The 275,193-nt window shown below is 46.0% G+C and overlaps 2 protein-coding genes across 2 annotated transcripts in view; one reads left to right on the top strand and one right to left on the bottom strand.

Annotated features, from left to right (window-relative positions):
* Positions 1-79,626: 79,626 nt before the first annotated feature.
* Positions 79,627-259,649, bottom strand: VPS35 (VPS35 retromer complex component; the record flags this gene model as incomplete). The annotated part of the gene is made up of 17 exons (XM_082271055.1): positions 79,627-80,076; positions 87,784-87,927; positions 100,733-100,972; positions 105,246-105,425; positions 123,851-123,973; positions 154,132-154,287; positions 155,725-155,932; positions 167,802-167,950; positions 171,554-171,650; positions 171,787-171,896; positions 174,796-174,879; positions 175,659-175,872; positions 177,679-177,861; positions 195,879-196,002; positions 206,776-206,872; positions 249,786-249,881; positions 259,620-259,649. The coding sequence occupies 17 exons, from the start codon at positions 259,647-259,649 to the stop codon at positions 79,897-79,899; spliced, it is 2,415 nt and encodes an 804-aa protein (XP_082127181.1). The 3' UTR covers positions 79,627-79,896.
* A 5,130-nt stretch (positions 259,650-264,779) lies between these two features.
* The window catches only part of ORC6 (origin recognition complex subunit 6), an 18,487-nt gene continuing 8,073 nt past the window's right edge, over positions 264,780-275,193 (top strand). Inside the window, exons 1-4 of the mRNA XM_082270672.1 lie at positions 264,780-264,934; positions 266,458-266,587; positions 270,911-271,074; positions 273,780-273,869. Of these exons, the coding sequence (XP_082126798.1) occupies positions 264,870-264,934; positions 266,458-266,587; positions 270,911-271,074; positions 273,780-273,869 (449 nt within the window). The 5' untranslated portion in view covers positions 264,780-264,869. The remainder of the gene's footprint in view (positions 264,935-266,457; positions 266,588-270,910; positions 271,075-273,779; positions 273,870-275,193) is intronic.

Genomic DNA, 275,193 nt, shown 5'->3' with positions numbered 1-275,193 from the left:
TAAGTGGGAGGGCACGTAAAGCTTAACGCCAGCCAAAACTTTTTTTTGAAAGTTGGGCAATGAAGCTATAAAAAAAAAAGTGTTTCATGGAGTTAGGCTTTAAAGAGGATCTTCTCTGTGGTTGTAAAAAATTACCACCACTATTATAACTCCAAGTACTGTAGCTGCTGACTATTAAGAAACAGATAGCAGTCCATGGGGCCCAGCGCTGCCTTCCCCACTGCTCTCTGGTGCCGCCATCTTGGTTTTGGTATCCAACTGTGACTTCCTAATGTCTCACAGTCGGCTCCCCATTGCACATTTGCAAGGCTGGGCAGTGCAGTGAGACTTATCCTATAGCCTCTTGAGACACATCACATGTTCCAGGAGGCTGTGGGACCGGCTAGGGGGTAGGGGGTGGTGGGCCAAGCACACGTCATTCACACCTAGGAGAAAATTGAGCAAGTGGGACCAGACATCGGTCAAAAAACCTTTTCACTTATGTAAAAAAAAGTTGAAGCCTAGAACAGGGGTCTTCAAGCTATAACCCTCCAGTTGTTCAGGACTTACAATTCCCATCATGCCTAGTAATGTCTGTGTCTGTCAGAGTTTTACAATGTCTCATGGGATGTGTAGTTCTACAACAGCTGGGGGGCCATAGTTTGAGGACCCCTGGCCTAGGCGGAGGAGCATAAGGGGCAACTTTTCATTTTGGGTGAGGGTCTACTTTAAGCATGCTTACCAAACCACATGCAGTGTGTGCATCACCAGTCATTGATGAACAATAAAGGTCCAAAGAACAAACAAGAGGAGGGGTAGTGACACAGAATTTTCAGAACTGCCAGCTCTAAAAAGTGTTGTCAGCCTGCATCAGGGGTGTCCAAACTACGGCCCTCCAGCTGTTGCGAAACTACACGTCCCATGAGGCATTGTAAATCTCTGACATTCACAGACATGACTAGGCATGAAGGGAATTGTAGTTCCTGAACAGCTGGAGGGCCATAGTTTGGACAGCCCTGCGTTAGTCCATGAAGCACATACAACCCCAGGCATGAGAGGAAATTGTGGATTCCTCCACAATTCTTTTAGCAGGTACAGTATACCTCTTTTTTATTTAGCGGTGTATTCAGTTTTTGGCTGGAAGTTTCCTTTAAACTCCCTATAGAAGACCTAAAAGCCTTAGCACCTTCTTCTGTTGACTTTACCAAACATCAAGCACTTTCTTTTCATATTTCATTAGCAGCTGATTCGACGGACCTCATGCAGAGAAAAACGTCTCAATACTGTGTACTTATAAAGGGCTTTATGTGTTAAAAAAAAAAAAAAAAGAACAACAAATATATACTTTACTGACTCGGTCTGCGATTTAATTTTGCACGATTTATTAAGATTTACATTTCTGTGCAAGTAAAATATGTCTGTAAATTTTAAATCTATATATATGGGAAAAAAGCACGTGCCTTTTTTTTTGGGTTAAATTGTGTTGTGGTTGTGGATGAGAAAAATTCTGAGTTTTTGCTTTACCGAATATTTTGCTGAAAAAGACATGGCATTTTGGCTAAATGCGTTGGAGTCAATGGGAAGGGCAAAATGCTTCTGATTTCAGGTGGGTTTAAGGGTGCCATGGGTATGAAAGTCTTTGTAAATTCTAACAATAAATTTATCTTATTTTCTCCCTTTTGGTCTGTTAAATTTACCATTAAAAATGGTATCAAATACTTACCACAATTTTCCTTTCCAGGTGTCAACTCACGACAGAGTACATGTGGTAATATACTGCCATGTTGGCACCAGGAAAACAGAAAATTATAACAAATATTTACCCTTTTTTTCCTTTCCTGGAGCCAGTCCATTGCAGAGTACATGCAGTAGTATACCGCCATAGTGGTGTCAGGAAAACAGAAAATTGCATCAAATACTTTCCCTTATTTTACTTTCCTGGTGCTAGTCCATAGCAGAGTACATGTGGTGGTATGCCACCATGTTCTTACCAGGAAAATGGAAAATTGTATCAAATACTTCCCCTTATTTTCCTTTCCTGGAGCCAGTCCATGGCAGAGTAAATGCTGTACTATGCCGCCATGTTGGTGTCAGGAAAACAGAAAATTGCATCAAATGCTTACCCTTATTTTACTTTCCTGGTGCCAGTCCATGGCAGAGTACATGTGGTAGTATGCCGCAATGTTGGTACCAGGAAAATGGAAAATTGTATCAAATACTTACTATTATTTTCCTTTCTTGGTATCAATCCATAACAGAGTACATGTGGTAGTATGCCACCATGTTCTTACCAGGAAAACAGAAAATTGCATCAAATTCTTCCCCTTATTTTACTTTTCTGGTACCAGTCCATGGCAGAATAAATGCGGTAGTATGCCGCCATGTTGGTGTCAGGAAAACAGAAAATTGCATCAAATACTTCCCCTTATTTTACTTTCCTGGTGCTAGTCCATGGCAGAGTACATGTGGTGGTATGCCGCAATGTTCTTACAAGGAAAACAGAAAATTGCATCAAATACTTCCCCTTATTTTACTTGCCTGGAGCCAGTCCATGGCAGAATACATGTGGTAGTATGCCGCAATGTTCTTACCAGGAAAATGGAAAATTGTATTAAATACTTCTCCTTATTTTCCTTTCCTGGTGCTAGTCCATGGCAGAGTACATGTGGTAGTATGCTGCCATGTTGGTACCAGGAAAATGGAAAATTGTATCAAATACTTACCCTTATTTTTCTTTCTTTTTTTTTTTGAAAACAGTGAGTTTTATTAAATTTTCGGTACAATACAAATATAAAGCAAATTCTTCAAGAGTACAAAAAAAATATTTACAATGGAAGTCATTCAGGGACTGTACAAGCATAGAAAGACGTACAATAACCAGACAGCATGCAGCAATGTATACAAAGAGTAGCAGATGTTGCCAATAAAAAGGTGGAAATATATAACACTATTGGCACGTATCAGGACACTGGACCCATCTATCCCAAATCTTGTTGAACTTATGAGGACAGCCTCTGTGTTTATATAGAAGTTTATGGAAAGGAAGGATATTATTTATTTCCTTAAGCCAAAGCCCAAAAGTAGGGGCATCACTCCTCATCCATTGTCTAGCTATTAATTTTCGGGCAATAAACAACGTTTCTTGTAAGAATGCAGTAGTAGATTTACTGTCCGTGTCTGGATATATACCCAGGAGACATTCATTGGGGGAGAGTTGTAAGGGGGATCCCATTTTATCATGAATGAAAGTGACAATCTGTCGCCAGAGACCCTGTAGCTGGGGGCAACTCCAGAGCAAATGGAAAAAAGAGGCTTCAGGGTCCCCGCACATAGGGCATGAGGGGGCCAAGTCAGGTTTGTATCTTGCCAGTCTGAGGGGGGTGAGGTATGCCAGATGAAGAATAAAGGTCTGGGTCAGTCTGTCTGATAATTTTGGTGAAACTCGTTGACACGTCACAAGTGCATCCTCCCACTCCTAGTCCTCTATTACGCCCACGTCCCGTTCCCAGCGAGGTTTAAGAGCATATGCTATCGTGGTGGGAGAGGGCGCATGGAGCTCAGAGTAGAATATAGAAATGAGGTGTTTGGGCTCTGTGCATTTAACTATATCCAATTATTTTCCTTTCTTGGTATCAATCCATGATAGAGTACATGTGGTGGTATGCCGCCATGTTCTTACCAGAAAAATGGAAAATTGTATCAAATACTTACCCTTATTTTCCTTTTCTGGTGCTAGTTCATTGCAGAGTACATGTGGTAGTATGCTGCCATGTTGGTGTCAGGAAAACAGAAAATTGTATCAAATACTTATCTTTATTTTACTTTCATGGCGCCATTCAATGGTAGAGAACATGTGGTAATATGCAACCATGTTGGCACCAGGAAAACAAAAAATTGTATAAAATACTTCCTGTAACGTACCTGGTGGTGAAGCCTGACGTGCAGAGGTAGGCTTATCATACACCGCTGGCTCAGGTGCTCCCTGTTACCTTACTAGTAGCCCTGCTAAGGTAACAGGGAGCACCAGAGCACAGAGTGAGCACAAGTGCCTGACTGGTCTTCTGTTGATGGATGCTGAAGAGTAGGCTGTCCATCCTGGAACAGCAGGAAGACAGACTGGAAGCTGTACTGGAAGGTAGACTGGAGCAGGAGACTTGCACAGATCAGCAGGCTCTGATGCAGGGAAAGACTCTGTAAGCAAGGTAAGGCAAGCCGGGTCAGCAACTTGCGAGCAGATCAGGTAGATGCAGCAAGCTTAAGAGTAGTTAAAGGTCAGGCCAGGGTCAGTAACAGCAGGCAGATAGGCGGACAAGCAGAAGGAGCAGGCAGTGACAAAATCCAAAGACAAGCAGGGGCTCGATACAGGCAGCATTCAGGCAGAGTTTATAGCAGGAGGTTAACACAGGAACGGGTAACAGGTACTCAGGAAATATAGTAGATCAGACGGAAATGACTCAAGGACATAGTGCAGCTTAATAGCCCGCCTGGCGCCTGTGCATGCTCATGCACGTGCAACTGCAAGTGCCGCTGAGAGGGCTTTTTGGTATTTGCACCTATGCACAGAAATGCGCTTTTCCTGACATGTACTCTTATTTTCCTTTTCTAGCACTAGTCAATGGCAGAGTACATGTGGTAGTATGCCGCCATGTTGGTACCAGGAAAACAGAAACCTGTTCTGATTTTCCAGTCCTGGCACCAATCCATGGCAGAGTACATGTGGTAGTATGCCGCCATGTTGGTACCAGGAAAACTGAAACTTGTCCTGATTTTCCGGTACCAATCCATTACATGGCGGCATACTACATGCGTTAGTATGCCGCCATGATGGTACCAGGAAAATGGAAAATTATACCAAATGCTTACGCTTATTTTTCTTTCTTGGTGCCAGTCCATGGCAGAATACATGTGGTATTATGACGCCATGTTGGTACAAGGAAAACAGAAAATTGTATCAAATACTTACCCTTATCTTCCTTTCTTGGTGTCAATCAATGGCAGAGTACATGTGGTAGTATGCCGCCATGTTGGTACCAGGAAAATGGAAAATTGTATCACATATTTACCCTTATTTTCCTTGCCTGGCACCAATCCATGGCAGCATACTACTATATATATGCTTCCATTATGGTGCTAGGAAAGTGTTTTATTATATCTGTTTGACAAGTGTGAAAAAAAAAAACTGTTAATCCACCAACAAATCTTGTGAGCTGATAACTCCCTGTACTCTCTGCCCCTGGTGAGGTATCCGTAGCATTGTTCCCAGCTATCTCTGTGCACTACAAAATACCTGCCCCTGTTAGGGAGAAAAGAGGGAGGTGTTATGTAGTTCTAACACAGTGTTATGTAATCCTAACACGCTCCCTGTCCTAGGGTGACAACGCTACGCAGTATGGTTGCCACACCAGGACAGGAAGTGTTTTAATGGCAGGCCTACCAGATTAAAAAAAAGTGTGTAAAAAAAAATGCAGCCACCACATCTAAGGGCCTGTAAACTAATAATACCATCAATTTCTGTTCTTGGGTTCGATTAGATTTTAATTTTTTTCTGAGGATTAGGAAAGCTCCTTTAAAGTATTAGAATCAGGGATAGGATTTGCACTTCATCTAAGGACCCCTGTATGACAATCTAGAAAAGTACCAGATCCAGGTACAATGTGATGCACAAGCCTCATAAAGTAAACAAAAATCTTCATTTACCTTCCTTGAGTGAGCCAAATCCTTCTTTATTTGTATCTCACACGTTCCCCCTCCCGGGTACTGCAGCTCACATTGGAGGGTTTTAACAGCAGAGGCAGTCCTGTCAATCTAGAAAGCTGTGGGCAGAACTAGGTGTGGCCAGGTGATGATTGACAAGCACAGTAGCCACGCCCCCTGCAACATTATTAATTTTTTTTTTTTTTTATTCGACTGTACAGTGAGCAGGCACAGCCTACATGGGAGTGACAACTCTGCTCTGAATTCAGGAGCAGTGCAACATTGTTGTCACGCCATCACAGGAAGCTGCATGAGGCGGACTTCACTGGGAGCAACGGGTATTTTGTAGGACTTTGCAGAGGAACTAAGAGAAAACTGTAAGTGCAAATAGTCTTATAATTAATGACTGCACACATATTTTTATTAAGAGCATTTATATTAAATATTTTTTTTAGTCATTGCAAAGAAAACATACAAAAGCATTCCCTGTGGTTTCCCACCCACCATGTTTCTTGCAAAAACTAATAGTATAGTGTTGACAATCACATTTCTCTGGCTCAGAATATAGAACAATGAGGTTCAGGTTCTTACAAAGCACACAAACCTTGATTCATATAGGAGATGAAAATAGAAGATACAGGTTCTGGGAGATGAAGAGATATAAAGGAGTTACGGTATGTGTTGGCACAATATAGGAATGGTGGTATAATATATTGAAGTGCATTATAATACTGGAATAGCAGTTGAAGAATTGTTCAAATAAACAATTAACCTACTTCATGTGTTTCCAGACTTCTTTACTAATTATCTAAAACAGATGGGTGAAGGAGTTGCTTTATTGTAGTAAGCAATGCACCAGGGGTGCTGGTGGGACCAAGTCAGGTATGGTCATCCAACTGTCCTATAAGGTCAAAAGCTTCTGAGGACATCCTCTATGCTGGAAGGTTATGTAGAAATACATGTAGCACCCTCCTAGATAAGTGCTATAGAGTGAGTATAGTTTTTGCTCTGTCTGCCTATCAGAGAAGCAGCAGGAAAATTCAATATTCTCTCTGCTTAACAGGGAGCAGGATCTGTGAGTTAGGTCTGCTCAGTGTGTGATTCATATGGTCTGAGGGAGTGTACCCAATGGGGAGGCACAATGGGCAGCGGATGAAACCTGGCCAATGGGACACAGGCTTTGATACAGCCCCAGGGATTGGCACAGACTTCTGTCTCGGTGCATTGTGGGGTGCAGTATATAAAGCCAGGGGCACATGTGCATGAGGTCTTTGGCGGGAAGCAGAGTTCCAGAAGGAGGGAGGCAGCTGCCTCCTCTTCTGCAACGGTTGGTGTATGGTCACAGGCAGTCGGCCTGGTGAGCCAGAGGTGTTGAGCTGAGCCCAGAGGTCCAGGAGAGCTGACTGGTGGAGTTGAGGCACATGCGAGAAAAAAGCAGTATCATGAGTACAGAGGATCTTGCTTAAGGGTCTGCCCAGGAATGGGACCACTCCGGAGTAGTGTAGTCAGTGGACGGGTGTCAGCTGGAGGAGAGAAAGGGGGTACTAGGTGTCTGCCCCGAAGATAAATACCTAAAGGAACATTTACCTCCAATTCATCTAGTGGCAGGATGAAGTTGCGGCCTCGCCGCATTCTCAAGTTGAAGTCCTCAGAATTGTGCATAGTTCAAGTGTTGGAGTATCCCACTCATCCCTTCTCCCATCCCAATATTAAATAAAACCACAAAAACATCAACCCCTAGACTGATCATTGACTGAGCCAAGAATGTCTGCATGCAGTCGCTACGGGTAACCCAGGGGAATCCAAAAGTGTTAAAAATCAGCAACCCTCAAGGGGGCAGTGCTACATACAGAACTGCATATTTTATGGTGTTTCATTTCATGGAAGGTTTTCTATTCTTTAATTAGAGTCATATTGAGAAGATTTTTCCAAAGTAAGAAAGTTGGTGGGTTGTGGGATATCCCTTTCTGCTTTCCAAGCCTCGCTTTGGATCTCCACCCACCTTTCAGCCGGCCCTACAGTGACCAGCGGGGAGCAGGTTTCACAGTGCTGCCATGAGAGAGGATGACCATACATTGACCGGAGGATTATCATGACTGCCCTTCCACCTGTTATGCTCATCAACACCTACTCCATGTGAGTTGATATTGTTCTATTGTGCATTAAAGTACTTACAGTCTACACTTAGAGACGCCTCTCCCTTTGTCTGTCCTTTACAGCCTACATGAACTTTGGCTTGTTCCCTTTGATGGCAGCCCTAAGTCTTTGGACTTCTTATCTTCGCCAAACTATCATGAACTTAATGGGCTTTTTAATGGACTTATTTGGGGCCTGCCTGTTAATTGTTATTAGGTATTTGTATATCACTATCATTTTTCCTTTTAGGCGTCTCGTCTCCAGGGAAAATAATTTTAATGCTTGTCGTATTTCTTCATAACTGAGGTCCTCCAATCCCCTTATTAGCTCTGTTGCCCTTCTCTGGACTCTCTCCAGTTCCTGCACATCCTTCCTGAAGACCGGTGACCAGACCAGAAGATGTAGCCAGAACAGAGTTTTATAAAGTGGAAGAATTATAGTTTTATCTCTGGGGTAAATCCCCTTTTTAATGCATTCTAATATTCTGCTGGCTTTGCTTCCTGCAGCTTGGCATTGCATGTTACTGCTGAGTCTGTCATCTACTAGGACCCCGATATCTTGTTCCATCCTTGATTCCCCCAGAAGTTCTTCCCCTAGCAAGTAACTTGCATTGATATTTTTGGCCCCCAAGTGCATTACTTTACATGTTTTCAACATTAAACCTCATTTGCCATGTACTGTAGTTGCCCATCCCTCTATTTTATTGAGGTCTTCTTGTAACGTTTCTATATCCTGCTGTGAAGTTATTTCCCTACTTAGCTTTGTATCATCAGCGAACACTGGGGTTGAGCTATTTATGCCAACCTCTAAATCACAGGTGTCAAACACAAGGCCCGCAGGCTAAATTGTGCCCTACAGGCCATTTCATGTGGCCCTCGCACCTCTCCTACAGGCTGTGGTAACCCCCCTGATCTCTGCACCCACCTTGTCTCAGCAGTTGACAGTAGACAGGAAGACAGAACTCCCCCGCAAGATCCTGCGCTTCTCCATGCAGCTGCAAAGAGGCTTGTCTCTGCCCCCCCCCCCCCCATCTCAGCCGAGAAGACAGTACTCCTCCGTCAGATCCTGCACCTCTCTGTGCAGCCACAGGAACCCCTCATCTCTGCCTCGCCTTTTCTCAGAATCCAGCAGTCTCTGGCAGCTGACTCCAGTCCTCCTCTGGCCCTCCTCCAGTCCCTGCACTTCTCTGCTGAGCCCTCAGCTTCTTTGCAGCAGCAGTACAAGGTGGGGGGGGGGGGGGGTGCGCTGTGATATAAGGGAGGGTGGGGGACTCTTGACTTCTGATGCTGGCGAGGGGGGGGGATGGACAACTGATGTAAAAGGGGGGTGGTGGGGTGCTCTGGACATCTGCTTATAAATATTATCAGAATAATACAGTTCTGTGCCAGTTGAAAAGAAGGGTCGCACACCACTGGTATCATTCACAAGAAACTTTATTGGAGACTTCTCAGGCAGCACACCATGGCAGAACCATCTTCTGTCTGAGCAGTCTCCAATAGCAATCCTTGTGGATGATACCAGCGGTGTGCGACCCTCCTTTTCAGACTCGCATCATCTGCTACTGAGCTGTAAATGGGCTTAGTGCTGGTCTGCGCCTGCTCTCCACATCTTAAGTTATTACTAGAAACAGTAATAATCAAATGCAGAAGCAATTATTTAATATGATTAAGAGAAGATACATTTATATAGCCTTAGAGATACAACCGGCCCCTTGAGGGGAAACCATAATGCTGGTGCGGCGCACGATGAAATGGAGTTTGACACCCCTGCTTTAAATAATTTATAAATAAATTAAATAGCCTTGGGGCATCTTACTTACCAATTACCAGACCATTCCGAGTGCTTACTGTTTATCACCACCCTTTGGACACGCCCCTGTAACCAATCTTCTATCCAGGTACATGTTTTCCATCCAGGACTCATCCGCACCTTGGGTAGGACTATGTATCCAATACCAAAAAGTGGTCACCTCCTCCACCTAACTGGTCTTAACAGCAAGGAGCTGTTGGCTTTTGTTAAGGACAATGTATCCAGCCTTCCCCATTGGTGGTGTTGTTCCCGGCATGAAGATCCTTTCTCTTATCCAATAATCCCAGAAGACATATTTATGGTCCTAGGTCTACATTGACCTGGAAATCTCTCATCACCACATCCAAAACCTCCCTCCAAAACCGAAAGACCTTAGGACATCTCCTTAGCATGTGAAGTAGATGACCAGGACTTTGTTCACATCTAGGGGAGGATGATGGACCTTGCTTTCTCCATTTGGTGTAGTTGTTCAGGCATGCAGATAATTTTTGTGATCCAACAATCCCAGAATACATGATCATGGGTCTTCGGCAACATTCACACCATAACATGTGAAGTAGATCACCAGGACTTTGTCCTCCAATAACAAAATAACTTAGGACATTTCCTTAGCCATGTGAAGAAGATGACAAAGACGTTGTCCACACCTATGGCAGGATGGTGCATCCCACTTTGCCCATTGGTATAGTTGTCCAGGTGTACGGATCCTTTTACTAATCCCAGAAGACATTTTTTTTCGTCTAGGGTGGGGGTGTCAGGCTCAACTTCATCGTGGGTGGCATCAGCATTATGATTGCCCCCAAAGGGTCAGTTGTATTCGACTAGTTATCCAGAGGACCCCCCCCCCCCCCTCTTTACATCAGAAGTCAAGAGTTCCCCACCTTCTCCTACATCACAGTACAACCCCTCCCCCCCTTTAGTGTATGCTGGAAGGCAGAAAGTGCAGGGTCTGGAGGAGGACCTGTTAATCGTAGTCTGTAATTGAGCAATAGATCACTGTGGCAATGATCTACTGGTGCCACAAGAGACTGCCCTCTCTACTGATAAAAATACACTCCCAATGTAAATACATTGTAGAAGCATTGTGCATACATTCTCTTCTATGGTGCGGACCTATGGAGCAATCTGTAAAATGATTGGATGCTCAGGGGCTGATAATTTCAGCTCATAGACTTAGTGCTGCAGCATCAGGGTGCTGTTTTAAAACATCCCTGGGACAAGCAGCCCTTTTTATACCACTCAAGTGGTTAAAGCTGAACCCCAGGATAAGCAAATATTGTCTACATACATTTTCCACTTGCATTCTTCCTTAAAGTGGTTCTAAAGGCAGAAAGTTTCTTACCTTGATGCATTCTATACATTAAGGTAAAACATTTTATTTCATGCAGCCTCCCTTTATGCTTACCTGAGGCTGATCTTGATCCATCACTGTGCACGAGATCAGTGGCTCTCTCCCTCCTCATTTGCTCAGAGACAGCAGGGGAGCCATTGGCTCCTGCTGCTGTCATTCACAGAGGATGAGGAGGGAGAGGAGGGTGTGGTGGGGTTGAGCCGTGCTCTGTGTGTCTATATATACACACAGCGTCGGCTTGGGCCATTAGCTAGTAGCTATTAGTAGGCTGTCATGAGTGCCCCCCATAGCAAGCAGCCCTCCCTCACCTTTTACTTATCTGAGCCCTCATTCGATCCAGTGCCATGCACGCCTGCAGCTCTTCTCTCCTCTCACTTCTGGCTTTTGGCCATTGGCTCCCAGTGCTGTCACTTAGGAGCGAGCAAGCGGCTTCCCATGAGGCAGGGGCATAACTACAGGGGTTGCAATTGCAATGGGGGGCCCCATGCTCCCGGGGGCCTGTGCGGCTCTCCTGTACACCTGTATAGGAGGGGGGGTGGGGCAGCATGTAGAGAAATCACTGTCCTCCTTTTTCCTCCTGTAACTGCAGGAGGAAAATGGAGGAGATTGGTTCCTCTGTATGCTGCCCCCACCACTCCTCCTATCCAGTTCACTTGTGTTCTGCTGTCTCTGGGCCCCTGTGTGCTCCCCTGTAATTTACCAGCTCCTTCCTTTTCTGAATGGACAGAGTCATAGTCAGTGACATTGTAAAAAAATAAAATAAAATTATAAAAAATAATACAATTAAAATACCAAAAAATAAAAACTACCGACACCAGTGGGTGAACTTCCAGGATAGCAAAGGTCACACTTGCGACCGGGCCCTGGCATTCCATCACCGTGGGGAGGCCCCAAGACGGCAGGAAGGGGGCCCACTGCAGAACTTGTGAAAGCATCCCACTGCAACAAGAGTAAAGGGCCCCAGGATCAGTGGGAAGAGCCCCAGGCTTGTACCCCTACCCATTCACCCCATAAAAGGCAGTGTATGTAAATAACGACAGGAGACGTTTTGGAAATTTTATTAAAAATCTTCATCCGGTCTTCTCCCCTCCGCTCTTCTGGTCTTCTGCTCTTTTGCCCTCGGCTCTTCTTCTTTCTCTGGTCCTCCTCCTCCGATGTTTCCGGTGATTATGCCGGTCTCTGCAGCTTGTTATATAGCTATATATATATATATATATATATATAGTTATATGGCTATATAACAAGCTGCATGTTGAGGGCATGTGGCCTGGTATGGGGGGGTGGGGCCGCTCGCTCATCCTCTCCCCCTTCCTGCCCTACCGGGCTGCATGCTCGGATAAGGGTTTGGTGTGGATTTGGGGGGAACCCCACGCAGTTTTTTTCTGGCGTGGGGCTCCCCTCTAAATCCACACCAGACTCGAAGGGTCTGGTTTGGAACCTGGGGGGTGGACCCCACGCCGGTTTTTTTCCCATTTTGGCGTGGAGTTCCCCCTCAAGATTCTCAGAGCGCAAGTCTCACCACAAGTTGGATCATCCTGATCCGACTTGTGATGTGACTTCCATTCAAATCAATAGGCTCCTATGGGGAACCATTGATTTTGAATGGAGGCAGAAAAAAACGCTGCTAAAAGCGATGTGGCCAAACGTGCAATAACGCCAATGGAAAAAGCTACTGAAAGCACGCTCAGGTGTGAACAGGGCCTCAAGGACTGCAGCTTGGTGCACAGGAAATCACTTATTTCTGGCAGGATCAACAGATATTTTTCTGTACTTGCAGAAAACGTACTTAGTCTGGAAAAACGAATGCAGCCACCGCATCTAAGAACTGGTAATCTGCAATATATGACGTCTTTGTTCTTTAGATACAATAAAATGCCTCACTCATATTCTTCCTCGCAGAGGCATAACTAGAACCTTCAGGGCCCCGATGCAAGAAACCATGAAGGGCCCCCCCGGACCCCTGGCCGGGGCCCTTCCCTTCAAGCCTGCGGCTCTTCCCACTGATCCTGGGGCCCTTTACTCTCGTTGCAGGGCCCTTTATTACAGCTCCGCAGCGGGACCCTTTCACAAGTTCTGCAGTGGGCCCCCTTCCTGCCATCTTGGGACCTCCCCATGGTGGTGGAATGCCAGGGCCCGGTTGCAAGTGTGACCTTTGCTATCCTGGAAGTTCACCCACTGGTGTCGGTAGTTTTTATTTTTTGGTATTTTAATTGTATTATTTTTTATCATTTTATTTAATTATTTTACAATGTCACTGACTATGACTCTGTCCATTCAGAAAAGGAAGGAGCTGGTAAATTACATATTTTACCGCCCCTTCCTGGTTCTCTATTGTGACACATCCCCTGCAGCAGCGGGCAGGAGAGGGGAGGGAGCAGAGTGGGGGGGGGGGGTCAGCACAGTAGGGGGGGGGGGCAGGGGAGCACACAGAGGCCCACAGACAGCAAAACACAAGTGAACTGGATAGGAGGAGTGGTGGGGGCAGCATACAGAGGAACCAATCCCCTCTATTTTCCTCCTGCAGCTACAGAAGGAAAAAGGAGGACAGTGATTTCTCTACATGCTGCCCCCGCCGCCCCTCCTATCCAGGTGTACAGGGGAGCTGCATGGGCCCCCTGGAGCATGGGGCTCGGTTGCAATTGCAACCCCTGCAACCCCTGTAGTTACGCCCCTGCTTCCCCATATCTGTTACTAAAAATAGTGATTATTTGGTAAGCAATATCTCTTTCAACAAACAGAAATGGGTAGATATGACCGTGTTAGTTGCTTCTAACTGTCCAATAACCAACCGTTCTTTTGTTGGCATGGTAACAAGCATGGACAGAACGGACAGGACTGGCAGATAAGGATTATTAGAAGAAGTGCGATGGGTCCCGTCTGATCTGACTCATCACTTTGGTTTCAGCAGTTCTACAATTTCCTCCACCTGGAACTCAAATATGTACTTCATCGCAATATATCAATACAAAAAATACTGCAATTTCCTATCATCACATTTCCTATCCTGATGATCTGGCTCTGGTGGGCAGAAACGTACTATTTATCCACTTACGGGCCAATCCTGGCATTCCTCTCCTACATGTAAAAAAATCATCATTTTATTTTTTTGCTAAAAAATTACTCAGAACCCCGAAACCTTATATATGTTTTTTTTTTTTTTTTTTTTTAAGCAGAGACCTTAGGGAATAAAATGGCGGTCGTTGCATCTTTTTAACCGGTTGCCGACCGCCGCACGACTATATACTGCGGCTGTCAGCCCCGGCCAGGCAGAGTGACGTACCGGTACGTCACTCGCCTGTCACTGACTTGTGAGCCAATTTCGGGCTCGTTCACAGACAAGTCAGTGCGAGTGACCGACGGACCCGATCGTCCGCCGGTCACTCACGATCGCTCCGGTGAAGGGAGAAAGGCGGACGGCTTGTGTAAACAAGCCGCCTGTCATTCTCCCTGGTGTAAAAATGAAGATCAGACGGTTCTACTATGTAGAACCGTTGATCTCTGTTTTTACACCAATAGCCATGTCCCTGCACAGTTAGAAACACGCCCCTAGGACACACTTAACCCCTCCCTCTCCAATACAGTTAACCCCTTCCCTGCCAGTGTCATTTTTGCAGTAACAGTGCATATGTATAGCACTGATTACTGCAGTAATGTCACTGGTAACCCCAAAAGTGTCAAAAATGTCAGTCAAGGGTCCGATCTGTCCGCCGCAATGTCGCAGTACCGCAAAAAAATCGCAGATCGCCGCCATTACGCGTTAAAAAAAAACCCACCAAAAATGACAAAAATCTTTCCCTTTGTTAGTAAACGCGATAACTTTTGCGCAAACCAATCAAAATACGATTTTTGCAATTTTTTTTTACCAAACATATGTAGCATAAAACAAATTGGCCGAAAATGTTAAAAAATTTTGATTTTTACATTTTTTTGGGGGGGAATTTCATATAAAAAAATTTGAAAAATATTGTTATTTTTGCAAAATTGAAGCTTTTTTTTGTTTATAGCGCATGATCAAAAAATCGCACAGGTGATCAAATACCACCGAAAGAAAGCTCTGTTTGTGGGAAAAAAAGGACGTCAAATTCATTTAGGTACAGCGTCGCACGACCACGCAATTGTCCCTTAAAGTCACGCAGTAAAAAATCGCAAAAAACCCCCTGGTCTTTTAGCAGCCAAATCCTTCGGGGCTTAAGTGGTTAAGTCACATGGTATTTGTGCAGCAAATTTTCAAACGCGTTTTTAACCACATAACGACAGCCCGCCGCAGTTTTACTGCGGCAGGCAGCAGCTCCTGGGCAAAGCGACGTTATGTTACGTTGCTCGCTCAGGAGACTCTAGGTGGTGAGCGCGCACCGCTGCCGGCGCGCTCCCGCCCCCGCTCGTTAGCATGGGAGCCAGTGTGTGTGACCGGCGGACTCGCCATCTCCCGCAGCAGAGGGAGAAGGACAATGTAAACACAACCGTCTGTCATTCCCACTGAAGTGATCACAGAGGCTATGCGATCCTGCTATATAGGATCGCATGTCTCTGTGATTACTTCACAAGCCACGCCCCCTGACAGTTAGAATAACACCCCTAGGGACACATTTAACCCACTGATCACCAGTAATGTTAACCCCTTCCCTGCCAGTGTCATTTTTCACAGTACTGCAGTCCCGCAATATAAATCGCAGATTGCCACCATTACTAGTAAAAAAAAAACAATAAAAATGACATAACTCTTTCCCGTAGTTAGTAAATGCAATAACTTTTGCGTAAACCAATCAAAATACGCCTATTGCTATTTTTTTTACCAAAAATATGTAGCAGAAAACAAATTGGCCTATAATGTTAAAAAATTTTGATTTTTACATTTTTTTTTGAGAATTTCATATAAAAGAATGTGAAAAATATTGTAATTTTTTCAAAATTGTCGCACTTTTTTGTTTCTAGCACAAAAAATAAAAATCGCACAGGTGATCAAATACCACCAAAAGAAAGCTCTATTTGTGGGGAAAAAAAGGACATCAATTTCATTTGGGTACAGCGTCGCACGACCGCGCAATTGTCCGTTAAAGTAATGCAGTGCCATGTTGAAAAAAGTGGCCTGGTCATTAAGGGGGCAAATCCTTCCAGTCTTAAAGTGGTTAAAAAATCCCTGGTAATCCTACCAATGAAAGTCCTTGTGATCCTCATCCTCATCACACCTGGCACTCCACTGCCACCTTGCTAACACACTACCCCCAGTCATCCTCATCTTTATCACACCTGGCACCCCACTGCCACCTTGCTAACACCCCACCCACTGCCATCCTCATCTGCATCACACCTGGCACCCCACTGCCGCTGCTGAGCTTCCGAAGACGTAGTGACGAAACATGTTAAGCTGACACGCATGCTGCCTCGTCTGAATACCTCGCTGTGGACTACCTACTTCCTGAGTCAGTTTGAACTACAGGAGCAGGAACAGGAGACTGTTATGGTAATAGTGCGCATGGCTGGAAGGTTTTATTATATGCACTGTACATGCAGCATCAGCTGTATGATGCCCTATGGGCTGTTTTTAACCTGCTAATATTTTAAATAAAACCGGATTATTTTCTCCGACATACTGCACTATGAGGAGTCCCTTTTATTTGCTCCGAGATCTATAGGAGACCCTGATGCTAAGTAGACCTGATACGGCGGACCCTGAGCTTGGATATACCCTAAATGCTATATGATCCCTTGTTGCCATAAGGTAACAGGGATCCACAACTTCTGGTAAGCCTTCACTCCTTCCACACTTTGTAGGTGTTTGGAGGTTCCCACCATCACTAAGTTCCTGCATGATTTGGATACATCACGTGGATGCTGTTGTTTGTTGTAGCACAAAATATTGGACTATTATTTATGGACAGTTTTTTTGTTTGCACAGAGCACTGAAGCACTACTATTGAAATTGTTTACACATCTATATATATTTGCATGCACTTTGTTAGTAATTTTTATTAATCATTAACGTTATATTGATTGATCACTGTTTATCTGAGTATATTTAGTATATGTGAATATACAGCACATTTTCTTATTGATGAGCACGGATGCACTTTGATGTTTGAAAAAAGGAATATCGCGCTGCTGGTATTTGTGATTCCTAGCTAGACATTTTCCCTTTGTGGACGTGAAGCAGCTGCAATTCCCTTAAATTTAAGTCACACTAATATTTAATTATCACAAACTTTGGCACGAGTGTTTATAATTCTACTACTTCTGTCAGCCTTGCAACTGAAGGAAGACATCACCATCTCTACAGTACACCATTGCGCCCTGGGGAGACGGCCCTTCCGCCCACCCCTTGTCCCGGCCCTGCTGTCCAGATCACCAGGTAAAAACTGAGGGGAAAACCTAAAAAAAGAAAACTAATGCAGCGACCACATCTAATCATCGGTAATCTGCAATATACATTCACCGGCCACTTTATTAGGTACACCTGTTACATAGTTACATAGTTAGTGAAGTTGAAAGAAGACACCAGTCTATCCAGTTCATGATAAATGACAGCGTGAGGAGAAAAAAAAAGCCGATCGCCGGCTTCTGTCATAGGGACATCGGTCTCGAAGAGGAAGAGCCACTGCTGCCGCATGTGTGCCCACCAATGCCACCTACCAGTGCCCACCAATGCCACCTACCATTGCCCACCAGTGCCACCTACCATTGCAGGTCAGTGCCACCTACTAGTGTCCACCAGTGCCACCTATCAGTGCCCACCAATGCCACCTATCAACGCCCAACAGTGCCACCTATCAGTGCCAATTAGTGCCCATTATTGGTGCTGCCTATCAGTGCCCATCATTGCCACCTATCAGTGCCCATCATTGCCCATGAGTGCCACCTATCAGTGCCACCTATTAGTGCCCTTCAGTGCTACCCATCAGTGCCACCTTATCAGTACCAATCAGTGCCTATCAGTGCCGCCGAATCATGCCCATCAGTGCAGCCTAATCCTGCCCATCAGTGCAGTCTATCAGTGCCCATCAGTTCAGCCTATCAGTGCCCATCAGTGCAGCCTCATCAGCGCACATCAATAAAGGAGAAAAATTACCTGTTTGCAAAATTTTAGAACAAACTATAAAAATATTTTTTTTTTTCTAAATTTTCGTTTTTTATTTTTGTTTATTTAGCAAAAAATAAAAACCTCAGTGGTGAAAAAATACAACCAAAGGAAAGCTCTATTTGTTTGAAAAAAATGATAAAAAAAATTAATTTGTGTGCAGTGTTGCATGATCGCGCAATTGTCATTCAAAGTGTGAAAGCGCTAAAAGCAGAAAATTGGTCTGGGCAGGAAGGGGGGTTTAAGTGCCCAGTAGGCAAGTGGTTAATGACACCAGAACGGAGCACATGCTGTGTAATGACTACATGAACCTGTGTGGGGGCTTTATGGAGCCGGCTCTCCTGTAGGGGAGGTTGTCTGGTCCTGAATGCATTGTCTGGGCTGTTCTATACCATCAGGGAGCCCTGCATAGCTGGAGCCCCACAGGGCAGGAGCCCCGCATAGCTGGATGGCATGCCTTTATTTCAAAGCAAGCTCCCAGGTGGAATCAATTTCTACACAGGAGCCGTGACATGAGCGCTCGGGCCGAGTGACGCTCGTTCTTCCCTCTACTTCTATCTCATGATTAGTCTCCGATCTCTGATTCTGCTCCGGTGCGTCTATCGCTAGAGATGGACATATAAATGTTAGAAATGACGTCCCATCAGACACGACCTGCATAGCAAAAGCTGCTTATCCATAGAAAATGCATGGACGGCTTTTATCTCCTGTGCTTACAGATCAGTGCTTTCCAATGGACCCGCAGCATATATAAGCACAACAAATCGGTAACCTCTTCAGGCCAAAGTGTAAAACAAACAGCGTGGATTTGATTTAAATTACAATTTAAATGACCAGTAAAAAGGCTTGAAATCATAATTTTTAACCACCTCTTTCCCAGGCCTATTCTGACCTCCAGGCATCCCAACCTGCAAAAACTAATTTCAGGGAGGTGGCAGACTCATTTCAGGGAAATAGCACTCCACGGCGCCCACGCCGCTACCCCCCCCCCCCCCGTGCCGTCGCGCCCTTCCCGCGCCGCCGCATCCGTTGTCATTACAAGACAGCCGACCGTCGGCTATGGATCTTGGTACCGGGGTGATGCCTCTAGCTGCAGGTATCACTCACAACCACTTTCCTGAAATATCAGCAATATATGTATCCTCACGGGCCGATTACAATATATCGGGGAAAATGCATATCGGCCTTGCCGATAATCGGTCGACCTCTAATTTAGACAATATTTACCTATCTATCCTTAATTTTCACCTTCCCCATCCACTTTGTCAAAATTTGCAAGTTGTCCCAACTTTCAGCAAAATTTCATCAATACAAAACCAGTTCATTTTTTTTCTTTTTTTTTCTGCCCAACATTGAGAAGCATATACAGTAAAACCTTGGATTTGAGCATAATTTGTTCCGGGAGGAAGTTAGACGTGTGACGTCATCGCGCATCCATACGTGGCGGCCATCTTTTGGCTTGGAAACAATTGGTTTCCTGGATACAACAACTGCGATTTTACTCTGACTGAAATGTGAGTTTATTACTGGATTTTTAACCACTTAAGCCCTGGAAGATTTTACCCCCTTCCTGACCAGGGCCTATTTTGCGATTCGGCACTGTGTGACTTTAACGGACAATTGCGCGGTCGTGCGACGCTGTACCTAAACTAATTTGACGTCCTTTTTTTTCCCACAAACAGAGCTTTTTTTTGGTGGTATTTGATCACCTGTGTGATTTTTTGATCATGCGCTATAAACAAAAAAATAGCGTCAATTTTGCAAAAATAACAATATTTTTCACATTTTTTTATATGAAATTCCCCCCAAAAAAATTTAAAAATCAAAGTTTTTTAACATTTTAGGCCAATTTGTTTTCTGCTACATATGTTTGGTAAAAAAAATCGCAAAAAGTGTATTTTGATTGGTTTGCGCAAAAGTTATTGCGTTTACTAACTAAGGGAAAGATTTTTGTTGTTTTTTTAACGAGTAATGGCGGCAATCTGCGATTTTTTTTGCGGGACTGCGACATTGCGGCGGACAGATCGGACCCTTGACTGACATTTTTTACACTTTTGGGGTTACCAGTGACATTACTGCAGTAATCAGTGCTATACATATGCACTGTTACTCTAAAAATGACACTGGCAGTGAAGGGGTTAACTTTTTTTTGAGAAGGAGGGGTTAAGTGTGTCCCTAAGGGCTTGATTCTAACTGTGATTGGCTGTGGCTTGAGGTGTAAGAACAGAGATCAACGGTCCTACATAGCAGAACCATATGATCTCAATTCTTACACAGGGGAGAATGACAGGCGGCTGTCTTTACATTAGCCGCCTGCCTTTCTCCCGCTGTAACGGACAATCGCGAGTGCCCGGCGGACATCGGGTCCGCCGGGCACACGCGTGGGGGGGTCCGTGAGCGAGCGGGAGCGCCCTAGAGCCCTACGTCACTTTGCCTGTGAGGGGCTGACTGCCGACGTAAATAGTCGTTAGGCAGTCAGCGATTGCCGCCTTCCTTCCCCGATCGTCGGGGAAAGTGTGAGAAGACCCGCCTGCTTATGCAAACAAAGCAGGCGGATCTTCTCAGTGACAGATAGGGAGAGATCACAGGATTCAGCATAACCTGCGATCTCTGTCTCTATCTCTGTCTGTGTCACAGAACCCCCCCCCCCCAACACACGTCAGTAAGCATGAGGCATATATTTAACCCCTCGATCACCAACAGTGTTAACCCCTTCCCTGCCAGTGTCATTATTACAGTAACAGTGCATATTTTTAGCACTGATTATTGTAGTAATGTCACTTGTACCCCTAAAAGTGTCAAAAATGTCAGTTAGGGGTACGATCTGTCTGCCGCAATGTCGCAGTCCCGCAAAAAATCGCAGACTGCCGCCATTACTAGAAAAAAATAAAAAAAAACAATAAAAATGACAAATCTTTCCCGTAGTTCGTAAACGGGATAACTTATTCGCAAACCAAACAAAATACGCTTATTTCGATTTTCTTTTACCAAAAATATGTATCAGAAAACAAGTTGGCCTAAAATGGAAAAAAAATAAAATTTTTCTATTTTTTTTTTTTTGAGTGGGGGGGGGCGGGGGTGTTATATAGCAGAAAGAGAAAATGTTTTTTTTTTTTTTTTTTCAGAATTGTTGCTCCTTTTTTGTTTATAGCGTAAAAAATAAAAATCACACAGGTGATCAAATACCACCAAAAGAAAGCTCTATTTGTGGGAAAAAAAGGACTAAAATCACGTTTGGGTACAGCATCGCACGACCGCGCAATTGTCCGTCAAAGTAACGCAGTGCCGAATTGCAAAATAGGGCCTGGTCAGGAAGGGGGTAAAATCTTCCGGGGCTGAAGTGGTTAAAATGGGCACATCTAAGAAAGCAGGCATCCGGGGTAAAGCTGTCCACATAGACCGTCCTCCTCACCGCCAGCCAGCGGGAAGACTACTCTGCAGTAGATCGATCTGAAACGCTCTTAGAGCGCAGTGTGGAAGGAATGACGTCGATGGCAGTGTGGAGGACGGTCTATGTGGACAGCTTTACCCCGGATGCCTACATTCTTAGATGTGCCTCTTTTACCTATCAACCATGTGAGTTCCTCAATGTTCAACCTTCATTAAATGTAAACATATTGCTACACTTACAGGCGCCCCTCTTCTCTTTTATACTTAGTTGTGACATGACGCTACTTGTATATTAAGACATCGCTTGTATATTAAGTCAAGATTTATAAAAAAATGTTGCTTGTCTTGCAAAACGCTCTCAAACCAAGTTACTCCCAACCCAAGGATTTACTGTATAAGCTTTCATCTTCTGGATCTGCCAATATCTTCTCTTCTCATCTAGTCTTCCTTCCTTCCTCGGAGAACAGGCTTGTCTAGGAATTTTCACATGAATGGAATCATCTTGAAATGTCAGTCCAGATCCCTCATACAGATGAATGAATATGTTCTTCGCAGACCTGACTTACAAAGAAATGGTGTTAATTATGAAAGCCGCTCGAGCAGAAAATTTTCATAATTAGCAGCTGGGTAGAACAAAGAGATATGATGGACGTTCTTACACCTTCCCGTACGTCTGCTGCTTACTAAACCGATTGTAAAAGATTGGCCGGGCGGCGGTCTGCTTTTCATCCGTAATCATAAGAATGGGAATTGTAGTGAAGACCTTCAATTTATCTTCTAATCGGCATGTAAGGGACGGCTCCGAGGACTGCCTGCTCAGAATGTTCAAATCAGAAGTCTGGAACAAAACTAATGGAGTACTTAAAGTGGAGTTCTGGCTGCAAAATCGTTACTTTACATTTTGTGGCATCCGCTTCCTTATTGTAACTTGAAAAAGAATTAGATATTCCCAAATTTTATTTTTTTTTACTTACCTTGTTTCAGAAGAAAATATACTCACCTTTCCTTCAACTTCCTCTCTGTGTGGCCGCGGCCCGCGCCGTCACTTCCTGTCCCGCAATGCATCCTGGGAGCTCTTACTCATCACTCCCAGAAGGCAATGGGCAGTGACGTAGGCGGCCGGCCGCTCCTCTCATCGCGTTATTTGCAAAAAGGAAATGACGCAATGATATGGAAACCGATCGCATAGTACTGTGCATGCGCGAGATTTTGCGCCGCATTCTGCATACACAACCAGGAAGAAGGGAAGACATCTATACACTGCGGCTTCGTATAACCCCAGCAAAGATGGCCACGCTCAGCAAAGGATTTTAAAAGTAAGAATTTCTGATAAATAAAAACATATAAAACTATTAACTACCGGATTAGCGGATATATTAAGGGCTAAGGATCACTATTTGGGCAGTATTTTTATCAAAAAAAAGTTTCACTGTTCACTATAAGCAACATTTTTCAAAAGACTGCTTATGCAATTCCATTTCTTCAGATCGTACGCAGAGCCTCTCTGGATCCCACACACAATTTCTAAGGTTTTGGCTTTGGAGGATTGGATGGGACAACCATCTCCCTTGGCTGATGGCCTAAATCAGGGGTCTTCGAACTATGGCCCTCCAGCTGTTCAGGAACTACAATTCTCATCATGCCTAGTCATGTCTGTGAATGCCAGAGTTTTACAATGCCTCATGGGATGTGTAGTTCCGCAACAGCTGGAGGGCCATAGATGGAGGATCCCTGGGCTAAATGTTTGCTTTACTTTCTCTTTTCCTCACTGAGATCTATATATTAGCTGTTACCAGAAGTATACTGGCTATCCTTGAGTGGAAGGGAATTTCCTTCATGGGTCTCCTCTTTACTAACACTAATTGTTCAAGACTGCATCCATGAGTTATGGTGTCCATCTGGGGAGACTTTTATGCATGTATGTTAATAGTTACTCTAGGCAAGCAAAGATTATTCATTGTTGATTCCCCCATTGTGTGTCCTGAAGAAGCAGACCAGTAAAATGCGTTGCGCACAGGGGTTCACTTACCTTTAATCATGAAAAAATTACAAGTAAAGTATTGGGTCTGTTATGACTCAGTTCTGTAATACATATGAACATACCGTATTTTCCGGCGTATAAGACGACTGGGCGTATAAGACGACCCCCCTATTACATGATCTACCGGTAATACTTCTACTTAGGTTACCTTGGAGATATTATACTCGGCGTATAAGACGACCTCCCATTTTTGGGGGATTTTTTTGAGGTTCAAAAGTAGTCTTATACGCCAGAAAATACAGTATGTTTTTTAGCTATTTTTTTCTATGTATAAATCTCTATTTTTATTGTTGTGTATAAATAAAAGATGGATTTTATATGAAGAATTGTAGTCTAACTTGCCTTTCATGTCCGACCAAGTGGTTTTTCCTTTTTCTTTTGTTTCCATATCTTCATGTAGCACCCTCGTAGGTTGGTGCTAGTGAGAGAGTATAGTTTTTGGCTCTGTCTGCCTATCAGAAGAGCAGCAGGGAAATCTATATTGCTCTCTTCCTATTAGCAAGGCCGGACTGGCCTACCGGGATACCGGGAAATTTCCCAGTAGGCTGCTGGCCCTGGGGCCGCTTTGAGATGGGGCCGCCCGGCCGCTGCCGACCCGCTGCATTCAAGCGACGGATTCTTTTATAATTCCTACGCCAGCCGCTGTGAGCGGCATGACATCTAATCCGGCGGCCGGCGGCTGCGCGGCGGCGGATCTCCTGACTGCATGAATGGCCGCGGTATCCGATCGCTCCCTTCCCTCCCACACAGATGCGACGCCAGCATCGCAGCAGCCAGCAGGTCGTCTGAGACTGAGTGAGCAGAGCAAAGCCTGAGCTGCCCTGTTGTAGACAGCCAGGTAAGAGTAAAAGGGCTGGGGGGGGGGGGGGGGACACCTCGTCCTCATGTATTGCATGGGGGGGGGGGGATCAGCATTGTATTGAGGGCGCCGCCGTACACGGATATCCCTGCTGCAGTTTGTTTTGGAGTCCTAAAGATAAATATATATACAGATACTAAGTTTTGCCTAACACTTGGGGAATAGAGAGACTTTGCATATCTGCCCAAACTGTTTGATCCAAAGTTCGGATACTCTGTGTCTGCATTTCTGCAGGAATGCTTTCCTGAGAGCCGCTTGAGCCTTAATTAGTTGACCTATTAACCCTGTGTGCACCCTTTGATCCGTGCTATAACCAACTTAATGTTTGATACTGTATTGAAAATGAATCCTCTTTTTGGTTTCACCATTGAAGTAGCTCAGAAAGAATCCCCTGAAGAAACTTGTCAGGGTTGCTACAATATATGTGCTATATATGCCTTTTTTTTTTTTCTTTTTGTGTTATTTTAAATGCAATAATAAAATTTGTATTTTTATATAAAAAAAATTTATTTTTGATTTTTTGGCACCTGAAAAATCCCCAACCCAATTTTCTCCTCCTTCATAATTTATGGTTGGTTGAGATTTTTTCCTATTTCTACATTTGGGATGTGGTTCCTTTGGGCTCTATTTCCAGACAAAATTTCATATTTTGAGCACATGTGCATAGTTTGGGGGGCTTCTACTGAGCTCACCTAGAGAAGGAGAGAGCGCATACCCAGGGCCGGGACAAGGGGCGGGCAGAAGGGACGGCTGCCCTGGGCACTGTGGTATCATGTGAGGTGGTGGGGGGGGGGTGCGACAAGGAGATTGGATGGGAGGGAATTTGTGTTGGAAGGGGGAATTTGGGGCTGCAGGGGTAAGTACTGCTCTAGGAGGGCAAATTTGGGGGGGGGGGGTGATAAGAGTAGTGATTTACGTGGATCTGTGTTGGGAGGGGAAGATGATTTGTGCAAGGTGGGGGATTTGGGGGGGAATTTGTGCTGGGAGGGGGGATTTGAATTGGGGGGGGGGGGAGAAGATGCGTACTAGTAGGATACATTTTAAGGGCAGAGGATTTGTATTAGAAGGGGTGACATTTTAGCTAGCGGGATTTGGGGGGTGGGGGGGAGGGGGGGAAGATTTGTGCTAAGATGGGGGATTTCAAGAGTGGGGCAGATTTGTACTGGGGGGAGAGGGAATATATGCTTAGGGAGTAAGCATGCAGATTAGAGCTCAATGTTTTTGTGGGGGGATTTTTGATGACACATAATGCTCATATCTTGCTAGGAGGGGTGAATTTTTTTTTTGTTGGGGGGGGGGGCATTTGAGCTGGCAGGATTTGGGGGATGGGGGGGCAAAGATTTGTGCTAAAATGGGGGATTTCGGCAGGGGGGCAGATTTGTACTGGGAGGAGGGAGAATATATGCTTAGGGAGTAAGCATGCAGATTAGTGCTTACTGTTTTTGTGGGGGAGGGGGGATTTTTGCTGACATATAATGCTCATACATCTTGGGATGGGGGGCGCAGTTTGGCATGTTTGCACTGGGGTCTAGATGATCTTGTCCAGGCACTGCACACATTTTGAGCAACCACTACTGAGCTCTGCTGGAGAAGAAAAAAGTGCACTGTGCATGTGCAATTAGAATAGCCCAGAGCGACCACTACTGAACTCAGCTGGAGAAGGAGAGAGCGCATTGTGCACGTGCACAGTTTTAGCAACCGCTACTGGGGCTCGCTGGAGTAAGAGACAGCGCATGCGTACACTCCGGGCCATTCACACTAAGCATACGCACAGTTGGAGCAGCCTGGGGTGACCACTACTGAGCTCAGCTGGAGAAAGAGAGGGCTCCCTGTGCATATGCACAGCTTAAGCAGTCGCTACTGAGGTCAGAAAGAGATAGCGCATGCGCGCAGTTTGAGTGGCTGCTACTGAGCTTAGCTAGAGAAGGAGAGAGTGCACTGTGCATGTACACTGTTTGGGTGGCCCCTACTAAACTCAGCTGAAGAAGGAGAGAGCGCACGTGCACAGTTTGAGATGCCTGGAACAGCCACTACTGAGCTCAGCTGGAGAAAGAGACAGTACATGCGCATAGTTTGGGTGGCTGCTACTGAGCTCAGCTAGAGAAGGAGAGAGTGCATATGCACAACTTGAGCGACCCAGAGCGGCCACTACTGAGCTCAGAGAAGGAGAGAGCACACTCCACACGCACACAATTTGAGCAGCCACTACTGAGCTCAGCTGGAGAAGGAGAGAGTGTACTGTGCATGCGCACAGTTTGAGCAACCGCTACTGAGGTCAGCTGGAGAAAGAGATAGCGCATGCGCACAGTTTGAATGGCAGCTACTGAGTTCAGCTAGAGAAGGAGAGAATTCACATGCGCACAACTTGAGTGGCCACTACTGAGCTCAGCTGGAGAAGGAGGGAGCGCACATTGGTGTCCCCTACTGACCTCAGAGGAGAGAGTGCACGTGCACAGTTTGAGGTGCCTGGAATGGCCACTACTGATCTTAGCTGGAGAAAGAGAGAGCGCACTGAGCATGCATACAACTTACCAGCGTACAGACACAGTATGAGCGATCCAAAGCAGCCACTACCAAGCTCAGCTGGAGAAGAAGAATGCCAACTGCGCACGTGCACTGTTTGAGCGGACCAGAGTGACTACTACTGATCTCAGCTAGAGAAAAAGGACGGACACTGTACATGAACTTTGAATATTCATTTGCTTACTATGGAGCGTGCAACTGTAATATCCAGCCCATCCTGCAAACATGAGGATAGAGGGAGGTCAAAGGGGGCCAGCAGTTTCCAGTGTTGTCCTGCAGTGGTCCGCTGTTTGTTCCTGCTGCATTGTGAATAGGCTCCCACAGCCTCTGGGGGTATATAAGGGGGGTCTCCCATAGGGCTGCATGAGCAGGACACATCATTGTGAGAATGGTGGGGGGGGGGTACAAAAAAAATAAAGCAAAACACTTTTCTTTGGTCTGCTAAATATATTGAATGTATTCTGTTCATGAAGTGAAGGCAAATCTCCCTGATGAGTCATAGATGCCAAGATGCCCAAAAAAAAAAAAAAAGATGGGTTGGTTTTAACCTCCTTATCTGAAATGAAACATAAAAAGACTTTGGTTGTAGATATACAGTGGGGAAAATAATTAAAATAATTTGATCCTTTGCAGATTTTGATTACAAAGAAATGAAGGGTCTATAGTTTTTTATCATAGGTGTATTTCAAATGAAAGAGACAGAATATCAACCAAAAATCCAGAAAAAAAAACACAATACAAATGGTATAAATTGAGTTGCAGTTCAGTAGAAGTATTTGATCCCCAAGCAAAACTTGACTTAGTACTTGGTGGAGAAACCCTTGTTGGCAAGAAGAAAGGTGAGACGTTTCTTGTAGTTGGTGACCAGGTTTGTACACATCTCAGGAGAGATTTTGGTCCACTCTTCTTTACAGATATTCTCTAAATCTTTAACCACTTAAGCCCCGGAAGATTTTACCCCCATTCCGACCAGGGGGTATTTTGCGATTCAGCACTGCGTGACTTTAACGGACAATTGCGCGGTCGTGCGACGCTGTACCTAAACGAATTTGGCGTCCTTTTTTTCCCACAAACAGAGCTTTCTTTTGGTGGTATTTGATCACCTGTGCGATTTTTTGATCATGCGCTATAAACAAAAAAAGAGCGTCAATTTTGCAAAAATAGCAATATTTTTCACATTTTTTTATATGAAATTCCCCCCCAAAAAAATGTAAAAATCAAAATTTTTTAACATTTTCGGCCAATTTGTTTTATGCTACCTATGTTTGGTAAAAAAAATCGCAAAAAGCGTATTTTGATTGGTTTGCGCAAAAGTTATCGCGTTTACTAACAAAGGGAAAGATTTTTGTCATTTTTGTTGTTTTTTTTTTAACGCGTAATGGCGGCGATCTGCGATTTTTTTTGCGGTACTGCGACATTGCGGCGGACAGATCGGACCCTTGACTGACATTTTTGACACTTTTGGGGTTACCAGTGACATTTCTACAGTAATCAGTGCTATATATATGCACTGTTACTGTAAAAATACACTGGTAGTGAAGGGGTTAACTTTATTTGGGAGGGAGGGGCTGTGTGTGTCCCTAGGGGCGTGCTTTCTACTGTGATTGGCTGTGGCTTGAGCTGTAAGGACACTGATCAACGGATCTACATAGTAGATCCATGTGATCAGTGTCTTTACAGCGAGGAGAATGACAGGTGGCTTGTTTACACAAGCTGCCTGACATTCTCCCTCTCCCCCGCCGATCGCCGAGTGGCCGGCGGACATTGGGTCCGCTGGTCACACGCGCGGGGGGGTCCGTGACCACGCGGGAGCGGGAGCGCGCCTCCGTCGGCGCGCGCTCGCTCCCTAGACCCTCACAAGCAAGCAACGTAGCCCTACGTTAGTTTGCCTGTGAGGGGCTGACCGCCGACGTAGATAGTCGTGCGGCGGTCGGCAAGTGGTTAAGGTTTCTTAGCTAATTTTTTCTATGTATAAGGCTCTATTTTTATTGTTGTGTATAAATAAAAGATGGATTTTATATGAAGAATTGTAGTCTAACTTGCCTTTCATGTCCGACCAAGTGGTTTTTCCTTTTTCTTTCGTTTCTATATCTTCATGAAGCACCCTCGTAGGTTGGTGCTAGTGAGAGAGTAGCAGGGAAATCTCAGGAGAGATTTTGGTCCACTCTTCTTTACAGATATTCTTTAAGATTTCTTGGCTATCGCTTGGCAACTCGAAGTTTCAGCTCCCTCCATACATTTTTTATAGGATTAGGGTCTGGAGACTGGCTAGGCCACTCCAAGACCTTAATGTTCATCTTCTTGAGCCACTCCTTTAATGCCTTGGTGGTATGTTTTGGGTCATTGTCATGCTAGAAGACCCATACACGACCCATCGTCTGTGTTCTGGCTGAGGGAAGAAGGTTCTCATCCAAGATTTTACGATACATGGCCCCGTCCATTGGCCTCTCAATGCGGAAAAGTTGTCCTGTAACTTTAGCAGAGAAAAAAACCCAAAGCATAGTGTTTCCACCTCCATGCTTGACTGTAGGAATGGTGTTCTTAGGGTCATAGTCAGCATTTTTCTTTCTCTAAACACCGCAAGTAGAGTTAATGCCAAAAAGCTAAATTTTGGTCTTATCTGACACCACCACTTTCTCTCAATCCTTCTCTGAATCATTTAGATGCTCATTGGCAAACTTCCGACAGGCCTGTACATGTGCCTTTTTGAGGAGGGGGACCTTGCAGGCGGTGCAGGATTTTAATCTATGGCGTATATTGTGTTACCAATGGTTTGTTTGGTGACTGTGGTCCCAACTGCCTTGAGATCATTCACAAGCTCCTCCCGCGTAGTTCTGGGCTGATCCCTCACTTTTCTCATGATCATCCTTATCCCATGAGGCGAAATCTTGCATGGAGCTCCAGACAAAGGGCAATTGATCTTTAGTTTTATATTTCTTCCATTTGTTAATAATCGCTCCAACAGTTGTCCCGTACTCCCCAAGTTTCTTGCTGATGGTCTTGTAACCCATTCAAGCCTTGTGCAGGTCTACAATCGTCTCCCTGACATCCATTGATAGCTCTTTGGTCTTGCCCATGATGGTGAGGTTTGGATGGAAGAAAGAGATTCTGTGGACAGATGTCTTTTATACACCTAGCAAGCTGTCGTTAGGAGCACCTTCCTAAATTGATAGGACTAATCTGTGTACCACATGAGCACATACTGTAGCCAGTTTGTGGGAGCCAACGTTGTTGTTGGTTGGTAGGGGATCAAATACTTATTGTACTCACTGAACTGCAATTCAATTTATAACATTTGTATCATGTGTTTTTTTCTGGATTTTTGCTTGATATTCTGTCTATATCATCTAAAATACACCTATGATAAAAGATTATAGACTCTTCATTTCTTTGTAAGTGGGTGAACTTACAAATTCTGCAGGGGATCAAATCATTATTTTTCCCACTGTACAGTAGGCAGTGCTGTATTTTGGCCTAGGCCAACAAGGCCCAGGCCTAGGGCAGCACTTTGCAGGGGGGCAGCAAAAAAGCCACCCCCCTCCTCCTGAGACTATTGGCCACTGATTGCTAGAGCCGCCTCTCTCACTCTCTCTCTATCATTCCCCTTCCCCTCTCTCTCTCTCTCTCATCCCCCCTCTCTCTCTTTCTCATCCCCCTCTCTCTCTCTTTCTCTCTCGCTCATCCCCGCTCTTTCTCTCTCACCCCCTCTCTCTCTCTCTCTCATCCCCCCCCTCTCTCTCTCACCCCCCTCTCTCTCTCTCTCACCCCCTCTCTCTCTCACCCCCCCTCTCTCTCTCTCATCCCCCTCTCTCTCTCTCTCACTCCCCTCTCTCTCTCATCCCCCTCTCTCTCTCTCATCCCCCCTCTCTCTCTCACCCCCCTCTCTCTCTCTCTCACCCCCTCTCTCTCTCACCCCCCTCTCTCTCTCTCATCCCCCTCTCTCTCTCTCTCACTCCCCTCTCTCTCTCGCTCTCTCTCTCATCCCCCTCTCTCTCTCTCATCCCCCCTCTCTCTCTCTCTCTCTCTCATCCCCCCTCTCTCTCTCTCACTCCCCTCTCTCTCGCTCTCTCTCTCTCTCTCATCCCTCTCTCTCTCTCTCTCTCTCATCCCCCCTCTCTCTCTCTCACTCCCCTCTCTCTCGCTCTCTCTCTCATCCCCCCCCCTCTCTCTCTCTCTCTCTCTCTCCCTCATCCCCCCTCGCTCTCTCATCCCCCTCTCTCTCATCCCCTCTCTCTCTCATCCCCCCCTCTCTCTCTCTCACCCCCCCTCTCTCTCTCTCATCCCCCCTCTCTCTCTCTCATCCCCCCTCTCTCTCTCATCCCCCTCTCTCTCTCACTCCCCTCTCTCTCGCTCTCTCTCTCTCTCATCCGCCCTCTCTCTCTCTCATCCCCCCCTCTCTCTCTCTCATCCCCCCTCTCTCTCTCTCTCTCTCTCACTCCCCTCTCTCTCATCCCCCTCTCTCTCTCTCTCTCTCTCATCCCCCCCTCTCTCTCTCTCTCTCACCCCCCTCTCTCTCTCACCCCCCTCTCTCTCTCTCTCATCCCCCCTCTCTCTCTCTCACTCCCCTCTCTCTCTCTCTCTCACTCCCCTCTCTCTCATCCCCCCTCTCTCTCTCTCTCACCCCCTCTCTCTCTCTCTCTCTTACCCCCCCTCTCTCTCTCTCTCTCTTTCTCTCTCATCCCCCTCTCTCTCTCTCTCTCATCCCACTCTCTCTCTCACCCCCCCCTCTCTCTCTCTCATCCCGTTCTCTCTCTCTCTCTCATCCCCCTCTCTCTCTCCTTGAATTTTGGAGGGAGTCACAAGCCCTTTTAAAACGGAGTGAGGCAAATTTACATGGGGGGGGGGGGCAAATTTTAGTCTTGCCTAGGGCAGCACAAAACCAAAATACACCACTGACAGTAGGAGCTCTCTGTTTGGCAGACGGCAGTTGCATAAGGTTTACCCTAGATCTCTGGTCACTAGAAAGTGAAACTAAATCAGAGAGGTGCCCGAGGCTAGAAAACACGCAAGTAAAATGTTTCGATGAAAATGGGTAATAATGGCTGAAGGATTCACTTTGAGTAGTAAAGCCATTAACAGATTGGCTGACCTATTAGAGAAGACCGCGACTGAATCTCTCAGCCGTACGCTCTTAATGTCAGGGATAAGCGTGCAGACATATAGATATAGAGCTTGGATTCCTGAGCTCTTCATCATCACGCTAATCTGCTGACATTTTCGGGTTGAAAGTGCTCGGTCTTTGGGCTCTTTATAGAAGTAATTGGATTTCCCTCAAGACGCCAGAGGCCGGCTTCCCTTCCAGGAAGGTTGTGGGGTCACAAAGCTCAGCGCGGAGGGAGATGCAGCAAATGAAAGAGACGTGTGAGGCCAAAGAGAGGTTCTGAGAGGCTGAATGATTGAGATTTGACCACAAGCAGTGTACGCAGGGTACTTGTTTTCTAGAATTGGATGAAGTAAAGTAGAGAATAGTTGGTACCAGGGCCATGTCTATCCTTCTGATCTGGGGGGGGGGGGGGGGGCATTGAAAAAAAACCTCAAGGGGTCAGTGCAATCCTAGAAGTAATTGCCCAAAAGTCTATTAACCACTTGCTGACCGCGCTATAGCCAAATGACGGCTACAGCGCGGTCGTCCAGTTCTGGAAGGCCATCATATGAGGGACTCTCGTGATCATGCTGGCAGCTGGGCGCAAGGGCGAGCTCTGTGTTCTCAGTGTCCTCCGGACACTGCCAAACACAGATTGAGGTAAAGAGTCAATCAGCGGCTCTTTACCGCCTGATCAGCTGTGTTCAATCCCAGCTGATCACGATGTGAACAAAAGCCGGTTCCCGGCTCTATTCACCGCTCCTTCTCATGCTGTCAGTGTGTGGAGGAGAGAGGAAAAGAGCCGATAATCCGCTTTTGCAAAAGTGCTTCCACCACTGCTGCCAATCTGTGCCCACCACTGCTGCCAATAAGTGCCCAACACTCATGCCAATAAGTGCCCACCACTCCTGCCAATAAGTGCCCACCACTGCTGCCAATAAGTGCCCACCACTCCTGCCAATAAGTGCCCACCACTGCTGCCAATAAGTGCCCACTGCTGCCAATCTGTGCCCACCACTGCTACCAATCTGTGCCCACCACTCCTGCCAATAAGTGCCCACCACTGCTGCCAATAAGTGCCCACCACTGCTGCCAATTTGTGCCCACCACTGCTGCCAATAAGTGCCCACTGCTGCCAATCTGTGCCCACCACTCCTGCCAATAAGTGCCCACTACTGCTGCCAATAAGTGCCCACCACTGCTGTGTTTCCTCATCAATGTCATCTATCAGTGCTCCCTACCAGTACCCATCAGTGTCACCTACCAGTGCTGCCTATTAGTGCTGTTTTGGATTGGAACCAAAACAGTCCGAGATTATATCTGCCCCTGGCCTAATTTCAGAATAATGTGTGCACACAAGAAGCATACACTGACACACATTTGTCAGAATAGTTAGTTCTATCTTTATTTGTTCCTCTTTTGTCTTTATAAAGACTCAAGAAATTCATTCCAGGAAATAGTCATATATAATACGTATAAGGTGGTGATTGGGCGATTGAAGTATCTATGTGTCTAGGCTTTTCTTCCAGGACATGACAAGGTTTTATTTTGGGTGTAGTCTCTCTGTCTGGGTCGCCATCTTGGATTCCATGAAGGGAGGGGTGATCTAGCTGCATTTTGAGTAAGGTAGTAAATGCAGCAATAACATATATATATATATATATATTTCAAAAAAAGGAGTGAGAAAGAAACCAAGTTCCCGTCCAACCCACTCAGCGGTTAGGTATTATGCAATGCTCATAAAGAATAGACACTAAACACCAAACAACTCTGCAAGGTGTTAGATCACAGAAAGCCAATATCAGCAGGAAGCAGCTGCTATATCTTATCAATATCCAAAAAATCAGGTGCGTACAAGAGCAATAGCCCACATAAGCACTAGCAGCGCTAAATACAACCTATCTAGACAAGGTCAGCGGATATATGGCTATATACATTTAGCAAGTGGATCCTTTCGGACCAATATTGTTAGTAAAGTTGCTTATGTGGGCTATTGCTCTTGTACGCACCTGATTTTTTGGATATATATATATATATATATATGTATACATATAAGGTATGCATCATAAGGTGAAATAGGCATTTTACTATAACCATTATTAACCATTGATTACATCCATTACAGTGCCACTTATCAGTGCCCATCAGTGCTACCTATCAGTGCTGCCTATCACTGCAGCCTCATCAGTGCCTACTCATCAGTGCCCACCAGTGTTTCTTCATCAATGTCCTCTATCAGTGCCGCCTACCAGTGCCCATCATTGCTGCCTACCAGTACCCATCAGTGTCGCCTACCAGTGCTGCCTATCAGTGTGTCACCTACCAGTGCTGCCTATCATTGCCCATCAGTGCAGCCTCATCAGTGCCTCTTCATCAGTGTCCACCAGTGCCGTCTCATGAGTGCCCACCAGTGTATCCTCATCAATGTCACCTATCGGTGCCGCCTACCAGTGCCCATCAGTGTCTATCAGTGCCACTTATTAGTATCCATCAGTGCAGTCTATCAGTGCCGCCTCATCAGTGCCTTTTCATCAGTGCCCACCAGTGCCACCTCATCAATGTCACCTATCAGTGCCGCCTACCAGTGCCCATCAGTGTTGCCTATCAGTACCATATATCAGTGCAATCTATCAGTGCCACCTTATCAGGGTCCATCAGTGCAGCCTATCAGTGCCACCTCATCATTGCCACCTCATCAGTGCCCATCAGTGTTGCCTCATCAGCGCAGATCAGTGAAAGAGAAAAATTACCTGTTTGCTAAATTTTATAACAAACTATGAAAATATTATGGTTTTTTTCAAAGTTTTTTTTTTTATTTCCAAAAAAATGAAAAACCCAGTGGTGTTTAAATACCACCAAAAAAAAAAAAGTTATATTTGTGTAAAAAAAAAATTATAAAAATGTAGTTTGTGTACAGTGTTGCATGACCGTGCAATTGTCATTCAAAGTGTGACAGCGATGAAAGCTATAAATTGGCCTGGGCAGGAAGAGGGTGAAAGTGCGCATTGGCCAAGTGGTTAAATTGCTATTTTTAGAAAAAATGCACTAAAGTATTTATTAGCACACATAACTTACTAAATTCCTGATAATTTCCTACTAAGGCCTCGTTCACATGGGGCGTACTGCCCTGTACAGGCTATGTGTCTATTTGCATAGGGATGCAAAGATGTTCCGTGCATCCCTGTGCAGGCAGTCCAGTTCATGTCAATAAGGATGCAGTGACAGCACAGACACAGACGCTGCTCCCAGTCTGACATCCGCGTGGGTGCGCTGTCCTGACTGCAGACAGTGTAAGTTCAGGGACATGCATCCGCACCCACACAGATGTCAAATCGTGAGCAGCTGCTGTGAGTGCTTGTACAAGGCTATCCAGCGCCCAGGGCAAAGATACCAAACTGCGCCCCCTCCCCTTATCTTAGGCTTAGGGTCAAGGCACCCATATCCCTGCAATAAACCATTGCCCCCAGGGCAGCCGTCCCTCCTGTCCACCCCTTGTCCCAGCCCTGGCTGCTGTGTCTGTGCAGCCGCTGCTTCTCAATTGACATCAATGGGACTGCCTGCATGGGGATGCACAGAACACCTGTGCATCCCTGTGTGGGTAAAGACAGCCTCACACAGGTGTATGCTGTAGTATACCCTGCGTGAATGAGTGCTTACCATGTCTGCCTGATGAAGGGCTCCATTCACAAAGCGGCATTTACTGCTTTAAGAAATTAGATACAATACAGCACATCGTTTTTCGAGAATTTTTTTGCAATTCACTAAAAAAACGCTACTAAAATACCACATGCACTATTTTATGAAGTGATGCAGTATTTTAGTAGTGAAAGCTGGTTGTTAGGGAGCGGACGGCCACCGGAGTCCTTAGCAACCAGTAACTGGCATGGTTGTTAAGGAGCGGGCATCTGCCACGGCCCTAACAACCATGACTCATCAGAACGTAAACAGAATTGATGTCCTGTAAAAATTCAGAAGAAAAAACAGTGTGGGGTCACCCCCTTAATCCATACCAGGCCCTTTTCCAAGCATGCAGCCCCACAGGTCAGGAAAGGGGGGGGGGGACAAGTGAGCACCCCCTCCTGAACCATACCAGGCAACATGCCCTCAACTAGGAGCGGCATAAAAAAAAGACAGAAGCCGATTTTTGACAAGAATTTCATAAAAAAAAAATATATATATATATATATATATATATATATATATATATATATTTCTTTTTTTTTTTAATTGTCCCCCAGTGTAGATTTATCATCAACCACAATCAACGCCGTTCTGCCAACCCAGATAAAAAGCAAAAAGCTTCACACCCAATGCTCGCTCCCGCCATCTGACAGCTCTGCCTCCACCAGCCTCTAAATAAACTATGGAGCAGGGCCAACCCATGATGTTACCGGTTGACCTCTCCCCTCCCTTTTGACGTCTTCGATTGGACATGCTAGGTTGATGACGTCATAAGGGGCAGGGTTACCCAGTGATGTAATCCGGTGCCCCCGCCCCTTAGTTTATTTAGTGGTCGGAGGCAGCAGAGCAGTCATTCAGCTGAAAACAGCATCGGGTGGCAAGTTTTTTTTTTTTTTTATGCAGGTTGGTGGAGCGGTGTTCATCGTGATTGACGATGGACCTATACCGGGGGGGTCATTTTAAAAAAAAATGTTTTTTTGTAAAGGACTGGTCAAAAACTGTGTGTTTTTATTTACTTTTTGAGCACTTTTTTGGTGAATAGGTACGGGTACTATGCACCCCATACACATTTACATAGGGGAGGGCCAGAATCTGGGGGCCCCCTTGTTAAAGATTCTGATAAGTCCCCCACCCAAAGATTCCCACCACCACCCCTGGCCCTTGTCCTCACCAACATGGGGACAAAGTGCTTTGGGGGTAGCCCCCCTTGCACTAAAGCACCCCCATATGTTGAGGGCATGTGGTCTGGTATGGTGCAGGAGGGGGGGGCCTCGCTCATCCCCCTCCTTTCCTGTCCTGCAGGGCTGCATGCTCAGGTAAGGGTCTGGTATGGATTTTGGGGGGGGGACTCCACTTTTATTCTTAATTTTGGCGTGACATGTTTACCAGTCCCCCCCTCCTTTATCCTGACACTGATCTCCCACCCCAGCGTCAGCTGTATTCGGCGAGAAGGGAGAGGAGGGAAGTCAGCCAGCAGCGCTGCAGAGAAGGGGTGCTGGGGGATAAATGAGGGGGGCAATACAGGTGGAGTCAGGGCAGCTGGAGGGATCTGTTTACAGATTTAAGCCCCCCCGTCACTCCTCTACAGTATCTGAAACCAGCAAGAGGGGAGAGGAGGAGAAGCAGGCAGATGAAGAGAAGCAACAGGAGATCAGTGCAGGGATCTATGGTGCTGCACCATATAGCCAGCCTCCTCCTGACCATTTTGCTTCTCCAAGCTTTGTGTGCAGTGTGGGAATCCCACAGTACGATGGTCAGGAGAAGGAGTGCATGGTCCACAACAGTGTCTAGAGCAGCCGGGGTGGGGGGCGCCAGTAAAATCTGAAATTCACCCCTAGATCCAGCCTTGGATGGAACCCCATTAGGATTTTTGCAGTCCATTTTTACCCAAATTTCCTGTCCTGGAGAACAATGTTGGGACAAGGTTGTCCAGAGTCCAAGGTGGAGACGCCAAACTGTGCCAGTGTCTTTTTAAGACAAATAATAAATCATAGATGAATGGGAGGGTGGATGGAAGAGATCAATTGATGGATGGAAGGGAATCTATGGATGGATAGATGGAGAGTATGAGATGGATGTAAGGGAGCAATGAATGGATAGTATGGATGGAAGTATGGATGGATGGAAGGGATTCATGGATGGATGGATAGTATGGGATGGATGGATAGTATGGATGGAAGTGATTCATGGATGGATTGATAGTATGGGATGGAATCAATGGATAGTATGGATGGATGGAAGGGATTTATGGATGGATGGATAGTATGGATGGAAGTATGGATGGATGGAAGTGATTCATGGATGGATTGATAGTATGGGATGGATGGATAGTATGGATGGATGGAAGGGATTTATGGATGGATGGATACTATGGGATGGATGGATACTATGGATGGATGGAAGGGATTTATGGATGGATGGATAGTATGGATGGATGGAAGGGATTTATGGATGGATGTATACTATGGGATGGATGGATACTATGGATGAATGGAAGGGATTTATGGATGGATGGATAGTATGGGATGGATTGAAGGGATGAATGGATGGATGGTATGGATAGAAGAGTTTTATTGATGGATAGATGGATGGTATGGGATGGATGGATAGTATGGATGGAAGCATGGATGCATGTAAGTGATTTATGGATTGATTGATAGTATGGGATGGATGGATAGTATGGATGGATAGAAGGGATTTATGGATGGATAGATAGTATGGGATGGATGGATAGTATGGATGGAAGTATGGATGGATGGAAGTGATTCATGGATGGATTGATAGTATGGGATGGATGGATAGTATGGATGAATGGAAGGGATTTATGGATGGATGGATACTATGGGATGGATGGATACTATGGATAGATGGAAGGGATTTATGGATGGATGGATAGTATGGGATGGATGGATGGATGGATAGTATGGATGGAAGTATGGATGGATGGAAGTGATTCATGGATGGATTGATAGTATGGGATGGATGGATAATATGGATGGATGGAAGGGATTTATGGATGGATGGATACTATGGGATGGATGGAAGGGATTTATGGATGGATGGATAGTATGTTACTTGTCATCATTAGTTTCGGCCTTTTTGACTTTTGATGACTTACTTCCTTCCGGGGGGTTGGAGCACATTGAATTGTGACTCCCTTCCGGGTGTTTTGTATACAGTGCTCTATTTTCCTTCCGGGTTGAGGAACGCATGATGGCGATTTCTGCTTCCGGTTTACATTCAGCCAATCTGATTGCCTCTATGATCATAAAAAGGCGCCCTTCAGTAGCGGGGCCACGCCCCTGAAGACGTCAGTCATATGTGACGAAACGCCACGTCGGGCCGCCCTCGTTGGACGCCTACATGTAATAGAGGACATTGGCTGCTACCTTGTTATCTAATTTGGAACCACGCAGGTCGGCGTGCGATTTGCATACTAGACCCTTCTTAAATGTGAGTGCTATATATTTTGTTTCACTTATAATAAAATCTATGGAAATATACTGCACTATGAAGGGTTTTATTTCCTTCCTTTGAGTGGTTCCTGTAAGGCTTACTGTCAAGGTATCAGCTTTGGGATTCCTCTTTGCGAAGAAGTCTGGTCCAATTCGTCACCAAGTGTGTTGCGGACTGTATGATAGTTCAAGGCCCAATACATTTAATTGTCTGGTAAGCGTGTTTAAACACTCTCCTTGGTGGTGGATCCTCTTCACTTTACTGCAATTGGGTGCTGTGCAATATCACTGGCGAAAATTGACTTTTTATATGGACTTTTTATGATGTTTTAGCGCTACATATTTTATCTTTCTACTTTTTCTACATATGATCAGTGTATGATTTGAGTGTAGCTGCTTTTAGAAGTATTTTATTGTGAAGTTTAATTGCTTATCTTTTAAGTGTTCTTAGCGCAACTACACCTATATTTTTATGATATTATGGGATGGATTGAAGGGATGAATAGATGGATGGATACTATGGGATGGATGGATACTATGGATGGATGGAAGGGATTTATGGATGGATGGATGGATAGTATGGGATAGATTGAGGGGATGAATGGATGGATGGTATGGATAGAAGCGTTTTATTGATGGATAGATGGACGGTATGGGATGGATGGAAGGGATAAATGGATGTTAAGGGGTGAATAAGATGTGGATGGCTGTGCAATGATCAGACCATGCCTGTTCCATTTCTCAGGAGATGAAATGTTTATCTAGCTGGAGAAGAGTGCAGAAGCAGCATCAGACCTGATCTCAGAGGCATAAAGAGATATTATCTTGGAATGACATATTGATCGGCCTATCCTTGTACATCTGCCCTGTGTCCTTCCCATCCATTGACCTTCACTGTGTGCCCACACAGCCCAGATCCCCTTCACAATAACACATCAATTACAGCAAAATGTGGATTGTTTGGTCACGCAACATCTGGGTCCAACAGGCAAGAGGCCCCCAGTAACTTGTATTACATTTATATTGTATTACATTTATTTTGTATTACATTATTTAAAGGCTAGATTGCTCAAAACAGGCTTTGGTTGGACGGGCATAAAATAGATATAAACTATAACTGAATGACATTTGTTATTTGCTCTGTGCATCGTAATTTAATTCTGCTTCTTATATAAAATCCTTGTTCTCACGTTTTTTTCATCCTTTATTACATCTCCATGCTGACGATCTCCTGCAGCCATTTCCTGCCTGCATGAATTCCTGCGATAGCTGCGTGGCATTTCTCCTGGCGGGTTTCCTGATGGTGACAATGGTGGGCCATCCCTGTGTAATGTGCTAAATATGGCACTTGTATACGGGAAGCCCATGTACCAGGGTGCCAACTCGGGAGCACAGTTGGGGGACAGAGTGTTGTCACCTTATAACAGGAAGTGCCCGAACAACGACCACCATGGCAGGCTCACCAGATATTGTTTTAATGAAAGCTGCATTGAAAGGGGGCACGCTGGTCTCTGTGCATTGAAAGGGGGCACGCTGGTCTCTGTGCATTGAAAGGGGGCACGCTGGTCCCTGTGCATTGAAAGGGGGCACGCTGGTCTCTGTGCATTGAAAGGGGCACGCTGGTCCCTGTGCATTGAAAGGGGGCACGCTGGTCCCTGTGCATTGAAAGGGGGCACGCTGGTCCCTGTGCATTGAAAGGGGGCACGCTGGTCCCTGTGCATTGAAAGGGGGCACGCTGGTCCCTGTGCATTGAAAGGGGCACGCTGGTCCCTGTGCATTGAAAGGGGGCACGCTGGTCCCTGTGCATTGAAAGGGGGCACGCTGGTCCCTGTGCATTGAAAGGGGGCACGCTGGTCCCTGTGCATTGAAAGGGGCACGCTGGTCCCTGTGCATTGAAAGGGGCACGCTGGTCCCTGTGCATTGAAAGGGGGCACGCTGGTCCCTGTGCATTGAAAGGGGGCACACTGGTCTCTGTGCATTGAAGGGGGGCACGCTGGTCCCTGTGCATTGAAAGGGGGCACGCTGATCCCTGTGCATTCAAAGGGGGCACGCTGATCTCTGTGCATTGAAAGGGGGCACGCTATACCTTAATTACTGAAGGCCCCTTTCACACTATTGTGACCTCAAAATCACGCAATTTTTACAGCGTTTTTTGCCGCAAAGCAATGCCTATTACATTTTTCTGTTTGCGCCCCCCCCCCCAAAATTTTGAGCACCAGCCGCCACTGGTGGACAGCATAAACTTTTTTGTTTCCTGTCCCATTTAATTCCTCAGCATCCGTAAAATTGGCATTTGGCGGCTGCACACATTGCAGAATATCTGAAAAGTAACGCTGAGTTCTTCACAGTATATTACGGCAAACTCTTCATTTTTCGAGGATGGTTTTGCTGTCAGAGAATGGGAGCTCGTTAATTACCGACAGTAATTAGCATCCTTCCCGGAGGCTGCCTGTGACAGACCGTTATTAAAGGTGGTCACAAAATTAATCGGAGGTGAGGAGCCATCTGTATCCCTTCTCTGTCTGGTGCGAGAGATGAAATGACGTTACCACTTCTAATGAAGAGATCCACCACCGGAAATACACTAATAACTCCACACACAAGACACGCGCTCCGATTATCTTCCATTATGTATTGAACTAGATGACCCGGGCTTATGTAAGATGACGGGTACTGCTTCCTTGTTACCTGCAGACACTCATTATTGTCCTGCTCTCTAGCCCTTTGCCAACGAACTGCTTCCTGCTACAGCCAAATATTTCACATTTTGACTCGTCAGTCCAGAGCACCTGTTGCACGGCCGTAACTACAGCGGTTACAGTGGTTGCAAGTCCAACCAGGGGCCTGTGCGGCAGTATTAATTTCGTCGACTAAAACCGACTAAAACATTTTCGTCGACTAACACAATTCAGATGACTAAAATACGACTAAAACTAAAATGGCATTTTAGTCTTAAGACTAAAATACGACTAAAACTAAAATGGCATTTTAGTCAAAAGACTATAACTAAAACTAAATCGAAATTTGCTGCCAAAAATTAACACTGGTGCATGCTCAAAGCATAAATAATAACATATTCGATTTTTCACTCCAGGACCAGCAGTAGTATATAATGAGTTTGGAAATTGTAGAGAAATGCTTAAAAAATGCATTACAAATTGCAATTGAACTACACCCATTTGATTATAGATGACTAAAATGAGTTTTAGTCGACTAAAATGTAGGGCGTTTTAGTCGACTAAAATATACTGGAGTTTTAGTCGACTAAATACGACTAAAACTAAAACACTTGCAGAAGACTAAAATAGGACTAAAACTAAAATGCCATTTTAGTCCTAAGACTAAGACTAAAACTAAATTGAAATTTGCTGCCAAAATTAACACTGCTGTGCGGCTCCCCTGTACACCTGGATAGGTGGGGGGCAGCATGTAGAGAAATCACTGTCCGCCTTTTTCCTCCTGTAGCTGCAGGAGGAAAATGGAGGAGATTGGTTCCTCTGTATGCTGCCCCCGCCACTCCTCCTATCCAGTTCACTTGTGTTCTGCTGTCTCTGGGCCCCTGTGTGCTCTCCTGGTTCCCCCCCCCCCCCACTGTGCTCCCTCCCCTCTCCTGCCGGCTGCTGCAGGGGATGTGTCACAATAGAGAACCAGGAAGGGGTCGGTAAATATGTAATTTACCAGCTCCTTACTTTTCTGAATGGACAGAGTCATAGTCAGTGACATTGTAAAAAATTTAAATAAAATGGTAAAAAATAATACAATTAAAATACCAAAAAATAAAAACTACTGACACCAGTGGGTGAACTTCTAGGATCGCAAAGGTCACACTTGCAACCAGGCCCTGGCATTCCACCACCGTGGGGAGGCCCCCAGATGGCAGGAAGGGGGCCCACTGCAGAACTTGTGAAAGGGTCCAGCTGTGGGACCGTAATAGAGGGCCCCGCGATGAGAGTAAAAGGGCCCCAGGATCAGTGGGAAGAGCTTCAGACTTGAATGGAAGGGCCCCAGCCAGGGGTCCGGGGGGCCCTTCATGGTTTCTTGCATGGGGCCCTGAAGGTTCTAATTACTCCTCTGACCTGCTGCTATTCTTATGCACTCCGGTTCCTATGTTCTCATGCATAGGACCTGGAAACAAGGCTAAGCGACTTAACTATGCATGAAAACATAGGAACTGGGGTTCAAAAAAATGGCAGTAGGTGCTCCGGACTGATGAGTCACAATTTTAAATATTTGGTTGTAGCAGAAGGCAGTTTGTTTAGGAAGGACTGGAGAGTGGAATAAATCAGGGAATGAACTCTTATATAAGCCCTTGGACCTTGGTACAGGTCCACCCTGTGTGGAACATCGTACCAGGTTGTCCGCATCCCCAAAAGCTCAAAGAGGACACCCCTTGGTATAATTTCGAAAGGCGTCTGGCACCAGGTACCATACATAGTTACATAGTAGTTGAGGTTGAATAAAGACAAAAGTCCATCCAGTTCAACCTGTAAACCATCTAGAGCAGGGTTTCTCAGCCAGGGTTCCATAGAACCCAAGGGATCCTCCAGAGGTTGCTGGGGGTTCCTTAAGCAATGAGCAATTTCTGCCTCTCAGATAAGTTCCCACTGACACCATTCATCGTTTTTGCTATCTGTAGGGAATAATTCTTCCCAATAACCACAAATGTAAGGAGCATTCTTCCCACTGACCATCACACTAATGTATCATGAGTTGCAGATATAGCATTTTTAGTAGGGGTTCCCTGAAACCGGAAATGTATTTCAAGGGTTTCTCTGTGTTGAAAAGGTTGAGAAAGATTGATCTTCTTCTTTCCAACATCAGTACCTGACCTTACAAATGCGCTTCTGGAAGAATGGTCAAACATTCCCATAGACACTCCTTAACCTTGTGGACAGCCTTCCCAGAAGAGTTGAAGCTGTTATAGCTGCAGAGGGTGGGCCAACTCAATATTGAACCCTATGGACAAAGACTGGGAGGCCATTAAAGTTCATGTGCGTGTAAAGGCAGACGTCCCAATACTTTTGGTAATATAGTGTACTTTGCAGTTCACATACAGTCTTTTTGAAGAATTCCCATTTCTGTTCTGTGTTCATCGATGTTAAAATTCCCTCCCAGTCTAAGCCCAAGTTCACTTTGGTCCAATTTGACATATCAAATCGCATGTCAAATCTGAGCCAATTGCCGGCAATGGCATCATCCGAATCGGTGCGATGCCGACTTGACTGATTGCAAAAGAGAGTAAGACAAATCCAAAGAAAACCTTCAAATATATTAATAGTAAAAAGGTCAAGTCTGAGTATGTAGGCCCTTTACAAAAAATTCTAGAATGGGTGACTGGGTACAAAGAGAAAGCAAATTTATTAAATATCTTCTTTAGCTCTGTGTATTCAAAAGAGCATAGGGGAGCTCATGTCCATAATGGGGGTGGTGGTGACACAGCCCCAAATGACCCACTCAAAAGTGATACGGTCCAGAAATATTTACACAGAATAAAGGTGAATAAAGCGCCTGGACCAGGTGGCATCCACCCACAGATCCTAAAAGAGTTGAGTGCTGTCATTTCAAAGTCTTGTTTCTATTTTTTTGGGACTCTTTAATAACTGGAACAGTACCACTGGACTGTCATAAGATCAATATGGTGCCTATATTTAACCACCTCCAGCCCGGGCCTTTTTTGGCACTTTTTGTTCACATGTAACAATCAGTATTTTTTGCTAGAAAATTAATTAGAACCCCCAAACATTATATATTTTTTAAAGCAGAGGCCCTAAAGAATACATTGGTGGGTTTTACAATTTTTTTAAGTCACAAGGAATTTGCGCAGCGTTTTTTCAAACACAATGTTTTGGGGGAAAAATGTTTTTTTATTTTAAAGTAGAACTATAGGCAATTTTTTTTTCCATTTTGGAAGGGAAAGTTTTTTGCCATCTCTGTCCCATTGTTAAAATTTCCCCTCACTTCCTGTCCCATAGCCAAACAGGAGCTAAGAGGAAATACCTGGAGATTAAGGGAATTTTTTGAGGACCCCAAAGTCACCTGATCTAGTGTCGCCATTGAATGATTTTGCCTCTACCCTGTTTCCCTGAAAATAAGCCCTACCCCGAAAATAAGACCTAGCGTTATTATCGGGAATGGCTGCTATTTAAGCCCTACCCCAAAAATAAGCCCTAGTTAAAGTTGTTGTAAAAACATGTAATCTATTTTGTAAAAAGGTTATAAAATGTGCAGCATGTCTCCTTTTGTAACTTTGTGGCAAATACCTTATTTACCGCGCTGCTGGGCACTCACGTGACCCTCCGGAGATCTTCTCCTCTCCTTCCAGCTGAGGTCAGCTGCCCCTCCCTCCCTGCGGGGAAGAAGAGCTCTGGCGGGTCACGTGAGCGCCCAGCAGCGCTGTAAATAAGGTATTTGCCACAATAAAGTTCCAAAAAGGAGACACACTGCACATTATGCAGTGGGTACGGAAAGTATTCAGACCCCCTTAAATTTTCACTCTTTGTTATATTGCAGCCATTTGCTAAAATCATTTAGGCTCATTCTTCTTCCTCATGAATGTACACATAGCACCCCATACTGACAGAAAAACACAGAATTGTTGACATTGTTGCAGATTTATTAAAAAAGAAAAACTGAAATATCACATGGTCCTAAGTATTCAGACCCTTTGCTGTGACACTCATATATTTAACTCAGGTGCTTTCCATTTCTTCTGATCATCCTTGAGATGGTTCTACACCTTCATTTGAGTCCAGCTGTGTTTGATTATACTGATTGGACTTGAATAGGAAAGCCACACACCTGTCTATATAAGACCTTCCAGATCACAATGCATGTCAGAGCAAATGAGAATTATGAGGTCAAAGGAACTGCCTGAAGAGCTCAGAGACAGAATTGTGGCAAGGCACACATCTGGCCAAGGTTACAAAAAGATTTCTGCTGCACTTAAGGTTCCTAAGAGCACAGTGGCCTCCATAATCCTCAAATGGAAGACGTTTGGGATGACCAGAACCCTTCCTAGAGCTGGCTGTCCGGCCAAACTGAGCTATCGGGGGAGAAGAGCCTTGGTGAGAGAGGTAAAGAAGAACCCAAAGATCACTGTGGCTGAGCTCCAGAGATGCAGTCAGGAGATGGGAAAAAGTTGTAGAAAGTCAACCATCACTGCAGCCCTCCACCAGTCGGGGCCTTATGGCAGAGTGGCCCGATGAAAGCCTCTCCTCAGTGTAAGACACATGAAAGCCCGCATGGAGTTTGCTAAAAAACACCTGAAGGACTCCAAGATGGTGAGAAATAAGATTCTCTGGTCTGATGAGACCAAAATAGAACTTTTTGGCCTTAATTCTAAGCGGTATGTGTGGAGAAAACCAGGCACTGCTCATCACCTGTCCAATACAGTTCCAACAGTGAAGCATGGTGGTGGCAGCATCATGCTGTGGGGGTGTTTTTCAGCTGCAGGGACAGGACGAATGGTTGCAATCGAGGGAAAGATGAATGCGGCCAAGTACAGGGATATCCTGGACAAAAACCTTCTCCAGAGTGCTCTGGACCTCAGACTGGGCCGAAGGTTTACCTTCCAACAAGACAATGACCCTAAGCACACAGCTAAAATAACGAAGGAGTGGCTTCACAACAACTCCGTGACTGTTCTTGAATGGCCCAGCCAGAGCCCTGACTTAAACCCAATTGAGCATCTCTGGAGAGACCTAAAAATGGCTGTCCACCAACGTTTACCATCCAACCTGACAGAACTGGAGAGGATCTGCAAGGAGGAATGGCAGAGGATCCCCAAATCCAGGTGTGAAAGACTTGTTGCATCTTTCCCAAAAAGACTCCTGGCTGTATTAGATCAAAAGGGGGCTTCTACTAAATACTGAGCAAAGGGTCTGAATACTTAGGACCATGTGATATTTCAGTTTTTCTTTTTTAATAAATCTGCAACAATGTCAACAATTCTGTGTTTTTCTGTCAGTATGGGGTGCTATGTGTACATTCATGAGGAAGAAGAATGAACCTAAATGATTTTAGCAAATGGCTGCAATATAACAAAGAGTGAAAAATTTAAGGGGGTCTGAATACTTTCCGTACCCACTGTATACTCTTTTACAAAACCGATTACATAATTTTACGATATGTTAACCAAGGTTTATTTTTGGGATTACAGCATGTCATAATGCTGACTCCTGAGCTGATAGGGGGAGAGAGGGGAGAAGACGGGACACAGGAACTTTTTTTAAAAACATTTTATTGTTTTATTCCAGGTTTTTTAGAACATAGAGGAAAATAAATAAGACATACCCTGAAAATAAGCCCTAGTGTGTTTTTTGTAGCCAAAATTATTATAAGACCCGGTCTTATTTTCGGGGAAACACGGTATTACTTTTCTGGGGACAACCCAAAATTTGGGATTTTCAGTTTCAATGATAATGGCAAATAGAGAGGGCGAATATCCTTAACAGGGACACAGACAGCAATAAAACTGACAAACATTCTAATCCATCTGCACTCTATCAAAAACTAATAGAGGCAACAGAAAACAGAAAATTGTATCCTACTTAGCGTAATTTTATTTTCCCGGTGCCTATCCATGGCAGCATATATGTGATAGTAGCCCCGCCTACTTCCGCTCACAGGACCAGTATATAGCTATATAGTGTTAACACTCACACCAGAGCCCATTCCCTGTATATCTCTAGGAACAAACTGGGTGGGTTCTGTATGCTGCCATAGATAGGCACCAGGGAAAGAAAATTACAGCAAGTATAATACAAATTTCTGTTTTCCTGGTGCCTCCATGGCCGCATACATGTGATAGATCAATAACTAACTATGAGGGTGGAAAGTTTCCGCAAACCCTATCATAAGAAAGTAAGCTACTGGCTTCACACCAAAGACAGCTGTAGTGAGGACTACTAAGCCCATCAGTAGTGATGAAAGAAAGGGCTATAATGGAACCTTAATGGCTCTTCTGCCCGTTGATGGCTGACATCTCTGCACATGGTGCCCAAGATGTCCAGATGCTGCTGGAGGAATGTACAGCAATTACTTTCGGTGGTTGCAGCCCAACCATATTGAGGGACCTTAGAATTAACTTTAGGAACCAAAAGGCGATTCTGTGCTGGAGCCTTCTACCGTTGTTGGTTTCTAAGTAGATATAGCTGCTATAGCTCGCTAATGACTGTTTTGCAAGTGCCATCATTGATCTGGATGTATTGAAGGAGTACTTCACCTAAGTCGGTCAAAGCAATCCCACTATGGAACAGGAAAACAAACATCCACAGGCTCTTGATGCCATGACAACAGCCAAGCCGTGAACTGCCTGCAGCTCGAAGAGCCTCCCAAAGAATTCTTATACCAGAAGCAGTATTCAGATAAGGGCTAATATCCACCTGGTAAAAAAACAATTGAGCACCATCTGCGATACCCTCCCCATCTGCACCAATATTCAAATTCCCAGGACAGACCCCTGGAGCATACCCCCCTCAAGGGCAGGGGCAGACTGGCAGATTTCAGCCCAGGGGGCAAGTGCAAGCCAGAGGCCCATGGTGCAGTGACTCGGCCCCCCTCCTACTTTCCCTCACCCCCCTCCCACTCTCCCAATTCTCCTCCTGACCCCCATTCCAAGCTGAAGCCCTGCTCCAGAGACTCTCTACTTACCGGCTGAATCTGGGTTCCCGATCTGGCCAGCAGGGGGCGGTTGGGGGGAGCTGGGACTGCTCGGTATGGGGTTTTGGCAAGGGCAGAAGAGTCTCCAGTGGGGCATGGAATTGGCCTCTGCTCAGAAATAGTTTACACCATTCATGCTGGTGGGGCGAGGTCTGCTCTTTGTCCTTGTCTTCAAACCGCACTCAGTAGGTCAGCGGCAGGGACTTTTTACTTCTCTTCTGCAGGAATACTTTAGCAAGTCTGTGGCAGAAGCAGTGCAGCCTTTTTACGGGGCATCAGAGCAGCCCAGGGGGCAATTGCCCCCCTGCCCCATGGCCCAGTCCTCCCCTGCTCAAGGGGGCATGCCCCATAAGCCTGCCCCAAAAATGCCAATGCAGGTGGAAAAAGGACAATAGACAGTACTCAAATGCTCCCATTGCAGGTGCACTAATCTGGCAACAATCACCCCAAGCCCATGGGAGAACATAGGGAAAGTGGGAAAGTGGAAATAGAAGCCTAGGTGGCAGCCTTGCTGGTCTGAGAAACAGTAGTCTGCAGCCAAAAGCTCAGGACACACTCATAGATTTAGTAGAGTGCATCTTGTCAGGACAGGATGGAACCTGAACCCTAGTCTATGGAGTTGGTTGAAGGTCTGCTGAATCGACTTGAAATGATAGAGCTAGAAATTAGAGCATCAGTACAGGGTCCAACTTGAAAAACAAGAGGAAATAAAAGGCTGAGAGATACTTTCAATCCAGACCACATCAAACCAAGAGACAAAAACATCCTTTTGGGTGAACTGGATACAGACCAAAGAACTAAATAGGGATGTCCTGTTTGAGGAGACAAATAGAAAAAACCCCAAGCAAGATGGAGAACTGGGTTTTAACAACCTTGTCTTATGTTAAACCTGTAAAAGGTTCCATACCAGACAAGGCCACCGGTCCTGAACAGTCACCTCTCCAAGTAAGGGCTATGAGTAAACTACTTAAAATCCCAAAGTCACATGGGCAGCAATATTAAGAGCTAAATGCTGACCTAGGCCCACCTGCAGGATAGGACTTGTCCAGCAAAGAAACTCCTTGGGAGAAAGTCCTGAGGCTTACACTCAGATAAGCATGCATCACATGTCCAACGGTAGATTTAACATGAAGGGGTAGACCTCCTCGCTTAGCATCAAGGGATTCCTAGACTCCACAATTCCCTGTCTCTCAGAATTTGAGCTTCAATCATCAAGCTGTCAAAGGCAGCTTGGAGCTGGATGGCAAAACACATTCCTTGGGAATAGATGATCCTGATCCGGTAGATCCCTCTGAGCAACTGTCCCTTTTAGGTTGGTGTACCACATCCTGGATTAGCCTGGAACAATGAGGAACACTGGAATGCTTTCCTGTCAGGTCACCTGTGGCCAGGTGACAACTGCACCCTGTAGGAGGCAGGGGTGCAGCCCAAGCTAGTGAACCCGATAGCAGACTGCTGCGGATGGACCGCAACGTGAGCCCAAGATTCCCCAGGACCCAGCAGGTGTTCACCAGAGCCTCTAGTGGTGAGGATGGACTGATGGGCTGCAGCTGGGCCCAGGTCTCGGCCCCTGGGGTCCCCCGGGTCATGCTCCGTAGGGAGAGAGGGGAAGCAGCCACTCAGGACACACGGAATGGTGATGGATAAGCCGAGGTCGGGGCAACAGGCAGACGAGGGTAACCAAGGGACAGGCCGAAAATTCAGGGTAACAGGCAAACAGGAATAGTCAGAGACAAGCCAAAGTCGGTACACAGAAAGATAGATCACGCACACGGCAGACAGGAAGACAACTAACAAGCACTGTTGAACAGCAAAGCAAACCTGCAGTGCACTGGTTAATATAGACTTCCTGTGATGACCTGGGGTGGGGCTGAACAGGAAGGAGAGATGATAAAAAGGAACCAGAAGTGAAGTCTGGCCTCTAATACAGACATGAAGGAACAGGTAAGCTGCCAAACACTATTGCAAGTCCATGACATTTCCTTTCCGAACATGTGCGACAGACGAGGGAAGGAAGTCAAGAGTCAAAGGAGCATATTACCAAAGCACCACTGCATATTGTCTATTCTTTCGTTTGACCTCAGAGGCTTGGTAGTCGACCTCTGAAGTTACCTACCTGGGACACAGCTCCAGGGGAAGAAAACAGTACCAACCCAGCTTTTGCTACTACAAATTCTGGATCCACCTGAAAATGGAAGTACTTCATGGCATTGTTTGCTTGGATCCAGATTGTATAAAACAGCCCAGAACTTCTGGATGTTACCTTGGGAAACAATGCCAAAGACAACCAAGCCCCTTGATATCAAGGGTGTCTAGGTCTTTTACCAAAACAAATCCACTGTCTGGAGGTATCTTTCCATGGGGATTCTCTACAGGAAGAGAAGACATCCTTGCTCGAGAGCCAGCAATAGGGAAATTACCTGATAAACGACTGAGTCAACTTGTCCCTCAAAGAACAGAGGCCTCTAAAGGACTAGGGGCGCAACCAGGCGAAAGGTATTGCCTCACATGAGGCTATCCTCAGTTGTAGGCCTCTCATACAAAAGTGGAGATCCAGACAGCTTAAATCTGAGACCAGAGTGTGAAAAGTTATCAATGAGAAAAAGCACTCTGTCCTGAGCTGTGAGTAGGGCCATCCAGACACTGATATCTGGAGGATCATGTCAAGTTGCTCGACAGAGCCTGCACCAATTATTTCCTATCTAAGGATCTCTCTGAGAGAATATTTCAGGACGGCAATGAGGCTAGTACTGGGTCCAGCATCCTAATACACAAGGCGCTGACCAATGGACGAGGGGCAAGATTCCAGATTGGTAGTGCATGGGCTCGATAAGAAGGCACAGAAATTGCTTAAGGGATAGGAACATTAATTGTCTTTGATGCCCACAATAGTCAGAAAGTGTCCTAGGTGAAGGGAGGCAATGCAAATTTTGTATTTTTCTATGGAAAACTTGCATCTGAACCCAGAAAACCTGCAGATGCATCAAGTAGAGAAAATATGCTTCTTAACAATTAGAAGGACCTTGCAATCTGCAATAGCCTTCTTCCGCTAGTAATGACAAGTGTTCAACTTCTGCCGCATTTCTAATGCTGTTGACCTGGACTGTCTCAAAGAGAACCTGTCCCTGGAAGGCCATGCCGGCTACTTCTTACCACTGAGGAAATGCTGCAGCAGGATTCTTACCTAGAGCCTGCTCTGGTTTCTTACCTGGCCCCTCTGGTTCTTCTCCATTTCCAGTGAAGCTGACAGTGGAGTTGTTGGCAGAGTCTCTCAGGAAAAACAGTGTCCATGAGTACCAGGAGATTTGCCAAAGGGTCTGCCCAGGAAGGGGGACCACTCCAATGAAGTCAAGGGATCAGGGAGCTAGCTCACACAGAGAGTTATAGTAAAGGGGGTGCCGTATAGAACCCTGAAGAATAGGGACAAAGGGGGTGCCGTGTAGAACCCTGAAGAATAGGGACAAAGGGGGTGCCAAGTAGGACCCTGAAGAGCGATTCCCAAAGCAATATAGTTCATTAAAGTGGAGTTCCGGCCACGAAAATTTTTTTTCAAAAAAATACCCCCGGGACAGTCAGGGCTAGTACATTCCACAATGGATAGCCTCTGAACTGTCCCAGGTCGCACTTACCTTTTAGAAGAAATACTTACCTTGAAAAAATTTTCTCCAGCGCTGCCATCTCGGATGTGGGCAGCTGAAGCCAGCGCATCCTCTTCTGCGTCCTCTTCTCCCAGAATGCGCCTGCATCGGCCCCTCTTGTCACTTCCAGTGCGGCGCCGCATTCCTCCACAGCTTCTGGGCATGCCCAGAAGCTGTTTAGCAGGGAATGCGGCGCATTGATTCCTGGGAGTGATGACGTTCAGCTCCCAGGAATCAGTCCAAAGAGGAAGTGACGGCGCGGGCCGCGGCCGCAGAGGGAGGAAGTGGAAGAAAGGTGAATATCTTTTCTTAAATAACAAGGTAAGTAAACAAAAAAATAAAAATCGTAACTATCCATTTATTTTTCAGGTGACCAAAAGCAAACGGATGGCCCAAAATCGACAATGTCGATTTTGTGGCCGGAACTCCGCTTTAAGTTCTTCTTCACTGCAGTGAAGCAGCGGCCTTGCCGCACTCAGCTACTATTAGATGTCCCAGCTAATTGTGCATAGTTATTTAGGTTGGAGTATCCCACTTATCCCTTCTCCTATCCAAGTTCTCAAATAAAACAACAAAAAACCAAAACCCCAGGACTGTTTTCTGACTGAGCCAAGTACTTTCAAGATGCTATACTGTTAAGTTGTTACTATGGGTAACCCAGGGGAATCAGTAACCAGCCGCTCCTACGGGAGTAGTTCTACACTTTCAATTTATCGTTCGTTCAGCAAAAAATTTCCAAACCTGTCCTTCGTTTTTATGGCTCAAAAACGTCACAACCAATTACCAATTTGTGCCCATTAACCACTTAAGCCCCGGAAGATTTTACCCCCTTCCTGACCAGGGGCTATTTTGCGATTTGGCACTGCGTGACTTTAACGGACAATTGCGTGGTCGTGCAATGCTGTACCCAAATGAAATTGACGTCCTTTTTTCCCCACAAATAGAGCTTTCTTTTGGTGGTATTTGATCACCTGTGCGATTTTTACTTTTTGCGCTATAAACAAAAAAATAGCGACAGTTTAAAAAAATAACAATATTTTTCACATTTTTTTATATGCAATTCCCCAAAAAAAATGTAAAAATCTAAATTTTTTAACATTTTAGGCCAATTTGTTTTCTCCAGCTATGTTTGGTTAAAAAAAAAAATCGCAATAAGCGTATTTTGATTGGTTTGCGCAAAAGTTATTACGTTTACTAACTAAGGGAAAGATTTTTGTCATTTTTATTGTTTTTCTTTTAACGAGTAATGGCGGCGATCTGCGTTTTTTTTTTTTTTTGCGGGACTGCGACGTTGCGGACAGATCGGACCATTGACTGACATTTTTGACACTTTTGGGGGGACCAGTGACATTACTACAGTAATCAGTGCTATTCATATGCACTGTTACTGTAATAATGACACTAGTAGGGAAGGGTTTAACTTTATTGGAGAGGCAGGGGTTAAATGTGTCCCTAGGGGCGTGCTTCTAACTGTAAAAGGGCGTGGCTTTTCATGTAACCACAGAGACATACGATCCTACATAGCAGGATCGTATGATCTCTGCAGTTACACCGGGGAGAATGACAGACATCGGAGCCGCCAGTCACTCGCGCGGGGAACACAGTGAACGAGCGGGGGCGGGAGCGCGCCTCCGGCGGCGCGCGCTCGCCCCCTATTGGCTCGCGGGCGAGTGAGGTATATATACGTCATTTTGCCCAGGAGGGGCTGACCGCCGCCGTAAATAGTCGTGCGGCGGTCGGCAAGTGGTTAACTGGCTGAAAAATGAACGAACTGTCCAAATTTTGGTCGATTTTTTGTATAGTGTATGGCCAGCATTGGTTATATTATTAACCTTACTTTCATGTAATGCGCTAAAGAAATGTTCTAAAAACACAGTTTTGCCAAAATTTTGGAAATTGTTTTTGTGTTCATTGAGATATTGAATAAAATCTTACTCATTTATACTGAGCACTGTGTATATATATATATATATCATTTAGAGTTGATATTTTTTTTTCAGTGATTAGATTTCCATCTACTGAGTGATCTGCTCCCGTCTCTCTGTATCTGGAAAGCTGACAAACCACAGGCAGACTGGGACCTCCCGCTGCGCAGATCTGCTTCCTGCTGGAGGATAAACCGCAGCGCGTTCATCTCATCCCCATTCATGGCTCGGGTTGTAAAGCTGCGTGGATCGCGCTGTCAGGACGTAATCTGCCTCCTATTTTCAGGCTCAATGTCTCAACACAAGAGAAATCAAGAAGTGAACCCGCTGGCTGGTTGATGACACTAAATTGAGCGGCTTAAATTAGCACCGAAATTCTCAACTATGCTGAGGAATGACAAAATGAGAGAAGGCTGAGAGAGAGGCGGCTGCCAGAGGAGCGCTGACAACCGGGAGGGAAATGGAAATATCAGCCTTAACCACTTAAGCCTCGGAGGATTTGGCTGCTCAAAGACCAGGGCCTATTTTGCGATTCGGCACTGCGTGAATTTAACGGATAATTGCGCGGTTGTGCGACGCTGTACCCAAATGAAATGTATGTCCTTTTTTTCCCCACAAACAGATCTTTCTTTTGGTGGTATTTGATCACCTGTGCCATTTTTACTTTTTGCGCTCTAAACAAAAAAAGAGCGACAATTTTGAAAAAATAACAATATTTTTCACATTTTTTTATATGAAATTCCCCCCCCCCCCCCCAAAAAAATACTTTTTTAACATTTTAGGCCAATTTGTTTTCTGCTACATATTTTTGGTAAAAAAATCGCAATGGGCATATTTTGATTGGTTTGCGCAAAAGTTATTGTATTTACTAAGGGAAAGATTTATGTCATTTTTATTGTTTTATTTTTTTTTAACTAGTAATGGCGGCAATCTGCGATTTTTTTTGCAGGACTGCGACATTGCGGCAGACAGATCGGACCCCTAACTGACATTTTTGACACTTTTGGGGTTACCAGTGACATTACTACAGTAATCAGTGCTATACATATGCACTGTTACTGTAAAAATGACACTGGCAGGGGAGGGGTTAACTTTATTAGGTCAAGGGGTTAAGTGTGTCCCTAGGGGTGTGGTTCTAACTGTCAAGCGGCGTGGCTTGTGATGTAACCACAGAGACATACGATCCTACATAGCAGGATAGTATGATCTCTGCTGTTACACCAGGGAGAATGACAGGCGGCTGTGTTTACATCAGCCGCCTGCCTTTCTCCCTCTCCAGCGGGAGATCGCGAGTGACCGGTCACTCGCGGGGGGGACCTCAGTGAACGAGCGGGGGCGGGAGAGTGCCTCCCGCAGTGCGCGCTCGCCCCCTACAGGCTCCTGGGCGAGCGACGTAGTACTACATCGCTTTGCCCAGGAGGGGCTGACCAGGGGTTAACCACTTACCGACCAGCCACCGCGGTTATACGGCGGCAGGTTCCTGTGAATCGCCATACCTGTACGGCGGTTCGCAGGCGTGATCCTGTGGGCGCGCGCCCACTCGCCAGCTGGGAAGCCAAGGCAGGGGGCCGCGATCGCTTCCCGTGCAGAGAAAACGGCGGTATTCCAATTTGATGGTGTGATAATTAGTAGTAGCGCCTCACTGTTTGGCCCAAAATTATGAAAAATTTTGATTTTTAATTTTTTTTTTATTGGGAATGTTATATATCAGAAAGTGAAAAATATAGTTTTTTTTTTTTCTGAATTGTCGGCCTTTTTTTGTTTGTAGCGCAAAAAATAAAAATCGCACAGGTGATCAAACACCACCAAAAGAAAGCTCTATTTGTAAGAAAAAAAGGACATCAATTTTATTTGGATACAGCGTCGCACATTTGCGCAATTGTCCGTTAAAGTAACGCAGTGCCGAATCGCAAAAAATTGGCCTGGTCATTAAGGGGGGGAAAATCTTCCGGTCCACTACCGGTTCGCGGCAATTTTTTGAAGAGGCATTGGGCACTTACAGTGGGGATCGAAAGTTTGGGCACCCCAGGTAAAAATTTGTATTAATGTGCATAAAGAAGCCAAGGAAAATATGGAAAAATCTCCAAAAGGCATCAAATTACAGATTAGACATTCTCATAATATGTCAACAAAAGTTAGATTTTATTTCCATCATTTACACTTTCAAAGTTACAGAAAACAAAAAAATGGCGTCTGGGGTGCCCAAACTTTCGATCCCCACTGTACATCACTTTAAAGAAGTGGGACTGGGTGGTGTATGAAAATATTTTTTGCACTTTATATATTTTTTGAATACAGTTATTTGCACTTTATATCTATATTTTTTTTTAATACAGTCATCTGCACTTTATATATATTTTTTTGTGCATTTGCACAATAAGTTTATATCCAGAAGATTTTTGATGTAATGCATGATCCTATTTTTATTCCTATTATTATTCCAATTTGATGGTGTAATGATTAGTAGTAGCGCCTCACTGTTTATCCCAAAATACAAATTGGCCTAAAATGATGAAAAATTTTGATTTTTAAATTTTTTTATTGGGAATGTTATATAGCAGAAAGTAAAAAATATTGTTTTTTTTTTTTTTTAAATTGTCACTATTTTTTTGTTTGTAGCGCAAAAAATAAAAATCGCACAGGTGATCAAATACCACCAAAAGAAAGCTCTATTCGTAGGAAAAAAAGGACACCAATTTTATTTGGGTACAGCGTCGCACATTCACGCAATTGTCCATTAAAATAACGCAGTGCCGAATCGCAAAAAATGCCCTGGTCATTAAGGGTGAAAAATCTTCCGGTCCACTTCCGGTTCGCGGTAATTTTTTGAAGAGACATCGGGCACTTACATCACTTTAAGTGGGACTGGGACTGGGTGGTGTATAAAAATATTTTTTGCACTTTATATTTTTTTAATACAGTCATCTGCACTTTATATCTATATTTTTTGCGCATTTGCACAATAAGTTTATATCCAGAAGATTTTTGATGTAATTCCTGATCCTATTTGTATTATTTATTCGGTATTTTCAATTGCACCGACTATTCAGCACTGATTTCACCGCACAATTTATTATTTTTATATTTAACCATTATTATTGTATGTCCAACACAAAGCATAATTTAGCACGTTATTTAATATTTGGTGGTGTAATGATTAGTAGTAGCGCCTCACTGTATATCCCAGAATACAAATTGGCCCAAAATGATGAAAAATTTAGATTTTTAAATTTTTTTTATTGGAAATATTATATAGCAGAAAGTTAAAAATATTGTTTTTTTTATTTTTTTCAAAATTGTTAGTCTTTTTTTGTTTGTAGCGCAAAAAAAAAAAAATTGCACAGGTGGTCAAACACCACCAAAAGAAAGCTCTATTTGTAGGAAAAAAAAGGACATTGATTTTATTTGGGTACAGCGTCGCACATTTGCGCAATTGTCCGTTAAAGTAACACAGTGCCGAATCACAAAAAAATGGCCTGGTCATTAAGGGGGAAAATCTTCCGGGCAATTTTTTGAAGAGACATCGGGCACTTACATCACTTTAAATGGGACTGGGTGGTGTATGAAAATATTTTTTGCACTTTATATATTTTTTGAATACAGTCATTTGCACTTTATATTTATATTTTTTGCGCATTTGCACAATATGTTTATATCCAGAAGATTTTTGATGTAATGCCTGATCCTATTTCTATTATTCATTCAGTATTTTCAATTGCACTGACTATTCAGCACTGATTTCACCGCACAATTTAATATTTTTATATTTAACCATTATTATTGTATGTCCAACACAAAGCTTTATTTAGCACGTTATTTAATATTATTCCAATTTGGTGGTGTAATAATTAGTAGCAGCGCCTCACTGTTTATCCCAGAATACAAATTGGCCCAAAATGATGAAAAATTTTGATTTTTAAATTTTTTTTATTGGGAATGTTATATAGCAGAAAGTGAAAAATATTGTTTTTTTTTTTTTTTTTTCAAAATTGTCGGCCTTTTTTTGTTTATAGCGCAAAAAATAAAAATCACAGAGGTGCTCAAATACCACCAAAAGAAATCTCTATTTGTAGGGAAAAAAAAGACATCAATTTTATTTGGGTACAGCATTGCGCAGTTGTCCGTTAAAGTAACGCAGTGCCTAATCGCAAGAAATGACCTGGTCATTAACGGGGAAAAACCTTCCGGTCCAGAAGTGGTTAAAGGTGGTTACTCCTTTCCCCCCCTCATCAACATGCTAATGACATTTTTAAATAGAACCTTTCCATTTTTATTACATACCTTATTCTAGATCAGGGGTGGGGAACCTTTTTTCTACCAAGGGCCATTTGGATTTTTGTAACATCATTCGGGGGCCGTACAAAATGTATGCATAAATTAAATGTAATAGGCATTGCTTTGCGGCAAAAAACGCTGTAAAAAATTGCGTGACTTTGAGGTCACAAAAGTGTGAAAGGGGCCTTCAGTAATCAAGGTATAGTGTGCCCTCTTTCAATGCAGACTGACCACAGCGTGCCCCCCTTTCAATGCAGACTGACCACAGCGTGCCCCCTTTCAATGCAGAGTGACCACAGCGTGCCCCCTTTCAATGCAGACTGACCACAGCGTGCCCCCCTTTCAATGCGGAGTGACCACAGCATGCCCCCCTTCAATGCGGAGTGACCACAGCGTGCCCCCCTTTCAATGCAGACTGACCACAGCGTGCCCCCCTTTCAATGCAGAGTGACCACAGCGTGCCCCCTTTCAATGCAGACTGACCACAGCTTGCCCCCTTTCAATGCGGAGTGACCACAGCGTGCCCCCTTTCAATGCGGAGTGACCACAGCGTGCCCCCCTTTCAATGCGGAGTGACCACAGCGTGCCCCCCTTTCAATGCAGAGTAACCACAGCGTGCCCCCCTTTCAATGCAGAGTAACCACAGCGTGCCCCCCTTTCAATGCAGACTGACCACAGCGTGCCCCCTTTCAATGCGGAGTGACCAAAGCGTGCCCCCCTTTCAATGCAGACTGACCACAGCGTGCCCCCCTTTCAATGCGGAGTGACCACAGCGTGCCCCCTTTCAATGCGGAGTGCCCAGAGTGTGCCCCCTTTCAATGCGGAGTGCCCAGAGTGTGCCCCCTTTCAATGCGGAGTGACCACAGCGTGCCCCCCTTTCAATGCAGACTGACCACAGCGTGCCCCCCTTTCAATGTGGAGTGACCACAGCGTGCCCCCTTTCAATGGGGAGTGACCACAGCGTGCCCCCTTTCAATGCGGAGTGCCCAGAGTGTGACCCCTTTCAATGCGGAGTGCCCAGAGTGTGCCCCCTTTCAATGCGGAGTGACCACAGCGTGCCCCCCTTTCAATGCAGACTGACCACAGCGTGCCCCCCTTTCAATGCAGACTGACCACAGCGTGCCCCCCTTTCAATGCGGAGTGACCACAGCGTGCCCCCTTTCAATGCGGAGTGCCCAGAGTGTGCCCCCTTTCAATGCGGAGTGCCCAGAGTGTGCCCCCTTTCAATGCGGAGTGCCCATAGCGTGTCCCCTTTCAATGCGGAGTGCCCACAGCGTGTCCCCTTTCAATGCGGAGTGCCCAGAGCGTGCCCCCTTTCAATGCGGAGTGCCCAGAGCGTGCCCCCTTTCAATGCGGAGTGCCCAGAGCGTGTCCCCTTTCAATGCGGAGTGCCCAGAGCGTGTCCCCTTTCAATGCGGAGTGCCCACAGCATGTCCCCTTTCAATGCGGAGTGCCCAGAGCGTGCCCCCTTTCAATGCGGAGTGCCCAGAGTGTGCCCCCTTTCAATGCGGAGTGCCCAGAGTGTGCCCCCTTTCAATGCGGAGTGACCACAGCGTGCCCCCCTTTCAATGCAGACTGACCACAGCGTGCCCCCCTTTCAATGCAGACTGACCACAGCGTGCCCCCCTTTCAATGCGGAGTGACCACAGCGTGCCCCCTTTCAATGCGGAGTGCCCAGAGTGTGCCCCCTTTCAATGCGGAGTGCCCAGAGCGTGTCCCCTTTCAATGCGGAGTGCCCACAGCATGTCCCCTTTCAATGCGGAGTGCCCAGAGCGTGCCCCCTTTCAATGCGGAGTGCCCAGAGTGTGCCCCCTTTCAATGCGGAGTGCCCAGAGTGTGCCCCCTTTCAATGCGGAGTGACCACAGCGTGCCCCCCTTTCAATGCAGACTGACCACAGCGTGCCCCCCTTTCAATGCAGACTGACCACAGCGTGCCCCCCTTTCAATGCGGAGTGACCACAGCGTGCCCCCTTTCAATGCGGAGTGCCCAGAGTGTGCCCCCTTTCAATGCGGAGTGCCCAGAGTGTGCCCCCTTTCAATGCGGAGTGCCCATAGCGTGTCCCCTTTCAATGCGGAGTGCCCACAGCGTGTCCCCTTTCAATGCGGAGTGCCCAGAGCGTGCCCCCTTTCAATGCGGAGTGCCCAGAGCGTGTCCCCTTTCAATGCGGAGTGCCCAGAGCGTGCCCCCTTTCAATGCGGAGTGCCCAGAGCGTGCCCCCTTTCAATGCGGAGTGCCCAGAGCGTGTCCCCTTTCAATGCGGAGTGCCCAGAGCGTGTCCCCTTTCAATGCGGAGTGCCCAGAGCGTGCCCCCCTTTCAATGCGGAGTGACTGACCACAATGCAGAGTGAACAGCGTGCCAAGCCCCAGTGCACATTGGCCGAGGCGGAGGCGGATCCGTGAGACAGTAGCGAATTTTCATTCGCAATTGTCACACAAATGGGCGGGCTCGAGGCGCACTGCTCTGCGCTTCGGGTCCACCCTTTTCGGAGAATTCACAGTGTCAGAACGGAGCCATCGGCTCCTTCTGACACAGCGGCACGGGGGGCCGGACAGAAGGATCGTGTGGGCGAGGTTCCCCACCCCTGTTCTAGATAATGTTATCGCTTGGTCTCTGTTCTTCTCTTGGCACTGCAGGCAGATCATGGCTAGTGGGTGGGGCCAGCTAGGTGTTATCTTCTGAAGACATCACAGCACTCTGTCCCAGTACTCCTCAGTACTGATGTAAACAGCAGGCTGGCTCTTGGGAGGAGTTATGCAAAAATAAAATTGCTTTGGTGGGTGGGTGTCAGTCTGGAGCAGTGGGTGGTCCCAGGCAGGCTCTAGGTAACGCCCACATGTGATGCCGAGCCTCTATGATAGAAAGAACTGAAATCCAATGACTGAAAGAAGCGGGCCAGGGGCAGTCAGGCTGGGGAACCCAATTTTTATTGCGGGACAAATAAGCAGCATGGTTGCCCTGAAAGGGCCAGTTGTATCTGTAAGACTTCGTATTTACTCTTTCATTAAATAATTGCCTCCGAGATCGATTGTTCTTAGTTTTAGTAATAATTAGCTCAGAAAGAGGCCTAGGAAAAATAATGCTAAGCACATACACTATATTACCAAAAGTATTGGGACGCCTGCCTTTACACGCTCATGAACTTTAATGGCATTCCAGTCTTATGCCCCGTACACACGTACCGATTGTCGGCCGTAAATATTCGGCCGAGGACCAATCGGCCGATTGTAGGCTTGTTAGTATGATGCTTCCGACAGCCGACAGCGCACTTTCGGCCGAACAGAATCTGTCGTGCAAGCATTAAAATTTTTCTTGGCCAACACCAGAACGGCCGATTGTTCGCCAGTCAGTACAGAATTCGGCCGACAAACAGCAGATTTGCAAGACTGGGCATGCTCAGAAAAGAAAAAACACACGGAAAGTTAACCATCACATGACATCACTTCTGCAGTCGGCTGTTGTTGGCCGACAAAATTTGTGTGCAGTCTTTTGCAGTTTTCAACCGACACGACAGCCCTGGACAAAAGACGGCCGACTGTTCGGCCGACGATCGGTACGTGTGTACGGGGCTCTCGTCCGTAGGGTTCAATATTAAAGCGGAGTTCCGGGCACAAAAACGATATTTTTTTTTTGCCCCTTCGCTAGGTATGCCTCACCTGAAAAGGAATTGGATAGTTATTTTTTTTTTTTTTTTGTTTACTTACCTTGTAATTGAAGATCGAAGATAATCACCTCAGAGTACTTCCTCCCTCGGAGCCGCGGCTCACCCCGTCACTTCCTGTCTCGCTATGATTCCTGGGAGCTGAACGTCATCGCTCCCAGGAATCAATGCGACGGCCCCGGCTCCGCTCGTCATTTCCGGGCGACGCCGCATTCCCCTGCCAAACAGATTCTGGGCATGCACAGAAGCTGTGGAGGAATGCGGCGTCGCGCCGGAAGTGACGAGAGGGGCCGGTGCGGCGCATTCTGGGACAAGAAGACGCGGAAGAAGACACAGAAGAGGATCGCGCCGGCTTCAGCTGCCCACAAGAGAGATGGAAACGCTGTGGAAGAAATGTTATAAGTAAGTATTTCTTCTAAAAGGTAAGTGCGAACCGGGACAGATCAGAGGCTATCCATTGTGGAATGTACTAGCCCTGACTGTCCCGGGGGGATGTTTATTAAAAAATGACTTCTGTGCCCGGAACTCCGCTTTAAGTTGGCCCACTCTTTGCAGCTATAACAGCTTCAACTCTTCTGGGAAGGCTGTCCACAAGGTTTAGGAGTGTGTCTATGGGAATGTTTGACCATTCTTCTATTTTTGAGGTCAGGCACTGATGTTGGTGGAGAAGGCCTGGCTCACAGTCTCCAAACTAATTCATCCCAAAGGTGTTCTGTTGGGTCAGGACTCTGTGCAGGCCAGTCAAGTTCCTCCACCCCAAACTCCCTCATCCATGTCTTTATGGACCTTGCTTTGTACACTGGTGCGCAGTCATGTTGGAACAGGAAGGGGCCATCCCCAAACTGTTCCCACAAAGTTGGGAGTATGAAATTGTCCAAAATGTCTTGGTATGCTGATGCCTTAAGAGTTCCCTTAACTGGAACTAAGGGGCCAAGCCCAACCTTTGAAAATCAACCCCACCCCATAATCCCCCCTCCACCAAATGATTTGGACCAGTGCACAAAGCCAGGTCCATAAAGACACGGTTTGGGGTGGAGGAACTTGACTGACCTGCACAGAGTCCTGACCTCAACCTGGGAACACCTTTGGGATGAATTATATCGGAGAGTGCAGGGTTCAGGGGTGTGCTACATACAGAGTGCAGGGTTCTAAGATGCACTACCTACAGAGTGCAGGGCGCAGGGGTGCATTACGTACAGAGTGCAGGGCTCAGGTGTGCACTACATGCAGGGCTCAGGGGTGCGCTATGTACAGAGTGCAGGGTTTAGGAGTGCGCTACATACAGATTGCAGGGTTTAGGGATGTGCTACGTGCAGAGTGCAGGGTTTAGGGGTGCGCTTTGTACAAAGTGCAGGGTTAAGGGGTGCGCTACGTATAGAGTGCAGGGTTTAGGGGTGCGCTATGTATTTGTGCACTATGTACAAAGTGCCGGGTTTAGGGGTGCACTATGTACAGAGTGCAGGGTTTAGGGGTGCGCTTTACACAGAGTGCAGGGTTTAGGGGTGCACTATGCATAGAGTGTAGGGTTTAGGGGTTCCCTATGCACAGAGTCCAGGGTTTAGAGGTACGCTTTGTATAGAGTGTAGGGTTGGTGCGCTATGTACAGAGTGCAGGGTTTAGGGGTGAGTTATGTACAGAGTGCAGGGTTTAGGGTTGCGCTATGTACAGAGTACAGGGTTTAGGGGTGCGCTATGTACAGAGTGGAGGGTTTAGGAGTGCGCTATGCACAGAGTGCAGGGTTTAGGGTTGCGCTATGTACAGAGTGCAGGGTTTAGGGGTACACTATATGTACAGAGTGCAGGGTTTAGGGGTGCGCTATGTACAGAGTGCAGGGTTTAGGGGTGCGCTATGCATAGAGTGCAGGGTTTAGGGGTGCCCTATGTACAGAGTGCAGGGTTTAGGGGTGCCCTATGTACAGAGTGCAGGGTTTAGGGGTATGCTATATGTACAGAGTGCAGGGTTTAGGGGTGCGCTATGTACAGAGTGCAGGGTTTAGGGGTGCGCTATGCATAGAGTGCAGGGTTTAGGGGTGCGCTATGTACAGAGTGCAGGGTTTAGGCTTTGTTGCATCTCTAGTCACTCGTAACTCTCCTTATGTAGGCGGCTCTCTCTACTACCCGTGCATTTGGCTCTGTTATACACCCCTCTGCAGGTGGCGCTGCTTTGCAGGGAGATCCTTGTCGCTCCCACAGTCTGGAGAGCTGACCCCATCATGAGGAATCTTCGGAAACCGCTGAAAACAAACCTGTCCCTTGAAAACACGGAAGCGGGGAGCAGGAGCAGGGGGGTGAGAGCCGGAGGTGGCGGAATAGAGTTCTACCATGATCCGGCTGCAAAACTGGGTGATAGGGCACATGACAAGGCCTGGTGGGCCGGATTCGATATGTGGACCTTGTGTTTGACATATGTGGGTTAGATGATTCGATCAATAATTACCAATCGTTTTTTAATCGATCAGCAGCACTGAAATACTTTCTTCATGAATATGTTCATAAATCGATGGATCAGATTAGGAGATTACAGGATGCAGAGATAAATCCTTTCCCTGTGTGTGACACCTCAATCCAATGTATTGTAGTAAATAGATCAGTTATTCCAATCGGAAGAGATCGATGGTGAAAGAATTGGGGTCCTTTATCCAAGCGTGTATGGCCAATATAAAAAGGTATCTTATCATTATGATCATTCAATGCAACCAAAGCGATCAAACTGGATGAGAAACATAGCGACACTTTGGATCAGCTGCAGCTGACTTTTATCGATCGTTTCAGGTCGATCGGATGTATACCTGTGTTTGTGTCAGACATGCAGAAATATTTTATTTTAAAAATGGTTTCTAATAGATCGTATCTCCAGTCAATAACGTTATGTTGTACCTTCTTTTAAGCAACGATGAATCGCCCCCCTTAGGCGGTCCAGTTGCAATCAATCCCTGGTTATGGGTGGAGAGTTCTATAAATACGCAGAGCCCGTAAAGTGACACTCGATATAAATACCAAAAAAAAAATTGCATTCCACACAGACGTCGCATCCAGAGCCCGGCGGCACAAATTACTATTTACCTCTCAGCGGCGGAGACAAAACTTCTGATTAAGCCGTTCGAAATACGCACTCCAGGCTGACGTGTTTCCACGGAAACGCAGATCGCAGATTCGCTGTATTGTTTTTTCCAAACCGTAATTTTTAGAAATTTTGGTGCTGAAAATGCGGGATGCAGTTGGCCTTAACCCAAAAATGACAGCTTTTAAAAATATATATATATATATATATATCTAATTATATTATATTGGATTTTTAATTAATATCATGAATTTAAATGAATATGAATTTATTATCGACCATTATCGGCACCTTTAGCGCAAGAAAAATGCACCTCTTTAACCGCTTGCCGACCGCCCCCGGCAAATATACTGCGGCAGGCTGGCTTGGCTGCGAGAATCGCCGTACCCATACATCACTCCTCGGGATCGAGCGTGTGCAGCGATTCGCGAGAGGGGAAGCTGATCTGCGGAGCCAGCGGCCGCGATGGCCACCCGCGATCACTCCATGGGAAGACAGAACGGCGGTCTGCTGTTGTAAACACAGCAGACTGTTGTTCTGTCAGCAGCCAGCACAGAGCTCCTGTGTTCCTCCTATTTAGGATCGCAGGTCTCTGTGTTGATTCAATAAGCCCATCCCCCCACAGTTAAAAAACACTCCCTAGGCTCACACTTAACACTTTGATCGTCCCTGGTGTTAACCTCTTCCCTGCCAGTGTCATTATTACAGTAACAGTGCATATGTTTAGCACTGATTACTGTAGTAATGTCACTGGTCCCCCCAAAAGTGTCAAAAATGTCAGTTAGGGGCCCGATCTGTCCGCCGCAATGTCGCAGTCCCGCTAAAGATTGCAGATCGCCACCATTACTAGTAAAAAAAAAAAAAAATGACATAAATCTTTCCCCTAGTTTGTAGACGCAATAACTTTTGCGCAAACCAATCAAAATACGCTTATTGGGATTTTTTTTACCAAAGATATGTAGCAGAATACAAATTGGCCTAAAATGATGAAAAATTTTGATTTTTAATTTTTTTTTTGGGGGGAATGTTATATAGCAGAAAGTGAAAAAGTTGTTTTTTTTTTTTCAGAATTGTCGCTCTTTTTTTGTTTATAGCGCAAAAAATAAAAATCGCACAGGTGATCAAATACCACCAAAGAAAGCTCTATTTGTGGGAAAAAAGGACATCAATTTTTTTCTGGGTACAGTGTCGCACGACCGCGCAATTGTCCGCTAAAGTAATGCAGTGCCGAATCGCAAAAAATGGCCTGGTCATTAAAGCAATCCATAAGCACAGTAAAATTGTGTGCGTTTTCGGCGCCATTATCAGCATTTTTTTTTTCTTACCGATAACGCAATTTTTCAGCCGCCGAAATTTTGGTCCATCTCGAGTAATTTTGGTTGATGGTGTTACCCTCCTTATCCCAAAGAGGGATCACAAGGATGACCCGTCAGTGCGCACACCTTTTGTCCGCCAAAAGGTGCGGCGGAAATTTGGGTGCATCTCTAGCAATATTGGTGCTTGGGGATTTTGGAGAAGAGCAAAATAGCAGTGACGTGCCAACCAGCCAATCAGAAGTTAGGATTCACGGACTGATCTGCATTGTGCCACTGCCACGCTCGCTGGTGACTCGGCGAGGAGAAGCCGTGGCAGTGGCACAATGCAGATCAGTCCGTGAATTTTAACTCCTGATTGGCTGGTGAACACGTCACCGCTATTTTGCTCTTCTACAAAATCCCCAACCACCAATATTACTAGAGATGCACCCTAAATTTTAGGCCGCACCTTTTGGCGGACAAAAGGTGTGCGCACTGACGGGTTATCCTTGTGATCCCTCCGCTCTTTGGGATAAGGAGGGTAACACCATCAGTCAGTGTCCGCACTATTGCTCCGCCTCCACCTTACATTGGTGAAGTCTCCAACGCCTGGTAGATTTCACTTTATCATTATTTATTGAAAATGTATTATGGGCCCATGCTGGGTGTTACAGGCATTAAAAATCTGACCTTCCGCCTTCCCTTCAGTTGTACCGGTTCCTCTCCTGGACTGAAACGGCTTCCTCTGATTTCACCGCACACTGTGAGCTTCTCACACTGCAAGCTTTGCCTGCACTTCTTTAAATTTCCAAAACATGTCAAACGGAACTCATGGCAATAAGCACCGAGATGAAATAAGACGCAGGGCGGTCTTCTACTTTCCTTCGGTTGACCCTAAATCAGCCCTGGCATACGGCAGCGTAAAATCCAATATTTTATTGCGCCTCTTTTGAAGTAACAAAGATGAAAACAAATTGATTGAGCATGTCAGGATATGGCCGGCTTCTTTTCCCCTCTTCCCTGAAAAAAGAAAAAAAAAATGACCCGAAGGAGAGAGTGAAAATGTCAGATAATTCCTCGGTGCTGCCAGCGTCATCGCCCCCTTTCCCAGCATCTGATGAAAAGATTACATATAAAAGTGGCTTCTAATCGCTCTTCATATAAGCCAGCACACCACCCACACAAGTGTGCAATATGATGATGCAATTATTATGTCTAAAAAAAATAAAAAATTACAAGTTTTTGTAAAGCAAAAAAAAAAATGATGGTACTGCCTATTTAACGCAAGAAAAATACTCCTTCCTATATTAAATAATACCTGGTTGATCCTGCTTGTGCCTTCCTTCCTGACACTGCTCATCCCTCCTGCCTCCAGCTACTTCTCCCCCGCCCATTCCTCCGGCTTCTATCCACACCTGCTTAACCCTCCTGCCTCCAGCTGCTCCCCCCAACCATCCCTCATGCCTCCAGCCACTGCCCCCTGCCCATCTCAATTGCCTCCAGCCGCTCACCCCCACCCCACCCTCCTGCCTCTTTTCCCCGCCCCAACCTTCATGTTTGCAGCCACTCCTCCCCAGACTCCGCCCAACCCTCATATCTCCAGTCGCTTCTCCTTGCCAAACTCTCATGTCTCCAGCCGCTTTTCCCTAGATCCCGCCCATCCCTCTTGCCTCCAGCTGCTACTCCCTGCCCAACCCTCATGTCTCCACCTACTCCTCCCAGGAATCCCAACCCAACCCTCCTGCCGCTCCTCCTTGGACCCCATTCATTCCTCCTGTCTCCAGCCGCTCATCCCCGCCCATCTCTCCTGCCTCCAGCCACTCCTCCCCACCCATCCCTCCTGCTTCTCCTTCCCATCCATCCCTCCTGCCTCCAGCTGCTCCTCCCTGCCCAACCCTCATGCCTCCAGCTGCTCCTCCTCACCCAACCCTCGTGCCTCCAGCTGCTCCTCCTCACCCAACCCTTGTGCCTGCAGCTGCTCCTCCCTGCCCAACCCTCGTGCCTCCAGCTGCTCCTCCTCACCCAACCCTCGTGCCTGCAGCTGCTGCTCCCTGCCCAACCCTCGTGCCTACAGCTGCTCCTCATCGCCCAACTCTCGTGCCTACAGCTGCTCCTCCCTGCCTAACCCTTGTGCCTACAGCCGCTCCTCCCCCACCCATCCCTCTTGCCTCCAGCTGCTTCTCCCTACCCATCCCTCCTACCTCCAGCTGCTCCTCACCCATTTATCATGCCTCCAGACTCTCCTCCCTGGCCAACCCTCATGCCTCTCCTCCCTGGCCAACCCTCATGCCTCCAGCCACTTCTCCCCACCCATCCCTCCTGCTTCTCCTTCCAATCGATCCCTGCTGCCTCCAGCTGCTCCTCCTCACCCAACCCTCGTGCCTACAGCTGCTCCTCCCTGCCGAACCCTTGTACATCCAGCTGCTCCTCCACACACAACGCTCGTGCCTACAGATTTTCAATGGGCTTTAAGTCTGGGCTCTGACTAGGCCATGCAAGGACAATGACCTTTTTTTCTCCTTCAACCTCTGTCTGCTCATTGTTGCTGTGTGCTTTGGGTCATTCATTGTCATGTTGGAAGTTAAACCTTCTTCCCATTGGCAACTTTCTGGCAGAGAGCAGCAGATTCTCCCAAGGGTATTTTGCCCCATTCATTTTCTCTAATATCCTGACAAGTGCTCCAGTCCCTGCTGCAGAGAAACACCCCCATAACAGGATATCACCACCCCCCCCCCCCCCCCCCCCAATAACAGGATAGCCTGACTCCATGATTTACTGTAGGGATGGTGCTTTTTGGATGGTGAGCTGTATTGGATTTCCGCCAGACATATTGTTTGGTGTTGAAGCCAAGTAATTAAATTTTAGTCTCATCTGACCCAAACAGCTTTTTCCATGTGGCCTAAGAATCTTCAAGGTGCGTTTTGGCAAAGCTCAGTGGTGACTGCATGTGGCCTTTCTTGAGGAGTGACTTTTTTTTCTTACACCCCTCCCATACAAGCCACATATGTGGAAAATTTGTGACATTGTTGTCACATGCACACAATGACCACTCCTTATCATACATTCCTGCAACTGCTTGAGAGTTGCTGTAGGCCTCTTGCTAGCCTCTGACCAGTTTCCTCCTGGCTCTTTTATCCAGCTTGGAGCAATGTCCTGATCCAAGGAGGGTCTATGCTGTACCAAATACCTTCTACTAACTTAATAATAAACTTCACTGTACTTCTAGGCATTGATAAAGCCTTTGGAATTTTTTTTTTGTACCGATCTCCTGACTTGTGCCGGTCCACAACTTTATCCCAGAAATCTTTTGGTCGGGCCTTGCTACCCATAGTGAATTGTCTGCTTCAGTTGCACTACCGAGACTGAAATGCTCCAGGAATGCTGAGCTAAACAAAATTACCACAGCTGATCACAGTTGAAAGTCGAATGGCTTTGTTTGCCGCCATTGAGAGGTGATTAGCTACACCTGATTGAGTCATTTTTTGAAGGGGGGGGGGGAATCCTTTTTCCAACTCAGTAATTCTGTTTTTCTTTTTTCTCTGACATGTTAATGTTATATCTTTCACTTGGATGTTAAGTGAGCTGTAAATACATCTGGAGAAAACAAAAACTGTGTCTGCGTTCAGTTCGGGCTGCAACCCGACAAAATATGATTATTTTAAAAGGAGGGTGATGCTTTTCTATAACCACTCTATGTAATCCTTTCATGTATTGGGAATGGAGCCACCGACATTGTATGGCAGCAATACTGAACACCACACCTCATAGGTAACCGAGCGGTAACAGAATGTGTTTGTCTCTAGCAGCAGCACAAGGTAAAAAAGAAAGTCTAAAAAAAAAAAAAAAAAAAAAAAAGTCTAATGCCTCGTACACACGCATCGATTATTGGCCGGGAATTTTCGGCCAACGTCCGATCGGCTGATTTTCGGCTTGTTAGTATGATGCTTTCGACAACCGACTCCGACTTTTCGGCCGAAAAAAATCTGGTGTGCAGGCTATAAAATTTTTGTTGGCCGTCAACACAACGGCCGATTTTCCGTCAGTCAGTACAGATTTCGGCAGACAAAAATCTGATGAGCAAGACTGGGCATGCTCAGAGAAGAAAAAACACACGGAAAGTAAACCAACACATGACATCACTTCTGAAGTAGATTTTTGTTGGCTGAGAAAATTCGTGTGCAGTCTAGGCACATTCCAACCAACAAAACACAACTCTGGACAAAAGTCGGCCGAACGGTCGGCCGATAATCGTTGCGTGTGTACGAGGCATAAGTCTAGTTAAGGTCTCATTCACACAAGCACTGGCACCAATGCTGCATGAACGAGGCCTTTGTTTTTGTGCCTGCACCCACCCTGAGCGGTGAGCGGGTAGCCTATATAGGTTAAAGGGATTGTAAAGTCTCAAAGGTTTTTACCTTAATGCATTATAGAATGAAAAACCTTCCTTGCTGCAGCTTCCCCCCCCCCCCTTTTTTTCTTACCTGGGCCCATTTGTTACAGCACTGTGCACGAGCCCAGTGGCTCCAGCTGCTGGCTCTCATCTCATCGGACAGATTGATAGCAGCAGGAACCATTGGCTCCTGCCAATCAAATCCAGTGACACGGGAGCAGGGCTGAGTCCCGCTGTCTGTGTCTATGGGCACAGCAGCAGGACTCAGGAGCGCGCCCACACGGGTGCAACGAGGGAAAGCGGCTCTCCGTGGGGGCACCCGATGAAGAGGAGGAGCCAGGAGCACCGCCGGGCACCCCAGAAGAGGAGCAAAACCCTTGCACAGAGCAGGTAAGTGTAACAGGTTTGCTATTTTTATTTAAAAAAATCCGAACCTTTACAACCCCTTTACCGCTGCTCACTAGAGCTCTACTGCGGCAAAGTGGCTCTTGTAGGTCTGACGACATAGACCTACGTCGGCAGACACTCCCCCTTCCCGGCGGCGGCACGCGCCGCCGGAGGCTCGCTCCCGCTGTATTCAGTCACATCGGGAGTCGGGCCAGGGGAGGAGCGGCGGTGATCACCGCCGTTCTTCCCCGATCGTCGGGGAATCGAGTTTGGAGATCCGCCCGCTTGTGTGAACAAAGCGGGCGGATCTCCTGAGTGACAGGCAGGGTCAGATTGCAGGGTTCAGCATAGCTGAACCTGTGATCTGTCCCTGTGTCACACAGTCACCTCCCCCCACACACGTCAGTAAGCACCAGGCATACATTAACCCCTCCCTCTGCAATAAAATTAACCCCTTCCCTGCCAGTGTCATTTTTACAGTAACAGTGCATATTTATAACACTGATTACTGTAGTAATGTCACTGGTACCCCCAAAAGTGTCAAAAATGTCAGTCAAGGGTCCGATCTGTCCGCCGCAATGTCGCAGTCCCGCAAAAATCGCAGATCGCCGCCATTACTTGTTAAAAAACACCAAAAACGACAGAAATCTTTCCCGTAGTTAGTAGACGCAATAACTTTTGTGCAAACCAATCAAAATGCGCTTATTGCGATTTTTTTTACCAAAAATATGTAGCAGAAAACAAATTGGCCTAAAATGATAAAAAATTAAGATTTTTACATTTTTTGGGGGGGGGGGGGGAATTTCATATAAAAAAATGTGAAAAATATTGTTATTTATTCAAAATTGTCGCTCTTTGTTTATAGCGCAAAAAGTAAAAATCGCACAGGTGATCAAATACCACCAAAAGAAAGCTCTGTTTGTGGGGGAAAAAGGACGTAAATTTCGTTTGGGTACGGCGTTGCATGACCGCGCAATTGTCAGTTAAATTTGCACAGTGCCGAATCGCAAAAAGTGGCCTGGACGTAAGACAGCAAAATCCTCCGGTGTTAAAGTGGTTAATGCAGACACAGCAGCTGCCTGGACATAGCTGCAGGTCAAACTTTCACAGGCATGCAGCCCTGAATGCACTGTCTGCGTTTGAGGCTGGGGAGCCGCTCATGCACACCTGTCAAAATTTTACATGGGGCTACATCTGAGCAGCCACTGAGCCTGCAATCCCCCTCCATGCAATTTGGGGAGGTTGCAGGTGCAACAACAAATAAAAAAGCCCAATTCACGTAAAAATGGGTGCTAGCCCTGTGTGAATGAGGCCTAAAATGTGAATTTAACATGTAAAAAAGAAAATAAAAAAATTAAAAAACATCCTCCTATCAAAATAAAAAAAAAAAAAAACAAACACACGCAAAGTCATACCATGCCAAACTGTTAATAATCATTTTATTATACCACGGGTGCAAATCATCAGATTAATAGATGTGCATAACGCATTTAAACCTAAATTTACAATTATGGTTATACATACACTATAAAGATCACAGACTTCTTCTCTTTTAGACTATCTGCGACAGATGAATGAGCTCTGTGCACTGTAGTGGCCCTCACTGAATGCCACAGAACCTCGTTTAACTGAAATAAAAATTAAAATAAAAAAAGTGAAATTTTTTTAAAAGTCTCTCCGCATGCTCCTGAACAAGCTGGAAATGATGAGAGGCCGAACACACAGCCATTCACTAGATTAAAAAATAAATAAAAAAGTAAAAGGGGACAGCTGAAGCCCATAAACAGCAACCTACTAGCGTTCATCAACACAACTGTATGGGGGAAAAGAAAAAAAGAAGAAAAAAAAAAAAAGAGAACAGCCAATCAGATTCTTGAGTCTATTTCCAATCCAGCGTGGGGAACATTTTCAGTTGGAATCTGACAATTTTTGCTATGGTCTATGCCAAGTTATGAAGAATCTGCAGACACTGCTCGGATAAATGGACCTCTTTGTACTGACACTGGAGTTGTTAGGGGGTTATTATTTTGGTCCTTGTGGGCCGGGGCCCTTACCCAGCATGCACCTTACCTTACCATACCATACAAAGGAAAGTGTGTTTTTTAGGCCTCTTTCACGCGAACATCGTATGTTCGGTCATGTTCTTTTGAGGCCCCGTTCACACTGGGCCGATCCGACTTGCCGGGGGGACCTCATAGGTCGCGGCGCGCTGCTCGCACCGCGACCTCGGAGCGGCCGGCACGGACTTCATAACATTGAAGTCTATGCAGGTCGCCCCAAAGAAGCTCCGGACCCTTTTTCTAAGTCGGAGCGACTTGTGTCGCTCCTATTAGAACGGGTCCACAGCTTCTCTATGGCAGGCGACCTACGGCGACCAGGTCGCCTGACAGGTCGCCCCAGTGTGAACGGGGTCTTAAAGAAAAAATGGATTCAGTTTACACTTCCGGTTTCAGTTGTTTACACCTGTTTTTGCATCTGTACTTCTTATGCCTCGTACACAAGCATTGATTATTGGCCGTGAATTTTCGGCCAACGTCCCATCGGCTCGTTAGTATGATGCTTTCGACAACCGACTCCGACTTTTCGGCCGAATAAAATCTGGTGTGCAGGCTATAAAATTTTTGTTGGCCGTCAACACAACGCCCGATTTTCGGTCAGTCAGAACAGATTTCGGCAGACAAAAATCTGATGAGCAAGACTGGGCATGCTCAGAGAAGAAAAAACACACGGAAAGTAAACCAGCACATGACATCACTTCTGAAGTAGAATTTTGTTGGCCGAGAAAATTCGTGTGCAGTCTAGGCACATTCCAACCAACAAAACACAACTTGGACAAAAGACGGCCGATCAGTTGGCCGATAATCGTTGCGTGTGTACGAGGCATCACACCTGAGCGTATTTCAGCTTGTAAAACGCCAAACAAGCAAAATCCCATTCATTTCATTCCCCCCCATGCTGCATGGGTAATGACTTGTTGGGTCTTGAGCAGTGGTCTCCAAACTGTGTCCTAGGTCCCTTTGCTTGCTTTTATCTGGCCCTTGGGGCACTATTTCATCCACTGAAACAAATAAAGGGGCACAATGACTCCAATGATGGGGTGTAATTTCCAACCATGATACCAATGATGGCGCACAGTTCCTTCCAATGACACCAACAAAGGGGCATCAACTACGGGGGCACAATTCCTCTCACTGACACGAATAAAGGGGCACAATGACTCCAATGATGGGGCGTATTTTCTAACCATGACACCAATGATGGCGCACAGTTCCTTCCAATGACCCCAACAAAGGGGCATCAACTACGGGGGCACAATTCCTCTCACTGACACAAATAAAGGGGCACAATGACTCCAATGATGGGGCGTAATTTCTAACCATGACACCAATGATGGTGCACAGTTCCTTCCAATGACTCCAACAAAGGGGCATCAACTACGGGGGCACAATTCCTCTCACTGACACAAATGATAGGGCATGTTTACTTCTACTGATGCCAGGACATTTTCTACTCTTGACAGTCCTATTCCGGCCCCTCTAAAGTCTGAAGAACGGTATACTGGCCCTTTGTTTAGAAAGTTTGGAGACCCTTGGTCTAGAGCAGTGGTGGCAAATTTTGGCACCCCAGATATCTTGGAACTACGTTTCCCATGATGCTTCATTAGACTGCAGAATGCCTGAGCATCATGGGAAATGTAGTTCCAAAACATCTGGGTTGCCAAGGTTCGCCATCACTGCTCTAGAGCTAGAGGTAAGAGAAATACGTGGTCTTTGCCTTACTCCTTGCGTTGACAGGTTTCTTTTTATTGAGATGATCCATGTTGTGGGCAGTCCTTTTGCATCCTTCATGTACTGTACTGTACGAGATGTCAAGGTGCCACCATTGGCTACAATATCAAATTGTGGCTTCAGGGGACCGGTTGTACAGTAGATTGGAAGCTTGCAGGAGCGAGGAATAAGAAAGTATTGCACCTTATTCCTCTACCCCTAACGAAACCCCTGGAGTTCAGCTTATTCCACAAAGGCAATGCAACCATCAACTGGGTAAGGATTTACTGTCCAGGGGTGTGAAAGGAGGGACCTTTTTAGCGTTACCACAAGGAGGGGGTCTTAACACAGAATCTGGTTTCCTGTATAATATAGAAAACCTCTGAATCCCTACTTATTAGAGGCTCCATAGTATAGCATGACTTGTATCAGAAAAAACAGTGGTGTCAACCAAATGTCTCTAAAGCCTCGTACACACGCACCGATTGTTGGCCGACCGATCGGCCGTCTTTTGTCCAGTGTTGTTGTGTTGGTTGAAATGTGCTCTAGACTGCACACGAATTTTGTCGGCCAACAACAACCAACTTCAGAAGTGATGTCATGTGATGGTTGACTTTCCGTGTGTTTTTTCTTCTCTGAGCATGCCCAGTCTTGCTCAACTGATTTTTTGTCTGTCGAAATCTGTACTGACTGACGGAATATCGGCCGTTGTGTTGACGGCCAACAAAAATTTTATAGCATGCACACCAGATTTTGTTCGGCCGAAAAGTCGCAGTCGGCTGTCGGAAGCATCATACTAACAAGCCGATAATCGGCCGATCGGACGGCGGCCGAAAATTCACGGCCAACAATTGGTGCTTGTGTACGAGGCATTACCTACAATAAAGGCAAGCTGCTAAACATACAGCTGAAAGAGGTCTATGCAGATTGTCTTGAAACTTAATTCTAAGCAAACCGCTAAATAGATGGATGAAATACATTTATAGGATTGGTTTTATCTGCCAAAGGACTTGTATTTCTGTTCAGCCAGTCCAGAGATTTATACAGCACAGCCCTGCCTGGCAGAGCAGGAGACCTGATTTTTTTCCCCCTAATAAACTTACAGGTCTTGTTCCTCTCCCAGCCACAGGCTGCAGATGTGTAAGCTCAGGTCTCTCAGTCTGCTTTCTCTTTCTTTTACCATGTTCCTTGTTCACATAAGAGAGACTGATACCAAGTCAAATTCAGGTGCTTACACTTGCTTGCAATTTAAGAAATACATTCTTGTATGAAAGAATTAAAGAATGAAAACCGAGCTGCATTTATTTGTGTCTTTTTATAGTTCATCCAAATGAGTTTTCACATAACAAGCTAGCTAGTGCCAGGGAGGTGTGATACCAACGAATGCTGTAATGCTGATAAGATAATGATAATAGTGGACTCGGTTTCCCATTAATGCAGTGTGTAAATCACAAGCCCGGATAAACAGAATACAGTTTTTGGTGGATAAAACTGTTCACATAGATAATCTTTCAGCTGCGCATAAAGCGTTCCTGCCAGGTGCTTCCCTAATTCAGCTGCACATATAGCTTTTCCGTCAGGTGCTCCCCTAATTCAGCTGCGCATATAGCTTGCTGCCAGGTGTCCCCCCCCAATTGAGCTGCGCATACATCTTTCCTGCCAGGTGCTCCCCAAATTTAGTTGCGCATATAGCTTGCTGCCAGGTGTCCCCCGTAATTGAGCTGCGCATAGAGCTTTCCTGCCAGGTGCTCCCCTAATTCAGCTGTGTATATAGCTTTCCTGCCAGGTGCTCCCCCAAGTCAGCTGGGCATATATCTTTTTCTGTCAGGTGCTTCCCTAATTGAGCTGCGCATATAGCTTGCTGCCAGGTGTCCCCCCTAATTGAGCTGCGCATAGAGCTTTCTGGCAGGTGCTCCCCTAATTGAGCTGCGCATATAGCTTTCCTGCCAGGTGCTCCCCTAATTTAGTTGTGCATATATCTTGCTGCCAGGTGTCCCCCGTAATTGAGCTGCGCATATAGCTTTCTGCAAGGTGCTCCCCTAATTGAGCTGCACATATAGCTCCCCTAATTCAGTTGTGCATATAGCTTGCTGCCAGGTGCTCCCCTAATTGAGCTGCAGGTGCTCCCCTAATTGAGCTGCGCATATAGCTTTCCTACCAGGTGCTCCCCTAATTTAGTTGTGCATATAGCTTGCTGCCAGGTGTCCCCCGTAATTGAGCTGCGCATATAGCTTTCTGCAAGGTGCTCCCCTAATTGAGCTGCACATATAGCTCCCCTAATTCAGTTGCGCATATAGCTTGCTAGTGCTAGCTGGCAAGTGCTCCCTATTTCAGCTGTGCATATAGCTTTCCTGCCAGGTGCTCCCCTAACTCAGCTGTGTATATAGCTTGCTGCCAGGTGCTCCCCTAAAATAAGGCAAGCTACCCAAATGACCACTATACCAAACCTGCAAGCTGGTTGGGGCAAAGACACATCAGCAATAGGGATGGATCAATATTTATTTATATGTATTTGGAACATAGGCACAAAGGTGCTGTGCTCCCAAACACACAGCTTACTTATTATTTCAGTGGAGAAAAACTACCAGTCATCATTTTTGCAGCCTCCTTCTGTCCAATATGACATCTAGCATAGCCCAAATGTATGAAAAATATTGTTAGTTCAGTTATCGAAAAACTACCTATGCAGGTAAGGGGCACCTATAGATGATAAAAAAAAAAAAGTTCAGCTTTGACAACATGCTTTAGATGTAGGGCATTTATGTATCTCCCAAAGCCTGGCCAAAAGACCGCCATAGATGGCATCACCCCTTTCTCCCTTTTGCTAGGATGTTGCTAATACACTTCCAGCTGTTACTGCTCACCCCCACCATTACACGAGCAAGCTCTCAAACCCCCACACGTGTGGTCCCCTATCTCCTCTCATCGCTGAGTTCAGAGCTGATGCAACAGGGGCCAGAGCACACATGTGAATGGGGTTGAATCGGCTAGGAGTGTCTTACCAAGGTCCTTGCAACAAGGCAAGACAGCATGATGCCATTGATTGTTTTTACCTACAGGTGCCCCTTCCCTACATATGAAAATTATTGATAAAGGTGAACTATGCATCATACATAGCTTTGAATGTTGCCAGTTCTGTACAGAACATGGACAAAAGGAGTAGCTTGTATGGCTGCAATATGCCTGTCTCTGTAGGTGCCAGGATGAATAGAATGTATCAGTGCTTTCCAAATGTAGTAAACAAAAGAACCAACCCCACTTTGATGACATCATCACGTAGTAATGCTTTATTGTTCTGAACAAGATCACAGAAGGCTCACCCAGCCACTCTGATGCATTTTACCCAGAAAGGGCTTACTCAAACTGATTATACATAGTCTACAAGTAAGCTCCTTCTGGGTGAAACACGTCAATGTAAGGAGGGTCTGAGCAGACCTGCTGTGATCTTGTCTGGAACAATAACATGTTACTATATGCCAAAGCCATTGAAGTATTGCTACAGGTTCTGTTTATTACATGACCTAATGATCATTTTAGGTAAGCGGTCCTTGAAACATGGTACCCTTTTGGCCTCTGAAGGCTAATGTTCAATACTGCCCCTTGTACTGAGCTAGTGTACTAACCAAGAAGTATGAAAATTAGGGATGCACCGAAATTTCGGCCACCGAAATTATCGGCCGAAAATGGGCCTATCCCATTTCGGCCGATAATGGGTTAAAAATGCCGAAATTAATGGCCGCCGTGAGAAAGGAGGGGGGCGCCGCGCAGGTGAAAAGTCCGCCCTCCCGCCCGGTGCGTTAGTTCATTCATGGACAGATCGCAGTAGTAGTGACATCACCGGGAGGCGGGCCGCTGGCCAGAGGCGAGTCTTTTGAATGAAGGACACTGGAGGAGCACTCAGCAGAGTGAGAGTAAGGAGATTGAATCGTTGGGATGGGGAGGAGCGCTGAGGCGGGGGGGGGGGGGGAGGTGTACTGCCGAGGGGGACGCTGAGGCAGCTTACCAATGGTATTTGTATTATGCAGCATGAGGGGATTAATGTATTGCCACTGCTGGTCACTGATGCATTAGTGACCGACAAGTGGCAGTTAATTAACCCCTTTGTGCTGCATTAGTGCAACCAGTGTCAGTGCAACCAGTGTTAGTTAACACTGATACTGGTTGCACTAATGCAGCACAAAGGGGTTAATTAACTGCCACTGGTCGGTCACTAATAGATGAGTGACCAGCAGTGGCAAAACATTAACCCCCTCATGCTGCATAATACAAATACCATTGGTAATTAAATTAAACTCTTGACAACCCATCACAGTACATATACTGTGACAGGGTGGCAGCGGCAGGTGTACGTCGCTGCCTGTTTTTGGTGTGTGCCCCTCTTCTATCCATTTTAAAAATTTTGGGGGGAAAAAGTCATTTTCGGTTTTCGGCCAAGGGCATCCTGCATTTTCGATTCCGACCCAGAATTTTCATTTCGGTGCATCCCTAATGAAAAAGGTTAATAGCTTTGTACAGTAACAGAACACCACCAATGCAATACAAGCAGATAAATTAGGATCTACAGAACAATAAAAGCTGTTCCAGGCACCTCTTTTGACACAGATCCAGTAATATTTCAAAGTGCTCAGGACAATTCAGGAATCGATGGCTCACATACTTGTCATTTCTGAAGGCACAATCTATTGACAAGGAGAGTTAAAAAAAAAAAAAAGTCAATAAACAGAGCAGATGAACTGGAGAGAGTGGAGTGGAGGGCAGGAGGTTGCTTAAAGGACGAGACCCTCATAAACAGGCCCATCTGATTCCGGGGACTCTTTCCGTAGACGTAAGTGCTCCAGGGTGTTGTGAAAGTGTTTGTTTATCTGTTCTGTCTCTTCGCAGGCCTCCAGGTTTGGGAGGTCTTCTCGAATCTTCTGGATGAGCTGGTTCAGGACCTGGATGGTGACCTGTGAAGGAGACTTTTTGGAGTTAGGACAATGTAAAAAATTATGATGTTACTATCTACCCATTTTTACAAGGGCAGACCGTGAAGCCTCTGATTTCGGAATGATCTAGAATGCAATAAAATGTACCACAAACACAATCATGTGTATGACTCCATTGGGAAGTACTCAAATCTATGGGGCGGCATGTAAAGCTGTAAGGTGGCAAAACCATGGGTGAGGCCAAGAAAAATTGAATGAACAAACAAGACTGCCCCAATTGAGATTATCACTGTTCAGTCTTCCAAGCTAACCATGAATCCTGCTTTTGGTAAAGATCTGCGAATCGGACACGCCCACATATGAGAGAGGGGGAAAATTTCCCTTCAATAGAAACCAAGATCAAAGAGTTGAATAAGTGAAGGTAGAGAAACCTGGATAAGGAAAAGAGAGAGAGAAAGGCGTAGAGAAGAGAAGACACCAAGGATGAGGGGTGAAAAGGCTATCAGAGATGCTAAAGAGTGGCAATTCCAGCGAGGGAGAGAGAGAGAAAGAACGAGAGAGCGGCTATTCTAGCGAGAGAGAGAGAGAGAGAGAGAGAGAGAGAGAAAGCGGCTATTCCAGCGAGAGAGAGAGAGAGAAAGCGAGAGTGGCTATTCCAGCGAGAGAGAGAGAGAGAAAGCGAGAGTGGCTATTCCAGCGAGAGAGAGAGAGAGAGAGAGAGAGAAAGCGAGAGTGGCTATTCCAGCGAGAGAGAGAGAGAGAGAGAAAGCGAGAGTGGCTATTCCAGCGAGAGAGAGAGAGAGAAAGCGAGAGTGGCTATTCCAGCGAGAGAGAGAGAGAGAAAGCGAGAGTGGCTATTCCAGCGAGAGAGAGAGAAAGCGAGAGTGGCTATTCCAGCGAGAGAGAGAGAGAGAAAGCGAGAGTGGCTATTCCAGCGAGAGAGAGAAAGCGAGAGAGAGAGAGAGAGAAAGCGAGAGTGGCTATTCCAGCGAGAGAGAGAAAGCGAGAGTGGCTATTCCAGCGAGAGAGAGAGAGAGAGAAAGCGAGAGTGGCTATTCCAGCGAGAGAGAGAGAGAGAAAGCGAGAGTGGCTATTCCAGCGAGAGAGAGAGAGAAAGCGAGAGTGGCTATTCCAGCTAGAGAGAGAGAGAAAGCGAGAGTGGCTATTCCAGCGAGAGAGAGAGAGAAAGCGAGAGTGGCTATTCCAGCTAGAGAGAGAGAGAAAGCGAGAGTGGCTATTCCAGCTAGAGAGAGAGAGAAAGCGAGAGTGGCTATTCCAGCGAGAGAGAAAGCGAGAGTGGCTATTCCAGCGAGAGAGAGAGAGAGAGAGAGAGAGAGAAAGATAGCGAGAGTGGCTATTCCAGCGAGAGAGAGAGAGAGAGAGAGAAAGCGAGAGTGGCTATTCCAGCGAGAGAGAGAGAGAGAGAGAGAGAAAGCGAGAGTGGCTATTCCAGCGAGAGAGAGAGAGAGAGAGAAAGCAAGAGTGGCTATTCCAGCGAGAGAGAGAGAGAAAGCGAGAGTGGCTATTCCAGCGAGAGAGAGAGAAAGCGAGAGTGAGAAAGCGAGAGTGGCTATTCCAGCGAGAGAGAGAGAGAGAGAGAGAGAGAGAGAAAAAGCGAGAGTGGCTATTCCAGCGAGAGAGAGAGAGAAAGCGAGAGTGGCTATTCCAGCGAGAGAGAGAGAGAAAGCGAGAGTGGCTATTCCAGCGAGAGAGAGAGAGAAAGCGAGAGTGGCTATTCCAGCGAGAGAGAGAAAGTGAGAGTGGCTATTCCAGCGAGAGTGGCTATTCCAGCGAGAGAGAGAGAAAGCGAGAGTGGCTATTCCAGCGAGAGAGAGAGAAAGCGAGAGTGGCTATTCCAGCGAGAGAGAAAGCGAGAGTGGCTATTCCTGCGAGAGAGAGAGGACATACAAAATATATAAGGTTGCATACATAACTGGAAAAGTAAAAAAAAAAAAAAAATTAACTGTGCTTAAAGCAGAATACAGATCATTAAAATTAATTAGCAAGCTTATCTACAGCAGTAAAGACAATTAAAAAAGTTAATCTTAAATAAATCTTTCTAATGGGAAAATGAAGCTCATGTCCAGATCCTCTCTCCAAAAAAATGGATTTTTGTAAAATCTTACCGTAAAATCCTTTTCTCTTAGCTCATCGACAGACGTAGTCCTCGGTGATACACCACCTTCGGGTTATGTTACCTCCGCAGGAGCAGGACTAGACAGGAAATTAAAAAGCTCTGGCCACACCCTAGGGGCAGTCCCAGAGGGTATATCCTCTCTCTCTCTGCCTCAGCAAATCAGTTATGTAAAAAAGCAGTGCTTAGAGAATTTAACCCAACCCAACTCCAAAACAGAGGGGCGGGGACTACGTCTGTCGATGAGCTAAGAGAAAAGGATTTTACGGTAAGATTTTACAAAAATCCATTTTTCTCTAGCGCTCATCGACAGACGTAGTCCTCGGTGATACACCACCTTCGGGACGTCCCAGAGCAGTATCACAACTGAGGGGTGGGAAAATGGAAATCAAATCCCAATCTAGAAGGCCCAACCGGTGCCAACTAGAAGTTTACAATGCTCATCCTTAATGATGAGACTCAACAAAAAAATTTTCAAACAGAAAAAAACCCTCGAGGTAGACCACCGGTCTCCTCAAATTGCGGCCTGCAAAACCTTGCGGCCAAATGAGGCATCCGCCGATGCCGTCACATCAATCTTATAGAATTTTGTAAAGGTATGTACCGACGACCAGGTGGCCGCCTTACATACCTGGACCACTGACGCCTGATGGCGAAAGGCCCAGGAAGTACTGAGCGCTCGAGTGGAGTGCGCCCTAACAGGGAACGGAGGACTCTGACCCTTAATAGAATAAGCCTGTACCACCGTTTGTCTAATCCATTTGGCAATGGTTGCGGCAGATGCAGGCAAACCCTTTCTGGGGCCATCCGTGATCACAAAAAGTGAATCCGTCTTACGGAATGATTCCGTAGCTTTCAGGTATACCATGATTGCCCGAACCACATCTAAGGAATGCAACGCATGTTCCCGATGATGCTTGGGCTGAGGACACAAGGAAGGTAGTACAATATCTTCATTCAGATGAAAATCTGAAACCACCTTAGGAAGAAAAGATGGCTTAGGATGAAGTACTACCTTATCCCTATGAATCACTAGGTATGGGGACTGGCATGATAATGCAGCCAGTTCTGACACCCTGCGAGCAGAAGTAATAGCCACCAAGAAGGCCACCTTCTGGGATAAAGTAAGCAAGGGAATCTCCCTGATGTTTTCAAAAGGAGGTTTCTGTAGAACCGACAAAACCAAATTAAGATCCCAGGGCGGTAAGGGCGCGCGGACTGGAGGAGCCAGGTGCCGCACCCCCTGGATGAAATTCCGCACCAAGGATTTGGTAGCTAACGGCTTCTGAAAGAAGATTGCTAATGCTGAAACTTGACCCTTGATGGTGCTCAAGGCTAGCTTCTGCTCAACCCCTTGTTGCAAAAAGGCCAATATTCGAGACACCGAATAGGTACGTGGAGGAAATCCTAAAGATTCGCACCACGCAATATAAGTCTTCCATGTGTGATAATAGACTTTGCTGGAAGTCGCTTTCCTTGCTTTAATAAGGGTAGAAATGACTGAAGTAGACAAACCTCTGTCCTTCAGTACTTGGGTCTCAATGGCCAGGCCATTAAAACCAGCGACTGTAAAGCACGAAGGTAACTTGGTCCTTGAGACCACAGACACTCCCTGAGACGAAGTTCCCACGGAACGTCTGTGACTAGCATGTCCAAGTCGGCCAGGCCGGCTTGGGGAGGCCAGCCTAGAATTTCTAGGACCACTGGCGCTGATTGGATCTGAACCAGGCGTCCCTAGAGCTATCTGGCCCCGACCATCCGAGGAAGTCTGGTCGTTTCCTGTTTCCACACATTTATCAGATACCTGATAGTTATCAGGAAGGGTGATCTTTTCTGGTTGAACCTCAGGGACCGAAGTCACCCGACTAGAGGCTACTTGGCCTATCTGGTCAACCAGATCCGATTCCTGTGTGGTATCGGGACTAATCTTAGGAAAGGGTAAAGGAAAAGATCTATTCAGGGAACGGTAACTACCGCTTCCTGTGGTACTTAAATGTTGGAAGGGAAGAATCGCACCGGTAGTAGTGGTTGATGCTCGATCTGATGTCCTGAATACCGGTGAAAACGTCCCCCCACCCTGAAACCGGGTGGGGGCGCACCTTCAGGCTGTGTACTCCTTTGCTTCGGGTTTGGCTGGGTTGGTCCTCTGCTTGTCCGACCAGCCCTTCTTGAATCCTCCTGGAGGAGTCTTGCCTTTCCCGCTAGTACCAGCCGGGCGCCCTTTATGGGCGGTAAAGAAAGGTCCTCGCTTGTTGCGAGGTCCCTTAGCTTTTGCAGCCTGTGGCAAGAAAGTGCTCTTGCCCCCAGTGGCATCCTTAATGATTTCATCTAGGTTGGCCCCAAATAGACGATTCCCCTGAAAAGGGAGATTGGTCAAGGTCTTTTTGGAACCTAGGTCAGCTGACCAGCATTTTAACCACAGCACACGTCTGAGGATCACTGCTAACTTAGATGCATGCCCTAATAAGGGAGTTGTGTCCAAGGCTGCGTCACAGATAAACCGTAGCCCTTGTATGATCTGTTCCATCAAATCAGATGTCTCCTGGGGAATATCTTTTCCCCTAAGATCTTGGCGTACCATTTTCGCCCATTCCGTAAGTGTCTGGGAAACTAGACCAATTACTGGTCTAAATGCTGACCCTATCAGAGAAAAGATAGTGCGGGACTCTGCTTCTATCTTTCGATCCACCGGATCCTTAAAGGACGAAGTGTCCTCCACTGGAATAACCGTGGCTTTATTCAGCCTGGAAATAGGCGGATCCACGACTGGTGGTACCGTCCATTTCTTAATGATGGATTCCTCAAACGGATAGCGTCTAGCAATACGCTTGGAAATAGTAAAGGTACGTTTAGAATGCTCCCATTCTCCTTTAATCTGATTACCAAAACATTTAGGTACCGGAAAAGCCTTCGCCGTCTTGATGGGCTTATTAGTACCGAAAGGCCTCTCTGTTTCAGTTGCCTCTGCCGGTAAAGCCTCAAGTTTTAAGGTTTCTTGCACTGCCACAACTAGTGCGTCCACCAATGCTTCTTCCTGAATTATAGCAGGAGAAGAAGCGTCCTCCTCACTGTCTGAGGGGGCTTTACCTGGGATAACAGCCCTTGCAGAGGAACCTGCAACTGCCGTGACCATCTCTGAATCTGAGTCAGAGGTGTCAGATGGTATAGGGGTAGGCGGGGGTCGCTTCCTTGACCCCCGTCCCTGACAGGCCGCCTCCACCCGAACCACCATAGACTCCAAAATTGCTGTAAATGACTCTATACTCTGTGCACCGGCGGGTCCCGAGGCCCCCTCGAGGGAAACAGGTGGGGGAATATGTGTGGCAGGGTCCATGATAACTCCAGTTACTTCCTGGATAATATAATTCAAAAAGAAAAAAACTTTTTTTTTTTTTTTTTTCTTTTTCTGACCCCCAGCGCCACAAAAAGCCCCTTAGTGTTACCTGCTAGGGATCCCTATCGATCGAGAGAGAGAGAGATAGACCCCCAGGCTCACCACTTGATGCTCAGAGTTAAACTGCAACAGCTTACAGCGCTGTCTTGACAAACAGGAAGTCTTTTGGCTGGCTGCCCAGGAAGAAGGGAGGCGGCTCCGCCCCTCTGCACGCCTTCCGGCGCCTCCCCCAAGCTCCACGAGGTGTAGGATCACCTCAAACATGGCCACCCCCATGCTGGAGACACGAGGCTACGCCAAAATGGCGGCTCGTGCGATCCAGCAAAAAAAATGGCGGCGGCCTGTGCTGACTAGCGGTGTGCTGCAGGCACACAACACTCTCTCTGCATGGGGATATGGCGTGGTTGGCGGTACCGGCCCTGGCGGACCGCATGGCCGTTCGGGAGGCCTGCTAATAGCTGGAGATCTGATTTGGAAGGCAGTCTACATGTCCGTGGCTTCTGACTGGTAGGTAGCTTATACTTAACCCATAAGATTCCCAGAATGCCACAGATTACATCTTTAAAACATGTATACAATAGATTGTTAGCTCCCAAACCAAGCCTCCTGGCTTTTTGCACACATAAAATCACACTCAAAGTAGGAGGATTTGTGACATGTTATAGGATAGAAAGAACTCTTTCTTACCATACAGAGAGGGGCCCGCGTTCACCACAAAACCCGTCAGGGAAAAAAGGGGGAACATACTACTCACCATACCGGAACCAGGCGGGCACCAACTCCTGACAGTACCCCTCTCCACCGGGGCGGGAGGGCTGTCGACCGATACGGACGCCGTGACTCATGGTCTTTGGCGTTTCAGCGAGACGTTTAACTCGCGGGTTCAGTCCTTTTAATGGGACTTTGTCGCGGCCGACCCAGCGCGGAGCTATGGCCTGCACGCGCTCGTAGGCTGAACTGGGGTGACCACCGGATCTCAACATCCAGCCCGTCGCCCAGTTCAGCTTTCTTGCTTGAAGATCTCACAGGAACCCTGGAGAAAAAAAGCTGTCTAAAAATCCTTTTAGAAAAAAATTCTTGCCAGGACCTAAGATCCCAGCAAGGTATCTAGGTCCTTACTCCTAACTAGACAGAAAATAACTGATTTGCTGAGGCAGAGAGAGAGAGGATATACCCTCTGGGACTGCCCCTAGGGTGTGGCCAGAGCTTTTTAATTTCCTGTCTAGTCCTGCTCCTGCGGAGGTAACATAACCCGAAGGTGGTGTATCACCGAGGACTACGTCTGTCGATGAGCGCTAGAGAAATGTAGTTAATAAAAGTTGCCATCACACAGTGCGCCTCCCTGTACATCAACATGCCCTGGTCTCCCAAAGGAGACAGAGAGCAAGAGAGAAAGCTTGAAAGCCAGCTAGAGAGAGAAATATAGAGACAGCTAGAGGGGCAGCAAAAGAGAGAGCGCTAGAAAGACACCGAGAGAGAGAGAGAGAGAGAGAGAGAGAGAGAGAGAGAGAGAGAGAGAGAGAGAGAGCGCTAGAAAGACACAGAGAGAGAGAGAGAGAGAGAGAGAGAGAGAGAGAGAGAGAGAGAGAGAGAGAGAGAGAGAGAGAGAGCTAGAAAGACACAGAGAGAGAGAGAGAGAGAGAGAGAGCGAGAGCGAGAGAGAGAGAGAGAGCGCGAGAAAGACACGGAGAGAGAGAGAGAGAGAGAGAGCGCTAGAAAGACACCGAGAGAGAGAGAGAGAGAGAGAGAGAGAGAGAGAGAGAGCGCTAGAAAGACACAGAGAGAGAGAGAGAGAGAGAGAGAGAGAGCGCTAGAAAGACACCGAGAGAGAGAGAGAGAGAGAGAGAGAGAGAGCGCTAGAAAGACACCGAGAGAGAGCGAGAGAGAGCGAGAGCGAGAGCGAGAGAGAGAGAGAGAGAATGGCAGAGGGAGAGAGGGAGAGAGAGAGAGAAACAGTGGCTATTTGTGAGATAGAGAGAGAAAGCAAGCAATTCCAGAGAGAGACAGACCCACCGACTGCTATGGAGATGAGAGAACACTAGAGAGGGGGAGATAAAATATCAAATAAAATATATTTCGTTGAACAGAGCTAAAAGCTGACAGAACATTCATTATCCCAGAGCGAACGTTTGCAACTTCTTTGATCCCTCCTGAAAGATAAAGAGTGAGAAAAAGTGAAGTGATGAGAACACGGACGTACCACATCATTTTCCTTCTCATAGAAGTAGATGTATTTGTTGAGAATTTCTATGAAGAGCTGTACTTGAAGGGAAGGGTCCATGCACTGATTAGCAATCTTCAGAGCCTTCTTTAAACACTCCATAACGCGTTTGCCACTGTGAATCTACAATAGAGCAAATCAGACAGTCGGTGATTGAGAGGAAACTCTGGGGAAAAGTTCAGGGTTTACTCAAGGATTAAAACGTCCATCACTCAAGATTTATTCAATAAAACAAAGCCAAATAAATATCATTGCCATTGCTGTATCCAAACACACATCAATATGTTTCTTTAGCTATGGATGCCTTTGTAGGTTTAAATATTTAATGTATGTAACTTTTTATCTTCCTTTTTAGGACTACGCTGGCCCTACATGGTGTCAATGCAGGTCTAACCTGGCCACCCTCCTCGGCACGTTCCCATTGAGAAATACAGTGCTAGGTACCAATGCAGCCAGGGGCGGCACATAAGACCTCCACTGAGCCGATTCCATCACAGCACTTCCCACTGCAAATGGGAATCGGCTCAGTGGAGGTCTTATGTGCCGCCCCTGGCTGCATTGGTACCTAGCACTGTATTTCTCAATGGGAACGTGCCGAGGAGGGTGGCCAGGTTAGACCTGCATTGAGACCATGTAGGGTCAGCGCATTGCTGAATGAAAGAACTATTAATCATGGAATGTGTAGTGTGAAGGGAGCACAGACAAGGAATAAGGGGAAACCTCTACAGTATGATGTACACAGTAAGGAATAAAATTAAAGTATACGCAATTCCTCACTCTAAAGCAATGAGTTTAACCACTTGCCTACCAGGCACTTTTACCCCTTCCTGCCTAGGCCAATTTTAAGATTTCAGCGCTGTCGCACTTTGAATGGCAATTGCACGATCATGCAACACTGTACTCATATGAAATTTTTATCATTTTTTAGAGACAGATTGAGCTTTCTTTTGGTGATATTGCATCACCACTGGGTTTTATTTTTTGCTAAACAAAAAAAGACCAAAAATTTTGGAAAAGTTTTTCTTGGTTTTGGTTATAAAATTTTGTAAATAAGCAATTTTTCTCCTTCACTGATCTGCGCTAATGAAGCTGCACTGATGGGCACTGACAATCAGTGCCCTGATTATCACTGTAGATGTCCCCTGTGTGGATTTGCCGGTTATCGGCTCTCCTCTCCTCACATGCTGTCAATGTGAAGAAAGGAATTCCGGTAAGCTTCAAATCATGTTTACATTGTGATCAGTTGCGACTGGACACAGCTGATCACATGGTAAAGGGCTGCTGTGATTGGCCCTCTGTCCCTATCTGTGATCAGCTGTGTCAGAAGGACACCGCGATCACAGAGCACTCCCAATGTGCACGGGGAGGCAGGGTTCTGAGAGAACCTCAATAGACGCCCTCCCGGAAATGTGCAACCGCGCTGTAGCCTTCATTCGGCTTTAGTGCGGTTGGCAAGAGGATAAAACAGAAATGAAAGGCAAAACAATTGTCTGTAAATAGAGCAAAAAAGCAGCGTTTCTATTGTCGACGTTTCAACAAAGTGGCTAGACGGCGTCCTCTGCATACCACAGCGAGGATTCACCCGGATGTGTCCATATGGTCAGCGTGGAGCTACCTTTGGATTGCTGGGCTGCACCAAGCTGATGTGACTATACTCTTATTTGATTTTAAGTACATGTACTCGAGTGCATCTTTTATACAGTATATCTTAATAAATGTTGTGTTTGAGACGTTCTCAAGCTATGGGCACTCTTTTTTTCCTTCGCCTTTATGAGCATTTGAGCAGTGGAGAATATAGGAGTGAGCTGTGACTGATCATCATTTGTGAAAAGCTGGGTGAGCATGGTCCATGTAAGTGGACAGGCATGGAAAGTTGGTGAGTGGCCACTTTCTCTATTTCACACGGTGGAGGTTGAAGTGTGACGGTGTACCCCTCTAACGACCACTGATCATCTTTATCTCTAATTATTATTTCACAATTGATTTGGGACTCAACACACTATGGACTTTTATATAGGTTTATTATTATGTGCAATATTATTGTTGATTGAGTGGTACCCAACTTTTTGTACATTTGGATGCAGGTATACATTTTTTTACCATTATTTGCACTACTAATATCCAGTATTGCTGCTATTGGAGCAGGAACAGTGATATATTTTTTACATATTCTATTGTTTTATGTAGCAGCACCATTGATTTGAGTTCTGTATACTCCTAAGCGCATAGGATTTACTTGAATAACTAGGTGTGTGCCTTGGTTCTATTTAAGTATCTATTTTACATATTTTATGTATTTAATGCTTAACTCCAGGAAAATAAAATATAGTATAAAATAGAGTAATGTGTATTCTTAAAGGAGAAATCCAGGCAAAACCCAACGCTAAACCTGCTCTCTGCCACATTCTAACCCTAATCTATCTAACCCTGTAAAGCAAACATTGCTGTACTTACCTTTTCTGTAGCCGATCCAGCGATGGAAACTCTGTGCAGGAGAGGACGGACAATGGCTGTGAAATGCCTGGGAAGTGAGAGCTCCCTGAGCAGAGAGCTGGTGAGTCTCAGTCACTAGCTCTCTGCTCTGACCCCCCCCCTTGTGCTCACAGGAGCGCTGGGCTGTGGAGAGGGCGGGAGCGGCTGGCTCAGGATCTCAGCAGTTTGCTTAGAGGCTGAGTCGGGTGCCAGTCCAGGCATGTGGGCAGATCCCGACCAGATAGTCTTGATCTTTCCTGAGCCTGGACAGGCTCTGAGGCTTAAACTCGCTGTCAGCTGAAAACGGGTCACAGGAGTGCAGAAGGAACTGCGTTCCTGTGATTCACAGAGGAAGTACAGCCAAACAAGCTTTGGCTGTTGTTCTCCTTTGAACACATCCTTTATATAGGATAAAGAAGGCTCCTAAGTCCACAGAAAGAGTCGACCCCACGGTACGTTACCCATGAGTCGTGGGTAAGGCTGGGATGTCTGAAATGAGTTGACTGATGGCTGAATTTCACTGCTATACACAAAGGTGATATCTCATTGGTCAGGTACTGTGGTGCCATCTCCTTCCATGGATTTAGTGCTGCTGAGGCTTCAGCAACCCATGTCAGAGCACCAGTACAGCAGCTGTGAGAGATTCTGGAAGGCTATAGAACTGCATAATTTATTTGCTGTAAAGCTGGTTCCAATCTCCCACATTCCTCCCCTCCCCAACACGCAAACAGTGCATTGCCCTGCAGACTGAACAAGTAACACACATGCATAGGTAGGATGAGTAGAGAGCATGGCTCCCTTTACTGGGTACAAGGCCGTGCATCCTTGAGTAATTCATCACTCCAAGATACAGTGTGACCCCGAATACAATGATGACTAACAGAACATTATGATCCAAACACATGAATGGATTTCCAAGAATGCATGGAGCTTAGCTGGAAACTCGATGGCCAAACAATACACCAGCTAGCTTATGAAAAGAATAGGTTTTAAAAGGAATATATTAATGCAGCCCCTGATTGAAAGTCCTGACTTGTCTTTAAAACGAACACTTAACCACTTGACCTCCGGAAGATTTTACCCCCCAATTACTAGGTCATTTTTTGCTATTAATCACTGCTCTACTTCGACTGGTTATTGTGCAGTCATGTAACACTGTACCCAAACACCCCTTTTTTAGAAGCATTAGTTTGCCTATGAGTTGAGCCAGCCCCGTCCCTACAAAATTGCACAGGAAGAAAAATTTCCCCCCTGGCACTTTAATGCAGCCTAAAAAGTAACAACAATACACTCACCGGCCACTTTATTAGGTACACCTGTTCAATTGCTTGGTAATACAAATTGCTAATCAGCAAGTCACATGGCAGCAACCCAATGCATTTAGGCATCTAGGTGTGGTGAATGCGACTTGCTGAAGTTCAAACTGAGCATCAGAATGGGGAAGAAATGGGAATTTAAGGGACTTTGAACATGGCATGGTTGTTGGTGCAAGACGGGCTGGTCTGCATATTTCAAAAACTGCTGATCTACTGGGATTTCCACACACAACCATCTCTGGGGTTTACAGAGTATGGTCCAAAATAGGGATAGACCGATATGTTTTTTTCAGGGCCGATACCGATATTTTGGTCACAACATTAGTATCGGCCGATATTTTGTACATTTTTAGTTTTGAAAAATAAAGACAATTTTTGACACCAATCTGGTACTGAACATGTTAATTTTTTTGTTTAATGCTTAATGGCTGGCTTGCTGGCACCCTGTGGTGGATGGCTGGCTGGCACAAGGCCTGTGCGCGGCTGGCAGGCACAAGGCCTGTGCGCGGCTGGCTGTCGGGCAGCCTGTGGGCGGGTGGCTGGCTGTCGGGCAGCCTGTGGGCGGGTGGCTGGCTGTCGGGCAGCCTGTGGGCGGGTGGCTGGCTGTCGGGCAGCCTGTGGGCGGGTGGCTGGCTGGCACAGGGCCTGTGGGTGGCTGGCTGGTACAGGGCCTGTGGGTGTGGGTGGCTGGCTGGCACCGGGCTGCTGTGGGTGGGTGTATGGCTGTGATACACTCCCACGAGATTAGTCCTGACTCCAGACGAGGCTGTCCAAGGCGAGGGAGTGGCGTAAGAAAGCAAAATGACGTCACAAAAATATCGTCCAGTTCCGGGGGAAGATACCGATATATCGCGGAAAGTGCATATCGGCCACCGATATATCGGCCTTGCTGATAATCGGTCTATACCTAGTCCAAAACAGAGAAAATGTCCAGTGAGTGGCAGTTGTGTGAAGGAAAATGCCTTGTTGATGTCAGAGAATGGGCAGACAGGTTCAAGATGATAGAAAGGCAACAGTAACTCAAATAACCAATCGTTACTACCAAGGTATGCAGAATACCATCTCTGAACGCACAACATAATCTTCATCAGGGGTTAATAGTGAAGATGCTTTCATTACCAGAGTATAAAGTCCAAAGTCGTTTTTAAACAAATTTGCCCTGGAGGACCCTCCAAATCCTTGATAGTCTGGCCCTAATTCCCCAAGGAGCGGAGATGAAACGCCACATCAGGCCAACATCCATAGCATGGTCATAATTAACCACTTGAGCTCAGGAAGATTTACCCCCCCCCCCCCCCTCCTAATGACCAGGCCAATTTTGGAGCTTTTTTTTTTTTTGGTGTATTATTTGATCACCTCTGCGACTTAAAATTTTTTGTGCTATAAACAAGAGACCGACAATTTTTAAAATTTAAAACAAAAAACACATTTAACTTTCTGTTATAAAACATATCCAATAAAAAAAAAATCTAAATTTCTTCATCAATTTAGGCCAATATGTATTCTGCTACATATTTTTGGTAAAAAAAAAATCCCAATAAGCATATATTAATTGGGTTGCGCAAAACTTATAGCATCTACATACTATAGCATATATACACTTGAATTATTATTTATTTTTTATACTAGTAATGGCGGCCATCAGCAACTTATAGCGGGACTGCTATATTGTGGCGGACAATCTGACACTTGACTCTTTGTGGGAACGATTGACACTATCACTGTACTAATGACTAATTGGGATGGGGTTAAACATCTGGAATAATCAAAGGGTAAGACCCCGTTCACACTGGGGCGACCTGTCAGGCGACCTGGTCGCCTGACAGGTCGCCGTAGGTTGCCTGCCATAGAGAAGCTGTGGACCCGGTCTAATAGGAGCGACACAAGTCGCTCCGACTTAGAGAAAGGGTCCGGAGCTTCTTTGGGGCGACCTGGAGCGACCTGCATTGACTTCAATGTTATGAAGTCCGTGCCGGCCGCTCCGAGGTCGCGGTGCGAGCTGCGCGCCGCGACCTGTGAGGTCGCCCCGGCAAGTCTGATCACCCCAGTGTGAACGGGGTCTATATGTGTGCCTAACTAGTGTTTATGTGTCATGTATTTGGTGTTTTTACTAAGGGAAGGGGTGGATATTATTCCCTGCTTTGCAGGAAAAGAAAATCCATTGTTTCCATCAGAACAGAGCCCTGCCTTGCTTACGTAGGCGGAGCTCAGTCCTATGTCTCTTTCCAATGATCAGTGTGTTTCGGCGGACATCCATTGGCCGGCACCTGCTGATCGGCTTCTGCAGTGACAAATCACAGCAGAAGTGGTGCACACGCCTCCTACCCGGAAGTGCAGAATCCCGTATATACACGATTCTGCACAATGGGGCCGCCCTGTAGCAGTAAATCTGCTATGGGGCAGACGGCAAGTGGTTATATAAATCTTGCAGGAGACAACAAAAAGCAAGGGGTGGCCACCATAGATTTGTTGAAAATCGATGTCAACGTTTGCTATTAGGGAGTAGACATCATGGGTCCTTGTAAGTAGAACATGTTTTGTTATTTTATTAAAAAAAGCAAACCTTTAGGCCCCTTTCACACTTGTGTGACTTGTCCTGCGTTTTGGGACTGTAAAGTCACATGACAAGTCATTCTCCATGATTTTCAAAGAAGAGTACCGTTCATATCTGTAGGACTTCAATTCGCAACGACTTCAAAGTAGACCCTGCACTACTTTTGGCTGATTGTAATGCGTTTTGAAGTCCAAAGACATAGGCATTGCTTCAAGTCGCGTCAAAATCGCTGTAAAATCGCATGACTTAAGAAAGGGGCCTTACATTCACTTTAAAGTGGTTGTAAAAAAAAAAACCTGCAAGACAAAGGCATAATGTTCTAGTATGCATTGCATACTAGCTCATTATGAAATACTTACCTTAGAACGAAGCCCCGACACGGTCGGGCGGACAACGCTGAGGGAGCTGTCATGTTCCCTTTGCGTCTCTGGCGCTGTGAGTGGCCGGAGCCGCGAGGACGTCACTCCCACGCACGGGAGTTTTACTTCCGGCAAGGAGCCGGCAAAGAGCTCTGAAGGTCCGCCGGACCTTCAGAGCGCATGCCCTGCTGCTGTCAGCGGCTGCATGCAGGGCGAATATCTCCTAAACCATGCAGGTTTAGGAGATATTCATTTTACCTACAGGTAAGCCTTATTATAGGCTTCCCTGTAGGTAAAAGTTTAATGGCGGAGTATACTACCGCTTTAAGTCATTACTAAAACCAGTAATCTAATGCAAAGGCAATTCTTTAATAGGATAAAGAGTAGATATTCATATAGTCTTACAGATCCAACCGGCCCCTTGAGGGCAACCATAATGCTAATGCAGCCCGTAATTAAATTAACACCCCTGCTCTGCTGAATTAGTAAATTTTCAGTTTTTTTTCTCCGATGAGGTGGCCTAAACCTGCAATTTTGTTCCCTAACTTTTTTTTCTACTTTTTGCAGAAAAGTCTCTAAATGGAACATTTTTACACCTTTTGTGTAACATTAGATTTACTTAAGCCTTGTTCTACAGTGCAGTTTGCAGCGAGAGGTGAGGAAGGTCAAACAATGAAAGGATGTAAAAAGCCCCCAAACTGGCAGACATACTGTACCATGTTCAGTTCCAAAGCTGAAGAAAAGTGAAAAAATACGAGAAAAGGCGAGAAAGCATTAAAAGAATTCAGCATGAAATCCTGACTTTCTGCCTCTAATGCATCTGCCATGATTTGGCTCGGGATGTGTGCAGAGATTATCCACAAAGAAAATAAAGCTTTTTTTCAGCTTAGGAAACCTACTGGATAAATCCCCTTTTGAAATGAACAGTGATAAATGAAATACACAATCGTCCGGGTCTTGTGTGTTAATGCTGCGCTTCAGGCAGATATAACAAAAGCGTTAATTAAGTTACATATTCAAAATGAATGGCTAAATGCTATTTAAATGAAACCAGCTTAGTATTAAGCTTGAATTATGTTTTTTTGTATTTGCTCTACACCACGGGGCTCAGGCTGGAAGAGAAAGGGTAGGCACCAGGAGCCAGCAAATCAGGTTCATCCAAGTGCACTACACTGTCAGAAAAGCTGAGCCAGGTGCTGCAGCTTTTTCTCTTCCCCATCAGTAGGATGGGGTATTTGCTGAAATAAACCATGCGGTCCGTCTAATATTGGGAAGATGCTTACAGAAAGAGAAAATCCATCAGTGTATGGCTGCTTCTTTACTGCCAATTCAGCAGAATGGGGTGAGAATGTGCAGCTACTGCAGCAAAGAACCGAGACCTGGCAATGCTATATGGCACATGCATGATAAGCGTGCCCAAAAACAACTCTAATATTTGGTATGTGATTTAAATGGTTTACTCAGCTGCTACAGATCCACTTTATTATTACTCCATTTAAATTAAGAGGTCAATCATTCAAAAAAAAATAAAATGAAATAATAATGCCTGGCCTAAGAGCAGCCGGCTTTTACCTTAAGTCATTGTAAAGCTTTGTATTTTATTAAATTTTTTTTAAATATCAAACAAGTTATTCCTCTTCTCGGGTCCCCCAGCGCTCTTTGCTCCTACCCTCTGCCGGGTGTCCTCTTGGCAAGCTGTTTGCTATGGGGGAACTGGTGCGTATTCGCTCCCGGGTCCCACCCCCTGGTTGTGGTTGACAGAAGCGAGAACCAATGACTGCTGTGTCTGGGGCCAATGAGGGCTGAAGAGGGCCGGGAGAGCCTCTGCTCTCAGGCACACTGAATGATTGAGAGTGGGCACAGGTAAGTATAGAAGGTAAGTAGGGGGTCTTTCGTCCCCCCCACCCAAGTGCAGCCCATCAGATCCAATACTTACCTCTGTCCTGGTTACAGAAATTCGCACACCCATAGCCAAAGCAGAGCTGCCTTTCTTCCAGAAGTGTCCCTGCTGGGTCCTTTTCATTCTACACATGCATGTCATGGCCCTATTCATTCCTATTTGGAGCCAAACTCATGCCAGCCTCTAGCTCAGGGGTGGGGAACCTTTTTTCTGCCAAGGGCCATTTGGGTATTTATAAAATCATTTGGGGCCGTACAAAATTATCAACTTAAAAATATGCCTGTTATATTTGGACAAACATTTAATTGACTCACCCCTAATGTGATGGCTGCAACTGTTTCTCTTTGGTGAGGTGTGTGATGTTAGCTGGTATTGACGATGTTGCTACTCGCAACTGGTTTTCCATGTTTGCGTCGGTCAGTCTGGAGCGCAGTCGACTCTTTGTGGTGGTAAGTTTTGAAAAGAACTGCTGGCAGGTACTGCTGGTGGGTACAGCTGGCTGGTACTGCTGGTGGGTAATGCTGGCTCAGTCTGGTACTGTGCTGTGTGTACTGCTGGCTCAGGCTGGTACTGCTGTGGGTACCTCTGGCTCAGGCTGGTACTGCTGTGGGTACTGCTCAGGGCCGGCCTTAGGTGTTCAGGCGCCCTGTGCGAGCTGATCCTGTGGCCCCCCCCCCCCCCCCCGCATTTTCTTGCACCTTTTTTATGATCACTAATAACTTAGCCCCCCTTACATCAGAGACCCCCCACACAGAGCCCCCTTTACATCAGAGACCCCCACACAGAGGCCCCTTTACATCAGAGACCCCCACACAGAGGCCCCTTTACATCAGAGACCCCCCACACAAAGCCCCCCCTCACTTCAGAGACCCCTCCACACAAAGCCCCCCTCACATCAGAGACCCCACACACACACACAGAGACCCCCTCACATCAGAGACCCCCACACAAAGCCCCCCTCACATCAGAGACCCCACACACACACACATCAGAGACCCCCACATCAGAGAGCCCCCCTTACATCACAGACCCCCCACACAAAGCCCCCTTACATCAGACCCCCCCATTACATCACAGACCCCCCTTACATCAGACCCCCCCATGGAGCCCCCCCACATCAGAGAGCCTCCCCTTACATCACAGACCCCCCTTACATCAGACCCCCCCACATCAGAGAGCCCCCCCTTATGTCACAAACCCCCCACACAAAGCCCCCTTACATCAGACCCCCCCATGGAGCCCCCCACATCAGAGAGCCCCCCCTTACATCACAGACCCCCTTACATCAGACCCCCCCACATCAGAGAGCCCCCCCTTACATCACAGACCCCCGACCCCCTTACATCAGACCCCCCATGGAGCCCCCCACATCAGAGAGCCTCCCCTTACATCACAGACCCCCCTTACATCAGACCCCCCCACATCAGAGAGCCCCCCCTTACATCACAGACCCCACACACAAAGCCCCCTTACATCAGACCCCCCCATGGAGCCCCCCACATCAGAGAGCCCCCCCTTACATCACAGACCCCCCCCCCCACATCAGAGAGCCCCCCCCTTACATCAGACCCCCCCACATCAGAGAGGCCCCCCTTACATCACAGACCCCCCTTACATCAGACCCCCCCATGGAGCCCCCCACAGAGAGCCTCCACTTACATCACAGACCCCCCCCACATCACAGACCCCCCCTCACACAGAGCTCCCCACAAAAAGCCCCCCCTTACATTTTTTTTTAAAGGAGAGAGTCCTCACTTACCTTCTGCAGCTTTTTTTTTTTTCTTTAAACTTCCCGCCCACACATCTCCGGGAGTGTGGGCGGGGCAGGACGAGGAGAAGGGGCGGAGCTGAAGATCTCTCCTCTGGCGTCAGTGCAGGGAGGGAGGAGAGATCGTCAGCGTGGCAGGATCAGAGCGGAGGCTGAGCTGTGTGTGATACACAGCTCGCCTCACTGCTGCATCAGTACGGGTGACCGAGGCACAGCCGCACAGCGGGGGGTAAGCAGCGGCCGCGGCCTGTGATAACCCTGTCCAGGCCGCGGTCGCCGCTCACCGCCCGCTGTGCGGCCTGAATCGCCTGATCTGCGAGCTGTGACGGCCGCACGGCGCCCTTGTTGCCCATGGCGCCCTGTGCGGCCGCACGGCTCGCACACCCCAAAGGCCGGCCCTGGTACTGCTGACTAGTGATTAGTGCCCCCTTAATGCAGAGTGATTAGTGCCTGGGAATTAGAGCGCCTCCTGATTACAAAGAGCAGGGTTCTTCTCCTTACCCGGCACGGGCGCTCTCATACGAAGTCACGCCTCCTGGACCGACTCCTATTATAGACGTCACCACTGTGCTGTCCATCATAGGTAGGAGGCGTGACTTCGTACGACAGCGGCCGTGCCGGGTAAGGAGAAGAACCCTGCTCTTTGTAATCAAGAGGCGCTCGCCCTCCCCTTCCCCTCCGGAGGCATCCCAATGGTAGGGCCGGCCCTGGGCGCCCCCGCCCAGGATAGGCCATGCAAAGTGGGGACAGTGTCCTCAGTCTGGGGACGTCTGGTCACCCTAGCACAGGGGGCCTGATCAGATGACTTTGCGGGCCCTAGGTTCCCCACCCCTGCTCTAGCTATTCTGATCATCACAGCTTTCCCCGTAGAAATGAATAGGGCCATGGGTACAAATGCACAGGAGAAAGAAGACCTGGTGGCGATGCTTTTAAAAGAAAAAGCTCTGCAGTTGTGGACAGGACTGCACAGAGAAAAATCTATGAACAGAAGTACTGGACCAGGTGGGCTGCACGCCCTGCAGGACAACACTTGGAATAAGTTATGGTAGTTCTTTCAATAACCATGGAAGGCATCAAGGCAAATATTGTTTGTTCAAGAACATAACCGGAAATGTTGTGAATCATCGGGTTATATTTAAATAATGCAATCACTATGATACTTAAAAAATCTGGAGGGGTGTGAATTAATCGAGGTTCATTGCGTAAAGTGTGAATTTGTGTCAAATTGCTGGAGCAGAGATGTTAAAATGGCATTACATTTGGGTGGTGTATAGTGTGAAAAGCCCATCCCTGTTTAGAGATGGTTGTTTAAGTGGTCCTCTTTCCAGGAGAAATGATAACCTGCATGTCTATAAACACTGGGGTAAGTTCTTGACACACATTAGAACTGAGGAAACTACTAAGCTGAGAAGTGAAATGTCTTCAAAGAAGTTGAAAGCAACTTACTTAAGGCCCGTACACACGTACCGATCGTCGGCATACAAACGTCGGTGGACGAAGGATCTGCCGATTGTACGCGTGTTAGTATGGTGCCTCCGACAGATGTCTGCGCACAATCCGCGGACAAAAGTCTTTCTTGCAAACATGAAAATTTTTGTATGCCGACACCAGAACGGACGATTGTTCGCCTGTCAGTACAGAATTCGGCCGACAGACCGCAGATTTGCAAGACTGGGCATGCTCAGAAAATAGAAAACACAGGGAAAGTTAACCATTACATGACATCACTTCTGCAGTCGGCGGACAAAATTCTTGTGCTGTCCTTGTGCTGTCTTTGCACTTTTCAGCAGACACCGACATCCCGGGGAGAAAAGAGGAACATTTGTATGCCGACCATCGGTACGTGTGTACGGGGCTTAATTCTATCTACAGTCTACCATGACCTGGATAAAGGAAAACCTTTACAAACATGTCTTCTCACCTAGGTGGTTCCAGACGTGACGCAGCCACGCTCCCAACATTCGGTCCGAGCTTCCATTATACCTGTGGGACGCCGCAGCCTTGTCTCTGCCTATATGCTTATACACGCTGATATGTCTTTTTATCTAGTAAGTGCAACTTTTTAATAAAACAGTGTCATATTTTTAAACTTTATCACGCTATGTGCCCCTTGCTTTTCTCCTTGGCCCACATATGGGCTATATTCTCAGAATAACTCCCCATCTTACCATCATTGGAGCCTGGTGCCTTATACATGATGAATCTTTTGCCTATGATATCTGCCTGTCTGTGATTGCCTAAATGCCTGAAGACCTTAAGGGTCTGGTAAGCAGCTCACTGTATAAATTACTCACAGGTGATAAAAGGATCGTTTATTGGATTCTATTGGGACTATTTTGCTATCTTCTTTAATTCTTTTTGAGCACAATTTTTTTTCACTTTTTCTTTGGAATATTTTATTATAGAACTTTTTCATATGTTATTCATGGGAAATGTTTCACTCCTTTTTATTGAGTGGTATTTACAACATTTGAGTGTCATCATTTATATTTTTTTGGTTTCATACGCCAATTGTATATGCATTAGCGCTACACAATTTGTATATTTAGGTCTTCTCACCTCCTCGCCATTCTTGTCTGTGTTGCGCGCGGACCAGAAGAGGTGGGCCGATGTGCTTACAGCTCTGCACTGATCGGGCTTCTTCAAAAGCTTGGAGGCGGCGAGGGCGCATTGCGTTCTCAGTGGTTCGTGGTTCTCCTCGCTGAAACATTTCATCTTCTCAAAGGTTCCGATGATGAGGATAATGGCTGCCAGCTGGGCCTTGGAGTCGCTGATCTCGTCCTCATACAGTGAAAAGGCCTGCCCAAAACAAAGCCATCCAAATAATAAGCATACATGCTTCCTTGGTTCATATAAAAATACACAGTTTTGGCAAGTGACTTGTTTTATGAAGAACGAGAACTATGGAACTTAAAAAAAAAAAAAAAATCTTTAAAGCAAAAATGTTTAACGATAACTACAACCAAAACCTTTGCATTAATGCTTAATCTAGTTCCTCCCGTTTTGAATATTGTAATTGTATTGTCTTCCCTCGCATTGTAAAGCGCTGCACAAACTGTTGGCGCTATATAAATGCTGTATAATAATAATAATAATTTAAATAAATGTTATAATTAACTGCTCTGTGCAGTTATTTCTCACAGAGCAGCCCAGATCCTCCTCTTCTGGGGTCCCTCACAGGTGCTCCTGGCTTATCCCCCTGGACCAGTGCCCCCAAAGAAAGCCGCTTGCCCTGAGGGCATTGCTGCGTGCTTGCTCCCGAGCCACTGCCCTATGCATCCATAAGACACAGGGTCGAGCCCCCCCCCCCTCATTGGTCTTAGCCAACGAGGAGGAAGAGTCTATCTTGGCTCTACCAAGGCTATCGTGAACATCAATGGATCGAAGGGGGCTCAGGTAAGGATTGTGCTGCTGGCTGAAGAACCCAGGCATCTCAGATTTTAACAGAAAAAGAAGGTACTCTAGGCAATCTCCATAGTTCAACTTATGATTTTATGTCCCAATAAAGCAATTTTTGTAATATCAAAAGTACAATACTAATAAATTGCCACCACCCAACAGTACATAAAAATGACAATGTTGTCATACATTAAAAGACCTTTAATGTAGGAAATCATTGTCATTTTTATGTACTTTGTGCTGGGTGATGGCAATTTATTAGTATTGTACTTTTGATATGATTTTGTATGTCCCAATAAAGCAAATTCTGTAATAAGTCAAACTATGAAGATTGCCTAGAGTACCTTCTTTTTCTGTTGGGACCTTTCCCACAATTTTATTTTTGTATTACCATATTTGGTACAGCAATCCACACCGATAGGGTGTTTAGTAGACTGTTCTCTTGCTTGGCTCCACATCTGTTGACAATTTCCTCTCTACCGCTTATCTTTCCTGATCTCAGATTTTAAGTCTAACTCACAAACTAAAAGAGCCAAAATTTGAGCAACAGGCGAGGTATGTTCCGATCACCATGGACAGGCCAGGAAAATCAAACCACCACAAACCCACCCACATTCATGCCCTCTGAATGCACCAATTCCAATTCCAAGATGGAAATTGTATTTTGTTTTTTCATACCGAGGCACTGAACAGTAAAAGTTAGTGAAGTTGGCATTTCCTTCATCTGTTTTTACGGTGCCCAGACATATCGTTTTTTTCCATATCTACCAATAACATTTATGACATTAAACCATTAGGGCTTGCTCACACACATGTTTGACAAGTAGTGAGGAGATGATATGTTGTCTTCTCACTGCCTGCTTTAACCACTTAAGCCCCGGAGGATTTGGCTGCTAAAGGACCAGGGGTTTTTTTGCGATTTTTTACTGCGTGACTTTAACGGACAATTGCGCGGTCGTGCGACGCTGTACCTAAACGAATTTGACGTCCTTTTTTTCCCACAAACAGAGCTTTCTTTTGGTGGTATTTGATCACCTGTGCGATTTTTTGATCACGCGCTATAAACAAAAAAAGAGCGTAAATTTTGCAAAAATAACAATATTTTTCACATTTTTTTATATGAAATTCCCCAAAAAAAAAAGTAAAAATCAAAATTTTTTAACATTTTTCGGCCAATTTGTTTTATGCTACCTATGTTTGGTAAAAAAAATCGCAAAAAGCGTATTTTGATTGGTTTGCGCAAAAGTTATCGCGTTTACTAACAAAGAGAAAGATTTTTGTCATTTTTGGTGTTTTTTTTTTTAACGCGTAATGGCGGCGATCTGCGATTTTTTTTTCGGTACTGCGACATTGCGGCGGACAGATCGGACCCTTGACTGACATTTTTGACACTTTTGGGGTTACCAGTGACATTACTGCAGTAATCAGTGCTATACATATGCACTGTTACTGCAAAAATGACACTGGCAGGGAAGGGGTTAACTTTATTGGGAAGGGAGGGGTTAAGTGTGTCCTAGGGGCGTGCTTTCTACTGTGTAGGGACATTGCTATTGGTGTAAAAGCAAAGATCAACCGTTCTACATAGTAGAACGGTCAGATCTTTACTTTTACACAGGGAGAACTGACAGGCAGCTTGTTTACACAAGCTGCTCTGTCTTTCTCCCTTCACAGGAGCGATCGTAGTGTGGCCGGCGGACATCGAGTCCGCCGGTCACACGCACTGACTTGCCTGTGAACGAGCCGCGGCGGGCGCGCGCCTCGGCGGGCGCGCGCCCGCTCGCTATAGGCTCGCAAGTCAGTGACAGGCGAGTGACGTACCGATACGTCACTCTGCCTGGCCGGGGCTGACCGCCGCAGTATATAGTCGTGCGGCGGTCGGCAACCGGTTAAAGGCCAAGTAGAGCTTTTGGAACATCTGCTGTCACAATTTAAAAACAGAGTGGCCGCGTGGGGCTCCGCCCACCCTGCCGCATTATTCATTCAGTTTCTGGTGAACGAAGGAACTACAACGACCTTCAGCCACCACGGCTGACGACTTGAAGTTCTAAATGAACTGCAAGGTCACCGATGAGCGCTCTCGTAGTTCATTCACAAGTCCTTAAGCTTTGACAGCCCCTATGGAACTACAGACTGAAAGCTGCAGGGCTTGTCTGCAGAAGCCTGACATTTCACCCCTGATCCACCGATCGCGAGTGCACTACTTTCCAGGCTCCTGCAGGAAAAAAATAAATGCACATTTTTTTTTCCTGTAAAAATATGTGCATTTATTATTTTTTCTTAAAAAAGGTAAACTTATCCTTTAACCCTCAAAATACCAACTCACCATGCCGCAACCACATGTATCGCATGCGGATTGCAAGGCTGTTGAAGCGTGACCCTATTCACTTAAAATGGTTGCATTTCGCAGCATTACCACCTGCCAAAAGCAACAGGCCATTTCATGATTCCTGCAGCCATTAAGCAAAGATTTGCAGCCACAGCATGCGTACGGCTCTGAGCAGCTGTATGCCCAAGGTTTAGGTGGGTGGCAAAACTGTGGCTCATCGTCTGCTCTTAGCAGCCCCCGACAGCCCCTGTCAACAAGCCATTAATTGGAAGTAAAGCCAAATATTAGCTATACTTAAACCTGCTCCCACCCCATTCTAAGCCTATTCTAACTACCCTGTAAAGGAAAGTTGTGTAACTATTTATTCTTAGGGTACTCCAGTCTGGTAACATGATCGGCTCCCCGCACTGGCTTCAGTGTAGAGGAGGGGCAGCTGTCAGCGGATGCCCTATAGTAAGCCTATGGGTGATGTCACAGCATAGGCATTGCAGTGGTTGTCGGCAATCTCTCTTCTACACAGAAGCTGCCGCTGGGGGTGATCATGAGACCAGACCGGAGAGCACCCTCAGAAAAGGTAAGTATATACATATTTTCTTCATATGGTAGTCATAATAGATCTAGAATGGGGGTGGGAGCAGGTTTAGAGTGATTTTAAAGCCTCAAGGTTTTTCCCCTTAATGCATTCTAACCTTCTGTGCTGCAGCTCCCCCCCCCCCCTTTTTCATATTGGAGCCTGATCAGATTCAGTGATGTGCACGAGCGCAATGGCTCTAGCCGCTGTCTCTCTCCTCATTGGACAGATTGATAGGAGCAGGAGTAATTGGCTCTTGCTGCGGTCAATCAAATTCTGTGAAATGGGAGCGGGGGCAGGGCCGAGTCCCACTGTCTGTGTCAATGGACACAGAAGCAGGACTCAGGAGTGAGCCCACATGGGAAAGCGGCTTTCCATTAAGGCGCCGGATGAAGAGGATCTGTGCTGCTCTGTGCAAAAGGATTGCACAGAGCAGGTAAATATAGGCATATTTGTTATTTTTATTTAAAAAAAAAAAAAAAGAGATCAAAAGGTTTAGTAGTATACCTAGCATTTGACTTAACGTCTACTTTAAATCTAAAAAAAATAAAAAACATGGCTGTTTTTACTAGGCATGACAAGGGCCTCAAAAGCAAATGGTGAGATTTAAAACTATTTAGGAGTTTAGCTTTTAAAAAATGAACAATGAGAACAAATCTTCAGGGAACAGCAATTTCCAAAGTCACAAATCTATAACTGAGAAGTCAGACAACGAGGTCAGATCAGCCAAAGTGACAGCCAGAAAAAAAAAATTGAAAGACGACGAGGGTCATTACCTGAGACATGAATTCGTAGGCTACCGTCTCGTGGTTCTCGAATCCAATTTCCCCAGCTGCCAGGGCCCCTTGGAGGAAGAGTCGGAGGGGCAGCTCAGCCAATTCAGCTTTAATTAAGGCGCTGATGGTCTGATGCGCAAACGAGAAGATCTTCTGACACTTTTTATCCCACTTGTCATCCTGTTCAGGGACACAATGAAAGGAAACTGATAATGAGCCAAAGCATAAAGAGCACAACTGTTTGTGTTTAAAGTAAAGAGACGGCTGTCAGCCACTAAAGTAGATGTAAATGCAATCGCTAAAATCTTGTATCAGTTTTAACATATTAATAGCAATCTGAAAGGGGATTTTGATATTTTTAAATCTTCATCTTTTATATGGGCATTATTACCAGGCATTACTTGAATAAAAGCTGGAAATGTTAAAAATGGCAAAATCCCCTTTTGAAATGATATTTTACATGAAGTTTAGGGAGTTTTTTTTTTTTTGGAGGCTGGATGTGATCAGCTAAGGGCCAATCAGCACTTTCCAGACTGAGGGTAAGGGGTACTGCAACCTCATAGGACAGTCAGAGCAGAATTAAAACTCCTACAAGCTTTAACCAGGAACTGATAGAAGTCACAAGACTGCTATATACTGCTGGTGAGAAAAGGTATTTAGCAGTTTATATTTACTAAAATAATTGCATTTCCACGTTCTGTGTACTGTGGGAGAGCAGATATAGTGACCGCATAGCCCTGGGTTTAGTAACACTTTAACGTTGGACTACTTTTTTAACTATTTTTTTCATAACAGAGTTTCTACACCAATACTGCCAGTGTTGGTGTAGAACCAAGAAAAAGACAATTGGGGAAGAAACCACTCAGTATAAACCATGTCACAAGTACAGCACTTGCCAAATAACCAAAGCATATGAGGAAAAACACTAGAAATTTCCACCCGGAGAAGAGTTCCCCAGATGTACAGAAGGTGGTTAATATATTGATAAGTAAGACAGGTAATGTTAAAGGTAGGGATAGACTGATTATCGGCAAGGCCAATATGCACTTTCCCTGATATATATTGGTATCGGCCCCGGAACTGGCCGATATTGCAGATATTTTTGTGACGTCATTCTGCCTTCTTAGGCCGCCTCCCTCGCCTTGGACAGCCTCGTCTGGAGTTGGGACTAGTCTCACGGGAGTGTATCACAGCCATACACCCACCCACAGCAGCCCGATGCCAGACAGCCACCCACATCCACAGGTCCTGTACCAGCCAGCCAGCCACCCACCCACAGGCCCTGTACCACCCAGCCACTCACCCACAGGCCCTGTATCAGCCAGCCAGTCAGCCACATGCACTGTACCTGCCAACCACAGGCACTGTACCAGCCAGCCACCCACAGGCCCTGTACCTGCCAGTCACAGCCCCTGTGCCAGCCACCCACCACAGGGTGCCAGACCGCCAGCCACCCACCACAGGGTGACAGCCAGCCACCCACCACAGGATGCCAGACCGCCAGCCACCCACCACAGGGTGCCAGACCGCCAGCCACCCACCACAGGGTGCCAGACCGCCAGCCACCCACCACAGGGTGCCAGACCGCCAGCCACCCACCACAGGGTGCCAGACCGCCAGCCATTTTGACATGTCTGTATTCCTGCAGCATGTGAGTGCATTCACATATGTTTTTATTCATAATAAATTGACATACTACACCATTTGGGTTCCTGGCGCCTCTCTTCCCCTCCCCTCTTTTGGGCTGAGCAAAAAGCCTATAGATGCATCCTCCCCACTGAGTTGTATTCTGACAGCGAGGACTCTCAGCTGTAAGAATATACGGATCAGCGGCTTTCCAACATTCCCCAATCTACACCAGCAGAAACAGCCAAGTATAGATCAAAATTTGGCCGGTCCCTGCTGAACCAGCCGAATTTCCATCCATTCATTGTCAGCTTTATTGCTTTCCGAAAGCCTATTCCTGTCCCTGGGTGACAACAGTCTGTTAGCAGGACTGATGGGGGGGGGGGGGGGGGGGGGGAGAGGCGTGTGTGACCCTACAGGCTGAATACTACAATCCTGCATGTCTATGCACACCTTACTGGCAAGTATAGCCTTGATGTGGGCAGTGGGATGCAGTAAAAACCAGTCGCCTCTCACTCATGTCCCCCTATTAAAGTTGATTGACAGCGCCTCCTGTCTTATGCCTCGTACACACGCAACGATTGTTGGCCGACCGATCATCCGTCCGTCTTTTGTCCAGTGTTGTTGTGTTGGTTGAAATGTGCTCTAGACTGCACACAAATTTTCTCGGCCAACAACAACCAACTTCAGAAGTGATGTCATGTTCTGGTTTACTTTCCGTGTGTTTTTCTTCTCTGAGCATGCCCAGTCTTGCTCAGCTGATTTTTGTCTGCCGAAATCTGTACTGACTGACGGAAAATCGGCCGTTCTGTTGATGGCCAACAAAAAATTTTTAGCATGCACACCAGATTTTGTTCGGCCGAAAAGTCGCAGTCGGTTGTCGGAAGCATCATACTAACAAGCCGACAATCGGCCGATCGGACGTTGGCTGAAAATTCACGGCCAACTATCGTTGCGTGTGTACGAGGCATTAGTTGCTGCTTCCCGTGGTCATTGCAAGGACTTATGGCGCTATGCATGGAGTGAAATGTCGGTTCTACTGCCGCTGTCATGCGATATGCAATTCTCCACCTTCCAATGGAGTGCAGGTGCATATAAACAGAAATTTGAGGAGGTACACGGAGGTAAGTTTTCAAGGAGTAAAACTTTTTAGATTTACAAAAGAATTTTTGTTTAAATATCAATGCAAATATTGGAGGAACGGACCACAAAAATATTCATTTTTAGATTAGAGAGTTTGTTTCTACTTTGAAGATAAAATCATTACTTTGGAGTTTTTCACTTTCACTTTCTGCTCCACCAGTCTGTCCATTTTCACATTTTTTCCCCACTGTTACTATAACATCACAACTTTTTCCAATTTTTACAGACCGCAGAAGAATTTAGTAATGAAACAGGACAAAGTGCAGCAAATCAAAAGGCAATTACTTAGACAAGAGCTAAGAGAAAAAAAAAAAATTACATGAGGAACACTTGAAGTCCTGAGGTTATTCGTTATCTCTTTAGAACAAAAAAGTGGCGATTCTTGGTTGCCATGGTAAATAGAGATCACGACTTAAATATATAAAAATAATGGAATTTTTGACTTACTGTAAGATCCTTTTCTCTTATGTTCCATTGACGGACACAGCTCCTGATATTCTTAACCATTGGGTTATACTGCACCCTACAGGAGTAGGACACTAGGCAGAAAAAAATTCTGGCTACTCCTACGGGCAGTCCCAGGGGATATATTCCCTCTCTCTGCTAGTTTGGTTACAAGTATTGTCAGAAGAATACAACTCCACGGAGGGGTGAGTGCTGTGTCTGTCAACGAACAGCAGAGAAATGGATTTTACGGTAAGCCAAAAATCCCATTTTCCCTTTCGTTCATTGACAGACACAGCTCCTGATCATCTTAATCAATGGGACGTCCCAAAGCAGTGTTAAACATGAGGGTGGGAACAGCAAAAAATTAGCAAGGATTAACAGTAGCCATCCAGGCAACAAGAGCTCAACCAAAACAATTGGAGCCCACCTGAAAAAAAAAAAAACAATACACCCTCAAAGAGGATCAGGTCCTCTCAACAGCAGCCTGCAAAACCTTGCGACCAAAGGAAGCATCCGCAGATGACAACACATACACTTTATAGAACTTTGTGAAAGTGTGCACCAACGACCAGGTAGCCGCCTTGTAAACCTGCTTCACTGACGCCTGATGACGGAAGGCCCAAGAGGCACAAAGCGCCCTAGTAGAGTGCACCTTAACAGGGAAAGAAGGAACCCGACCCTTGATGGAATAGGCCTGAATCACTGTCTGATCCATCTGGAAATGGTGGCAGAGGAAGCGGACAACCTTTTCCGAGGCCCATCTGTGAGCACAAATTGAGAGTCTGACTTCCTGAAAGACTCCATAGCTGCCAGGTACACCCTAATAGCCCAGTTCACATCCAAGGCAATTTCCTTCGGATGCTTAAGGCCTGGGACACAGCTGCTCAAAGTGTGGCTCCTGAAGGGCCGAAAGCACCAAATTGAGGTCCCAAGGTGGCAACTGAGACCGCACTGACGGAACCAAATTTCAGACACCCTGAAGAAAGGTATGCACCAGGAAGTGTGTGGCCAAAGGTTGTTGGAAGAAGACCGCCATAGCCGACACCTGGCCCTTGATGGTACTCAAGACCAATTTCTGTTCAACCCCGTTGAAGGAAGGTCAAGACACTCACACCAGCCAATGTACGTTTTCCATGTACAATGGTAGATCTTCCTAGTTTTTAACTCGTTTTTTTAACCAAGGTAGGAATCACCGACTCAGATAAACCTCTATCCTTCAGCACTTCGCGCTCAACAGCCAAAGCCAGCGACTGTAAAACAGGATGAAGATCGGTCCTTGGGACAGCAAATCCTTCCAGAGAGGAAGCTTCCAAGAACGTCGGTGACTAGCCGCACCAGAGCGGCGTACCAAGCCCGGCGAGGCTAGTGCGGAGACATCAAGATGACTAGAATTCCTGTAGGTAAAAATATATCCTAAACCTGCACGGTTTAGGAGATATTCACCCTGCATGCACCCGCTGACACCAGTGGCGCATGCGTTCTGAAGGTCCGGCGTATCTTGCATGCGTGCGGGAGTGAGGTTATCGCAGCTCTGGCCACTCACAGCGCCGCAGCCGCCGAACCCAGAAAGGGACGCTGAAGGAACATGTCTGCTCCCTCAGCGGTGTCCGGGCGACCGTGTGGAGGCTTCGTTCCAAGGTAAGTTTTTCATAATGTGCTGGTATGCAATGCATACTAGCACATTATGCCATTGTCCTGCAGGGTTTTTTTTTTTTTTTTTTTTACACAGGGGATACAACCGCTTTAAAGTGGTTCCAAAGGCTCAAGGTTTTTACTTGCACACATACTATACATGAAGGTAAAAAAACCTTTTCTGTGCAGCAGCCCCCCTAATACTAACCAGAGTCCCATCTTGATTCAGGCATGTGCACGAGTCTCTCGGCTCTCCGGGGACTCTGCCTCATCATTGGCTAAGCAAATTGGCTCCCACTGCGGTCAATCCCACTGAGCTAATCAGGAGCGAGAGTGGGGCCGGGCCTAGCCGTGGCTCTGTGTGAGAATTGATCGCTCGGGAGTGACCATGCTCAGGTGCCCCCCCCCCATTGCAAGCCACTTGCTCTGGGGGGCACGCGGCAAGATGGAGGTACCAGGAGTGCTAGTGAGGGACCCAAGAGGAGGATCTGCGCTGCTCTGTGCAAAACAACAGCACAGAGCAGGTAAGTAGAACAGGTTTGTTTGTTTTTTTTACGAGACTTTAATCTTACTTTAAGGTTAAAAGAAACATGGACTCAGGCTTTAAGGCTTCATTCACACGGTCATCCTGTTCCTGTACACCTATGCAGGGGGGCTGTGTTTAACCGCACAGGGAGGCACAGGTGTTCTGTGCAAGCACATCCTGTGTGTACATCTCTGTAGGTTTGATGCCCGGATCAGAACAAAGTCTGCCTGCATTCTGATCCGGGCCATCACTCCTCCACCGATGTACATTTAGGGATGAGCCTGCATCCACCGGTCATTGATTTTAACAGTTTTGCAGGGAACACTTGTGTCTTCTGTGCGGGTAAACAAGACTTTTTGTGGGTGTTTGGAACAGTACGCCCACGTGAATAAAACCTATTACAGGATGAAGGATTAGCTAAACACAGTGCCACGGTAAAGAAAAAAAAAAAAAGTATATATACAAAAATATTTATACAAAGCCCGCCAAAAGAAAAAAAGAATTTACAATGCGAGCTACACACGGTTGGTGTCACTGGAAACTAGAGCTGCACGATTCTGGATAAAAAGAAAATCATGATTTTTTTGCTTACAATAAAGATCACGATTCTCGGCGTAACATCGTCTTTCACATTATACAAAAAAATTGTGCTAACTTTACTGTTTATTTTTTAAAGTCATTAACCACTTAAGCCCCGGAAGACTTTACCCCCTTCCTGACCAGGGCCTATTTTGCGATTCGGCACTGCGTGACTTTAACGGACAATTGCGCGGTCGTGCGACGCTGTACCTAAATGAATTTGACATCCTTTTTTTCCCACAAACAGAGCTTTCTTTTGGTGGTATTTGATCACCTATGCGATTTTTTGATCATGCGCTATAAACAAAAAAAGAGCGACAATTTTGCAAAAATAACAATATTTTTCACATTTTTTAATATGAAATTCCCCAAAAAAATTAAAAAAATCTAAATTTTTTAACATTTTCGGTCAATTTGTTTTATGCTACATATGTTTGGTAAAAAAAAAAAAAATTGCAAAAAGCGTATTTTGATTGGTTTGCGCAAAAGTTATCGCGTTTACTAACAAAGGGAAAGATTATTGTCATTTTTGTTGTTGTTTTTTTTTTTTTTTAACGTGTAATGGTGGCGATCTGCGATTGTTTTTGCAGTACTGCGACATTGCGGCGGACAGATCGGACCCTTGACTGACATTTTTGACACTTTTGGGGGGACCAGTGACATTACTGCAGTAATCAGTGCTATACATATGCACTGTTACTGCAAAATGACACTGGTAGTGAAGGGGTTAACTTTATTTGAGAGGGAGGGGCTGTGTGTGTCCCTAGGGGCGTGATTCTAACTGTGATTGGCTGTGGCTTGAGCTGTAGAAACAGTGATCAATGGTCCTACATAGTAGAACCATATGATCACCATTCTTACACCGGGGAGAATGACAGGCGGCTTGTTTACATCAGTCACCTGCCTTTCTCCCTCTGCACCGACGATCGCAGAGTGAATGCGGCAGTCTGCCCCTCACAGGCAGAGTGACGTAGATCTACGTCGCTAGCCTGTGAGGGTTTAGGGAGCGAGCGCGTGGGGGGGTCCGTGACCATGCGGGAGCGGGGGCGCGCGCTCGCTCCCTAAACCCTCACAGGCTAGCGACGTAGATCTACGTCACTCTGCCTGTGAGAGGCAGACTGCCGCAGTAAATATACTGTGAGCAGTCGGCAAGTGGTTAAAGTGTACCACTGCGCAAATGCAGTGTGACGTAAAATATTGCAAAGGACGCCATTTTAATCTCCAGGGTCTCTGCTAAAAAAAATATATAAAATGTTTGGGGGTTCCAAGTCATTTTCTAGCAAAAAATACTGATTTTACCTTGTAAGCCACAAGTGTCAAGAGGCCCCATTTACACTTGTGCGGCTCGTCCTGCAACTTGGACTGCAAAGTCACATGACAAGTCGTACTCCATGATTTCCAATGAGTACCGTTCATATCTGTGCTACTTCAAGTCACAACGACTTCAAAGTAGTCCCTGCACTACTTTGCTCCAACTTTGATGCGTTTTGAGGTCCATAGATATCAAGATTACACAGGCATTGCTTCAAGTACAGTCAAAATCGCACGACTTTTAGGTCACACAAGTGTGAAAGGGGCCGGTAAAAGGCTTAGTCTTTAAGCCTGGGTTTCTCAACCAGGGTTCCTCCTGCGGTTGCTAGGGATTCCTTGAGCAATGGGCAATTTCTGCCTCTCTGATAAGTTTCCAATGACATCATTGTTCCTTTTAGCTATCTGTAAGGGGGAGAATTCTTCCCAATGACGACAAGAGTAAGGAGCATTCATTCCACTGACTGTCACACTAATTTGTCATGAGTTGTAGATTTTTAATCTTTAGCAGGGGTTCCCCCGAGACCAGAAATTTATTTCAAGGGTTCCTCTGTGTTGAAAAGGCTGAGAAAGGCTACTTTAAGTGGTTAAACTGCCCTCATTTACAGACCAAAGTGCAACCCTTTGATGTAAAACAACTAAATGATACATTGTAAAACATGTTTATAGTTATCTCCCAGCGCTTAGCAATGTTGATAAACGCGGAGGCTCAGCTGTGAATGAGCAGGGAACAGCTCTGCTCTGTATGAATCGTGGAAATGCCGAATTAGGGTCCTTTCACACGGTCCGCATCCACCGACGGAGTCCGTTCTGCTCAGCGGGGATCGATCCATCGATCCTCGCTGAGCAGGCGGGCGACAGCTCCGTCTCCACTCTGTGTGCAGAGATGGAGTTGTCCGATCCACACTCTCCTCTAAGGGGAGATCGGATGAGAACTTACCACCTGTCCGTTGTAATCTGATCCGCTGGACGGATGGAAAATAGGGTTTCCATCCGTCCGGATTTCACGGACAGGATTGGATTGGATAGCAGAGGGTGTCAGCAGAGATGTCTTCGCTGACATCCGCTGCCCCATATAGATGTATGGAGGATCCGATCAGGTCCACCTGAAAAACTGACAGGAGGATCTGATCGAATCGTTCGTGTGAAAGGACCCTTAAAGAGGAGTTCCAGCCACCTGTCAAAAAAATAAAAGTCAGCAGCTACAAAAAAAGTGTAGCTGCTGACTTAAAAAAAAAAAAAAAAAAGAAGAAAAACAGCCACTTACCTGTCACATGGCCCAGCGGTGCACTCAGCCCAGCTGTTGTCATCCTCTGTCCTCCCTGTGAATGGTGGATGCAGTCTTCTGGAACATGTCAGTGTCCCAGTAGACTGCAGGGGGAGGGAGGAAGGAGAACTTTGCCGAGCGCAAAACGGGAAGCAGGTATCTGTGAAAATGTAGGTACCTTTAGGTACCTGCTCCCCCCCCCTCTCAAGAATGGCAATTGTGCAAGAGGAGCAGGGGAAAAGTCCTTAGAGCTGTTGTATCGTCACCGGAAAAAAAAAACAAAAAAAAACCTGCAGGTCAAAAAGGCATAATGAGCTAGTATGCATCGCATACCTGCTCATTATGAAATACTTACCTTAAAACTAACCCCCTACACGGTCTACACGGTCGCCAGGACACCGCTGAGGGAACTGTCATGTTCCCTCGGCATCTCTTCCGGGGTCGGCGCCTCCGGCGCTGTGAGTGGCCGGAGCTGCGATGACGTCACTCCCGCGCATGCGTGCAGGATTTCACTTTCCGGCAAGGAGCTCTGAAGGTCCGCCGGACCTTCAGAGCGCTTGCGCCGCTGGTTTTAGCGGCTGTATGCAGGGCAAATATCTCCTAAACCTTGCAGGTTTAGTAGATATTAATTGTACCTACAGGTAAGCCTTATTATAGGCTTACCTGTAAGTAAAAGGTGACGATACTTTCGCTTTAAAGCGGAACATCCCCTTTTGGTTGGAGTTCCACTTTAAAATTGTGAGGGGGGGGTTGAATCGAGATTTCGATTTTGTAATGATTAATCGTACAGCTCTACTGGAAACCATGTTTATTGTACAAAACCACAAGCGCTGTAATGACATTCCTCTCCCTAGGACCCCTCCCTGACGCATTTTATTTTACCCAATAGAGCTTAGTTGGAAAATGGGAGTGGTTCCAGGGCGGTGACTGTCATTTTAGAGCTTGTGGCCGTTTCATATAATAAACCAGATTTCCAGTAATGCCACCAGTGGGCGGCGGTCTTTTATTTCATTACCGAGTTTATGAGTGTTATTGGCTCAACTCTATTTCCATCGGCAGTAGGAAGAAGAGGTTAGGAGACGAGAGAGATCTGTAAATGTAATCCAATCATTTTTAACCCCTTCCTGCTCACCCCAGTGTCCCTCTAAATAGTTCAGAATGCCTGGGGTCAGGAGGGATCAGCAATCATGTGACCATGCAATCATGTCCCACCGGCTACCGATCTTTACCGCAGACTGAGAGCGGTCTTTGTGCCAAGTGCGTAAAGTGAGTGCGGTCGCCAAGTGACGCATATGTGTGAGGTGGTTGTCAAGTGGTTAATGTTAGAATACAGAAAAGTTTTTTTTTTTTTTGGCCCCTCTTTTCTATGTTAGTAAATTGGCCTCGCTGCTTTGACACTCTCCCAGAACTCCTTTGTATTTCTGGCAGGAGAGCAAATCCAAAAAATAAAACTATAAAAGGTTACTGTGTCTTCAAATTTCTGGAATTCAAACCAATTTCATCCATGACAAAGTGAACGCTACTTTTTAAAAAAAAATTCAGGGCATATTTTTTCATTTTTTTAAATCAGAACTAAAGCGTTTCAAGGCTCTCTGCAAAATCACAATACATTTACAGCAAAGTACAGAAATATTTAGCTATTAACTGAGAGCGCAGAAATAGTGTCTACAGACATGAGACTAACAATGGCGGAGGATTCTGAACAAAAATCTAAAATTTGAAAAGAATTTGTCTCTTGAATGATAAAGGATAATACTTGTAAGAAAATCGGGCAACAATGAACGAATGCCATTGGTGGGGTGAGTGCACTAGGGAAAATAAAGTGTTCAGAATCACTTTTAACCACTTTGCATACCCAGTAAATGTTTTAAATTTTCCACACACATTTTACTCTGCATTTTTGGTGACTTCTGAAAGCAGAGGTTCTAAGACAATAAAAGGGTGGCAGTTGCAATTTTTTATGTCACATTATATATTTGGGCAACTGTTTATTAAACGCATATTTTCAGGAAAACAAAATATTAGGGATGTACCGAAATTAAAATTCTGGGCCGAAACCGAAAATGCAGGATGCCTGTGACGGGAGTCACTTTGGGCATGGGGGTTGTGGATCCCAAATTCCTTTAGAGAGGTTGGGGGGCACCAGGCCCAGCCTTATAGGGCTCTCTTATGTTTAAGTCATCCTGCATCTGTTATGGATGCAGGGTGACCAGGAGGGTGGTGAACACTGAGAATATGGTTTGGACTACTACAAATGGGACATTCCCTGTACAGTATGAGGTCTTTGACCAGGAAGTACAACTCCTAATATGGCCATTCCAGGAAGTTCAATGAGGAGACTGACTGTCTAACAATGTTGTTTTTGTCCCAGGTGGCTTTCCATTCACCTATTGTCGGGTGTGCTAATGAACTCACCTGTTGTCTGCTAAGGGATGTATTGACACTCAAGAGTAATGTGCATTGGGGGCTTCTGTCTCATTACACATAACAGTCCTTCTGGTCAAGCTATCGGACCAATCCCTGCTGACTCATTTTCAAGTCCTCATTTGCATGGCTAAGGAGGACCTGAAGGAGAACGGCATGTACTTTGCAATTGACCAATGGGAAAGCGGTTGTTGGGGGCAGGATGTTCCAAATTCTGTATATAAAAGTGTGCTGTGTTCTTCCAATAAATCGTCTTCCTGTTTGAACTTACATACAGCCTGCCTGGTGTTTGTTCTAATGGATTCCGAACAGCACATAGCTGTAGTTCGGATCCCGGAGCCTTGGTTGACCGAACCATCAGACGTTGCGATCTGCAAGCTGATTCACTAGAAGCATAGGAGTGTTGGGAGAGCGGAAGCGAGCGAGCAAGGGTCTCGTCACAATGCCCTTGGCCATAAACCGAAAATTACTTTTTCCCCCCCAAATGATTTTTAAAATAGATAGAACAGGGGCATACACCAGAAACAGGCAGCGACCTACACCTGTAGCTGCCTCCCTGTCGCAGTATATGTACTGTGACGGGTTGGCAAGTGGTTAATTTAATTACCAATGGTATTTGTATCATGCAACATGAGGGGGGTTAATGTATTGCCACTGGTCACTGATGCATTAGTGACCGACCAGTGGCAATTAACACCTTTGTGCTGCATTAGTGCAACCAGTGTCAGTGTTAATTAACACTGGTTGCATTGATACTGGTTGCACTAATGCAGCACAAAGGGGTTAATTAACTGCCACTGGTCAGTCACTAATGCATCAGTGACCAGCAAGTGGCAATACATTAACCCCCTCATGCTGCATAATACAAATACCATTGGTAACCTCGCCTCAGCCCCCCCCCCACCCCAATGATGCAATCTCCTTACTTGTCGGCACCTCCATGTCACAGGCAGGCAAACTCTCCGCTCCTCCTGTGTCCTTCCTTTCAAAAGTCCCACCTCCTGGTGATGTCACTACTATGACTATGTGTATGAATGAACTAACACACCGAGCGGGCGAGCGGCCACTAATAGCTGTGACTAAGTGAGCCCTTCACTTCCCTATCAGGCGGGTATCTCCGCTGACAGGGAAGTGAAAGGCTCACTTAGTTATAGCTATTAGCGGCCGCTCGCCAGTCCGCCCGTTGTAGACCATTCATACGCATAGTCTTAATAGTGACATCACTGGGAGGCGGGCCACCGGCCAGAGGCGGGACTTTTGAAACATGCAGCGGCCATCATTAATAATCGGCATCTTTAACCCATTTTTGGCCCGAAATGGAATAGGCCCATTTTCGGCCGAATATTTTGGTTACCGACATTTTGGTGCACCACTACAAAATATACTACATAGTTAGTCAGGTTGAAAAAAAAAAAAAAAAAAAGACAAGTCCTTCTAGTTCAACCAATAAAAGAGAAAAAAAAAAAAAAAATCATACAATCCTATACGCACAGTTCATCCAGATTAAAGGTTGTAAACTTCAGAAAAAAAAAAAAATACAATTTAAAAAAAAAAAAAAAACTTGAAAAGGCACAAAAGGTATAAATGAGCTAGTATGCATCGCATACTAGCTCATTATGAAATACTGACCTTAGAACGAAGCCCCGCAATGCCGCCCGCTCACCGTAACACCGCAGACATTTTCGGCCGTCCTCCTTCCTGGTTCGTGTCCTCCGGCCATCTGATTGGTCAGATGCAGGATGACATCACTCCCGCACATGAGCGCGGGAGCTGCCCTTTACGCTACATGGCTCTGAAGGAACGGCAACCTGGGTCTCCATAACACTTCCGCAGTGCCACAGGCTGATCGCCTCTATGCCACGCCGCATTGATGCAGTAATTCATGCAAAAGGAGCCCCGACCAAGTACTGAGTGCATACTATACTGTACATGGACAGATTTTTTTAGTAAGCCAACATTTCCGTATTAAAATTTTTTTTTTATTGGCCTTCTGTAGTATATTTTTCCGAGATACAGAATTTTGGGTTTTCACTAGCTGTAAGCCATAATCACTCAAATAAAAGAAAGAAATGCTTGAAATATATCAACCTATATAAAACATGAGTTTCACTTTTTTAATCAAATTCCAGAAATAAATAAACTTTTGATGATATTCTAATTTTATGAGATGCACCTGTAGTATTCTAATGGCACTTTTCCACTTCAAGTACCGGCTCGGCTCTACTCGGCCCGGTTTGCTTTTCCACTGCTGGTACCGCATGGTACGGTGTTGGAACGGTTCGGTACGGTTTGCTTTTCCACTAAAGTAGTACTAAAGTTAAGTGGGTGGGATAACAACGGGGTGGGTGGGATTCTCTGACCAATCAGTGGCTAGTAGTGACTGCATGCAAAGGATTGTGGGATATGGTACCGGGTATGGTACCTCTTGGAACCACAATCGAGGTACTGTTTTTGAGAGCCGTACCGTTCGGTTCCATGCAGTGGAAAAGCGCCGCCGTACCGCACCGAACCATTCCTACACCGCACCATGCGGTACCAGCAGTGGAAAAGCACAAAAGCGAGCCGAACCGTTCGGTTCCATGCAGTGGAAAAGCGCCGCCGTACCGTACCGAACCATTCCTACACCATACCATGCGGTACCAACAGTGGAAAAGCACAAAAGCGAGCCGAACCGTTCGGTTCCATGTAGTGGAAAAGCGCCATTAAGCATAGGGCAATGGCAATGGCAATGCTTGCAAAACCTGTAGCAGAAGATTCCTTTAATTCCATTCCTATGCGATGGTCAGGTGACAAGTTGCAGTTAAACTGGCAGATTCTTTCTCAAATATGTTTATAGATCAGCCTGAATGATTATCCACCTACCATCAAATCAGTTTTGAATAAAAGCTTGTCCTCCTGTCTAGGATCTGAAATACATTGCAATCTTAAAAAACGTATTGCAATCAAAAACAGGAGACAACAATCCCCCAAGGCACATACTTCCCCTGCTTAGAACATCCATGAGCAGATCAAAGACAAGTGCTTGATGTATTGCAGGTACTGGTGCTTAATAGATGGTTCCAACTCACTCACCAGCAGTCAGGGACAAAATAATCACGATGAGGACAGAAATGTTGACTGAGCATACGTCAATGAAAAAAATGTAATTTGGTACATTTTATTTCTAGCTTTCTATTGTATCTAAATATATTTTTAACCACTTGAATACCAGGTTTTTCTTGACACTTTTTGCTTGCATGTAAAAAAATCTGTATTTTTTGCTATAAAATTACTTAAAACACCCCAAACATATATTTTTTTTAAGCAGAGGCCCTAGCCTAGAGAATAAAATGGTGGGTGTTGTCATTTTTTCCGTCACGCGGTATTTGCACATTTTTTGGGGGGGAAAAGCCACTTTTTTTTTGGAATTTTAATGCACAAAAACACAAAATAATACCCAAATGTTTGGTAAAATAGAAGAGATGATGTTATTATCCATAGGCGACACTGTAAAAGCCTTTACAGGTTACCACTTTTGATTTATACAGGATGTCTGGTGCTAGAACAACGGTCCATGATCTACCGTTTACATTGACACCTCACGTGTGTGAGGCAATCGCCATTTACACATACATGTGTGACTGGCGCTTGCGTTTACGCGTGAGCGCTTGGTTTTATTTTTTTTTTTCTATTTTTACACAGTCACTTTAATTTTTTTTACTTTGTTTTCATAGGGACTATAAATGTTCTCTGTGATAGCAACAGGCAGTGACAGGTATTCTTTAGTGAGAGATCTAGGGTCTATTAGATCCTAGATCTCTACTCTGCCCTTAAACGTTCAGATCATACCAAGATCGGTATGATCTGATGCTTTTTTTTCCAAACTTCTAAGAGTTTGTTTACAACCCCAAAACCAAAGTGATGAAATGCTCATCACTTCCAGTTTCTTAGACCATAGAGATGATCAGAGCCATTCCAGTCTCCGATCAGCTCTATGGTCAGCTGCCAGAACTGCCAAGTGAACACTTGGATCTCCTGATGGGAGTTGGGGGTAAGGGGGGGGGGGGGGACGTCTTGTAAAAGCAATCCAGCAGCCAATTAGCCTATAGGATTGCTTTTATATGAAAGCCAACCACTAACTGAAAAAAAAAAAGAAAAAAAAATACTGGCGTCATCCCGGTATAACCACCGAAAGCCCAGCGACATATTGGTACGTCGCTGGTTCGCAAGCGGTTAAAGAACACTGCTCTAGTGCAAATACTCTATACAGGGGGCAACAAAAGATGCTCCTAGGGTGAAACTATGGACAAAATGGGGAGAAAGAAAAAATAGATGAAATGCACCGACCAGCTAGAACAGTGTTACCCAACTCTTTTTCTGTCAATGCATCCTTTAAAATTTTGCACAATCTTGAGGCACCCCATTTTAGAATGTAGAAACTAATAGTTTTACAAATTATTATTATATAGGATTTATATAGCGCTGACAGTTTACGCAGTGCTTTACAACTTGAGGGTAGACAGTATAATTACAATACACTTTAATACAGTAGGGCCCTGCTCGTTAGAGCTTACAATCTAAGATTGCAGTAGCATGCACACACAGACACCCAACATTAGAGATTATTTATTCCTAAAAATGCAATGTACCTTTGCACACTGGTACTGACTAGCATTCCAGCTTTTCTCTTCTGCCCCAGTTTCTCTCCCTCAATCAGCTAACATGACCCCAGTGTTGAGAGAGGGGCAGGAAAGGGGGCAAACAAGGATGTTCTTAGGCGTCTGGCACCCTTCTGATCAACCTATGCCATCATCAGTTGTTGGGACACTAGCAGCTGGCCAACACATTTCCCAAACTTGTAATGCTACACATTAGAACACTGTGTGCCTTTGCGTAACAAAAAGGCAGCCTTGATCCACCCTCTGGTTTGTTGACAATTTTTGCACAATTTTTAGGCATTTTTACAAGGCACCCTGGTTGAAAAATGGGATTTTTGATTTACCGTACAAATCAATTTCTCTCATGTTCTTTGACGGACACAGCTCCTGATCTTCATGACCATTGGGTTATACTGCCCCCTACAGAAGTAGGACACTAGGCAGAAAGAATCTGGCTACGCCTATGGGCAAGTCCCAGGGGGTATACTCCCTCTCTCTGCTATAGTTACCCAGTTTTGTAACAAGCAGTGTCAGAAGAATTACAACTCCACAACTCCGGTTCTGTGTCCGTCAATGAACATCATAGAAATGGATTTTACTGCAAGTCAAAAATCCCATTTTATCTTCCATTCATTGATGGACACAGCTCCTGATTTTCATGACCATTGGGACATCCCAAAGCAGTGTTAAACATGAGGGGTGGGAACAGCAAAAAAATTCCCAAGGCTAAACCGTATCCAACTAGGCAACAGGAGATCAACCAAAAACAACTGGAGCCCACCTGAAAAAAAAAACAACACATTCTCAAAGAGAATCAGGTTTCCTAAGCAGCAGCCTGCAAAACCTTGCGACCAAAGTAAGCATCCACAGATGCCAACACATCCACTTTATAGAACTGTGTGAAAGTGTGCATAGATGACCAGGTGACCACCTTGCAAACCTGATGATGGAAGGCCCATGAGGCACTAAGCACCTTAGTAGAGAGCGCCTTGACAGGGAAAGGATGAACCTGACCCTTGATGGAATAGGCCTGAATCTGTCTGATCCATCTGGAAATGGTCCCAGATTAAGTAGATAACCCTTTCCGAGGCCCATCCGTGAGCACAAATAGTGAGTCTGACTTCCTAAAAGACTCCGTAGCTGCCGTGTACACCCCAATTGCCTGGACCACATCCAAATCAGTTCTTTCGGATGTTTTGGCCTGGGACACAGGGAAGGCAACACAATGTCTTCCTGCAAATGAAAATCAGAGACAACCTTTAGGAGGAACGAAGGACAGGGCCTGAGCCAGTCTTTATCCAGCGATGTTGCAGGAGTTCCTCAGCTCTCTGGGACTCCCCTCCTCATTGGCTGAGACGGCAGCATGACGCCACTGGCTCCCCCTGCTGTCAAAGTCAGTCAACCAATCAGGAGAGGGGGTGGGGCCGGGTTGCGGCTCCGTGTCAGAATAGAAACAGGGAGCTGTGACTTGGCTCGGGTGCCCCCACACAAGCTGCTTGCTGTGGGGGCACTAAACAGGAGGGAGGGGCCAGGAGCATAGAAGAGTGACCCGAAAAGAGGAGGATCCGGGCCACTCTGTGCAAAACCAACCACACAGAGCAGGTAAGTATAACTTAAGTGGCATTCCACCCAAAAGTGGAACTTGCGCTTTTGCTACTCCTGACCCCCTGACATGCTACATTTGGCATGTCATTTTTTATGGGCGTGGGAAGCGGGTACCTGTCTGGCCCGAGTGGAAGTTCTCCTCCCCCCCCCCCTTCCTCCCTGCAATCTTCCAGGACACGAAAGAGGTCCAAAAAGATTGCCCGGCCATTCAAGACACGCAGTGCACACCAAGCCGCTAGCTGTCACTGCCGGGTGCCCACACTAGTGATGCCGGCGCCCCTGGGAAGAAAGGGAGAGGAGAGAGGCTTCAGACGGCCGCATCCCTGGATCGTGGGACAGGCGAGTGTGTCTATTAAAAAGTTAGCAGCTACACTTCTTGAAGGTGCTGACTTTTAATAAACACAGAAACGGCTGGAACTCCACTTTGATTTAATATTATTGATAAAAAATATATAAATATATATATATATATATATATATATATATATATATATATATATATATCTCTATCTATCTATCTATCTATCTATCTATCCATCTATATATATATATATATATATATAAAAATAAAACAAGACTTTCCAATTACTTTCAGCATATGAATAAAAACAGACAGACATTTAGGACATCCGTGTTCGAGGGTACAATTCAACAAAACAAACCTAAAAGTGGTCAGCTTCTTCATTTCATATCAGCTGATGGCCCATTCTGCTCTGAATATCCTTAGTCATGTATTTCACTTTGTTTTGTAAAGAAAGGATTGTGTACATATACTAAAAGGCAGGCACAAAATATTCGTTTAACTGCTTCCCATTCAGCCTGGGAGTCCCTTTAATTGGGTCTGTAGGGGCGGCAGGAAAGATCAGCGATCATGTGACCAATCTGATGGGCTGTCACAGTGGTCACATGATTGGGAGCCAGACCCATTGACTACAGGTTGTTAGTGGAGACCAAGAGTGGTCTTTGACAAGGCACTCTCAGCACACAAACATCGGCTGTCCAGCAAAGCAAATGTAACATGTGGGCATTAAGCCCCCGTTCACATAGGGGGCGATCCGACTTTGGGTGGCGACCTCGGAGCGGCCGCCACGGACTTCATAACATTGAAGTCTATGGCGGTCGCCTCCTGGTCGCCCCAAAGAAGCTCCGGACCCTTTTTCTAAGTCGGAGCGACTTGTGTCGCACCTATTAGAACGGGTCCGCAGCTTCCCTATGGAAGGCGACCTGCGGCGACCTGTGAGGCGACCAGGTCGCCTCACAGGTCGCCTCTATGTGAACGGGGGCTAAAACTCACCCTTTTGCAACCTCGCATGTGTTACATGGTGGGAAACTGGTTAAAAGCGCAAAACAAACAAAACTGACTTGTAACTATTGATGTTTCACTTAAAGAGATCACAAACCATTTACTCACCACTTTGGAATTTTCTTTGTATCGGAAAGCGAGCTGATAGGCTGCAAACACTAAAGGGGGTAGCGTGTAGCGGATGCGCTGGTTCCCGCCAGCACCAAAGTGCTTTCGAGCAGTATTCAGGATCTTAAAAGAAAATAGACATACAAAGATTAAAAAAAGTTGGAAAAATGATACAGCCTGCAACTGCTGCAAGCTGTGACAATTCAGTATTATGTTGGCAGGAACACAATGCAAGATTAAAGGGGAACTTTACCCATAACAACTTGATAAAAAATGAAGTTCTTTAGCAAGGAATATACATTCTACATTAATAATTACCCTACCATATCTACTGTGTGCTGTAAACTGCCGGTTTTTTCTTGCTGGAGGCTGCCATTTTGCTGAAGATCAGAGCCCCAGCTGTAAATCAGAAAGCGGAACTAAACCCATCGATTTAACAGTTTGAATTGATTGTGTTCTCAACCAAACCATCAAATGGCTGGTGTCCTAACTGATCACATGTGCAGCACCATGGCAGGTGCAGTTCAAACAGTAGCAGCTTCCTTGGCTGTAAAGGATAGGAGGGTTTACGTTTGCTTGTAGGCCCCTTTCACACGGGCTTTCTGCACGGCTGACTCAGTTTTGCTCAGCGGGGAATCGATCCACCGATCCTTGCTGAGCAGGCGGATGACAGGTCTGTCTCCACTTACTTTGCAGAGACGGAGCTGTCAGATCCCTGGTTGCTGTGGGGGCACCCGAGCCGAGTCACAGCTCCCTGTATCCATTCAGACACAGAGCCGTGAACTGGCCCCACCCCCTCGCTTTCCAGATTGGTTGACTGACTGATTGATCACATCGTACTGCTGCCTCAGCCAATGGGGAGGGGACTCCCGGACAGCTGAGAAACTCCTACAACATTGCTGGATAGAAAGGGGGCTCAGTTAAGTATTAGGGAGGTGGGGGACACTGCTGCACACAGAAGGTTTTTTATCTTAATGCATAGAATGCATTAAGATAAAAATAAATATTCTGCCTTTACAATAATAAAAAAAAAAAAATGTTTGGACTCAAGAACAGTGGTGTGCTGGCAAATATATTCATTCTGATTGGAAGAAAGGGACACCCCCCCCCCCCTCCACACACAGCACAGGAACAAAGGAAGGATGCAGAGCTCTGTTCTGAACAGACAAACTGTGTGCAGGGCTCTCCTCCCCATCACCATTTTATCTCTGGTGTCAGGACATGATAACAGAGGAATGAAGCACCAGAGAGAATGACACTCAGAGCTTTAGAGAGAGATAAGTAAACACTACAGCTATATATGCTTAGTTCAGATTCCATGACTGATGTTTACAACCACTTTAATGATCGATTCCTAAATGCAGAGCAATCCCACCCCCACCCCCCCGGGTCCTTGCTGTACTTGCATCCATAGATGCTGAGCTGTCAGTGCAGCTGTCTGTGGATTTGAAATTCCATCTCTTCTCCCTTTTCTCTGAGCAACGCTTCCAGGACGCATCAGAGCAATTCTCTGTGATGGTGCTGACCAATCATTGCTCTGATCTGTCCAGAAAATTCTGCTCAGAGAAGAGCAAAGATTTCAAACCCCTGAACCACTGCACTGGCAGCTTGGTATGCCCATAGGCAAGCCCAGCAGGGAACGGGAGGGTGGAAATGGTGTTAGTTCACGTTTTACATTTTTTTTCTGAAAAGTTGAACACTTTAAAGTGGTTGTGAAGGATTATTTTTTATTAAAATAATAAGCATGGTATAAATCTCTTTTCTGCGTAATGATACCGCAAAGAGCAGCCCAGAACTTCCTCTTCTGGGGAACCCTGCGGGTTTTTCGACTCCTCTTCTTTGTGCCACCATAGAAAGCTCCTTTCTATTGTGGTACACCCGCGGGCCGTTTCGAAGCCAGACTGTGGACGTCCATTGATGCATGCAGTCTGGCACAGCCCCACCCCCTTCTCACAAGATTTGATTGACAGCAGCAGGAGCCAATGGCTCCCGCTGCGGTATCTGAAGCTGTGAGGAGAGCGAGAGACCTGTGAAGCTGCAGACGAGCACAGTGCTGGATCTAGACAGGACTCTGATAAATATAAAAGGAAGTGAGGGGGGCAATACATCTAGTACAGGGGTGTCAAACTCAAATTTCATTGCGGGCCACATCAGCATTGTGGTTGCCCTCAAAGGGCCTGTTAAATCTGTAATATTAGATGTCTAGAGCCCCCTACGCCCCCTTACATGAGATGTCAAGAGCCCCCTCATCATCAGAAGTCAAGAGTCACCCACCCTTCCTTACATCACATTGCACCCCCTTACCTACTGGAGTCAGCTTCCAGAGTCTGCTGAGACCAGGGGAGGTAGAGACAAGGTGGTGTTGCAGTTGCACAGAGAGGTGCAGGATCTGAAGGCGTTCTGCCCTCCTCTCAGCTACGGACTGCTGAGAAGGGGGGACAAAGATGAGCCTTTATGCAGCTGCACAGAGAAGCGCTGGATCTAGCAAAGGAGTTCTGTCCCCTCTGCTGCCGACTACTGAGACAATGTGGGGGCAGAGACAAAGAGGGGTGCTGCAGCTGCAGGAGAGGTGCGAGGGGCCGCATTCAGCCCGCGGGCCTTGTGTTTGACACCTGTGATCTAATGGGACATTTTTTACCTTAAAGAGGCAGTAAACTCTACTTTGCAACTTTTAGCTATGGGTAAGCATTTACTAAAGCTTACCTGCAGATAAAATTAATATCTCCTAAAGTTCACCAATGTTTTGCAGCCGCTGACATGAACGGCACATGCGCTGTACCACGATCCTGGCTGCTGTGCACAGGCACAGGAGTGATGTCATTGCAGCTCAGCCATTCAAACGGACGGAGCCTACAAACCCTTAACCGCTTGCCGACCGCCGCACGACTATTTACTGCGGCGGTCAGCCCCTCACAGGCAAAGTGACGTAGGACTACGTCGCTAGCCTGTGAGGCTCTAGGGAGCGAGCGCGCGCCCCCCCCCCCCCAGTGTGTGGCCGGCGGACTCGATGTCCGCTGGGCACTCGTGATCGTCCGTTACACCAGAAGAAAGGCAGGAGGCTAATGTAAACAAAGCCGCCTGTCATTCTTCCCTGTGTAAGAATAGAGATCACACGGTTCTATGTAGGACCGTTGATCTCTGTTCTTACACCAGTAGCCACAGCCAATCACAGTTAGAAACACGCCCCTAGGGACACACTTAACCCATCCCTCTCCAATAAAGAGAACTCCTGTCACTGGTAACCCCAAAAGTGTCAAAATTGTCAGTCAAGGGTCCGATCTGTCCACCGCAATGTCACAGTACCGCAAAAAAAAAAAAAAAAAAAAAAAAAAAAAAAAAAAAATCGCAGGTCGCCGCCATTACTCATTAAAAAAAAAAAAAAAAAAAGACAAAAATCTTTCCATTAGTAAACGCAATAACTTTTGCGCAAACCAATCAAAATACGCTTTTTGCGATTCTTTTTACCAAACATAGGTAGCATAAAACAAATTGGCCTAAATGTTAAAAAATTTAGATTTTCACATTTTTTTGGGGGGAATTTCATATAAAAAAATGTGAAAAATATTGTTATTTTTGCAAAATTTACGCATTTTTTTGTTTATAGCGCATGATCAAAAAAAAAAAAAAAAAAAAAAAATCGCACAGGTGATCAAATACCACCAAAAGAAAGCTCTGTTTGTGGGAAAAAAAGGACGTCAAATTCGTTTAGGTACAGCGTCGCACGACCACGCAATTGCCAGTTAAAGTCACGCAGTGCCGAATCGCAAAATAGGCCCTGGTCAGGAAGGGGGTAAAATCTTCCGGGGCTTAAGTGGTTAAGGATGACCGGGTGAAGATGGAAGCCCCAGCAGCGGTGAGGAAGGCTTCTTTTTAAAGGCAAGTCTTTTGTAATGTGCACGTACGCGATGCAAACTAGCACATTGTGCCATTACTTTGCAGGTGGCCCGGAAATTTCTTACGATTGCTGGATTGACCACCTCTATAATGCAAATGCAGGGAATGCATTAAGGTAACAATATCTAGCCTTTGAAACCACTTTAGGTCTTTTACATCTGCCTGGAACTCTGCAAATTTCAAATGAAAACGTGTGCTCACTGTTAATGCTCCCCAGTTCTCTTTCAAAACAGAACACTGATCTCCTAAATTAAAGGGTACAAACTACAAATTTTACAACATACCTGCTTATAAACAGGGCATGGCTTAATGAGGTTGCTAAGACACATTAAGCATTTAGCAAATTACTTATTTCGAGATGCTGCCAAGAGGTTTTACTGCAGAGAAACTTTATGTTTTTTTGGCAAAAGCAAGGCTTAATTGGACAAGTCTAAATAGACGCAGCTCTTGGGAATGCCAATTATAGCCGCAGATTGAGAAAACGCGTAGGCTGTCCTCACTGGGAGGTTGTGGAGAAACGTCTTGAAACCCGGTGACTGGCGTTGATATGGTAAATTAGATCAGAATGCAGTAAGGTCAATGAGGCGCCCCCCAGGTTTTTTTTTTGATCACTTCCAGAACATGAAAATAATTAAATCAGGGGGCAAAAATAATATCAAGTACGGCACGCCGTATAAGAGCACACCAAATTGCTACCTAAGTAACATGTCATTTACTGTATGAAAAGTGTGGAAGTGCTGAGAGATTAACACAGGAACAAAAAATACCAAAATGTATGCAGAACGCAGACCGGATCTGAAATTAAAACCCACGTTTAGAGCTACTCAACAGAAGAATAAACCAACTGCCTCAACGCTGAAGTTTTAGTAATTAGCAATCTGTTTACATTTTGCCTTCCCTGGTTCCTCCCTCCCTGTTAAAGCGGAGTTCCGGCCTCGGGGGTGAAATTTAGATAAAAATACCCCCGGGACAGTCAGGGCTAGTACATTCCACAATGGATAGCCTCTGATCTGTCCCGGGTTGCACTTACCTTTAAAAGAAATACTTACCTTTAAAATTTCTTCTCCAGCGCTGCCATCTCAGGTGTGGGCAGCTAAAGCCAACGCGTCCTCTTCTGCGTCCTCTTCCGTGTCCTGTTCTCCCAGAATGCCCTGCTCGTCACTTCCGGTGCAGGCGCGGCATCCCTGCACAGCTTCTGGGCATGCCCAGAAGCTGTTCAGCAGGGAATGACGCGCCTGCACCGGAAGTGACGAGCGGGGCCGGTGCAGGCGCATTGATTCCTGGGAGCGATGACGTTCAGCTCCCAGGAGTCATCGCAAACAGGAAGAGACGGCGCGGGGGGCGGCCGCAGAGGGAGGAAATAGAAGGAAGGGGAGTATATTTTCTTCAAAAACAAGTAAAGAAAAAAAAAACAAAACAAAATCGGGAGAATCCATTTGTTTTTCAGGTGACACTCAGCAAGCGGATGGCCCAAAATCAATTTTGTCGATTTTGAGGCCAGAACTCCGCTTTAATGACCATGCCAATTACATTTTGCCTTCCCTGGTTCCTCCCTCCCTGTTAATGACCATGCCAATTACATTTTGAAAAATAAAACCTTCCCAATTTTATTTATATACCTAATTTTAGTCCCAGTGATGTCACTGCTTGGTCTCTGTGCCTCTCTATGCAATGCAGACAAATCATGCCTGGTGGGAGGGGCCAGCAGGGGGCTGTACATTGCTTCCAAAAAAAAAAAACCCATCACAGCACCCTGCCTCAGTACTCCTCTCAAGAGCCCTCCGCCCTGATGCAAGGAGGTGGGCTGACTCTTCAAAAGAGTTCTGTAACTTTATAGATTGGATGTCCGTCTGAAAGAGAGGGTTGTCAATTGGAAGACTAAATTTGCATGCAGACCACTCTAGATAGTGCCCACATGTGACACTGAGCTACCACCGACAGAAAGAACTGACAAACAATTAACCACTTAAGGCTTCATTCCCACCTGAGCATATCGTTTTCAGGTGGGTTTTTATTTTTTTGGGCTTTTTTTGCAGGCGTTTGGAGGCAGGCATTGACATCTAACAAAAACGCTTGTAATCCGCCAACAAAAAAGCTCATGTACTTTGAGCTTCAGGCGACAAAACGCTCAGATGTGAACAGGGGCCAATGAATGGGATTTCGCTTGTTGGGTGTTTTGAAACTTACATATGAGCGTTTTACGAGCTGAAATACGCTCAGATGGCAGGGCCTAAAGACCAAGCTTATTTCTGACACATGTTTACAGGCTGAAATCAGTAGTTTTTGCTAGAAAAGGACTTTAGAACCCCCAAATATTTTAGATTTTAGTACATATATTTTTTTAGCAAAGACTCTGGAGAATAAAATGGCGGTCATTGCAATATTTTTTGACATGTGGTATTTGCGCAGCGGTCTTTCAAATGCAAATTTTTTGGAAAAAAATAAATTTCACTGCATTTAAAAAAAAAACGAAACAGTAAAGTTAGCCCAATTTTTTTCTATAATGTGAAAGATAGAACGATCGCTAGATTTCTCTTACTCAAATGATCGCGGGGATACCCAACGTCTGGTTTGAACACTGTCTACATATGTGGGCGCGACTTGCATATGCATTCACTTCTGAGCGCGAGCTCGGAGGGATGAGGCGTTCACATATTTTTTTTTTCCTTATTTATTTTACCTTTTATTTTTAGGGCTCTTTCACACAGGCGTTCCGATCAGATCCGCCTGTCAGTTTTTTAGGCGGATCTGATCGGATGCCCCATTCAGCCCTATGGAGCAGCGGATGTCAGCGGTGACATGTCCACTGACACCCGCTGCCATCCGCATCCGATCCTGTCCGTGAAATCTGCACAGATGGAAACCCTATTTTCCATCCGTCCTGGGGATCGGATCAGATGAGATCGGATGAGAGCGGACAGGCGGTCCGCTCTCATCCGATTCCCCATAGAGAGCAGCGGGGCTCTGACACCTCCCTCTCCGCACACAGTGCGGAGGCGGAGCTGTCATCCGCCGGCTCAGCGGGGATCGGCGGATCGATCCCCGCTGAGCAGAGCACGGTCCACAATGGAAAATTTTTAGCACTTTTAATACAAAGAAATGTAAACATCACCTGTAATAGAAATAGGCAGGACAGGTCCTCTTTAATGTGAGATCTGGGGTCAAAAAAAAAAAAAAAAAAAGTCATTTTTTTTCCCACCATGAACAAAAATGGGCCCTTTAAGAGCGTTGGGAGGAAGCTACGTATGACGTTGCTCCGGTCCTCCAAGGCCATAGAGCCAAGTGGGGGCCATCTTGCCCTCACTTGACTTCCTGCCTAGGAGGGGAAGGACCGGATCGTTTTCCCAGCTACTGACGGCTCCGATAATGGGGAACAACATCCTGGAAGCGGCGAGGGGGGGCACCTCTCCCACCGCCCATGAAAGTGATCCTGCGGCAAATCTGCCGGTGGCCCCACTTATGTAAATGAGGACCATCTGCCCAGTAAAAAAAATACTGTGGGAGCATTCTACCGCCATGTTTAGGTTTACACATGCATGGGTAATTTTGACTGTGATACATGTCTTCCTTGTTATGGTATATTACCTAACATTGGATCACTGTGAAACTTATTTTTGCATTTAATATTTGTATGTATGATTGATTTTGTATATCTACTATTTTTAATAGACAGACATATCCTGTGCCATCTGCCCTGAAAAAGGAAATTCATTTTCGGAAACATGTTGGGACTATCGGTTCCGAATCGCCACCCATTGGCTCCACTATATGCCCATTAGCGGATTTTGTTGTGGCCTAATATGTCTATATTTTAATAGGTCTGGACTCTTATCCAGTCCTTTTTTTCTGACTGTTTTAAGATGTGTACAATAAACTTTTGAATCTTGTATTTAAACCCCACTTTTCTGGGACCCATATCCTGTTTGCTATGCATAACTGGGGGGGCAGCTTGACACTCTGACATATCACCCCACACACAACAATCTCTCCTGTTTCTGTGTGAATAGGTATGTGCCCATGGCTTCCTATTAGGAACACATGCAGACAGTAATGCCTAGTACACACGCAACGATTATCGGCCGACCGATCGGCCGTCTTTTGTCCAGTGTTGTTGTGTTGGTTGAAATGTGCTCTAGACTGCGCACGAATTTTCTTGGCCAACAAAAACCAACTTCAGAAGTGATGTCATGTTCTGGTTTACTTTCCGTGTGTTTTTTCTTCTCTGAGCATGCCCAGTCTTGCTCATCAGATTTTTGTCTGCCGAAATCTGTACTGACTAATGCCCTGTACACACTATCAGATTATCTGAAGACTTTTGTCTTCAGATTTACCTTTTCTATGTAGTGCAAGGGCCTGCCGGATTGCATACAAATTGAAAGTGTTTAGGTTTGACCTCATATTATATGGTTTTGGTAAGTCTGCAGACAAAAGTCTTCAGATAATCTGATAGTGTGTACAGGGCATAAGGAACAATCGGCCGTTCTGTTGACGGCCAACAAAAATTTTATAGCCTGCACACCAGATTTTGTTTGGCCGAAAAGTCGGAATCGGTTGTCGAAAGCATCATACTAACAAGCCGAAAATCGGCCGATCTGACGTTGGCCGAAAATTCACAGCCAATAATCGATGCGTGTGTACGAGGCATAAGTAGCTGCAGGAGATCACCAGGATGATTAAAAAAAAAAAAGTTAAAAGCAGAACTCCAGGTTTCATTGAACTTTGAATAGTTTGTTTGGACTAAGCTGGTCCAAACGAACAATTTATTTTGCCAATGGATGCAGAGGCTGTGATCGCATATGATCTTCAGGGCAGTGTTTTGGCAGCAGGACAGGAACTTCTTGTCCCAAAACAAAAATTGTGTCAGGCTAAGCACTGCTCGGCCATTCACAGGGAGCTTTGCAACCTATAAATGAATACAAGGTGTCATCTAATTAGTGGAGGTGGAGAGGTGGGCTGATGTTGTCGTGATTTCAGCCTACCAGAAGAAGCTTTGTATTCTTTAACAAAATACAAAGCTCCCTGTGAATGGCTGAGATGTTGAGCCATTTTGTTCCGGGAGAGGACGGGAAGTTCCTATCCCACGGTTCAAACACAACACTGCGTACTGTATATAGCAGACCCTACAAAATGGTTCATACAGCCCTCACAGGTCCTGCCTCTAAGTGAAGTAAACAGTTCATTTGGACCACCTTGACTATTTAAAGAAACACATACTGTAGCTGCTGACTTTTAATTAGGAGGACACTTACCTGTACTAGAGTCCAGCGATGTCGGCACCGCAGCCGATGTTGCCATCGGCTGTAGGGTGCTGCCGCCACCATTGCCGGTAAGGGAACCCGGCCTTGCAGCTTCATGGCTGGGTCACTACTGCGCATGTGCGAAGCACGCTGCGCTGGGAAATTGGCCAGGAAGCAGAGGGAGGAGTAGGGGGACGAACCTCTGACATACCTCGCCGCAGTGAGGTTCAACGGAAGTGGGGACAGGGTACCTGTCAAAAACAGGTACCCGCTCCCCCCCCCTCCCCCCTGAAAGGTGCCAAATGTGGCACTGGAGGGGGAAGACCGATAAGCAGAAGTTCCACTTTAGAGTGGAACCTTGCTTTAAAACTATAAAATAAAAAAGGAAAGGATTTTGAAACGCAATGTTTTAGCAAACTGAACTCACGGGGTTAAGCTTTACATTTATAAGATTAATTTAGCAAAAATCTAAAAAGAATCACATTTCATTTAAAATTTGACCAGCAGATGTTCCATCACCTGGGTTTCTATCTGTAATGAAGATCCTTATTTGCATTATAAAAACTCTGTGGCTGCGACCATCTCTGCAGATCCTTGTGTTAATTCCAAACTCTGATTGATTTCCTACTATGTAAACGAGTCAGGATACCAAGGAGGGCTCTCCTGCAAATGCTAAGTGATTCATTATCTCATTCATTACCTATTTAATTGGTTTGGATTGATCAAACAGCTACCGGCAGGCACCGGGCAAAGGATTTCCTGCGAAAACAAAACAGCCCCCAATTCCCAACCTGCACCCGTTCTGCGCTGGAGACGGTCGCTGCTTTAATTAATTCCTGTGTGTTTGTCCCGGTTACCATTACTGCCTGCTCTGTTTTTTATTAATTCCTGATGTTCAGCATATGCTTCACGAAGGAGCTCCTTATCCTCCAACAGGGAAACTTTATGTACTTACCAGTAAGGGAATTCATAACAAACATGAATATCTACCCACCTACAACTTTCCAACATTGAACTTGTTAATCTGAATAAATTTAATTTAACACAGAGCAGATAATAAAATAGGATTTCTGTATGCACTGAAAAATTGGTTTCTTGGGAATCCATTGAGGGACACAGGAAGTCTTAGACCTTTTTGGTTAAAATGCCACCTACAGGAGAGACTGGGCACTTGCAAAGAAAAAAAATAAATACACACACATACATACATACATACATACATATATATATATATATATATATATATATACACATACATACATACATATATATATATATGTGGGAAAGCATGGGAAAAAAAAAAAACTCTACTACCAGCCACATGCCTCAATTTGGGAGCAAACCAGTACTGGAAGCATGATCATAGAACACATAGGGATGGAACCTCTGTCCCTCAATGGACTCCTAGAAAAGGAGTCCAAAAAATCCTATTTTATTTCTCATCTATTGAGTGACAGCGCAAGTCTTAATACTTCAGGACATCCAAAAAGTCCAACTGAGGGGTAGGAAACACTGCAAACTGCTAACAAGCCCAAGAAAACAAGGGTCTGCCCACGAAAAGCTGCATGAAGGACCTTGCCCCCAAAACTGGCTTCAGGCAAGGCCGCAAAGTCCACCTAGTAGAACTTGGGGGACAGAAGACCAGGTGGCAGCACTACAAATCTGGGACAAAGATGTTTGATCTCAAAAAGCCCAAAAAGGTGAGCAGAGATCTAGTACAGTGCAGCTTGATGTAAAAGTGGTAGTAAAGCCCCATTGTTTGCTTGTACCCACAGGTAAGCCTAAAATGAAGCTTACCTGTAGGTACAGTAAATATCTACTAAACATGCACCATTTAGGAGATATTTACTATACTAGCAGCTGGTGATATCACCGGGCACATGCACACTGAGCTCTCAATGCACGGCATGCTGTCCAAGCCGCAGCTCCCGCGAGCATTACGTTACAACCAGTCAAACTGCCGAAGCTTGCAAACCCAGAAGGAAAACTGTGTTAAGATGGCAGGGCACTGCTGGAGGGCTTCATTCTAAGGCAAGTCTTTCATAATGTGCTAGTATGCAATGCCTACTAGCAACATTACGCTATTATTTTGCAGGGGAAAATGTTATGTTTTTTATTTTGCAGTTTACTACCGTATCTGGATCTGAACCTGATCTTTGAGACCATGAATGATGGTATGGTCTGAGCCAACTTGAGATAGTGGAAGGAACATCTGGAGTACCTGTACATGGTCTATCTAGATCTACAAAATGGTAAACCACCAATAGGAATTCTGGGAAATCAGATATAGAAACTTCAGCAGAGGGTACAGGTGTGCGAATGTCACCTCTGCAATCAGGGTCAGCAAGTAACTGGGTGGGTTTGTATAATAAAATCTTGCATGACTGAGCTAAAAAAAAAAAATCAGACAAAAAGGAAAAAAGGCACAGTCACACCTGATGGAGCTAAAGAGGACTCAAAGGACGACTCAAAGGACGGAAAACTCCAAGATCAGAGAACTTCATGATTCCAAGAGGCAGAAGACCCGCTACAGTCAAAGAACCGTTCGTAGAATGTAAGCTACAGGACCCTATACAAAAGGGACTGTCCCTTTTGTCTAGATACAGACAATGTGACCACATAGCAGTAAGGCAACATATAGGCTTAAGGTAAGAGGCAAGACCTCCGGTATTCACAAAACCCAGTACTACAACTAAGCCCTACTGGGTGCACAAGTTATAGGTGATAATCCAAGGGTGGGGACTGCCATTGCCATGCTAGTGAATATTTTATACGATAAAAGGTGGATGTCCATGATTTATCCACATCAAGTCTGTGAGCATGGATGGCTCTGTTCACCTTCCGTACCCAGGGTTCAACTGGTGGTGGGGAGGAACTACTTTGGGTAGAGAACTTCTTGTTCAAAATATTTTTGGTACTTGTTAAAATGTACAGAAAAAGGTATGGAAAAAGGAAAAACACTCAAATGTAAAGTGAAACTAAGAAAATAGGAAAGATGTAGGCTCGCTACACACCAGCCTGTTCCACTGCAAGCACTATTTGCACATTAATGTGTGTTGTGCTAAGGCAGTCCATTAATTCAGAATAGATTGCCAATACGGAGCAACTTTTTTTTTTTTTTTTTTTACTCAGTGTACCACAACACGGAGTATGTACACTAAGGTATGCTGCAGTACAAGTTAATCTGTGCCAAATTATAGAATTAGGAAGTCGTAATGACGAAACGCATCAAGCAGAAGGGACGTCATACACAGGAGACACCCGGAAGTAGCGCGATTTAGGTTTGATGTGAGACAGATTGCGGTTTTCACTGCTTTTATTTGTGAGCATAATAATTTGAAATAAAGCAGTTTGGTGATTTTTTTTTTTTTATATATTACATACTACTATACTATTACTACACTATGAAAGCGTTTTTGGTCTACATGCCGGTATAGCTTTGATGCGTGGAGGAGGATTAAGAGGTGGTTTTTCAAGACCATAACCTGAGGAGGAGAGAACTAGAGCATTACTATTTCCTCCTACAATGGAGGGCACATTGCATGGTGGGAATCTCGGTGGAAGGAGAAGGAGCCTGGATGCCCTTTCAGCCTGGTGGGAATCTCGGTGGAAGGAGAAGAAGCCTGGATGCCCTATCAGCCTGGTGGGAATCTTGGTGGAAGGAGAAGGAGCCTGGATGCCCTTTCAGCCTGGTGGGAATCTCGGTGGAAGGAGAAGGAGCCTGGATGCTCTATCAGCCAAACTGAAGTGTACAGTATAAAGAAGTGCATGACATAAAGGGTTATGTGAAGTCTGGTGAGCCTTTTGGTTATCTATTGAGATGTTAGAACATAGGTGGAAGAACGTAAAGCTGGCCATAGACTAACCTAATTTCTAACCAAAATTCTTTGGAAAATTCACAGAACATTAATTTGTCATTTGAAAGACTTTGCTTCTAACATTTGATTTTGCAAGGAGTGGACTTTACCAAACTTAGTTACATAGTAGTTAAGGTTGAATAAAGACAATAGTCCATCCAGTTCAACCTGTGTAGGTGTGTGTGGCCGTAATCATTTCCCAACCCCGTGAATGTTTTGATCCTTGAGATGTACATCCAAGAGTCTTTTAAACCTAGCCATACTCCCAGCAGTAACTACCATTTGTGGTAGAGAATTCCACAGTCTTGTAGCCCTAACTGTAAAGAACCCCCTGCGTATCCTGAGGTTAAAACGCTTCTCCTCTAATTGCATTGTATGGCCTCGAGTCCTCATGCATTCCTTACGACTGAATAGTTTTTTATCTATGTCGAGATCACCATTGAGGTATTTGTAAAATCACTATCATGTCCCATCTCAGGCGTCTCTTCTCTAGGGAGAATAAATCAAGCGCTTGTAGGTGCTCTTCATAATTAAGGTCCTCCAATTCCCTAATTCGTTTTGCTGCCCTTCTCTGGACTCTTTCCAGCTCCAACAAATCCTTTGAGGACTGGCGACCAGAACTGAACAGAATATTCCAGATGCGGTTGGATCAGAGTTTTATAAAGTGGTAGGATTATAGTTTTAGCTCTGGAATACATCCCCTTCTTATGCATGCTAATATTCTGCCGGTTTTGGCAGCTGCAGCTTGACACAGCTGCAGCTTAACTTAAACCACATATACTGTTAGAAACTCGTTCAAGAAAATTTTCCCATCACTGCGGTCAAAAACAAATGTCGATTTGACCCCACTAATTATTAGAAAAAAAAAATTCTTAGAACATTCTTTTCTAAAAAATTTTAAATCAAAATTCTACCCATCTATGGCCAGCTTAACACGGATTTATGGGACCGGTTTCACTATTTGAATTGGAACAAGAACACGATTATGATTCAATCTGTGCCAACAGTATTGGGAATTTAACACAGATGTTTGAGATGTGAAAATTTTTATGTTTCACGGTTTACTGAGCAAATGTGGAATTAGAAATTTCACTGCAACTTATTTTTGAAGCTTTAGTGCCCGTTCACCAGTGTTAATTTTGGCATCAAATTTCGATTTAGTTTTAGGTCATAGTTTTTTTTACTAAAATCCCATTTTAGTTTTAGTCGTATTTTAGTCAATTTTAGTTGACAAAAATTTCCAATACATTTTAGTCAACTACAAATCGAATGGGTTCAGGTAAATTGTAATGAGTTATTTAAACATTTCGAAAATTCCAAACGAATTATATACTCCTGGAGTAAAAATCTAATATGTTATTATTTCTGGTATTAAGGCTTGGTTCACACTTGTGCGATGCGGGAACGCTGCGAATATGCAGCGTGTTCCCGCATCGCATCCGCACATCTGGCAGTTCACACTGCCCTATGCGATGCGCAGGGGGTGTCAATTAAAAGTTAACGACACCCCCAGTTTGATTGCATATCGCAGTGCGATCTGACAGTACGCACAGAATCGGATCGCACAAGTGTGAACCACTGTGCGATCCGATTTTGATGCGGCTCAAAAAATGCCTCCTATGCGTCTTTGGTGCGGATGCAGTGCGAATTCAGCCATACAAAGTGTACAAAATTCGCACCGCACATGAGATCGCATGTAATGAAGGAGCAGTGCGCTCCGAATTACATGCGATCTCCACAGCCGCACAAGTGTGAACCGGCACTAAGGGTTGAACATGCAATACAGACACAGATTTAGAGTCGGTTCACACTGAGGCGACACGACTCCTTACTACTTCGGGGGCAACTTGTGCATTACCATGCGCCACGACTTCGGAGCGACTTGCAGGGACTTCACATAATGGAAGTCTATGCAAGTCGCTCCGAAGTAGTACAGGACCCTTTTTCTAAGTCGGAGCGACTTGTGTCGCTCCTATTAGAACGGGTCATGTATCGGTCAATGGACCGCGAGGGATCGCGACTTGTCAGGCTGACAAGTCGCCTGACAAGTCGCGCTAGTGTGGACCGGCTCTTAGCCATTGTGATATAGAAGGTCTTTATAAATAAAACCAAGTTTAATAAACAAACAAAAATATTGCTTTTTGACAAACAGAAATGCAACTTTAAAAAACAAAAAGCGGGAAGGGGTTAAGATAACATTGACACCCGCAGCAGATCAAATGGATGCCGTGCAAATGCAATGCACTGCGGACAACGCACAGGATTCGCTGCGTTTCCTGCATCGCATAAATGTGAACCAGGACTATAAGGTTATGCTCATCTTTTAATAAAATAAATAAAAATTAAACAATTGCACATTTTTTTGCAGGTAAAAAAAATGCACATAGACTTTTTTTTTTTTTTTTTAGGAGCCTGGAGAGCATCGCTAGTGCCATGCAGGTCTCCTGCAGACTGTCAGTGTGAGCTGTCTGTCTGTTTTACACTGACAAGAAGAATCAATGAACTACCACAGCGTTAAAGAATGCCGTGATGGTTCATTGAGAACTACAAGACGGCAGCCGCAAGGTAGTTGTAATCCATTGGCGGAGCCCCACACAGAAGCGTTTTCTTTAGATTTTGGAGATGAGCAGGGGGGAGAGGATCCCCGACTCACTGCCAAAGCAGGGGATTGGGTAGAAGGGGGGGGTTAGTACATTTGTAGCATGTAAAACCCTGACCTTATCCTTTAAAGCGTAACTTCACTTTTGTTGAGAAAAAAAAAAAAAAAACATTGCCCTCTGGGAGATCTCTGTGCATTGCAGGGATTGTAACAAACTTTGTTGCAGATTCCTTCCTTTTGTTATTCTGAAGAAATCACTGTTTGTTCCTCTGTGCTGAGTGGGTCTAATGGGAGCGATTTCATAATTATCTGTAGAACCCTCCTAGACAGGTTCTAGGAACAAGCATAGTTTTGCTCTGCCTGCTTATCAGGGGAGCCTGATCTGTTAGTTCTGCCTGTTGCATGTGTCCAGAGTGAGATTCATCTGGTCTGAGGGAGTGTCCCCACTGTATCCAATGGGAGAGCCAGTTGGACAGTAGAGGAAACCCAGCCAGTGACACAGGCTTTTGTGGCTGTCCCAGTGGGTTGGCACAACCGTGGTGCATTCTGGGATTGGTCATAAAAGCCAGTGACACATGTGACAGGGCATCTTTGAGCGGGAAGCCAGGTCCCAGGAGGAGGGCGACGGCTGTCTTTCCTCCTGTCAGGGTGGAAAGTGGTCACAGGCAGCCAGCCTAGTGGACCAGGAATCCGGTGGTGAGCCAGGAAGTCCGGTGGATGCTGACAAGAGGAGCTGAAGGCAGAGAGACCCAGGCAAAAACAGTGTCTGAGTACCGGGAAGCTTGCCAGGGGTCTGCCCAGGAAGGGGGCCACTCCAAAGGACAGTCAGTGGACAAGGGCTAGCATGCACAGCAAGTAAGAAAGGGGGTGCCAAGTTGAGACCCTGAAGAGTAACTTTAATAGGAGCATATTCAGCTATCTTCACTTCTGTGGCAAAGGTGAAGCAGCGGCCTTGCCGCATACACTGCAGCTAGTTGTCCTCTATATTGTGCATAGTTCAAAGTTGGAGTATCCCACTCATCCCTTCTCCCATCCAAGTTCTAAAATAAAACACAAGAACTAAATCCCCTGGACTGTTCATTGTCTGAGCCAAATCTTAAAGTGATACGTTTTACAGACTGTTGCTATGGGTAACCCAGGGGAATCCCTGGGGGTGCTACATATCTGTAACAGCTGCAGGGCTCTAATGAGGAAAATCTGCTGGGCCTGCATCCCTTTAGACGTGTTCCTATTGGGAGTATCTCACCAAAAATGAGATTTTTGTTGCAGGGGATGCCAGAAATCTGACTTGTATCTTAGTGCAGACTTCTGGGAAAATTGGTGAGCCAATCACACAAGCAGGAAATGATGTTTCTGGGGGTGTGGTCAGTATACATTCTGTGTACAGAACACCTCCAGGCGGCCATATTGCATTGCAATTTCAGAAAATTACAACAGCTGCAGATTGAAAAGGAAAGGTCATTTTTAATAACATTTAATTACAATAAGATTTGTGTTGCAATTGTATACGCTATATTTTTTTTTCTTTGTTTGCGGATTTTTTTTTTCCCCATGAAAGTGGAGCTACTCTTTAACAATCAATCAACAAAGAGAAGATAAATCAAAGATTTCAGAAAGTGTGAGATCCAGGGGGGTCTCAGATTCCACGTAATTTGTCAGACTGGATAGCTTTTCCATAATACATGCAGGATTCTTTCTACAATTAAAACTATTTTTATAACAACTCAGAACATGGCTCAATTTTCCCCAGCTGGACCTCCTTTTCGTTTTCCAACCCCCCCCCCCCCCCCCCCAACTGCTGTATTTTTTTCACACTGTAAACAGAAAAAGAAAGTTCTGGATGAGGGACATGGTAAGCGCAAATATAGCGTTGTGTCATTATGCAGTGCACAGGGGACACTCATAGAAAATTGCTTCTATTCAATGAAAATGAAGTGCTGTCAGCAGCCGGCGTCCAAAAAGATAAACCACCGCTGGAAATGTTACAAGTCTCGGCAGGAGAGAACTTAATCAATGCCTTCCTGCCTGGAAGAGGAGCGGTGTGAACGGACTGCTGGTGACCTCGATTAAACCAGAGCTGCAGAAGAAAGCTGAGAACTCAATCTCACCAGGTTTTGTGCGGATTTACATTTAAAGTGTTGGTTACCCCAACACTTCATATTCCTGATTTGTCCTGGCTTTACCATGTGCTTGTACGTGAAAGTATCCTGTTCTCTTTGTATTGCTTCCTGTATGTAAAATCCCTGGTGTGTTCCTGCCAGTTCCTCTGCTTTCCTATTGAAAACTGACCACACTAAGCAGGAGAGCACAGCGTGGTGGCCTGTTCCTCTCACAAGATCAGCCTTGCCCTGATGTGCCCCCACTACACAGCCATTCACTGGAAGCTCAGTGTACTGCTGCTTCTCATTAACTTATTAAAAAAAAAATAAAAAAAAAATAAATAATAAGAAAAAAAAGGTAATTAGGTTTTTTTAACCTCTTTACGACTGCCCGCCGCAGACAGCCGCTCCCAAGCGAATCGCCATACACGTACGGCGCTTGCTCTCGGGAGGGTAGGGGCCGATGCAGCTCCCATAGCCGCCTGACACCCGCGACCGCTCCTCGCTGAGAGAGAGGAACGGTCAGCTGTTGTAAACACAGCTGACCGTTCTTCTCCCTGAAATAATCATAGAGCCCATGTGATCCTTCTATATAGGATCACAGGTCTCTATGGTAATTTCAGAATCCACACCCCCCCCAGCTAGAATCACTCCCCTAGGCTCACAATCAACCCCTTAATCACCCATAATGTTAACCCCTTCCCTGCCAGTGTCATTATTACAGTAACAGTGCATATTTTTAGCACTGATTACTGTAGTAATGTCACTGGTCCCCCAAAAGTGTCAGCTAGGGGTCCGATCTGTCAGCCGAAATGTCGCAGTTAAAAAAAAAAAAAAAAAAAAAAAAACGCAGATCGCCGCCATTACTAGTAAAAAAAAGAAGTAAAAAAAAGAAATAAAAAAAAAAAAATAATAAAAAGAAAAAAGAAAATCTTTCCCATAGTTAGTAGACGCGATAACTTTTGCGCAAACCAATCAAAATACGCTTATTGTGATTTTTTTTTTTTTTTTTAACCAAAAATATGTAGCAGAAAACAAATTGGCCTAAAATGTAAAAAAAAAAAAAAAAAAAAAAAAAAAAAAAAAACTTTAAATTTTTACATTTTTTTTTTTCTTTTGAGAATGTCATATTGCAGAATGTGAAATTTTTTTTTTTCAAAATTGTCCCTTTTTTGTTTATAGCACAAAAAAAAACAAAAAAAAAAAAAAACACACAGGTGATCAAATACCACCAAAAGAAAGCTCTATTTGTGGGGAAAAATGGACATCATTTTTTTTTTGGGAACAGCGTTGCATGACCGTGCAATTGTCCGTTAAAGTGACGCAGTGCCGAATTGCAAAATAGGGCCTGGTCAGGAAGAGGGCAAATCCTTCCGGTCTTAAGTGGTTAATATCTATACATAAATGTTTTGCATTTCATTTATATTTTAAACTGAATAGGTTGTTTTACAGGGTGGTCGTTTACAATCCGTTTAACTGCGCAACGTTACAGGAAATAAATAAATGAGGTCTATTAAAAACACAGGACAGCTAAGAGAATACTGCAGTCGACTGCTCATGGAAGTTGCCAAGAGGAGATCTGGAGACAGCAAACTGATGGCAAAAGTGGCTCTTTTGGCAGAACGATCTTCAGCAATAAGAGCTGAAAATAATAAGAGCTGAAAAGAACAATTGTTACAGCAAAACACATGCAACTATAGCTTAGTGACCTTGTCAAGACCCTAATAAAATGCAAACGGCACACCCCTGTAATAGAAGAGGTAAGTATACGCACCTCTCCAGCAGCACATCTACCTCCTTTATTCCAGTGCTAAAACCTCCATAAAGCTTACCAAGCAAGGAGCACATTTCAGACAGTTTCTGATAAAGTGGCCTCAAGTCTGGCAGAAAATGGAGGGCAGAACAGTGCCTGCATTCAATCAGATGCAGCCAGTGTTCAGGCATTCTGACAGCTGACTGTCAAAACACCCCAGCAGCTGGAGATCTGGCCATCTGCTCTGTAAGGTACAGATGGAGCAAGCGGTTTTATTTAGGCTGAATGCAAAAAATCTATTGGTGTATTGACCAGCCTAAAGTGTCATTAAGCCCAGACTATGAATTACATGCTATATAACAAGAGTGTGCATGCTCACAAAGCCACTAAAGCATTTATTTTGTGTATAGTGAAATATACTTGGTTGATCCTGCCTTCAGCTGTCCCTCCCCTCTTCTCTGTTCCCCACTGCAGCCTGAGTGTCCTCTACAGAGCATGCTCAACTTCATATCCCTTCTACACTCTTCATTTCCTCCTTTTTCTTATCTGTGCAGCCCACCTGACTATAGAGCCACACATATCAGCGTATACAGAGTGGAAAATTACACTCCTCTCCCTTCTCCTCTTCCTCCATATCCTCCTATAGCTGCTACTAGGGATGCACTGATACCAGTTTTTTAAGATCAAGTACTTCTGGGAGTTTTTCCAAAGGAAGGAGTACTCTGACTAAGACCGAATCCAGAGTCAGACCTAGATAGTCCAGCTTTGTGGACGGAACCAGAGCAGACTTCTAAAAATTCAGAATCCAGCCGAACTTCCACAGAGTTCGTATGGTGATCTCCAGGTTTTCCACCAGAGCAGTAGGAGACTCCACTTACAGAAGAAGGTCATTGAAGTTGCCCAGTACCACGATCCCCCATTAGTGTAACAAAGCTAGCACCAGTGCTAACACTTTTGTGAAGACCAAAGCAGAGGCGAGACCAAAGGGTAACGCCACAAACTGATAATGCTCCTCTCCCACGGCAAAGCGATGGTGACCAGCCTATAGTGGATTGTGAAGGTAAGCATCCTTGATGTCAATAGAGGCAAGAAAATCCCCCCTGATGCAGGGATGCCACCCCTGTGTGAATGGACTCCATTCTGAACTTCTTCAACTGCACAAAGCAGTTCAGCGTCTTCAGGTCCAGGATTGGGTGCACCTTGCCTTCCTTTCTGGGGACTGTAAACTGGTTTGGTTAAAAACCCTGAAAGTGTTCCGAGGCCAGAACCAAGACAATCCCCCCTTGAAGTAACAGGTCTTGTACTTCCCCCAAACAGACTCTGTAAGTGGTTGGGAGAAAGGCGCAAGATGCAAGGCAAGAACCTTTCCAGGGGGAAAGAATGAAATTCGATCTTATAGCTGGACCGTATGCCTTCGTGGACCCAATTGTCTTGTACCAGGGAACTCCACGGGTCCGGAAACCAGCAAAGACATCCCCCCCACCCCCGATACGGGTGAGGGCGTACCTTCTTGCTGAAGGAGCCTTGTCCGCGGATCTAGAGAAGCCCGCTCTCGGCTTGCCAGACCAGGTATGTTTGGATCCTCCAGAGGCGGCCCTAAAAGGCTTCGAGCCCTTGTCAGTCGACCCTGAGGGACGAAAAAACTTCCTATGACGTTTTATGAGAAGCAGGGCCCTCCTTCCTATGAGAAGGAGGGCCCCTGTCTACGATGAGGTTCCTTGCTCTTGGTAGCCTGCAGAAGAAAAAAGGTAAGTTTTCCTCCCTGCGAGACCTTTAATGATGTCAATCAGGGTAACTCCAAACAGGCGATCTCCTTGAAAGGGTAGATCAGTCAAGGCCTTTTTAGAAGTCTGGACTAGCATTTGAGCCAAAAGACACACCGAAGGACCACTGCTGAAACAGAGCCGAGCCACTAGGGGAGCCGGATCCAAAGAGGCATCACAGATAAACTGCAGCACCTGGACCAGGTGGTCCGCCAGCTTCGCAAAGGCGGGGGGGAAGCCGCTTTCCTTCCAGGTCACGGCGTAAAAGCTTAGCCCACTCGGTCAGAGTTTGCGACACCAGGGCAATGGTGAATACCGGCCTCAGTGCCGAACCAGCCAGAGCGTACATATTGCGGGCCAAAGCCTCCGCCTTTCTGTCAGCCGGATCCTTAAAGGCCAGGGACTCTTCAACCCGGAATCATGGTTGCCTTGTTGAATCTGGAAACCGGAGTGTCCACCACTGGTGGAACAGTACACCTCTTAAAAAAGGGACTCCTCATAGGGGTAACGCCTAGAAAATCGCTTAGGGACCCCCACTCTTTAGCGACAATTTTGTCAAAATAGGCGGGGAAAGGAAACACCTTTGCTGCTTTGGATGGCTTGTGAGTGCCAAAGGGAAACTGCGCCTCCAGCTGTGTTCTCCATCTTCAAGGTCTCATGCACAGATACAATCAGTGCGTCCACCAGCACCCTTTCGTGCGTGGATGCAGATGGAGGAATTATCCTCCTCATCAGAGGATTCCGGGCACGTGGTTGCAGACCAAGCAGGGTGACCCACGTCCTGATTCAGATTCAGGATCCGAGGAGACAGATGAGGCACGGGAAGGCAGGGGGGTGCTTATTGCTAGCCCGTCCCCCCGAAAGCCACCTCCACCCGGGACACAAAGGACTCCATAACCACCGTCAGTATATCGATACACAGAGGAGATCAGGTGGAGAGATGTGCGCCAAAGACTCAATAAGTCACCAGGGGGACCCCACAAAAAAAAGTGTAAAAAACACTGCAAGGGACAACCCCCACCGCGCTGGCAGCACCACCCGGTCGTCAGGCACAAAGCATCAAGCGATCCACAGCAGAGGGGGGGGGGGGGGGGGGGAGAACCCTACCAGGCTTACCACCCAGCAGACACAGGCACCCACCGCCACCAGGATATCGTGCACTCCACATGTGGCGATCAGGAATTGAAAGGACCCAGGAGTCAGCACCAGGGGATAAGGGGCTCCCACCTCTGAAATCGCCACTCACAGGGCTCCACTGTCATGGTTGCCGCTCTTTTCAATGGCAAATCACCGCCGGACTACACAAGCATGGCCGCCGTGCATAGAATCACACAGGCTACAACAAAACAGCGGCGCCATGAGGCTTCCAGGGACAGCCGATTGGTCGCCAGTGGCGCACCCCCCAGGCCCCTTTGCCAGTATAGCGCCCTGCCCCCACCCCAGGACCAGACCACCCACACAGCCCCAGCATAAGTGGTGGGGGGAGAATGGGGGACAGATGAAAGGGGGGTGCCTGATGGGAAGGAGGGAAACCTGGGAGTCCGGCCATCTCAAGGAGGGGCCCACATCCACCCCAAAACCCTCTAGGGGGAGAGGGGGTACAGCTACTCACCATACCATGAAGCGGGTGGGCACCGCTCCAGACAGAACCACTCCCCATCGAAATAAGGGTTGTCGGCAAGGAGGAACGCTACGACTCGGGATGAGACACCGCAAGGTGTTTATCTCGCAGCCCAGCCCCCATCCAGTGGGGCTATGTCGCGGCCGACCTAGCGCAGAGATCTGCGAGCGCTCGCTGACAAGACTGGGGTGACCACTGGATCTAGATTATCCAGCTTGTCACTCAGTCTGGCAGTTGATTGTAGCGCTCACAGGAAAAACACAGCAGAAAAAATTCTATCCAAAGAAAAAATTGCCAGGAGCAGAGATCCCAGCACAGAACTAGGTCCTTATTCCTGACTAAACAGAATAAACCCGAGTACTGTACCTATAGCAGAGAGAGGGAGTATAACCCCTGGGACTGCCCATAGGCGTAGTCAGACTTTTTTCTGTCTAGTGTCCTACTCCCGTAGGGGCAGTATAACCCAATGGTTATGAAGATCAGGAGCGGTGTCCACCAACGAAGGAAAGAGAAATGGCCACTAGGTCTAGACGCTGCATCATATGAGGTCACATGCTCCCACAAAGCCAGGTAGCATCAGTGGCTCTGACAAAGGAGAATGGCAGTTTAAAGGAGGTAACTAGAAGCGGGTCAAGGCTTAAAGAGACCCAGTCACCTTGATCATTCAGAGCAAAGTGATTGAGTCTCTTTAAAATAGTACAGACTACAAAATGGCAGTTTAATTACTCTCTGCAAACCTGAGAATGTTTCCCAGTGCAGCAAAAGATTATGGCATTCCACGCTAACGTAACCTGAGAAGAAGTCTGTCAAAAAAAAAATTAAAAAATACGCCACATAGCGACATTTAGAACGACCAGCTCACTCTTATCCAGACATCCTGTGTGATCTCAGAATATCAAAGAGGATATTAAAAATGAATAGACAGGGGGGAGAATGAGGATATTGGATGCTAAAAAAGTAATTTACTGCAAACACAAAAGGCTCTAAGCATTGCAGACAATGAAAGCAAATATCCCTGTCCAGGATAATAGAGACAGATCTGTGACAACGGAGATCCAGCTGTCATATTTGGGTGAATATTCCGGTTAATTACGCTGCATTCATTGTGCTGTCACTTTTGCTAACAAGTAAAAATTGAGAGAGATGATTTATTCCTAGCAAGCATTTTGTTCGAGGATAAAAAAGTACATTACATTTTAAAGTGAACCTGTCTTGTCCACCAGCTAACCATAAGAAACAAATTGCCTTTAAATCAGTTCCTTTAAACCTAAATACTAGGTCCAGGCTAGATGTCAAACAGGATGAGTAGACTGGTGCCCTTAAAGAGATATTTAGGCTCCGTTCACATCTAGGCGTTTTGGGGCGTTTTTCTGCTCTAGGATCAGCTCTCAAAACGCCCAACAACACAAATCCTATTCATTTCAATGGCCCCTGTTCACATCTGAGCGTTTTGACGCTGTATACAAAACGCCCAACGCTCAAAAAAGTACATGAGCTTCTTTTTGGGCAGATTACAGGCGTTTTCCATTGATCTCTATTCAATCTAAAAACGCCTGCACAAAAATCGCGGTAAAAATCGCGGTAAAAAACGCCGCAAAAATCGCGGTAAAAAACGCGCGAAAAACGCTACGGTCAGGTGTGAATGTAGCCTAAAGCTTAGTTTGTTTGTTTAAAAATATCAAACATGTTACACTAAGCCTCGGTTCACACTAGGGCGACCTGTGAGGCGACCTGGTCGCCTCACAGGTCGCCGCAGGTCGCCTCCCATAGGGAAGCTACGGACCCGTTCTAATAGGAGCGACACAAGTCGCTCTGACCTAGAAAAAGGGTCCTGAGCTTCTTTGGGGCGACCAGGAGGCGACTGCCATAGACTTCAATGTTATGAAGTCCGTGGCGGCCGCTCCGAGGTCGCGGCGCGCTGCTCGCACCGAGATCTCGGAGGTCGCCCCGGGAAGTAGCGTCGCGGTAGTGTGAACCGGCGCTTACCTGCTCTGTGCAGTTGCTTTTACACAGAGCAGCTCAAATCCTCCTCTTCTCAAGTCCCTCTTCTGCTCTTCTGGCCCCTTCCTCCTTCTGAGTGCCCCCACAGCAAGCAGCTTGCTATGGGGGCACCAGAGTCGAGCGGCCGCTCTGTGTGTCCATTCAGACAGGCATCCACAGCTTCGGCCCCGCTCCCTCTCTTTCCTCATTGGCTCACTGACTTTTATTGATAGCAGCAGGAGCCAATGGCGCCCGCTCCTGTCTCAGCCAATGAGGGAGAGCCCGGACAGCCAAAGCTCTAGTGCAACATCGCTGGATAGAGATGGGGCTAAGGTAAGTATTAGGGGTGCTGCTGTACACAAGGTTTTTTTATCTTGGCTGTAAACCCCCGGGTACTGTTTGTACCTATAGGTAAGCCTACAATAAGGCTTACCTATAGGCACTGTAAATATCTCCTAAACATGCACCATTTAGGAGATTATTTACATTGCATGCAGCCAATGATGTCCTCGGCGCATGCGCTCTGAAGGAACGGCCGGCCGCACGTGCAGTTTCTTTAGAGCCTTGCTCCCGCACCAGTAGTACAGCCGGAGTCCGCAGACCCTGAAGGAAGATGGGTGAAGATGGATGCGGCCTCCAGTGGGGATGACGTGGGCTTCGTTTGCAGGTAAGTGTCACATTATGCCTTTACTTAGCAGGTAAAAAAAATATATATTTTTCCAAGACTTTACTTCCTCTTTAATGCATAAAGCTAGAAAGAAAAAAAAAAAAACAAAAAAAAAAAAGTTTCCCTTTAGAACCACTTTAAGACGGTTATACCCCTTCATTTGCAGGCTGGGGGCAAGTAGATGACCAACCTGTATTGTTTAACCACTTGTCCTACAGAAGATTTACCCCCCTTCATGACCAGGCCAATTTTTGTGATACGGCACTGCGTTACTTTAACTGACAATTGTGCAGTCATGCAACGCTTTACATAAATAACATTTAGGTCCTTTTTTTTTTTTTTTTTTTTTTTAACCACAAAACAGAGCTTTCTTTTGGTGGCATTTAATAATCTCTGGGTTTTTTTGTTTTTTTGCGCTAAAAACAAAAAAAAGACCGACAACTTTGTATAAAAAAAAAAAAAAAAAAAAATCAAATTTCTTCATAAAACGTAGTCCAATATGTATTCTGCTACATATTTTTGATGAAAAAAATTCCCAATTAGCCTATATTGATTGAGTTATAGCGTCTACAAACTGATATACATGTTGACATTTTTTTATTTTACTAGTAATGGCGACGATCAGCGACTGCGATATTGCGGCGGGCATTCAGACACTGAAATTTTTCGGAACCAGTGAGACAAATACAGTGCTAAAAAATATGCACTGTCACTGTACTAATGACATTGGCTGGGAAGCAGGTTAAACATCTAGGGCAGTAATGGCGAACCTTGGCACCCCAGATGTTTTGGAACTACATTTCCCATGATGCTCAACTACACTACAGAGAGCATGAGCATCATGGGAAATGTAGTTCCAAAACATCTGGGGTGCCAAGGTCCACCATCACTGATCTAGGGTGATCAAAGGGTTTAATATGTGCCTAGCCAGTGTTTTGGTGTGCGGTGCTTTTAGTAACAGGACAGGACTCTGCCTTGTTTACACAGGCAGGGCTCCGTTCTGTGAGTCTTCCCAACGATCGGCATCTGCTGCGTATAATCACAGCAGAGCCGGGTCACTGGCAACACACTGGACCCCCTACAACCCCAGAAAACTAGGGACTGCCTGCAGCTCTAAGAGCTGCCTGAAGGACCTCACGCCCGAAGCTGGGATCACAGGCAGAAGCGCCCACCTGGTAGAAGTCAAAGCCTGTAACAGGAGATCAGGTGGCAGCCCTGCAAATCAGGGCAACAGTTGCTAGATACTGAAAAGCCCAAGAAGCACTTACAGATCTAGTGAAGTTCCTTGACAGGAAAAGGGTGGAACCCAAACCTTTCAGACCATAACCATAAATGATGGTCGGTCTGAGTCACCTAGAAATGGTGGAACAAGATGCTGAGGGCATCCTTCCAGCATTAAAATAAGAGCCAGAGGTGAGAATGAGATTCTGTTGGCAGTGTGACCTCCCAGCTCCTTGTGGAGCATTTTATGGCCAATATAACTAGGAAAGCTGTGGTGCTGTGGTGGCAAGACTTTGTTAACAGTGGATTTACACAGGGCTAGGTGCAGGAACTCCCCCTTTCCGAGTCAGCCCTTTTCTCCCCCTCTACCTACCCCGAAGCGTCATTCCTTGGTTCCAACCCCTACCCACCTTCCAGTACCAGTCCTTTTAGAGAATACCAAACCAAGAATCATTTTGTGCCAAGTCATTTGCATAGAATTTGGTATCCATAAAAAGAAAAGCAGTAACATAGATCCCCTGCAGCCAGTAACAATAGTGACCCAGACGGCAACAATAGATTCCTCCAGCAACAATGGACCACCTGCCACAAAGTTCCCTCCCAGCAACAATAGACTCTTGGCAGCAACAACAGATCTCCCTGCAGCCAGCATTAATAGACTCTCTGGCAGCCAGAAACAATCGATCAACAGTAGATCTCTCCCAGCAACAACTGACCCCCCCCCCCCAACCCCAGCAATATAGGACCCACCTAGAGCAACGACAGGTCCCCCACCAGCAACAATAGACCCCCCTGCAAAAATAGATCCTCTCCAGCTAGTATCGATCCTCCAGCAGCCAGCATCAATAGATGGTGCAGCATACCCCAGCACCCCTTGCCAATACATACAGTAAGTGCCGGAACTGCGTTCCCACTAAAAAAAAAAAAAAAAGCCCTGGATTTACATGATCATCATCTCGGAGCCGGCATCTCAGCCCAGAATACAGATCACCCTGAACTCTCAGGCATCATCCAGTGTCAAAATTGGTGACAAGGAGGATTCCTAAAACAAAAGATGGCGCCTTCATTGAAGAGAGAAAAGTAGATGAAGGTATTGATCTGAGAGAAGTCATAAACAGCTTGACGCGTTTCACTGACACATTACTTCGCACGCGGCACTTCACAATAATATATTTGATGATGGGTCCGCTCTAAAGTTTAAAAAAGGTGGACGTTCATTTGAACTTCTCTTGTAATTTTTATTAGTTTTAAAGGTTTTTAAGTAAGGCGCTTTTCCACTGCATGGAACCGAACGGTTCGGCTCGCTTTTGCGCTTTTCCACTGCATGGTACGGTGTTGGAATGGTTCGGTGGCGCTTTTCCACTACATGGAACCGAACGGTTCGGCACGCTTTTGCGCTTTTCCACTGCATGGTACGGTGTTGGAATGGTTCGGTACGGTACAGTGGCGCTTTTCCACTACATGGAACCGAACGGTTCGGCACGCTTTTGCGCTTTTCCGCTGCATGGTACGGTGTTGGAACGGTTCGGTACGGTGGCGCTTTTCCACTACATGGAACCGAACGGTAAGGCTCGCTTAAACAGTACCACCTCAGTTGTGGTTCCAAGAGGGCCGTACCGGTACCATATCCCACAATCCTTTGCATGAAGCCTTGACTGTTTGTCACTACTAGCCACTGATTGGTCAGAGAATCGTTGTTATCCCACCCACTTACTACTTTAGTGGAAAAGCAAACCTTACCAAACCGTACCGAACCGTTCCAACACCGTACCATGCAGTAGAAAAACAAACTGAGCCAAGCAGGGCCGAGTGGAGCCGAGCCGGTACTTGCAGTGGAAAAGTGCCATTAGGGACTTCATTTTGAGCCGTTTACAATACCAAATTTGTGCAGTAGAAGAGGACGCATTGCAGATTTCTAATGTTGGGCTTACAGATAATTATTTTTGTGAATAGATGGAAATAAGGGATAGGTCTTGCTGCATCAGCTCCAATTTAACTGTGGTTTGCCTTTGTATTGAATATGAATATAAGAAAACATTCAGAAACTTGCTGTTCTCTTCACTCCTATGGCACAGAATGACTCCAGCGGTTCTTATAATAAGATCACAGGTACTAAGTGTCTCGCTATACTGAGGCTGGATGTTTTATTTATTTATTTTTTTGCTCAGTCAGCACTAGTTATATTCATCACTGACCGATTTTCTAATTGCTGTCTGAGGCATTTTGCCTCTATAGCTTATTTGTACAAGTGATTGTAAAAAAAAAACACAAACCTGTTATACTTACTTGCTTTGTGCAGTGGTCTTGCACAGAGTGGCCCAGAGCCTCCTGTTCTCGGGTCACTCTTCTGTGCCCCTGGCCCCTCCCTCCCATTAGATGCCCCCACAGCAAGCAGCTTGCTGTGGGGGCACCAGAGCCGAGTCACAGCTCTGTGTCCATTCAGACAATGGAGCTGTGACCCATCCCTGCCCCTTTTCTCTCTCCTGATTGGCTGACTGACTTTAATTAACAGCAGCGGGAGTCATTCGCACCCCGCTGCTGTCTTAGCCAATGAGGAGGGGAGTCCCGGGCAGCGGAGACACTCCTGCATCATCACTGGATAAAGATGGGCTCAGGTATTAGGGGGGCTGCTGCACACAGAAGACTTTTTTATCTTGAAGTGGTTGTTAACCCACTTACTGCTGTAACTACAATCTCCTCTGTTCTAATAAATGCTGTGCCCCACTGTAGTCTTTTTTTTTCTTTTTTAACCCCTTCCCGCCCAGCTATCATTTTACAATAGACTGGGTGGGAAGGGGTTAAAAAGGAAAAAAAAATTAAAAAAAGGGGAGGAGGATGGGAGCAAAAAAAAAACAAACAAAAAAAAAAAAAAACACCTTAGCACAGCAGAGTTGTAGAAAAGATGTCCATCAATCTAAGACAGGCATGTCCAACATGCGGCGCAGAAACACAGGTAATGCGGCCCACTGCCCCCTGACAATTTTTTTTTTTGCGGGGGAGGAAGTCGGGTCGGGGACACGGCCACAGCAGCTTCCAACTAACGGTAGAGGCGAGGTTGAGGGGAGGAGGGGAGCATGTGCAGTGTTTCTGACTCCTACCACCATGACCAATTCAAATCAATGAAGTAGTCATGGTGGTTAAGAGTGTTCCTTTATTATCTCTCATAAGAAGTAAACCTCTGTATACGGATTCCATTTAATTTGATCATCCTCTAGTGGTGTTAAATTAGTGCGGGGGGCGCGGCGGCATTTTATTACATACCTTAACTATAGTATATATTTTATATGCGGCCCGAGAAAATTTCTCTACACTCAATGTGGCCCAGAGAGGCCAAAAGGTTGGACACCCATGATCTAAGACACAAGCAAAAAAATCAGCCAAGCTGGTAGTGGGAAGGGGTTTATCTTTGGATGGCCTACATTTTTCTTTTCTCGTCAGTTTCCAATCCTCCTGTAGGAGACAGACGTCCTGTGCCCCTCAATATACAAGAATGCAACTGAACATAAAATGCAGCACAGCCAATATGTACCAATAACATCCGTTATGAAGCAGATCTTGTACAGTAAAAACTAGCACACAGGTTTCCTCACCAGGTACTGTTGATCGGGATCATCCGAACGCAATAGGTGAATAAAGCGGCCCACAAGGCTTTGCTCTTCTGCAAAGTCCTCTGGGTCAGGGTCTTCAGCTGGCTGGTCTGGTTGGTCTTGGATCAGAGTCAATACCAAGTTCATGATAGCGTCCACCTATGAAGAAAGAAAGGCAATCATAAAATCTATACGCTGTGGAATTTTAGTAAAGTTTTCTAAAACTTGCCAAAGCTCAGCCACAATTATTGAAGTCCACTGACTTTGATTTGTTCTCAAAAGGGATTATAGAGGACTGTTAGACCCTGTTAGACCCTTCATGCTGAAGCACCCTCGTGATTAGTAGAATTTGTGGGATGGTTACCCAGCCAAACACAGGCCAGAACGCTGAATAATCTCACTCCAAGCCTGGCACCAGTTTTGCCCGTCTCCATAAAAATACACATCGCTTGAGAATATCACCTAGTGTGCATGGGCTAAATCAGGGGTCTTCCAACTATGGCCCTGCAGTTGTTCAGGAACTATAATAACCATCATGCCTAGTCAGGTCTGTGAATGTCAGTTTTACAATGCCCAATGGGACGTGTAGTTCCCCAACACCTGGAGGGCCATAGATTGGGGATCCCTGGGCTAAATGATCCCCAGTGTCGCACAACACACTTGCTGTAAAGCCCAAGATATCAGGGACCGACCCCTTTGGGGTTGGTCAACGCACCCTAGACTCACATTAAAATACTGTGCAGATAACAGCGCCACATCATTGCATGGTGCCACTTTCTGCAGCATTTAGGACCCGCCCACTACCTGAGGAGGACCTGTTGTCACATGACAGGACTGAATACTGCAGGAAAAAAGTAGACTCGCATTAAAAAAATATTTATATATATATATATATATATATATATATATATATATATATATATATATATATATATATATATATATATATATATATATATATATATATATACACACATACATACATATACACACACAATATACATATTATATTAGTGTGTGTGTGCGTATATATATATATATATATATATATATATATATATATATATATATATATATATATATATATATATATATATATATATACACACACACACACACACACACACACACACACCTATATATCCGGGGACTCTCCCTCTTCATTGGCTGAGACCACAGCGGGAGGCAATCACAGCCAGTGAGCCAATGAGAGGAAAGGGAGGCAGGGCTAAGCTGGGGTGGTGTGTGTAAATAGACACATAGGGCAGCAGCTGGGGAGCGAGCCTGCCTGGGTGCTCCCAGAGCAAGCTCCTTGCTCTGGGGGCACTTGGCCGGGGGAAGGGGCAAGAAACACCAGCAGGGGACTAGTTTTTTTTTTTTTTTTTTAAACTTGCCTTTAATATCACTTTAATTTTATAGCAGCATATTTACATGGGAAGCACAGCAATGTTGTTGAACCAAAACACAAAAAAAAGACAAGACAGCAAGCAGCTCTTTGTGGCAAGGGAAGTGCAGTTACTAAAACATGGGACATTTTTTAGGAACTTAAAGTGCAGGGAGAACATGGCATCTAGGAGGATGGGGTAGAGACATTACCTGTTCCTGAGAGCCGACCTCTGTGTTGTGCTCCAAGCCACTGCTCAGTACATAGCAGCTCATACTCTTTCTGGACTCATAGTCAAAGTACTCAAAGAGCGGATGGAAGTGTTTGAGCTTTAGCACGGTCAGAATGTTGTTGTACGTGTCCACCGGAATCTTCAGAAGTCGGGTTAGCTCCTTTGAGACAGCGCTGCTGGTGGCAATGCTAAAAGAGAAAGGAAAAAAGGCTATAGTGTATGCAGAGCTCCGAAGAAACTATTCAGGTCCAGAATAGACTAGTAACTATGGTTAACGCAGGCAATGCTCATTTAAAAATAGGAGCTGGTGTTTCCATAGTTCCCTATCTACCAAATATGTTTATGAAGAGCTAGAGAGATATAATGTGTAATATATATATATATATATATATATATCTCTATATCTATATATCTATATCTATATATTTTTTTTTTTTTTTTTTTAAGACTTTGCCTTGAGGAAGAGTACTGGCACGCAACGTAACCCCATTATGGTAATCATGGATCAGCAGCCATGATTACCATGGTCAGCACACACGGGGGGACACAGGAACAGGCAGGATCAACCAGGTATTTTTAGATTACAAAAAAGGTACAAATTACACTGCAACAGCACTATGCTACTGACCGTGCTTTAAAGGAACAGGAGCATTTTTTTTTTTTTTCGGGTTACAACTACTTTAATGTTACATCGGTTTTGTACAATAAAGCGAATAATATGTTTTAAATGTTTGTTTGACATTCTGTAATGCGATTTAAATACCAGCAGGCCACCCATGGAACACTCGGTTACTCTTTTTCCATCTATAAAAGTGTGTACTGACAAGTCTCTCCTACCTCGCACGGATAGGAGATATTTCTTCACTTTGACATTCAGAGCACTGGGCAGAAATCACATTGCGTCAACACCCTCCTCGGGCCTTCACGATGCTTTGTTTTAAACAGTCGGATTCCCCTGGTCCACACCAGTTCTAAGTCAGCTGCTAGACGCCGGCCGAGGCGCCGTCCCCAAGCAACCCCGCCCCGCGCGCCAGCTCCCCGCCCCTCTGGCGCGCGGGAAAGGGACGGGAGAGAGGCGCCCGCCGCAGTCAGGGCAATCCACAGGAAGGGCTCAGCGCGCGTCCAGAGTCGCCGCCACCCGCCAGCCCCCCCCCCCCCCTCGGAAAGGCGGGGGCTCTTTCTCCTCCCTCTCCTGTGTGCATCAGGGGAAGTGTGAATGATCAAATTCAGCTGCTGAGCTTCACCCTTCCTGCTGTGCACACAGGAGAGGGGCGGGAGGAGAAAGAGCAGATCGGCTGTCTTCTATCTGTGTGAGGTAGGAGGGACAGTAAGTGCAGACTGAGTCTGAGCTGTATGAGACGCTCGGCTCAGAGTACTGCTGATGGCCACTAAGTGGCACTAATAGGCGGCATTGATGAGCACTGATAAGTGGCTCTGGTGGGCAATACTGATAAGAACTGGAAGGCAGCACTGATGGGCAGCATTGATGAACACTGATAAGCGGCATTCATAAGCAATGATAGGGCTGCACTTATAATCAGGACACATTACCAGAGCCCCGATTATCGATTATCAGTGTAAACAATATACTGACAGTCTTGCTGGTTAACAGCTCTCCTTTCCTCACACAGACACAGGTGGGAAGAAAGAAGTGCCGATAACCGATAAAGGCCCGTACACACTTGACGGAAATCGGACGAAATATCCTCCGATTTTTCTCTCTCTTGCTCAGCGTTCATTACCGTTTTTAGTTGACAGTGCATAACTGTTCACTAAATTTCTCGCTGATTTTTTTTTTTGGGACATTTGTTCCTAGACTTCCGTGCCGTCAGCAACTTCAGATCATGCGCGGTCTTTTGTATCCGATTTTTCACGGACGTACTGCATACACATTAAACGAAAATTGGTCGTCTGGGGACGGACGCTAAAAAAATGTTTCCGTTTGTCCCTCCGTTTTTTTTAGTTGAAAATGTTGGCATTGGCTGCTGAAAGTTGTGTGCCGATTTTCTACTAGTGTGTACCCCACTTTAGTCTGTTTACATGGGATCAGCTGATCACATGGTAAAGGGCCACTGTGATTGTCCGAAGAACAGAGCAGTCACAGATCATGCTGGATGTGCGCCCCAGGGGGTACATGGGAGGTAGGATTCTGGGGGGGGGATGTCCATGGATGCCCTCCCAGAACTGGAAGCTCAGAGTTTTTGATGGAAGCTGAGAAGGGGGGGGGGGGGGGTCAGGGGGACCCTTCATGGTTTCTTGCACCGGGGCTCTGAAGGTTCTAGTTATGCCTCTGTGGAGAACTGTGATTTCCAAAGTGTGCTTGGACAGTTTCATAATATGTAGCCCTAGAAGGATATTTGGCAACTATCACTAAAGCACACACGAACTGTTGCTTGACCATGTTCCATCTCGGTACACCCCATGTAACATCAGATTTCTGAACTGCATCATTGGCTATGACACAGAATGGTACCTCTCATTTACATGCTGCTAGGATAACAAGCACTAAGCCAACCCTTTAATAAATCCCTTTAGTAAACATAGAATGATCAAATCTAACGTCCACAGGCCAAAATATGTACAACTCCCTTGTGTCCATTCTGCCAAACCCTTTCAAGTGCAAGTTAGAAAAATAATTAAGGGTACAAGAAAAGCATCATCGAGGGAACTCAAGGGAATAAAGTGTCCCTGCTGACTAACCGAATAAAAATCACTACATGTGCAAATGACTAAGAGCAGGAGAAAATTATCCATTGTGCATAAGGGCTCTCAAAAGCCATCATATAATTATGCTGGAAAGCGCATGGCACTTTTTAAGGAGAAATTTGCTGCTAGAAGTACAGTCTGTCAGTGTACAGCTATTCACATGCAGGGAGGAGTTCAGAGGCTTGACGGCCCAGAGGATGCTGCAACCATGAGCCATCCATTATGGGCCCTAGGCAAGATGGCTTTTCCATCAAGCAGGCATGGGCCAGCCTCCTGATAGTGAGGTGGGTCTGGCAAACAGCATACAGTCCTACTGGGCAGCTGGAAAAAGGATTAAAAAAAAAAAAAAAAAAAAAGTCAAGGCACAATAAAGTAGCCAGATGAAGGCACCCTGCGCCTAGGAGCAATGACGTTAGATATACATGAAGTAGTGCATGCCCAGGATCCCCTAGCTGGGGATCTCCCTCCCCCCCCCCCCCCCCCCCCCAGGACAATTCTCCCATAAAAATGGCAAATTCATCCGCCGCATGTGTGACTCTATAGTCACATGGGCTGCTCAGATGTGACAGGGAGAAAATTCTCAGCATGGAAACCGAGTGAAAACTGAGCATGTGCAGAGCTGCCAACACTGCTCTGCAAAATCCCTAGCTGAATTAGGGACTTGGACAGAAGGCGGAGAGAGAGAGCAGCAGGATCAATCAGGTGATTTGCAAAATACAGAAAAAGGAAACTCCAAGTGACTGAGTGAGTATGAACAGCATGTAATACACCATTTATTGATAGTTTTTATGATGTGGGTTTTGTGACATTTTAAGGCTTCTCTCAGTTGCACACTCACCATTTTTTCACTCCCCTAATACTCCATATGACCCCTGGAAACAAAGAAAATACCCAGTACTTCTCATTATTAAAGCATTACTCCACTTTTGTTGAGAAAAAAACATTCCCCTCTGGGAGATCTCTGTACATTACAAGGATTTTACCAAACTTTGTTGCAGATTCCTACTTTTTGTAATTCTGAATAAAATCACTATTTCTTCCTCTGTGCCCATGTGCTAAGTGAGTCTACTGGCAGTGGTTTAATCAACTGTGCACCTGCAGGGCTCTAATGAGGAAAGCTGCTGGGCCTGCATCATTTTATATGAGATTTCCTATTGGGAGTATCTCACAATAAAATAACATTTGTTGCAGGGGATGCCTAAAATCTGACTTGTATCTTAGGGGAGACTTGGAAAAATGGTGAGCCAATCACACAATTAGTAAAATTATGTTTCTGGGGAGCCTTCCATGTAGCCATATTGCATTTTTAAAAAATTAAAGAGATGATGATTGAAAAGGAAATGTAATTTTTAATAAAATCTAATTACAATATGACGTGTTGCAATTGTATACGCCACAGGTGTCAAACACAAGGACAGCGGGCTGAATCCGGCCCTCCAGGCCATTTCATGTGGCCCTTGCACCTCTCCTGCAGCATCTCCCTCATCTCTGCCTCCACCTTGTCTCAGCCGACGGCAGCAGAGAGGACACAAATCCTCTGCCAGATCCTGTGCTTCCCCCTGCAGCTGCAGAGAGGACCTATTCCCCCCCCCCCCCAAACTCAGCAGTTGGCAGCAGAGAGGACACAACTCCTCCTGCAGATCCTGCATCACTCTGTGCAGCCGTAGCACCCCCTCCTCTCCACCTCCACTGGTCTCGGCATTCAGCAGACTCCGGCAGCTGACTCCAGCCCTCCTCCAGACCCTGCAGTTGCTGCTTCCCAGCTCTGCCTCCAGCTTCTTCCCAGCAGCAGCACGTTAAGGGGATGCACTGTGATGTAAGGGAGAGCGGGGGGCTCTTGAATTCTGATAGGGGTGGGCTACAGATAGAACCAGCCCTCTGAGGGCGACCATAATGCTGATGCGGCCCGCAATGAAATTGAGTTGACTCCCCTGGTATACGCTATATTATTTTTTTCTTTATTTGCTTTCTTTTCCACAGGAAAGTGGAGTTACCCTTTAAAGCAGTAGACAACAGCGCTAGGGCTAAGTAATTTGTTCAGCATTGTGAAGAGACTCCTCAGCCCTCAATAGAATGGATCAGAGCTTACACAGGGTTAACAATGTTTTAGACCACACGTTTGGTTTTAAAAAGATCTGGATTCTATTTTAAACTATAGAAGAGCAAGCTTAGTCAAGGGCAGGCTTCTTTCAGTTCTAGAAGAAAAAAAATAAAAACATATGGTGACCTTGTGCGATAGATCGCCTGGATGATTTGCTCAGCTTAACTAAGACAGCACAGTAACAAGCGACATCAGCCGTTAGAAAACAGTTTCCAGAGCAACTTGTTCCATTATCATGTCAAATCATTAGACCAAAATTAGAGAGAAATTTGGAAATCGGCCCATTAATACATCTGTTCCAGGCCAACTAAGCACAAAAAGGTAAATGGTCTTCAATCTGGCTATCTTTTATCGAAAGGCAAAAAGATGCGGCTTAGATTTCTTTTTTTCCACTTGTTTGCAGCATTATGGAGAATAGACGGGTACTTGTCTGACTAATGCAAACAAACATGACAGAGATAAAAATCAGAGTCCCAAACAGAAAGAAAAAAGGTTCTGCTCTTCACGCTAATGCAGTGGGAGATAAGACATGGGTGTGTCTATGCAAATGCTTTTGTTCTTTTGACTAAGTCTTATGCCTAGCTACTCCTGTGGAGCGGAAGTCAATACCCAATAGCGATGACTTAGAGGTGGCGGCGACTGTCGGAGGACGTAAGAGAAATTGGATTTTTTACTTACCGTAAAATCCATTTCTCTGAGTCCACCGACGGACGTAGCTGCGGCTTTAAATCAGATGGATGGATAAGCCCCTCCCACTAGGAGTGACCAGGTATAGCCAAAGGCTTTGACACGCCCAGGGCCTCACCGTTGCATCTTCAGTTTAGTTGCAAGCAGTGAATAATATCCAAAACCCAACTCTTCAGAGAAAAGAGGGGTGGGAGCTACGTCCGTTGGTGGACTCAGAGAAATGGATTTTATGGTAAGTAAAAAATCCCATTTTCTCTTTCGTCCACCAAGCTGCTGCTTTAAAATCAGACTGATGGGACGTCCAAAAGCAGAAACCACTGAGGGGTGGGGAAAGGACAAAAGAATGCAATTCCTACCGCTTACATAGCATACTATATAACATGGGTCTCAATTGTAGCAAAACCATAAAAGGAGAAGGAAAAGAAGACTGCCCCTTAAATGGCGGCCTGCAAAACCTTGTGGCCAAAGGACGCATTGAGGATGCTAACACATCCACTCTGTAAAACTTGGTGAACATCTGTACAGACGACCAAGTGGCCGCCTTGCAAACCTGCATCACTGACGCCTGATGGCGGAAAGCCAAAGAGGCACTCAACGCCCACGTAGAGTGAGCCGTGACAGGGAAAGGAGGAACCTTGCCCTTAAGAGAATACGCCTTCACCACCGTCTGTCTGATCCATCGAGAGATGGTTGTCGCAGACGCAGCCTGACACTTACGGGGTCCATCTGTATTCACAGAGAGTCCGATTTACGAAACCCACATCCAAGCAATGCAAGGCAATTTCCTTAGATGTGAAGGTTTCGGACAGAGTGACAGAAGCACTACGTCTTTGTTCAGATGGAAGTCTGAAACCACCTTAGGAAGAAACGACGGATTAGGCCTCAACACTACCTTATCCCTGTGTATTACCAGATAAGGAGAGTGGCAAGATAGCGCCGCTAGTTCAGAAACCCTGCCCACAGAGGTGATGGCCACCAAAAAGGCAACTTTCTGCGACAAGGCGAGCAAGGAAATGGGTCTTATGTACTCAAAAGGAGATTTCTGAAGGACCGATTTAAGGTCCCAAGGAGGTAACAGAGACCTCGTGGGGGAAGCCAAATGGCGAACCCCCTGAAGAAACGTATGAATCAAGAGTGTGTAGCCAAAGGGCGTTGGAAGTACAAAGCCAAGGCTGAGATCTGACACTTAAGAGTGCCCAACGCCAAACGTTGGTCAAACCCTTTTTGTAGAAAGGTCAGGATCCTGCTGATAGCAAAGGATCTAGGATGCAGCTTCAGTGATTTGCTGAAATCTTCCGAGAAGTGGACGTCCTAGCCTTGAGTAAGGTAGAGATCAAAGAATCGGACAGACCCCTGTCCTTTAACACCTTGCTCTCAAACAGCCATGCCGTTAAAGCCAGCGACTGTAAAGCAGGATGAAAGATCGAACCCTGAGACGGCGCACCAGGATCTTCGGGGCCAATCTGGAGCCACCAGAATTACCGGAATCCCCTCCAACTCGACCCTGCATAGCAGGCGAGATAAAAGTTGTAGCGGAGGAAACGCATAAATTAGCCTGTACTGGCTCCAGGGAGCCACTAGGGCGTCTACTGAATCAGCCAGAGGATCTCTGGACCGAGCCACAAACTCTGAAACTTTCCTGTTTTGTCTGAAGGCGAACAGGTCCACATCCGGGGTCCGCCACCGGAGACACAGCTGGTGGAACACTTGTGGATGCAGGGACCACTCTCCCTGATCCAGGGTTTGGTGACTCAGGTAGTCCGCCTGCCAATTGTCTATGCTGGGAATGTACACGGCGGATAGGGCTAGGACATAGTCCTCTGCCCAGCGCAGGATCTCGACTACTTCCAGAGCCGCCAGGGCACTCCTGGTGCCCCCTTGATGATTGACATGCCACGGCCGTGACATTGTCAGGCTGGACTCGGACAGAACACCCCTTGAGATTTTCCGTCCAGTGGAACAGGCTCAACTTGATTGCTCTCAGTCCCCCCCCCCACCCACCCCCCGAACCGTTCAGACATGCATCTGTCGTCACCATCGTCCAGAATACTGGAAGGAAGGGTTACCCATGGAGAAGATTCGGAGAGCTAAGCCACCAATTCAGGGAGTCCTTGGATCTCTGACTCAAACGAAATCAGACTGTCCAGGGATAGATGATCCTTGTCCCATTTGTCTCCTGTTGCAAAAGTCTCGTGTGGGCCTCAGCATATGGTACGGCCTCGAAGGACGACACCATCAGGCCCAGCACCTGCGTCAGAATCGCTTCCTTTAACTTCTGTAACTTAACAGGAGGTAGAAATACCTTTGCCATACTCCAGTCTGGTTGTTGGAACCAGGGCAGATTTCTGAAGGTTGAGATTCCAACCGAACTGCTTCAGAAAGTGAATGGTCACCTCCAAATGCCGTTCCAATGTCACAGACGAGTCAGCTCGAAGAAGATCCTCCAGGTACCCCAGAATCGCTATTCCTCTCTGTCGTAGCAGAGCCAGGATAGGGGCTAACACCTTGGTGAAGACCCTGGGAGCAGAGGCGAGACCAAATTGAAAATAGTCCTTGCCCACCGAGAAGCGGAGGAATCGTTGATTACCCTGGCAAATGGGGACATGGAGATGGGCATCCTTAATATCGATCAAGGCCAGCAGGTCCCCCTGATGCAAGAACGCCACCACTGACCGCAGGGACTCCATGCGAAATTTCTGGACGCGCACAAAGCGGTTCAGAGTTTTGAGGTCCAAGATTGGACGCAATTTGCCCTCCTTCCATGGAACGGTAAACAGGTTCGAATAGAACCCTCAAAAGCATTCCTGATGAGGAACTGGTACAATCATGCCTTGTGACAGCATATCCCGAATCTCTTCCTGCAGCCCCGCAAGGCGGTCTGGGGACAGCTGAAGGTAGGAGGGAAAAAATCTGTCTGGCGGACGGGAACGAAACTCAATTAAACTCCTCTAGAGTAGTTACATGGAGAACACAGCAAGGTCCATCAGCAGCATGGAGAAGAAAAGGTAAAAAGAAACTCCCCCGCCCACAAGAGCCAGAAGCTCCTGTGCTATTTTGTCTCCCGCTCCAGCAAAATGGCCACCGGCATTACAGTGATAGGGATACCCAGGCAGGCTGCTGAGGCCTGTTAAGGCTGCAGGCCACGGCAGAATGGCGACTTCGCGCCGATGAGGACGTGACCTCGGGCCTAGTGACTACCCTAGTAACAGGCTTGGGGGCCCTGGCGTGGGTCATCCCAGCGGATGAAACCCCCACCCCAAGGTAGCGGTAGGACGCGCAACCATGTACCCATCCGTCTATGATTTAAAGCAGCAGCTACGTTCGGTGGACAAAAGAGAAAAAAAAAATTGAAACCCTTATAATCTACAATCTATGTCAATTAGAAGGACAATCTATGACCTTTCTTTCACTCCCTCTATAGCTCCATTTAGCAGTCAGGAGAAAAGAAAAATACCATGTACTTGAATGTATTGAGGAGCAGATGTGAACACCCATGCGATCCAATTCAAGTGTGGACCAAAAAAAAAAAAAGGGTCCAGCACCATTTTCGTGCGAATGCGATGCGATTTCTGCCAGTTTGTATGGCTGAATTCTCATTCCACAGACATTGCATGCGATCTGCACACCAATGCGGTGCGAATCACATGCGATGTCTTCTCACACAAGTTTGAACCCAGCCTTAATCACAAAGTGTTCAGAAAAACTGAGGTGACCTACTGCTGTTAGGTGAGAAGACCTGGCTTCACAATCCGTGTTCCAGTTCATAAAGCTTTATTGAAGATATCACACAATGCCGGTGAGCTTTCCATCTGTTCTTTAGCGTTGTGGAATGATTTCCCAGTCTGGAGAGAACTGCAAATCTATGAATATTAACATCTATTCCTAGGGGAACGCTCAAATGGACTCTAGATGGAGGTACTTTTATAGATGGATTGTAATTTTATTAAAGTGCCAACAGTTTGTATCCATTTATAAATTTTCATATATCCATAAATACATTTCCTCATCCAAAAAGTCAGAAAGAAAAAAAAAAAAAAAATATTATACATATATATATATATATATATATATATATATATATATATATATATATATATATATATATATATATATATTATATTATATATATATATATATATATATATATATATATATATATATATATATATATATATATATATATATATATATATATATATACTCTACATACACACATTGAAGATCTGTGTAATGACTTGAAGACTGCACAAAGGGTCACCATCAAATTTAACTGCACCTGAGCAGTTCTGCAAAGAAGAGTGGGCAAATATTGCACAGTCTAGATGTGCAAAGTTAGTAGAGACATATCCCAACACATTAATGTTGAATACAAAGCAAAATGTGGTCCAACAAAATACTGACATAAGGGGGGGGTGGTGATCCTTTTTTCAACGCAGGGATTCTGTTTTTGAATATTTTTTTTTTCTTTGTATGTTATTAAAACTTGGATGTTTTAAGTTGTACTAGTAAATACAGCCGGATAAAACAAAAACTGCCTTCATTTCAGGCTGCAAAGCAACAAAATGTGATTTAAATGGGGGTGATTCTTTTCTATACCCACTGTATACCCCAAGAAGTTGCAATGTACAATTAAAAAGATTTGTTTAACCACTTCAATACCGGGCACTTTCACCCCCTTCCTGCCCAGAGCAATTTACAGCTTTCAGCGCGGTCACACGTTAAAAAAAACACAATTGCGCAGTCATGCAACGCTTAACCCAAATTACATTTTTATCTTTTTTCCCCCACAAACAGAGCTTTCTTTTGGTGGTATTTATTCACCAATGTTTTTTTAATTTTTTTGCTAAGGAAATTAAAAGACCAAATTTTTTTTTGGGGGGGGGGGGGGGGGGGGGAGAAGAGACGTTTTTCTTCATTTCAGTTTTCACCTTCATTGACGGGCACTGATGAGGCTGCACTGACGTGCACTGATGAGGTGGCACTAATATGCGGCACTGATAGGCAGGAATGATGGGCACTGATTGGCATATGTGATGGGCACTGACTGGCATTTTTAATGGACACCTCCAATGGGTGCTACGCTGATTATCAATCCACTAATTATCTTCTTTTACCATGAGTGCTTCCGCTGACCTCGTCCTAATTTTTTTTTTCTTGGTGCAAAAATCTCCTGTTGTGCGCTAGGATTCCAATACTGTTCTGTACAATACTTGGATTGTCGGAAGTACCCTGATGAGCACTGAGCGCAACCACATACCCCCTTCAGCATAGAGCAAGACATTTTTCATAAGCTTCAAAATAGAATGCTTGATCCTTGGATGGGTTTCTTGCAACCTTCTAAATAGTAGCACTTGCATTAAACCTGAAGTTTAAACTCTTGGCGCCAGCCCCACGCAAATATGCAGGCTCTCTACAAGTAAGCCTTGACAACGGGCAGCCACATATTTGGATGCATTTGTGCAAATACAGCGGTGCCAAGAGCGCACACCCTGCGTGCTTCTGGCACAGATAGCAGCGGCTAATGGAAATTTCCTGATCACTGCTTGCAAACGGGAGCTTTCCGATCATGTGACTGCCAATCCTGGCGGTCACATGATCATAAATCCCGCCTCCCTGCATCCTAAACCCCTTAAAGGGCCAGGAGAAACCGGCTTCAAGGGGATAATCTTTGTAATATTTTGGCTTTCTTGGTTCCTCTTCTCCCCCATCCCCAGCAATGCTAAATACATTTTTTTTTTTTAAATAAATAATTTCTTTCTTTCATTACATACGTTATTTTAATCCCAGTACTGTAACTGGGTGACCCAGTAATGTCAGTGTGCTTCTCAATGCAAAGCAGGCCTGCAAAGAGGAAGATGTGGTAACACCCATATGCAACGCTGAGTCCCCAGAATTTTGAAACCAATAAATGAAAGTGGCGGGCCAAGGACAGTCTGGCTGGCGAGGAAAGGTCTAGATTAGCATTTTTCAACCTTTTTATCCCAGAGGAACCCCTATAATTTTCAGGTATTAGAAAACTCCTACCAGAACCAATATATCAGGGGGCAATAGGGAAAATTACTTACACTGGTGGTCAGTAGGTCAGAACACCACCCTTACAGACTAAAGAGATTTGGGGTCATGCAGCTTGTTTTTCTATACTGCATTGGCCCTGGATCTATCCATCAAATAGGATGTCAATAAGCCACATCCCAATAAACCCCTGGAGGAATCCTAGGGTTTCATGGAACCCTGGTTGAAAATAGCTAGTCTAGATGATCCTGGGTGTCCATAAACCAAGAAATGAGGTGGGCTTTGACTTGATGCAGCTTCTAAGGCCAAATGTGTAAAAAGTTCACAGTATGCAGTGAAATCAGAGTAAGCAATTTTGATACAAGAGAATAGCCTTTACAACTGTGAAATATAAAAAAGGTAAGGGTGGAGTTCTGCTTTAAATCCAGTTATTTCTAAAAATTGTATATCTTTTTAAATAAAACTGCTACACTTCTATACAGATCTATGCTATGGCTGCAGAAATCCTACATCTATTTCATCTACAAGGTCTGTTATTTTAGTTTACTTACTGTTCAAGGTTCAGCTTGTTAAATATTTCAACAGTAGTCTCCAACACTTTATCCACATAATCTACTCGGTCAGGATAACACTTCATAGCCAGATTAATAAGAGATACTTGCAAGGACACAACATCTTCAGACGGCATGTCCTGCCGAGACTGGAGGAGGAAAGAAGACAACAGCCATATGAAAATTTATGTTTTAGATATAAACCTCTTTCTGCATCCCTGGTGCTTCACACAGATTACCGCACAGAAGGCTTATCAGACAGCCAGTGACTCTTAATGTAAAAAGAATCAACAAGCACTTGTATAAATATAGGAGGCCGCCACTCAAACACCAGATATAAGACTCCTCAAAATCCTGACTTGCATGTTTCGTCAGAATTTATGTCATCGGGGGCGCTTGGGTAACCTTGCCCCGATAAATTCTGACAAAACATGTAGAGCAAGACCGAAAGTCGTGACATCACCACGTACTGCGCGCAAGTCCCTGTACATCTTGGATATTGTAGTCCGTTTACTGCTGGACTGATGTGCATTTTATGCTGGCGTTTTTAACTTGAAGAAAATACCCAAAAGAGTCTATACTATTGGAACGTGGGGCTCTCTTTTTTCTTTCCTATGAGCATCTGCTTGCCGATCTTAGCCTGGATTGTGAGGCGTCTGACGATTCTGGTGTTTAATGAGTGGCAGTCTCCTATATTTATACAAGCGCTTGTTGATTCTTTTTACATGAAGTCACGGGCTAATCTGCAATTTACGTCATCGGAGGCATGGAGTTCTTCAAGTGCCCCCGATGACGTAAATTCTGACGAAACATGCAAGTCAGGATTGTGAGGAGTTAACGATATCTGGCGTTTGAGGAGTGGCAGTCTACTATATTTATACAAGCGCTTGTTTACTCTTTTTACATGACAAGTCACTGGCTATCTGATAAGCCTTCTGTGTTGTCCTCTATCTGATGCACTCAGGTTGCTTTCCTATCAACTGATTCGGACACATGATCTTTCCCTAAAGTGGAGGACTACTTATGGTGCTTGGACTTCTGACACAGTGGATTTACTTTGGAGGAATCTCCTTGGGGCGGTTTGTTTATTTTGCACGTCATTTTTGTATATCTATTTCATGTGATTTAGTTATTGTGTTTTATTTTGAATTTTTCTTCCTCTATTTATGTTTATACATTTTGTGACATATGTTTATCTCATAGTTTTTATGATACACGGTGAATTTTGCACATTTATTGTATTGAAGATTAGCACAGCATAATTTTTATATTTATGTAAAATGAAAATCATAGAAGTCCTCTTCAAAATTATACGATATGGTCCCTTTTTCAAATGCGACCCATGTATGTGCTCTTCATAGCTCAATCTTGACATGCTGTTTTACATGAATCCCAAATGGAAAATACTGACACACCATCACTCTGTGCTCCTTTCCCAATTTATAAATAAGATGGACTCTCGCTTTACAACAGTGGGACTTGGTTACCATGGGTCCATAATGCACTTTCCTCGCATTTGTGAGGTCAGGCACTGATGTTGGACGAGAACCCCCCCCCCCCCCCCCACACACACACACCATAATTCCCCTTCCACCAAATGATTTGGCCCAGTGCACAAAGCAAGGTCCATAAAGACCTGGATGAGCGAGTTTGGGGTGGGGGACCTTGACTGGCCTGCACAGAGTCCTGACCCAAACCCGATAGAACACTTTTGGGATGAATTAGAGCAGAGACTGCGAGCCAGGCCTTCTCATTCAACATCAGTGCCTGACCTCACAAATGCACTTCTGGAAGAATGGTCAAACATTCCCATAGACACACTCCTAAACCTTGTGGACAGCCTTCCCAGAGGAGTTGAAGCTGTTATAGCTGCAAAGGGTGGGCCAACTCAATATTGAATCCTATGGACTAAGACCGGGATGCCATTAAAGTTCAAGTGCAGGTAAAGGCAGGCGTCCCAATACTTTTAGTAACAGTGTATGAGGTGGTACTATTACATATATCCCCGTACCACCCTGTTCTTGTTATACAATTCCATCCTTGTTGTCAGGACATATGCACAGGTGTTAATGCTGCAGGGCTAAAAGTGTGAATTGCTATCAAATTGCTGGAGTTCAGCTTTTACAATGGCAATATATATAAGGAGGACAGATGGGATCTGTTCAGAGTTGGTTGTTGCAGCTTGCGAAAAATGGCCTCTCACCCCTCTGACAGACCAGTCCACCCTGTCCAAAATGTGCACCTACCTACGATCCACTCCGCCTAAACACAAGACCATGGATCCCCTTCTGTTTTTTTTTTTTTTTTTTTTTTTTTTTTTAAGTGGACCCAAATCAGACTCGAAGGTAGGCAGGTGTAAACAGACAGTTTACACTCGCCTGTTTGTATAGATGAATGGACCTTCCGATCAGGTCCGCCTGAAAAACTGACTGGCAAATCTGATCCCAATGACCATGTGAAAGAGGCCTTATTGTCTTCAGAAGAATGTCCATTTTCAGTCAATGAAAGATTTAAGAATTACAACCAATTCAGACTTCTGACACCAAGGATGGAATTAAACAAGTAGAACAGGGTGGATCTACAACTTTCACACCTCCCATCCTTTTTTTTTTTGTGGGCAATCAACATCAACAGGCTGTGCGCCCGGCTCGTTGGGTTTGTCGGTGCGGTGGAATAGGAGGTCTTCTCAGTTTTACACTATGTTGTCCTTTGGTTTATCCCCCTATAACCATCTATGAGTGGGATTCCGTGGCATAACCTATTGGAGTTGTCTGTGGATATTTCACCTTGGCTCAGTCTGCGATCCAGAGACTCTGTAAAAATTCCCTGCATTCGGTGTTGTGGACATCTTCCCATTCAGCCTGTATGACCCACTTACTGTACAGTAACTTGGGTCCATACCATCTGGTGAGCACATTTGAGTATCTGTGGTGTGGGACCTCTCTCTTCGTCACTATTTTTTCTGTGTGGATTTATTTGGACTGTTTTTCACCAGCACCTTTGGACTTTTCTTTGTATAATTTTAAGGAGTTCTCACCTACCCCTTAATCTCCTCACGTTATATATAACAATTTATTTTGTATATATAGATTATTTTTGATATAATTGTTTTTGATAGCGCTGCACTGTTTATTTTTTATGCTGTCACAATCTAGGTCGGTTGGAGTGCTAGCTGCCATTTCCACTTTCACAGTATTTATATAAATTTTTTTTATTTGTTAGCGCAGTTTGACACATTTTTTACAATCAACATCTGCCTTGACACATTTCATGCTGACTAAATTAAGGCGTCAGTACCACCGTAAGTGTCAGTTCACACTGGGGCGACACGTCTTCGGGCGACTAATGCCGTCGCCCGTGCACCGCGATTCGGCGTGGCTTGCAACGACTTCACATAATGAAAGTCAATGCAAGTCGCTCCGACTTTGCAAAAAAAAGGTGCAGGAACCTTTTTCTAAGTCGGAGCGACTTGAGTCGCTCCTATTAGAACGGTTCCAATTGCACAGCACGGTCCGCTACTTGTCAGGCGACCAAGTCGTCTGACAAGTCAGAACAGTGTGGACCGGCACTAACAGTATGGATATAAATGCTGGGGTATCATCCTGACGCTCATTAGGAGTGGCTTAGGTAAACAAAACATCTTCAACCTTACAGAACAAGTGAATATCACCATCTACTGCTGGTGATGCTGAGATCTGGATAAATGAGAACCTTCTCAAACATCCCTACAAAAAATAAGCGCTGGTCCTCACCTGAATGACTGTGGCCACTTGCTGCGAGAAAATGTCAAACAGTTTTATATCTGCTGGGATGCCAGGTCCATCCTCCCTGTGCGCAAATAGCGCTAGTCTGCAGAGGAGAAAAAAAAAAAAAAAAAAAACACAGATCTTAACAGATGGCTCACAGGATCGCAAGCAAAAGCAAAGCCATGGCAACATACAGCCAAATTATAGAACAGAAATGCAAGCTCAGAATCCGTAATTACCTGTCAATTAAAGCGATGATGATGTTTTTTACATTCACGTTTTGGTGAAGTTCGGCACAAGCGCGGAGAAAAGGATTCAGTGTTTGGAGGTGAAATTCATCGGGAAAAACCTAAAACAATAAAATTAAAACACTCAAAATAAAATAAAGTGAGACAGGGCTAGGACCGCTAAAAGGTTTTTATTTATATGCCCATTGTGGAGATTTCCCTTTACTCCCTTTTCTGAAGTCTGCACAGAAAGGTGTAATCACCCTTCAGCTGCCTGATGAAGGAGGAGGACCTCCGAAACGACGTTGAGGCCCGCCCTCCCACGCTTTGTCTAGTCTTTTGATCCCTGTCGGATTCCGTGGAGGAACCGACAGGTTAACACGTCACTTCCGGTTCCGGGTCACCATCTCCTCCGGCCCGCTGCACAGCGGACATTAGTGAGGCTGCCCATCCAGGGAGCCTATGCTATTTGCAGCACCGCTCAGTACCTGGGACTGTTCACTACCATCCAGCACAGGACCGCCATCCAGGCTTTTGACTTGTCCATTCCCCATTGACTTCACTGCGGGAACTGCAGAATTACATCATAGTGGTTGTCTTCTGGAACAACTGTTTTTAAGATGCAAGTTGCTACAATAAATTATCATTTGCTCATTCATAATTGTGACCTGGCGCCCTTGTTCTTCTCTTTTTTTGCCGTATGCTTGGAGGGATTCCCTACCTCTTGAGGAGCTGCCTGTCTAACATACATGACACATGACACAACTCTGTCACCAGAAGGATCTGTCGCCATTGTGATCATTACATGATTGAGAAGGACTTTTCACAGATGAGGTTCATGTATTTATGAATTTAGTTTATTGCCCTGTTTATACTTTTGTTTTTAGGTTTTTTTCTAATTGCTTACATCATTCTTATTTCAATTTTGACTCCACCATCCATGTGTTTTTCCTCAGCGTGGAACAGTGAGCGCTGACTCACTGATTTTAGGTGAGTGTTTTTGTTTACCCTTTAGGGTCAGTTCACACTATAGAAACGCACGGCGAGCTTTCAGTCCAGGACACCGCGGCCATCTTGTCGGCTGATATAGTTACATTATGCTGGGTGTAGGATGCCGTTTACTCTGTACCTACCTGTAAGTGATTTTATTTGTTAATAAAGTGGATGCAATTGGTTACACTATGAGGAATCTCTCATTTATTCCCATATGACGGCATCTGCTTGAAATACTGAGAGGCTGATTCGGAGGATGTTGACACTCATTGAATTAGCCGTTCATCTGCCTACATAGACCTTTGTAATGGGGGTCTATGCTATCTGGAAAGAGGCTGCCATATCAGGTGTTGGTGGTGATTTTCTTAACACATGATTTGAGGGGATTCTCTTTTTGGATGAGGAATTTGGAGAGACTTTATAGCGCTGCACTTTCACCTTAATTTATTGCTTTTTATCTTCTGTACACATTTGAAGATTTTTTGCTGCTGCCACGTACTAGTATTTTTATTGTGGTCTGTGCCCATATTGGGGGGTTCTGCTCTCACTTCATGATGGTGAGGCAGGGAATCTTCGTCCGACGACCGATCTGCTGATTTTGGGCTTGTTAGTATGATGCTTCTGACAACCGACTCCGACTTTTCGCCGAAAAAAATCTGGTGTGCATGCTATAAAATTTTTGTCTGCCGTCAAAACACGGTTGATTTTCGTGCAGTCAGTACAGATTTCGACAGGGAAAAATCTAATGAGCAAGTCTGGGCATGCTCAGAGAAGAAAGAACACAAAGAAAGCAAAGCAACACATGACATCACTTCTGAAGTAGAATTTTGGCGGGCGAGAAAATTCGTGTGCAGTCTAGGCACATTCCAACCAACAAAACACAACTCTGGACAAAAGACGGACGATCGGTCGGCCGATAATCGTTGCGTGTGTACTAGGCTTAAGGCAGCCCAAAGCTGGGAGTTTTTTTTTTTTGTTCAACCAGCAAGTTGAATGAAAAAAAACTGACTTGATTTCCCCATCCACACACTCGATGTGGATGGGGGAAATCCTCTCCGCTGAGCGATTGTATTCTGACTGCAAGGAAAAGTTCTGGCTGGAGTTTGGTTTTTAAAGCAAAAAGCCAGGATCCTTCCTCACCCCAATAAAAAAAAAAAAAAAAAAAAAAAAAAAAAAAAAAAAAGTTAAAGCTGACCTTCACCCTCCTGCAGCACTCTCCTCCTCTCCATTCCGCCCCCCTCCTCCCTTTCCCCTGCAGCACCGATATTTAGTTACTTTTTTTACCTGCTGGGTTTTGTAGCTTAAAAGACTCGGCCCATCCCCCAACCCTCTAGAATTCACCTAGGGGAATGACACGGTGCTCCTGATGCCTTCTGGGATGCTGTCATAGGCAACATGGCAGTGCCGGACAGTGCAGCAGCTAGATCTGCTGGCTAGGCGAGTATCCTTACTGTACAGAAGACAGTAAATAGTAAGGGGAAAAAAAATGGGGGTAGGGGAAAGGCTAGTTCATCTTCAAAGTGATACTTAAGGATAATTTTAATGTTTTAAATTAAAAATTTTTTTATAATAATGATAATAATAATAATACTACTAATAATAATAATGAGGTAATACTTACCTTCTCTTTTCAATGATACTGCACAGACAGTTGCTTACCTTCTCTTCTGGCAGTCAACCGACAGCAACCAGGTTGTGCGTGTCCGTAGACGCACACATCACCTGTAAGTCATGCCCCCCTCCTTGACTAAAAGGGTCTCCTGTGAGACCAGGAAGTGAGGGGAGTGGTCCTGCAGCCGAGAAAGCACTGGAGCGGTGATAGGGGTCCGGTAAGAGTTCAGGGATGGGGGTGGGTAGGATAGGTAGTGTAGTGGGACACTTATTTTAATGCAGATAAAGCACTGGAGTAAAAAATAAATAAATAAATGGGATTTTGGCTTTAGAACCACTTTCAGCTGGAGTTTTACTTTAACTTCAAAAGCATTGTGCAGCACTGAAGGGTACGTGTCAGAAAATACACCCGCTTACCTGTATGATACACTCCATGAGGTATTCCTGGGCAAGTGCATCTCTGCAGTTCACCACTTGTTCCAGTATCCCAGGCAAAACTATCTGGAAGAGACAAAAATAAAAATAAAACCCAATCCAAGAATCTAAAAGCAGCTATATTTGCCCCATGCTGGGACTAGTGCACAGGCCACCAAAAAGCCAGCGAATTTGCTTTCACAATCACACAACTGTTTGAAGTCCTGTCCTAGTGTGACAAGGCTGCTCCTCCATAGATACCGTATAGTAAGTGAACATTGTCAACCTAGGGCAAGAAGTGTATTACTGGCAGGATCTCCAAATAAAAGGAAAAAATGCCTTAAACAAGAAAAACAAATGCATCCACCACATCTAAGGGCGGTAAAGCTCCAATTAGATTACATTTTTGTTCTTCGGTTTACAGACACTTTAAAAGCAGACCTTCCTCCATAAAAACTTAGGTCCGCTTTTTACATGTGCCCCCTACCCCCCTTGCATAATCTCTATAAAGAAAAGTAAAACAATTAGATAGAATACTCCTCTTTCATTTGCTTTTGCCTGCAGCGCCAAGGCAAGATTGGCGTCATCCTCCTTCCAGCAAGATTTGAGGAATGTGGAGTACTCCAAAACTCACAGAGGACACTTACAGCGCATCTTCTCACAAGATTTAAAGTACTCTACCTTTCCTGGGGCCTTGTGGAAGGATGAAGATATCACATCCTGCACCACTGAAGTCAAAGGAAAGGCGAGTCTAATTTGTTTTTTTCCCCCCCATACAGGTATTTTTATAAAACTATTTTCAGCAAGAGGCAAAACATAAGAAACTATTAAACAGGCTGCAAATGAGCAAGGCCAAATACACTTACTTGCTTGTATCTTTCAACATTTACTCCCTCCAGCTGACTGAGCCGCACTAAGTTGGTTCCCACCAAGATCCGTAGTTCTTGCCGCTCTCGCTCTCGCTTCTCCTTGTCCCGGCTGTGGCCCTGGTGCTGCATGCGGACCCAGAGCTTGTTCATTTCGGCAAAATTCAAAAGAACGAAATCCATGGAGTCGCTGATATCTCCTGTGACTTCCTCACTGTAAAAAACACAAAACTTGTTACTGTCCGGGCCTATTGCACAAGAGATCGTCACTATCAAAAACATTTTCTTCAGGAAACATGCAAAAATATCACTGTACCAATAGCTTCACTAACCTGCTGCATTGTGCTTTCAAGAAACTAACTGGACACATCACAACCCTGCCTCTCCATCTCGTCCAATCAGAGAACGCTTTGCACTCACTGAAAAAATGAAAAGCATTCCCTGAATGGCACCAGTGCAAAGCAGCCAACCTCCTGTATTCAGAATGCATCATAACAGCTGCTCAGCACAGGGCGTGGAAGCAAGTGGAGATCACTGGTGTAGAAGCATCTGGTTTCAGGGGCATCAACCAGGTATGGTATATAAGGCCCTCAGTTAAAGTTGTGATGACGAAACGCATCAGAGCATGAGCACGCGGTTCGAAGACGACTGGACGCTGTAAACGCTGCCTGGGAATCACCGCGATCTACATCGAGCAGGAGAATCGATGAGAGCAGTACTGCTGTACCAGTCAGCTAGTTGCTATTCGAGTTTGGATGTCAGGTATTTTACCTGGATGTTGATTTATACTGAGTAAGGGTATTTTATGTGGGAAGAAGGGGGACACAATTTTATATTCAATAAATAGTTTTAGCAATATTACACTATTAGTCCCCTTTCTTTCATGACCACTTCATGGGAGCTTCTGCTATGGAAGGAATATAGGTCGCAACCTCTGGGTGGCAATCTAAGGGTGACCAAATCAACAGGAAGCGGAGGATTGAAAGCTCTCTTTGGAGGTTTATGATGGAGTGGAGGCTGACAGCCAAATGATCTGTTCAATTAAAGGCGCAGTGTATTGGCTTTCTGGTGAGCGTCCCATTACCTTAAAGGGAATCACAAGAGGTGTGGTGAAGGCGCATGGTGTGAACATCTAAGTTATATGTACACCAGCTGGAAAAAAAGGACATTATTGGACTATTAATTTGCCAATTTTTACCAAAAAAGGACATTATTGGACTATTAATTTGCCAATTTTTACCAAAAAAGGACATTATCGGAATATTAATTTGCCAATTTTCACCAAAAGGTTTTTGTAAACAAGGATGTTGTAATAGTGCTGCTAACGTTGGTCTTTTCCAATTGTAATAATTGTTTACTATTGCAAATTTGGTAAGGAAACATTCATAGTTTTTATAAGAATATTTTTATAGCAGCAGCTCTGTCAAAATATTACAGATTGAGATTCCTTTCGTTTGAGTGCTGGATGAAGAGTTTGTTGTGCATTTACACATTAATCACTTCATTTTAAATATGGTACTATATATGCATAGTTACATTGGTCCAATGTAACTATGTAAAAATATGCATACCTGAAATTCACCTTTGGGGCGATCTCATAGATAGTGCCATGACAGGCGTTTTACTGCAGCATTGCAAGGACACAGAAAACAAGCAATTGTTTTCTGTGTGTTCCCCTCACGTGGCAATGAAGCCTGAAGCTGTGCTGCAACATGCAGCCAGGCGTCATTTTATTGCAGCACACTCATGGCACTGTATAGCAGCATAGGGCATTGTGCTGCGGTAAAGCGTCGTGAAAAAGGTGTACTATGTACACTTAAAAAAAAGGTTTGTACAAAAAAAAAAAAAAAAAAGGATCTGTTCGATGCGCTGAATCACACACCACCCAGCAGCTCCGCGAAACCCCCCCTCCCCAGTTTAGGCGTTTTGGCAGCCATCCGTTCTTGTGTGAATTAGCCCTTAAATCTTTGAACTGACAATGTCAGAAAAGTACACTGAAGACACACAATTGGATTCTTACTCAAGCTCTTCTCCCTCGTCCGGCAGGATGTTGCGTGTGCACTGCAGGAGATAATTGCGAAGGAAGAGCCCCCTCAGTGGATGCTGCACTCCGCGGCACATCTCCACCATGTCTTTCAGGATGTCTTTCCTCGACTGGGAAAAGGATTTCACATAGACAACACCGACGGTGATCAGTAGATATCTGACAGACAAAAGCACAGTCATGTCAAAATACATTTTTTGTCAAATTAATAAAAATGGTCACACCTGAATATTTTAAAACACTTTGACCTAATGGTGCTAAATAAAAACAATTTTCACAAATACTGAAATTTAAAAATCCCATTTTTTTTTGTTTTATCTTACCGTAAAATGCATTTCTCTGATGTTCATTTACAGACACAGCTCCTGATCTGCTTGACCATTGGGTTATACTGCCCCCTACAGGAGTAGGACACTAGGCAGAAAAAGGACTTGACTACGCCTATGGGCAATTCCAGGAGGTATACTCCTCCTCTCTGCTATAGGTATTCAGTTTTGTTACAAGCAGAGTCGGAAGTAATACAACTCAGAGGGGTGGGTGCTGTGTCAGTCAATGAACATCGGAGAAATGGATTTTACGGTAAGTCAAAAATCCCATTTTCTCTTTCGTTCATTGATGGACACAGCTCCTGATCTTCTTGACCATTGGGACGTACCAAAGCAGTGTCAAACATGAGGTGTGGGAACAGCAAGAAAAAATTCCCAAGGCTAAACCGTAGCCAACCAGGGAACAGGAGCTCAACCAAAAACAACTGAAGCCCACCTGAAAAACATTACACCCCCAAAGAGGGAACAAGCCCACCAAAAACAGCAGACTGCAAAACCTTGCAGCCCAAAGAGGCATCCGCAGATGCCAACACATCCACTTTATAACATTTTGTGAAAGTGTGCACCGACGACCAAGTAGCCGCCTTGCACACCTGCGTTACCGACGTCTGATGACATAAGACCCAAGAAGCACTGAGCGCCCGCGTAGAGTGCAACTTCACAAGAAAGGCGGAACCTGCCCCATAATTGAATAGGCCTGAGTCACCGTCTGTCTGATCCATCTAGAAATGGTGGAAGAAGAGGATAGTCCTTTTCGAGGCCCATTCGGAAGCACAAATAGCGAGTCTGACTTCCTAAAAGACTCCGTAGCTGCCAGGTACACCCAAATAGCCCAAACCACATCCAGGCAATGCAAAGCAATTTCCTTAGGATGTTTTGGCCTAGGGCAAAGAGAAGGCAACACAATGTCCTCATGCAGCTGGAAACCAGAGACCACCTTTGGAAAGAACGAAGGATAGGGGCAAAGAGCCACCTTATCTTTGTGGACCACCAAATAAGGGGAACGGCAAGACAACGCCAAGCTGAAATCAGATACCTGTGCTTATGGTGTTATCCAATATAAATTATATTAATGAATTAAATAAATTAAATAAATTATATTGAATTAAGACAATGAGCTGCCGCTAAACAAGAAGGATAAGTTCTAAAGTACTAGTGAATAAAAGTGTCAGCGCTGCTCAGATAATCAATACTAATTGGGTGTGTCAATATTCAATTAATCCCATGATGTTAATAAAGTGCTAAAATATTGTGCATAAAGTTAAATCAGTGCTAAATAAATTATTTATAAATAAATATATAAAGTGCGATATTAGTGTGCAGCAAATATAAACAAAAGTGCTCTTGTGCTCATATAAGTGCCGGTTCACACTGGGGTGACCTGTGAGGCGACCTGGTCGCCTCACAGGTCGCCGCAGGTCGCCTCCCATAGGGAAGCTGCGGACCCGTTCTAATAGGAGCGACACAAGTCGCTCCGACCTAGAAAAAGGGTCCGGAGCTTCTTTGGGGCGACCAGGAGGCGACCGCCATAGACTTCAATGTTATGAAGTCCGTGGCGGCCGCTCCGAGGTCGCGGCGCGCTGCTCGCACCGCGATCCCGGAGGTCGCCCCTGCAAGTAGCGTCGCGGTAATGTGAACCGGCGCTAAGTGACTCTTCTTCTCTGTGTGATACCACCTGGCACCGCTTGAGAAGAAGAGTCACTTATAAGAGCACTTTTATTGAACACTGTATATATATTTTTTAATGAAGACTTTCTTTGCTGAATATTGATGTTCTTGGATTTTTTGATTTAATGCACACTATTTATAGGAGTTTATTTATTACCATAGAAAAGTTTTTTGCATAATAGATTTGTTTATATTTGCTGCACACTAATATTGCACTTTATAAATTTATAGGAAGGTGGGCAGTGAGAAAATAAGCCAGGGGCAGGAAGTGTAACCAATGTGGAAAGCAAACTTTCCAAGGTAAAAGATGCCCTCCCCCCCACTCAGGAAAGTTAGAGCAGTGGTCACCAACCTTTGGACCTCACGGACCACTAAACTCACAATTTTAAATCCTGCGGACCACCAACATGAATTTTAAATACCTTATACAAATAATGCTACGGCTCTCTGCCTCTTCCCCCTAGATCACACTTCTACCTTATACACACAATGCTCAGGGTCCCTGCAACCCCCCCTCCCCCAACACTCTGCGTCACACTGCTGCCTTACACAGAATCAACATTGCTCACCTCCTTACCCCGCCATGTGATCAAGCTCCATGCTCCCTCCCACAGTCTTCTCTGCACTCCCATTAAAGCGGTTGTAAACCCTATAAAAAAAAAAAAAAAAAAAAAAAAAAAAAAAAAAACCTGCAAGACAAAGGCATAATGAGCTAGTATGCATCGCATACTAGCCCATTATGTTTAACTTACCTTAAAACGAAGCCCCGACACGGACCCCCGGACATCGATGCGGGCGCATGCGTGCGGGAGTGATTTTTCCGGCAAGCTCCCGGCAACTTAATTGAAGGTCCCCCCGGACCTTCAGAGCGCATGCCCCGCTCGCGCGAGCAGCTGCATGCACTGTAAATATCTCCTAAACCGTGCCGGTTTAGGAGATATTATTTGTACCTACAGGTAAGCCTTATTATAGGCTTATCTGTAGGTAAAAGTGTCAAAAAGCGGGATACAACCGCTTTAAAAGTCCCCACCTTCACCTCCCGCTCTCTTTACTACTTCCGGCACCTCCCTCTGAGTTCACAGGAGCCGGAACTAAAAAGCAGTTATCAATGTTACTGACAGTATTGACTGTCAGCATGCACTGAAAACGCTGGTAATGACATTGGCTGGTATACATCTGCCACAATGTTGATTTGCGGCAGAACCACCAACATTTTCTCGTGGTTGGCGACCGCCAATTTAGAGGATTTTACACAAGGGTTCCACAGTCCAAACACTTTAGCCCTATGCATATAAATGGATACGTGATACATGCAAGAAATCAAACAGGAGGCGTCTAGAAAATTTACTTTGTATAAAACTTTGCATCCGTCACCAGGAAAGCGGAAAGGAGGTCTACTGTGCGTGCAACGTTGTATAATGGCAATAGAACACACGCTGTTAAACCTGTAGCAATCAATGTAGCACAGCATGCATTTAAACAAAATAAATAAGATGTAATCATTGGGGTTGATTTACTAAAGGCAAAGAGACTGCGCATTTTACAAGTGCAGTTGCTTCAGAGCTTAGTAAAGGAGGTAAAGCTTCACTTTAAAAAGAACACCCAATCACATGCAAGGGGAAAAAATGTTTTTTGCTTGCAGGATTGGATGGTGGAAGTCAGCGGAGCATCTCATTTATTAACCTCTTCATGCCAGCCGCACACGTTTGCGGCCTTTCGGCGTGTAGGCCTTAACCACTTAAGCCCCGGAGGATTTGGCTGCTAAACGACCAGGGGGTATTTTGCGATTCGGGACTGCGTGACTTTAACGGACAATATCGCGGTCGTGCGACGCTGTACCTAAACGAATTTGACGTCCTTTTTTTTCCCGCAAACAGAGCTTTCTTTTGGTGGTATTTGATCACCCGTGCGCTTTTTACTTTTTGCGCTATAAACAAAAAAAGAGCGTAAATTTTGCAAAAATAACAATATTTTTTTTATATGAAATTCCCCCCAAAAAAAATGTAAAAATCTAAATTTTTTAACATTTTCGGCCAATTTGTTTTCTGCTACATATGTTTGGTAAAAAAAAAAAAAAAAACGGAAAAAAGCGTATTTTTATTGGTTTGCGCAAAAGTTATTGCGTTTACTAACAAAGGGAAAGATTTTTGTCATTTTTGTTGTTTTTTTTTTTAACGCGTAATGGCGGCGATCTGCGATTTTTTTTGCGGTACTGCGACATTGGGGCGGACAGATCGGACCCTTAAATGACATTTTTGACACTTTTGGGGTTACCAGTGACATTTCTACAGTAATCAGTGCTATAAATATGTACTGTTACTGTAAAAATACACTGGTAGTGAAGGGGTTAACTATTTGAGAGGGAGGGGCTGTGTGTGTCCCTAGGGGCGTGATTCTTACTGTGATTGGCTGTGACTTGAGGTGTAAGGACACTGATCAACGGTTCTACATAGTAGAACAGTGTGATCAGTGTCTTTACACCGAGGAGAATGACAGGCGGCTTGTTTACACAAGCTGCCTGACTTTCTCCCTCTCCCCCGACGATCGCCGAGTGACTGGCGGACATCGGGTCCGCCAGTCACACGCGCGGGGGGAGTCCGTGACCGCGCGGGAGCGCGCCTCCGGCGGCATGCGCTCGCTCCCCAGAGCCTCCCAGGCTAGTGACGTTCATTAACGTCACTTTGCCTGTGAGGGGCTGACTGCTGCAGTAAATTTACTTGAGGTAAAAAATGTTTAGGTGTCAGCAGTCACCCCCCCTTACCTCATTTTTAGGGCGCCATTATCATCCGCTGTGGCATAGGGAATTTTTTCTAATATTTTTCTATTATATCTTTAGATTTTACTATTGCATCTTACTCCTGACAAAGTGGGCACAGAACCACGAAATGCATTGAGTTATATGGATGCCACGATATCATGCTTTTAATGCCATATGAGATGCCAACAATGCCATATACCATCAAATATATATTTTGTGCGATGCAGGAACGAATTCCCTCACATGTCAGCTCTTCTTGACATACTTACCTGTTTTAATTGTAATTTGACCTATGTTAAATTATGTTTTATTCCTTGAATTTTATAATCATGTTTTTTATATTGTTTGTATATTCATTTATCATGAATTGAAGTAAACCTTTTCTACTGGTGTATAATCCACAGTTGCTACAATGGGAGGCACTTAATGGTCCATTTTTATTAAAATATTAAAATGTTTATTTCATATAATCAAGGATTAATCAAGGACCAATTTTGCCTCATTTAAAGTCCTGCGAACCTATGTAAAGTATTTTTATACAATTTTGGGATGGAGGCTTGTTTTTCCAATATGTGGGTGTGCTGCAGAACATAATATTCTCCAATTATCCTTTTATTACAGATTATAAAACATACAAAGATTGTCTACATACATCGTAGTTGAGGATGAATAAAGACAATAGTCCATCCAGTTCAACCTGTGTAGGCACGCGTGGCTGTAATCATCTCTCATACCCCTAAATGTTCTGATCCTTGAGATGTACGTCTAAGAGTCTTTTGAAAGCCACCATACTTCCCGCAGAAGCCACCTCTTGTGGTAGAGAATTCCACAATCTTGTAGCCCTAACAGTAAAGAACCCCCTACGTTGCCTGAGGTCAAAACGCTACTCTCTAATCACATTGTATGTCCTCGAGTGCTCATGCAAGCATTGCGACTGAATAGCTTTTTTTCTATGCTGAGATCCCCATTGAGGTATTTATAAATTGCTATCGTGTCCCCTATCAGGCGTCTCTTCTCCAGGGAGAATAAATTAAGTGATTGTAGACGCTCTTCATAATTAAGGTCCTCCAATCCCCCTAATTAGTTTAATGATCCCCTAATTAGTTCAGTAATAGGGTTGAGCGGACACCTAGATGTCCGTGTTCGACGGGTTCGGCCGAACGTTAAAAAAAAGTCCGGGTCCGTGTCCCGGACTTTTACCGAACTTTTCCCGGACACCGAACCCCATTGAAGTCAATGGGGACCCGAACTTTAAGGCACTAAAATGGCTCTAAAACACCAAAGGAAAGGGCTAGAGTGCTGCAAATGGCAGCAAAACGTAATTAAGAGCATGGCAAGTGCTCTGCAAACAAATGTGGATAGGGAAATAACTTAAAACAACAAAAAAAAAACAGAAAAATAAAACAATGTTCTTCTTCATCTCTGAAGGACGAGGCCCATATGGAGTAGGAGGGAGGTTGAGGTGGTGGTGGATGTGGCGGTGACATAGGCGTGCGCACAGGGTGTGCTGGGTGTGCCTGGGCACACCCTAATCACCTAGGGCACATAGCATTGCCAGTGAGGAGATGGGAAAGATCTCCCTGGGACCTGCTCTGCTCTATTTCTCCTTGCCTACAGGTACATGGCCCCGATACATTACTCTCCCTGCTGGCAAACACATGCATGTGTATTTCAACTTTGGGGTGCACACCTTAATGCAATAGGCTGCGCACACCTATGGGCGGTGTAGGTGGAAGCGGCGGTGGAGGAGGACCAGGGCCGGATTAACAGCATCATGGGCTTGGTGCTGAGGATTTTGAAGGGCCTTAAGGGCCGTGCCTTGCCATGCACCCAGAGGAGGAAGGGTGCAGCCATGCATGCCTAATTCAACATGGGATGCTGTCTCTGAAGCCCATAAACACATCCATGCATCGCCAACTGTCCCTCCTTGTCCGGCCTTCACGCTGTGTGGGGAGGTTCTGAGGGTGCTGCCTGGGGAAGCGAGCATAGAAGCCAGACTTCTGTGTTTACAAGTGACAGAAGAGCGGTAACAGTGAATATGGCCAACCCGGGGCCTATATAAAAAGGTAGGGGCCTGGAGCTGCAGCTCCAATAGCCCCTACATTAATCTGGCCCTGAGGAGGAGGACGAGGTAGCCAACACTGCTTCTTTTCAAAAATTTTAAATGAGGGTACACCCCAAAAGAGTGAGAAAGAGCAAAAATGGAACAATGGGTGGGTAAGGTCGGTATCCATTGCTATTCTGCATAAGGTACGGAAAAGTCCCGTGGGATCCATGCCTGGTTCATTTTAATGAACGTGAGCTTGTCCACATTGTCTCTGGACAGGCGGCTGCGCTTGTCTGTTATAACGCCCCCAGCCGTGCTAAATACCCGTTCAGATAATACACTGGCTGCAGGGCACGCCAGCACCTCCAAGGCGTAAAGGGCAAGCTCAGGCCATGTGCCCAATTTGGAGACCCAGAAGTTGAAGGGGGCAGACCCGTCATTCACTACATGTAGGCGTGTGCACACATACTGCTCCACCATGTTGGTAAAATGCTGCCTCCTGCTAAGACGTTCCATCTGAGCTGCTGGTGCTGCTGTTTGTTGTGGCGTGCTGACAAAGCTTTTCCACATTTCGGCCATGCTAAATCTGCCTTCTGAGGTGCTGGCGGTGCCCTGGCTGCGTTGGCGACCTCCTCCTCCTCCTCCTCTGCCTTGTGCTTCCACTGTGGCCCCGCTGTCAGATGGGAATGCCAGCAGCATTGCGTCTACCAGCGTGCGCTTGTACTCGCGCATCTTGCGATCGCGCTCCAGTGAGTGAATTAAGGACGGTACGTTGTCCTTGTAACGGGGATCCAGCAGCGTGGCCACCCAGTAATCAGCACAAGTTAGAATGTGGGCAACTCGGCGGTCGTTGTGGAGACACTGCAGCATGTAATCGCTCATGTGTGCCAGGCTGCCCAGAGGCAACGAAAGGCTGTCCTCTGTGGGAGGTGTATCGTCCGTGTCCTCTGTATCCCCCCAGCCACGCACCAGTGATGGCCATGAGCTGGCCTGGGTGCCACCCTGCTGTGAACATGGTTCCATCTCCTCCTCCAGCTCCTCCTCCTCCTCATCCTCCTCATCCTCCAGAACTGTGCCCCTGCTGGACAATTGCGTCCCTGGCGTTTGCGTGTGCAGGAACCCACCCTCGGAGCCCCTTGCGAATGACTGCCCTGAAAGCCTTGGAAATGTTACCTCTTCATCCTCCTCCTCCTCCTCATCCTGTGCCACATCCTCTTCCATCATCGCCCGAATTGTTTTTTCAAGGAGGCATAGAAGTGGGATAGTTAAGCTGAGAACGGCGTCATTGCCACTGGCCATGTTGGTGGAGTACTCAAAACAGCGCAACAAGGCACACAGGTCTCGCATGGAGGCCCAGTTAAATTAAATAGCGGAATAGAAAATATGATCCAAAAAAAGTGTATGTATATCACACGTACACAACCACACTGGGCCCCAATTACTATTGTTTGTACCCCTAAAAGGCTAGATGAGGAGTAGGGGGAGTATGGAACAGGCAGCACCCTCAAACCTTCAGAAGTATGAGATGAACCCCAACAACTTGGAAAGGTGGATCTCTCTCACACGTACCAACACAGACTATCCCCCAATTTAACTGATCCCCAAAGGTTTTTGATTAAATAGCGGAATAGAAAATATGATCCAAAAAAAGTGTATGTATATCACACGTACACAACCACACTGGGCCCCAATTACTATTGTTTGTACCCCTAAAAGGCTAGATGAGGAGTAGGGGGAGTATGGAACAGGCAGCACCCTCAAACCTTCAGAAGTATGAGATGAACCCCAACAACTTGGAAAGGTGGATCTCTCTCACACGTACCAACACAGACTATCCCCCAATTTAACTGATCCCCAAAGGTTTTTGATTAAATAGCGGAATAGAAAATATGATCCAAAAAAAGTGTATGTATATCACACGTACACAACCACACTGGGCCCCAATTACTATTGTTTGTACCCCTAAAAGGCTAGATGAGGAGTAGGGGGGAGTATGGAACAGGCAGCACCCTCAAACCTTCAGAAGTATGAGATGAACCCCAACAACTTGGAAAGGTGGATCTCTCTCACACGTACCAACACAGACTATCCCCCAATTTAACTGATCCCCAAAGGTTTTTGATTAAATAGCGGAATAGAAAATATGATCCAAAAAAAGTGTATGTATATCACACGTACACAACCACACTAGGCCCCAATTACTATTGTTTGTACCCCTAAAAGGCTAGATGAGGAGTAGGGGGGGTATGGAACAGGCAGCACCCTCAAACCTTCAGAAGTATGAGATGAACCCCAACAACTTGGAAAGGTGGATCTCTCTCACACGTACCAACACAGACTATCCCCCAATTTAACTGATCCCCAAAGGTTTTTGATTAAATAGCGGAATAGAAAATATGATCCAAAAAAAGTGTATGTATATCACACGTACACAACCACACTAGGCCCCAATTACTATTGTTTGTACCCCTAAAAGGCTAGATGAGGAGTAGGGGGGGTATGGAACAGGCAGCACCCTCAAACCTTCAGAAGTATGAGATGAACCCCAACAACTTGGAAAGGTGGATCTCTCTCACACGTACCAACACAGACTATCCCCCAATTTAACTGATCCCCAAAGGTTTTTGATTAAATAGCGGAATAGAAAATATGATCCAAAAAAAGTGTATGTATATCACACGTACACAACCACACTAGGCCCCAATTACTATTGTTTGTACCCCTAAAAGGCTAGGAGTAGGGGGAGTATGGAACAGGCAGCACCCTCAAACCTTCAGAAGTATGAGATGAACCCCAACAACTTGGAAAGGTGGATCTCTCTCACACGTACCAACACAGACTATCCCCCAATTTAACTGATCCCCAAAGGTTTTTGATTAAATAGCGGAATAGAAAATATGATCCAAAAAAAAAGTGTATGTATATCACACGTACACAACCACACTAGGCCCCAATTACTATTGTTTGTACCCCTAAAAGGCTAGATGAGGAGTAGGGGGGGTATGGAACAGGCAGCACCCTCAAACCTTCAGAAGTATGAGATGAACCCCAACAACTTGGAAAGGTGGATCTCTCTCACACGTACCAACACAGACTATCCCCCAATTTAACTGATCCCCAAAGGTTTTTGATTAAATAGCGGAATAGAAAATATGATCCAAAAAAAGTGTATGTATATCACACGTACACAACCACACTAGGCCCCAATTACTATTGTTTGTACCCCTAAAAGGCTAGATGAGGAGTAGGGGGAGTATGGAACAGGCAGCACCCTCAAATCTTCAGAAGTATGAGATTGTGTTCACTGTACCCCACAAAGATTGAGTTCACTGCACCCCACAATGATTGTGTTCACTGCACCCCACAAAGATTGTGTTCACTGCACCCCACAAAGATTGTGTTCACTGCACCCCACAAAGATTGTGTTCACTGCACCTCACAAAGATTGTGTTCACTGCACCCCACAAAGATTCTGTTCACTGTACCCCACAAAGATTCTGTTCACTGTACCCCACAAAGATTCTGTTCACTGCACCCTAAAAGGATGTTGTTCACTGCACCCCACAAAGATTGTGTTCACTGCACCCTAAAAGGATGTTGTTCACTGCACCCCAAAAAGATTGTGTTCACTGTACCCCCCCAAAGATTGTGTTCACTGCACCCCACAAAGATTGTGTTCACTGTACCCCCCAAAGATTGTGTTCACTGCACCCCAAAAAGATTGTGTTCACTGTACCCCCCAAAGATTGTGTTCACTGCACCCCACAAAGATTCTGTTCACTGTACCCCACAAAGATTGTGTTCACTGCACCCCAAAAAGATTGTGTTCACTGCACCCCAAAAAGATTGTGTTCACTGCACCCCAAAAAGGATGTTGTTCACTGCACCCCAAAAAGGATGTTGTTCACTCCACCCCAAAAAGGATGTTGTTCACTCCACCCCAAAAAGATTGTGTTCACTGCACCCCACAAAGATTGTGTTCACTGCACCCCAAAAAGATTGTGTTCACTGCACCCCAAAAAGATTGTGTTCACTGCACCCCAAAAAGGATGTTGTTCACTCCACCCCAAAAAGGATGTTGTTCACTCCACCCCAAAAAGGATGTTGTTCACTCCACCCCAAAAAGATTGTGTTCACTGCACCCCAAAAAGATTGTGTTCACTGCACCCCAAAAAGATTGTGTTCACTGCACCCCACAAAGGATTTTGTTCACTGCACCCCAAAAAGATTGTGTTCACTGCACCCCAAAAAGGATGTTGTTCACTGCACCCCAAAAAGGATTTTGTTCACTGCACCCCAAAAAGGATTTTGTTCACTGCACCCCAAAAAGATTGTGTTCACTGCACCCCACAAAGATTGTGTTCACTGCACCCCACAAAGATTGTGTTCACTGCACCCCACAAAGATTGTGTTCACTGCACACCAAAAAGGATTGTGTTCACTGCACCCCAAAAAGATTGTGTTCACTGCAGCCCAAAAAGATTGTGTTCACTGCAGCTCACACACAGAAAAATGGATGTGGATCACTGACACCTGCCTATCTCCAATCCCACACCACACAGCAATATCGATTGTAGTTTGTAGAACACAGTTTCCCTAAAATTCAGCAGACTCTGTCCCTAACAGGATTGAGAAGAGATCGTAGATCAGGATTGAGTGCAGATTCACCCCACCCCCCACACAGCAATATCGATTGTAGTTTGTAGAAGACACTGACCCTATAATTCAGCAGACTCTATCCCTAAAATGCCTACAACTCGCCCTGCCTAAACACTCCGACCTGTCCCTCAATTCTATCCGGACACAAATGGTTTTTTCCTGCCTATCTTTCCCTAATCAGCAGCCAGCACATTGATGTGTGCTCTGTCCCTTAGCTAAGCAGCAGAATGACGCTGCTGCGGCGGCTGCCTCGAACTTATAAAGACTTGGTCACATGCTTCAGACGGCCAATCACAGCTACTAAGACATTTGCAGGCATGGCTGGGATGGCTTAAGGCACACCAGTTAAACGATTGTTGATTGGCTGTTGAAAGCCCGCCATGAAAAGAGCGCCAAAGCATGCAAAACCCGGAAATAAAACGACCGAACACGGATTTTTACCCGAACATACAGTAAAGTGTCCGTGTCCGTGTTCGGGTAAAAAAAATCCAATTATTCGGTACGAACACGAATAATACAGTCCGTGTTCGCTCAACACTATTCAGTAAGCCATTCAGACCTATCCTTGTTATTTATAAAAGCACTAGGCTATTATAATGGACCCTTCATATACAGTAAAACCTTGGTTTGAGAGTAACTTGGTTTAAGAGCGCTTTGCAAGACAAGCAAAATTTTCAAATAAATTTTGACTTGATATACAAGCGATGTCTTGATATACAAGTAGCCTCAAGTCACAGCTGAGTATAAAAGAAGAGAAGAGAGGCGCCTCTGAGGCTACATTCACACCTGAGCGTAGCATTTTTCGCGCGTTTTTACCGCGATTTTTGCGGCGTTTTTTACCGCGATTTTTGTGCAGGCGTTTTTAGATTGAATAGAGATCAATGGAAAACGCCTGTAATCTGCCCAAAAAGAAGCTCATGTACTTTTTTGAGCGTTGGGCGTTTTGTATACAGCGTCAAAACGCTCAGATGTGAACAGGGGCCATTGAAATGAATAGGATTTGTCTTGTTGGGCGTTTTGAGAGCTGATCCTAGAGCAGAAAAACGCCCCAAAAACGCCTAGATGTGAACGGAGCCTAAGTGTAGCAATATGGTTAAATTTAATGAAGGTACAACATTTAACAACTCACATGGTTGATGATTGGAACAGGCACATCTAAGTATGCAGGCATCCGGGGTAAAGCTGTCCACATAGGACCAACCTCCGCAGCGTCACCTACGCCATCCTTTCCATGCTGCCCCTCGCTTTCAGATCGCTTTACTGCAGGGTGGTCTTCCCGATCAGGATTACAGACTGGCAGCCGGCAGTGCAGAAGATGGTCTATGTGGACAGCTTTACCCCGGATGCCTGCATACTTAGATGTGACTGTTTTATTCATCAACCATGTGAGTTGCTAAATGTTGTACCTTCATTAAATGGGAACCATATTGCTACCCTGTAGCTCCTGCTGGATTTTGCTTACAATCCCCTTGTGGAAGCGGCTATTTGTGGATGGACATTTTATGGTTATATAACCTATCGCAATGCTACAATCTTTTTATATGGACTATAAATTGAAGGATTTATGAATAAATGGTTGTGGAACGAATCATCTGAGTTTCCATTATTTCTTATGGGGAAATTCGCTTTGATATAAGAGTGCTTTGGATTACAAGCATGCTTCCGGAACGAATTATGCTCGCAATCCAAGGTTTTACTGTATAATAAAGAGAAAGCTACTTTAGCAATATTGCCTCCAAGTCCAGAGATGATTACTCCAGAGTAAAGTTAAATTCATACATTCAAGGGTTTATCCTAAAGCATCTGAATCCTATCGGAGGCTGCAGTGTTTACAAAGATTCACCACAATCCCAGAATTCAGCGAGTGTATACATTGAACTTTATGTTAGAGTAATAAATTGACGTCGTTGGACTTACAGGCAATATTGCCCAGGTAGCTTCCTGTTCTTACTATATGAATAGCGCATTTATAACCAATAAAGGAAAGGCCTGTATGGTTTTGGGGGAAATGTGAACGTGCTTTTAGTATGTTGTATTAAGTGTAATAAAAAGGATGTTTTTTTCTTTTGAAAAGTCTGGCTGGTAGTGAATAACATCTAAATCGCTCTTTTGTTGGATTGCATGCAGTGATGTAGAGAACGTCAAAAGATGTAACCGTATATTCTAACGCTTCCAGCAAACAGTCAAAGCTGAAATTTTCCATCTGCTCCTCACATTCGATGAGCCAGGGAACAACCCTTGACAGTAATTAGATCGCTTTTAAAAGGGATTTTGATCAGACATGATTTGACAAAATAAACTCATAAGCCAGAATGCCTGACAGCAGCTGTCTGGATGTACTCTGAAAATCGAGCCCTCTAGATCACTTTTCATACATAGGCTGGTGTAAACAAAGGAAAAAAGAAAAAAGGGAAAACGCAAATCATAGTGCAATTAAGGAGGTTGTAAACCTTAGAATTTAAAAAAAAAAACACGAACACCTTAAAAGACAAACACATGAAATACCTTAGAACGAAGCCCTGCAGTGCCGACCGCTCACCTGTCTCATGGGTGACATGTTCTGTCGCCCTTCTTCCGGGTTTGCGGCATCCGGCCATCTGATTGGCTGGAGCCGATGGTCACGGCACAGGGCTCTGAAGGAACGGCACGAGCGGCCGTTCCTTCAGCGCGCATGCGCAAGTGATGTCACTGGCCGCATGCAAAGTAAAAGTAAATATCTCCTAAATGGTACATGTTTAGGAGATATTTACAGTACCTATATCATAGGCTTACCTATAGGTACAAGTTGCAGAGGAGGGTTTACTTCCTCTTTAAAGTGGTTGTAAGCAGTTATAGATACCTAGTGAGATGACCATCCTCAGGTGGTACAGAGATTAAACCAATCCTCCTACATAGGTTGTACCCGTTTATCTGCAGCACCCTCTTCTCTACATCCCTTCAAAGTGCTGAATTACAAAGCTTTTCTGAGAGGTTCAGAAAAAAAGGGGGCGGAAGGCTGAAATTACACTCTGCAGAGCTCAGTGAGGAGAGCTCCGAGAGCTGATTGGAGGGAAGGGACACACCCCCCTTCACACAGTACACAGGAAAAGAGCGGAGGCTGTCAATCAGCTGGAGGTCCCTCCCCCACCACCATTTTTCTCTTGCGGTCAGGAAAATGTGTCAGAAGTGATTCCTGCTGATAGAGGAACAAAGCAGCAGACAGAAATGATGCAAAGTGCTCTTAATTGAGAAACACTCAATTAAGTGAGGGATATGCTTTGTTCAGATTTCAGGTCTCAGGTTTACAATCACTTGGACCTCTTCATTGAAATGGAATTTAAGAGAAAAAACTTCACTCACATGCTCAAATATTCAGCATACCTTTAAGATAGCCTGGCCGGAGCTCTATCTCGTCCAACAACTGGAAGGTCCTACTGCAATCTAAGTGAGCACTGCTTGCGCCGATATGATAGGGGGAGGAAGTTACAAGTGCCCGAAACGCCAGTGCTGCATACACAGGGAGATCATAAAGGACTCAAATGGCTACGCTGATACACAGAGCACTTCCTGAGAGATTGTGGCGGGTGGCCATGGATTCAACGCGCTTTTGGGGGGGGGGGGGGTGTCCTCCTTTCTCATGCTTCCTTCCCCCAGCATATAGGAAAAAGCAGCGAGGGGGGGGGGGGGGGGGTTCCAATTGCAGGATGAGAGAGAGCTCTGGCCAGGCCATATTGGACTCTGTTGTGGAATCCTAAAGGCACGCTGATTATTTGAGCATGTGACTGCATTTATTTCTTGCATTCCATTTATAAAGAGGTTAATTGCGCTGTGATTTGCGTTTCCCTTGTTGTTTTCAAGTTGTCTACACTTCGTTGTCATAACCTAAGGGATAGCCGCAGGCGCACTGTAGCGCCTAAAGGAGGACATTACTCTCATATCGCGGTTTACTCACTGAACACCTGAGAGCATTATTGAGAATAGTTGTCCTTCATTTTAGTGTGCACCTTACCCTAGGGCAGTGATGGCGAACCTTGGTACCCCAGATGTTTTGGGACTACATTTCCCATGATGCTCCTGTACTCTGCAGTGTAGTTGAGCATCATGGGAAATGTAGTTCCAAAACATCTGGGGTGCCAAGGTTCGCCATCACTGCCCTAGGGGATCCAAATCAGGAGCTATAGTTCTAATAAATGCAACAGGAGAAGTGGGACCACCAAAAATGTCTAGGAAAAAAGTCAAGAGCTGGAAGGCCAAGTGACTCTGCTCATTGGACTTCTATAACCAAAAATGCTTTTGTTGGACTGATCCTCCCCATTGACCATAGGAATGAGAAAAAGGTCACATGTGCCACCTTAACCACTTGACAATTGCACAACTTGCATATATAGCAGAGAAGTGGCACTGCTGCGTCAGATCACGTACCCAGCACCTGATCCGACATTTCCGGGTAGGAGGCGCGTCTGCAAGCCACCATAGGCAGCCCACTCCTGCTGTGATTATACACAGCGGGAGCTGATTGGCAGGTACTGCAACCTCAAATTGTCCGCCGGCACCCGCTTATCCTTCATCACAGCGGGAGACCACCATTCTTTCAGTAGGGAAGGCATGGATCCGGTGTCCAGCAAAGCAAGGGAACGAATCAATGCCTTTCCCTAGTAAAAGCAACTCCCACACTACACAAAATCACTAGTTAGGCACACAGTTATGCCTCGTACACACGCAACGATTATCGGCCGACCGATCGGCCGACTTTTGTCCAAGTTGTGTTGTGTTGGTTGGAATGTGCCTAGACTGCACACAAATTTTCTCGGCCAACAAAAATCTACTTCAGAAGTGATGTCATGTGCTGGTTTACTTTCCGTGTGTTTTTTCTTCTCTGAGCATGCCCAGTCTTGCTCATCAGATTTTGGTCTGCCGAAATCTGTACTGACCGACGGAAAATCGGCCGTTGTGTTGACGGCCAACAAAAATTTTATAGCCTGCACACCAGATTTTTTTCGGCCGAAAAGTCGGAGTCGGTTGTCGGAAGCATCATACTAACAAGCCGAAAATCGGCCGATCGGACGTTGGACGAAAATTCCCGGCCAATAATCGATGCGTGTGTACAAGGCTTTAGAATAAAAAATGAAATCTCCCTTGATGTTAACCCCTTCCCAGTAAGTGCCATTAGACAGTGACCGTGCAAATTTTTAGCACTGATCACTGTATTAGTGTCACTGGTTCCCACAGTGTCAGTTCATGTCACTAATAACAGTAATATTGCAGCCCCGCTATAAGTCGCTGATGGTCACCATTACTAGTAAAAATAAATAAACAAACATTAGTAAAAATATTCCATAGTTTGCAGACGCTAAAAAACGTTTGCTCAAAACCAAATAATATACGCTTATTGGGCTCAGATTGCCAACTGCCACCCGCGATCGCTCCCCGCTGAGAGAGAAGAACAAAAACACAGCTGACCGTTCTCTCTCTGGAATGATCACAGAGCTCCTGTGATCCTTCTATATAGGAACATAGGTCTCTGTGATTACTTCACAAGCCCCGCCCCCATACAGTTAGAAACACGCCCCTAGGAACACATTTAACCCCTTGATCATTTACTGTGTTAACCCTGCCAGTGTCATTATTACAGTAACAGTGTATATTTTTAGCACTGATTACTGTAGTAATGTCACTGGTCCCCCCAAAAGGGTCAAAAATGTCAGTTAGGGGTCCGATCTGTCCGCCGCAATCCCGCAAAAAAAAAAAAAAAAACGCAGATCGCCGCCATTACAAGTAAAAAAAAAATGACATCTTTCCCCTAGTTAGTAGACGCAATAACTTTTGCACAAACCAATCAAAATACGCTTATTGCAATTTTTTTTTTTACCAAAAATATGTAGCAGAAAACAAATTGGCCTACAAAGGTTTAAAAAAAAAATTTAGATTTTTACATTTTTTTTTTTTTTTGGGAATGTTACACAGCAGAATGTGAAAAATATATATTTTTTTCAGAATTGTCGTTTTTTTTTTTTTGTTTATAGCGCCAAAAAAAAAATAAAAAAATAATATTTGCAGAGGTGATCAAATACCACCAAAAGAAAGCTCTATTTGTGTGGGAAAAAAAGACATCAATTTTATTTGGGTACAGCGTCGCACAACCACGCAATTGTCCATTAAAGTAACGCAGTGCAGAATCGCAATATATGGCCTAGTCATTAAAAAGGAAGTAAACCCTCCTCTGCAACTTGTACCTATAGGTAACCCATATTAAGACTTACCTATAGGTACTGTAAATATCTCCTAAACATGCACCGTTTAGGAGATATTTATACCTTGCATGCAGCCAGTGACATCACTGGCGCATGCGCTCTGAAGGAACGGCCGCTCGTGCCGTTCCTTCAGAGCCCCGCGCCGTTACCGTCGGCTCCCGTGCATACGCGGGAGTGACGTCATCGCGGCTCCAGCCAATCAGATGGCCGGATGCCGCAAACCCAGAAGAAGGGTGACAGAACATGTCGCCCATGAGACAGGTAAGCGGTCGGCACTGCGGGGCTTCGTTCTAAGGCAAGTATTTCATAATGAGCTAGTATGCGATGCATACTAGCTCATTATGTGGTTTTCTTTCAGGCGTTTGTTTTATTTATTTATTTATTTTTTTAAATTCGGAGGTTTACAACCTCTTTAAAAAGGGGTAAAACCTTTAGGGTCCAAAAGTGGTTAAACAAGAAATCAGGAGACCGCTAACGGGCATACTTACAGCCTGGGGATGATGTTCCCGGCATACTGGACTAGCTCATAGAGATCGGATACTTTCCTTCCTTTTGCAAACTCGTCCGTCAAATAAACTTCCAGATAATGCAGCTCATCCGAGATCGCCATGTCTGTTGCAGGCCAGGTTAAGGATAATTAATCACAAAAATTACCAAACATTCAATTTTAGGTTTTAAACCTGACTTAGGTGACAGACCATTGGCTAAATGGCACAGGCATTCACCTTGGCATCACTTCTGGGAAAAAGCCCTCTGATAACCAGTATTTTCTGAATGACCCCTAAACTTCAATCCTACAAATTTCAGTCAGATGTGTTCCCCATGTTGGGGTTCGGGGTCTTTTGGATGTACAAGATTCTCTTTTCTAGATAAAGACTCAGTTAAAAAGTAACCAAAAGCAACCCTGCTGCATTCAATTCCAATGTTCTGGGAGCAATACAGATGGATTAAAACTTAGTCGGCAAGCTAATAACTACTACGGAACAAGCCGATTGATTTTTCTCTTGAGCTTGGAAGTCAAAGTAGGAATGATCGCCTTGTTCTTAGCGCAAAACTGCCCAGGCAGCAATCAGCGTACGAGTTTTGTGCTACAGTACCTCTCAAAACAATCAAAGACGTCAGCAGCATCCCGCAATTGACTGATCTTCAAACGATCCGCATCAAATGCTGACTGCAGAGGAGGAGACGGCTCACCCGAATCAAGATCAAGAGCAGTTGTGTGTTGTGGCTCGTATCAGGGATGCTTGCACCTCTTCGCATTTCAGATTTTTTCATCAATTGATCCAAACATTTTTGAATGACAGCGGACATGCATTATGGATAAATGTTAAAGCTGAATTCCAGGAATTCTGCTACTTTGTAAAAAATGAAGGCACTCTGAGTTCCATCCAATGAGGTGCAAGACATCTTTTCTATTATTTATATCTGACAGGTTTATGGCCCTGCTGAGCATACACTGACACTTGGGGGTGTGAGAGAAGAACACAGAGCAGCTATGCCCCACCCTTTCCTTCTGTTACCTATTCGGAGAAGCCTTTGTATTTTGTGAATGAGTTTACATCATACAAAGGATTCTGTGATTGGGCAGGAGAAAGGGAGGGGGTAGACATGGCAGCTGCACCGATTCTAATTTTGAGGATGTTTACACATCAAGCATTAACATGGGGCTCTGCAGCAATGCCCCGCCCTTTCCTTCTGCTACCTATTCGGAGAAGCCTTTGTATTTTTGTGAATGAGTTTACATCATACAAAGGTTTCTGTGATTGGGCAGGAGAAAAGGGAGGGGGTAGACATGGCAGCTGCACCGATTCTAATTTTGAGGATGTTTACACATCAAGCATTAACATCGGGCTCTGCAGCAATGCCCCGCCCTTTCCTTCTGCTACCTATTCGGAGAAGCCTTTGTATTTTGTGAATGAGTTCACATAATACAAAGGTTTCTGTGATTGGGCAGGAGGAAGGGAGGGGGTAGACATAGCAGCTGCACCGATTCTAATTTTGAGGATGTTTACACCTGAAGCATTAGCGTCGGGCTCCTGGAAATACAGCAGTTGTAAATAATAGAGATAAGTCCAGAAGATGTCATGCACCTCCTTGAAGCATTTCTAACCCAAAATACAAAATCAAACAAAAAAAAAAAAAAAAACACACACCACCACGTGCTTCTGTCCCTTTAAAGGCACAAGATATAGCACAGTGCTTTTGGGATGGCAATTGTCCCTTTCCATGTTGTACAATACCAGGCTGATCATGACGGTTACTTTCTTTCCCTCTGTAAACTGACCAGGTTTATCACGGCTGCTGATCTCTGATCACGTGGTCAGATTACAGTGGGGAAAATTATTCGATCCCCTGCAGATCTTCTAAGTTTGTCCACTTACAAAGAAACAAAGGGTCTATAATTTTTATCATAGGTGTATTTTAAATGAGACAGAATAGCCACCAAAAATCCAGAATAAAAACATACAATACAAATGTTATACATTGAGTTGCAGTTCAGTGTGTAAAATAAGTATTTGATCCCCAAGAAAAACATGACTTGGTACTTAGTGGAGAAACCCTTGTTGGCAAGCACAGAGGTAAGACAATTCTGTAGATAGTTACCAGGTTTGCACATATCTCAGGAGGGATTTTGGACCACTCTTTCTTACAGATCTCCTCTAAATCCTTAAGGTTTCTTGGCTGTCACTTGGCAACTTGAAGTTTCAGATCCCTCCATAAATTTTCTATAGGATTAAGGTCTGGAGACTGACTAGGCCACTCCATGACCTTAATGTGCTTCTTCTTGAGCCACTCTTGTTGCCTTGGTGGTATGTTTTGGGTCATTGTCATGCTGGAAGACCCATCCACGACCAACCTTCAGTGTTCTGGCTAAGGGCCTGTTCACACCACATGCAGTCCAGTGTGGTTTTTTTTTCTCCTGCATCAAAAACGCATGGATAGTAGGTTATGTTTTTCAATGGCATAGTTCACACCAGTGCGGTCAGTTCCAGGGCATTCCGGTTCCAGAAAAAAAGTAGAACACGCTGCATTTTTTCTGCACTAGAATGTGGTAAAATGCATCAAAAATGCACCGGAAAGCATTGAAACACACATCTAAAAAAAAAAAAAGGAGGCGAAAAAATGCACTGGACTGCATCAAAAACGCACAAAAAATCAATCAAAAATGCACTGGAATGCATCAAAAATGGGCATGGAGAAAAACATCTGGAAGGCATCCAGACTGTGATTTATGGTGTGAACTGACCCTTAGGGAAGAAGGTTCTTATCCAAGATTTTACAATACATGACCCCATCCATTGGCCCCCAAGTCAGCCTGTACCTTTAGCAGAGAAACAGCCCGAAAGCATAAAGTTTCCACTTCTTTGCTTGACTGTAGGGATCGTGTTCTTAGGGTCATAGTCAGCATCGTTCTTTCTCCAAACACGGGTTGAGTTAATGCCAAAGAGCTCAATTTTAGTCTCATCAGACCACAGCACTTTCTCCCAATCCCTCTCAATCATTTAAATGTTCATTGGCAAACATCAGGTGGGCCAGTACATGTGCCTTCTTGAGGAGGGGAACCTTGTGGGTGCTGCAGGATTTCAATCCATGGCACCCTAATGGGTCACCAATGGTTTGTTTAGGGACTGTGGTCCCAATTGCCTTGAGATCATTCACAAGCTCTTCTTGTTTAGTTCTGTGCTGATCTCTCAAGCCTCGTACACACGCAACGATTGTTGGCCGTGAATTTTCGGCCAATGTCCGATCGGCAGATTTTCGGCTTGTTAGTATGATGCTTCCGACAACCAACTGCGACTTTTCGGCTGCAAAAAATCTGGTGTGCATGATAAAATTTGTTGGCCGTCAACAGAACGGCCGATTGTTCGTCAGTCAGTACAGATTCGGCAGACAAAAATCAGATGAGCAAGACTGGGCATGCTCAGAGAAGAAAAAACACACGGAAAGTTAACCATCACATGACATCACTTCTGAAGTTGGTTGTTGTTGGCCGAAAAAATGTGTGTGCAGTCTAGAGCACATTTCAACCAACACAACAACACTGGACAAAAGACGGCCGATCGGTCGGCCAACAATCGTTGCGTGTGTTCGAGGCTTCAGGCTCTATTCACAGCTGAGCGTTTCGTTTTAAGGCGTTTGTTGCAGTGGTTTGGAGGGAGGCATTGACATCTGACCAAAAACGCTTGTAATCTGCCTAAAAAGTAGCTCATATACTTTTTGATCTTCAGGCGACATATGTGAACAGGGGCCGTTGAAATTAATGGGATTTTGCTTGTTGGGCGTTTTGGAACTTCAGAGCTGAGGGTTTTTACGAGCTGAAAAACGTTCAGGTGTGAGCAGGGTCTTATTTTTCTCAGGACGTGAAATCTTAAACGGAGCTCCAGTCTGAGGGCGATTTGTATTTCTTCCATTTGCGAATAATTGCTCCAACAGTTGTCTCCTTCTCACCAAGCCTATTGTTAATGGTCTTGTAGCCCATTCCAGCCTTCTGCAGGGCTACAATCTTGTCCCTGACGTCCTATAACAGCTCTTTGGTCTTGCCTATGATGAGGTTTGAATGTAGGAGATTCTGTGGACAGGTGTCTTTTATACACTGAACAAGTTGTCGTTCGGAGCACCTTCTTAAAGCGGAGTTCCGACCTATTTAGCAACTTTAGTGATTCCTGTAGTGCTCGCTATGCTAAACAACAATTGGGCATTTTCAATTTTTTTCCGGGGGTCCCTTACCATATTTTCAGGGCATTTTTGATTGTACTTCCTCCTTCTCTCCCCTCTTTGGCCACGGCCACCGACATCACTTCCGCCTTTGCATTGCATCCTGGGAGCCGTTTGTCATCACTCCCAGGAGGCTGGAATCAGGAAGAACTCCCAGAACACTCCCTGGAATCAGGAAGAAGGACACAGCAGATTACACTGCGGCTTCAGATGCCCACATCCAAGATGGCCGCGCCCAGACAGCGATTTTAAAAGTAAGATTTTGACTAAAATCCAATACTATACACCTTGTAAGTATGAGAATAGCAGTTCTGTAAAGGGTGATGGATTAGTATTATAGAGGTATTTTTAGTTAAAAAGGGTATTTGAGGCCGGAACTCTGCTTTAAATTGACAGGACTAATCTGTGAACCACATGAGCACATAGTGTAGCCAGTCTATGGGAGCCAGAATTATTGTTGGTTGGTAGGGGATCAAATACTTATTTTACTCACCGAACTGCAACTCCATTTATAACATTTGTATCATGCTTTTTCTGGATTTTAGGTTGATATTCTGTCTCTATCATTCAAAATACACCTATGATAAAAATTATAGACTCTTCATTTCTTTGTAAGTGGGCAAACTTATAAAAAATGCAGGAGAATAAATAATTATTTTCCCCATTGCATGCATCTGTGCCTTCCAGCTATCTTCTCAGCATCTTCGCGTCTCTTCCGTAGTCTGTGTGAGAACCGATCTCCTCCTTGCCGCCCCCACTCTCATGCCTGTGTAATTTCAATCCCTGCAGCTGCTCCAGTGCTTGTAATGTAAAAGAAACCTGTATTAAATGCTTTAATCCTCTGTTTTAGGTCCCTGTTCAGTACAGTGTGTGCTTTCCGAAAATTAGAAATGCTAAATACCTTCTTTCCAGAGCCCTGCTGTACAGATACATGACCTCCCTCTGCGCTTTTGCCATTATCAGAGGGAAATCTCAGCCCCTCCCACTGTACTCACTTCGATCGGGAAGAAAAGCAGAAGGAGGTCACATTGCAGCACAGCAGGGCTCTGCAAAAAAAAGTACTTAGCATTAGAATTTTAGGAAAACACACACACTGTACTGAATAGGGACCTAAAACAGAGAGAATCAAAGTAATACATGTAACTTTAACCACTTGCCAACCAGCTGCCGTACTTAACCTCCCTGGCTGTAGGATTCGTTCCGATTTTAGGTGCTGAAAGCGGTACCATTATTTTGCATGTAATTCTTAATAATGAGCAGCCCAAACCAACTGTATACATAGGATTTCTTTTTACTGTGCGTTCTTCTTTACAACATCTCGGGTATGATAATGTTTGAAACACAAAATCATAAATTATAATATAATAAATAACTATAAATAAGTTAAAGTATATATATTATATATTATATACAGTGGGTACGGAAAGTATTCAGACCCCCTTAAATTTTTCACTCTGTTATATTGCAGCCATTTGCTAAAATCATTTAAGTATTTAAGTTCGTTCTTCTTCCTCATGAATGTACACATAGCACCCCATACTGACAGAAAAACACAGAATTGTTGCAGATTTATTAAAAAAGAAAAACTGAAATATCACATGGTCATAAGTATTCAGACCCTTTGCTCAGTATTAAGTAGAAGCCCCCTTTTGATCTAATACAGCCAGGAGTCTTTTTGGGAAAGATGCAACAAGTCTTTCACACCTGGATTTGGGGATCCTCTGCCATTCCTCCTTGCAGATCCTCTCCAGTTCCGTCAGGTTGGATGGTAAACGTTGGTGGACAGCCATTTTTAGGTCTCTCCAGAGATGCTCAATTGGGTTTAAGTCAGGGCTCTGGCTGGGCCATTCAAGAACAGTCACGGAGTTGTTGTGAAGCCACTCCTTCGTTATTTTAGCTGTGTGCTTAGGGTCACTGTCTTGTTGGAAGGTAAACCTTCGGCCCAGTCTGAGGTCCAGAGCACTCTGGAGAAGGTTTTTGTCCAGGATATCCCTGTACTTGGCCGCATTCATCTTTCCCTCGATTGCAACCAGTCGTCCTGTCCCTGCAGCTAAAAAACACCCCCACAGCATGATGCTGCCACCACCATGCTTCACTGTTGGGACTGTATTGGACAGGTGATGAGCAGTGCCTGGTTTTCTCCACACATACCGCTTAGAATTAAGGCCAAAAAGTTCTATTTTGGTCTCATCAGACCAGAGAATCTTATTTCTCACCATCTTGGAGTCCTTCAGGTGTTTTTTAGCAAACTCCATGCAGGCTTTCATGTGTCTTACACTGAGGAGAGGCTTCCGTCGGGCCACTCTGCCATAAAGCCCAGACTGGTGGAGGGCTGCAGTGATGGTTGACTTTCTACAACTTTCTCCCATCTCCTGACTGCATCTCTTGAGCTCAACCACAGTGATCTTTGGGTTCTTCTTTACCTCTCTCACCAAGGCTCTTCTCCCCCGATAGCTCAGTTTGGCCGGACGGCCAGCTCTAGGAAGGGTTCTGGTCGTCCCAAACGTCTTCCATTTGAGGATTATGGAGGCCACTGTGCTCTTAGGAACCTTAAGTGCAGCAGAAATCTTTTTGTAACCTTGGCCAGATCTGTACCTTGCCACAATTCTGTCTCTGAGCTCTTCAGGCAGTTCCTTTGACCTCATGATTCTCATTTGCTCTGACATGCATTGTGATCTGGAAGGTCTTATATAGACAGGTGTGTGGCTTTCCTAATCAAGTCCAATCAGTATAATCAAACACAGCTGGACTCAAATGAAGGTGTAGAACCATCTCAAGGATGATCAGAAGAAATGGAAAGCACCTGAGTTAAATATATGAGTGTCACAGCAAAGGGTCTGAATACTTAGGACCATGTGATATTTCAGTTTTTCTTTTTTAATAAATCTGCAACAATGTCAACAATTCTGTGTTTTTTTGTCAGTATGGGGTGCTATGTGTACATTCATGAGGAAGAAGAATGAACTTAAATGATTTTAGCAAATGGCTGCAATATAACAAAGAGTGAAAAATTTAAGGGGGTCTGAATACTTTCCGTACCCACTGATATATATATATATATATATATATATATATATATATATATATATATATATATATATATAAAGTACAGTAAAACTGCAGGAAAGGGTATTGGGGGGCAATCTAATGTGAATTTATTTTTTTTTGCAATGTATCAGTGTGTTTTACTTTTGAATTTGCCGCCGGTTCCACCCCCCTGCGAGCGTCAAGTCGCAGGAGACGGAAGCCGGGGGCACAGAGAGCATCGGGAGGAAGATCTGCCGCCGCACACATCGCTGGATTCCGGTGACAAGGTAAGTAACCCCTCTACCAGGATCCAGCGATGCTTCTGGCGGTACCCCGAGTGCGGCTCGGGGTTACCGCTTTTGGCACTGAAATTTAACCCCGAGCCACACTCGGGAACACTGCCAGGAAGGTTAAACAGCAGCAGGTCGGCTCTGTCCTATGAAACTACATACCTGTACGTCACGGGACAGCCGCGATGTCTGCCGGGCACCCGCGAACGCACCCCATGGAGACAGAACGGCAGGTCTGCTGATGTAAACAAGGCAGACCACTGTTCTGTCAGTAATGAACACAGGGATCCTGTGTGTTCCTCCTATTTAGGAACACAGGTCTCTGTGTTCATTCAGCAAATCCATCTACCACAGTGTTGGAAAGCACCCCCTAGGGACACATTTAACCCTTTGATCGCCCCTGAGGTTATCCCTTTCCCTGGCAGGGTCATTATTACAGTAACCACACTATTACTGTAGTAATGTCACTGGTCCCCCCCCCAAAAGTGTAAAAAATGTCAGTTAGGGGTTCCATCGGTCCTCAGCAACGTCGAAGTCCCGCTAAAAATCGCTGCCATTACTAGTAAAAAAAAAAATAAATAAAAATGACGTAAATCTTTACCTTCGACGCAATAACTTTTGCACAAACCAATCAATATACACTTATTGGGATTTTTTACCAAAAATATGTAGCAGAATACAAATTGGCCTAAAATGATGAAGAAATTTGATTTTTTACATTTCGTTTATTGGAAATGTTATATACCAGAAAATAAAAAATTGTTTTTTTTTTCCTCAGAATATTCGCTCTGTTTATAGCGAAAAAAAAAAAATGGCAGAGGTGATCGAATACCACCAAAAGAAAGCTCTATTTGTGTGTGTGGGGGGGGGGGGGGGGGGACATCAATTTGAGTACATCGTTGCACGATTGCGCAATTGTCCGTTAAAGTAACGCAGTGCCGTATCGCAAAAAATGGCCTGGTTATTAAGGGAGTAAAACCTTCCAGTCCAGAAGTGGTCAACTCATAGTTTGCCTTCACTTATATATATATATATATATATTTTCTTTCCTGGAATTCAGCTTTGGACTGGGTTTACACTTGCTGAGGCCTCAGCTCGCTGCCGGGGTCAGGTGCCCCGGCAGCGAGCTGAGGCACCATTTCAGGTGCGAATCAGGTTCGAATTTTTGGCTGAATTCGGACCTCAAAACGAAGCCAAAGATGCACTGGACCCTTTTCCAGTGCTGACCCCGGCCGTCCCAGAGCTGTGTGAACCGACTCCATTGAGAGCCGCTCACAGTCTCTTGTCATGAGAATTGGATGCGGGCAAACCTGCATCCAATTTGCAGAAGTTTGAACGCAGCCATAAAAGCTAATCTTCAGGAGAACAAAATAATATCTAAATATAGTGGTTATGTGTATTCTTCCATTAATCTTTTTGTGCTTGGTGTATTCTTCCCAGATCTGTTCAGCAATCCAGAGTGAAACTTTGCCTCAGTGTATGAGTTTTCTATAATAAAAGACCGCTCACTGCTGCTCTCTCTCATTGTGGAGGGTGACTGGTCTGGCCTCCATCACTGAAGACCCATTTTAGATGGAAAAAGCTTTGGGCTGGGAGGAGCTATGCAAATATCAGAAAGTCTTATTGGGGGTCAGTCTGGAGGAGTGGGCATTCTGATTCAGGCCTTGGAAACATCCACATGTAATGCTGAGCCTCTGTGATTGGAAGAAGTGAAATTTTATGAAAAAAAGGGGCGGACCAGGGGCAGTCAGGCTGGGGAGGAGAGGGGCTAAATCAGTTTATGAGCTACAGGGGGTCTCAAAGACGCACCCTTTGCATCATCAAAGGGCCACACCTGATCAATATATGCAATGCTTGAGAGGACTGTCGGAAAATCTAGACCCAATAGAGGAAATGAAGGTCACATAGTGTGGACATGTTACATTGTTGGCTGGGGATATGCTGCAGAAGACAATACGAAACTGGGAAGATGTTCCCTAGAGACGTCCGAGGACCACAAATCAGATACCAAAGGGCCGCATGCAGCCCTTTGGCCACAGGTTGGGCACTAGAGAGCTAGATGATGCTGAAATGTCCTCCAGGCAGGAAATGAGGCGGGCTCCATCTGGCCTGCTGCAGCTTCTAGTGCACACTGTAAAAAGCTCACAGTGTGCAGTGAAAATCTTTGCAAGCCATTCTTCATTACAGGAGAGGAGCCTAAACAACTGTACAAGACTGAAGGCAATGCTGAAGTTCATCCTCGAAGCGGAACTTCTCCGAAAAGAGGACATTCTGCTCTTTTTCCTCTCCCCCCTGCTAAACACTTGGGACATCTTTTTTTTGTTTTTTTGGGGTAGTGGGGGGGGTAGGTACCCGGTTTTCACAGGTACACCCTCCCCAAATTCCAGGGACGTCACACGTCCCTAAAAGCTGCGGGATCAAATAGGACAGTAGGGCTCACGAATGTGCGCAGTGAGCAGCCGGCTGTGAGGCCGCAAGCAGTCTCAGCCAGCTGTCCACAGTTAGTATGCTGTCAACCGAAGCCCAGGGAGGAAACCAGCCAGGTGAGCACATTTTTTGTAGCTGTAGACTTCATTTTTTAACAACTGACTGGACAAATGCTTTTAAGCAGGCCTTCGGTCATTTTTTTCATCTGTTAAATCTTCTGCCTTTGTTGCTTTAACTTTTGATAGTAAAACTTTTTATTCTGCTAGTAAATACCTTCTACAGCCCACTTCCTTTTTCTTATCTGGTAATTAGCCTAGGCTAATGAAATCATTCACAGCTCGCTCTATCACTCTTGTGAGCAGGAGGGATGAGTCATAGGAGAGCCAAGGAGAGCTGCAGAGCTGGAGGGGGCTGAATGAGGGCAGAGATAACCGGAGACAGCAGAGAGCCATGAGTATTCATTCATCAAGAGAGGAGAAATGTGCAGGCAAGCAGTGATGACAGTGTGTTTATCTGTATATTTGTTTATGCGTGGGTCTGTATATATTAGGTGTATGCATATATGTATATTGGTATATATGTGTATGTGTGTATCAATCAGGAGGTGAACAGGCAGCCGCTTCAGCTGCCCACAGGTAAAATGGCTGCTGCCAGAATTAGTAGAGGGAGATTTCTGCAGCATATTTGGCATGTACAGAATCATAGTATATATAAAATATGTAAAGTGGTTGGAGGGAATCTGCAGAATGACAAATAAGTTTTTATTACAGATTCTGTGAGCAGACTGCAGTTCCTCTTTAACTACTCCTTTTCCTAGAGTTCAGAGAATATCTGCCTTTATCTGACCAATCAATGAGAGATTTTGGCATTGTGTTACCATCCGCCAATCCCGCGTGACACACCACGTGGCCACTGAGAAGGATACAAAGCTCGTAGTAACTCTTTGGGGACAACATGGAGGTCCGGAGTTCTCCCAGCATGTTTGAGGCATGTTTCAGAGCATCCATCAGTTTGTTCTTGTCCTATGGAATAAAAACAAATGATTGTATCAATACTAGTTGTGTGACAAAACGCGTAGGGTTAGTGTAAAAAAAATGCATGACCAATACACAGTCATAACACCCCAAACAAGTCTTTTATGCAGGCAGTTTTCAGGACCGTATACATTTATACACAGCATGCAGGTCCCATGGAAACTAGCTAACAGGTTTCATAGCTGTAGTTACTGTGCATCCACCGCACATGTTATATGCAAAAGTACCCTACAGAAAGGAAACGCACAGCCAAAAATCTAAAGCTGATATTCGGCCCGTGCGTACCAGGCTTTAAAACCTCAAGGATTAGTGCACTTGAAATATTACTAAACCCAGAACCTGCATTCACTATATGCGATCTCCCCAGGAGCCTGCATTCACTACATCTGGTCTCCCCAGGAGCCTGCAGTCACTACATCTGGTCTCCCCAGGAGCCTGCAGTCACTACATCTGGTCTCCCCAGGAGCCTGCATTCACTACATCTGGTCTCCCCAGGAGCCTGCATTCACTACATCTGGTCTCCCCAGGAGCCTGCATTCACTATATCTGGTCTCCCCAGGAGCTTGCAGTCACTATATCTGGTCTCCCCAGGAGCCTGCAGTCACTATATCTGGTCTCCCCAGGAGCCTGCAGTCACTATATCTGGTCTCCCCAGGAGCTTGCAGTCACTATATCTGGTCTCCCCAGGAGCCTGCAGTCACTACATCTGGTCTCCCCAGGAGCTTGCAGTCACTATATCTACTCTCCCCAGGAGCTTGCAGTCACTATATCTGGTCTCCCACAGCACACAGAACATGAATCTCCCAAGACAGTGCAAGAATCACACCCATACAAACAGAATATTATTGGAAGAGTTTGTGCTGCTAAATTGCAATTTATTTATATGCTCTGTTCTCCTTAGGGACCTTTAAAACAGCAGAAGCCCTCCTTTTCTTTATTTCATAGATTAGCACGAGGGTTTTTCCTCAGTTTTAGCATTTGTACCTGGACACATACTACCCTAAATGTTAGGACCACTTGGAGCACCACCTAGCCGCAGCTTTCAGGCACTCCGATTCACAGGATGCCGACAGTGGGGCCGGCCGGTGACCCTCTGCCTTTTGCTCGCGTGAAAAAACCAGAACCTCATGCATTGGGATAAACCTCCAGCCTGCATGAGGCCTAAAGCTAATTTGTAGCTTTGCACGGTATAAGTAAAGCACAAATCTGCTTTATTGCTAGAACGCCAAATATGAACGCATTCCTTACAGCCCAAAGACAAAAAGTGCTAAAACAAAAAAGATTTATCTTGCAGTGTTTTCCTATCCCCTGCTGAATATGAAGAAAATTAGGCAGTGTGAATTTTGTCAGCTGTAATGTGCACCGGTAAACATCTCCTTCTCCAGGGAGCTTTGATTGACAATCAAAGATTGCCATCCCTAAAACACAAAGATGTCTACCACACACACAGTTCAGCAAGGGAGACTATCCTTCCCGACATACCACCCCAAGAACAGCAGATAAACTGCAAGGAAAAAAAAAACACGGAGGTCTACGAGGGTCGCTGTACCGATCGCAGCAATTAGACTTCAAGAGTGCTGGGAGGAGAATCAGAAGCTTTTAAGATGTGAACCTGGACCGGGAGGCCATAAGGCATGATGAAGGAGTCCCTAGAATGCTTCTGACCTACATGTTGAATGTGGTCAATTAAGTGTTTGCCTAAGGATGCGCAAAAGGGAGAAGGGAGCAAACAAATTGAAATTCTGCTTGAGAAGAAAATCCTCAGCAGCATTCAGCTACAAAAACATGAAAGAGCAGCCTGAGCCTTCAATAGAACAATCCGGGACTTCATTCACTTTAACTTCTTATCAGGGAAGGAGCGAGGACGCATAGAGCCCACAACAAATGCCAGGAGCAGAAGATTACCCATTTAGTTCCGTTTTCTCCAAACACCACTGTAGAAATATAGATCCTGAATGAGGATTATTTATCACATTCAGATTTATTTATTTTTTCCCCCCAAACGTGAAGGCCCCATTCACACCTGCGCAACACTTTTTTTTCTTTTTTTAAAAATCGGTCTTTCAGCATGTGGCAGCCCTATGTGCGACAAAACGCACCAAAGTAGCTTGTGCACTTTTTTTTTGCAGTGAGCTTTGCTCATTTTGGTGCGTGACTGCTACCCATGTTTGGGGTACCATTAAGAATTAAAGTGGTTGTTAACCCACTACAGTATAACCATACACTCCCCTCTGTAAAATAACATTGTGTCCCAGTGTCTGGGTTATCTTACAAAAGATGCCGATTTCTACCTTACATCAGAGTGTCTCCCGGCACTCACGTGACTTCTCAGCTCTCTCCTCTCCCCGGCTGACAGCTATAGCGGGAGGGGCCGAGAACTCCCACTGACGCTGAAGCTGGGGAGCAGAGGAGAGAGCGCCGATTGGTCAAGTGAATGTCGGGAAACGCTCTGATGTAAGGTAGAAATCTGCATTTTTGTTTTTAACACAGACACAGGGACACAATGTTTTTTACAGAGGGGATTGTATGGTTATATTGTAGTTATGATAGCAGCAGGAGGGGAGGGCTGGGGAGTGGATGGAGCTGGCAGGGAGGGGACAGGGGAGAGCAGAGAGCAGAGTTGTGGGTGACAGAGGCATGTAAACTGACCACGGTGCCAGGGCTTAGCAGCTATGATAAACTGTGGTCAGTTTACAGGTTTCTTAGGTTATACAAGGGGGCAAATGACACAGCACAAGCACTGTGCTGTTATTCATGCTTTAAGGGAATAGCATCTATTTTTTTTTAGGGTTACAAACACTTGATCGGCGAATCGATCCCCGCTGAGCAAAAATGGACTCGGTTGGGTGCACCGCCCATGTGAAAGAAGCCTAACTATCCAAAAATTGAAAAAAATGTAAAAGAATTGCCACACTTAAAGACTGCGGATTGTTGCAGTGAGAAAAAAAAATAAGCCCCCGTTCACATACACGTGACGCTACTTCGCACCGCGACCTCCGAGGTCGCAGTGCGAGCAGCGCGCCGCGACCTCGGAGCGGCCGCCACGGACTTCATGACATTGAAGTCTATGGCGGTCGCCTCCGGGTCGCCCCAAAGAAGCTCTGGACCCTTTTTCTAAGTCGGAACGACGTTTTTTTTTTTTTTTTTTTTTTCCCGTAGCGTGTGAAACACACTCAAAAGACTTCACCCGGTGCATAAAAAAGTGCACACACACAAACGTGAGGAACACAAAAAGTGCACAGGGTGTGCAAACAAATGGTCTTCCCTCCGAAGAGGTAGGACCCGAACCTCGATCCCCCGGGGCTCAAGACTCCTGACAGGGATTTAAGGTACTCATGGTCTGTCTGGCCGAAACCAGACTGACCCCGTTCTTCAGGGGGACTGCCGAAACAGCCCCCACCGAGTACTAAGTGGGGCTCCCCCGAAGGGAGACCCCATGAGAGAGGGCGGACCAAGCCAAAAGGCCATATCCGCCCCCTCCCAAGACTCAAGGTAGGGCCCGAGGACCCACACCCTACAAGTCGTGAAAGTGAAAAAACGGAATTTTTGTAAAATCTTACCTGTAAAATTCCTTTCTTTCGCCGCCTCTTCATATTCGTCACATATGGGGTATTAGACTTAGCTCCGAAGGAGTAGCTAGGCAACAGAATATGTTAATAAAGCTTTTAACATATCCAACATATCCCACCCTCAAGGGGTGGTCCCCTCAGTCAATACCCTCCTACTTCCTGCAACCATATCTCAGTTTTAGTGGAATAGCAGTAGAGTATACAACCAAACCCCAAAAGAGGGGCGGGGGCGGCGACTGTCGGAGGACTCAGAGAAAGGAATTTTACAGGTAAGATTTTACAAAAATTCCGTTTTCTCTTACGTCCTCCGACAGTCGCCGCCTCTTCATATTCGTCACATATGGGGACGTCCCAAAGCAGTGCAAACATGAGGGGTGGGAAACACATCCGCGCCGAAAGGCAACGCAGTTTCCACATCAAGAAAGGAACCTTACCAAAGGAAGGAAACCAGCTGGGCAACAGCAAAAAAAAAAACAAGTGCTCAACAGGAGCAACAACCCAGGAAAAGGCAAAAACCAGGGGATACAAAACTTATCCCAACAGCCAGGAGTCCCCAACAAGGGACCCTAGGGAACAGCCGCACTAAGAACCTTGCGGCCAAAGGAAGCATCCGCCGATGCCCGAACATCTACTTTGTAGAATTTTGTGAAAGTGTGCACGGTCGACCAAGTCGCCGCCTTACACACCTGGGCTACAGAAGCCCCATGACGACAGGCCCAAGACGTACTCAGAGATCTAGTAGAGTGCCACTTCACAGGCACAGGGGGAACCTTCCCCTGCAAGGCATAGGCCTGTTCAATGGTCTGTCTGATCCATTTTGCGATGGTAGAGGCCGAAGCCGCCATGCCCTTCCGAGGACCCTCTGGAAGAACAAACAAGGAGCCCGTTTTACGAAAAGACTCAGTCGATCGAAGGTAAACCCTGATCGCCCGAACAACATCCAAAGAGTGCAATCTCACCTCCTGTGGATGTTTAGGCTTCGTGCACAACGAAGGCAAGACAATGTCCTCATTAAGATGGAATTCCGAAACACGTTTCGGAAGAAAGGAAGGATTAGGTCGCAAGACCACCTTATCCAAATGAATAACCAAGTACGGAGACTTGCAGGACAAAGCCGCCAGTTCCGACACTCTGCGAGCCGAAGTGATCGCCACCAAAAAGGCGACCTTTTTGGATAACATAGACAACGAGATCTCCCTGATCTGTTCAAAAGGAGCACGTTGTAACACAGATAGCACGAGATTCAAGTCCCAAGGGGGCAGAGGATCCCTCCTAGGAGGAACCAGATGCCGCACACCCTGAATAAAGGTGCCAACCAAAAGGTTGGATGCCACGGGACGTTGAAACAGAACGGCCAGAGCAGACACCTGACCCTTTATCGTAGCCAGCGCCAAGCGCTGATCAACACCCGCTTGAAGGAAAGACAGCACACGGGACACCGAGTACGTGCGGGGTGAAAACCCCCTGGACTCACACCAGGCAAAATAGGCCTTCCAAGTACGGTAGTAAACCTTCCCAGAGGAAGACTTCCTCGCGTTGATTAAAGTATGAACGACCTCCGGAGAGAGACCCCTCTCCTTCAGGACCTCGGTTTCAACAGCCAGGCCGTCAAAGCCAGCGACTGTAAAGCAGGATGGTATATCGGCCCTTGAGACAGGAGATCGTCTCGAAGAGGCAGACGCCACGGGGCGTCGACCGCCAGATTCACAAGGTCTGCGTACCAGGACCGGCGAGGCCAGTCCGGTGCCACAAGAATCACCGTGTTGCGTTCCGATTGAAACCTGCGAAGGAACCTGGACAGCAACTGGATCGGTGGAAACGCATACATCAGTCTGTACTGATGCCACGGGGCCACTAACGCGTCCGACGCGTCTGCCCGAGGGTCGCGCGTCCGTGCCACGAACCTCCTCACCTTGTTGTTGAGACGAGACGCGAACAGGTCCACATCTGGAAGACCCCACTTCGCGCACAACATCTGGAAGACAGCCGGGTGGAGAGACCATTCCCCCTGATCCAGGGTCTGGCGACTCAGATAGTCCGCCTGCCAGTTCTCCACCCCCGGAATGTGAACCGCCGTTATCGCCGGGACATGAGTCTCGGCCCAAGATAGAATGTCGGCCACTTCCCGAGCCGCTCGGGCACTCCTGGTGCCCCCTTGGTGGTTGATGTAGGCCACCGCCGTGGCATTGTCCGTCTGCACCCGAACCGGGCAGCCCTGCAGCCGGTCCGTCCAGCGACGAAGACAGAGACTTATCGCACGCAATTCCAGAATGTTGATCGGAAGGGAGGACTCCCCCTCCGACCAAGTTCCCTGGGCGGACAGAACGCCCAGAACACCACCCCAGCCCGACAGGCTGGCATCCGTGGTGATTACCGTCCACGAGATAGGACGAAACGACTTGCCCCCGGACACCATCGGGGACTGGAGCCACCACAGAAGGTCTTTTCTGGTGCGATGACTCAACGAGATCTGAAGATCCAGAGATTGAGGTCGCCCGTCCCACTTGGACAGGATCTCCGCTTGGAGACCCCGCGTGTGAAACTGGGCGAAGGGAATCGCCTCGAAGGCCGAGACCATCAATCCCAGACATCTCATGCACGTCCGTAGAGACGATTGCGGAACATCCCGGAGGGACCTGACTTCCTCCTGAAGAGTTCTGAGTTTGTCTTCCGGCAGGAAGACCTTCGCCTGCACCGAGTCCAAAATCATTCCCAGGTAGGGGAAACGAACAGACGGACTCAGTGCCGACTTTGGAAAATTTATCGTCCAACCAAACTCCTGCAGAGTTTGCATCGTGACAGACAGGTCCTGCTCCAGACCCTGGCTGGTCGCAGACCGAACCAGAATGTCGTCCAGATACCCCAGGACAGAAATGCCCTGGGCCCTCAATAATGCCAGAACCGGTGCAAGCACCTTGGTGAAGACCCGCGGAGCCGAGGCAAGGCCAAAAGGCAACGCCACGAACTGGTAGTGATCCTCCGCAATGGCAAATCGAAGGTACCTCTGGTGACCCTCGAAGATGGGGATGTGAAGATACGCATCCTTCAAATCGATGGAGGCCATGAATTCCCCCGGAACCAGGGCAGCCACCACCGACCGCAGGGATTCCATGCGGAACTTGCGAACCCGCACAGAGCAGTTCAGAGCCTTCAAGTCCAGAATCGGACGAACCTTGCCCTCCTTCCTGGGCACGGTGAACAGGTTTGAATAAAACCCCCGAAATCTGTCCCGATGAGGCACCGGAACCACCACTCCCTGAGCCCTCAGGTCCTGCACCGCCAGGTGTAGGTCCCGCAGGCGCTCCGGAGACAGTTGAAGATTTGAAGGAAAAAATCTGCTCTCCGGCCGAGAGAGAAACTCGATCTTGTAACCAGACCGAACGATTTCCTGAACCCATCTGTCCCGCACACGGGCCAACCAGGGCTGAAGAAAACCGAGCAAGCGTCCCCCCACCCCAAAACTGGGTGAGGGCGCCCCTTCAGGCCGAACTGTTATGGGCTGCAGGTCCGGATTGGCCGGACTTCTGCTTACCAGACCAGGGCTTCTTCTGAGAGCCTTGACCTTTGAACGGCTTGCCCTTGTAGTGCGGCCGAAAGGCACGAAAGGACCCCTGAGGGGGCCGAAAATTAGCATGCTTCTTCCCAGAAGCCCCCTTAGCCTTGGGGAAATGGGGCAAGAGAGTGCTCTTACCCCCGGTGATTCCCTTAATCAACACATCCAGGGACTCCCCAAAAAGGCGAGACCCATCATAAGGCAGATTGGCTAAGGTCTTACGCGAAGATTGGTCCACCGACCAACATTTTAACCAAACCAGGCGGCGAGACAACACCGCCCCACTGTGCACCCGTGCAGCCAACGGAATCAGGTCCAGGTCCGCATCACACAGATACATGACACCCTGGTGGATCTGATCCACCATATCCAGGGTCGCCGGCGAGGCCGAGTCGGCCACCAAGACGCGCCTAAGCATCTGCGTCCAACTTGCGATCGCCTGGGCCGCCATGAGAGAAGCAAACAGAGCTTTAAGCATAGAACCCGTAACAGAATACGTATGACGGGCCAGAGACTCCAGTCTCCTATCTGTGGCATCACGGAAAATGGGTGAACCCTCTGCAGGAATCGCAGTGGCCTTGTTCAAAACCGCAATCGCATGATCCACTGGTGGAGGCACGCACCACCTTTCATCAGTGGCAGGTGAAAAAGGATAACGCAGCTTGAATCTACTTGGTACCGCAAAAGGTTTGCGCAGATCGCGCCATTGATCCTTAACAGCGCGCTGAAAATCAGCATTGCAGGGGAAAACCTGTGGCGTCCTGCGTTTCCTCTGCGTCCCATAAGCCGCCAAGGCAGCGGGGGGACACACTTCGTCCTGCAAACGCAGCGTTTGCTTAATAGAAGCAATCAACTCATCCATGATTGCAAGCTCTTCAGGCGAGCCAGGGGGAGAATTATCAACCCCCTCAACTTCAGCCTCCACCTCAGACCCCACTAGATCAAGAGAGGAGTGGGACCCCGATAGGGAAGCCCCTGCTAGGACAGCCCCATCACCTTCACCCTCAGAATCAGAGGAGAGCACAACTCTGGGCCTTTTGGTAGATTGAGCAGCCACCAGCATTTGCACCTGAGCAGCAAGGCCAGCCACAATAGTGGCTAAATCCCCCCCTGGGGGGGAAGCAGCGGTCCCCTGGCTTTCCACCAATACTGTAGGAAATTTGCCCTCCTGAGAATCCATTGCCCCTGTAATGCCAGACAACCAAGGGTTAACTGCCCCTTTCAGCAAGCGCGGCAAGCGCAGCCCACCGCGTCACACTAAGCACAATGAGACCCCCACAGGGATATGTAAACTGAACACAGGCAATGGATAGCAAGAAACAGAAGGATAAAACCTGAGGAGACCCTCGCCGCTGCTGCTGCCTCGATCGGTGTTCCTGGGAAGAGGAAGTGATGCTGCTAGGGCGCTCTATGTAAACCTATGGAGGCTACAAGAAAATGGCCGCCATGCATGTAAAACACGCGGCCGGAGCGAGGGCAGGCAAAATGGCGTCTTTAGGCGCCGAAACCGTCGCTCCACAGTGCAGTAATGCACACATGTCTGTATGTAAAAAAACAGAACCGATCGCTGCAGCGATCGCTGTAAGTGCCCAAACATGCCATAAAACATGCCCCACAGCACACAGCTTTCCACACTGATCATGCTGACACCCATAGTGCCACACAACTCCCCCCCCCCCCCCCCCTTGCAGCCCACAGCATGCAGCCGAGAGATAGGGAGACAAACAGTGTGAATAGAGGCAGGTTACACAGTCCCAGACTGACACCCCTCCAGACAGACAGGTCCCCACATAAATACACTTACCTCACCACGGTGTGGGGGACCCGCACAGGCGAACAAGCCGCTACACATGAGGCAGGGAGAGTCGCATACAAGACGCTCCGAACGTGGGTTAAGAAACCGCACAGCGTCCAGTGAGGTAGCCACCTCACCAAGCATCCCTGCACCGAACAGGGATGGGTCGTTCACTATGCCAGGAGCGTTACCTGGCTGAACGCTCGATGGCAGACTGGGAAGCCACTGACCCACGACCTGCGACCAGGGGGATCAGCCCGAGACCCAGTCCGCATGATCCTCTTCGTCCGAAGAACTAACTAACGCTGATAAAACAACAGCTAAGTAAAGGTAGAGAGAAAAACTCAAACAAAATATTAAAAAGAAGAAAGAGTCTGGGACATAAAGTCCCAGCACAGAGAGCCAGCCACTCCTGACAAGCTAGACATTAAAACTGAGATATGGTTGCAGGAAGTAGGAGGGTATTGACTGAGGGGACCACCCCTTGAGGGTGGGATATGTTGGATATGTTAAAAGCTTTATTAACATATTCTGTTGCCTAGCTACTCCTTCGGAGCAAAGTCTAATACCCCATATGTGACGAATATGAAGAGGCGGCGACTGTCGGAGGACGTAAGAGAAAAAGGTGATAGAAAGTGACAAACTACAAAGAAAAAGCACACACAAACAAAAAGGTGGGGGAGGGGAAGTGGAGAGGTGAATTAGTGCCCTTGTGAAAATACAAGGGCAGGCCTTCCGGCCGGAATAAAAATTCCTCTGGTCGAAGCCAAAAGGCCTTGCCCAAGAGGCAGGTGCTTAAAAAAGTGTGCGTAGGTGCAGTGACCATGGTGCCGAAAAACTCAAGGCGAGCTGCCCCTCACCAGTGAGAATTAAGGCACCCCTGGGCTGCCACCCCAGGGGCACATACACTACGGGCTTTCTCTACCCCGGCCCAATGGCCAGACCGAGTGTAGCCCTTACCTACCAGGAGGTTTGGAACGTGGACAGCTTAGAGAGAGCCTGCCTTCAACTGGGGACAAGCCTTTTGCAAGGCCAGATTCAACCCAGGAGGAAAGGCCCTCCCACCACCATCCCAATTCCTCACCAATTACATCCAGGAGCAATACTAACCGTCTTTCCCCAGCTTTCTTGCTCCCTTCAAACTGGTAGGGGCGGACCCATTCAAATCAGGAAGGCATTGGAACCCTCCGGCTTTCTCTGGTTTGGCCTACTCCGGTCCTCCAGTTACGCCCAGAGCGCCCCGGTTAACTTCGGCCACCACCGATACTAACCTTCAGGTTCCATTCCAACACTGATAAGAACAGATACTACACTTGATCTTAGCCAAAAGGCCGAGAAGCGACTTGTGTCGCTCCTATTAGAACGGGTCCGCAGCTTCCCTATGGAAGGCAACCTACAGCGACCTGTGAGGCGACCAGGTCGCCTCACGGGTCGCCTTAGTGTGAACGGGGACTTAAAGGACTGTTTTTTTTTTTTTTTCTGTAACCAACAGTTCTGCTTTAATTATCAAAAAGCTGGAGACAAAGCTGAATAAATTTACAGGTAACATGGAAATCCTCTTTAATTTAAGACAGTTTACAAAACCCCCAGTGAACACTTCATTTGTCTGCTTTCAGCAGATTTATGGTAATTCAATGCAATCCAACAGTGACAAAATAATGAAGCACCATTAGGATGTGGGACTGTGACAGTTGTTGGCGAGAACGTGGCAGCTAATTCCAGCCCGCCAGCCGCCAACGCTGAGCCGCTCAAACAGTGATTTACATTGATTAGGGGAGCAATTTTCGGCGCTGTCCCATGGGAAATTAGGCAGATGAGGATTGATACGACCGGCGCGACTCTCAATACGTTTTGTGGTTTCATTCATTAGGCTCCATTAAAACAAATAGCTGCGGTATTGTTTTACTCAGTCTTAAAGCGGCGTTCCCGACCTCAAAAAAACACTTCGGCCCATCCGCTTGCTGAAAATCACCCAAAAAAGAATTGGATAATTCAGATTTTTTTTCCCCATTTACTTACTTTGTTATTGAAGAAAGTATACTCCCCTTTCTTCCACTTCCTCCCTCTGTGGCCGCGGCCCGTCACTTTCTGCTTGCATTGATTCCTGGGAGAGGAGCGTCATCGTTCCCAGGAGTCAATGCGCCTGCACCAGCCCCGCCCGTCACTTCCGGTGCAGGCGCGTCCTCCCTGCTAAACAGCTTCTGGGCATGCCCAGAAGCTGTGCAGGGATGATGCGCCTGCACCGGAAGTGACGGGCGGGGCCGGGTGCAGGGCATTGTGGGACTGAAGAGGACGCAGAACAGGACGCTCCGGCTTCAGCTGCCCACACCTGAGATGGCAGCGCTGGACAAGAAATTTTCAAGGCAAGTATTTCTTCTAAAACGGTAAGTGAACCCTAGGACAGTTCAGAGGCTATCATTGCTGAAATGCACTAGCCCTGACTGTCCCGGGGGTGTTTTTATCGAATGGCACTTTTCCACTGCATGGAACCGAACGGTTCGGCTCGCTTTTGTGCTTTTCCACTGCTGGTACCGCATGGTACGGTGTTGGAAAGGTTCGGTACGGTACAGCGGCGCTTTTCCACCGCATGGAACCAAACGGTACGGCTCTCAAAAACAGTACCACCTCGATTGTGGTTCCAAGAGGTACCATACCCGGTACCATATCCCACAATCCTTTGCATGCAGTCACTACTAGCCACTGATTGGTCAGAGAATCCCACCCACCCCGTTGTTATCCCACCCACTTAACTTTAGTACTACTTTAGTGGAAAAGCAAACCATACCGTACCGAACCATTCCAACACCGTACCATGCGGTACCAGCAGTGGAAAAGCAAACCGGGCCAAGCAGGGCCGAGTAGAGCCGAGCCGGTACTTGCAGTGGAAAAGTGCCATAAAAAACGTTTGAGGCCGGAACTCCGCTTTAAGAAAAGGCCCAGAGAATTTTAAATTTAAAAAAAGTACAGAAGTACAGGAGCAGAAGAGTTTATTTTATTTTTTTTAAGGGAAACCATACTGTATTTTTAGCAGCATCCTATTTTGAGCTATTTTTTTATCTTCATATCTTTATGCAATTTGATATTTTACATACTTTTCAGTATACCCATTTTTTTCTGAAAAGATTTGTAGAATATTCTTCTAGCTGCTATCGCCATTTCACTAAAATCTCAGCCACACAGAGGACGAACTGCTTTCCACTAGTCAGGCCTAAATGGAAGAATTACACTGCGAAAGGAAGCAAAGTAAAAAGCTTGCTATTCAATGAGAAATATGGCTGCCCCCACATGCACATACAGTGGGGAAAATTATTATTTAATCCCTTGCAGATTTTGTAAGTTTGCCCACTTACAAAGAAACGAAGGGTCTATAATTTTTATCATAGGTGTATTTTAAACTGATAGAGACAGAAAATCAACCAAAAATCCAGAAAAAAACACAATACAAATGTTATAAATTGAGTTGCAGTTCAGTGAGTAAAAAAAAAATTTTTTCGGCGTATAACACGCACCTAAATTTTAGGAAAAAGCTGAAAATTTAAAATAAACAGCTTTGAACTCAGAACATTTTTTATTTTTTTTTTAATCAAATGTAGTCTCACCAGTGCCCACGAATGCAGCCTCGCCAGCGCAGTGCCCATACATGCAGCCTCGCCAGCGCAGTGCCCATACATGCAGCCTCGCCAGCGCAGTGCCCATACATGCAGCCTCGCCAGTGCAGTGCCCACGAATGCAGCCTCGACCAGCTCAGTGCCCATAACTGCAGCCTCGACCAGCTCAGTGCCCATAACTGCAGCCTCGACCAGCGCCAGTGACACTATCCGAATCACTTTTAAAAAAGTCCAGGAAGCAGCGCCGAGAGGTAGAAGGGGCGGGCGGCGCCGAGGAGAAGGAAGGACACGCTGTCATCGGAAGTCCGGCACCTATGATAGACGTCGGCATAGGAGGCGGGACTTCCGATGACAGCGTGTCCTTCCTTCTCCTCGGCGCCGCCCGCCCCCTTCTACCTCTTGGCACTGCTTCCTGGACTTTTTTTTATTTTATATCGGCCTATAACACGCACTGTTACTTTTTTCTCAATTTTTAGGAGGAAAAAAAGAGCGTGTCATACGCCGATAAATACGGTATTTGATCCCCAAGCAAAACATGACTTCATAGTTGGTGGAGAAACCCTTGTTGGCAAGCACAGAGGTGAGACGTTTCGTGTAGTTGGTGACCAGGTTTGCACATTGCACAAGGAGGGATTTTTGGTCCACTCTGCTTTACAGATCTTCTCTTAATCCTTAAAGCGGACTTCCACCCAAAAGTGGAACTTCCACTCATTTGCTCCCCCCCGGTGCCACATTTGGCACCTTTCAGGGGGGAGGTGGGAAACGGGTACCTTTCCCTAATTCCAGGAGATGGCGCCGCTGCGAAAGGAAGGAGGAAATAAATCCACTCCACCTATGACCGGCTTAACATACAGTCCATATTGATGGGGGAATCCTTCTCGCAGCGCTATCATGTTCTTCCAGCAGGGAGCCTTCCCCACCAGCAGAATACAATGATTGCTGCTTGCAGGTATAGCTGCAGGCGGTGATCAAAAGAAAAAAAAAAAAAAAAACACGACAGTGTGCCAAGTCGATCGACGGATCGAAATTTGTCCGGTTTCCTGCCGAACCAGTATTTCAATCCATCTAGGACTGGCTTACCTTAAAAAGGTTGTAAAGCCTAAACATTTTTTAACTTAATGCATTCCTCGCATTAAAGTAAAAAAATGTTTAAGTGTCAGCATTCCCCCTTTTACATAAATAGCCCTCATTCGATCCAGCACATCTGCAGCTCTCCCCCCCCACTCCACCCCTCACTTCTGGGTCTCACTGACTTTGCTGGAGCACAGAAAGCCATTGGCTTCCAGTGCTGTCAATCAAAGCCAGCGATGAAGGAGCTGGAGGCGGGGCTGAGTCCAACTGTACGTCAACAGACGCAGCAGCGGGGCTCGGGAGAGAGCACGCATGAGTGCCCCCCATAGGAAGCCGCTTTCTATGGGGAACTAAACAGAGTAGAGGGGCCAGGAGCACCGACCGGGGACCCGAAGAAAAAAAAAAAAAAAAAAAAAAAAAAAGGAGGTTCGTGGCCGCTCTGCAATTCTTTAGCACAGAGCAGGTAAGTACAGTCAGGTTGGTTATTTAAAAAAAAAATTACCGTTACAATCACTAACTCTCACTCCAAAACTAGTGAGACTAGCAGTCCAAGGCAGCAGTGCTTTATTTTACTCTGCAGCTATACAGCGAAGAGGCTCAAGGTACAGGAGTGCCTAGGCACAGGACGCAACCTGCCATTTTTCCATAAGGAATTCAAAATAAAAACATGTCTTTCTGGATAATTTTTAGGCAAAAATAAAAAAGGAAGAATTCCAGGACTTGGAACAATGCAACTACCATACCTGTGGGATTCCTCTAGTACAGTTGCCAAACAAGGCCTGCGGGCTGAATCCGGCCCTCCAAGCCATTTCATGTGGCCCTCGCACCGCTCTTGCACCTGCGGCAATCCCTTGTTTCTGCCCCCACCTTATCCCAGCAGTCAGCAGCAGAAAAGAGGACAGAACTCCTCCAGGTCCTGGGCTTCTCCGGGCGGGTAGGCTCGTTTCTGCCCCCTCCCCATCTCAGCACTCGGCAGCAGAAAGGAGGACAGAACTCCTCCTACAGATCCTTCACCTCTATTCAGCTGCAGCACCCCCTCGTCTCCATCTTCCCTGGTCTCAGCATTCAGCAGACTCCAGTCAGTCTGGTCCTCCTCCAGACCATGCGCTTTCAGCTTCCCATTTTTACCCCTAGCTTCTTCCCAACAGCAGCACAAGATGGGGGGGGGGGTGCACTGTGATGTAAGGGGGGGGGGGGGGAACGACTTTTGACAACTGATGGTGAGGGGACTCTTGATATCTGATGTAATGGGGGGGGGTGCTCTCTGGAAATCTAGTTTTACAGATACAACCGGCCCTTTGGGGGCCCTTTGGGGGCAATCATAATGCTGATGCGGCCCACAATGAAATTACCTTTGACACCCCTGCTCTAGAGCTTAGTACATGAGCAGAAGCTCTGCTGGCTTCCATCATCCAATCATGTGCAAGCACAAATCCTGCTTCCCCCCCACCACCCCTTGCATGTGATTGGGGAAGCTTTTCCTCATTTACTAAGCTCTGTCTGTAGCATCTGCTTTGCAAAGTGCAACAGTCTATTTGCTTTTAGTAAATCAACCCCTAAATGTCACCCAGTTATGGTTTAAGGATTGTAAAACGCTGGCTTATTTTAATTATCAACTGAAGAGAAAACTGTTACTGTTGTCAAAGACCATTACTTAATCTCTCGTTCGTTTTTACGCGTGCAGTATAAAGGAATCTCTCATCGTTAAACGGGCAACAGCCCTTCATGATCAACATGTGACCTCAGACTGGTTTCCTTGTCAAAAAACAGCAAACATAACCAGGAGTCATCATGAGACGCTGACCTCAGGGCTCCCAGATGATTAGAAGCCATCATGCCTTTAGATGTAGCCTCGATTACGGAAGGGTGAATATAGACACAAATCTTGTGTGTAAAATCATTTGCTCAACCTAGCAAAATTATGTTTTAGTTTAAATTCAAATAGGCTCAACATCCACCTGCACATTATTCAGCCAACTGCAGAGACGGTGAGAGCACAGCAGTTTAATTGGTTTGGAGGAGTACCAACCTGGGTTCCAAGGCTCCCTAGGGTTTAATTAGGGGTTGCTAGTGGTCCCACTGACACCAATGTGTTTGGGCATTTGCAAAGGGGGGCAGCCTTACCACAGACCACCAGCAGAAGGGGCATTCTTACCACTGACCACCAGCAGAAGGGGCATTCTTCCCACTGACCACCAACAGAAGGGGCATTCTTACCACTGACCCACCAACAGACGGGGCATTCTTACCACTGACCCACCAACAGACGGGGCATTCTTACCACTGACCCACCAACAGACGGGGCATTCTTACCACTGACCCACCAACAGACGGGGCATTCTTACCACTGACCCACCAACAGACGGGGCATTCTTACCACTGACCCACCAACCGAAGGGGCATTCTTCCCACCAACCGAAGGGGCATTCTTCCAACCAACCGAAGGGGCATTCTTCCAACCAACCGAAGGGGCATTCTTCCCACAGACCACCAACCGAAGGGGCATTCTTCCCACAGACCACCAACCGAAGGGGCATTCTTCCCACAGACCACCAACCGAAGGGGCATTCTTCCCACAGACCACCAACCGAAGGGGCATTCTTCCCACAGACCACCAACCGAAGGGGCATTCTTCCCACAGACCACCAACAGAAGGGGCAATCTTCCCACTGATCATCAGCAGAAGGGGCATTCTTACCAGTGACCACCAACGGAAGGAGCCCTGAGACCTTCTCCCGCTGACTCTCTAAACGACCACTAGAAGGGGATCCTACCACTGATAACCAATTTAAGAGGGTAATTTTCCATTGACAACCAAATGTAAATTTGCAAATTCACTGACCACTAAAGAAAGGTTGCACAAAACTAACTGCTGGGGCCATTTCACTTAGAACCAGTAGGTGGGAGATTTTTAACTGACTCCCAGAACATGGGAGACATTATGATCTCAGGGATACCTTCGGCAAACATTCCAAAGCTTCCCAATAGTCAACTAAATCAACCCTGATCCTTTTTTTTTTAATCAAAAAGTACCAATGTAGCTGTACCCGTGAAGTCAAAAGTGTCGGCATCACTTTTACAAATCTCTGGGCTAAGTTGGTGGGCACAGATGGAGGTTACAGGTCATTCCCTCCTATCTTTTTTTGCCCCACTATAAAAACTACACATCTCAGCTTGCACCTGGATATTAGTTCCTGTTGGACAGCCATGTGAGCAGCGTCTTGATGACACTGGGCACGTAAAGACAAGCAGGAGAATGCAATGTAAAATAGAGCCCACCGCCCACAGTTCCTTAAGACTTTGACCTAATGTCCTCAGTATACTCCCCAAGAAAACTACAAGGGCAGCAAGGGAACCAAGGAGTCACCCTGTTAAGGGGAAAAAAAGAAAAAAAAAAAAAAAAAAAACCCCCAACAACAGCCAATACAGTCAGGCACCAAGAGAAGTCAAACACATTAGACAAAAATACTCATAACAAGTTTATATTTAATCGGTTGTATCAAACCTAAAGGCATCATCATAAAAGAATATTAAAAAAATATATATATTTGCCAGTGCTGGTATAGTATGGGGGGGTTGTTGGGGTGTACAGACAGACCCGCATCATGTCCCTGCTTTGTCTATGTGGCAATTTGGTGAATGGCCATGCATACGAGGACAGAGTCCACACTGGGGCTAAAATTACTGTCTGGCTAAACTACAAAGCACTCTTTTTCAAATATTAGTAAGCAAATAGATCACTAAACAGCACAGGGAGACACATACTAAGCCCCCAAGAACTAATAAATTGGTGAGGTCTGGAGTTGAGCTTTAGAGCCCATTCACACTGCCGCGACAAGTCGCGGTCGGTCGCGGTCCATTGAGTAGCACAGGACCCGTTCTAATAGGAGCGACACAAGTCGCTCAGACTTAGAAAAAGGGTCCTGTACTACTTTGGGGCGACCTCGGAGCGACTTGCATAGACTTCCATTATGTGAAGTCCCTGCAAGTCGCGCCAAAGTCGCAGTGCACAACGGTGCACGCAACTTCACAGGTCGCCCCCTGAAGTCATGTCGCCTCAGTGTGAACCGGCTCTTCACATACAGTAAAAGTTCTTCTGTCCCTTTTGTCCTTTGTTGCATCTCAGTGCTGCTGATCTCATGCAACCTCACCATTTTTTTGAGTGGGTTTCCCGATTGACCATGACGGTGTGATGTCTATCTGTATGTGTGCTTGCTGTCTACAGCCATGGCCAAAAAGTTTTGAGAATTACAAAAATATTAATCTTCACAAAGTCTGCTGTTTCAGTGATTTTAGAACTTTTTTTCAGATGTCACTATGATATATTGAAGTATAATTACAAGAATTTCATAAGTGTCAAAGGCTTTTATTGACAGTTCCATGAATCTTATGCTAAGAGTCAATATTTGCAGTGTTGACCCTTCTTTTTCAAAACCTCTGCAATTGGCCCTGGCATGCTAGTAATCAACTTCTGGGCCACATCCTGACTGATGGTAGACGGTTCTCACATAATCAATGCTTGGAGTTTGTCAGAATTTGTGGGGTTTTTTTTTGTTCACTTGCCTCTTGAGGATTGACCACAAGTTCTCAGTGGGATTTAGGTCTGGGGATCTTCCTGGATATGGACCCAAAATGTTGGCGTTTTGTTCCCCAAGTGATCACTTTTGCCTTATGGCACGGTGCTCCATCATGCTGGAAAAGGCATTGTTCCTCACCAAACTGTTCTTGGATGGTTGGGAGAAGTTGCTCTCGGAGGATGTTTTTGTACCATTCTTTATTCATGGCTGTGTTCTTAGGCACAATTGTGAGTGAGCCACTCCCATGGCCGAGAAGCAACCCCACACATGAATGGTCTCAGGATGCTTTACTGTTGGCATGACAAGGTTTTTTCCGGATGCCCCAAACCATCAGAAAGGAGATTCATCAGAGAAAATGACTTTACCCCATTCCTCAGCAGTCCAATCCCTGTACCTTTTGCTGAATATCAGTCTGCCCCTTATGTTTTTCCTGGAGAGAAGTGGCTTCCTTGCTGCCCTTCTTGACACCAGGCCATCCTCCAATAGTCTTGCCCTCACTGTTTGTACAGACGCACTCACACCTGTCTGCTGCCATTCCTGAGCAAGCTCTGCACTGGTAGTGCCCAGATTCTGCAGATGAATCATCTGTATGAGATGGTCTTGGCACTTGCTGGATTTACTTGGGCGCCCTGAAGCCTTCTTCACAAAAAATTTAACCTCTCTCCTTGAAGTTCTTGATGATCCGATAAATGGTTGATTTAGGTGCAATCTTAGTACTAGCAATATCCTTGCCTGTAAATCCCCTTTTTGTGCAAAGCAATGATGACTGCATATGTTTTCCTTGCAGCATGGTTAACAGAGGAATAATAATGGATTTCAAGCACCGCCCTCCTTTTAAAGCTTCTAGTCTGTTAGGCCCCTTTCACACAGGCGGACCCATTCAGATCCACCTGTCTGTTTTTTGAACGGTCCCCCCATGCATCCCTATGGGGTATCAGATATCAGTGGAGACATGTCCGCTGACATCCGATCCGTCAAATCTAACCGGATGGAAACCCTATTTTCCATCTGCCCAGCGGATCGGATGAGAACAGACCGACGGTCCGTTTCCATCCGATTCCCCCATAGAGATGTATGGGGAACTGACAGCTGTGTCTCCGGAGAACAGCTGTCATCCTCCTGCTCAGCGGGGGATCGATCCCCCGCTGAGATAAACGGAGTCCGTCCGACGGACGGATAGTGTGAAAGGGGTCTTATACTAACTCAATGAGCAATAAAGAGTGATTTCCAGCCTTGTCCTCCTCAGCACTTACACCCGTGTTAACGAAAGAATCACTAACATGTCAGCTGGTCCTTTTCTGGCACGGCTGAAATGCTTTTTTGGTGGGGATTACGTTTATTTTCATGGCAAAGAGGGACTTTGCAATTCAACTGATCACTCTTCATAACATTCTGGAGTATATGCAAATTGCCATCATAAAAGCTAAAGCAGCAGACTTTTTGAAAATTAATATGGGTCTCATTCTCAAAACTTTTGGCCAGGGCTGTACATTGGGAGAGAATATTAATGGGTTGCAATTGGGAGACGAAGATCGAACGCTGTCACGCAATACCTATAACAGGAAGAGCCTGAACAGGGACCAACATGGCAAGATCACCAGGAATTATTTTAAACCGCTTGCCGACCGTATGCATGCATACACACACACATCCGAAAGGCGGCTCTTCTGCGCTGAATTGCGTACCTAGTATGTGATCAAGCGCTTTCGAGTCTGGGGTGTGCACAGGCGTCGCTGGCAACCCGCTTCCGCTGTGATTGGACACAGAAGCCAATAAGTGGGTCCGACAGACTCAATGTCCATCGTAACCCGCCGATCATTCGGGACACAAGCAGAACGTCGGTCTGCTTATGTAAACAAGGCAGATTGCCGTTATGTCAGTAGAGAAGGTAGTAAATCTGTGTTTCTGCAATGTACAAGCACCTCCCCCACAGTAATTAAGCACATTTTAGGCACACAGTTAACCTTTGATCTGCCCCGTTAACCCTTTCCCAACCAGTGTCATTAGTACAGTGGCAGTGCATACCTTTAGCATTGATCACTGTATTAGTGTAACTAGTTCCCCAAAAAAAAAAAAGTGCCAATTTGTGCACCGCAATGTCACAGTCCCGCTACCAGTCGCTGATCGCTAGTAAAATAAATAAAAATTCCATAAATATATCCCATACTTTGTAGACTATATCTATAATCTTTGCACAAACCAATCAATATACGCTTATTGGCATTTACTTTATTTTTTTTTTTACTAAAAATATGTAGCAGAATACATATTGGTCTAACATTTATGATAAAAATTAGTTTTTTTTTTTACATTATTTTATTGGATATAGATAATATATATATATATATATATATATATATATATATAAATAATATATATATATATATATATATATATAAATAATATATATATATATATATATATATATATATATATATATATATATATATATATATATATATATATATATATATATATATATATATATATATATATATATATAATATATATATATATATAAATAATATATATATATATATATATATATATATATATATATATATATATATATATATATATATATATATATATATATATATATATATATATATATATATAGTAAAAAATAAAAAGGTGATCAAAATCCCACCAAAAGAAAGCTCTATTTGTGGGGGGAGGCATAAATTTAATTTGGGTTCAGCGTGGCTTGACCACGCAATTGTCAGTTAAAAGTAATACAGTGCCATATTGCAAAAAATGGCCTGGTCATTAAGGGCTGTAAATATTCCGAAGCTGAAGTGATTAATGAAAGCTCCAGATTTACAAAAGATTAAAAGGAACTTTAAAATTACATTAACACGTTAGAGGTGATTGTAGCCGTATTAACATGTCAGGAATTATAAAAGGTTTTAGTGATTGGGCTTATATCTTCTAAGCATTAAAATAACGAAAAAAAAAAAAAAAGGTTTTAAAGAAAAAAACGACAGGTTTGCTTTAACTAAATATATACAGTAGATAACATTTTGCAACTCACTAATGTCTCATAAATCTGCAGGTCTGAAAAATGCCCAGAAAGGAGTGAGAAGAAGACGTCATCTCTGGTATTGTGCAAGGGAACATAAAATCAGGAAGACCACAGGAAGGAGAAGACTGGCATGTGATCTCTGGGCACAATTTTCCTTTCCAAACCGCAGCAAGAGTCAGACCCGGATGGGAAGTCCTTGTTCACAGACACATACTATAGTGTAGTATCTGCCCAGCTGGGGATGTGTAGGTGTATTGTAAATCTGTGAGCAGGCAGACTCATTTATGTCAACCGGGATGCAGCAGCAGCAGCAGCACGCACACAGACGCTGCTCCCAATCGGACATCCGTGCAAGTGCATGGCCCCGAGCATGGTCTGCGGCATGGCCTGCATTTGGAGCTGGGCACCCACACTCCATGTAACCATGCAGCAGCTGCTGACTCCCGATTAAAATGAATAGGGCTGCCTGCATGCAACACCAGTGTGGGAAAAAACAGTCCTCACACTGGCGTACAGAGCCAAACTAAACAAAGCTGATATTTAAAGCGGTTCAAAAAAAGTTTATAATTCTGTACATTAGGATAAAAAACCTTCAGTGTGCACCAGACCCCCTCATACTTACCTGAACCCCATCTCCATACAGCGATGTTGCACGAGAGACTCAGCTGTTCAAGACTCTCCCTCCTCATTGGCTGACACAGCAGCGGGCGCCATTGGCTCTTAAACCCCTGATAGATCTGCTGAGGGCTTCTAATATCTCCTATCTTTGGGGTTTTCCAGCCTGCCTCAAAGTAAAAAAAGAATAAAAAAAGAAGGAAGGATGGATGGCCACACAGCGGTCTTGAGATTCCCAGAAGATCTGGGAGAATTTTGCAACAAACTGCATCTACCACTCTCAACCCTGCCAGGGTGGGAGGAGATCCCAGACATGCCAATAATGTCGAGGGAGGAGTGGTGGTCTCGGGTGCAGAGAGGAGCGGGAGGGGAGAGTAGGTGAATGGGGGGGGGGGGGACATGAGGTTATTGCTTGTCCTCCCTCCCCTCCTCTTCCCTCATCTCTTGTACTATCCCTTTTTCCTTCTTGGGGTGGCAGGGGGGTAGAGGACTGGAGGGCTTGTTGCTCCATCGGGTAGGGTTGGGTCAGAGCGCCAGAGTGATTGCCCTCTGGGAAGGTATGGGCGGGAGGCGGCACATGGCTGTGTGTCACCAGATCCGTACAAGGAATAGGACCTGGACATTAGACCAGCCCTCCAAGGGGTTAACCACTTAGGAAGGGTTTTGGGATGGGGGGGTTGATTTCTTCTTCCTTTCTCTCTCTCCCTCTACATACAGGACCTCTCTCCGGAAAGGATGTGCTAGTTGCTCTTGTGGCTGCCCATGGCTTTGGTTAATCTAGTACCATATAAATATTAGAGGCTTGAATACACCTAGTAAAAAGCTGCATCATTATAGGGCGGGAGTGGCCTGCTTACAAGAAAAACACATATTACACATGCCTCGGGGATTAAATGGTCATCCCGTCTTTTTCCTATGTGGTTTTATTGTGACTCCGTTTCGAATCAATCACGAGGAGTGGCGATTGATTCGACAGAAGGACCATATTCACGCTAAAGGAGCAGCTGGCAAATCCCGAGGGGGGGGGGGGGGGTTCTGTTTATTAAGGAAAAACTATTTGATATGGGAGTGTACTTTTGCAAACATTTATTCCCCCAATAGAGAGCCGAATAAGTTTCTGAGAAAATTTTTGAAAAGTTTGATATTTACAGAAGGTAGTCTCATTGTAGTGGGAGACTTCAACATGGGGTTGAACCCACATCAATGGGGCTCTCTCGTCTCCCACTACAACAGCAGAATGAAATTAGAAGCTTACTGGGGGAATGTAAGCTGGTTGATGCTTGGAGGGTCAGACACCCAAAATTAAGAGTTTATACTGGTTATTCCTCAGTATATGGCTCCTACTCAAGGATTGATTCCATTTTTAAGAGAATCAACAATTAAAGCGGAGTTCCACCCAAAAGTGGAACTTCCGCTTTAGGTAGTCCTAACCCACTGACATGCCACATTTGGCATATTTTTTTTTGGGGGGGGGGGGGGGGCGGGTACCTAGTTTTGACAGGTACCCTCTCCCACTTCCACTCGGAGCGCCGCGGCACTCTGAGCGGAAGTTCTCCTCTCCCCCTCCCTCCCTCCCTGCAATCTTCTGGGACATGTCAGAGGTCCCAGAAGATTGCCGGCCAATCAAGACGCGCTGCGCAACTCGGCATGCGCAGTGCGTACCCAGCTGTGAAGCCGCAAGCGGTCACAGCCGGGTGCCCACATCAGTGATGCCGGCACCGCCGAGACCAGAGGGAGAGGATCGAGGCTTCGGACGGCCGCATCGCTGGACCGTGGAACAGGTTAGTCTGTGTTTATTAAAATATAAAACACAGAAAAGGCTGGAACTCCGTTTTAACTTCCCTCAAGGATGCGACCATTAAAACTATTACACTCTCTGATCATGCCCAAGTTAGATTTACTGACCGCAGCACCCAGAGAAAGGGCCTGGAAATTGAATGAGACGCTCATTCAGGACCCTAAAATAATCGAGAAGGTGGAAAAGGAACTGGAGAGCTTTTTTGCTATTAATGATACACCAGATATTTCACAGACCACTCTGTGGGAAACTCATGAGGCTTATATAAGGGGGGATAATAATAGGCATCGGGACACAAAGAAAGAGGGAAGAGAAGGAGAGGAAGAACCAATTACTAAGGGAGATCCACATTCTGGAACAACGGACTAGACACAATGGCATCCCAGAGCAGCGAGAAGAGGGGAACTTACGGCACATATGGAGCAGGAGACAAAAAACATATTTCATATAGTTTTGAAAGAAAAATACCAATGGGGAAAATAAACCTGGGAAATGGTCAGCGAAAGCAGTAAGGGAGAAAAAAAACGTTTTCCTATATCTCCAAAATAAAAAATGACAAAGGGGAAATCGTACATTCATCCCCGGATATCGCTCAGGAACTGCATTCATATTATAGTCAGCTGTATAATGTTAGACAGAAAGAAGAAGGTAGGGAAAGTGAAGAGGAAGATCTGGCTGTGAGGGAATATCTTGCGGGAGCTTGATCTCCCAAAGGTTACCTAGGGAGGAGTTTGAGGACTTTGAGGCCCTGATTACACATGAAGAGGTGGGATGGGCAACAAAGAATATAACCCTGGGGAAGAGCCCGGCCCTGATGGGTATTCTATCATGTATTATAAAAGGTTTAAAAATTTTAGTCCCTAAATTAATGTACATATTTCAATAAAGTGGGGAAAGGAGAGAACTTAAAGCGGAGTTCCGGCCACAAAATTGACAATCGATTTTGTGGCCATCCGCTTGCTTTTCTTCACCTGAAAAGGAAATGGATAGTTACGATTTTTTTTTTTTTTTGTTTACTTACCTTGTTATTGTAGAAAGATATACTCCCCTTTCTTCCACTTCCTCCCTCAGCAGCCGCGGCCCACGCCGTCACTTCCGGTTTGCAATGATTCCTGGGAGCTGAACGTCATCGCTCCCAGGAATCAATGCGACGGCACCGGCCCCGCTCGTCACACCGGAAGTGACGAGGGGCCGGTGCAGGCGCATTCTGGGAAAAGAGGACACGGAAGAGGACGCAGAAGAGGATCGCGCCGGCTTCAGCTGCCCACACCAGAGATGGCAACGCTGGAGAAGAAATGTTAAAAGTGAGTATTTCTTCTTGCAGGTAAGTGCGAACCGGGACAGATCAGAGGCTAGCCATTGTGGAATGTACTAGCCTTGACTGTCCCGGGGGTATTTTTCATTGAAAATATTTTTTTGTGGCAGGAACTCCGCTTTAAAGCGGTTGTAAACCCTAAAACATAAAAAAAAAAAAAAAAAAAAACCTGCAAGACAAAGGCATAATGAGCTAGTATGCATCGCATACTAGCCCATTATGTGTAACTTACCTTAGAACGAAGCCCCGACACGGACCCCCGGACATCGCTGCGGCGGGCGCTGCCATGATCCCTCGCCGTCTCTTCCGGGTTCGGCGGCTCCGGCGCGGTGATTGGCCAGAAGAGACGGCTCCGGTGCGATGATTGGCCGGAGCCGCGATGACGTCACTCCCGCGCATGCGCGCGGGAGTGATTTTTCCGGCAAGCTCCCGGCAAGTTAATTGAAGGTCCCCCAGGACCTTCAGAGCGCATGCGCCGCTCGCGCGAGCGGCTGCATGCACTGTAAATATCTCCTAAACCGTGCCGGTTTAGGAGATATTATTTGTACCTGCAGGTAAGCCTTATTATAGGCTTACCTGTAGGTTAAAGTGCCAAAAAGCGGGATACTACCGCTTTAAGAGAAAAGTCTTTGCTTGCTTACATAACTCATTTTGAAGGAAGGGAAAGACCCCACGGCACCGACGCTATAAACCAATTTCCCTTTTAAACACGGACATAAAAATATCTGGTAAAATTATAGCAGAAAGACTACAACCCTTACTGTCAAGATGGATAGATAATGATAAGGTAGGCTTTGTGTCCGGGCCAGAGGGGAGGGACAACTGCCTTAAATCACTTCTTTTGATCCATGAAGTGAAAAAGAAGGGCACGTCTGTGCTACTGTCGGTAGATGCTAAAAAAGCCTTTTGACGGGGTCGATTGGAGCTTCATGTTGAAACTCTGAGGTACCTAGGAGATAGGATGATGCGATGGATCTCTGCCTTCTATGGTCAGCCAATGGCAAGAATAAGAGTGAACGCAAGTTTGTCCTTCCCCTTCAAGCTACATAAACGGAACTAGGCAAGGGTGCCGCCTGTCCCCAATGCGGTTTGTCTTGACCTTAGAACCTCCATTGGCAGCAATCCATGAAAATTCCGACATTAAAGGGGTGCGAGTGGGAAATGGGGAGTACAAAGTGGCCGCATATGCGGACGATGTACTATTATTTATCTCTATCCCTAGGTTAACATTCCCGTTAGTGCTGGGGGAATACGGGAAGCTATCAAATTTCAAACATAGCTAAAATCAGAGATTTTGAACCTCACTATACCAAAGAGAGAACGGGCATTCCAGCCCAAATTCACCTTTGTATGGTGTAGAGAAGAACTGGAATACCTTGGAATTAAATTAACTAAATCCCTAGCGACTCTGTAGAAGGCCAATTATCTATCCATATTGTAGGAGGTAAAGAAACAACTGAACTCCCTGAGATACAGACCCCTCTCATGGTTGGGTAGAATAAATGCAGTCAAAATGAATATTCCCCCCAAGTTCATATACGTATTCCAAAATTGTCGCAATCCCCCTCCCCCAGGCTTACATTGTAGCAAAGTCTAATTTCTTCAGTGTTGTCACATGAAGAAATATAATAAAATATTTACATAAATGTGAGGGGTGTACTCACCCAAACATCCTAGAATTGCTTATGCAGTGTTAAAGTGAAAAAGGTTTGGGGGGGGGGGGGGGGGGGGTTGCAGCGCCAGATATAAAAAAAATACTACCAGGCAATTTTTTTATTGCACGAATAGCAAACTGGATGCATAATAAGAAAGGCAAGAGTTGGGTGGGAATTGAATGTGCACAAAGTAGGGTAGATCTGGGAAAGATGGTTTGGGTTCCATGGGCATATCGGGATTTGGCAAATAACACGAGCACATTGACTAGGAACACATTAAGGGTATGGGATAGCTTATGTAGAATGGCTCACTGGGATTATAATGCACCTTTGATTTCATTAATTGACACTAATTATTTCAAACCAGGGAAAAAAAAAAAAGATTAGTTATATTTTGTTAGATGGGCAAAAAATGAAGTGATACAATTACAAGACCTAATGGTAGGGAATAGAATGTGCACATTTTCAGAAATAACACAAAAATGGGGGGAATAGGCCACTTGATAAATGGCGACACACACAATTGCAGCACTTTGTGCACTCCTTACCGCAGCCTTTGTGGGGGAGGGATAATAGGAGACCATTAGAGAAATTGTTTAGCTCCCCCACATGCATTAAACCTAGTATATCAAAAATAAATGGATTTTTGTAAGATCTTACCGTAAAATCCTTTTCTCTTAAGCTCATTGACAGACGTAGTCTTCTTGATTCTCAAGAGCTGGGTTATGTTGTCTCCGCAGGAGTAGGACTAGGCAGAAAGACAAAACGTTCTGGCTCCACCTTAGGGGCAGTCCCTGAGGGTATATCCTCCCTCTCTCTGCTACAGGGAATCAGTTCTGTTTAAAGCAGTACAGAGAATTTAACCCAACCCAACTCAATGATAGAGGGGCGGGTACTACGTCTGTCAATGAGCTTAAGAGAAAAGGATTTTACGGTAAGATCTTACAAAAATCCATTTTTCTCTATCGCTCATTGACAGACGTAGTCTTCTTGATTCTCAAGAGCTGGGACATCCAGAAGCAGTGCCACAAATGAGGGGTGGGATTGACAAAATCAAATCCAATCTAGAAGGCCCAACCGGTGCCAAACTAGAAGTTTTAAAGGCTTATTATAAACAAAGAATGAGACTAAAGAAAAAATTTTCCAACGGAAAAAAACCCTCGAGGTAGACCACTGGTCTCCTCAAATTGCGGCCTGCAAAACCTTGCGGCCAAACGAGGCATCAGACGATGCCATTACATCAACTTTATAATGTTTAGAAAAGGTATGCACCGACGACCAGGTAGCCGCCTTGCACACCTGGACCACTGACGCCTGATGGCGAAAGGCCCATGACGCACTAAGTGCCCGAGTGGAGTGCGCCTTAACAGGGAACGGGGGCTCCCGACCCTTAATAGAATAAGCCTGCACTACCGTCTGTCTGATCCATCTGGAAATGGTCGCGGCAGATGCAGGCAACCCCTTTTTGGGTCCATCTGGGATCACAAAAAGTGAATCCGTCTTGCGAAACGAGTCTGTCGTTTTCAAGTATACCCTGATCGCCCGGACCACATCCAAGGAGTGTAAAGCAAACTCCCGAGGATGACTGGGCTTAGGACACAGGGAAGGTAATACAATTTCTTCATTCAGATGAAATTCTGAAACCACTTTTGGTAGGAAGGATGGATTCGGACGAAGAACCACCTTATCTCTATGAACCACCAGATATGGTGAACGACAAGATAATGCGGCCAGTTCTGACACCCTGCGTGCAGAAGTGATAGCCACCAAGAAGGCCACCTTCTGGGACAACGTGGGTAGAGGAATCTCCCTAATATCTTCAAAGGGAGGTTTCTGAAGAACCGACAACACTAAATTAAGATCCCAGGGGGGTAACGGCGCGTGCACTGGCGGAGCCAGATGTCGCACCCCCTGGATGAAGTTCCGCACCAAGGAATGAGTAGCCAAAGGCTTCTGAAAGAAGATGGCTAATGCTGAGACCTGACCCTTGATAGTACTCAAGGCCAGTTTCTGCTCAACCCCTTGTTGCAGAAAAGCCAATATTCGACTAATCGAAGAAGACCGAGGACGGAACCCCAAAGGTTCACACCATGCAATGTAGGACTTCCATGTGCGATGATAAATCTTTCTGGAAGTCGCTTTCCTTGCTTCAACTAGAGTAGGAATAACTGAAGCTGACAAACCTTTGTCCTTCAGCACCTGGGTCTCAATAGCCAGGCCGTTAAAGCCAGCGATCATAAAGCAGGATGGAAGATCGGTCCCTGAGACAGTAGATCCTCCCTGAGAGGAAGTCTCCACGGGACGTCCGCCACCAGTCTGACCATGTCGGCGTACCAAGCTCGACGAGGCCAGTCCGGAGCTACCAGGATTACTGGGATTCCTTCCTCCTCTATCCTGCGAAGAAGTCTTGGCAGTAACGCGAGAGGAGGGAAGGCATATATTAGCTGGTATTGCCCCCACGGGGCGATCAGTGCGTCTGCGGTTTCTGCTAGAGGATCGCGGGAGCGAGCCACGAATCTCTGAACTTTCCTGTTGAATCGTGATGCCAACAGATCCACATCCGGGGTGCCCCACCGTAGGCACAACTCGTGGAAAACGTCTGGATGGAGGGACCATTCCCCCTGATCCAGGGTCTGACGGCTGAGATAATCTGCCTGCCAATTCTCCACCCCCGGAATGAACACCGCAGAGATTGCTGGAACAAATCGTTCCGCCCAGCGAAGAATGCAAGCCACTTCTTTGGCCGCTCGGACACTCTTGGTGCCCCCCTGGTGATTGACATAAGCCACGGCCGTGGCATTGTCCGACTGGATCCGAACCGGGCTGCCCTGGAGCTGCTCGGTCCAGTGAATCAGACAAAGTCTGATCGCTCTCAGTTCCAATACATTTATCGGTAACCTGGATTCTTCCGGGGACCAAAGTCCCTGGACAGATAACTGACCGAGAATTCCTCCCCATCCGGATAGACTGGCATCCGTGGTCACTATCGTCCAATATATTGGCAGAAATGACTTTCCCTGGCTGAGCATCGGAGACCGAAGCCACCAAACCAGAGACTCTCTGGTCTGTTTGCTCAATCGTATCTGATTGTCCAGGGATTCCGGATTCCGATTCCATCTGAGAAGAATCTCTTGCTGAAGAATTCGGGTATGGGACTGGGCAAATGGGACTGCTTCGAATGAAGCCACCATCAACCCCAGAACCCTCATGCAAGTCCGAAGGGAAGACCAGTTGTTGGACAGTAACAACTGGACTGCTGATTGAATCTTTCGGAGTTTCCCTACCGGAAGAAAAACTCTTGTCCTGACTGTGTCTAGGATTAGACCCAGATATTCGAGCCTCTGGGTGGGAACCAGAAATGACTTTTGCTGGTTCACCAGCCACCCGAATTCCTGTAAAGAAATCATAGTAATTTCTATGTTTTGTAGCAAGGTCTGAGGAGACTCTGCATGAAGCAGAAGATCGTCTAGGTAACCAAGGATCGATATACCTCTTTGGCGCAGAAGTGCCAACATTGGGGCCAACACCTTTGTGAAGACCCGCGGAGCCGTGGCGAGACCGAAAGGTAACGCCACAAACTGATAGTGGTTCTCCTCTACGGAAAAGCGTAGAAAACGCTGATGTCCTGCGAAAATGGGAATGTGAAGATAGGCGTCCTTGATGTCTATGGACGCTAGGACATCCCCTGGATGCAGGAAGGCTGCTACCGTGCGAATGGACTCCATTCTGAATCTTCTTATGTTGACGAAAGAATTGAGTGCTCTTAAGTCCAGAATTGGACGCACTTTGCCCTCTTTCCTGGGTATTGTAAACAGGTTTGAATAAAACCCTTGAAACCGTTCTGTCCAAGGAACGTGGACTACCACTCCTTGTTTTAGTAAATCTGTGACTGCTCTCCGCAGATCTTCTAAACGATCTGAGGATAGTCGGATATTGGAAGGGAAGAATCGCGCCGGTGGGAGAGATCGAAACTCGATCTTGTACCCTGACCTTATGACTTCGCAAACCCATTTGTCCGGGATTCTGGAAAGCCATGGATCCGGGAACCGGCGAAGACGTCCCCCCACCCCAGTTATGGGTGGGGGCGCACCTTCAGGCTTTGGATGGTTTATCTTCAGGTCTGGAGGGGGCGGGCTTTTGCTTGCCCGACCAACGACCCCTGACGCCTCCTGCAGGAGCTTTGGAGGACTTAGTTTTTTCACCCGCTGGACGAAAAAACCTCTTGTGAGCAGAAAAAGAAGGCCCTCGTCTTTGACGAGTTCCTCTACCTTTAAAATTTTGCGGTAAAAAGGTGCTCTTTCCACCGGTGAGATCCTTAATGATCTCATCTAAGTTGGCTCCAAATAGACGCTCTCCTGAAAAGGGGATATTAGCCAATGCTTTTTTGGAACCTTGGTCGGCTAACCAACCTTTTAGCCACAGTGTACGCCTGAGAACCACTGCTGAGACTGATGCTCGCGCCATTAATGGAGTGGCGTCTAACGCCGCATCACACACAAACTGTAACCCCTGTATCATTTGTTCCAACAAATCTGATACCGCCTGAGGGACCTCTTCTAAGTCCCGGCGTAACCACTTGGTCCATTCAGTTACAGCCTGCGAAACCAGACCAATAGCTATTATAGGTCTGAAAGCTGATCCAATCAAGGAAAACATGGTGCGAGACATAGCTTCTATCTTGCGATCCACTGGATCTTTAAAAGACGGAGCGTCTTCTAAAGGAATAACCGTGGCTTTATTCAATCTAGCAATTGGTGAATCCACCACAGGTGGTTCTGTCCATTTCTTAATAAGGGTTTCCTCAAACGGATAACGCCTGTCAATGAGTTTAGAAATAGTAAAAGTGCGTTTTGGCAGACGCCATTCTTCTTCGATTGGATTGCCAAAACATTTGGGCAATGGAAAAACCTTCGCCACTTTGATGCGTTTTTTAGTCCCAAAAGGGATTTCAGTTTCAGCTATTTCCGATGGAATACCCTGTAACCTTAAGGTCTCTTGAACAGATACAATGAGTGCGTTTACCAACGCTTCCTCTCGGGCTATGGCGGATGCCGAAACATCCTCCTCACTGTCTGAAGAGACAGGACCCGAGACACCAATCCCAGATGAAGTACCTGCAACTGCAGAAATAGGCTCAGAGTCTGAATCCGAGGTTTCAGATAATAAGGGGTTAGGCGGGGGTCGCTTTCTTGCGCCCTGTCCCTGACAAGCCACTTCCACCCGGGACACAAAAGTTTCCATAATAGCTGACAATGATTCAATTGTCAATGGGGTGCTGGAGGATCCCGCAGACCCCTCGAGGGGATCCGGAGGAGATACATGAGTGGCAGGGTCCATGTTAATACAGGACACCTTTGCCAGCAAAACAAAAAAACTTTTTCCTTTTTTTTTTTTGTGTGTCTCCCCCTAGCGCAATAGCGCCCCTCAGAGTACCTGCGGGACAGAGAGGGACCAGAGGAGACTAGCGAGCAAAGGCTGACCGGGAAGTGACAGAGGGAGGCGGGTGCAGAGCGGAGACTGACCGTCTGAGGGAAAGAAAAAAAAAAAAACAGCCAGGAACTGCTAGAGACAGACTTAAAGGGACATACACTAGGTAAGTAAGACTGGTGACTGAGATTGTACACTGACTGAGGGTGTAGTACCTGAGTATCTGTGAGTACCTGTGAGTACCTGAGTACCTGTGAGTACCTGTGAGTACCTGAGTACCTGTGAGTACCTGAGTATCTGTGAGTATCTGGGAGCACCTGAGTACCTGTGAGCACCTGAGTACCTGTGAGCACCTGAGTACCTGTGAGCACCTGAGTACCTGTGAGCACCTGAGTACCTGTGAGCACCTGAGTACCTGTGAGTACCTGAGAGTACCTGAGTATCTGTGAGTACCTGAGTATCTGTGAGTATCTGTGAGTACCTGAGTACCTGTGAGCACCTGAGTACCTGTGAGCACCTGAGTACCTGTGAGCACCTGAGTACCTGTGAGCACCTGAGTACCTGTGAGCACCTGAGTACCTGTGAGCACCTGAGTATCTGGGAGCACCTGAGTATCTGGGAGCACCTGAGTATCTGGGAGCACCTGAGTATCTGGGAGCACCTGAGTACCTGTGAGTGCCTGAGTATCTGGGAGTATCTGTTGCTACCTGAGTGTCTGGGAGTACCTATCACTACCTGAGTGTTGTGCGTCTGACCGGGCTGTGCGACTCGGTGTTGTGCGTCTGACTGGGCTGTGCGACTCGGTGTTGTGCGTCTGACCGGGCTGTACGACTCAGTGTTGTGCGTCTGACCGGGCTGTGCGACTCAGTGTTGTGCGTCTGACCAGACTGTGCGACTGAGTGTTGTGCGTCTGACCGGGCTGTGCGACTGAGTGTTGTGCGCCTGACCGGGCTGTGCGACTCGGTGTTGTGCATCTGACCGGGCTGTGCGACTCGGTGTTGTGCGTCTGACCGGGCTGTGCGACTCGGTGTTGTGCGTCTGACCGGGCTGTGCGACTTGGTGTTGTGCTTCTGACCGGGCTGTGCGACTGAGTGTTGTGCTTCTGACCGGGCTGTGCGACTGAGTGTTGTGCGTCTGACCGGGCTGTGCGACTGAGTGTTGTGCGTCTGACCGGGCTGTGCGACTGAGTGTTGTGCGTCTGACCGGGCTGTGCGACTGAGTGTTGTGCGTCTGACCGGGCTGTGCGACTGAGTGTTGTGCGTCTGACCGGGCTGTGCGACTCGGTGTTGTGCGTCTGACCGGGCTGTGCGACTCAGTGTTGTGCGTCTGACCGGGCTGTGCGACTCAGTGTTGTGCGTCTGACCGGGCTGTGCGACTCAGTGTTGTGCGTCTGACCGGGCTGTGCGACTCAGTGTTGTGCGTCTGACCGGGCTGTGCGACTCAGTGTTGTGAGTCTGACCGGGCTGTGCGACTCAGTGTTGTGAGTCTGACCGGGCTGTGCGACTCAGTGTTGTGAGTCTGACCGGGCTGTGCGACTCAGTGTTGTGAGTCTGACCGGGCTGTGCGACTCAGTGTTGTGAGTCTGACCGGGCTGTGCGACTGAGTGTTGTGCGTCTGACCGGGCTGTGCGACTCGGTGTTGTGCGTCTGACCGGGCTGTGCGACTCGGTGTTGTGCGTCTGACCGGGCTGTGCGACTCGGTGTTGTGCGTCTGACCGGGCTGTGCGACTCGGTGTTGTGCGTCTGACCGGGCTGTGCGACTCGGTGTTGTGCGTCTGACCGGGCTGTGCGACTCGGTGTTGTGCGTCTGACCGGGCTGTGCGACTCGGTGTTGTGCGTCTGACCGGGCTGTGCGACTCGGTGTTGTGCGTCTGACCGGGCTGTGCGACTCGGTGTTGTGCGTCTGACCGGGCTGTGCGACTTAGTGTTGTGCGTCTGACCGGGCTGTGCGACTTAGTGTTGTGCGTCTGACCGGGCTGTGCGACTCAGCGTTGTGCGTCTGACCGGGCTGTGAGATTGTGAGTGTTGGGTGACTGACCGGTGTCAAGTGAGTGGAGCGGAATACCAGAGGGTGAGAAGGTAGCGTTAGGAAGCCAGGAAATAGCCACATAGGATAGACTTAAATCGCTGAATCCCCATTAGATTAGATAGTAGGTACAATGCCCGGCGGGTGTGGAGATGCGACTCGGTGTACATCTTGTGATATGTATGCGTTCCTCGGTCATGCGATCGAGGGCGAATACAAATGCGCAAAATGTGAGCACGTTGCTTCCCTGGAAGCTCAGGTCCTGAATCTAGGGAAGCAGCTGGCAACACTGAGACGAATGTCCATACCGGAGGAGAGCCAGGATTGTACCAATCAGGTGCAGGCAGGGGCCTGCACAGAGGTGGGCGGAGTATCGGAGGTGCGGGCATCAGAGCAGAGCAGAGGGGTGACAGTTAGGAGGGGTAGAAGGGGACAAGTCAAGGAGGCTGATCCTGGGCTGGAGCACCCCAATAGATACGCCCCGTTGTGTGATGTTGGGGAAACCAGTCAGGGACCAGCATTGCTGGAGCAGAGCGACACCCCTAGCTGCCAGGGGAAGAACTCCTCCAGTGAGGCCGGGAGAAAGGGAAAGGATAGACAGGTGCTGGTGGTAGGGGACTCAATTATTAGAAGGGCAGATAGTGTAATCTGTGACAAAGACCGTGTGCGCCGAACAGTCTGTTGTTTGCCGGGCGCTCGGGTTCGGCACATCGCGGATCGGGTGAACAGATTATTGGGTGGGGCTGGGGAAGACCCAGCTGTCATGGTACACGTGGGTACCAATGACATAGGCAGAGGAAGACGGAGAGTCCTAAACGATTTCAGGGACTTAGGCGCTAAGTTGAGGACTAGGACCTCCAAGGTAGTATTTTCCGAAATACTACCTGTACCTCGAGCCACACCAGAGAGGCAGCGGGAGATTAGGGAAGTTAACGAGTGGCTGAGGAGATGGTGTAGTAAGGAGGGTTTCGGGTTCCTGGAGAACTGGGCCGTCTTCTCAGTCGGTCACCGGCTCTTTGGTAGGGACGGATTGCACCTAAATGGGGTGGGTGCAGCCGTACTGGGTGAGAGGATGGCCAAAAAGTTAGAGGGGCTTTTAAACTAGGGAATGGGGGGGAGGGTACAGATGTAGAATTAGCCAGTGGAAAGCAAGCTTCAGAGGGCAGAAATGGGGGCATTAGCGGTAGGGTGTTCGGAGCTCCTATACCCAGGGTGGGTACGGGGAAAAATCAAGAGAGCAGCCTAAAAACATCAAAATTACGAGGCTTATATACCAATGCCAGAAGCCTGGCCAACAAGATGGGAGAGCTGGAGCTGCTGATGTTTGAGGAGGACTTAGATTTTGTGGGGATAACTGAGACTTGGTTTGACAGCTCTCATGACTGGATGGCGACCATTCAGGGGTATTCCCTTTATCGCAGAGATAGAGAGGGTAAAAAAGGGGGAGGGGTATGTTTGTATATTAAGAACAGTATACAGGTAAATATGAGGGATGATATTAATAATGGAGCTATGGACGAAGCAGAATCCCTATGGGTAGAGCTTCAAAGGGAAGGCACGGTGGGGAAGGTAATATTGGGCGTATGCTATAGGCCCCCCAACCAGAGGGAGGAGGGGGAGGTGGACCTCATGTTACAGATAGGATTGGCAGCAAGGATGGGAAATGTCATTATAATGGGGGACTTTAATTATCCTGATATAGACTGGGCAGAAGGAACCGCGCATTCAGCCAAGGCTAGGCAGTTCCTAAATGTTTTGCAGGACAATTTCATGGGTCAGATGGTGAATGCACCGACAAGAAACAATGCGGTTCTTGACCTACTGATTACCAACAATACAGACCTGCTCACGGATATAGAAATACGGGACAACTTAGGGAACAGTGACCATAGGTCAATTGGTTTCAGTATTAATTACAGTAATAGGAAACACAAGGGTAATATAAGGACACTGAATTTCAAAAGAGCCAATTTCCCTAAACTGTGCTCGCTGCTAGAAAATATCAATTGGGATAGAACCCTGGGAACAAAGAACACGGAGGAAAAATGGGAGTGCTTCAAGAGCATACTTAACAAGGGGGTGGGCCAGTGCATTCCACAGGGAAATAAATTTAAAAGAGCAAAACTAAACCCTGGGTGGCTAAACTCCAACATAAAAATGTATATTAGAGCTAAAGAAAAGGCCTTCAAAAAATACAAGACTGAGGGGTCATTGGCAGCATTTAAGCATTACAAAGAGTGCAATAAGAAATGTAAAGATGAAATCAGGGCGGCTAAAATAGAACACGAGAGACATATAGCGGAGGAGAGTAAAAAGAACCCCAAGAAATTCTTTAAGTATATAAACAGTAAGAAAGCAAGGCCAGAACACATTGGCCCCATAAAAGATGATAAAGGAAAAATGGCCACTGAGGACAGAGAAAAGGCGGAAGTGTTAAATAATTTCTTTTCTTCAGTCTTCACAAAGGAATCGGGGGCTACACGAACCCAGCTTGTAAGGCCGAACTAAATAATACACCTCAGGAAGTGCCGCCATGGCTAACAGAGGAAAGACTTAGAGCTAAACTAGAGAAACTTAACATAAATAAATCCCCGGGACCGGATGGCTTGCACCCAAGGGTTCTTAATGAGCTCAGCCAGGTGATTGCCAGACCATTATTCTTGATCTTTAAGGATAGTTTACAAACAGGTATGGTGCCAGCTGATTGGAAAAAAGCCAACGTGGTACCAATATTTAAAAAGGGGCCGAGATATATCCCGGGTAACTATAGGCCGGTCAGCCTAACATCAGTAGTCTGCAAAATTTTGGAGGGGATGATAAGGGACCACATACAAGACTTTAGTAATGAAAACGGTATTATAAGTAGTAATCAGCATGGATTCATGAAAAATCGTTCATGCCAAACCAATCTATTAACCTTCTACGATGAAGTGAGCTGCCACTTAGATAAAGGTAAGCCTGTGGATGTGGTGTATCTGGACTTTGCAAAGGCCTTTGACACCGTTCCCCACAAACGCTTACTGTACAAACTAAGGAAGGTAGGTATGGACCATAAGGTGAGTACCTGGATAGAGAACTGGTTCCAGGGGAGAGTACAGAGGGTGGTGATTAATGGGGAGTACTCTGAGTGGGCGGGTGTGGAAAGTGGGGTCCCCCAGGGTTCTGTCCTGGGACCAATCCTGTTTAATTTATTCATAAATGATCTAGAGGAGGGGATATCTAGTACAATCTCAGTATTTGCAGATGATACTAAATTAGGCATGCCAATATCTTCTATACAGGATGTGGAAATCTTGCAAGCAGACCTGAACAAAATAACGGGGTGGGCAACTACATGGCAGATGAGGTTTAATGTAGAAAAATGTAAAGTAATGCACTTGGGGGCCAGTAACCAGAAAGCAAGCTACTCACTAGGGGGGGAACCTCTGGGTGAGTCTAGGATGGAAAGGGACCTGGGGGTACTGGTAGACAACAGGCTTGGAAGTGGCATGCAATGCCAAGCCGCTGCAAGCAAAGCCAACAGAATACTGGGTTGGATAAAAAAGGGGATTCACTCCAGAAATAAAGAGATTATTCTCCCACTCTACAAGACTCTGGTCCGGCCACATCTGGAGTATGCTGTCCAGTTCTGGGCACCGGTCCTCAGGAAGGATGTGCTGGAACTGGAGAAAGTCCAGAGAAGGGCAACAAAAATAATTAGGGGAATGGAGGACATCAGCTATGAGGAAAGACTACAAGCACTGAACTTATTCTCTCTGGAGAAGAGACGATTGAGGGGGGATATGATATCAATGTACAAATACTGTACTGGCGACCCTAGCATAAGGAACAAACTATTCAGAGTAAGGGAATACAATAAGACACGTGGCCACTCACTAAAACTTGAGGAAAGGCGGTTTAACCTTAAAGTGCGTAAGGGGTTCTTCACTGTAAGAGTAGTAAGGATGTGGAATTCTCTTCCGCAAGCAGTCGTATCAGCGGGGAGCCTTGATAGTTTCAAAAAACTATTGGATGGACACCTTAAAGACCACAACATACAGGGGTATACAATGTACGGTTAGCAAACACACACACACATCATAGGTTGAACTGGATGGACTTGTGTCTTTTTTCAGCCTCACCAACTATGTAACTATGTAACTATGCTTCTCGATCCCAGAGAGAGAGAGAGGGACCCCCAAGGCTCACCAACCGATGCAGTGCAGTTTCCAACCAACTGCAGTCAGCGTCTGTCTTACACAGACTGGAAGGAGCTGTTTGCTTTTTCCCGGGTAGAAGGCGTGGCTCCGCCCCCTGTGTACGCCTTCCGGCGTTCCCAGCCCTCCACGAGGTAGCTGGGCTCACAAAACATGGCCGCCCCCATAGAAGAGACATAAGACTCCAAAAACATGGCGGCCGGCGTGACCTGAGGACATACATGCATTCGGTCTACGGCAAAATGGCGGCGGGCCGCCGAAATCGTCTTCCCAGCACATCCACCTGCACTCTGCTAAGAGGTGATATATGGATCTACAGAGATACACTACACATAAGGTAGGATTATACCTCCTATGTCTGCTGTAATGTTACAGTCTGCTGGGTAGAGTGTTAGCTCTTAAACCAAGTCCACTTCCCACAAACACATGCTGTATTACAAGGGGGACTTGTAAGTATCAGATATATACTGACCATATATGGAGGGGCCCATAATACATACTGCCTCATAACGAGGAAAAAAAGGGAACGTTTACTCACCATACCGAACCGACAGGCACCCTCTCTTCACAATACCCTCTCCACCGGGGTGGGGGTTTGTGGACGCCTCGACTCTCTGGTACCTGGCGTCCAAGCGAGACTTAACTCGCAAAGTCAGTCCCTTCACTGGGACTCCGTCGCGGCCGACCCAGCGCGGAGCTCTGGTCTGCACGCGCTCGTAGGCAGAAACCGGGGTGACCACTGGATCTCAACATCCAGCCCGTCGCCCGGCCCCGCATACTTACTTGAATATGTCGCGGCCGACCAAGCGCAATGCCATGGTCTGCGCGCGCTCGTAGGCCGGCTGGGGTGACCACAAGTGTCGCCCAGTCCGGCATTTTTGCTTGAAGATCTCACAGGAAAAAAACACTGGAGAAAACTACCTAAAAAATGTCTTTTTCTTAAAGAAAAAAAGTCTTGCCAGGACCAAAAGATCCCAGCAAGGAACTTAGGTCCTTACTCCTGACTAGACAGAAAAAAACTGATTCCCTGTAGCAGAGAGAGGGAGGATATACCCTCAGGGACTGCCCCTAAGGTGGAGCCAGAACGTTTTGTCTTTCTGCCTAGTCCTACTCCTGCGGAGACAACATAACCCAGCTCTTGAGAATCAAGAAGACTACGTCTGTCAATGAGCGATAGAGAAATAGAAGATTCCACCTGTATACCTGCCATATTTAGGGAAATGGGAACAGGAATTAGGGTCCCTTTAAGATAAAGAAAAAAAAAAAAAAAAAAAGAGGAAGAAGGTTTTAAGATTAGCCTGTTACTCATGGGTTGATTTAAGGACAATAGAGAGGGGTTATAAGCCATTTGCTAGGTGGTAGTTTACCCCACATAGGGCTCAGAGGTTCAGCGCAGAGATATCGCCAGCTTGTTGGAGGGGATGAGAAGCCCCTGGAACATTTGAGCATTTGTGGTGGGAGTGCATAAAGATACAAGTTTTTTTTTTGGGAAGGGATGACCAGGTCAATCCACCAGATTACAGGAGACTGTATCCAGGTGGAACCTTAGACCTGTTTGTTTCATAGCATGGAGAAAATGATGACGGTATATAAAAACCACGCTACTGCCTCATTTATTGAATGAAGCTAAAAGCTTGATTCCGGCATTCTGGCGATTGGCAGAAGCCCCGATTGTGAGGGATTGGGCCGTAAGGGTGGATTGGGCGAGATCCATGGAAGAAACAATATACGCGGCAGAGGACTCTTGTGGGAAATAATGGAGAAACTGGATAAGAGACTGGATGAAGTTTAAAAAAACTAGTAGAGTATATGAAGATGCTGGATGTTTGAAGTAGATAGGCGATACAGTTTAGGAGTAAAACTACCTGGACCTGGGTCAGGGTCAGGAGATATAAAGCACAAAGAGGAATTCTGAGATGGAAGAAGGATAATGGAGAATAGAATAGGAGGGGATTTGTTTAGCAATTAATACATTTTTCCTATTTTCTTCTCTCCTTATTTTGGAGGGGGAGAGGTCACTAAGATTGTAAAATTTAGAAGCACGGTGTAATTATATATATATATATATATATATATATATATATATATATATATATATATATATATATATATATATATATATATATATATATATATATATATATATATAGAGATTTTTTTTTTGTAAAAATTCACATTTTTTTATGCTTACTGAAAAATGAATAAAACATGAATATACAAAAAAAAAAAAAAAAAAAAAAAAAAAAAAAAAAAAAAAAAATCGCTGGCAATGGCAAATTTAATTTGATCTTTATGCTTAAAAAAAAAAAAAAAAAGTGATTGTAAAGCCTATTTTTTTTTTTTTGTCTTTATGAAAATATACAGGTTATACTTACCTGCTCAGCCCAGATTTTCCTCTTCTGGTGTGCCCCGCTGCCGTTCCAGAACCCTCCTCTTCATTTGGTGCCCCCACAGAAAGCTACTTTCCCTGGGGGCACCCGAGCAGGCTCGCTCTTTGAGTCCTGCTGCTGCGTCTATTGACACAGACAGCAGGACTCGCGCCCCCCTCCCCCGCTTCCCTGAAATTGATTGACAGCAGCGGGAGCCAATGGCTCCCATTGCTATCATTCTGTCCAATGAGGAAAGAGACTGCGGCTGGAGCCACTGCGCTCGTGCAAATTGCTCAAACCGATCGGGCTCAGGTAAGGAAAAGGATGGGATCTGGGGAGAGCTGCAGCACAGAAGGTTTTTCACCTTCATGTATAGAAGTCACAAACTTAAAAAACCTTCAGGCTTTACAACTACTTTAATGTGTATATAAAGCCGAAATGTTCTTTATTTACACGGTGCAGGAAAACGCTAAATACCCCGCCACATTTCCAATGCTTAGAAAGAACATGTGCCTGTGGGTGCTGGCGATCCTCTTCACCAAACAGAATTAGGGCTCATTCAGATGGCAGATTAGTGCAGTCTTCCATGCAGAGCCTCTGGCAGATGAATGTGCATCCACCTCGGAGCTGTGGGCAGGCACAAATCGCATGTCAAAGTTTGGCACTTGGGTAGGAGCAGGTGCACGGATCTGAATGCAGAGCAAACTTGCACTGGCTCCTACCCGTATAGCAAACTTCTGATTTTGCGTGCATATCCATTTACATAGGCTGCCTGCGAGGTGAATGCACATGCATCTGCCAGCGGCTCTGCACAGAGGGTGGCACTAATCTGTTGTCTGAATGAGACCTCAACTCTTTTATAGGCTCTTAAAAAAAAAAAAAAAAAAAAAATGTCCTATATCACAGCAATCTATACACGGTTTGAATGTTTACTGAAGTATCCAGGAGAGCAAACTTGTTTTGGGTACCTGCATCCACTTCATCAGGGCTGTAAGTAAAATGAGAGCCAAAAGCATTTTCTGAATAGAGATCTGTCCTGATAGGCTTCTCTAGCCACACTGACAGCTCATTGCTCGAAGCTTCAAAACTACCCCACATAGCATTTTCAGCTTCTTTTGCTGCCATTTCAGTGTTAAACTCAAGCAGCAAGTCCTGATCAAGGAAGTGTAAATTCCCATCACTGGAGCCAGTGGAAGGCACGGTGGCCCCATCACTGGAGCCAGTGGAAGGCACGGTGGCCCCATCACTGGAGCCAGTGGAAGGCACGGTGGCCCCATCACTGGAGCCAGTGGAAGGCACGGTGGCCCCATCACTGGAGCCAGTGGAAGGCACGGTGGTCCCATCACTGGAGCCAGTGGAAGGCACGGTGGTCCCATCACTGGAGCCAGTGGAAGGCACGGTGGTCCCATCACTGGAGCCAGTGGAAGGCACGGTGGTCCCATCACTGGAGCCAGTGGAAGGCACGGTGGTCCCATCACTGGAGCCAGTGGAAGGCACGGTGGTCCCATCACTGGAGCCAGTGGAAGGCACGTGGCCCCATCAATGGAGCCAGTGGAAGGCATGGTGGCCACTATGTGCCACTTTGTGTTGGTCTATCACATAAAATCCCAATAAATTACATTTACATTTTTGGTTGTAACATGACAAAATGTGGAAAATTTCAAGGGGTATGATTACTTTTCAAGGCACTGTAGCTATACCTGAAAAAAGGGACCAGCCTGAATGAAGTGATCTAACTTTCTGACTAAAGTTTCACTTTAAGATGCCGGCGCAGAATACAGAAGATGAGGTCAGAACGGCTGGGATGAGCCCATTGTTAGATCCCGGGACAGGTGAGTGTCTGTTTATTAAAAAGTTCAATTTCAATATTTACACAGGAGCCTTTAAACCTAACAAGCCTAAAAAATGTCATTGCCCCCCCCCCCCTCCTCCCACCTATGTAAAAAAAAAAAAAATATGTACGATTTTCAGGACATTCCAGTACAGACATGTGATCCCGCTCCCCCTGAGTCAGTCAGCAGAGGAGGGAGTGCCGACAATGGATGACATCACCAGCTGTAAGCAAGCACTCTCTCCTCTCCCCTGCAGCTGCCCGACACAAATGGGAGATCACATGACCACACCTGAAAATAGCTATATGCATCTTTCTTACATAGGTTAGTCAACATACATGTTAGGAAGGGGGAGGGCACAAATTCCACTTTCTGGGACAATTGTTAGCATTCAATTGTTATGCAAGTATGAATCTTCTTCCTAGTCAGAGAAATCCTTTAGAAATCACTGCCACTCTGAATTTCTCTTACCAGACATCTCTTCATCTGGAATGACTGCACCTTCACAGCCTGGACCGCTTCATCCAGCAGCTTCTCCTGCTCATCCTGGGGGGACTGTGTTGTGGGCTAGAAAAAAAAAAAAAAAATCAAGGAGCATTAAAAAACTCATGACTCATGATTGTATATGCTATATTTTATTTATTTATTTTTTTTTATTTGCGTTTTTTTTTCCTCCCACCAAAATACACTTCAATGAGAAAAAAAAAAAAACACACACACACACAGCACCACAGTAAAGTTAGCCCAATTTTTTGGTATAAAGCAAAAGATGATGTTCTATAGAGTAAATAGATATCCAATATGTCAAGCTTTAAAATTGAGCGCACTCATGGAATAACGACAAAACTACGGTAATTTAAGTTATCCACAGGCGACGCTTTAAAAACCTTTGCAAGTTACCGGTTTAGATTTACAGAGGAGGTCTGGTGCTCGAATTATTGCCCTCGCTCTGACGATTGGGGCGATACCCCAGGTGTGGTGCGATCACTGTTTACATATGCGTGGGGGGCAACACATGCGCTCACCACTGCGTGTAAGCACGGGGTGGCGGGAGTGCGTTTAAAAATATATACATTTTTTTTTTTAAAACACAAAGTAGAAAGGTTGATCGCTTTTATGGCTTTAAAAAGGAATGTAAAACATCCCTTTTGACAGCAATAGCAATGACAGGTACTCTTTATGGTGAGATTGGGGGGGGGGGGGGGGTCTATTGCAGTCCAATGCAGCCGATCAGACACAGATCGTTCTGGTTGGCTGCTTTACTATGCGGCCAGTAAACAAGGAGCGAGAAACATAAAAGCGCCCTAAGTCGACGCTTGCCGGTTCAGGACATGACACAGTGGGAGGAACAGCTGTGAGGCCGGACATGGATGCCGCCAGTTGCATCGCTCCTGGTCTTCCCGATCGCTTGAGAGAGCCCGGTAATGGGACCGCCCCCATTTCCGGGTCAGGACATCACACAGTGGGAGGAACAGCTACAGTTCCTCCCACTGTGAGGCCGGACATGGATGCAGCCAGTCGCATCGCTCTTGGGCTTCCCGATCGCTCAAGAGAGCCCAGTAATGGGACGGGACGGGACGGGACGGGACCCCCCCCCCCCCCCCCCGTCATCTGTAAAAGTATCCAGTAGTTTCCCTGCCGCTTGGAAATACTTTTATATGAGAGAATCGCCAGCTGTAAAAAAATGGACACCGGGATCATGGTTGTAGCCTCAACAATGATCCCAGTACAACTGCCTCCCTACCAGGACGTATATATACAGTGGCCGGTAGGGAGGTCACTAATAATAAAATTTAAAAAAAAACACTTAGCTTTTATGTCCCTTTAAGTGTAGCAACCCAGCGTGAGACTTCCTGTAATACAGACCGGTCACTGCTCTCTCTCCCCCTGTGCAGGGCGACTGGTCTCGTCTCCGCCCCCTCCTGTAGTTTTCAGCCTGCAATAGATGGGAGTTTGCTGGGCACCTCCCACAGCTCTACTCTTAGCACAGGCTATGTACAGTACAGTGATGACTCCATGACTAAGCTTGGAGGGGCGGAGCAAAACAAGTTTGGGGGCATGGCCCGGTTGGAGTGCAGGCTGAGGTTGCCACACACACACACCTCAGGGATTTCATGGATGTGCAGCCATAGGGTGACTCTATACCAGTGATGGCGAACCTTGGCACCCCAGATGTTTTGGAACTACATTTCCCATGATGCTCATGCATTCTGCAGTGTATTGGAGCATCATGGGAAATGTAGTTGCGAACCTTGGCACCCCAGATGTTTTGAAACTACATTTCCCATGATGCTCATGCATTCTGCAGTGTATTAAAGCATAATGGGAAATGTAGTTCCAAAACATCTGGGGTGCCAAGGTTCGCCATCACTGCTCTATACAATACAGCAGGGGTCTCCAAAATTTTCAAACAAAGGGCAAGTTTATTGTCCTTCAGACTTTAGGAGGGCCTGATTGTGGCCAGCCAGGGCAGAAAATGTCCTGGACCCGGAATCTGTGAGAATAAATGCCTCAGGGTTGGTGGTCAATAGGAGGAGTAGTGCCTCTATTAGTAGGAGGAATAGTAACCCATCATTGGTATCAGTGGAAGAAATAGTGCCCCATTGTTGGTGTCAGAGGGGGAACAATTGTGCCTCCCTATCAGTGGGAGGAATAGTGACTCAAGGGCCGGATAAAGGCTAGCAAAGGGCCACAGTTTGCAATATAGTGATGTTACCGCTACATTTATATGCCAATATCTGGGTTTGCAAAAGCATTTAGTGCACACAAAGTGGATTTATATCCTTTGAGGATATTCAGGAATAGATTTAAATTTTTTGTTCAGCTTTAAATTCTTTTTTTAATGGTCATTTAGAGATGTAAACAATATCCAGTACAGTTCTTCTTTAAACCAAGAGTAAAAAGGTTAACTTAGAACGACTTGGGCCTGATGGAACGGTCTCAATATTTCTGGCTTTTCTAGCAATCTCGGTCAATTTGCTATCAATAGAGCCATTAAGCTTTCATCTTTGAAAGCAGAATTGACTTAGAAACCATTCTGAAAACACGACAGGCTTGTGTGACGGATCGGATGCCAGATATAGAAAACCAAACACAAAGAAACAACAAAGCAAGAAAGGAGAGGCGAAAAACCGAAAAGTGAAGGCGGGGACAGAACCAGAGAAAAACTGGAAAACGATGGAGTCAACCCATCGCCCTCAGAATGGCAAAACACAAAAAATTCCAGCTTGTCTTGCCAACAGCTAAATATTGGCAGATCGCTCTTCACATGGCAATTGTATGAGATAAAAGGAAATGTAGAACAATTCAATGTTTATTTACATATAAATGCGGTCAGTTTGATGGAAATAATCCGCCCAATGAGTGTTCTTGTTTTTATGGACACTGTAATTACACACAATGGTCGTGTTTACAGCACATTACAGAACAATTTCCAAAAATAAATAAAAATTTAAAAAAAAAAAAAAAAATGAAACAAACTTTTGCTACAATATTAACCTTTAGGGTCCTTTCACACGAATGATCCAATCAGATCTGCCTGTCAGTTTTTCAGGCGGACCTGATTGGATGCTCCATGCATCCCTATGGGGTCGCGGATGTCAGCGGAGACATCTCCTCTGACACCTGATACCTGCTGCTATCCGATTCCATCTGGACGGATGGAAAGTAGGGTTTCCAGCGGATCAGATGGGTCCATTCTCATCCGATTCCCCCATAGAGGACAGCGGGGATGACAGCTTTTATGAAAAAAAAAAAAAAAAAAAACAGCCTTTGGAACAGCGTTTTTCATCCAGGGTGCCCAGGTGGTATCACATGCGTGACTCTATAGTCACATGGGCTGCTCAGATGTGATAGTGATGGGAAATGCGCAGCACAGAAAACTGAGCATGTGCAGAGTTGCCACTAGAACTGCAAAATCCCTAGCTGAATTGGGGACATGGACAGAAGGGGGAGATAGAGAGCAGCAGGATCAACCAGGTTTTTTGCATAATACAGAAAATGAATTAGGGATGCACCGATCCGATATTCGGATCGGATATCAGCGCCGATATGGCCATAATAGCTGGATCGGTAAAATTAACAGATCCACGGGCTGATCCGGTTTTGCTCTTTACATAGCTGTGAGGGAGCAGAGAACCGCTGTCAAAGAAAAAAAAAAAAAGAGCCTCCTGCAAATGCCTTTCAATCTCCCAGTTAAGTAAACACAATGATTACAATGTATCTTTTCGTTCCATCTGCCGGAGGAGGGAAGTTTTACCTCTTAAATACATAATTGTTATAGGGTATCTGCTCACTATAGGGCAGTGATGGCGAACCTATGGCACATGTGCCACAACTGGCACGCAGAGCCCTCTCTGTGGGCACACGAGAGCTGCCGCCACTGCCCCCACTGTGACAAGGGGAGTGAGCGCGGGCTGTCAGTGTATTTCCTCTGCTCGCCCCCCTTGTCAAGAAGCACGGGACAGGGACAGAGCGGCGCTTGCAGGGATCGCCGCCCACTCCGATTCCTCCTGCCTCCCCATTGGCTAAAGCCAAGGACCAATAACAAGCCAGGACCATGGGACATGGAGTCCTGGAAGACTATGGCTCCATTTTAATCAATTAAAGAAAAACTACAGCCCCAGCATGCCCTGAGAAAATAAGAGGATGGAAAGCCTGGAGCCCGGAAAAAAAAAAAAAAAAAAGGGCTCAGAGAGAAGGGAGAGCAAGGTGAGAAGAGTGTGGAGACAAGAGTGAGAGGAGGCTGAGGTGGTTCAGGAGGGAGAGAGAGCCCAAGCCACAACAGCCCCTGGAGTTGAATCAACCAGAGAAGAGCAAGAGGACATTGATGAAAGGACATCATCAAGAGTGAGGAGGGTGATCAAAGGCCCCAACAAAAGGAGAAGCTGCTGCCAGGCACACCGATACTGGACGCCGGAGCCAGATGAATGCTGACTTGACTACAATCTCTCTTGGAGTGTGCGATCTGGTGGCTGGGTGTGTGCAGTTTAATTGCAGTGTTGGCACTTTGTAAAAAAGAAGTTGTTTTTTTATGGCATTTTGGCACTGGGGCTCAAAAAGGTTCGCCATCACTGCTATAGGGTATAAGCTCACAAAACAGTACTTCCGGATCGGACTAGAAATCGGCGATTTCACAAAGCAAAAGATCGGCACCAAAAAAGTTGGATCAGTGCATCCCTAAAATGAATCTTATAGTGACTGAGTATGAACAGCGTGTAATTCACCATTTATTGACACAGCATGCGCTGTAGATTGCGATCGGCAATCAGAGTAGCGGCCGGGGCCGTTCCCATTGCATCCTGGGATTGATGACGCTCATCTCCCAGGACGCAATACAAAGGAGGAAGTGACGTCGGGGGCCGCGGCCACACAAGGAGGAAGAGGAAGGAAGGCAAGTTAATTTTCATTAAAAACAAGGTAAGTGAAAAAATATATATTAATTATCCAATTCTTTTTCAGGTTTTGTTTATGCTAACTGATGGTGCAAAGTTTATTTTTAGGGTGAAACTCCGCTTTAGCGCCGGTTCACACTGGCGCGACGCTACTTTCAGGGGCGACCTCCGAGATCGCGGTGCGAGCAGCGCGCCGCGACCTCGGAGCGGCCGCCACAGACTTCATAACATTGAAGTCTATGGCGGTCGCCTCCTGGTCGCCCCAAAGAAGCTCCGGACCCTTTTTCTAGGTCGGAGCGACTTGTGTCGCTCCTATTAGAACGGGTCCGCAGCTTCCCTATGGGAGGCGACCTGCGGCGACCTGTGAGGCGACCAGGTCGCCTCACAGGTCGCCCTAGTGTGAACCGGGGCTTAATGAAAGAGATCAACAAACAGGAGTTCCAACAGAGCAGGGAGGAAGCAAGAAAGCATGAATATATACACATGGAGTATGTGATCAGCAGACACCCTCACCTTGTCCTGAAATGAGCCAACTGTCAGTGTCTCTTCAGGGGCCCATTCATACTTGTGTGTGGCACCATAACACAAATGGACGTCTATTTATAAAGCAGAAAATTTCACGTAATCCTCCACTTCCGGGTAGCGGGCGCGAATGCACGCTGCAGCCACCTCGCTCCCACTATGGATTATGCACAGCGGGAACAGGTCAGCAGGTACAGCGGATTCCCAACGTTTGCCGGCACCTGCTGATCGTTAATTACAGCAGGAGAATGGCGGTCTGTCTATGTAAACAAGGCAGATTGCCGTTCTGTCAGTAGGGAAGGGGTCGATCCTGTGTTTCTGCAAAGCAGGAACACAGATCCATGTCTTTCCCCACTAAAAGCCCCTTCCACAGTACACAAAACACTGGCTAAGCACACAGTTAACCCTTTGACTGCCCCTGAAGTTAACACCTTCCCAGCCAGTGTCATTAGTACAGTGACAGTGTATATTTTTTTTTAGCACTAATCACTGTATTGGCGTCACTGGTTCCTATAAAAAAAAAAAAAAGTGTCAGTGTCCAATTTATGGGCTGTAATATCGGGTGTCCATTGAGAGTCGGTCACAGTCTCTTGACATGCCCAGTGAGTACCGGGAAGCTTGCCAGGGGTCTGCCCAGGAAGGGGACCACTCCAGTGGAGAGTCAGTGGACAAGGGATAGCATGCACGGGAAGTGAGAAAGGGGGGTGCCAGGTTAGGACCCTGAAGAGGAATTCATTCAGGAACATTTCTGCTAATTCAGGAACCCATCTTCTACTTCACTTCAGTGGCAAGGTGAAGCAGCGGCCTTGCCGCACACATTACAGTCAGTTGTCCTCAGAAATGGTGCATAGTTCACGATGGGAGTATCCCACTCATCCCTTCTCCCTTCCAAGTTCTAAAATAAAAAACACAAAAAAAAAAAAAACAGTAATCCACAATCAGCAGCTCCCTAGGGGGCAATGCTACATTTGGGGGCTCGTCCGGGATGTCGCCCTGGGTTACCGCAACGCCCGAAGAAAATTTCCAAAAATGTAATTTTTCCTCTCAAGAACTGTGTTTTAATGCTCAAGAGAAGCGCGAGGCCTGCTTTACAGGAGATAGGAAGAGTGGGACGAAGAATCAAATGCACAATAATGGTTGCCGAGCGCCAGAGAAGAATTCCTGTCAGAAACGCAAATGGTTTGTTCAAGTGATGTGCTGGAGAACGGGAGAAATGCATTTTGCTGTGAACATGGACTGCGCAAGTGTGGATGGAGAAAATGGCGGCCCAGGGCACGTGGATTGGTGTGCCGGGGGGGCACGTTTGTGCCAGAGCTATGCAGGAAAACGTCGACCGTGCATCCAATGACAGCGGGACATTCTTCCAAAATAGTGGCAAAGTGGATGCTGATGCTGTTTTTCAACTACAGTATGGTGAGTCTTCCTTGTACAAGTGCTAAGAAGAGAAATGTTGGCCATGCATCTGACAGCGGAACAATTCTACTGACTAGCAAAGAGGGTCAGCTAACCCTGGCACAGGCAAGGATGGCGGATGCGTGCAAGTTGAGAAGCACGGTCCGCTTTACAGTAACTTCCATGCAGGCTGAGCTGAGAGGAGGCGGCATTGAAGGGGTTACTGTACAGCGCAGGAAAGCACGCTCTGGAAAGTTCGGCCTAGCAGGAGGAGCCACCGCCAATCTGGAGATGTGGGTGGAGACGCCGCTCACGCACAGCCAATCTGGAGCAGGAAGGAGAGTTTATAAATGACTTCCGCCTCCGGGTCGGGCTGAGAGGGAGACATGTGCGGAGGAGCAAGATGGCGAGTACTGGAGTGAGCCAGAGTGCAGAGGCTATCCCACATGCTTGCGGAGAACCTGCAGAGCAGACCGGAGAGCCGAAGACATCCACCCTGTGGGATACAGGGGTGCGGATGGTGCCCGACATAAGACTGGTGTTGTGCCCGTCTAGTGAGGACCGGACTCCCGCCACGCCACAGTGCCCCGTCAAGGGACGACCGGACTCCCGCCACAGTGCCCCGTCAAGGGACGACCGGACTCCCGCCACAGTGCCCCGTCAAGGGACGACCGGACTCCCGCCACAGTGCCCCGTCAAGGGACGACCGGACTCCCGCCACAGTGCCCCGTCAAGGGACGACCGGACTCCCGCCACAGTGCCCCGTCAAGGGACGACCGGACTCCCGCCACAGTGCCCCGTCAAGGGACGACCGGACTCCCGCCACAGTGCCCCGTCTAGGGACGACCGGACTCCCGCCACAGTGCCCCGTCTAGGGACGACCGGACTCCCGCCACAGTGCCCCGTCTAGGGACGACCGGACTCCCGCCACAGTGCCCCATCAAGGGACGACCGGACTACCGCCACAGTGCCCCGTCAAGGGAGGACCGGACTCCCGCCACAGTGCCCCGTCAAGGGAGGACCGGACTCCCGCCACAGTGCCCCGTCAAGTGAGGACCGGACTCCCGCCACAGTGCCCCGTCTAGGGACGACCGGACTCCCCGCACATGCCACACCCCAATGCCAGCGGGGGACCTCAGACCATTGAAGGAGAGGTAGAGATTGAGGACTTACACTTTAATGCAGAACCCCTCCCACAAACAAAAAGATTCAAAATGAGGAACCCATTAACCATTTCCAGGGTGGATTTGATTACAATTAACTCGATTTAAAGCAGATTTTTTTATAGAGCAGCTGTCATCTCTGTCCCGGAGCGGCTCCCCCTCTGACCCGCTGTGGACTCACCAACAGTCCCATTCACTTTAATGGGAGGGCTGGTGATGCAGCAGGGACACAACAAGGTGAGGGGCGTGGCAGCAGCAGGTGAGTGGACGCCCGCTAACAGGCGCTGCCATGATGGGTCTGGAATGACAGGGGCTCTTTAAATGTAAGGACTCACCCATATGGAAGAAAAATATATTTCCAATATATTTAGGGAACAATTTTTAGAAATATATTAAATATGACCAAAATTGGAGCATTTCAAATATATTTCCAATAAATGAATTTTTTAAAAAATATATTTTAAATATATTTTTCTTCCATTCTTGCTGGTAGTTAGAATCTTTAATATTTGCAAACAAAATGATGGGGGGGGGAGGGGTGTACATACACATATATGATGGGGGGGGAGGGGTGTACATACACATACATGATGGGGGGAGGGGTGTACATACACATATATGATGGGGGGAGGGGGTGTACATACACATATATGATGGGGGGGGGGTGTACATACACATACATGATGGGAGGGAGGGGTGTACATACACATATATGATGGGGGGGAGGGGTGTACATACACATATATGATGGGAGGGAGGGGTGTACATACACATATATGATGGGAGGAAGGGGTGTACATACACATATATGATGGGGGGGGGAGGGGTGTACATACACATACATGATGGGGGGGGGAGGGGTGTACATACACATACATGATGGGGGGGGGAGGGGTGTACATACACATACATGATGGGGGGGGGAGGGGTGTACATACACATACATGATGGGGGGGGAGGGGTGTACATACACATACATGATGGGGGGGGGGAGGGGTGTACATACACATACATGATGGGGGGGAGGGGTGTACATACACATATATGATGGGGGGAGGGGTGTACATACACATATATGATGGGGGGGGGAGGGGTGTACATACACATATATGATGGGGGGGGGAGGGGTGTACATACACATATATGATGGGGGGGGAGGGGTGTACATACACATACATGATGGGGGGGGGGAGGGGTGTACATACACATACATGATGGGGGGGGGAGGGGTGTACATACACATACATGATGGGGGGGAGGGGTGTACATACACATATATGATGGGGGGAGGGGTGTACATACACATATGATGGGGGGGAGGGGTGTACATACACATACATGATGGGGGGGGGAGGGGTGTACATACACATACATGATGGGGGGAGGGGTGTACATACACATATATGATGGGGGGAGGGGTGTACATACACATATATGATGGGGGGAGGGGTGTACATACACATATATGATGGGGGGGGAGGGGTGTACATACACATATATGATGGGGGGAGGGGTGTACATACACATATATGATGGGGGGGGAGGGGTGTACATACACATATATGATGGGGAGGAGGGGTGTGAACACCCCCCCCCCCCCCCCAGTACCTGCTGACAATGGTACACCCCCATCCCTCTATATGGTTCAGGCCAGCAGTGTGGCCCCTCTGCCTCTCCATAGGCCAGAAGACAAGGCCCAGCACCGCCCTCCTCCCCCCCAGGTCCGGCCTCCCCTTTTCTCCGGTCTTTTCTCCGGTCTCCCCCCTCGTTGCCCCCCTCTGCAGCCCTTCCCCCATCACACACACAATCTGGGGTGACGGGACCCCAATACTCACCATGGTGTCTGAGCTTCTCCTTCCAGTCATGTGACCTGCACGCTCCGCTCCGCCCTTCTCTATGATAGCGAGCCGCTCATTGGTCCGCACCGTGATTGGCCCGCGACTGGGAAGACGGACAGGGGCGGTGGCCAATGAGATGACGGGGGAAGGGGAGCGTCATGTCAGAGCGGGCTCTGCCGTGTCACCTCAGTGGCTTTGGAGAGGGGAGTGGGGGTGTTCTGTGACAGGACACAGCTGAGTCTGACAGGGGGGGCTGTGTAATAAAAGAAGAGGCTCCTCCTGGGGCTGTCAGCTTCCTGTGTCCCCCTGGGGAGACTTCCTGTCCTGGTGACAACGCCATGAAAAAACAATCAAACTTCCTGCCTTCCACTTATCTGGAGAAAAAAACTTAACCACTTCATTACCCGGGGACACTATCACCACTTCTCCTGCCCGGTGTTGTTGCACTTTGAATGACAATTGCGCGGTCGTGCCACTCTGTACCCATATGTCATTTTATTTCATTTCTTTGAGACAGACAGAGCTTTATTTTGGTGGCATGGAATCACCTCGGGGTTATTTTTTGCTAAACAAATAAAAAAAGAACGAACGTTTTTGAAAAAAAAAAAGTTCTTCTTAGTTTCTGGTAGTAAATTTTGTAAATAAGTAAATTTTCTCCGTCATTGATGGGCACTGATAGGTGGCGTTAATGGCTACTAATTGGCAACACTGATGGGCACTGATGAGGCGGCACTGATGGGCACTAATAGGTGGCATTAATGGGCACTGATTGGTGGCACTGATAGGCTGCACTCATTGGCAGCACTGATGGGCATTGATGTAAGCTCTAAGGAGCAGGGCCGTCCAAATCCTCCTGTATTGAATTGTATTGTCTTCCCTCATATTGTAAAGCGCTGCGCAAACTGTTGGCGCTATATAAATCCTGTATAATAATAATAATGAGGCGGCAGTAATGGGTACTGATAGGTGGCGCTGATGGGCACTGATTGGCGGCACTGGTGGCCACTGATAGGTGACACTGATAGGCAGCATTGATGGGCACTGATTGGCAGCACTGGTGGCCATTGATAGGCAGCATTGATGGGCACTGATAGGCAGAACTGGTAAGTGGCACTGATAGGCAGCATTGATGGGCACTGATTGGCAGCACTGGTGGCCATTGATAGGCAGCACTGGTGAGGCTGCACTGATAGGTGGCACAGATAGGCAGCATTGATGGGCACTGATTGGCGGCACTGGTGAGGCTGCACTGATAGGCAGCATTGATGGGCAATGATAGGCTTCATGGATGGGCACTGATTGCCAATGATGACAATGGAGGTACTAGCAATAGACAGAACAAAGGTGCGGATGATGAGCATTTTAAATTTGAACTAAACTGTATGTGAGCACCACAAACTCAAACCGCTATTTGATTTATTTTTAATACTTAATCCATCCGTGTCTCCATACTTTATTTTGTTGAGAAATCGCTTTGAAATAAACCCCCCCTAGCCAAGCCATCTTAAAGTGGAACTTTAGTCAGAAAATGAAGTCCTGAAGTCAGGGCTTCAGCAAAATGGCCGCCCCCAGCAAGAAGAAACAGGAGCAACGCTGGAGGCAATTTACAGCACACCCTAATTTTGGTGGCATAATTAATAATGTGGAATGTTTGTTCCTCGCTAAAGAACATTATTTTTTATCAGGTTGTTACGGGGGAAGTTCCACTTTAAAGGGGTTTTAAACACGTATTTTATTTTATAAAAATAACAAATATGCCTCTACTTACCTGCTCTGTGCAATCATTTTGCACAGAGCAGCCCCGATCCTCTTCTTCTGAGGTCCCCCACCAGTGCTCCAGACCACTCCTCTTCATCGGGTGCCCCCATGGAAAGCCGCTTTCCATGGGGGCACCCGTGCGGGCTCGCTCCCAAGTCCCGCTGCTGCGTCCATTGACACAGACAACGGGACTTGGCCCTGCCCCCGCGTTACTAGATTTGATTGACAGCAGTGGGAGCCAATGGCTTCCATTGCTATTAATCTGCCCACTAAGGAGAGAGACAGCAGCTGGAGCCGATCGGGCTCAGGAAAGATGGGGGGGTCTGGGGGAGCTGCAGCACAGAGGGTTTTTCACCTTAATACATAGAATGCATTAGGGGGAAAAACCTTGAGGCTTTACAAACACTTTAAGTAAGGGGAGATGATTCATGTAGTATTTTCCTGGAATTCCTCTGCCCTTAGCTCAGGCATGCAGGCAGGGGGTGTTCTTAGCTGAGAAAGCCCCTCCTCCCTTGAAGGCTACTGGGATGTATGACATAATTTTGGCTCAGGCCAGAAACCGGGAATGGAAAACAAAAAAATTCTAGACAAGTAAACATATTATTCCTTCCTATCTATTTACTAGGGCTAGCTGGATTAAAACGTTTATTGTCGATTGAGTTTGGTTCCATTTTAAATGTACTTTACTATTCTTTTTATATTGTGTAGAGAAGGACATTTGGATAAAAACTCCCATCATCCTCATTGAGACAGTCTCCTCCTCCTCCCATTACAGTCTCCTCCTCCTCCCATTACAGTCTCCTCCTCCTCCCATTACAGTCTCCTCCTCCTCCCATTACAGTCTCCTCCTCCTATCACAGTCCTCCTCTTCCTATCACAGTCTCCTCCTCCTATCACAGTCCTCTTCCTCCTATCACAGTCCTCTTCCTCCTATTACAGTCCTCTTCCTCCTATCACAGTCCTCTTCCTCCTATCACAGTCCTCTTCCTCCTATCACAGTCCTCTTCCTCCTATCACAGTCCTCCTCTTCCTATCACAGTCCTCCTCCTATCACAGTCCTCCTCCTCCTATCACAGTCCTCCTCCTCCTATCACAGTCCTCCTCCTCCTATCACAGTCCTCTTCCTCCTATCACAGTCCTCCTCCTCCTATCACAGTCCTCCTCCTCTTCCTATCACAGTCCTCCTCCTATCACAGTCCTCCTCCTATCACAGTCCTCCTCCTCCTATCACAGTCCTCCTCCTCTTCCTATCACAGTCCTCCTCCTATCACAGTCCTCCTCCTCCTATCACAGTCCTCCTCCTCTTCCTATCACAGTCCTCCTCCTATCACAGTCCTCCTCCTATCACAGTCCTCTTCCTCCTATCACAGTCCTCCTCCTCCTATCACAGTCCTCCTCTTCCTATCACAGTCCTCCTCCTATCACAGTCCTCCTCCTATCACAGTCTTCCTCCTCCTATCACAGTCCTCTTCCTCCTATCACAGTCCTCCTCCTCCTATCACAGTCCTCCTCTTCCTATCACAGTCCTCCTCCTATCACAGTCCTCCTCCTCCTATCACAGTCCTCCTCTTCCTATCACAGTCCTCTTCCTCCTATCACAGTCCTCCTCCTCCTATCACAGTCCTCCTCCTATCACAGTCCTCCTCCTATCACAGTCCTCTTCCTCCTATCACAGTCCTCCTCCTCCTATCACAGTCCTCCTCCTCTTCCTATCACAGTCCTCCTCCTATCACAGTCCTCCTCCTCCTATCACAGTCCTCCTCCTCCTATCACAGTCTCCTCCTCTTCCTATCACAGTCCTCCTCCTATCACAGTCCTCCTCTTCCTATCACAGTCTCCTCCTCTTCCTATCACAGTCCTCCTCCTCCTATCACAGTCCTCCTCCTATCACAGTCCTCCTCCTCCTATCACAGTCTCCTCCTCTTCCTATCACAGTCTCCTCCTCTTCCTATCACAGTCCTCCTCCTCCTATCACAGTCCTCCTCCTATCACAGTCTCCTCCTCTTCCTATCACAGTCCTCCTCCTCCTATCACAGTCCTCCTCCTCCTATCACAGTCCTCCTCCTATCACAGTCCTCCTCCTCCTATCACAGTCCTCCTCTTCCTATCACAGTCCTCCTCCTATCACAGTCCTCTTCCTCCTATCACAGTCTCCTCCTCTTCCTATCACAGTCTCCTCCTCCTATCACAGTCCTCCTTCTCCTATCACAGTCTCCTCCTCCTATCACAGTCTCCTCCTCCTACCATAACAGTCTCCTCCTGCTATCACAGTCCTCCTCCTCCTATCACAGTCCTCCTCCTCCTATCACAGTCTCCTCCTCCTCCTATCACAGTCCTCCTCTTCCTATCACAGTCCTCCTCTTCCTATCACAGTCTCCTCCTCCTATCACAGTCTCCTCCTCCTATCACAGTCCTCCTTCTCCTATCACAGTCTCCTCCTCCTACCATAACAGTCTCCTCCTGCTATCACAGTCTCCTCCTCCTATCACAGTCTCCTCCTCCTCCTATCACACTCCTCCTTCTCCTATCACAGTCTCCTCCTCCTACCATAACAGTCTCCTCCTCCTACCATAACAGTCTCCTCCTGCTATCACAGTCCTCCTCCTGCTATCACAGTCCTCATCCTCTTATCAAAGTCCTCCTCCTCCTATCACAGCCCTCCTCCTCCTATCACAGTCTCCTCCTCCTCCTATCACAGTCTCCTCCTCCTCCTATCACAGTCTCCTCCTCTTCCTATCACAGTCTCCTCCTCCTCTTATCACAGCCCTCTTCCTCCTGCTATCACAGTCCTCATCCTCTTATCAAAGTCCTCATCCTCTTATCACAGCCCTCCTCCTCCTATCACAGTCTCCTCCTTCTATCACAGTCTCCTCCTCCTCCTATCACAGTCCTCCTCCTCCTATCACAGCCCTCCTCCTCCTATCACAGTCTCCTCCTTCTATCACAGTCTCCTCCTCTTATCACAGTCTCCTCCTCTTCCTATCACAGTCCTGCACCTATCACAGTCTCCTCCTCTTCCTATCACAGTCTCCTCCTCCTATCACAGTCTCCGCCTCCTTCTATCACAGTCTCCTCCTCTTCCTATCACAGTCTCCTCCTGCTATCACAGTCCTCCTCCTCTTATCACAGTCCCCTCCTCTTATGACAGTCCCCTCCTCCTCTTATCACAGTCCCCTCCTCTTATGACAGTCCCCTCCTCCTCTTATCACAGTCCCCTCCTCTTATGACAGTCCCCTCCTCCTCTTATCACAGTCCCCTCCTCTTATGACAGTCCCCTCCTCCTCTTATCACAGTTCCCTCTTCCTATCACAGTCTCCGAACACGTCACTTCCGCCTGCACACTTCCTGCACTTTATCCTCGCCCCCTTTAGGACGTCAATGTGTGAAATCCTTCGCCCGGCCAATGACAGCGTGTGTGGGCGGAGTTACCAAAGAAGCAGCGAGCTGTAGTTGAGCAGTTTTCCCGCGAAATTCCTATCGTAGCTGAGAATGGAGACGGATGTGCTGCGGAGACTGGCACCGAAGCTGGGGATCTCCTCCGGCCGGGTCCTGGGGTAGGTGGGCACGGTATGGTGGGGTGACCAGGGTGGCAGAGGGAAGCAATGTATGGTTGTTCCGTATCAGCTCCAGCCTGTGACCCCGGACATAGAGAATCCTCCATGGTGCTGTCAAAGTCTGCCTGATGGAGAACCAGAAGTCCCAGCATGGCCTGATGGGGGGCACACAGTGCTGAATCTCTGCTGAGCAGCTGCTGTAGAGGATTTGCTGCCTTCCAATGTTCTTCTATCCCTGTGCCATTTATGCAGGGGAATGGTGGATTGGACATGCTGGGGGTTGTAGTACCACCACCTTGTGGGGGGGCTGTAGTGCCCCCCCCCCCACCTCCACTGCTTTCAGGGGGGGGGGGGGTTGGCTGTAGTGCCCCCTCTTGCTTTAAGGGGGGGGGGAGAGATTGTTGGTTGTAGTACCTCCTGCTTTTTGGGGGGGGGGGGGTTGACTGTAGCACCTGCTCCCACTTTGGTGGGGAGGGGGGGTTTTTAAGTTAGCTGTAAATTTCTTGCTACTACCATAACCTTCCACCAAAGAACAATCCGGAAAAAATTCCCCCGCTCCTGACAATCACAACGATACTACATATGTCTATGTCAGTTGTTGCTCATACCCGTAGTACAGCCCAAAAACAATAGTCCACTTTTTTTTTTTTTTTTCCTCCCTAAAACTCACTGATGCTTTTTAAAAAAAAATAAATCAATAAATAAAAAATCCTGCCCAAAATATACTGACCGTGACCTTTTAAGGCCTCTTTCTCACAGTCCGCCTCCGTAGGTGGATCCGTGTTGCTCAGCGGGGATCGATCCGCGATCCCCGCTGAGCTGGCGGATGACAGCTCTGTCTCCGCTTGCAGAGCGGAGAGGGAGGTGTCTCAGCCCCCGCTGCCCTCTATGGGGGATCGGATGAGAGCAGACCGCCTGTCCGCTCTCATCTGACCGGATCCGATCCCTGAACGGATGGAAAAATAGGGTTTCCATCCGTCCAGATTTCAGCACAGGATCGGATGCGGATGGCAGCGGGTGTCAGCGGAGGTGTCTCCGTGACACCCGCTGCCCCATAGAGCTGCATGGAGGATCTGATCAGATCCGCCTAAAAAACTGACAGGCGGATCTGATCGGACCGCCCCTGTGAAAGAGCCCTAACTCTCACTTGACCCTGGCACTGACCTAGAGATTTGTTACTTTTTTTTTATTTTACATACTTTTTTTTTTTTTTTCTCTTTGCAAAGAAATAGACACATTGTATCTTTTCTTTCCATTCACAGAGAGAAGCACAGGGACGGCCTTCACAGTGAATGTAGTAGCCATCAGAGGCTCCCACAGCGATCTGGTTCCTGAGGGATACAAACCTCCTTGCCTAGGCAGGAAATCAGGAAGTGCTGCTTCAGCACAAATCACTTAAATGAAGAAATACATTTTTATATCCAATTGGGAGGGGGGAGAAGTTAGAGCAATGGGAGTTTAACACTCGGGTGAAGGTTTGCTATAAGCTGTCGCCATCATTTTGGCTCTGATTATCGTTCCAGGAAGGCGGAGGAGCTGCTGCGTCTGTCGCAGCTGAAGTGCGCAGGACTCTCGGCCATGTCTACAGCAACAAGTACTGCGGTCATGTGTCTTCAGCTCGCATCGACTTCCCTGCATCACCCTGTGGATAAGGTGAGAGCTCGTTATGCAAGATTCTAGGATGCCCGATTGCCAGCAAATGCTCAGTATGATTATTTGTTTTCCATACATAGGAAGATTGTGCATTCTTTTTTTCCTTTTAAAGTGGAAGTTTACCCAAACCCTAACTAAATCTAAATCTACTCGCAACCACATTCTAAACCTAATCTATCTTTCTGAAAGGAAGAGATCGCTATACGTATCTTTTCTGCAGCCGGTCCGATCTCCAGTGGCGGATGCTGTGTACAGGAGAGAACCGGCAACGACTGGGAAGTGACGTCACCCATAGACTTACTCTGGGGCTTCTGTTGTCGGCTGGCTCTTTTGCACACCCCTACACACTGAAGCCGCTGCTGACAGCTCAGCCCAGGACCCGTCCGCATTGGCTGCAGAACGGGTATGTATAGACAGAGCAGAGTCCACGCAAGATGGAGGCCAGACCCAAGAAGTATTGGACAGGCCACAAATGTAGAGGCGGAGGGGGGGGGGGGGCTTGTTTAACCCTCTTCAACAGCCCACCAAACTACGACTCCAGTCGTAGAGTGGGAGAAAGATTGAGGGCCTTCCACCCACAGTGGATGGGGATCACTTCAAGCCCTTTTAATTTTGGATCTGTTGACCAGGGGGCACAGACTGGAATTTGATTCCCAGCCGCCAGAGAGTTTGTTAGTCATCAGCCTGCCCAGAGATTGAGTAAAAGCAACTGCCTTGGGTCTCCAGATAGGAGACTTGGTAGATCAGAACGTTCTTGTCCCAGTTCTGATGGCAGGGGATTCTAAATCACTCGATCAAATACAAACACTTTCATATGGAATCAATATTTTCCAACAGGAATCTGCTTTACCCAGGGTGCTTTATGGCAACTCTGGACTTAAAGGTCGCCTACTTGCACATTCCTATTCACCAAATGTTTTTACGACTAGCAATAAAATTGGGATCGGAGATCCATCATATTCAGTTCCAAGCGCTACCTTTCCGGTTGTCATCGGCCCCACGCATCCTTACAAAGGTCCTGGGGGAAGTGTTGGCCCTACTAAGAAACTATGATCACAACCTACCTGGAGGACCTCCTAGTAGTGACGGTCGCGTGAGAAACTAGAGAAGGATCTCCGGACTGTTTGAGTTCTTCCAGTCGCTAGGCTGGATAATAAACAGAGTCTTCTCTGAATCCTTCACAAAGAGAAACATAACTTGGGTAAGACATTTCCTCACTGGATCGAAAGATTTTCCTTCCAGGGGAAAAAGTTTCAAAAACAACTCAGATGATGGCATCCTTGCAAACCAACCAGTGGATCTCGCTGAGATGTCTCAAGAGCCGCAAGCCTTATGACCTCTGGCTTTCCAGCCGTGCCTTCGGCGTGGTTCCGCCAACATCCTCTTTAGTTGTCCCTTCTAAGGAACAGGGATGGGTCTACAAGTTTTTGGTCCCTGAAGGTACGAATACCCTCCAAGGTAAAGAGAACCCTGTAGCGGTGGGGGTTGCCACTTCATTTGACCGGAGGGCTGGGATGGGTCATTCCAGTATCTCATAGAATAACGACGGATGCAAGCTCTTACGGATGGGGAGCCCATCTACACAACGAGAGAGCGCAGGGAAAATGGTTCCCGGGGAAGAAAGAGCATCATCAAAGGATCTTCTGGCAGTGCAGAGGGCCTTAGAGGCGTTTCATGTAACCATCTGCAGATTCGATCCGACAACATTGCAACAGTAGCGTGCCTCAACAAACGGGGGTACGAGAAGTCAGACTTTGCAATTCACAGCCCAAAAAATGTTTTTTCTTAGGCGGAGGTAAATCCTAGCCTCTATTTCAGCACTTCACCTAAAAGGGACTCAAAATTGTTTGTCAGATTTCCTCAGCTGCTACCAGGTGGGACAATTGGTCCCTCAACCTGGTAATTTTTGTGGAGATTGCCAGCAGGTGGGGTTCCCCAGAGGTGGACCTTTTTGTAACCCAAATAAACAGCAAAACTGATTATTTTCCTTTAATCCAAGGGATTGGTCCCTGGAGATCAATGCTTTTGCGAATCCCTGGTCATTCAGCCTCTTCTACGCCTTCACTCCTATCAGACTAATCCTGGAAGTCCTCCAGGAGGTTTCTTCTGGAAAGAACCAATCTGATCCTGATAGCCCCTGTTAGGCCCAAAAGGCTGTGGTTTTTCACTCCTGCAGGCCCTAGCCTCAAAACCTCCGGTGACTCTCCCTATGAAACAGGACTTGTCTCCGGGTGCGGTATATCATCCTCGGGTGACGACATTAAACCTAACAGCTTGGTATCTAAAGAGCAGATACTAAGCTCCCAGGGGTTCTCAGACAAAGTTTGTCAAGACCCTAGTTAATTGCCGGAAGCCTGTCACAAGAGCTATATACTCCAAGATTTGGAAGAAATGTAACTCTTGGTTGTTTGAAAATTGAAGATTTTCTCACGATGTTCGGTTTATTTTATTCTGGAATGTTTTCAGAAGGTTGCTGACAAGGGTCTATCCCTTTTAGTACTTTAAAGGTTCAGGCTGCGGCCATTATTGTTTTCCTCCAATATTCCCTTTTGGAAAATCCTGTTATAGCGAGGTTTTTCAAGGTAATCGTCAGGTCAAAACCAGTGGTTGTCAGAGCATGTCCTACTTGGGACCTGTCTCTAGTCCTTCAAGCTTTAGTGATTGTTCCCTTCTAGGCCCTGAGGAATTTGTCAGTGAAAATGCTCACACTAAAAATGACATTCCTGGTTACACTTGCATCAGCTCCCAGGGTCAGCAAATTGCAGGCTCTCTGTTTGGGAGCCTTTCCTCACAATTTTTGACTATGGAGTGGTGTTAAAAACTGACCCAGGGTTTTTGCTAAAGGTTGCCACTTCCTTGTATAGATCCTAAGATATTGTGCTACCAACCTTTTGTAATTCTCCTAAAAATGAGAGGGCTTTTCGTTTTTTGGATGTCGGAAGGGTTCTTCTCGCCTATCTAGAGGTTACCAAAACCTTTAGGAAATCTGATGCCTTATTCTTTTTTTCAGGGACACACAAGGCAAGGGTAATGGAGCCTCTAAGGCCACCATAGCCAGGTGGATAAAGCAGACAATTGCTGAAGCCTATGGAGTTATGAATGTTTCTCCACCATTTGTCAATGCTCATTCAACAAGAGCTTTGTCTGCTTCCTGTGCTGGAGCTTCACCTGAACAAATATGTAAGGCAGGTATACAGTGGAGTGTAGGCCGCGCTCACACAAAACAATAAAGTGACAAGCTCGTAAAAGTCCATATAGTGATTGGAAAGCAATAAATATTCCACAGTGATCACAATTGAATAATATGCTATAAAGTGCAAAGTGCTACAAATAATATTTCCCGATAAGGGTTGTACAAGCATGGAGAAATCCATAGATGGGAGAGGTTGCGTTGAATATTAAAAATGAACTAAATAGCATTTTTGGTTTGTGGTGCCCAGATACAGTGCATTTTCGTGTGGTTACACGTTATATGAATGCCAGGGTATTAAATGTAGTACATATGGAAATATACTGCGCTAAATTGTGACATCAAAGCTGCCAGCACTACAATTGACATACAAAATTGTCCATAAATCCCATATAAAAAATGCAGCGCTAAATAAATCTGTAATAAAAAAATAAAGTGCATATAACTGATAATCCCTTTGAAAAAGTAATCTGACGAAACGCGTCGGACCCGGTTTTTCCTGTCAGTTATCGCACTGTTCATTACATGCTGGTTACCTGCGGATGTCTGTTTTTTTTTTTTTTTTTTTTACCATCGGAATACATTTTTAATGAAGCAGTTTTACACTGTACGTGTACTTTGGCTTATTTTTTTATATTGGTGTGCTGCCGGGAGACCCAAGTCACCATAATCCAGGAGTATATAGATCCATTTGACAGACAATCAACTCACGATTGAGCCATTTTCTCTAATTGAGGATTACTTGGCCTGTTTGACCCATTTACTGTAAGGTACCTGGGTCCATATTTTCTGGTGAGCGCATATGCCTTTTCATGTTGGTTCTGGGTTCCTTCTCACTGACGAGTTTGGACATCTGTACACTTCAGCTTCACTTTTTGGTTTTCCAGTATTTTTTTCACCATGTTATGTGAACTATGGACTCCCTTTTTGTGATATAGATGCACTGTTTTTAATTTCAATTATCAGTTATATGCACTTATCTTTTTATTACAGATTTAGTTAGCACTGCACTTAGGTATTAAATGTGTCCACTACTGGTATCATACAAGTAAAAGGGCTTTTTCATGGGGGGGCTGTTGAACCCTCCGCTTAGGATCCCCTGTGTTTAGTTTGAATCAATTTTCTTTCTTCAGGACTATCTGGTACGGCTGTCTGGACTCAACAAGAAGGTCTATCAGAACTGCCTCAAGTCCTTTGAGTGTTTGCTCGGTGTGGATAGCAAATTTGGCATCAGAGACCTGGCTGTACAACATGGCTGCATGGAGGCCGTGAACCTTGCGTCCAAAATCCTCAACAGGTCAGAAGGCAATTGGCTTTGTGCTTTTTGGGTCTGTGTGACTTCTTCAGGTATCTGCAGATATCGGAGAACATTTGCTCAATCTGGCCCATTTTTATAGTTGGTGAGCATTTGTATGTTTGTAGGCCCTTCCATGACTGTTGTTACCTCTGGGGAAACATAATTGGGTATATTTCTCCAGCCAATCACTTTAGATTCTTCCAGAACACCTCTCTACTCCTATAGGCCAAGACTGCTTAAAATCTTTTAAGTGAAATAAAAATTTGGTGAAGAGTAGATGTCCCTGCACACACATGCAGCTGCCGCTAAGCCCTGATCCGTTAAAGTGGCAAATGGAATTTGAGGGATCTTTGTTTTTTTTTTTTGTTTTGTTTTTTTATTTTTTTTTTTCAATCTTATTTTATTAAAAGATGAATAGAAAAGGAATATACAACAATATAAAAAGTTATATACCAAGTAATACAATATGGTACAAAGATAAGGTTCATAAGATTAGCATAGTTACAACATTATGGCATTTTCACAATCTGATTTTCGGACGTAAAAGAATAATAAAGCCCTCCAAAGGTTTCGGCATTGAAATAGATCTCATAGGCCACCAAAAAGCAAATGGACCCATTGTATCGGAAAGGATTAAAAATTGAATGAGCTCAGACCTCAACATGAAGAAAATGTTATTAGGCACCTACATCCCAGAATAGATATGTAGAAAAAACTCACAATGTGAGGCCAGTAGCGGGATTTTAATGTTACCGTCCTATGACGAATAGTACTACATAGAAACGTAAATCTTGTTTTTTATAAAAATTAGAACATTCTTTATTACAATAATTCAATTAAAAGCAGTGTAATAAAGAATGTTCTAATATTTATATAAACAAGATTTACGTTTCTATGTAGTACTATTAGTCATAGGATGGTACCATTAAAATCCCGCTACTGGCTACATTGTGCTTTTTTCTACGTTTTGGAAAGGATATGGTGAGTTACGTCCAATAACCTCCTCACAGTAGGATATGATCTGTTAAGGTCATTAGAGATGTTATATGCATGGAGTTTTGCCATAATTTGGTGAGGTAGCTCAGAAAAGTTCAAGGCAGAAATATAAGGGAAAGAATATAAATGAGACCGAAGAGGTAATAAGGAAAGAGGGAGAGGGGGAAAGTGGTGTTAAGGTTGTGCGCACTCCATCATGCCACAGGGGTACCAGTATCTTTCGCGCCTTGGCCCAGTGAACGAAGTCTGCTGAAAAACACGAACCAAGATGACCATGTGGTGGAGAATTGGTCCAGTTTCCCATTTTCCTGCGCCAACAGACGTTCCAAGTATCCAATCTTGTGTGTGTGTGGTGTGTTTTTGTTTTGGAAAAAAAAAAAAAAAAAAAAATGGCAGTTAGTAAATAAGCCATCCATTAAAAAAAAAAAAATTTCCCTGCTCTCCGTCGCTTCTAGTTGCCATAGGTGATGTCACCATGCCTTTTTAGTAGAGCTCGGAGCATTAAATACTGTGAGCTTACACTCCAGCTTATTGCAAAGGTGCAGTCATCGTCCCCCTTCTTCTTTTTTTTTTTTTTTTTTGAGTTTACTAGGTGTTGTACAAAAAAAAAAAAAAAGCCTTACTAAACAACAAACGTGCAGTGTCTCACTAGATGGTGTGCACCACAGGAAGAAGTAACCAATATTACAGGTACCACCATATATATAAAAAAAAAATCTGAGTACACCATCACATAAGCCAATCGAGGTGGGGCCAACCTGCAGCTCCGTGTGTAAATGGACGCACAGCCATGGATCGGGAGTGTGCCTGCTTGGGTCCCCCTGCTGTGGAGGCACCCGGCAGGAGGGAGGAGCCAGGAGCACCGGCGTGGAACCCGAGAAGATGAAGTTGAAAAGTCTGTATAAAGGTAGCGGCAAAGGTGCCCTATCATGGGTTTTTGAGCACCCAACTCTGCAAGAATGCATGGTGACATCACCCATGCCTTCCAAAAGTGTTGATTTGTTTATAAATGGGCAGGGGGCTGGCATAAAAACGCAGACCTTCCATTTACCATAGAAGCTCAACTTGAAAGCTGAATTTCAGGAATTGAGCTACATTGTAAATAGTGCAGGCACACTGTGAGTTAAGTCCAAGGAGGTGCTTTACATCTCCTGAACTTATGTGACAGGTTTAGGACTCTTGGAGCATACATTGACACTCAGGGCTGTGAGAAAGGAAAGGGAGGCACACACAGCAGTTATGCCCACCCCTCTGCTGCCCATTCAGAGAAGCCTTTGTATTTTGTGAATGAGTTCACATAATACAAAGGCTTCTGTGATTGGGCAGCAGGATGGGGAGGGTAGGCATAGCAGCTGCATTGACTTTGTTAAAGATGCTTAGAGCTGACGGATCAGTGCTGTGCTACCAGAATAAGTTATATAGAGGTCTTCCCAGAGTGCAATAAAACTGTCAGATGTAAATTAGAGATAAGCCCAGGCAATGTCATGGACCTCCTTAGGCTTAACTCATAGTATGCCTTCACTTTTTTTTCAAATGAGCTAAATTCCTGGAATTCAGCTTTAACTGGTTTAGCTGGAGTTAAATTAAAGTGGTCTTTTTAATGGTATGCTGTAGCACAAATACACTTCTCCTGACTACTCCATTCTCATAATTGTAGTAATTGATATCCAAATATTCGCCTTAATCAGATTACAATTGTATTGCTCTAGATATGAAGCCACGCTGCCTCAGGCTCAGCAAGAAGACCTGGATTTATCCAAACCTTTGTTTATCACTGCTGCCCTGTACTCCGCTTGCAGGTATGATGTTTTTTTTTTTTTGGGGGGGGGGGGCATTTTAATTTCCTGAATTTTCAGCAGAATGAGTCAGATCTCTCAATGGATGTATTCTGGCCTGGCTTTAGGGAAGCCACCCTAGGAATATCATTTTAAAGTGTTACTAAACCCAGGGGCCTGCAGTCACTAGATCTGCTCTCCCACACTACACAGAACATGGAAATGCAATTATTTTAGTAAATATAAACTGCTAAATACCTTTTCTCATCAGCAGTATAGAGCAGTCTTGTGACTATCAGTGTCTAGCCAAGCACTGGTTAAAGCTTGTAGGAGGGGTTTACATTCTCCTCTGACTATCCTATGAGCCTGCAGGACACCTATAGCATTGAAAGCACTTTTATTGTAAAAAAAAAAAAAAAAAAAAAAAAATGGGAAAACAAAGTACCTGTTGATCCTGCCAGAAATTCCATGCAGTCCTGTGCACGCTGCAGTTTTGTATTGGCCCCGCTCAGTTCATCTCTGACATACAGAACCCTTCACCCAGTGTTTAACATAGGGTGACAACGCTGCTCGTTCATTGATACAGTACAGGGAGTGAGTGTTATCGCCATAGGGCTCTAAGTGTTACTGGCAGGATCATCGGGTAAATAAAAAGTAATGCAGCCACCACATCTAAAGAGTGTTAAGCTGCAGTATATTACATTTTTCTTCTCAGTAGTGTAAGAGGACATAAGGCCATTCAATGCGATTAGAGGAGAAGCGATTTAATCTCAGGCTACGCAATGTTTTTTTTTTTTTTTTACTGTAAGGGCTACAAGACTGGAATTCTCTACCACAAATTGTAGTTACTGCGGGGAGTATGGCCTACTTTTAAAAGACTCTTGGACATATATCTCCAAGATCAAAACATTCAGGGGTATGGGAAATGAATACGGCCACACACCCCTATACAGGTTGAACCGGATGGACTATTGTCTTTATTCAACCTCAACTACTCTGTAACTATATGTAGTTGTACATACTTTTTGGGATATGTTTACACCATATGCATTGGGCGGGTATTCCAATGCAGTCCCACCGTGTTACTAGGCAGAACGCCTTGTCCACACCACTGCATTACGATGGCGTGCAGTACTTTTTTTTTTTTTTTTTCCTCTTTAACCCCAATTCTCCCCCTCGCAACGCATGGCCAGGTGGAGGATTGGGGAGAACTTTGAGTTGTCTGTGTGACACCCAAATAAAGTTTGTTTTTAAAAGGGAACTCTGTGATGCACAAGGTTTTTGGCGTGTCAACACTGCGCTGATCTGGTCCGGACTGCACCAAACGCCACGTTGTAACACAATGGGT

Source organism: Pelophylax lessonae, assembly GCF_965119305.1.
Source record: "Pelophylax lessonae genome assembly, chromosome: 10".
Classification (NCBI taxonomy): Eukaryota; Metazoa; Chordata; class Amphibia; order Anura; family Ranidae; genus Pelophylax; species Pelophylax lessonae.
Note: the sequence above shows the minus strand (reverse complement) of the source record. Positions and strands in the feature narration are given on the sequence as shown.